At 43.5% G+C, this 288,161-nt stretch overlaps 2 protein-coding genes and 2 pseudogenes across 7 annotated transcripts; 2 read left to right on the forward strand and 2 right to left on the reverse strand.

Moving 5' to 3' along the window:
- The first annotated feature begins 15,048 nt into the window (after window positions 1–15,048).
- Window positions 15,049–50,631, forward strand: SLC25A30 (solute carrier family 25 member 30). 4 transcript variants are annotated; one of them, XR_013813914.1, is made up of 10 exons: window positions 15,049–15,124; window positions 22,859–22,977; window positions 25,700–25,847; window positions 27,753–27,847; window positions 28,891–28,976; window positions 31,112–31,207; window positions 32,037–32,161; window positions 34,381–34,519; window positions 46,362–46,472; window positions 46,678–50,631. XR_013813914.1 is itself a non-coding variant. In XM_079779610.1 (10 exons), exons 2-10 carry the CDS (start codon window positions 22,914–22,916, stop codon window positions 36,783–36,785), a joined length of 876 nt encoding a protein of 291 aa, XP_079635736.1. In that variant the 5' UTR covers window positions 15,049–15,124; window positions 22,859–22,913; the 3' UTR covers window positions 36,786–38,339. The 4 variants fall into 4 exon arrangements, 2 of the variants coding, with proteins under 2 accessions (XP_079635736.1, XP_079635737.1); XR_013813915.1 differs by having other exon boundaries at window positions 46,802–50,631; XM_079779610.1 differs by lacking the exons at window positions 46,362–46,472; window positions 46,678–50,631 and adding exons at window positions 35,499–35,579; window positions 36,744–38,339.
- A 5,803-nt stretch (window positions 50,632–56,434) lies between these two features.
- On the forward strand, window positions 56,435–137,218 carry COG3 (component of oligomeric golgi complex 3). Its single transcript, XM_079779609.1, has 23 exons — window positions 56,435–56,773; window positions 71,674–71,820; window positions 75,598–75,659; window positions 76,978–77,143; window positions 78,112–78,186; window positions 82,123–82,215; window positions 82,842–82,967; window positions 84,719–84,799; window positions 86,713–86,756; window positions 92,411–92,537; window positions 93,135–93,226; window positions 94,276–94,415; window positions 96,169–96,329; window positions 98,890–98,995; window positions 102,097–102,221; window positions 105,995–106,084; window positions 113,139–113,259; window positions 115,650–115,738; window positions 115,842–115,976; window positions 120,711–120,786; window positions 126,924–127,051; window positions 127,830–127,928; window positions 134,564–137,218. The coding sequence occupies exons 1-23, from the start codon at window positions 56,600–56,602 to the stop codon at window positions 134,591–134,593; spliced, it is 2,487 nt and encodes an 828-aa protein (XP_079635735.1). The 5' UTR covers window positions 56,435–56,599; the 3' UTR covers window positions 134,594–137,218.
- LOC307104619 (60 kDa heat shock protein, mitochondrial-like) lies at window positions 56,783–62,393 on the reverse strand (annotated as a pseudogene). Its single transcript has 3 exons — window positions 60,666–62,393; window positions 60,139–60,234; window positions 56,783–59,460 (listed from the first exon to the last, which is right to left on the reverse strand). The product of its transcript is annotated as a 60 kDa heat shock protein, mitochondrial-like (transcript).
- LOC307104438 (large ribosomal subunit protein uL22-like) lies at window positions 74,508–75,532 on the reverse strand (annotated as a pseudogene). The gene has a single exon. The product of its transcript is annotated as a large ribosomal subunit protein uL22-like (transcript).
- Window positions 137,219–288,161: the final 150,943 nt, after the last annotated feature.

The following is a 288,161-nucleotide window of genomic DNA, read 5'->3' on the forward strand; positions in this document are numbered from 1 at the left end:
TTCAGCACAGGATCGGAGAGAGAACACAGAAACAGGGAACGTTCAGCACAGGATCGGAGAGAGAACACAGAAACAGGGAACGTTCAGCACAGGAACGGAGAGAGAACACAGAAACAGGGAACGTTCAGCACAGGAACGGAGAGAGAACACAGAAACAGGGAACGTTCAGCACAGGAACGGAGAGAGAACACAGAAACAGGGAACGTTCAGCACAGGAACGGAGAGAGAACACAGAAACAGGGAACGTTCAGCACAGGAACGGAGAGAGAACACAGAAACAGGGAACGTTCAGCACAGGAACGGAGAAAGAACACAGAAACAGGGAACGTTCAGCACCGGAACGAAGAGAGAACACAGAAACAGGGAACGTTCAGCACAGGGACAGAGAGAGAACACAGAAACAGCGAACGTTCAGCACAGGGACGGAGAGAGAACACAGAAACAGGGAACGTTCAGCACCGGGACGGAGAGAGAACACAGAAACAGGGAACGTTCAGCACCGGAACGGAGAGAGAACACAGAAACAGGGAACGTTCAGCACCGGGACGGAGAGAGAACACAGAAACAGGGAACGTTCAGCACCGGAACGGAGAGAGAACACAGAAACAGGGAACGTTCAGCACAGGAACGGAGAGAGAACACAGAAACAGGGAACGTTCAGCACAGGAACGGAGAGAGAACACAGAAACAGGGAACGTTCAGCACAGGAACGGAGAGAGAACACAGAAACAGGGAACGTTCAGCACAGGAACGGAGAGAGAACACAGAAACAGGGAACGTTCAGCACAGGAACGGAGAGAGAACACAGAAACAGGGAACGTTCAGCACAGGGACGGAGAAAGAACACAGAAACAGGGAACGTTCAGCACAGGGACGGAGAAAGAACACAGAAACAGGGAACGTTCAGCACAGGGACGGAGAAAGAACACAGAAACAGGGAACGTTCAGCACCGGAACAGAGAGAGAACACAGAAACAGGGAACGTTCAGCACCGGAACGGAGAGAGAACACAGAAACAGGGAACGTTCAGCACCGGAACAAAGAGAGAACACAGAAACAGGGAACGTTCAGCACAGGAACGGAGAGAGAACACAGAAACAGGGAACGTTCAGCACAGGAACGGAGAGAGAACACAGAAAGAGGGAACGTTCAGCACAGGATCGGAGAGAGAACACAGAAACAGGGAACGTTCAGCACAGGAACAGAGAAAGAACACAGAAACAGGGAACGTTCAGCACAGGAACGGAGAAAGAACACAGAAACAGGGAACGTTCAGCACAGGAACGGAGAGAGAACACAGAAACAGGGAACGTTCAGCACAGGAACGGAGAGAGAACACAGAAACAGGGAACGTTCAGCACAGGAACAGAGAGAGAACACAGAAACAGGGAACGTTCAGCACAGGATCGGAGAGAGAACACAGAAACAGGGAACGTTCAGCACAGGAACGGAGAGAGAACACAGAAACAGGGAACGTTCAGCACCGGAACGGAGAGAGAACACAGAAACAGGGAACGTTCAGCACCGGAACGGAGAGAGAACACAGAAACAGGGAACGTTCAGCACAGGAACGGAGAGAGAACACAGAAACAGGGAACGTTCAGCACAGGAACGGAGAGAGAACACAGAAACAGGGAACGTTCAGCACAGGAACGGAGAGAGAACACAGAAACAGGGAACGTTCAGCACAGGAACGGAGAGAGAACACAGAAACAGGGAACGTTCAGCACAGGAACGGAGAGAGAACACAGAAACAGGGAACGTTCAGCACAGGAACGGAGAGAGAACACAGAAACAGGGAACGTTCAGCACAGGAACGGAGAGAGAACACAGAAACAGGGAACGTTCAGCACAGGAACGGAGAGAGAACACAGAAACAGGGAACGTTCAGCACAGGAACGGAGAGAGAACACAGAAACAGGGAACGTTCAGCACAGGGACAGAGAGAGAACACAGAAACAGGGAACGTTCAGCACAGGAACGGAGAGAGAACACAGAAACAGGGAACATTCAGCACAGGAACAGAGAAAGAACACAGAAACAGGGAACGTTCAGCACAGGAACAGAGAAAGAACACAGAAACAGGGAACGTTCAGGTCCCTTGCTGGGCAAGAACAATTGAGGGAATGAATCAGGTGACAACACAGGTAGATATAGAAGCAGGCTTGTAGCAAATATATATCCCTGGACTATAAGACATTAGGGGGGCAGCCCATTATTGGTTCCCCCCTCCCCATGTGGGGAGTCTGAATCTGCTTGTAATAAATTTTCCACACTTTTGCTTAAATCTTCTGGTCCTTGGAGCTCATTCTTTGGCATTGTGAAATGCTACCAGGGGAAAAAAACCTCAGCTCACCGTTCCAGTTATCAGTATGTGGCCCCTATTTTTGTCCAGAACCTTATGGTATCGGATTTTAAACTGGAGGTTTCAGTACGAACTCATGATTTAAAACTATATATAGATTACATTCGGGAGAGGAACCAAGATGGTGGCACAGTTAAACAACTAATCTGCTGCCGCGCACAACAATTTCAAAACTACAACTAAAAGACAAAACGTCTACCACCCAGAACCACGGGAAAGCTGGCTGAGTGGAAGTTCTACAACTAGAAGGAAAGAGAAAGGAGCACAAACGCTGGAAAGCGGAGGTACGGAGGCACACAAATCGGGCTGGTGGCGGGCGACTGGGCGCGCGGCTTTTCTTCAACCCGCAGGGAGACAAGCTCCCGATCACTCTGAAATCCAGTTTTTGGGGACACTCGGGGGACCCAGACACCTACGGGGAGAAGCTGAACTCTCGGCCATCGGGTCAGAAAGTGAGAGTGACTTTTTTGCAGGGGTGTGCCCAGCAATCATTGTTTACTGCACTGGAGCGTGGGACGCGGGGACTTGGAAACAAGGAAAGGCAGAGATGGCTGACGGCAGCCATCGCCGTTTGCCACACCCTAGCCTAGTGACGCCCTGAGACCCCGCCCTGCCCTGAGGCCCCGCCCTGAGGCCCTGCCCCGCACATTCTACAAACCCGCCCAGGCTCCACTTAGGGGCTTTTGCATATAAATGGCCTGTTCTATGGCAGCTTAACCAAATAAACTGCAGCTCCAGTCAGACTGCTCCAAAACCGCCCAAGCAAAGGAGGAGAAAACTAGTCCTTGCTGTAGCTCCTGCTGGAGGACACACAGTACACAAGGGTACACCAAGAGTGTCCACCTCAGGTAACTGGGAGGCTGACCCGTTGAACCAATAGGACACCTAGTACACAAAGCTACCCTACCAACTCAGGGAAGCAGCAAAAATGAGGAGGCAAACAGATCACAAACCAAAGAAATGGAGGAGAACAGGCGACTGGACATAGAGTTCAAAACCACGGTTATAAGGTTTTTCAAGAATTTCATGGAAAAGGCTGATAAATTTAATGAGACCCTCGAGGATATGAAAAAGGACCAACTAGAAATTAAACATACACTAACTGAAATAAAAAATATTATATAGAGACCCAACAGCAGACTAGAGGATCGCAAGAATCAAGCCAAAGATTTGGAATACAAAGAGGCCAAGGACACTCCTCCAGAGAAGCAAGAAGAGAAGAGAATTCAGAAAGTTGAAGATAGTGTGAGAAGCCTCTGGGACAACTTCAAGCAAACCAACATCAGAATTATGGGGGTACCAGAAGAAGAGAGAGAGCAAGATGCTGAAAACCTATTTGAAGAAATAATGAATGAAAACTTCCCCCACCTGATGAAAGAAATAGACTTACAAGTCCAAGAAGCACACAGAACCCCAAACAAAAGGAATCCAAAGAGGACCACACCAAGACACATCATAATTAAAATGCCAAGGGCAAAAGACAAAGAGAGAATCTTACAAGCAGCAAGAGAAAAACAGTTAGTTACCTACAAGGGAGCACCCGTACGATTATCAGCTGATTTCTCAACAGAAACTATGCAGGCCAGAAGGGAGTGGCAAGAAATATTCAAAGTGATGAATAGCAGGAACCTACAACCAAGACTACTCTACCCAGCAAAGTTAGCATTCAGAATTGAAGGGCAGATAAAGAGCTTCACAGATAAGAAAAAGCTAAAGGAGTTCATCACCACCAAACCAGTATTATATGAAATGCTGAAAGGTATTCTTTAAAAAGAGGAAAAAGAAGAAGAAAGATAAAAATTATGAACAACAAATACATATCTATCAACAAGTGAATCTAAAAGTCAAGAGAATTAAAAATCTGAGGAACAGAATAAACTGGTGAACATAATAGAATCAGAGGCATAGAATGGGAGTGGATTGATAATTCTCAGGGGGAAAGAGGGGTCTGTGTGGGGGGTACGGGAAGAGACTGGACAAAAATCATACACCTATGGATAAGGACAGCAGGGGGGAGGTAAGGGCAGAGGGGGAGTGGGAACCGGGTGGTGGGGAGATATGGGGGGGAAAAAGGAGAAACAATTGTAATCTGAACAATAAAGATTTATTAAAAAAAAAAGAAATATTACATTCGGAAAAGCTGTCAAATATACTCAATTTAAATATTATTAAAACTTAAACCAGTTGTAACATTAAAAAAAATAAAACTATATATAGGTGAAGGGTATACTATTTACTGTTTCATATCTATATCTATATCTATATGAATATATATGAGGAACTAGGGTGTCTCTCCCTAGGGCAGAGAAAACACAATGAGAGCCAGTAGATCTTGTGTAAGAAAATAAGAAAGTACTCCACTGGCCAAACATGGGCAATTTGAACATCCAAAATAATAACGGTATTCTGTTATGATAGCTGAATTAAAAAGAATCTAGAAGTCCATACTGTTATTCAAAGAGAAGGAAGAGGGGGAGGGAGTTGTGAAGGAGAGGAGAGGGGGAAAAAGAGAGAAAAGGAGAAAAAAGGGGAGGGTACACTTCTTTAGACAGGAAAGACTGCTAATAAACATAGAAGAAATAATAAAATTAGAAAATTACTTTATAACCAGTGCCACGTGTTCATCAATGTGCGGTTACCCCACCTGGTTTTAGCCTATCACTTCAGATACTATCTGTTGCAGGGGGAGAGAGAGGTATCTTTGTGGAGAGATCTGCCAGACCAGACCTTGACCAAGTGATCAAACTTGGCATCATGGATAATGGGACAAAACAATGCTATGCTTCCTTATGAAAGTATACAACATCACCTTTAACTTTCATTATTGAAAAGTTTAACCTGGTCCTAACCAGTTTGGCTCAGTGGATAGAGCATTGGCTTGGGGAGTGAAGGATCCTGGGTTCGATTCTGGTCAAGGGCATGTGCCTCGGTTGCAGGCTCCTCCCCGACCCAGGCCCTGGTCAGGGCTCATGCAGGAGGCAACCAATTGATGTGTTTCTCTCACATTGGTATGTCTCTCTGTCTTTTCCTCTCTCTTCCACTCTCTCTAAAAATCAACAGAAAAATATCCTCCGATGAGGATTAAAAAAAAAAAAGTTTAACCTGAATCTAATAATGAGGAGCCAATTTGATAAATACAAACTGACACAATTTACACGACAATTGTCCTGGACTTTTCAAATATGTCAAAGTTAGGAAAGATTTAAAAAAAGAATGAGAGTAGTGGCACTAGCGTAGTAGACTAAAGGAGTTTATATAGAGAGGCATGGAATCAAATGTAACAAGTGACTTGGGTAGATCCTGAATTGCAAAAAAGTGTGTGTTTATGACATTTTAGAACAGCAAAGGAAATTTCAATGTGGATGATATACTGAATGATTTGACTGAAATGGTATCAAGTTTCTTGCACATGATAATGGTGAGGTGTTTAGGGGGAAAGCAGTGTTGTTCACAACTTTCCAATGGTTCAGGAGAATAGAACATATATAGGGAGAGAGAACACAAATTTGTGACATGCTAGCATTTAGTGAAGGGTATATTGTTCATAGGACTGTGCTTTCAACTCTTCAGTTGGTTTATAAATTTGGAAACTAAAAAGCTGGGTTAAAAAAGGGAAGTGCAAAAATTGGTGTAGCCACTATGGAAAACAGTATGAAGGCTCCTCAAAAAATTTAAAAATAAGCCGTAACTGGTTTGGCTCAGTGAATAGAGCCTCGGCCTGGGGACTGAAAGTTCCCAGGTTCGATTCCAGTCACGGGCATGTAAGTTGGCTGCGGGCACATCCCCAGTAGGAGTTATGCAGGAGGCAGCTGATTGATGTTTCTCTCTCATCGATGTTTCTGACTCTCTGTCCCTCTCCCTTCCTCTCTGTAAAAAAAATCAATAAAGTATATTTTTTAAAAATTTAAAAATAGAACCACTATATGAACCAGCAAGCTCACTTCTGGGTATTATCTGAAGAAATTTTTTAAAAAGCCACCTAATTTCAAAGAATATATGCACCTCTGTGTTCTTTGCAGCATTATTTACAAAAGCCAAGATACGGAGACAACCTAAGTGTCCATCAATATTGAATGGATAAAAAAGAAGTGGTGCATATACACAATGGAATGTTACTGGGCCATAAAAATAAATGAAAGTTTACAATTTGTGACAACATGGATGAACCTGGATGGTATTATGCTAAGTGAAATAAGTCAGAAAAAGAAAGACAAATACCATATGATTTCACTTACATGTGTGCTGGGGCTGACCAGCAGACCCTGAACAATGGATGAATAGATTACTCTGACACATGTTTCTGTGAAAGAGAAGGCGAAGGGGTTTGTTTGGCTGTAGAAACCAAAAACAGCCCTGATTGCCTGCCTTGTTAGCTTTTTATTGTCACAACAGCTTGAACTAAAATTAACCTCTAGATACAATCAGCAGGGTAAGCATCTTTGAGAAAGTTCATGCTTCTACAAGGTCGGGTCTTAAAGACTAAACATAGAGATTCTAGCAAAACACCTGGGGGATCGGACTTGTTTGGAAAAGTCAAGGCAGGGGCTACTGCCTTCAGCAAGGTCCCCCTAGAGGGCCCCGACCTTTCAGAGACTCCTCCTTACAGACATTCCAACCAAGTCCTGTGCTTCCCCACACATGTGGCATCTAAAAAACAAAAGAAAGGAACAAACAAACAGAAGCAAACTCATAGATACAGAGAACTGATGGTTGCTAGATGGGAGGGGATTAGAGAGGATGGTGAAGTAGGTGAAGGGATTGAGTACATATTGGGGAGAACCAAGATGGTGGTGTAGGTAAATGCTGAAACTGACAGCCTCTCACAACCACACCAAAATTATAAGTAAAATACAGAACAACCATCATTCAGAACCTGGCTGAATGGAGGTCCTAAAATTAGGAGTAAAAAAGTAAGTACATGGAGACTGGTAGGAGGGAGTGGAGGCTCAGAATGGGCTGGTCTGACACCCAACTGTGGTGGCTTTTTAATTGGGAGGGATATCTCCAAGGCTGCTTGTGAGAAGCAGGGGTCCCAAGCCCCACATCAGACCCCCAGCCCAGGGTCCCAGAGCTTGGAAGAGAAGTCCTTGTAACTTAGGACTTTAGAAACCTGTGGGGATTGTGGCTGAGTGACACAGAGGCTGCTGGAGATCCAGGCAGTTCCTCTTAAAGGGCTGGCACACAAACTTACACGGTCCTGCTTCCTCAGAGCTCTAATGACGAGTGGGGGCTCTGGGGGATCCAGGACATATGGGGAGGAACTGGATAGTCTGGCATTGGTGCAAGAACTCAGGATCAGCTTTTTCCCAGACGAGGGCGGGAGGGTGCTCACAGGGGTTATTGTTCCTGTGCTGGGACCTCCCCCATCACAGAGCTGACTGGCAGCCATATATGAGTCTCCATCAATCTGGCCCACACTGTTCACTCCATCCTGTTGATTCCCTGAGACCCCACCCCATCCAATTTGCAGCCCTACTCAAGCTGTTTGCAGCAACTTTTCCATGTGAATGACCTGTCCTGGCTCAGGCCTCAGACTTTGCTTAATCTCTCAAACAAGCAATAGCTGGCATCAGCGTGCCCCAAATCTATTAATACAGGGCCTAAGACCTGGCACTAGCACCAGCTTGCCTTGCTTCAAAGCTGGGCCTTGCATGGGCACTTCCTAGCCCAATACAAGTAGCAGCCATCTGCAGATCTCTCTGTAGCTCCTGCCAGGTGGCCCTACACAGTGGCTGACTTTGCACCTCCCGGGAGGCCCCAGAGCCAGTGCATCTGGTGGACAGCTTCAGACCATGTCAGATTACAACTCTACACATCCACCAGTGACACACTCAAGGGGCAGACTCAGTGAGCATCAAAGCTCCACGAAGCAAGTTCTGCTCCATAGGGGCATCTCCTGCACAGCAGCTCTTCCACTGTAGTTGCAGCTGGTCCTCACAGCCAATTGGCTGGAGGTCAACTCCTCCCAGTGATGCCAACAGCAATCAAGGCTCAACTACAACAAGACTGTGTACACAGCCCACACAGGGGCACACCTAGAGTGTCCTGCTCAGGTGACTGGGGAGGCTGAGCCACTGGGCCCTACAGGACACCTACTGCACAAGGCCACTTTACCAATTCCAGTACACATAGCAGCTCTACCTAATACATAGAAACAAACACAGGGAAGCAACCAAAATGTGTTGACAAAGAAACATGTCACAAATGAAAGAACTGGAAGCAAGTAAACTACTACTGGATATAGAGTTCAAAATAATGGTTATAAGGTTACTCAAGGATCTGAATGAAAGCTTCAAGGGACTTAGTGAGACTTTCAAGAATCCTACATAATAAAAAGGTAATATGCAAATTGCATCACTCCGCTACGCCCACGATTAGGCCGGCTGGAGGCGCGGGGGGCGGGACTCAGGGTGGCTGATTGGCTGGCAGGAGGAGCGGGGGGCGGAGTCCCCGCCCCCCGCACCTCTCACCGGCCTAAATGGCCAGCGCTGCAGGAGGACCCATGGGGCCGCAGGAGGACCCATGGGGCTGGCAGAAGGCGCTGGTGGCGGAACTCGGGGTGGCCGATTGCGTAGCTGCCGGCATCAGTTTTCCACCAGCACCAGTTTTCCTCTGGCCACCTGCCAATCGGAGCGCCTCCAGCCAGCGCCATTGGCCACCCCGAGTCCCGCCTCCAGCCTTTTTGGGAGGCGCTCCGATCAGCAGGTGGCCAGAGGAAATGGCGCCAGGTGGCCAATCGCGCTGGCTGGAGGCACTCCGATCCGCGGGTGGCCAGAGGAAAACTGGTGCTGGTGGAAAACTGGTGCTGGCAGCCAAGTGAAGGAAAGTCTATTGCACGAAACTTCGTGCAACGGGCTTCTAGTCTTAATGATAATGTCAAAGACATGAAAAAGGACCAGTTAGAAATTAGCCACGCACTACCTGAAATAAAGAATAATTTACAGGAATTCAATAGTACAGTAGAAGATTCCGAGAATCAAATCAACAATTGGAATATGAGGAAGCAAAAAATACCCAATCAGGAGAACAGAAAGAAAAAAGAATCCAAAAATATGAAGATAGTGTAAGGCAAACATGTCAAATTCATGGCCTGTGGGCTGCATGCAGCCCACAACGAATATTTTTGAGGCCCAGCCAATATGACGGTATATAAGAAACGTTGTAATAAAAATTTTGTAACTTGAGAGAAACCAAGATGGTGGCATAGGTAAACACCTGAACTACAGCCTCGCACAACAATTTCAAAACTACAACTAGCCGAAACCGGTTTGGCTCAGTGGATAGAGCGTCGGCCTGCAGACTCAAGGGTCCCAGGTTCGATTCCGGTCAAGGGCATGTACCTTGGTTGCGGGCACATCCCCAGTAGGCGGTGTGCAAGAGGCAGCTGATCGATGTTTCTCTCTCATCGATGTTTCTAACTCTCTATCCCTCTCTCTTCCTCTCTGTAAAAAATCAATAAAATATATTAAAAAAAAAAAAACAAAAACAAAAAAAAACTACAACTAAAAGACAAAACGGACATCATCCAGAACCACAGGAAGGCTGGCTGAGTGGAAATTCTACAACTATAAGGAAAGAGACAAGCACACTGAGACTCACGGGAGCTGCGGAAGGTAGAGGTACAGAGGTGCGCACGCGGAGAGAGCTGGCAACTGAGTACGCAGCTGGCTTTCTCAATCGGGAGGGAGACAAAAGCTCCCGATTGCTCTGAACTCCAGTCCCGGGCAAGACTCTGGGGACCCAGACATACGGGGAGAAACTGGACTGTCTGGAAGCAGACGGAACTCAAGGGCGGCTTTCTCTCAGCGGTGCTTGCAGCGATTACCACGGGAGACTGAGACCCAGGGGACTCTTAGGGCAGGGCTGACGGGAAGCCATTGCTGTTTGCTCTGCCCTGAGACTCCGCCCCATCCAAGTTGAGTGCAGAGGCTTTTGCATATGAATGGCCTGGTCCTTTGAACTCTAAACTTACCTAACAAACTGCAGCTGAGTCAGTGAGACCCAGAACATCCAAAAGAAGGCCCAAGGCCCCACAGCAGCTTGCATTGCTTCACAGCTGGGCCTCATCTGGGCACCTCCAAAACCCAAACAAAGAAGAGGAATCTGCAGATCTCTCCAGCTCCTGCTGGGTGGCCTCAGGCAGAGGCTAAATTAGCACCTCCTTGGAGATCCAAGAGCCAGTGTAACCAGGGGTCAGAGTGGGACCATTCAGATTACAACTCCTCAGATCCATAAGCGACACACTCAGGGGGGAGACTCAGTGAGCACCAAAGCCCCACTGAAGCAAGTCTTGTCTCATAAGGGTGTCTCCAGCACAGAAGTTCTCCCATTGTAGACACAGCTGATCCTCACAGCCAATTGGCCTGGAGGTCAATTCCTCCCAGTGATACCAACAACAATCAAGGCTTAACTACAATAAGACTATGCACACAGCCCACAAAGGGGTGCACCAAGAGTGTCCACTTCAGGTAAATGGGGAGCCTGAGCCACTGGGCCCTATAGAACACCTAGCACACAAAGCCACTCTATCAACTCAGGGAAGCAGCCAAAATGCAAAGACAAAGAATCAGGTCACAAATGAAAGAAATGGAGGAAAGCAAATGACTGGATATAGAGTTCAAAACCACGGTTATAAGGTTTTTAAAGAATTTTCTAGAAAAGGCCGATAAATTTAGTGAGACCCTCGAGGATATGAAAAAAGACCAACTAGAAATTAAGCATACACTGACTGAAATAAAAAAATAATATACAGAGATCCAACAGCAAACTGGAGGAATGCAAGAATCAAGTCAAAGATTTGAAATACAAAGAAGCAAAAAACAACCAACCGGAAAAGCCAAAAGAAAAAAGAATCCAAAAATATGAAGATAGTGTAAGGAGCCTCTGGGACAACTTCAAGCGTACCAACATCCGAATTATGGGGGTGCCAGAAGAAGAGAGAGAGCAAGATACTGAAAACCTATTTGAAGAAATAATGATAGAAAACTTCCCCCACCTGGTGAAAGAAATAGACTTACAAGTCCAGGAAGTGCACAGAGCCCCAAACAAAAGGAATCCAAAGAGGACCACACCAAGACACATCATAATTAAAATGCCAAGAGCAAAAGACAAAGAGAGAATCTTAAAAGTAGCAAGAGAAAAACAGTTAGTTATGTACAAGGGAGCACCCATACAATTGTCAGCTGATTTCTCAACAGAAACTATGCAGGCCAGAAGGGAGTGGCAAGAAATATTCAAAGTGATGAATAGCAAGAACCTACAACCAAGATTACTCTACCCAGCAAAGCTATCATTCAGAATTGAAGGTCAGATAAAGAGCTTCACAGATAAGAAAAAGCTAAAGGAGTTCATCACCGCCAAACCAGTATTATATGAAATGCTGAGAGGTATTCTTTAAGAAGAGGAAGAAGAAGAAAAAGGTAAAGATAAAAATTATGAAAAACATGGGGGAGATAAGCGATCAACCAAAGGACTTGTATGCATACATATAAGCATAAACAATGGACACAAAACTTTGGGGTTGAGGGCATGTTTGGGAGTGGGGTGGGGGTGGGGGCAATGGTAAGATATGTACACATATAATACCTTAATAAAAAATGAGAAAAAAAATTATGAACAACAAATACCGTATTTTCCGGCATATAAGACGACTTTTTAACCCAGGAAAATCTTCTCAAAAGTCGGGTGTCATCTTATAGGGTGGGTATATCCCAAACTCTATATTTTAACTGGAAAAGTTGGGGGTCGTCTTATATGCCTAGTCTTCTTTTTTTTTTTTTTACTATATAATTGTGTGTGTGTGTGTGTGTGTGTGTGTGTGTGTGTGTGTGCTTTGTTAATCCTCACCTGAGGATATTTTTCCATTGATTTTTTTAAACATATTTTATTGATTTTTTTACAGAGAGGAAGAGAGAGGGATAGAGAGTTAGAAACACCGATGAGAGAGAAACATCGATCAGCTGCCTCTTGCACACCCCCTACTGGGGATGTGCCCGCAACCAAGGTACATGCCCTTGACCGGAATCGAACCTGGGACCCTTGAGTCTGCAGGCCGACGCTCTATCCACTGAGCCAAACCGGTTTCGGCGCCCAGTCTTCTTATATGCCAGAAAATACAGTACATATCTATCAACAAGTGAATCTAAAAATCAAATGAATAAAAAATCTGATGAACAGAACAAACTGGTGAATGTAACAGAATCAGGGCCATGGAAAGGGAGTGGACTGACAATTCTCGGGGGGAAAGGGGTGTGGGGGGTGCGGGAAGAGACTGGACAAAAATCGTACACCTATGGATGAGGACAGTGGGGTTGGGGGGGTAAGGACAGAGGGCGGGGTGGGAACCTGGTGGAGGGGAGCTATGGGGGGAAAAAAGAGGAACAATTGTAATAATCTGAACAATAAAGATTTATTATTAAAAAATTTTGTAACTTAATTTTTACAATATCCTGTTATACATAATTATTAATAATGAACTACAACGTTCGCTAATGACTGATTACTATAATCGTGTTGCATTCATTTCCCTTACACGCCTTACACGCAGGCACACCGTTTCTCTCCACTAATATAGCAGTGAATATTTTAGCCGCCAAATTGCCATGTCATCACCCTTGTACTGACTTGTTTGGTGTACACAACAGGAAATATTTCGCTTTCAGAGAACAAGAAAAATAGGTTTATTTGTGTTACACTTATTAATTTGTGCAGTTATTTAGTGTCTGGTAAGTTAATGTTTAAGAAAAATATTAATTTTTATTCAAATGTTCTATTACTTTATGTTAATGTTATTCATTTATTTCAACCCTTTGTATTCAGTGTGTCTCTATTGAAATAAACCCACGTTTCTATGAAAATTGAAGCTTTTGTTTTTTAATGGCCCACATAAACTTACACCTTTCTTAGCCTTTGAGTTTGACACGCTTGGTGTAAGGAGCCTCTGGGACAACTTCAAGCCCACCAACATTCACATTATGGGGGTGCCAGAAGAGAAGAGAGAGAGCAAGATATTGAAAACCTATTTGAAGAAATTATGATAGAAAAGTTTCTCTACCTGGCGAAAGAAATAGACTTACAAGTCCAGGAAGTGCAGAGAGTCCCAAACAAGAGGAACTCAAAGAGACCCACACCAAGACACATCATAATTAAAATGCCAAGGGCAAAAGACAAAGAGATAATCTTAAAAGCAGCAAGAGAAAAGCAGCTAGTTGCCTATGTACAAGGGAGCGTTGATAGGACTGTCAGCTGATTTCTCAACAGAAACTTTGCAGGCCAGAAGGGAGTGGCAAGAAATATTCAAAGTGATGAATAGCAAGAACCTACAACCAAGATTACTCTACCCAACAAAGCTATCATTTAGAATTGAAGGTTAGATAAAGAGCTTCACTAACAAGAAAAAGCTAATGGAGTTTATCACCGCCAAACCAGTATTTCATGAAATGTTGAAGGATATTCTTGAAGAAGAGGAAGAATGAGAAGAAGAAGAAGAATGAGAAGAAGAAGAAGAAAAAAAAAAGGAGGAGGAGGAGAAGGCGGGGGAGAGGAGGAGAAGGAGAAGAAGAAGAAAATATGAACAATAAAATGGCAATAAATACATATCTATCAACAATTGAATCTAAAAATAAAAATAGCCCTAACCGGTTTGGCTCAGTGGATAGAGCGTCGGCCTGCGGACTCAAGGGTCCCAGGTTCGATTCCGGTCAAGGGCATGTACCTTGGTTTTGGGCACATCCCCAGTGGGGAGTGTGCAGGAGGCAGATGATGGATGTTTCTCTCTCATTGATGTTTCTAACGCTCTATCCCTCTCCCTTCCTCTCTGTAAAAAATCAATAAAATATATTTCAAAAGTAAAAATAAAAATAAAGAACAAGAAATCTAATGAACAAAATAAACTGATAAATAAAATGGAATCAGAAGTATGGAAACATGGAACAGACTGAGGAATCTCAGAGGGAAGGGTGGAGGGGGTTGCAGGACGAGATTAACATCACCTATGGACACAGACAATAGGGTGTGAATGCCTGGTGTGGGGTGGGAACCAGGTGGAGGGGGGCAATGGGAGGAAGGAAGGGGGCCATGTGGAATATTCTCAACAATAAAGATGAAAAAAGTACAGATTGGTAGTTACAATATAGTCACGAGAATGTAAAGTACAGCATAAGGACTTAGTGAATAATATTGTAATAACTGCACTGTGTCAGGTGGGTACTAGACTTATGGGGGATCATTTCATAAGTTATACACATGTCTAACCATCTGAAACTAATATGATATTAAATGTCAACTATTTTTAAAAAAAGGCGAAAGATTTATGCAACCTGAAGAGGAACCAGATCGCAAGAAAAAGTGCAAGTTTACTACTTTCGATTGGGAGGTTCAGCGGACAGAAGGAATCAGCACCCTGAGAAGGCTGCTTGCTTTCCCTGTCTCTCCCCACATTCTCTAAGTTCCTCTTTTCACGCAGGCGGAGCTCAGAGGCCTCCAGAGGCGCCCCAGTCTGGCCGCCCGCAGTTCTCACTCTGACCGGTGCGGCGCCCGCTGCAGCTTGGGGCTGGATCCGGTGGGCGGGGCTGGGCGGGGCAGTGTCTAGAGCGGCCAATGGGAGCCAAGGGGGGCTGTGGGCGGGGCCGGGAGGGCTGCGCGCGGGCTTCTGGGCCGCCCCCTGTGCTCCGCCGCATTCCCTTCAGCTTCCGGGCAGCCGCTGGCTCCTGCCACCTGGTGAGGCCCTGGGGAGGCTGGTGCGCCGGGCCGCCGCCGCTGGTGAGTTCCTGGCCGCAGCGCAGGCTTCGGTCTCCCCTCCTCGGCCCGGCCCCTTTCCCGCGGCGCCCGGCACCTGCCGGCGCTGCCCTTCGGGACGGCCGGGGCTCGGGGCTGGGGCTGGGGCTGTGGCTGTGGCTGGGACTGCGGTTCCGGAGAGCCGGCGCTGTCTCTGCCTTGCGGTGCGCGTGCAGGTCCGGTTCGGTGGGGCGCGAGGTTCAGGAGTCCGGCCCCGCTGCTCTGGCTGCCGCCGCTCGCGGTCGGGAGGGTTCCCCGGGAGTGCGGAGCGCCGGCTCCCCGCCTCGTCGCTCGGCGGGGTGGGGTGACTTCAGTGCCCGCGTCGCTGAGATCCCGGTGTGAGGGCCGTAGCATCGCTGGCCCCGCGGTGTGTTCCGCCGCCTCGGCGTCCCTCCCACTCGTGCTTCCTTCGGGGAGCGCAGCCGGCACCGGCGGCCTCTGCCCCGGGAAAGGGCGCGCTGCGCTGATTGCCCCGCGACAGGCCGGGTGGCTTCTGTTCGCAAGGACCGGTCGAATTAATTTTAATTTGCTTGGGAAGTTAATTAAGGTAGCTCTGGGTTTTAGCGTCTTTCTAGGTGTAAGTAATTTAATGTAAAGCAGGTGCCAGGATCAGCATTGTTGTTCCTGCGCAAGAATAGCAAAACGGTGTTGCGACTGCCAGCACATTCTAGATTCATCCTCATCAAGTAGTGAGAAAAGTGGAAAGAAAAGTGGTCTTTGCTTTGTGGCTGCCACGTCTTGTGGCCATGGGATCAGGTAACCCATGGGAAATGATATGTAGTTTTCTTTTTATTTAATCGGGATGACCTGAAACACATAGGTTTCAGGTGTGGGTTTCTGTGTTACAAGATCTGTATATTGCACTGTGTGCCCACCACCCGAAGTCAAATGAGATAGTTTCTAACATTCCTTTCAAATCTCACATTTATAAGTCTGTGATGAGCTTATTTTTCGTCCTATGCCCTTAGAAAGAATGGGAAATAGGAAAAGTTCATGCAAGACGGGGAATAAAGGTTTATAAACGCACTGAACTTTCAAGACTGTGATTACAATTTAGGACTGCAGAATGAAAAGGGAACACAAATAAAATAGAAAAAACTTATCCAGAATTAATAATGTTAGAGAAACTTGGGAAGCTTTCAGAAGTCCCAGTAGCAATTACTGTATTTAATTACCTCTCTGCAACTGTACAGATATGGTGAGGAGAAAAATAAGTGCTAAGTAAGAAAAAAACATAATTCAGAGGATATGTAACAGCATATTTAAGTGTGGGGAGAATCCTTTGGAATTCATAATTTGTATAGACATTTGCACTCAGGAAACACTTTTTAAAAGAATTATATATATATATATATATTTTAGAATTTTATATTCTTTATTTTAGAGAGCTAGGGAGTGGGAGAGAGAAATAGAAACATCAATGATGAGAGAGAATCATTGATCCGCTGCCTCCTGCAAGTCCCCTACTGGGGATTGAGTCCTCAACCCGGGCACGTGCCCTTGGCAGGAATTGAACCAGGGACCCTTTAGTCCACAGGCTGAAGCTCTATCCACTGAGCAAACCGGCTAGAGCCAGGAAACACTTAAAAAAAATGGTTTTATATTTCTCCTGCAAGAAAATATTACATTTATTCTGAATATTCAGAATTCCCTCCCCTCCCACTGGCCAATATTTTTAAACAGCCTTTGGAAAATAGCATTGGCTTTGTAGTAAATAGAAGAAAGCTTATGCGTTCTTTTGGAGACCTTAGTTTGAGGATTTGTAGTTGTGTGACTAGGGAAAGTCACATTTCCTCTCTGAGACTATTTCAATTGTGAAATGTGTCTAATGATACCTGTTTCATCGAGTTGTGATAATTACATAAAATCCTTTCAGTGGAAAACGTACAGCAATGCCTGACATATCAAATAGTCAATAATGGCATCTACTGTTGTTAGTATTGTGTTCAGAAGGCAGTGAAGAGAAGTGGTCTCTGGCTGTTAACTCGGGCTAAAGGGTGTCCCTAAAGAGAAATGCAAAGGGGAAAGTGAGCGACAGCCACCTCTATCTGTACCTGACACGGAATTTTTACCAAGTTGTAATCCCTTCCCTGAGATGCGCCCAAACACTAGTGATTGCTAAGGACACATCAGTCTCTCTGATTGTGTTGGCCTGTCACTTATGGCACTTCATTAGGATTGTGATTTTCCCGAACAATTATGCTGGGAAATTCAGGAATATGTGTGAGGAAGAAACCCTCCAAAGAGAACTCAAAGACAAAGAATTGGTTTTGTTTACCGAACAGAGATTTCAGCCTAAGATAAGCCCTGTTGCAGCTGGCTGTGGTCAGTAGAGCTTACTGAATATTCCAGTCTTTGCTAGAACCTTTTCTTGTTTGGATGTTTGACTAACTACTGATGTTCTCTGGTTGTTATTTAAGCCAAATTCTTCTTAACAAACATTAACTTGGGAAAGCACAGTAGTCTTTTTTTTTTTTTTTTAAATATATATTTTATTGATTTTTTACAGAGAGGAAGGGAGAGGGATAGAGAGTTAGAAACATCCATGAGAGAGAAACATCGATCAGCTGCCTCCTGCACACCCCCTACTGGGGATGTGCCTGCAACCAAGGTACATGCCCTTGACCGGAATCGAACCCGGGACCCTTCAGTCCACAGGCCGACGCTCTATCCACTGAGCCAAACCAGTCAGGGCACAGTAGTCTTTTTTTTTTTTTTTAATTTCTTTACTGATTAAGATATTACATATGTGTCCTCATCCCTCCATTAATCACCCAACCTCCCCACCCCCCATTCATGCCATCACCCCCCTGGTGTTCATGTCCATTGGTTAGGCTTATATTCATGCATATATGTCCTTTTGTTGATCTCTCCTTTCCCCCACCCTCCCCTATCTTCCCTCTGGGGTCTGGCAGTCTGATTGATGCTTCTCTGTCTCTGGATCTGTCCCTGTTCATCAGTTTATGTTGTTCATTATATTCCACAAATGAGTGAGATCATGTGGTATTTTTCTTTCTCTGACTGGCTTATTTCACTTAGCATAATGCTCTCCAGTTCCATCCATGCTGTTGCAAATGGTAACTCCTTTTTTTACAGCAGTGTAGTATTCCATTGTGTAGATGTACCACGGTTTTTTAATCCACTAATCTGCTGATGGGCACTTAGGCTGTTTCCAAATCTTAGCTATTGTGAATTGTGCTGCTATGAACATAGGGGTGCATATATCCTTTCTGATTCGTGTTTCTAGTTTCTTGGGATATATTCTTAGAAGTGGGATCACTGGGTCAAATGGGAGTTCCATTTTTAGTTTTTTGAGGAAACTCCATACTGTTCTCCACAATGGCTGCACCAGTCTGCATTCCCACCAGCAGTACAAAAGAGTTCCTTTTTCTCCGCATCCTCGCCAACACTTGTCGTTTGTTGATTTGTTGATGATAGCCATTCTGACAGGTGTGAGATGGTACCGCATTGTTGTTTTGATTTGCATCTCTCAGATGATTAGTGACTTTGAGCATGTTTTCATGTCTCTTAGCCTTCCTTCTGTCCTCCTTCGAAAAGTGCCTATTTAGGTCCATTGCCCATTTTTTGATTGGATTGTTTATCTTCCTTTTGTTAAGTTGTATGAATTCCCTGTAAATGTTGGAGATTAAACCCTTGTCGGTGATGTCATTGGCAAATATGTTCTCCAGCACAGTAGTCTTAACTGCTCATTGATCCAGTCTGTTTTAGCATTCAGAAAGGAAAGGAGAACCCAAAAGGTTTTCCCCCTCCCTTCCTAGCTAATTTTTAAAAATTGTAATTGAACAGGAAGTATTTTCTTACGGTTTAACTCGGGATGCACATCATTTGTGGAAGACATGTTTGTTGTGGTGATACATCTGAATAGGAACTAATGGGTGGGTGCACCATCCCACGTGATTTAAAACCATGGGGAGGCAGCTCCACAACAATTTGAGCTCTAATTATTTACAGATGAGAATAACTCAGAAACTCTGGGTTGTAACCTAACTAAAACTTAATATAAAAATCAACAGAAGCCAAATCTCATTAAAACTAAACTAGCAAAACAAAAAGTAGTGGCAGGAAACCAGGAAGTTAATCAGGTAGATGGCATGAGGTCATATGACAAAGTTGCCTTTAAAAAATGTTTTGTTTTTGCCGAAACCGGTTTGGCTCAGTGGATAGAGCGTCAGCCTGCGGACTCAAAGGTCCCGGGTTCGATTCCGGTCAAGGGCATGTACCTTGGTTGCGGGCACATCCCCAGTGGGGGGTGTGCAGGAGGCGGCTGATCGATGTTTCTAACTCTCTATCCCTCTCTCTTCCTCTCTGTAAAAAATCAATAAAATATATTTAAAGAAAAAAAAGTTTTGTTTTTAAGTTAGAAGTTAGTATAATCCCATTTCCCATAAATTTTTGCTGACATTTTAGAGGGTATCTTTTGTGTATATATGTGTGTTTATGTCCATATAAGTGGCATAGACACACATACTATATTCATTGTAGAAAAAAATCGTTAATAAGATGAATAAAAATAATGAACTAATTATAGCCGATTTGGCTCAGCGTCAGCCTGTGGACTGAAGGGTCCCAGGTTCGCTTTTGGTCAAGGGCACATGCCCAGGTTGCAGGCTCAGTCCCCAGTAGGGGCCTGTCAATGATTCTCATCATTGATTATGCCCTCGCCCTCCCCCTCGCCCTCTCCTTCCCCTCCCCCTCCTCCCTCTCCCCCTCCTCCCTCTCCCCCTCCTCCCTCTCCCCCTCTTCCCTCTCCCCTCTCCCTCTCCCTCCCCCTCCTCCTTCCTCTCCCCCTCTCCCTTCTTCCCTCCCCTCTCCCTTTCCCTCTCTGAAATCAATAAAATAAAACACACACACACACACACACACACACACACACACTCACTCACACACTCACACACTCTAGAGGCTCGGTGCACAAAATTTGTGCACTCCGGGGGGTCCCTCAGCCCAGCCTGCACCCTCTCACAGTCCGGGAGCCTCAGTCGAACATCCTTAGCACTTCTGCGGAGGCAGGAGGGGCTCCCGCCACTGCCGCGGTGCTCGCCAGCCGTGAGCCTGGCTGACTGAGCGGCGCTCCCCCTGTGGGAGTGTACTGACCACCAGGGGGCAGCTCTTGCATTGAGTGCCTGCCCCCTAGTGGTCAGTGCGCATCATAGTGACTGGTAGTTCTGCTGTTTGGTCGATTTGCATATTAGCCTTTTATGCCTGTGGGATCAGGCCGAAACCTGCTCTCTGACATCCCCTGAGGGGTCTTGGATTGTGAGAGGGCACAGGCCAGGCTGAGGGACCCCACTGGTGCACAACCAGGGCCGGGGAGGGATGCAGGAGGTTGGCCAGCTGGGGAGGGACTGCGGGAGGGCTCTAGGGCATGTCCGGCCCGTCTCGCTCAGTCCCAATTGGCTGGACCCCAGCAGCAAGCTAACCTACTGGTTGGAGCATCTGCCCCTGGTGGTCAGTGCATGTCATAGCGACTGGTTGACCAGGTTGACTCTCTGCCCCCTGGTGGTCAGTGCACGTCATAGTGAGTGGTTGAATGGCCTTAGCATATCATTAGCATATTATGCTTTGATTGGTTGAACGGACAACCCGACACTTAGCATATTAGGCTTTTAGTATATAGGATAGGATATAAAAAGAAAATGAACTATATTGTTATCTTTGAGGATTAAATACTCAAAACAGGAATTTAAGTGATAAGTATTCCAACGTCTGAATTGGTCATAATATATTTAACCCACTGATTTTCTGTAACAACACACATGGTTGGAATGTTCCTGAGATCCTCATTCTGTTGATGGGGTACTACTGGATAGTAAATGAATTATTGGACAGTCTGTAACTTAGTGTTAATCATTATATTAGTTATGAATTTATTAAGGCTAAGTGCGGGGGCCTGATGCGGCGGGGGCCAAACATGGCGGGGATCTCCCTTTTCCGCATCCCGCGAGGAAAGAGAGATGAACGAACTGGTTCTAAGTGGAGGCAGCCAGGGATTGAGAAATATTAGAAATAAAGAGAGGAGAGATAGATTTGAAAGCTGGGGCTGGGTGGATCTTTCTGTACCTGGCTGAGGCCACAGAACAGATCCAGACTGCAAAGCTGAGGCTTTATTTATACTCAGGGACAAACAAGGCAATTAACAATGTTCTTGTAAGTTTCACTTGTTTTGGCAGCACTTGCTGCCCCTCCCACAGCCCACTAGCTACCCAGGAAAGATCTAGGGATCAGTTACAGGATTAGGCTTAATTATGCTGGGAGGGGTCTGCCCTCCAAACGAACTTGTTTGTGATCCTGCCACAGGTCAGTCCGAGGCTTAACCCTATAACCGCTTCCTATAGCTAAGTACAGATATTATTAAATGTTTCAAGGATAATAGGGAGATGAACTTTCAAAGACGGGGCTTGTTCTTAGTACTGAAATACATAAAGCATATGATGCTTTTCTAGTTCCATGCTTAGGAAGCCGTCTGCCTAATTCATTTATAACCATTCTGAATTTGCTTAATGTCCATAAATGAAGAATAGCTATTGGTAGATCTATTTAGGGTCCCCTTTGGGTTCCTTGTGTTTTCTCTTAGTTTAAGGAAGCTACTTGACTTTGTTGAGAACTGACAATCTTGTCGATAGTGACTAATGGTAGGCTTCTCCTGGGAAATGTGGACTTGGAAAATTCCCAAAACATTCGAAGTAGAAACATTGGGCTTGCTTGCCAGTAATGACTCTAGAAGTAGTTTTATTTTAAACCAGCAATAATGATTTTCGATAGTATATACACAAAAGTGTGTTAACTTGCATGTATTTCCGATTAATAGACATGAGGCCATATTTGCCAACTTCATTGTATAAAACTATAGAACATATAATGAATGTGACAGGCATGTGAATATATGTCTCAGAGCACCAGGACCTATTATAGGAAAGGATGGAAGTCAGTGTTTGTTTAGTGTCTTTTGTGCTAGTTTTTTTAAAAAAATTTTAATCCCCACAATAGGTCTGAAAGCTAGATATTTTACTTAATTTAGAGAATAAAAGTATGGCTCTACCCCTAATAGGTTTTGTTGGCTGCTGTGATAATGATGATGTTGTTGTTACTGAAGAAAAAACATAGAGGTTAACAGGAACTTCCCTTGAAAGGAAGTGGTGAGGCTCTGACCCCAGAATCTGCCTCTTCCCTTCACACCAAGCTGCCTCCCGTCTATTACATACTATGGGTAAGAGAAGAGAGCTGACAGTGTAAACTAGAAGTATATTTTGGTACTTTTAAGTAATTGTCATTTTACCTTGTGACACTGAACTGCAGCACTTTTTTTCTCCTCCAGTGCACCTGAGGGACTTCTCACTAAGCCAGTGACAAATAGAAAATATTGAAGAACAGAAAATAGACTACCCAGAAAATAGCCTCCATTATACTACACTGAATACATATACACATATCAAGATATCAGTATATTGGGTTACTTAAGGCCTGAATGAGAATTAGGCAACTGATAAAGTGAGAATAGTAGTTGCTGATTTGGAGTTTAATAGATAGAGGTGCTTTGCCTTATTGAGGCAAGGTTCCTATCACAGACTCGTTGGGAATTGTTGCAGGAGAGTTTCAGTGGTAACATCTGATAGCACTCTCCAAATCAAACATGAGTTTAAAGAAGAAACTGCCTATGTGAGAAATTCCAACTTTGAAACATCTTCCATTTGTTCCCAGGAAAGATCCTGTTGGAGGCTGTTCTTTGAATCAAAGAGAAGGGACAGGAGTGAGCATGTCGGCCCTCAATTGGAAGCCCTTTGTGTATGGAGGGTTGGCCTCCATCACAGCTGAATGTGGTAAGGAGCCTATGGGCTGGAGTCGGGTCTATTCACCCGCTGTATGTGACGGTGATTTTAAAACCTAAGGTTGCAATTGGTGTTTGATGTGAATATAGTTCAAGCATAGAATATGAGATTATGACTATTAAACTCAGAATTCAAAATTTCCTACTTTTGGTATGCTTTTTTAGACAAAGTCATTTTGGCAACTTATTGGCAGTTTAGAGTTCAAAGTTTAGTGGGGAGAAAGTTGAACCTGTTGAACAAACAGAAGTTTTATGAATCATTTTTGAATTACATCAGTTCCTATTTTCCTTGTATGTTTTCCTACTTTGCCCCCACCCTTAACACATTTGGCTGTAAAGAAGTTTGAGGAGCGCCTGGCTGGCGTGGCTCAGTGGTTGAGCGTCGACCTATGAACCAGGAGATCATAGTTCAATTCCTGGTCAGGGCACATGCCCAGGTTGCGGGCTTGATCCCCTGTGTGGGGCCTTTAGGAGGCAGCTGATCGGTGATTCTCTCTCATCATTGATGCACCCCTCCCTCCCTCCTTCCCTCCTTTTCTCCCTTTCTCCCTGAAATCAATAATAATTAAAAAAAAGGAGTTTGTGGAGCTCCAAGGCCTTCCTGAGCCAGATTCAATTTTCTGTCATTATGCCATCACTTTCTGAATATGCACATGATCCAGATCCTATTTGTGACTTCTTCACATTAGTTGAGGTCCTCATCAGGGCCTGTTTATTCCCTGGAATCATTCAATCAACAAATTTTTTTTTTGGGGGGGGGGGCCTTCTGGTAAAAGCCAGAAGACCTGCTGGACAAATTTAAAAAAGAGCTGTAAGCATTCAGTCAACAAATATTGATTGAGCAGCTGCCGAGTGCCTGGTGCTAGGCTGGACACTTCATTTGCTTCCAGGGCTCAGTCACTGCTGTTCTGGGACGAAGGCTGCCCCTGAGGGTCCAGTGAGGACCAGTGCCCAGGGGTTGAGCTGCTCGTGTGGGTGGGCTCTCCCATTGACGTAATACATCACATTTACTGAGTATGAGTTTCACATGTTTGGGTGAACTATCTGTTAGGCACTATATTAAACTTTTTACTCTAATAGATTTACTTTTAGACTATAGAACATAGAGTGAGAACTGCTTTGAAAATGAATTTGTCTCTTCATTCATAATCCCAATTTTAGCCTTCACATATATAAAAAATAACTTATGTTTTATATTCTTTATTTTTATTATTTTAATCCTCACCCCAGGATGGATATGAATATATATATATTAGTGGTCCAGTGCACGAAATTCATGCACGGGGGTGAGGGGTATCCCTCAGCTCGGCCTGCACCCTCTCCAATCTGGGACCCCTCCGGGGATGTCCGACTGCCGTTTTACACACAATACAATATACAGATGATGTGTTATAAAACCATACACCTTCAACTGTTATATTGTAAATCAGCGAGCTGAATAAAAGACATTGATCAGGCCAGCAGTCGGACATTCCTCTCACAATCTGGGACCACTGGCTCCTAACCGCATGCCTGCCTGCCTGCCTGATTGCCCCCTAACCACTCCCCTGTCGGCCTGATTGATGCCTAACTGCTCCCCTGCTGGCCCGATCGCCCCCAACTACCCCCCCCCTGCCAGCCTGATCACCCCCAACTGCCCTCCTCTGCTGGCCTGATTGCCCACAACTGCTCTCCGCTGCTGGCCTGATTGCCCACAACTGCCCTTCCTTGCCATGACATACCTTCTCTGCCAGGACCCACCTCCTCCATGTGAGGCAGTGGAGACGCCGGGACCGGCTTCCTCTACACCGGCGGAGCTGCGGGACCCCCAGGCCTCACTGCGCAGAGTGGCCACCAGGCCCTGCCTCCGCTGTGCGTGCAGCCATCTTGTGGCAGCCACCTTGTGGCGGCCATTTTGTGATGACTTCGTGTGCGAGGGGGCGAAGACCACCTAGGCTTTTATTAGTGTGTGTGTGTATATATATACACACACACACACACTATTTTTTAAAATTGATTTGAGAGAGGGAAACAGAGAAACATCAATTGGTTGCCTCCCAACTGGGGATTGAACCTGAAACCTAGGTATGTGCCCTCACTGGGAATCAAACCCTGCAGCTTTTTTGGTGTACAGAAGGATGCTCAACCAACTGAGCCAACCAGACAGCCAAAATGACATATTTAAAAATGGATTTTTTGGTTATCTAAATAATTCCATCTATCTACTTTTTAGCAATGAGGTTTCCTTAAATCCTATGTAGAATAAGATAGAACATAAATAAAAATGTTAAAAAAGGAAAATACTACATCTATGCCTTAAAAAAAAATCCTTTTGTCCCCATTTTTTAAAAAAATATATTTCATCGATCCTTTACAGAGAGGGAGAGGGAGAGAGAGTTAGCAACATCGACCAGCTGCCCCCCCCCTCCCCCCCACACACACACTGGGGATGTGCCTGCAACCAAGGCACACGCCCTTAACCGGAATTGAACCTGGGACCCCCCAGTCCGCAGGCCGACGCTCTATCCACTGAGCCAAACTGGTTAGGGCTTGTCCCCATTTTTTTTTTTTTTGTCCCCATTTTTTAATAGAAAAATGATTGCGAAGTATCTGTTTCTGTTTCTTAGTTTACATTATAGTCTAAATGTCTCTTTAGTAATATGTTCCTATGTATCCTTTACTTAGTGGACTTTCTTTTCATTAAGTGAAAATATTTCTTTCTTTAAATTTTTAAGGTACATTTCCAATTGATTTAACCAAGACACGGCTCCAGATTCAAGGCCAGACGAATGATGCAAACTTTAAAGAAATTCGGTATCGAGGAATGTTGCATGCATTAGTGAGGATAGGCAGGGAAGAAGGCCTGAAAGCTTTGTATTCTGGGTAAGTGACCTTTGTATGTTTATATTTTACTGTTGACCTTTCAAGTGAAAATCTTTCAGACTAAGACCTCATAGAGAAAAAGTAAAAGTTTGAGGTTTATTTTTTAAAAGCAAGTAACATGCTAGGTTTTTCATTTATTTTTATTATTATTTTTTTAATTTTTATTGATTTCAGAGAGGAAGGAGAGGGAGAGAGAAACATCAATGATGAGAATGATTGATCGGCTGCCTCCTGCATGCCCCCTGCTGGGGTTAGAGCCCACAATCCGGGCATGTGCCCTTGACTGGAATCTAACCTGGGAACCTTTGGTCCACAGGCTGACACTCTATCCACTGAGCCAAAGCAGCTAGGGCAGTACTTGAATTTTCTACACTTGTGGCCGAGAGGAGCACTGAAGGGTTCTGGGAAGAGGGACTGTGATGATTAAGTTTCATTGTTAAAAAAATGCCTGCCTGCTGTGGGGAGGAAGAATTAGAGACTAGTAACACTGGAAGCAGGCAGTCACGTAGGAAGCCTAGACAACAGGGATCTGACCTGGGTGGTGGTTTTGGGGATGGAGAAAAAGAAGACAGTTTAGAAAGCTAGTTGGGGCATAGGATTGACATATTGTTTGACATAATAATGAGGGGGTTTGTGGAGGAGTAGGAGTCAAAGCTAATATCTTGATTTCTGGTTTTGGCCATTGTCTAGGTCTAGGATACAGAAGAGGAGAGGTGATTGTTTAGACAGGGAAGATAATTAGTGCAGTGTGGGTTACCTGATTGGAGGTAGGTATAGTACGTGTGAATTGACAGATTAGGAAGAAGTTGGAAATGTATCTTTGGATCCGTGTTGGAAACATGAATTTAGGAGTGGTCAGTTAAAGCCATGGCAATAGCTGAGCTCACCCAGGCAGTGCGTGGATCAAGGGGAAATGAAAGCATAGGACAGATTTGGGGAAACCCCAGAGGACAGAGGTAGGATGCTGTAGTGTACAGGAAAGAAAAGAAATGGGAGAGGGCGATGTGGCAACTCAGGGAGGAGACAGCTGCAAGTAAGACAAAGGGCGGAGTAGCAAATACTGCAAGAAGTTATGTAAGATGCTAATTGAAAAGCATCATTTAATTTAGCAACACAGATGTCAGTTGGCCACCTGTTTTGATGGAGAAGGTGGAAGGAAGCCAAATTGCAGTTCGAGAAGGAAGTGGGAAGTGCTGAGAGCTGGGAGTACAAATGCCACAGGTGGTTCTGGAGTCAGGGAGGGAATTGGAGGGAGAGGAAAAAGCTGAAATGGGGCTCCCAAGGAGGTAGGAGGTGAGCTCCAGAGCATCAATGCAAGAACGTTAGATGCTTCCAGAGGCCAGATTTCATTAGGTGCACTGTACCAAGAAAGCAAAGCCTTTTTTCATTTTAACATGAATGGGCAAATAGAACCACATGTTCACTTACAGTTTCATTGAGAATAAATATGAGGGGCTGAGTTTTCACTTAGTGAGCTAATAATTTGCTCAGGTATTTATAACCTTTTTGGAATTTACCTATATATTTTTTAAAACTATGTTGCCCAGCTGGTGTGCCTCAGTGGTTGAACGTTGACCCATGAACCAGGAGGTCATGGTTTGATTCCTGGTCAGGGCACATGCCTGGGTTGGGGGCTTGATCCCAGAATGGGGGCATGCAGGAGGCAGCCAGTCAATAATTTTCTCTCATCATTGATGTTTCTATCTTTCCCTCTTCCTTTTTCTCTCTGAAATCAATAAAAAACAATTTAAAAAACCCAAGTTTTTGTTGGATTTTTAATTTTAAGACATCTGTTTTGTGTAGTTTGTAGAAGGCAAATGGGTGATTGTATCTCTGCCTGTGGGCCCTCTAGAAGATTGTAAGTGATTTTTAGAATTTTTTGTCCCTTTATACTTGGTTTGACAGGATTGCCCCTGCGATGTTACGCCAGGCTTCCTATGGCACCATCAAAATAGGCACTTACCAGAGCTTGAAGCGATTATTTGTGGAATGCCCAGAAGGTCAGTGGCAAATCTTTTTTCCACTTGTAGGCAGGAGGTAGGTTGTCTTTTTATTCAAGTGATTTTGTATCAGATTTTCTTTGACTCACTTGTGGCTTTACTGCTGCTGAGGAGAGCTCTAGGGGTGAAGTCTAAATGAATTGTGCTTACAGCAAGTCCGTAATTAGCTGAATTTAGGGGAGTAACAGTTAAAAGGAGCAAAATGCTTAGACTAGTGAATATGTTAGTCTAGCCCCGTGGTCGGCAAACTGCGGCTCGCGAGCTACATGTGGCTCTTTGGCCCCTTGAGTGTGGCTCTTCCACAAAATACCACGGCCTGGGCGAATCTATTTTGAAGAAGTGGCGTTAGAAGAAGTTTAAAAAATTTGGCTCTCAAAAGAAATTTCAATCGTTGTACTGTTGATATTTGGCTCTGTTGACTAATGAGTTTGCCGACCACTGTTCTAGCCAATGCAAAATTTCCTAAAATCATAGGAATTATCACCTATATTTCATAAAAGCAGTGAATACATTTCTCAGTATTAAGAACTGAGTTCTAATACTCCATTGCTGGTTGACTCTGTGACTGCTTTAATCCATAGAACCTTATCTGTTTTTACAAAGGGGCAAGCTCCAGCTAGCTGTTACGTGAGAGTGGTGAACAGGAGCTAAGATGCCTTGAAAGTGCTTCACATTAAATATATAAGATGTGTTTTAAAACTTTGTCACCACGTTATCTCATAGGAGTATTCCTTTTTTTTACCAGACAAACCTCATCTTAATTACTATTATGATCTGCATTTACACACAAAAGTGAATTGGTAGATGGTTATTTACTTTTCGAGATAATCCACATTCCTTTTCAGATTGCAAGAAACTTTGCTAAGTAAAATCCCTTTAGCCAGCAAAATTCCTAATCCTTTTGAAATTACTTGATTCATAAGGTCTAAATTTCTTTATTCTCTTAAGGATAAATGGTATGTAAATGAGTTACACCTGTATTTGAGGTGTTCACATGAAGAGTTCTGTATATATGAAAAGTTAGATAATGTCTTTGTTTGCAGATGAAACCCTTCTGATAAATGTGGTCTGTGGAATTCTCTCTGGAGTCATGTCCTCAGCCATTGCCAATCCAACTGATGTTTTGAAAGTAAGCAGTGCTCTCTATATCTCTAGATACAATCTACATTTTCTTGCTGAGAACAAGATTCAGATAATTGCTGAAACTGGTTTGGCTCAGTGGATAGAGCGTCAGCCCGTGGACTGAAAGGTCCCAGGTTTGATTCCGGTCAAGGGCATGTACCTTGGTTGCGGGCACATCCCCAGTGGGAGGTGTGCAGGAGGCAGCTGATCGATGTTTCTCTCTCATTGATGTTTCAAACTCTCTATCCTTCTCCCTTCCTCTCTGTAAAAAATCAATAAAATATATTTTAAAAAAAGATTCAGATAATGAAAATCTGTGAATATAACATACACTGTGTATGTGTGTCTCTGTTTATAATTTAAGTGTTGTGAAGACTAACGTATAAATATCCACTAGGTAGGTTTCCCATTGATACGAAAGTAGAGCTCATTTTAGAGATGAGTATTTTGAAGATTAAGCAGGAAAAAAAAACTAGTTCTGAATCCATTTGAATTTTTCATTGAGAATCTCCCTTGTTTTATTGGTTCATTAAAAAGTACATGGGCTTCAGATTTTACAGAAGTCTGCTTATTAATGACCATTTCTAAATGCATTGTTAGGTTAATTCAATTTCAGGAAATACTAATGGAAATATTGACTTAACCACAATTAGACATAACAAATGACTTTGTTGACAATCCTAGGGATTATGACAACCTTCTTTTTTTAAAAAAATTTATTTTTTATTGACTTCAGAGAGGGAGAGGGAGAGAGAGAGAGAGAGAAAGAGAGAGAGAAACATCAATGATGAGAGAGAATCATTGATCGGCTGCCTCCTGCATGCCCCCTACTGGGGATCGAGCCCACAATCCGGGCATGTGCCCCTGACTGGCATTGAACCCGGGACCCTTTAGTCCCCAGGCCTACACTCTATCCACTGAGCCAAACCAGCCAGGGCTATGACAACCTTCTTAAATCCTGTTTGGAATAAGGCAAGGGAATAAACTCATTAAAGAAAATAAAAATTAGTTGTGAGTTACATTTTGAACCCTGTCATATATTCCTCTTTCTTCCTCCCTTTCCTTTTTTCCCCATATTATTTAACCAGAATTCACTATGCTTCTACCTTGGACCAGTTGGAGTACTTTTAGTGTTTAGAATCCAGAAATGAGTCAGACAAAAACCATTGCCCTGAGAGAGCCATCAGTCTGATAGGAGATTCTGACAAGCATCAAAACTTTATGCAGCAGCATGTTGAGTACACTAGTTATGCATGGTGAAGGTACAATGTGTGCAGGCACTCTTACCATAATTTTACCCAATGTTGGTGCAAGATTGCTGGAGAAAAATATCCATACTTCCTTTAATCTCTAAACCATATATCAGGGTTACAAAAAGGCAGTTCTTGTATTTTGGTTTATTTTCACATGTTAGCATGGCAATAACAGTTCCTTTTAAGAAGTTAGAGGTAATGTATTTGCTCCCTAAACCAAAATAAGGTACAGATGTTTTTTAGTGAGAAATATCTTTTAATTCTTAAAAATGCAGAGAGCTACATCCAACATGTTATGTTGGAATATTGGTCATGTGAGTACTGTGGCCCTTGTAAAGTTAATTTGTAAGTTCAGGTGTAACCATGTGTGACGGGCATCAGGTGGCTGTCCTGGGGCTAACTCACCGGCCTATCTTTTGATTCAGCTGGTTGGAAATAGCAGGGAGTTGGAGTGACTAAAGAAATATGCTTGTTTATGCTTAGTGTTGCCAGGTATTACTGGATACTCTTACTAATAATGTTAAATTTTTAGAATTACCATCATATTCTCTCTTTCCTATTTAGAACCTATAGGGAAAAATGCCTTTTTCTTTCCTTTACAAAACTATTTTAAAAAATTAATTTCTTTTTGACACTTAGTGAGCTATTATATGCAAGACGTTCTAGACTCTGTTAGATGCTTTTTGTTGAATCCAAAGTGCCTAAGAACCAATCCATATATATTTTAGTTTACTGAGGATATTTAAGCCAGCATTGTAGTAATAGTTATAATTATAGTTTTTTCTTGTAATGGTTATTAAACAACAGATTGAATGATTTTTCAGGGATCTGTATTTGGGGAGAAATGTGCTAGCTTCTTTCTCATGTTAGTCTTTAAAATAATTTCTAGATACGGATGCAAGCACAAAGCAGCACCATTCAAGGAGGAATGATAGGCAACTTCATTAACATTTACCAGCAAGAGGGAACGAGAGGACTATGGAAGGTAAGCTTGAAAATGAATCCAGCTGATTTAGTTCTTCACTTTTTTCCTATGTCCATCATTTTATTTAATCCAAATTGAATAATGGAGTAAGGGAAGAAGAGAGACATCTGCCCCTGAAGATATTTTATCTGTAAAATGGAAATATAAGGAATATGTCATGATTTGAAAAGCACCTTTTGAATAATTCATATGTAAGAAATTCTGTGAAGGTTGAGCACCTTTTTGTTTACTTTTTTTAAAGTTCTTATGGAGAAGTGGTTTCTGGGTCCCAGTTATGTTGAATTTTTTGACTTATGTGGTTTCATGCCTTTTAAGTGAATATTGTTAACTAGTGCTTTTTTAAAAAAATATATACTTTTATTGATTTCAGAGAGGAAGGGAAAGGGAGAGAGAAATAGAGACATCAATGATGAGAGAGAACCACTGATTGGCCTCCTTCTGCATGCCTCCCACTGGGGACTGAGCCTGCAACCCGGGCATGTGCCCCTGACCGGAATTGAACCTGGGACCTTTCAGTCTGCAGGTCGACGCTCAATCCACTGAGCCAAATCAGCCAAGGCTCTAGTGCTTTCTATGACTTGTCAGTTTATAGAATAGACCCTAAAGGTCACCCAGTACTCTCCTCTCTGTATGTACAAGGAAACTGAAGGCTCTGAGAGGTTACTGTCCTGGCCAAGGTCTGTCCAAGGTCATACAGTTATTGACAAAATCAGAATTCAACGTTGGAGCGCCTGACTTTTTACACTCTGATCTTTTCTACTCTTTTTATATATTTCTACCTCCCACCAGGAGAAATGTCTGAATCCCTATTATTAATGTTTTTACTCAGGGCGTGTCTCTTACTGCTCAGAGGGCTGCTATCGTTGTTGGTGTGGAGCTACCAGTCTACGACCTCACCAAGAAGCATCTGATTCTCTCGGGCCTGATGGGAGACACTGTGTATACTCACTTCCTGTATGTTTGTGGATTTTTAAATTAATATTTTAGGTATACATGAGTTTAGGGTGAAAATTTGCTACAAATTTATAGAAATTTTAAAGCTATTATAAAAATATTATATCCTCACATTTGAAAAATTACAATACAGAAGTGAACCAGGAAAAATTAACAGACTTATCCCTTTAAATAGATAGGAATTGTTAACAGTTTGATAAGTACCTTGCAGGTGTTTTCTATGCGTATGCAAATATGTCTACAAAAGTATGTTACATGTACTTTATTACACAAATATCATGCTTTGTGTTCCCTTCTTTACTTTTTATTACTATTTTTATTTTTCATCTTTATTAAGGTACAATTGACAAGTAAAATTGAAAGATATTTAAAGTGTACAACATGATGATTTAATATGTATACATTGTTAAAGGATTTTTCCCATCAACTTAATTAACATATCTGTCACCTCACATGTTTATCCTTTTGTATGTGTGTGAAAACATTTATGTTCTACTCTCTTAACAGATTTCCATTATAAAATGCAGTGTTATCAACTATAGTCACCATGTTATATGTTAGCTCCTCAGACCTTATTCATTTTATAACTGAAAATTTGTACCCTTTTACTGTCTCCCTATTTTCCCCATCCCCTAGCCACTAGCAACTACTTTTGTACTCTTTGTTTCTATGAATTATAGTAGTTTTTTAAAAATATATTTTTATTGATTTCAGAGAGGAAGGGAGAGGGAGAGAGAGAGAGAAACATCAATGATGACAGAGAATCATTGATCGGCTGCCTCCTGCATGCCCTCTACTGGGGACCAAGCCTGCAAACCAGGCATGTGCCCTGACCCAGAATTGAACCATGATCTCCTGGTTCATAGATCAACGCTCAACCGCTGAGCCATGCCAGCTGGGCGAGTTGGAGTAGTTTTGTTTGTTTGTTTTTAGATTCCATGTATAAGTAATACTATGCAATATTTGCCTCTCTTACTTGCTTTTTAATCCTCACCTGAGGATGTTTATATAATATATATATTTTTAGAGAAACATAGATGTGAAAGAATCAATTGGTTGCCTCTTGTACTCGCCCCAACCTGGGATCTAACCTGAAATCTGGGTATGTGCCCTGCCTGGGAATTGAGCCGACAACTTTTTGGTGTGTCGGACAATGCTCCAACCGACTGAGCCACCTGGCCAGGGCTTTCTCCTTTGATTTTTAAAATTTAATAATATATTCCAAATATCTTTCCATAGCAGTACAAACAAACTTCATTTATTTTTAATAGCTGCAGATTAGTATTGGATATATCATAGTTTAATCCACTGAGGAGTGATTTAGCCCATTGGTGACATTTGGCAATTTCTGGAGACTGTTCCTATAGTTATGTCTTGGGGAGTACTATTGACATCTACTGGGTAGAGGCCAAGGAGCTTCTAGACATCTTACAACAGAACAGACCTACACGACAAAGAATTATTGGTTCAAAATCTTAGTGCTGAAGTTGAGAAGTGCTGCTCTGAGTTAATTGATACTAAGTGTGGTCCTTGGCAGTCTTGTGAGACTGAAAGTTTAATAGAACCTGAGCCCCTAGTGGGCATTCCAGTGAGGAAATCTTTTTCTCTGATCTCGAAGAAAAATATGGTTATGAGATGACTAAAATTACTCTGATTTCTACTTATAGGTGAATAGATGCAATAGATCAGCAATTTTCGATGGGTGTGCCACAGAATTTTTAAAACATGCAATACCTGACTATTCGGTCAGGGGTACTGACTTCTTTTCCATTAGATTGTCAAATAAAAAAATGACAACAACCAGCACAACATTAGCCGTCAGTGTGAATGAATCAAAATTATACCTATTTTTTGTCAGATCAGAAAAAAAAAAGTTTTTGATGTACCACAGAATTTTAATAATGAGTTTATGTTTGCCATGAGATGAATAGTTTAAAATCACTGTAATAGATCATCCTTGGAGAATGTCCCTTCATGTTTCTATGATTCTTTGACATTCCAGAACCTCCAATATATTCTTAGCCAAAGTTGGAATTTATAAGCCAGTATAATCAGTGCTGGTGTTTAAGAAGTTTATACAGCTCTCTAGATATGGTCCTTATTTTTGATACGTTTCACATTGTTACATGTTACTTTAACACAGTTTGGGAGGAGGCCGCTTCCTGTCTTTGATGGTGGTGGTGGTGACCTTTTTGTTTTTCTAATGGTGTCTTTCCTAGCTCAAGCTTCACCTGTGGTCTGGCTGGGGCTCTGGCCTCCAACCCTGTGGATGTTGTGAGGACACGTATGATGAATCAGAGAGTCCTTCGTGATGGCAGATGCTCTGGGTACACAGGTACCCTGGATTGCTTGTTACAGGTGAGAATGTCCATCTGTGTAGGGTTGCCAATTCCTCTTTTAGCTCATTAGCTTCCATCTGACCCACTTATCATGAGTTTCTTATCATAATTTTAAAACACAGGGTTTATAGTAAGATAGACCTGTGGATCTGTCACTTGTAATTGTGTGACTTTGGTCAAGATAAAGACTCTATACTTCAGTTTCCTCTTAAGTGAAATGGGACAATAATAGCATGTATATCATAGGGTTATTGTAAAAATAATGCCTACATAAAACAGCATAATGCCTGAAATAATTTGGTAAGTCTTATTAGTATAATTAATAATAATAATAAGGGATAGTATTGAAATGAGCAAATTTATCTTTCCTATTGAGTCAAACTGGAATGAGTCCCCTTCATTCAGACGTCTCACAAAGGAACAACATCAATCTTGCTGTAATACTTATTTTAAATAATCGGGCCTATTGCTTACGAGTGTACAAAAGTTTGCCAGTGTCTCCCCTACTGGGTTGCCAGCAGCCAAAGATTAGGGGGCACTTTTGTGGTTTCTATTTTTCAGCATGATGCTAGACTTTAAGTATTGCTTTAACAAAGCAAAAATACTTATTTATAATTCATCCAACAACATGAAATAGTGGTGCTCTGAATTATGTCTTTACCACCATTGTTTTATTTCCTTATGTCTGAGTTGTTTGTGGGCCCAAATGGAAAAGAGGCAAAAGACTCTGGTTGGAATTATTAAATCTTATTTCTTATTCATTCAACTGTTGTTTGCCTGCTTTGGGTGTGGGATGGTTTGGCATGGAGCCTTAGTCGTGACCTATGCAGAAGCCTTTAAAGACCAAAAAGAGGCAGAGGACAATGATTTCTTAGTTCTTCCAAACAGGATTTTATTTTTAAGGAAAATACATCGGTTCAGTCGGGATACTATTATTAATGCATTTGACATAACTGGAAAGTTGCAAATTAACTCCCCCCCCCCGCCCCTTATAACAGACATGGAAGAAAGAAGGATTTTTTGCTCTATATAAAGGGTTTTGGCCAAATTGGTTGAGACTTGGTCCTTGGAATATCATTGTATCCTTTTCTGTTGTAGTAGATGTGAAAAAAGATAGCTAAAAATATTGTTTGTGTAAACTATCATGTTATTATAATTTAGAAGTTGGTTTTTAGTCTTTTATGTTCCTCTGACTCAAGAAGTAACTGTTCAGTTCTTTTAAAAATATGTTTTTATTGATTTCAGAGAGAAGAAGGGAGAGGGAAAGAGGAATAGAAACATCAATGATGGGAGAGGATCATTGATTGGCTGCCTCCTGCATAACCCCTCTGGGGATCAAGCCCGAAACCCGGGCATGTGCCCTGACCAAGAAATGAACCATGACCTCCTGATTCATAGGTTGGCTCTCAACCACTGAGCAACACCAGCTGGGCTGTTCAGTTTCTTTTTCAGGAGGTCTAAAATCTCTGTGCTAGGCACTATGAATCTTGGTTTAATGATGGTGTTATTGAAAGGTAATGATGTCAATAAAAATTTTTATTTAGACACTATTCTAAAAGTTTAGAGTATTTAAGATTTCAGAGAGAAGCCGGGTTGATTTTATATCCCCAGCCACCCTTAGGAAGGAAGTGGTTTGGTTGCAGTGTTCTAGAATGTTTATTTTAGAGAGTACCTAAGGATAAATAGTTATTAGCTCTAGAATTACTTGGCCTATCAGTACTATTTCCTGTATGCCAAAGTGGGGGGTAGGAAAGAAGTGGCAGTTCATTAGACATGAAAGGGCAGAATTATGAGGTAGGGAATGTTGGTGTCACCATCCTCCTGTTTCTCTTTATCTGTGCCCCTGCCCTTATGGAGGCCTGCCTAGCAGAAACCCTTGGGGAGGGCTCCCAGGGCTTGCCGTGTTTCTCTTTCACACAGAATTGACTGTAAAGTCTTCCCACCTCAGTAAAGTCTCAAAAGCTAGGCAGTGTGGGTATAATCTTAGAAGAAGCTCTTGGAGCTGATGCTAAGGGATTTATGTGTGTATCTCAGCTGTGATCTTTCTGTTCCAAGCTGACCTTGGGAAGGCTAATGGGTAGATCTTTCGGAATGGTTAGGGTGGAGCCTTCATATTTAACCATGTTCATAGCATGTGGTCTTTCCAGATATATTTGTTTGTAGATTTGCTATTTGAAGATCTGTTTTTATGTTTTTGGGGTTTAGATGGCATTTTCTTTGTCAGCCTTAACCGATAATTGTAGTTCTTTGTGACATATGAGCAGCTGAAGAAATTGGATTTATGACAAGTCAAGGCTGCATGAGACATCCCTCTGAAAATGCTAACTTCCAAAACAGTAAAGCTTCCTGTGTCTCCCACTGCTTCTCACTGCTTGGCTCATCACAGATTCTGAGGTGTGAGCAACAGATGAAGACTGAGTTAGTTCCGACTGCTGTGTGTTGGCATCAGCCACTCTGCATTGAACGTTTACTGGCATAAACTGTAACATTCAAACACTAGTCCTTACCATCAAAGTGCCCTTTGACATCAAATATAACATGAAATGCATGTTTTTTGTTAAAGAAAACTTGCAAGAAGATCAGGAACTCTTTAGAGGAGAGTAGCACCTGGTGCATCGCAGCTCATAGCTGAGAGTAGCAGACTGCCCTGAAGAAGCTCACTGGACCCGTGGAATAGAGCCTCCAAGGGGGCATTATTGTTCCTGAACTTGGGGGCTTTTGCCTCTTGTCAGCTGAAGAAATCTCAGAGGTGGAGACCTGGACTTTTCAACCCCAGGTATCAACAGTATAGGAAATAGAGCCCTGGAATATTGCACTGCTTTATAATTTCCTGTTTTGGCAAGATCTTTCACTTATAATAAGTGATTTTAAGCCGTTGAAGACTTGACCTTTGTAAGGAATTGTTACAAAGTATTAATATCTAAACTCACAGTGGTGTGATGTGATGGCTATGAAGGTGGCAAGGTCTGTGTTGATGGGAGGTGTTTCAAACAACTTGGGTTCTGTCTTAGGTTATGTTAGTAATTTGTTCTATGATTTTTAGCAAAGTTTATGTACCATTCTGGAAATGGGGATAATAACATCTATGGAAATTGAGGGTCAAATGAAGAAAATATTAGTTGCTACTATTTGACTTGTTTGGTAAGGGTGTTTATATTATGCTGTCATACAGCTATAATCTGAGGATAAACAGTCTGTGTGTATGGAAGAGTCATTTTATCATGGACTACTCATCATAATTCCGAGGGAAGCCTGTTGTTAAAGGCCTTGTGAAAGAAAGAACACTGTATAAATTAAGGTTTTATTATGTTTTCTTTTTTTTTTTTTAAATATATATTTTATTGATTTGTTACAGAGAGGAAGTGAGAGGGATAGAGAGTTAGAAACATCGATGAGAGAGTAACATCGATCAGCTGCATCCTGCACACCCCCTACTGGGGATGTGCCCGCAACCAAGGTACATGCCCTTGACCGGAATCGAACCTGGGACCTTTCAGTCCGCAGGTCAACGCTCTATCCACTGAGCCAAACCGGTTTCGGCAAGGTTTTATTATGTTTTCATTGCAAAGTGTTGAAAGTGAATTAGGAGTTGATTTTTCCAGATTTCCCAGTTTTTACTTTAGTTTGGGCAACGTTTGTTTAAATATTTCCTACCTTGGACTTCCTAATTAGCTTGGATAGCAAATAATGCTTGAAATTTCAGAAATGATTTCTTTAGTATTGCACCTGCTTATCTAGTTTCTGATAAGAGGTATTGTACTTTCCGGCGTATAAGACGACTGGGCGTATAAGATTTTCCTGGGTTAAAAAGTCGTTTTATACACCGGAAAATGTGTTATATTGGACTATATTGATAGGATTAGATATAATGGATTAGATATATTGGACTACCGTATTTTCTGGCGTATAAGACGACTTTTTAACCCAGGAAAATCTTATATGCCTAGTCGTCTTATACGCCGGAAAATACGGTATATATCTTCTTCTAAAGACAAGATAAATCATTCTTCCTCTTCTTTCTTGCCTTCATCTTACTCTGTTCAAAATAAAATGTGACTCTGATAGCCCCAAGAACTTGACACTAATAGAAGACAGCTCCAGGAAAGGGAATATATATATATACTAGAGGCCCGGTGCACAAAATTTGTGCATGGGGTGGGGGGAAGAGGGGCTCCCTTAGCCTGGCCTGCACTCTCTGTAATTCAGGACACCTACACCTTTTTCTTATCTAGCTAACCTCTTCACATTTTAAAAAATTAACCGAAATACCAACTACTCTAGGAAATCTTCTTTGAACAAATCTCTTTACAATCTGTATTAAGTATTTTCATAGTATACCATTCTTTTTCTTTAGCAGCAACTTAGAGTGGATGCAATGTGCTTCTCATTCTTGTATCTGAAATTTTTCTTGTTGCTCTTGTAATAGTGAAGCTTATTCAGTTTACATTTGCCCTTCAAGGGTTTATATTTGGTTCAGTTTCTAGTTGGCTCCCTGCTTTTTTTTTTTTAAGCAATAAATGTGGGTTGTGATAGTAAGCCTCACTTGTAATCCAGTCTGTAGGTCTCTCTATTTGAATATTTCTATAATACCTATCACTTTAGCATACCAGAGATTGTGTTCATTTATAGAAAATAACAATAAATGTCACCTGATCATTTGATCTTGTAGTAATATTTTATAGCAAGATATATTATTCTAGTAATTTAACTATTACAAAACTGAGGCATACAGAAATAAATCACATTCTATATAATAAAGAGCTAATATGCTAATTAGACCAAACAGCAGAACGACCGGTTTGGACAACCTTCCAGAGCCAGGACTGCAAGGGCTGAGGCAGCTGGGGCTGTGAGGGCCGTGCCCCTGGCACAAATTTCATGCATCGTGCCTCTGGTCCTATCTAATAAAAGAGTAATATGCAAATTAACCATCACTCCATCACAAATATGGCGGTGCCCAGTCCCCTCAGCCCCGCCTCTGGAGTGTCAGGGCCTGTTAGCCGGGCCAGGGGCCTCGGGGGGCTGAGCGGCGAGGCTGGATCCACCCACTCCGGCGACGAATCCAGCCTCTCCGCTCCTCCACTGCTGGAGTGTTTGGGCCTGTTGGCCCAGCCAGGGGTTGCAGGGACCAAGCGGCGAGGCAGGATCTGCCCACTCTGGTAGTGGATCCATTCTTGCTGCTCTGCCGTTTTTGGAGTGTCTGGGCCTGTAGCCAGGCCAGGGGCCTTGCCGGTCCACAGCCTCTGGAGTGTCTGGGCTTCGCTCAGGTCGCAGGAAGCCCTATTCTTGTAGGAATCTAGGAATATTCCTGCAACAGACCTCTAGTTGAACAATAAAGAATGATTCAAATATCAAAGCATGGTACACTTAGGGCCTCCCTTGTCCTGTGCCTCAGATATCATAGCATAGTACATAGTTCACATGGGACTCAGCTTCCTTTAAAATAGGAAGGGATGCCATACTCATGAAGCAGCTACTTCCACACACATATATATGTTTTTTTAATTCACAGCACATACTCTTTGTACTAACTGTTGGAAAATCACTCTAGCAAATGCCTCTGTTCCTCTCTGTACTGTTGCCTTACATTCTGATGTCATTACTGTGCTTTTATCATCCACTCGCTCTAATAAGATAGTGAATTATTTAAGGGCAGATCATGACTTCAGCTTGTGTTTCTCTGTCATGGTGCCTAGATAAATACTCAAATGCCATCCAGTCCAAATGACTGTGATGAGAGAGGCCCACTGTTGCTGGAGACCTCTGATTTTTATTTAAGGGGCCTCACTTGTTCTTCACCTGTACAGAGGGGTGAGTAGGGGCTGATGGAATTTGGGGAAACCCAGACAGAATTCTCCTCCTGCAAGATTTTGCTAAGCTGGGACCGCGGGCGGCTTTTTTGCCCAAGTCCGCCGGGCAGCTTCTTCGCCCAGGACTGCCGGGCATTTGTCCAATTAAAACCCGGACACACAGCAATAACAAAGGCACTGGTCTCTTACAGCTAATGCATGTGGATCAAACCCCAGCCTGCAGGAACTCACCCCGCAGTCAGGGCTGGGCCAATGGGTGGACCTGGGCTGGTGCTCCTAACTCTGGGGAGAGGGAGACTTCCCGGGGCTGCAGGCTAGAGGCCCCGGACTCCGTGCCACACGCCCGAACAGGTCCATAGCGCAGGCTGGTTGGTGGAGTGGCTTCTTCGCCTGGGACCTCTGGGCGGCTTGACTTGGACTCTTCGCCGCCGGACCGCTGGGCGGCTTGGCTTGGCCTCTTTGCCCCGGGACCGCCGTTCGGCTTGGCTTGGCCTCTTCTCCCCGGGACCGCTGGGCGGCTTGGCTTGGCCTCTTCGCCCCGGGACCGCCGTTCGGCTTGGCTTGGCCTCTTTGCCCCGGGACCGCCGTTCGGCTTGTCTTGGCCTCTTCGCCCCGGGACCGCTGGGCGGCTTGGCTTGGCCTCTTTGCCCCGGGACCGCCGTTCGGCTTGGCTTGGCCTCTTTGCCCCGGGACCGCCGTTCGGCTTGGCTTGGCCTCTTCGCCCTGGGACCGCTGGGCGGCTTGGCTTGGCCTTTTCTCCCCGGGACCGCCGTTCGGCTTGGCTTGGCCTCTTCGCCCCGGGACCGCCGTTCGGCTTGGCTTGGCCTCTTCTCCCCGGGACCGCTGGGCGGCTTGGCTTGGCCTGGCCCCAGCAGCCCACCCAGCACCACAACCGTGGGGTTGCTGCCCCCCCTGCGGGTTTATGTCTCCACTCCTGCCTCCCTGCATGTTGTTCCCGCGCCCGGCCCCTCCTCCTGAGCTGGTCGTGACCGTTAAGGCATCCTGCCTAATTTGCATATTACCTCTTTATTTATAGATAGATAGATAGATAGATAGATAGATAGATATAGATACTGGGTACCTTGGGTTCCACCCTTTGAGAACATTAAATACATACTAACTGGGGGCTCCAGGGAGACACTTATGCAGTGTCTACCCCATCCCAGTTGTCTGGCCCCTAGCTGCTTCCTCCCTTGAAGCACAGTAGAAGGAACAGAGGTTTTTCTTGTGGATTGGGTAGTTTTCCTCCCAGTCACTTTCACCTGGCCTTTATTAATGTTGACTTTAACCTTCTGCACTCGGATGTTGAGTGTGACTCGACACGGTTAGCATTAGAATAAAGGAATTGAGAAAAAAGCAAGCGAGTGCAAAGGGTTAAAAAAGATTTTGTGAAACAAAAGTTTATTTCCAAAAGTAAGAGGTAAGACAAAGTCATTAAAAAGAGAAGAAAGAAAGGTGGTGGAGTAGCAAATAGTTGTGAATTGCATAAAGACTAAGATAAGTCCGGATCTCCCTGGCACCCTCTAGAGGTGACTGGAGAGCTAAACTCATTCAGGCCTCTCCTGGTACTGAACCATATCTTCATAAAGGAAATTTTTTCTTCAGACCAAACATTCCATAATGTAATAAGGGCTTTCTATAGAAAGGCTTTCAGTTTTGAGTTACTTCTTATGAAACACTCTTTTTTAAATGTAGAAAACACTTTATTTTTTAACTATTCATATCATTTCTAAGTAAATATGCAATATTCATTATATCCATTTATTAAAATTATGTACATGTTCATATCAGATTGAAAAGAAATTCAAACCTCACTGTAAAACTTACATTTTAAAGAGAAAAACACAGTATTTCTTCAGTGTAGATTTATTAAACACTTTATAGAACAAGATCTTAACCTGCTTTGTTTTTTCTGCTTTCTGAAAGAGTTAATGTAATTATTGAAGCTTCTAACCAAGAAAGGACTTAAGACCCTGGGACACTTGCTCCCCTTGTTTTCAGATATTGCCCACCCCCTTGGCTATTGCTTATATGTGGCAAAAGGATTTTTAGCTTTTATAACCTAAAAGAAAAAAAAAAAGGATTTTTTTGCTTGCTCGTGGGTTTGTGTAATCATTGAAGCTAAATGTTGCTGATTTGTGATATAAAAAATGCCTCCTGTTTTCCATATTTATTCTTGGGCTAGAAATAGTTATATCATATAAAGACTATAAAGTTTATACGCCTTTATATTTCAAGCTCTTTATTTAAACATTGTTGGATTATGTGGCATAAACCTTGTTTCATTATTTAATAAACTGGAGTAATATATAATTATAAAAATGATTTATGATTATTTCAGATAAATAGAAACATTTGAACTAAGACATTCTCCAAAGAGTCCAGAAGGCTGGAGTAGAAATAGCATTTGGGAAAGTGGTTGCAGACATTTCTCTCTGCCTAGAGAAGTTATTGGGATCATCTTACTTATTGCCTGGATACCCATTACCTGAAATATTCTGCGACTCAGTAGAGGCCAGTGAATTTGCTGCATGGGTTGGGTTGGCAAGGTACTGTGGAGATTAAGAACATTAATGTGCCCTGGCCAGTTGCTCAGTGGTTAGAGCATTGGCCCGTGGACACAAGGGTCTCAGGTTCAATTCCCGGTCAAGGGCACATACCGTGGTTTCAGGTTTGATCCCCAACCCTGGTCAATCCCCAGCCCTGGTCAGAGCGCTTTCAAGAAGCAACCAATTGCCCTGGCCGGTTTGGCTCAGTGGATAGAGCATCGGCCTGCGGACTGAAGGGTCCAGGGTTCGATTCTGGCCAACGGCACATGCCTGGGTTGCGGGCTCGATCCCGAGTGGGGGGCATGCAGGAGGCAGCTGATCAATGATTCTCTCTCATCATTGATGTTTCTATCTCTACCTCTTCCTTCCTCTCTGAAATCAATAAAGAAATAAATATTTAAAAAAGAAAGAAAGAATTTGTTTAAAAAAAAAAAAGAAGCAACCAATTAACGTGTCACTCTCACATCAATGTTTCCCTCCCTCCCTCTCTCCTTCCCTCCCTCCCCTTCCTCCCTCCCTTCCACTCTCTCTTTAAAGATCAGTGGGGCCCAGCCAGTGTGGCTCAGTGATTTGAGTGTGTACCTATGAGCCAGTAGGTCACAGTTCCATTCCCAGTCAGGGCACATGCCCGGATTGTGAGTTCAATCCCCAGTGTGGGGCATGCAGGAGGCAGCCAATCAATGATTCTCTCTCCTCATTGATGTTTCTCTTTCTCTCTCTCTCCCTCTCCCTTCCTCTCTGTAATCAATAAAATATATTAAAAAAAGATTAATGGGGGAAAAAATATCCTCGGGTGAGGATTAAAAAAAAGAAAAGAAAAAAAAAAGGACACCAATATGATTATATTAGTGCCCTGAACTTTCAAGTTCCCTCTGTCCTCCTGGTATTTGATGCTGCCTCGAGGCAGGAGCTGGGGTGCTTGGTTAACTGTGGCCCAGGCAGAGATACCTCTGGTTGGCATAAAATAGCCAGTGGGTGAAATAAAAACATGGTTCATTTAATTTTTTACTTAAAAGTATTTTCTAGGTGCCTGTTTTCTTAACATTTAACTTAAATATAGTAGTTTATTGGAAAAAAGAGGGAGACGTTTTGTTTCAGTTCTCCTACCTAAGAGATTAAATGACATACCCATACATGATTGACTTTGTGTGAGGGTAGTGAGAACAGCTGGCAGCTGGTGTGTCCCAAGTGCCTGAACAGAACTTCCACTCTGATCATTGCACCTGTTAGACACATTTGGCTTTACATCCAGGCTAATTGTTAAAGTGTTAGCTGGAAAAATCTACAGGGTACATTATCAGTAGTTATAAGTAAATCATTTAGAAGCAAGGCATGGGCGTATAAGGCAAGGGTAGTATATAAATCTGTTTCTTGAAAGCTTGATGCAAATGATGGAACCAAAAGCACAAAGAGCAAAATACTGGAAACTATATATCGATATGGATGGACCAGCTTAAATAAACTGGTACATTCATGTAATGGCTTACTGTGTGGCACATGAGAAGAATGAGTTAGATCTCAGCCTACTCACCTGGAAAGATGTTCATGATATGTTATTAAGTAGGAAAAAGTTGAGATGCAGACTCCTATGTATACCATGATCTCATTTCTTAGGAAGAAAGCATAAAACTTATGTAAGTAGGGAATGGATTTAAAGGGTGTGCATTAGGGTTCTCCAGAGAAATAGAACCAATAGGTGTGTGTGTGTGTGTGTGTGTGTGTGTGTGTGAGATTTATTTTAAGGATTAGGCCCATGTGATTGTGGAGGACTGGTAAGTATGAAACTCGGTGTGTGTGTGTGTGTGTGTGCGTGTGTGTGTGCATGTGAGTGATTTATTTTAAGGATTAGGCCCATGTGATTTGGAGGACTGGTAAGTATGAAACCTGTAGGTTAGCAGGTTAGCAGACTGAAAATTCAGACAGGATTTCTATGTCACAGTCTTGAGTCAAAAGTCCTTCTCTTGGAAACCTTGTTTTTATTTCCCCTTAAGTTCCTTAACTGATTGAATGAGGCCCACTTGTGTAATGGAGTATAATCTTTTTAAAAAATGTATGTATTGATTTCAGAGAGGAAGGGAGGGGGAGAGAGAGATAGAAACATCAATGATGAGAGAGAATAATTGATTGACTGCCTCCTGCATGCTCCCTACCAGAGATCGAGCTCTCATTCTGGGCATGTGCCCTGACCTCCTGGTTCATAGGTCAATGCTCAACCACTGAGCCACACTGGCCAGGCTGGAATATAATCTCAAAGTCAACTGATTGCAGATGTTATTCAACATCTATAGAATACCTTTATAGTAACATCTAGACTAGTATTTACCGTACAACTGGGCACTATAGCCTGTCCAACTTGACACAAAATTTAACCATCACAGGGTAGAAGCAATTACTAAAATTTTCTTTATGCAGAATTGTATTATATTGGTTCTAAACGTTTATGTTTTATCATTTAAAACAAAATTTTTAGAGCAAAAAGGACTAGCTTGGAATTCAGATGTCCAAGTTACGGTAAGTGGTGGAAAATGGGAGTTACAGTAAATATACTGTTTATAGTTTAATGATATAATATTTCTAAAATTATATTAAACTAGAAGGCCAGTGCATGAAAATTCATGCACTGGAGGGGGCAGGGGTCCCTCAGCCTGGCCTACCCCCTCTCACAGTCCGGGAGCCCTCAGGGGCGGGAGGCGACCCAGCAATCAGGGGAAGGTGACGCCCCCATCACACCTCTGCTGCTGCCACTGCTGGCAGTGCAAGCCTCAGCCAGTCCTGGATACCTGAGCCTTGGGCAGCCCTGGGCAGCTGGGCAGCCGCCATCCGAGGCTTGTCTGTGCCTCAGGCGTTGGCTGGGCAGCCTCCATCTGAGGCTTGCCTGTTCCTCGGGCGTCGTCTGGGCAGCCGCCATCCGAGGCTTGCCTGTGCCTCAGGCTGGCCCTCGGTGGCTGGGCAGCTGCCATCTGAGGCTTGCCTGTTCCTCAGGCTGACCCTGGGCAGATGGGGGGCTGAGGGGACTGGGGGACTCCAGAGGCAAGCGGGGCTGAGGGGACTGGGCACCACCATCTTGTAGCTGTGGGCGCCACCATATTTGAGGATGTGACAGTCAATTAGCATATTCCCTCCTTATTGGCTGTGGGAGCCGCCATCTTTGCGACAGTGTGAGGTCAATTAGCATATTTTCTCTTAATTAGATAGGATGTCTGTCAAACTTAAAATTGAGCTGAAAGAATAAATGGGAAATGTTTGCTTTTTCAGTTTTAACTATTTTCTTTTTATTCAATGAATTTAATCCGACCTAATAATAGACAAAAATGTAAATTGACTGTACCTCCGCGATGCCCACAGCCAATCAGGAGTGGGTATGCAAATTAACCCGACAAAGATGGCGGGCCTGTGGGCAGCGTGCCCACGCAGGCGCTGAGCAGCCGGGGCGGGGTGGGATGCTGGCATCGTTGCCTGGGCAACGAAGTCCGATGATTTGCCTGCTGTATTTGCCTCCCAGGGGTCGCCTGCGCTGGTGGCTCCTACACGCGGTTCCAACCACTGAGGAGTCGTCAGACCCCATGGCTACCGTCTCTGCCGAGAACCAGGAGGCTGCTGCCCTGAGGCCCAGGTGAGAGCACGGCTCTGCCTCCTGCTTTTCAGACTCACCAGGACACAGGAGCAGAGCCCGGCCTTCATGGTCTCTCTGGAAGCAGCCTCCCAGGGAGGTGAGCGGGCTGGAGGTCATGCCTTGGGCTCTGCGCCTTTCTCTCCCCAGTCCCCTCCCTTCCTAACCAGGGGCCTCACTGGGAACTTAACTTTCTTTGTTAAACAAGGGAATTCTGGACAATGATTGTCCGACCTCTGTGAACCCAGTGGGAGAACATGTCCGGGCCGGGGTGCCCCCGCCAGCCCGGGACCGGGCAGTGACTGCACAAGCACACACCTTTCTTCCTGCAGAAGATGGACGGCTGCTCAGAGAACTCTGTGGAACAGCAGGGATCCGCTGAGCAGTTCCCGGGCATCCGGCGACCAGTCTGCCTGCGAAGAGGTTACGGGAGAAGGGTGTCTCTCTGCCGCAGGCGCTCCCGGCCTGCCCCTCTGACACCCCCAATGGCAAGGTTTCCCAAGGAAACAGCAACGCAGGACGAGACCTGCATTTCCTCACCATTGAGCTCTCTGAGAAACTAGGAAAGAGGCTTCCACAGCTGTGACTGTGAGCGCTTCACGCAAACCCACACGACCGCCTCCCCAGCCAGCACCCGGCACCTGCTATCACTCACGGGTCTTCCATGTTCCGTTCACCCAAACTATGACAGCACACCTCCATCGCTGCGAGCTTAGGGGGCCGTGATGGAAGAAGGCATCATGACTGCTCTGGGGACACAACAGTGGGGAGACTCAGGGTGCAGAGAACTGGCCGCATTCCCAATGCCCGGATCTGGTTACTGCGCGGGATCAAGGCTCCGACTCCCCCGGCCGTGCCTTCCCCGTAAGCTACGCACAGCCCCGTCGTGCACCACACTGCTGGGCAGCACGGAGCAGATGCATGAGACCCCCCAACCCAGGGACGAGCCAGTCTCAGGCAGCTGGTCATGAACTGGCCACTGCAGGGATGGCCCTGCTGGTCGTCCCCACACTCAATTGCCTGCCGAGGTCCTGACCCTACGGTTTGGTTCACTCCTCTTCCTCCCCAGCCCCCTCTAGAGACCCGAACTTATATATATAATCATCTGAAGAAAGAATGATTCAAAAATTTCCAAATTTAGCAAAATATAGTAAAAATATAAACCCACAGATCAAAAAAGCTCAGTGAATAGCAAGCACAGGACATAAAGAAAGCTACATCAAGACACATAAAAATCACATTTCTCAACACCAGTGATGAAAAGAAAAATGTTTTAAGTAGAAGAAAAGATACACACTATACACAGGACTAAACATAAGGATTACAAAAGATTTCTCATTAGAAACAGTGTAAGGGAGAAGATAGTAGAGCGACAGCATTAAAGTACTCACAAGGGGGGAAAATCCTCTCAATTTATAATTCTAGACTGAGTGAAAATATTTTTAAAAATAGTTAAAATATATTTTTTATGTATAAAAGACTGAATTTTTTTTATCACCAGCAGATTTGTAGTATAAGGAATGTTAAAAGAAGTCCTGCAAGCAGAAATAAAATTTTGCCAGATACAAATAATGATCTATACCAAGAAGTGGGAAACACCAAAGACAGTAAATGCATAGGAAAAAAATATAATAGAAGTTTCTTATTATTTAAATATATTTAAAGATAATTAACTATTTAAACAAATAATAATGTAATATCAGTTTTATAACATCTGTGAAAGTAAAATACGTGACAATAATAGCACAAAGATTGTCCGGGAGAAATGAAATTTTGTTACAGTGAAGTTTCTATACAAGATGTGAAGTGGTGTAATATCCACTTGAAGATAGACCGTGACAAGTTAAAATCCTATATCATAAAGAGCTAATATGCAAAAAGTCATCATGCCATTATGCCATCACACCATAATGGCTCGGACACTCAACACTGGGGAGAGAGGAATGGGGACCAGCCAGGCTGCAGCCCGGGAGAGGGACAAGCCACTCGCTTCAGGGTCCTGGGTGCCAGCAGCTGCGCCTGCACCTCTGGCCCAGGAGAGGGACAAGCCGCCTGCCCCGCAGTCCTGGGCGCCAGCAGCTGGGGCTGCAGCCCAGGAGAGGGACAAGCTGCCCGCCCTGCGGTCCTGGGAGCCAGCAGCTGCGCCTGCGCCTGCAGCCCAGGAGAGGGACAAGCTGCACACCCTGTGGTCCCGGGTGCCTGCGGCTGCAGGCTGGGCAAAGCCGCCTGCCCACGGTCCCCTGCTGCGATCAGCCTGGGTGAAGCCGGCTCAGGTCCTGGGTGCCTGTGTCTGGCCAGAGAGAGGGAAACCCGGGTCCCAGGTGTGGGGCGAGGCAGAGGCAGTTAGGGGCAATCAGGCCAGCAGGGGAGCAGTTAGGGGTGATCAGGCAGGCAGGCAGAGGTGGTTAAGGGTGATCAGGCAGGAAGCCAGAGGGGTTAGGGGCGATTAGGCAGGCAGGCAGAGGCAGTTAGGGGCAATCAGGAAGGCAGGCCAGTGAGTGGTTAGGAGTCAGTGGTCCCAGACTGCGAAAGGGATGTCCGAATGCCGGTTTCTGCCCGATCCCGAAGGGGTCCCCAGTTGGAGAGGGTGCAGGCTGGGCTGAGGGAACCCCCCCCCCCCTTCGTGTACAAATTTTGTGCACTGGGCCACTAGTATTTTATAATTTAAAAAATTTTAAATATATTTTTATTGATTTCAGAGAGGAAGAGAGAGGGAGAGAGAGAGAAACATCAATGATGAGAGAGAATCATTGATCGGCTTCCTCACACACACCTCCCACTGGGGATTGAGCCTGCAACCTGGGCATGCACACCAACCGGGAATTAAACTGTGACTTCCTGGTTCAGAGATTGACGCTCAACCACTGAGCAACACTGGCTGGGCGATAATTTAATTGTTTTAAACTTTTTTTTTTGACAGTAGGGGGAAACCTCCAAATAGAGTGCATCATGTGGACTATGTACCTATTCTGTAAACTCCTGAGGTGTTTTTACATAATTCTTAGTCTCCTTCTGACCATACTATTTTCAAATTATACTGTTTCATTGCATTTATCTAAGCATGCTTGGGTTTCTTCTGTCTTCTACAACAGTACAACTACCACCACCATCCATCTCCAGAACTTTTGAGATAAATTGTCTTGAGTGGATCTTGGTCCTTTAATTCATTAGCAGTGTTATGTTTATGGCCTTGTTATAGGCCCAAGCTAGAAGATAAGATCCCAGAACTTACATCTGGATCCTTTTTTTTTTTTTTTTTGTAGTGTAATACACATAACATAAAATTTACTGTCTTAACCATTTTTAAGTATACAGTTTAGTGGTCTTAAATACATTTACATTGTTGTGCAACTATCACCACCATTCATCCCTATAACTTCATCTTGTAGAACTGACACTTCATACCCAGTAAACAACTCCTCATTCTTTCCTCCCAATAGCTCCTGGCAACTACCATTACACTCTCTGTTTTATGATTTTTTATTCATTTTTTTATTAAGGTATTATATGTGTACATATCTTACTGTTTTTATGATTTTTGACTAATTTATGGACCTCAATATGTAGACACATTCAGTATTCGTCCTTTTTGTTACTAGCTTATTGGACTTAGCATAATGCCCTCAAGATTCATCCATATTGTAGTATATTACAGAGTTTCCTGCCCTTTTAAGGCTGAATAATATTCCATTATATGTATAGACCACATTTTGCTTATCCATCCATTGTTGATGAATACTTGGTTACTTACACATTTTAGCTACTGTGAATAATGCTGTTATGAACAAGGGTGTACAAATATCTCTTTGAGACCCTGCTTTTACTCTTTTGTGTATATTCCCAGAAAGAATTGCTGGATCATATGGTAATTTTGTTTTTAAATTTTTGAGGAACTGCATACTGCTGCACAGTTACTGTACCATTTTACAATTTCACCAACAGTGAATTTGAAATTGACAAGTGTGAATCCTCCAATTTTGTTCTTTTTTAAAGATTGTTTTGGCTATTTGTGATTCCCTTGAGATTCCAGATGAATTTTAAGATGGGTCTTTCTATTTCTTCACAAACTGTCATTGGGATTTGGATAGGAATTACACTGAATCTGTAGCTTGCTTTGGGTAGTATTGATATTTTAACAATATTAAACTTTTTATTTCATGAACATGAGATGTGTTTCCATTTATTTATGTCTCAATTTCTTTTAGCAATGTTTTATAGTTTTCATTGTACATGTGTTTCACTTCCTTGGCTAAGTTAATTCCTAAGTATTTTATGCTTTTTAATGCTATTGTAAATAGAATTTGGTTTCGTAATTCCCTTTTCAGATTGTTCATTGTTCATGCAGAGGAATCCAACCTATTTTTGTGTGTTGATTTAGTATCCTGCTACTTTGCTGAATTCATTTATTAGTTCTAATAGTTTTTTTGGTGGAATATTTAGGGTGTCTACATGCAAGATCATATCATCTGCAAGCAGAGGTGCTATTACCTTTTTTCCAATTTGGATGCTTTTTATTTCTTTTTCTTGCCTAATTACTCCATTTAGAACTTCCAATACTATGTAAAATAGAAGTGGACATCCTTGCTTTGTTCCTAATCTTAGAGGAAAGGCTTTCAATCTTTCACCATTGAGTATGATGTTCATTGTGGGCTTTTTTCTTCCTTCTGTTGATGTGGTGTATTACATTGATTAATTTTCGTTTGTTGAACCATCCTTGCATTCCAGAAATAAATCCAAGTTGGTCATAATGCATAATCCTTTTAATACGCTGCTGAATTATGTTTGCTAATATTTTGTTCTTTGTTCCTCCTTCCACTGAGAAATTGAAGTCAATTTCCCTCCCTTTGTGTCTGGCCTGCCCATAGTGACTTGGCTTTGCAGAGAATGCAACAGAAGTGATCTCCTGTGATTTCTGAGGCTAGTTCTACATTAGCCTTTGGGAACTTATCTCTAAGCCATAAGCCCCTGAGAGACCATGTGAATGACCAATGGAGAAGCACTGAGACTACATGAGGACGTAGAGATGTGCAGTCAGTCTCCAGCTGTCCAGCCTGTGGGCATTCGTGTCACCCTAGCTATGATTTCAGACATGATGAACAGAGACGATTCTTTTTTGTTGTTGTTAAAGTTCCTTTTTAAATATATATATCTATATATATCTATATATATCTATATCTATCTATATCTATCTATATCTATCTATATCTATCTATCTATCTATCTATCTATCTATCTATATATATATATATATATATATATATATATATATATAATTGATTTCAGAGAAGAGAGAGGGTGAGAGAGATAGAAACATCAATGATGAGAGAGAATAATTGATATGCTGCCTCCTGCATGCCCCACACTGGGGATTGAGCCTGCAACCTTGGCATGTTTCCTTGACCAGAATGGAACCTGGGACCCTTCAGTCCACAGGCTGACTGACAGTCTATCCACTGAGCCAAATCAGCTAGGGCGACGATTCCTTTCTTACGTGCCTTGAAGAAATTCCTGACCCACAGAATTATGAAAGATAACAACAAAATGGTGGTTCTTTTAGGGCACAATTTTTGGGTCAATTTGCTAGGTAGCAATAGATAACAGGAACCAAACTATTCCCCTATTGAAAAATATTTAGGTTGTGTCCATTTTTTCTTCATTATGAACTATATTTTACATGTACTTTTTGAATATTCAAGAATTTCTCTAGGATAATTTTTCAGAGACATATTTGCTGGATAATAGGGCTATCTTTTCTTTTTGTTTCTCCACCCTCTGTTTTGATAAGTGTTGGCAAATTTCCCTCTACAAAGAGCATATAAAGGTGGCCTTTTTCCTTCATTCTCCCAAATATCTTTGATGACTTACTTCATATTCTGTGTTTTGTTTACTTATGTCTAAATGAAAGAGAATAACTCCTACCCTATCTACAGGGCTGCAATTTAGTGATTAAAAGTGAAATCTGAATAACACCTCACAAACAAAATGTTATCTACTGTAATATGGGGACCTTGATCTTTAGGGATGAGATAACTTTGACCTCATCTTTGTCCTTTTGACAAGATAGCCTGTGTCTTCTCATTGTCCTTCCCACCTTCACTTGCATACACACGATATGAATATGTATGTGTATCTTATATGTACATATACACAGATACATGCAATATGAGTATTTACTATATCAATTTGAATTAATTTATGGGAACAGTTACCAAAACTTGAATTAAATAAATATATTGTAAGAATTATAGTAGAAAATTAAAACTGCAACTATATTTGTCATGTCCTCCAGTGCTTCTGGGAATAAGCTAATCACCAGCTGGAAACAGGAAGAGATTTGACTTGTAATACAGCGTATAAACATGGGTTCATTGTACGAAATTTGTACTTCTTTGGTGGGGGGGGGTTAATATTTGTTAATATAGATAATATTTGTCCATACTGAAAAGAGCACTAGAGTCTAAAGCAGAAAATTCAGTTTCTACTATATATTGAGCAACCACTATATTGTTTAAATGTATATAACTTTTGCCTGGCTGGAGTGGCTCAGTGGTTGAGCATTGACCAATGAACCAGGAGGTCACAGTTCAATTCCCAGTCATGGGCTCGATCTCCATTGTGGGGTGTGCAGGAGGCAGCTGATCAATGATTCTCTCTCATCATTGATGTTTCCATCTTTCTCGCCCTCTCCCTTCCTCTCTGAAATCAGTTTATATATATATATATATATATATATATATATATATATATATATATATATATAAAATGTATATAACTTCTATGCTAGTATTCTGCAAAATTAAAACACCCCATAAAAACTGCTATTACTCTGTTTCACTGTTCTTGTTGCTTCCCCACCCCTACAGAGCCAGCTGGTGACTAGGCACTGCTGTTCTTCCTGTAGCTTCCTCAATTCTTCAAATCAAGAATAATCCAGGCATTATTGTGTTGCATCATCTACCTTCCTCTTCCTTCATTTGATAGGGGTGGGGGTTTATAATCTGGTAGATAGAGTGCCTGAATTAATCTAAAGATAATCATATCAGTTTGAAATTCTAGAGTGCATATACTTACGGGAATAGAGGGTTAAGTTTTTCCGAGTTTCATTTCTTAGGCCGGTGCACCTGCATACTCCCTTTGATCCCAAGCGAAGCGATTGAGGATGTGATTCAGCTGCGGACAATGTACACTGTACCCAGCAAGCAAGCAGGGCCGTTCAGCATGGTCAGGCCGACCCCACCAGGAGCCAAGACATCATCTCATCGCTTAACAACCGAGAACAATAGTTGAATTCTGTGGCCCCCCAGGATCGAATGCAATTGCATTCTGTTCCCAACTTCACCCTAGTCCACTTTCCCAATATAATCCTGTCCCCTGCACCTTGCCATAAGACGGGTTTTGGATGCTCCCTGTCTTCTTGGTTGGCTGGTCTTCTCAATAATCACCTTATATGAATCAACCCTGCCTTCGTTATTGGACATGGCAACAGGCAGCCCAAGCCCACCCGGGGGTTTCCCGGTAACAATTTCACCTCACAGTAGCTGATTAAACATTCAGTGTTGGCACAAATCTTTTCCAGGGATACCATGACCTGCATTGCAAACTTCTAGCATCATGAATCTCCAGTTGGTAAAAATATTTTAAGGAATTAGACAATTTTAGAAGAGAATGGATTGATCATGGATTTGGAAAAATCTGCAATGGAAATGCATTTGGGGGAGAGAGTGTTTATATTTGGCTGTTAAAGGATGATGTTTGTCATCACAAAACTCAAGAGGATTAACTTCATTTCTGAGATTTTGGGAACTAGAGGTCAGTCTGATCTGAAGAAGAGAACGTATGTTTTAGCTACTTAAACAGGTAGATGTACATATCTGTACATATCTACAAGATAACTTTCTTTAGGAAATAGTGGTGTATTGATGTGATGGAGAAACAATACTCTGAAGCTGGGTTGAATAATTAAAACAAAAACCTTACTCTTTAGTGCAGAATTCATTGCAAAATGAGGAGGAGGAGGAGACAGAGGTAGAGGAAAAGAAGAAAATTACTTATTAGTAATCCCAACCATTTGTCAATGTTTTGGGAGTGTTTTTTTTGGGGGGGCAATAGGATCATACACTATCGTTCTTCTTAATTATATCACAATATAATTTTTCCAAATAGGTAAATATTTTCTACAACATTAGAGTTTTAACTCTTGACTTTGTGAGATAATTTTTGACTTCAGAAAAGTTGCAAAAGTAGTACAGAGTTCGGGTGTGCCCTTCATTCAGCTTAGATAACTGTGTGCAATAATCAAAACTGGAAATTAACATTGGCATAATACTATTACCTAAGCTACAGACCTTGTTGGAATATCTGTATTTTATTCTATAGTTTGCCCTTTTTCTATTTGAGGATCCAATCCAGGTTCCGACATTGCATCTAATTGTCATATCTCATCTCCAGTATGTAACAGTTCCTCAATCTTTCCTAATTTTTTATGACCTTGACACTTTTGAAGAATACTGGTGAATTTTGTAGGACATCCCTCAATTTGAATTTGCCTGATGTTTTCGCATATTTAGAATGTGGTTTTGCATTTTTGGCAAGAATACCACCGAAGTGATATTGTGTCCTTGATCTATCATGTTAGGAGTTTTATGATGATGCTGTATACTTTGATTACTTGGTTAAGGTGATGTCTGCCAGGCGTTTCCATTGTAAAGCTAATAGCTCCCCTTGCTATTAATACATATCTTGGGGGGATCATTTGTCCAATGCAAATTTCTGTTTCTCCTCTAATTTTAGCATCCATCCTTACATATTGCCTGCTACAATTGTTACTATTTTCCTCATTCTTTCCATATTTATTGTTTTGGAATTTTTCTGTAAGGTAGATTGTCTCTACTCCCCAATTTACTAATTCAATCATTTATATTAGTATGGACTCATGAGTATTTATATTATTATAAACTAGAGGCCTGGTGCACGAAATTTGTGCATGGGGGGCGTGTCTCTCAGCCCGGCCTGCACCCTCTCCAATCAGGGATCGGGCCTAAACTGGCAGTCGGACATCCCTCTCGCAATCTGGACCACTGGCTTCTAACTGCTCGCCTGCCTGCCTGCCTGGCCGCCACCCAACTGCCCCCCTGCCGGCCAGCGTGGCCGCCCCCCAACTGCCCCCCTGCCGGCCTGCCTGGTTGCCCCCCAACTGTCCCCCTGCCGGCCTGGTCACCCCCTAACTGTCTGGAAGATGTCTGGTCACCTGGTCTAATTAGCATAGTATCCTTTTATTAGTATAGATTATGATCCAATACTATTGTATTTTTATTGTTCAAGTCTACAACATGATTTAAAAAAAATAATTCTTTATTCTTGAAAGTATTGCATATGTCCCTTTCCACCCCATTGAGTCCCTCCAGCCCCCCCCCCCACCCCCTTGCCCCAGGCCTTCTACAATATGATTTAAATGGCAGAATAATATTCCAATTACATGTCTGTGCCATGAATTATTGATTGAATTCTTCAATGTTGGACATTTAGATTGTTTCCGATTATTTGATAGTACTAGTAATGATATTCGCTGCACACAAATCTTTGAATTTTTATGTTTTCATAAATTAGTTTTCTAACAGCGGAGTTTTTGGATGTTGGAAATGTTTGTATTCCTAGTTTTGTTCCAGGTAACCGAAACTATCAACAGGTCACCAAGGCAATCACACAGTACACACACTCCACCCAGACTATCCAGTTGTGAGCAGAGGCGGTAGTACGATCCGGGAGCTCACAGAAAGCCCCTGCCGGCAGAGTAACAACTGTCGTGAGCAACACGTAACAATAAAGTTATGGATGTTGAGGAAAAGACTTCCGGTAGGGGCATTTCTATTTCCGTCAAGGTCTTTTAGCCTTCTCCCTCCACGTCCACACCGCAACCGGAAGTATTTGTACCGGTTTAAAGCCACGTCTGTCCTGACCTCGGTCCCGCCCACACACTGTGGAAGCGCTTCCGGGTTCAGGTTGTTCCTCTCGGTACGCCCAGCCCCGCTGCCGGTGCTTAGCTGGAAGCCCGTCTTTCCCGGAAGTGGCCCGGGCCAGTCCTTCGGGGTCCCCATTGCCCGCTGCTGCTGAGGGCCCCGCGGGCGGCGGCGATGGCGGAGGCGGCGCTGCTGCTGCTGCCCGAGGCGGCGGCGGAGTCGGACGCTCGGGAGAGGCTGGCTCTCTGGGATCGGAGACCCGACACCACGGCGCCGCTGACCGACCGGCAGACGGACTCGGTGCTGGAGCTGAAGGCGGCGGCGGAGAACCTGCCGGTGCCGGCCGAGGTGAGGTGCCGGGCCGGGGCTGGGCTGAGGTGTTCCTCCGGCGCGCGGGTGGCCTTTGGCCCTGCAGACCCCCGCCTCCCCGGTCGCGGTGGCGGCTCGGGTGGGAGGGGCCCCTCACAGCCCCGGGCCGTCGGCCTCACACCCTCCCTCCCCGCGCGGGGACGGCTGCCGCCGGCACCCAGCCCTCCCCTTGCGGCCCGGGGCGGTTGGCCAGGAGCCTTGCCCCGGCTGATTGCCCCGGGGGTCCCTGATGTCAGCGAGGCACAGTTCTGCTGCCCCCCATCTCGCCGAAGGAAAGGGCACCGAACTCGAAATGCTTTGCTTCCGAACAGCCTCCTGTTGGCACTCGTTTACCACCTGGGTGAATAGCGCAGCGTCCTTTTTCCGAGGGGCAGACCAGAACTTGATCCTGAGTGACAGTTCATTCATCGCACATTGAAGAGTGCAGGTTAGGGGAGGTCGATTTATTGTACCTGTTGGAAAGCAATGGAAATGGATTTTCTTGGAAAGCTGGGTCAATACATTATTCGATAAGACTGGATTTTGGTTTTAGTGTCAACGTTTTTAATCCTAATTACCTTTGGGATAGTATGCATATTGCTGCTAGTGTGATTCAATTCAGGTAGTTATAGCGTTTTATGAATGGTCAGATGTTTGACAACCCTTTTCTAGTTGTGAGGCCAGGTTTAGGAGGATTATTTTTTTAGGGATGATAGTTGCTTTTGATGTTGGAAGCATTCTTTTTAATTTTAAGAAAATTGTTATTACACAAAGGTGGTCACATAATTGGATATTTCTCTACTTTGTACACAATTATTCCTACTCGCCACAGAAAGGCTGCTTAACTTTTCACTGGATGATGGCAAACATGAAAATCCCCATTTTAACAGAAGAGTAGTAAAAATGCCTCTGATTTAAGTTGAAAGATGTATATTGGTGCATGGCTCTTACACTTATCTGGAATGTACAAATACCTTTTTATAAAAAAATAAAAAGCAAATTATGTGTAGGCCTGGATAATGACAGCAGTAAATCTTTATGTATGTTGTCAACTAAAACCAGTAACTGATGGTTATATAGTGGTTTTCTTAAACATTAGCTATCCTTTTCTTCAGTCATTTTCTTCAAGTGACTTCTCTGAAGCACTACCTGAGCGTCCTCTCAGAGTTCTCACTGATAACGGTAAAGCACTGTTCTGGGATTAGAACATGCCACCTCCCATCCCACCTCCCACCCCACCCATTTCACCCACTGCAGGGTCTTTCTCTTCTTAGCAGTTTCTGTGACTGCAACTTCTGCTGTGGTTAACAGAGAGGCCAGTCTAGTACCATCCAGTAAAGCAGTTCTTAAATCTTAGTTTGATCAATGATTCCTTTTTATACTATATTCGCAGAATCTCCAAGCATAGTGTCATAACCAACTTCTGAGGAACTTTGCATAATCTTTTTCAACTATCAACGATCCCTCAACACCTGCATTCTTAGCAATGTTTATTGCAGGAATTTTGAGTGCTCTTTAAAAAATAATTTCTATACCAATATTTTTATTTTCATGAATTTAATGCACTGAAGCAGGGCACAACCCCTTCCCAGAGCAATGTCTTCTCCAACAGCAGCTTGTGTAGCATTGAGGGCATGTTACTCTCTTTCTTTTCATTCATTTCCACATCACTTGTGCCAGCAAACTTCAGCACAGCTACTCCATCTGAGAGTTTTGCCAGACATTCATTTAGTTTTTCCTTTTCATATTCCTTTTCGGATATCTAACTGTTGGGTGATTTCTTGAATGTTTTTAAATTTGAGCCGTGTCACCTTTTCCTTTCAAGAGCATGGCATCATCTTTGGTCACAGTGACTGACCTCTCCAATATTTCCTACCAGGAGGCTGAACATTTTCAAAATTTAGGGTTAATTCTTCTTTTCTAAACACTGCACCACAAGTAGCAATAGCCATGTCTTTAAGCTGGTTCTTTCTATTGTCAACAAAACCTGGAGCTTTGACTGCTACAACCAGAAGACCAACTTTTAGCCTAGTCAAAACGAGTGTACTTAGAACTTCTCCATCAACATCTTCAGCAGTTTTGACCAGGGGCTTACGGTGAGCATTGGCAGTTTCAAGAGCAGGTACAATGGACTGAACTCTGCAAATTTTCTTTCCACTCAGTTGAACATAGGCATCTTGGAATTCACATTTCTGACCTTTTGATGTATTAATGAAGTATGGAGAAATATAACCTCGATCAAATTTCCATGCCTTCAGTAATTTCTAATTCATCATTCAGTATTTTTCCATCCTTCACTGTGATGATGCCGTTTCTTCCAACCTTTTTCATTGCATCAGAAATGATGTTCCCAATTATTTGTTTCCGTTTGCAGAAATCATAGCAACCTGAGCAGTTTCTTCAGGGTTGTCACAGGTTTAGACTGTTTCGTAAGTTCAGCAATTATAGCATCACCAGCTAACATCACACCTGATTTCCACTGGATTAGCACCTTTGCTAATTTTCTCAAAGCCTTCCTTGGCAGCAGAATGTACCAGTACAGTAGCAGCAGTGGTGCTATCCCCAGCTCCTTCATTTGTATTTTTTTTTTTCTTCATTTGTATTATTGGCAACATCTTGAACAAATTTAGTGCTAATATTTTTGTATTTATCTTTTAAGTCAATGGACTTAGCAATGATCACACCATCTTTTTTAAAAAAATGTATTTATTGATTTTCTTTTTTTTTTTTAATATATTTTATTGATTTTTCACAGAGAGGAAGAGAGAGGGATAGAGAGCTAGAAACATCGATGAGAGAGAAATATCGATCAGCCGCCTCCTGCACACTCCCCACTGGGTATGTGCCCGCAACCAAGGTACATGCCCTTGACCGGAATCGAACCCGGGACCCTTGAGTCTGCAGGCCGATGCTCTATCCACTGAGCCAAACCAGTTAGAGCTATTTATTGATTTTCTTACAGAGAGGCAGGGAGAGGGATAGGGAGTTTGAAACATTGATGAGAGAGGAACATTGATCAGCTGCCTCCTGCACACCCCCTCCTGGGGATGTGCCCGCAACCAAGGTACATGCCCTTGACCGGAATCGAACCCGGGACCCTTGAGTCTGCAGGCCGATGCTCTATCCACTGAGCCAAACCAGTTAGAGCTATTTATTGATTTTCTTACAGAGAGGCAGGGAGAGGGATAGGGAGTTTGAAACATTGATGAGAGAGGAACATTGATCAGCTGCCTCCTGCACACCCCCTCCTGGGGATGTGCCCGCAACCAAGCTACATGCCCTTGACCGGAATCGAACCTAGGACCCTTGAGTCCACAGGCCGATGCTCTATCCACTGAGCCAAACCAATTAGGGCATGATCACACCATCTTTTGTTACTTTGGGACTTTCCTAACTCTGTCCAGTAATCACTGTTCTTCCCTTTGGCCCCATAGTAACAGCTACAGCATTAGCTAAAAGGTCTACACCAGGCGTCCTCAAACTACGGCCCGCGGGCCACATGCAGGTGTTTTTGCTGTTTTGTTTTTTTACTTCAAAATAAGATATGTGCAGTGTGCATAGGAATTTGTTCATAGTTTTTTTAAACTATAGTCTGGCCCTCCAACGGTCTGAGGGACAGTGAACTGTCCCCCTGTTTAAAAAGTTTGAGGACCCCTGGTCTACACCTTACAGCTGGGAGCGGGGGGGGGGGGGGGGGGGGTCCTTTTTTCTGCGAAGGACCTTTTTCTGCGAAGGACCATTTGTATACTCATAACATCACTTGAGGGCCATACAAAATTATCAATTTGAAAATTAACATGCTATATTTGGTTAGACATTTGGTTAACTCACCCCTAATGCCTTGGCAGGGCCAGACCAAATGATTTTGGCCCAGGGACTGGACATTCCTCACCCCTACCTTAAAGTATTAAGGCTAAAGCATCTGCACCAAATTTTATATCTTTGGCATAAGCCCGAGTGCGATAAGGAGCCAGTGCCCTGGACACTGGCCTAATCTGGCGAAGGACTTCATGTAATCGAAGCATTTCTGTGGGGATAGCAGGGCATGTGATCAGTGAGGCAGGCTGTGGCAAGTGAGGATGAAAGCATTATTTTTATATGATTTGGAATTGTGTCCAAAGGCAGATTAAATCTCTAGAGACTTTAACTTTTTTTTCTGCCCTCAAACTTTAGAGGTTAAGAACTCTGATTTGAAAGTTGCTTTACTTTTATTATTTCACTAGTAGCCCTGCACACGAATCCGTGCACCAGTAGCTCTCTGTGGGGCCTGGCCGCTCCGTGCCCGCTGCCCAGAGGCTCTCCGCGACCCAGAGGCCCATCTGCGGCTGGGCGTGGAACACTTGCCTTGTCACCGGGGCAACAAAGCAAGCATTCCACCAGGCCGCTCATGCTCTCAGTGGCTGCTCCCCTGGGACTGGGGGACTCTGGCGGGGCTGAGAGGACTAGGCGCTGCCATCTTGTGGCTATGGGTGCTGCCATCTTTGTGACGGAGTGACAGTTAATTTGCATATTACCCTTTTATTAGATAGGATGCTTTGTCATAAAATAGAGGTTTTCTTTCTTGGGTTTCTCTGTCCACCTCTAGGATGCTATGCTGGAAGTGGATTTGAAATAAATGAGGAAGTAGGTGGAAATTTCTTTGGTTTGATGATCACAGTCTTTTATGCTCTGGACAATGGAAGTTGTTTGCTCTGTAAATATTCTAGTCGGTTTGATTTGGCCTGATACTGAAGCAGGATGGACATCACAGCAGGGGTGAGGGTATTTCACAAGAAATATAACCCAATTTGTTTTTATTGTCATGGGTCATAAACTTTTATTTCTTCTTCTCATTGAACTTAAAGGAAAGGGTTTTGAGTGAAGTAAATGGAATCTTCATTTTCACCCCATTCTTTCACAATATGCAATATAATACCTATCATTAGCCTTAATGCAGTCATTGAACAGATATACTGTGGGCTAAGCATTGAGGATAGAAAGATAAGTAAGTCAAGATCCCTTGCCCTAACTGGTTTGGCTCAGTGGATAGAGTGTCAGCCTGTGGACTGAAGGGTCCCAGGTTCGATTCCAGTCAAGGGCATGTACCTTAGTTGCAGGCACATACCCAGTAGGGAGTGTGCAGGAGGCAGCTGATTGATGTTTCTCTCTCATCGATGTTTCTAACTCTCTGTCCCTCTCCCTTCCTCTCTGTAAAAAATCAATAAAATATTAAAAAAAAAAAGATCCCTAGCCTCATGTTGCTGACATAATTGTGATGATCATGAGCATGTATAAAAGAACAAGAAAGGTAATTTCAGATGGTGATCCATGACATAAGGAAAAAACCAGGCTGGTATGACACTAAGGGATGAGGTGTGCCTTTAGGCAAGGAAGGAAGGTCTTTCTAAGAGAGTAACTGTCTAAGATGAGAACTCATGATGGTAAACAAGAAGCTAGTCTTGCAAAGACAAGTATTAAATATAATATTTAAGCTGGAGGAAAAAGTAATGCAGTCATGGGTAGGGGATGAGCTTGACAAGTTCAAGCATTCAGTGAGGGTCTTCTGGTACATGCAAAATGAAATAACCTGTTATGTACCCAACCTGGAATCTTTAAGGGGGAAGTTCTCATTGCTCTTCAGCTCTCCATAGCCCTCATTTCCCTTTACTAAAGTGTTTATATGTCTGGTGGGAAGACTTAGAATTGATTTTTTTTCTCCCTTTCCCACCATTACCACTCATTTTAACAGTGGTGCTGAAAAAAGAATGCCTAAATTTTGACTTTGTCCAAACAGTATATCTCTAAAGGATTTTCCATAGTGTTTCACAATTTTCATGAAATAAATTATATCCTGAACATCTGGAAGTAGGCAAGTTAGTTGAATAGCAAGAGTCCAGCTAACTCTGCAAATATCATAAAGCCATTAACTTCTTTAGAAAATAGCTTTCTCTTTTATGAAGGAGAACTAATCTTATCTTGGAAAGGAGTTATACCTTTTTATTTAGTGTTAGATAAGGGAATTTGTGGTGGAAAATTTTCAGTAGGATATTAGGTGGACTGGTTTCTTGTAGCCAGGGCATTTTTTTTTCCTTTCAGTAGTGAGGGCCATTTTCTTTTCTGCTGGACTTAGTAATCTTTTTTCTTTTTTAAATATATTTTTATTGATTTCAGAGAGAGGAAGGGAGAGGGGGAGAGAGAGATAGAAACATCAATGATGAGAGAGAATCATTGATTGGTTGCCTCCTGCACACCCTATACTGGGGATTGGGCCCGCAACCCAGGCTTGTGTCCTGACAGGGAATGGAACTGTGATCTCTTGTTCATGAGTCGATGCTCAGCCACTGAGCCATACCGGCCGGACCGGACTTAGTAATTCTTGATAAAAGACTAAAATAATTTGCCCTGAAATTTACTTGTAATTTACTGTTACAATTGTTTTCCTAAAGCCTGTGGAACCTTAGACATGATGTTTAACTTTTCTGAGCCTGTTTTATTTTTTTTAAAATCAATCGCTCTTAAAAAAAAAAATATATATATATATATATAATTGATTTCAAAGAAGAAGGGAGAGGGAGAGAGAGAGAACCATCAATGATAGTGAGAATCACCAATTGGCTGCCTCCTGCACACCCCACACTGGGGATCGAGCCCACAACCTGGGCATGTGCCATGACTGGGAATCAAACTGTTACCTTCTGGTTCATAGGTCAACGCTCAGCCATGGAGCCATGCCGGCCGGGCTGTTTTGTTCTTTATGATAACTCTTACCTCATGAGTTGTAAGAAGGAAATGAAATCATGTAAGTAAAGTGCACATGGCAAGCTACCTGCTAGTATTTTTCATGTGCTTTTCCCCCTCCAAATGTTTAACACCTAAAAAAATAGATTAGAATCTTATGATCCTGAGCTGGTACAGTGCCACTCAGACCAAAGGTAAGAAAAGAAGAGATTAGTACCTCAAAGAAGGTTCTAAGACTCAATATTTACCTTTTCAATGATTTGTTGCAGATAGAGACAGTAACGTCAGGTTTCATTTAGGGAATAAATTGATTAGAGTGTTTATAAAAGTGATATTCTCTAACCCAGAACTGTGCAAGAAGTCAAGTTTGGGAGAGTAAGATGTATTTGCTTGCTCTTTCCTGGACCTGTTCAGCTGGTCAGGCAAGGCTAGATGGTTTATTGTAATTAGTATTTAATATGTTAGTGTCTATTTGCATAAACTAGACAATAGTATTCTATGACTGCCAATCAGGAAGCTAGATCTGTGCTCTTTTCTCTCTGGTGGTAAATGTCTGCTCCTTTTGGAATCCAGGACAGGGCAGGTAAGTCAGAGACATTCGGAGTGAGTGAGAGGTCAGACAGGAAAATTTGTGACACTACCACCCTACTTCCTGATTTGCCATTCTGTTCCAGGTGCTTTGAGAAAAGAAGACAGTTTGATAAAAGTGCCTAATAGGAGATTTTCTCATATGCTATTTTCCCCTTTTTATTGAATTTATTGGAGTGACACTGGTTAACAAAATTATGCAGTTTTCAGGTACACAATTCCACAACACATCATCTGTACACTATTTTGTGTGTTCACCACTCCAAGACAAGTCTCCTTCCATCACCATTAATCCTCCCTATACTCTCCTCCACTTCCCCCTATACCCCCCTCACCCCAGCAGTCACCACACTGTTGTTTGTGTCCATGTGTGTTTTCTTTTTTCTTTAGTGCTCAAACCCCTCCAGCTTTCACCCCTTGCCCCCTAACGGCTGTCAGCCTGCTCTCTATCTATGAGTCTGTCTCTATTTTGCTTGGTAGTTCAGTTTGTTTGTTAGATTCCAAATATGAGTGAAATCATATGGTACATGTCTTTCTCTGACCAGCTCATTTCACTTAGTGTAATGCTCTCCAGGTCAATCCATGCTGTCACAAAGGGTAAGATTTCCTTCTTTTTACAGCCGAGTAGTATTCCATTGTGTAAACCTACCTTTTTTTTTTTTTTAATATATTTTTTTATTGATTTTTTACAGAGAGGAAGGGAGAGGGTTAGAGAGTTAGAAACATTGACGAGAGAGAAACATCAATCAGCTGCCTCCTGCACACCCCCTACTGGGGATGTGCCCGCAACCAAGGTACATGCCCTTGACTGGAATTGAACCTGGGACCTTTTAATCCGCAGGCCGACACTCTATCCACTGAGCCAAACCAGTTAGGGCTAAACCTACCTTTTTTATCCGCTCATCTACTGATGGACACTTGGGCTGCTTCCAAATCTTGGCTATCCTATATAATAAAAGGGTAATATGCAAATAGACTGAATGGCAGAATAACCGAACAACCAATCAAAGTGTAATATGCTAATGATATCCTAAGGTTGCTCAACCACTTGCTATGACATGCACTGACCACCAGGGGGCAGATGCTCCAACCAGTAGGTTAGCTTACTGCGGGGGTCCAGCCGATCGGGATGGAGGGAGATGGGCCGGACACGCCCTGGAGCCCTCCCGTCATCCCTTCCCAGCCTGATTGTGCACTGGTAGGGTCCCTCAGTCTGGCCTGTGCCCTCTTGCAATTTGAGACCCCCTTGGGGATGTTGGAGAGCCGGTTTCAGCCCGATCCCTCAGGTCACTCCCCTTGGGAGGCGACAGATGTGGAGCTCATGACTGGCGAGCGCTGCTGTGGCAGCACCAGCCTCTCCCAATCGGGACTGATTGGGCGCGAGTTCGCGGCAGGCACAGTGGGGCCGGGATGAGTGGGAGCAGCAGGTAGGAGCTGCAGGCGGCGTTGGACTGCGGGTTTCAGCCCGATCCCTGCAGGCCACCCAGAGGAACCCCACTTGTGCATGAATTCCTGCACTGGGCCTCTAGTTATAAATAATGCTGCAATGAACATAGGGGTGCATATGTTCTTTGGAATTAGTGTTTGGGGTTTCTTTGGATTATATTCCTAGAAGTGGAATTGCTGGTTATAAGGCAGTTCCAATTTAAATTTTTTAATTTGTTGTCTAAAGTTTTACATTTGTCTCCTTTTTCCCCTATTGACCCCTCCCCCTCAATTTAAATTTTTTGATGTAACTCCATACTGCTTTCCATAGTGGCTGCATCAGTCTGCATTCCACCAATAGTGCACAAGGTGTTCCTTTTTCTCCACATCCTTGCCAACACTTGTAGTTTGTTGATTTATTAATGAGCCATTCTTACAGGTGTGAGGTGATATCACATTGTGGCTTAATTTGCATTTCTCTGATGATTAGTGACATTGAGCCTCTTTTCATATGTCTATTGGCCATCTATCTGAATGTCCTCTTTGGAGAAGTGTCTCTTCAGGTTCTTTGCCCACTTTTTAATTGTATTGTTTGTTCTTTTGGTGTTGAGTTTTATAAATTCTTTATAAATTTTGCATATTAACTCCTTATCAGATGTATTGTTGGTGAATATGTTCTCCCATTCAGTGGTTTGTCTTTTCATTTTGTTGATGCTTTCTTTTTTTTTTTTTAATTTCTTTATTGATTAAGGTATCACATATTTGTCCTCATCCCCCCATTCCCATCCCACACCCCTCCCCACGAATGCCCCCACCCCCCTGTTGTCCTTAACCACTGGTTAGGCTCATATGCATGCACACAAGTCCTTTGGTTGATCTCTCCCCTATATCCGCACCCTCCCCTACCCTCCCTCTGAGGCCCGACAGCCTGATCCATGCCTCCTTGTTTCTGGGTCTGTTCTTGTTCATCAGTCTATGTTTTTCATCATTTCCCCTAGATGAGTGAGATCATGTGCTACTAGAAATATACTTATAAGAACCGAAAATGAGACAAGCAATAATGGTTATGCTGACAGGCAAATGAATCAGTCTGTAGTGAGTTTCTTTCTGGGCCAACAGTTCTTTTGAGACCCAATTTCAATGTCAAACAGTTCCTTATGTGCACATTGTCAGCAATGATATTTCAGTTCTGGATGGTGGTAATGCAGGTCTGACCCTCTGTTGATGCTTTCTTTCACTGTGCAAGAAATTTTTAGTTTGAAGTACTAGTAATCCCATTTCTTTATTTTTTCTTTTGTTTTCCCTTGCTGAGGAGATATGCCAGGAAAAATATTGCTATGAGAAATGTCTGAGATTTTACTGCCTATGTTTTCTTCTAGGATATTTATGGTTTCAAGCCTAACATATAAGTCTTCAATCCATTTTTTTTTACAAAGAAGTCTTTTTTAAAAAAAATATTTTTTATTGATTTCAGAGAGGAAGAGAGAGGGAAAGAGAGAAATAGAAACATCAATGATGAGAGAGAATCATTGATTGGCTGCCTCCTGCACGCCCCCCACTGGGGATTGAGCCTGCAACCCGGGCATGTGCCCTTGACCAGAATCGAACCCGGGACCCTTCAGTCTGCAGGCCGATGCTCTATCTACTGAGCCAAGTCAGCTAGGGTGCAGGTATTTTTTATCTCAGTTGTTATGATATTTATTTTTGACACTTAAGTTTTCATTTTTCTGCTGAAATTCTGCATTTGTTCATTTCTTTTAAATCTATCGTATACCAGGGGCTTTATAACTAACCTATTAGTTACATATTAGTAATATAGTTACAGTTATTTATTTATTTATTTATTTATTTATTTATTTATTTATTTATCTATTTATTTATTTTAGTTACAGTTATTTAAATTCATTATCTGATAGTTGAAGTATCCAGGTCATTTCTGATACTGGCTCTGTTGAGTGCTTTGTCTCTTGGCAATGAGTTGTCCCCCCCCCCCCTTTGCTTTATTATTATTATTAGAGGCCTGATATACGAAATTTGTGCAAGGGGCTTGGCCCTCACAGCAGCCCTGGCTTCATCCAGAAGGTCGTTCGGCCGGCTGTCTGGTCTAATTAGCATAGTATGCTTTTATTATTATAGATTTTTTTGTTAATCCCCATTTGAGGATATTTTCCATTGATTTTTATTATTTTTCTTTATTTTATTTTTAAACACATGTTATTTTTATTTATTTTTTAAATATATTTTTATTGATTTCAGAGAGGAAGGGAGAGGGAGAGAGAGATAGAAACATCAATGATGAGAGAGAATCATTGATTGACTGCCTCCTGCATGCCCCCTACTGGGGATCTAGCTTGCAACCCAGGCATGTGCCCTTGACCGGAATTGAACTCGGGACACTTCAGTCTGCAGGCCTACACTCTATCCACTGAGCCAAACTGGCTATGGCTAAAATATGTTTTTATTGATTCTTTTTCTTTTAGAGAGAGAGGAAGGGGGAGGGATAGAGAGATAGATACATCGATGACAGAGAAATATCATTGATTGGCTGCCTCCTGCACACCCTCTACTGGGGATTGAACCCGCAACCCACATGCCCTTGACCGGAATAGAACCTGTGACCCTTTGGTGGGTGGGCCAACACTTTAATAAGTAAGCCACACCACCCAAGGCTTCCCTTGCTTTTTAATGTAATTTTGAGTAAATACTGGACATTGTGTTCAGGGTAGTTCAGAATGAGGAAAATAGTATTCGTGTGTTGAAATAAGAACACCTCTTCAGTTAGATTCTTAGTGTGGGGAGTTGAACCAGTCTAGTCAGGAGTTGAGCTAGGTTCAGTTTTGTTGTTGCTCTGGTTATCTTTTAGTTCACTGATTCTTTAGCTGTGTTGAATGTACTGATGAGTCCACTGTGGGTATTTAAAAAATATATTTTTATTGATTTCAGAGAGGAAGGGAGAGGGAGAGAGAAACATCAGGGATGAGAGGGAATCTGGTTCCAAATTTCTCTAGTGTTACCTTTTGCATAGCATTGGGGCTGGGTTTCTGCAGGGTTTTCTTAACATTTCTCCTCTGCCCTCAGCTTTTGGTAAGCTCTGTGCCTATGTCTCAGAGAGTGTCTGTGCTTTGCCCCTCTCATAGCAGTAGATGCTGGTGCTTTCTAGCCTCGTAGTGAGTGGTAGGTGTGAGTTTTCTGTCATCCATATCTAGCCTCAGTCTGATGCAGGCGCTTTGCTCGTGGGTCTTGGAGATGGAGCTTTCTCATTGATTCTGCTCTCCTCTGGTCTCAGCAGACTTCTGTTGTTCTAGGTCTTGGATCGTGTCTCGCCTCTCTTGTAGGGTTAGCAGTGTTTTCTCTTCTCTTTCTCCAGCCTTAGTGGGTCTTCCTCTGTGTTCTAGGGATGATAAGGTGCTGCTTTTTTTTTTTTTTTTTAGTTTCTTAGAGTTTTGTTCCACTGGGAAGAAGGGTCCGGATGAGGCTTTATGCTATGCTTTCCCACAGCCATCTCCTTTTTGAGGCCTGCACCACTTGTTCTCATTCTTTCTCGGGAGCATGGAGGTCTGTGAAGAAAACCAGGTGTGTGGGTGCTAAATCCTTTTGTGTTTGTGGCTTCCAGGCATTTTGTACTTACACCCTAGCCTTTTACAATTTGTAAGAAATTTTAGCTGAATTCTTACCTACTTGTATGCTGCTTGTTATTTCTTTTTCCATGATCATGCTCACATTCTGTCTCTCTGGAGGTGCCCATCTCACATGGATTTTAAGCTACTTGGATACTCTGTAATCTCAGCCCTCTGATGGATTCAAGAATAGTTATGCTTTTGTAGATTATTTGTCTTTTTCTTATTAGGGTGCAAGCAACACTGTCCAGCTTTTTTGATCTTAGCTTAGCCTCCATGAGCTTTCTGGTATGTTTTTCAGATCTGAGCCTAATCAATGTCTCTTCATTGTTGCCCGTAGTATTGTGTAAACAGTGCTGATAGAATTTTGTCATGATCTGTTCAGAGATGAATTTTACCACTAGTAAAATATAATTTTGTAAAGATAGCTTATGGACTATTCTATGCTCAAGAAGCAGTATAAATTCTGATTTATGAAATTACTCTGTTGCTGCTACTAAATAGGAATACTAATAATATGATAAATAGCAATAGCTCAAATTTATTGTGTTCACTATGTGACAGGCATTATGATAAGTACATGTAGCACGGTCTCTGATGTGTTTACCTCCCTCTCTTCAAGGAGGCAGCTTGTTGTTGGTAATTGGGGTGGTTGTACAGAGTATGAGCAGGTGCGACTCATCTCAGCACAGCTTCATTTGTCCTCCACAATTCTTGCTAGTGACACTTTAAACTCAAGATAGAGTCTCACCGGATTTGAGAAACTTAATTCTTACTGCGCCACAGTCCTTTTATACTCAAAGGTTATGTCACCATTCAGGAAGAGTTTATATGAACAAGTGATGCCCTTAATCTGACATACATCTAGCCCAGCGGTCACCAACCTTTCGGACCTCACGGACCATCAGTGGTCCATGGACCACCGGTTGGCGACTGCTGCTTCAAAGATTTCCTTAAACCGGTGGTCACCAACCTTTCAGACCTCACAGACCACCAGTTGGCGACAGCTGATCTAGCCCTTCTTGGCTCTTGAGGCAGAAAGCACAACCAGAACCCGCCCCCCCCCCCCTTTTTTTTGGTCTGCAGCTTCCTAGCCGTCTTAGAAGCCTGCTTTCTGTGGAACCTCTGTTTACTTCTTTTCACAATGGCCTTTTGATACAGATAATGTAGATCCTATTTTACAGCGAGGAATTTGAGGATTAGAAGCAGAAAGTAATTTGCCCATGATCACGTAGCTTATAAATGAGCAGGAGCAAAGTTCAAACCAGGCTGCACTATAATGTTATTTTCTGTGCAAGAAGGTATTTCCCCCCCCCCCCCCCCCCGAACCTAGGTGCAAAACCCCCTATATTTAAAGAGTTGTATTTTTTGTTATTCTCACCCAAGGACATGCTTTTTTTGATTTTTTGAGAGAGAGAGAATGGAGAGAGAGAGAGAGAGAGAGAGAGAGAGAGAGAGAGAGAGAGAAAGAGAGAGAGAGAAACATCTATGTGAAAGCAAACCTCAATTGGTTTCCTCCTGAACGTGCCTGACTGTGAATTGAACCCACAACCAGGGTATGTGTCCTGACTGAGAATCAAACCCACTGCCTCTCCGTGTACAGGACAATGCTCCAACCAACTGAGCCACACCAGCTAGGGCTAAAGGGTTGTATTTTTAAATTAGTGATGGTGTAATTTGCATCTAGTTTATTTTAGCTTTAAAGAGAAAATACTGTCTTCAGATGAAGTTTTTATATCTAGAAAAATAGACAGGGAGGCAGTTTTTTAAGACATTGGATCAATATTTTATATTGCTGGACCTTAAATGCCATGAGCTGAAAACGAATTGAAACAAAACAGTTAGGCCCTTTTACAACTTCCCCAGCATCTACACTCCCTTTCTTTTAGGTCTAAAAATAGTGTGTCTGTTCCACTACAGGTAAGTTAGCACTGGACTACCTTTAGTAGTAGTGGAGAACTAGAAAGTATTGTAGGTCTGATGGCATCAAAATGAGGCCTTGTATGTGGGACTCTCTGAAACAGTTGGGAAACTGAAATTCTATGTAGTTGTAATTTCAAAATTTGTCAGCAAGAAGGTGTGGGTAAAGTGTGCCAGTGGTGGAAATGGTAGGAGTTAATGTTTATTGGTACTTAATTCTTGGGTGTGATTTGTTTTCTGTTGGTTGGTGTTAATGAGGTCAGGCTTTTTTGTGTTAGATAATGCGGAGGACAACCTACTTTCAACAGCACACAGGTGTTGCCTTTGATGCTAGTTGACAAGCTGTTCAAGTAAGAAAATGTGTGTGCATTAGCATAGATTCATCACCAGTAGAAAGGTAACTAAAAAACCATATTTTACTAATGGTGGGTATCAGTGTCATGTTGACGTTTTGAGACTAGCATTAATATAGAGAGAGCCTAGTTATAAATGTTAGCATTACATGGCATTAACCTCAAATGATTTAATAGAAAACTTACATTTATCTTTCAAAACAACTGAGTTGTAATACCAGTCTTGAGTTAAGTGAATTTTCAAGTTATTTAAATATCTTTGTGGCTCTTCTTTTTCAAGCTCCCAATTGAAGACTTATGCAATTTAACGTCCCAGTCGCTGCCCATTTCGCAGACTTCAATAGTACCTGAATCTACAGAAGACATTCTCTTGAATGGTTTCATTTCATTAGAAATGGAAGAAGAAAAAATAGAAACGGCACAGCAGGTGAGTGGCAATATTGTTTCTAAGGATTTTGATTATTTTAAATTAAATGTCTTGATACAGGGCCAATAAAAAAGATCCTAATTAAAAGTTCTGAACTTTTGAAACTATACAGGGTGGGACAAAAGTAGGTTTAGAGTTGTTTGTGTGAAAAATAATACAATAATAATACAAGAATAAGCTGTTTTGTGTACTTACAATTGTAATTCTACTTTTGCCCCACAGTGTAGTTAAAATCTTTTTAGAACATTCTTGATTTTGTGTTAGTTGTGGCTATTAAGTATTTTAAATGAACCTTTTGCCCAATTATATTTGGAATACAGAGAAAAATATGGTATTTCAAGTTTAGATGTTGATAAATTACTGTATTTATTAAGGTTTTAGTATTTTATGTACTTTTGACTTCCTCCAGTGTATGTCTATGTTATGTTCCCCTCCAGCATGCAGTGTGTGTGTACATACACACACAGACACATACACATACCATTCTATTTTTAGGTAAATTTATTTTATAATTTATCTTTATTGTTGAAAGTATTATAGATGTCCCCTCCCCCCGCACCTTCCCTATTGACCCCTCTACTCCTGCTGCCTCCCCAGGCCTTCATACACTATTGTCTGTGTCCATGGGTTATGGCTAGGTAATTAAAAAAACAACAACAACTAAATATTCTCTTCAGATGAATGCTTATAGCTACTTTTAGTAATGTAGCCTGTGTAATCTTCTCTTGCTTTTTGCTTATTCCTGATTAAAAATCTATATGTTCAATAGTTTCTTCTGCCACTTCCTCTGCTCCTCTTTCTGTTCTGTGAAGAATCAAAGCTGAGGCATTTACTGAGTAAAACATAAAGCAGATGTGCTGACCTGTAGGTATAGTAAGTTGAGGGAAGAAGTGCAGTAAAGTGACTAAGAGCTCTAGCTCTCGAGTCAGGCCCTGGATCTGAAAGTCACCTGTGTTGCTTACCATCCTTGTGAGCTTAGGAAAATTACTTTTTATTCTTAGGTCTTTAGTTTCCTTATGAGTAAATAATAATTATATACCTATATCATAGGAGTTTTGCGAAAATTAAATAAGATAATGCATGTAAATGCAGTATGTGGCAGGCACACAATCAGGGTGCAGTAAATGATAGCCAAGGTACTTGTCAAGCTAAGTATCTTGAGAGAATAAAGCATATTTTGACTTCAATCCCACTTGAGAATTATAGAAGATAACTTGTACCAGGTCTGTGAACTTACTTAGACTATTAAAAAAGTCATCTGGATTAAATTTGCACTTGTATATCTCTTTTTAAATTTAGAAAAATCTAATATATTGAGTTATAATTTATGTACAATAAAATGTAATCATTTTAAGTGCACACTTTGGTGAGTTTTAACCTGTGTAAGATATAGACAAGATATAAAATATTTCCATTGGCCCAGAAAGTTCCCTTATGCTTGTCATGGTCATGGTCAACCTCTCCCATCTCTTTTTAATAATAGATATTTTCATAATATAGGGCCAGAATTCAAACTTAGGATTAGTTGATACAAGAGTCCATGTTCTTAAACCAGTCTGTTATATAATTTACTAGAGGCCTGGTGCACGAAATTTGTGCACGGGGCTGTGTGTCCCTCAGCCCAGCCTGCACCCTCTCCAATCTGGGACCCCTTGAGGGATGTCTGACTGCCCGTATAGTTCCGACCCTACCCGGATCGGAAACAGGCAGTTGGACATCCCTCTCACAATCCAGGACTGCTGGCTCCCAACTGCTCGCCTGCCTGCCTTCCTGATTGCCCCTAACCGCTTCTGCCTGCCAGCCTGATCACCCCCTAACCACTCCCCTGCCAGCTTGATTGATGCCTAACTGCTCCCCTGCCAGCCCGATTGCCCCTATCTGCCCTCCCCTGTGGGCCTGGTCACCCCTAACTGTCCTTCCCTGCCGGCCTGGTCTCCCCCAACTGCCCTCCCCTGCCGACCCGGTCACCCCTAACTGCCCTCTCCTGCAGGCCTGGCCCCCCCCAACTGCCCTCCTCTGCAGGCCTGGGTCCCCCCCAAACTGCCCTCCCCTGCAGGCCTGGTCATCCCTAACTGCCCTGTTCTGTAGGCCTGGTCCCCCCCAACTTCCCTCCCCTGTAGGCCTGGTCCCCCCCAACTGCTCTCTTCTGCAGGCCTGGGTCCCCCCCAACTGCCCTCCCCTGTAGGCCTGGTTCCCCCCAACTGCCCTCCCCTGCAGGCCTGGCCCCCCCAACTGCCCTCCCCTGTAGGCCTGGTCCCCCCCAACTGCTCTCCCCTGCAGGCCTGGGTCCCCCCCAACTGCCCTTTCCTGCAGGCTTCATCGCCCCCAACTGCCCTCCCTTGCAGGCCTGGTTCCTCCCAACCGCCCTCCCCTTTGGCCATCTTGTGGCAGCCATCTTGTGTCCACATGGGGGCAACCATCTTTGACCACACGGGGGCAGCAATCTTGTGTGTTGGAGTGACAGTCAATTTGCATATTACTCTTTTATTAGATAGGATGAGTTTATATTCTCACAATTCCTACTAGATAATATTAATATTTACTCAAAGCCCAATGTTATATACTCAGAATTGGCAAACTAGCAAATAGGCTTTAGCCTCTCAGGAAGAAATATATATATATATATATATATATATATATATATATATATATATATATATATATTTTGCCTTTACTTTTATTGGTATTTATTTTATGCCGAATTTACTCCCAGGCCATAAGTTTTGTTTCTTCAGTTTCTTTTGGGACATCCCTTTCTTCTGTGCCACCTCCTCTTCTGGTTTAGAAACAATCTACTCTTTTTCAGTAAGAATCCTTTCACTGTGGCAGGGAGAACTCATGCATGGGTTAATCTACCCTTGGGCTCTGTAAGTTCTACACTGCATCTTGGGAGCTTTGTTCACCTGGATGTGCTCAATGACCAGAAAACCTACATCTAATGCTTAAGTTCAGCAGTGGTCTCTGCATTTTTAAGCACATGCAGCAAAAATTCAGCAACCTTTTTGGGCCACTGACCCTGTGTCCAGCCCCACTGTTTTGCCTGGGCATATCTACCAACTCCACCATTCTAACGATGGAATGGCACACATTGCTTCTGTAAAGTGACATCCTTCAGATACTTGGTGGCTTTTTGAATATGCATACCTTGGTGGCTTGGGCAGTTTCATGAGTGTTCATAAAGTGAACACGAAGATTTGAGCCTCTTGATTTGCATGATTTTGTAGGGTTTTCTGAGTCAAGTGAATAGTGAATCATTTTCAGAGGTCACCTCTGGCCGCTTTGGGGAAGAGCAGAATATTTCTTGTGTATTATATCTTTAATACTCTTTTTAAATTAACTCTGAAAATGACCCATTTTTTTTCTTTTTTATTGAATTTACTAGGGTGATACTGGTTCAAAATTATATAGGTTTCAGGTGCACAATTCCACAACACATTATCTGTACACTATACTACGTGTTCACCACTCCAAGTGAAGTCTCTGTCCATCACCATTTATCCCCCCCATACCCTTCTCCATTTTCTCTGCTCCTCCCTCTCCCCGGAAATCACCACATTGATGTCTGTGGGCCATTGTTTTTAATATCCTTTGCTTTTCCTAGCATGTAGATTTGACTATACAATTAAATTGTTCCCGGGTTTAAAACCAATTATTAATGTCTGATCCCCAAACAATAAGAATTAGTGTTACTCTTTTGACTTGCTGTTTAGCATGTAGCCACTTTTCATTTTGTCTGTTTTAGTTTTGTTGACAATATAATATTCTTTATTTTTCCAGTTTTTCTCATGGTTTGCAAAGCTACAAACTCAGATGGATCAGGATGAAGAAACTAAATATAGGTATGTGGCTCTTGCATTTGTTGGCTATCCTAATTGTTAGATCACAGTCATCTGAAACATTTTGTAACCTGTGTCTCTAAATAAAATTAACATACAAAGAAAAATCCAACAGCAATATTTTCTTTAAAAATAGCCAGGGAGAGGATTTGGTTTAACTGATATTAGAAGCTGTGTAATTGAAAAAAAAAATTACATTGTAATTAATAAGTTGGGGAGGGGGCAGACATTGGTTTTTAGATAACTCTAGAAAGGTTTGGGTTCAAGTGTAATTGTACAGGAACTCTAAGAGGTGTTTGTTGCCTTTCTTCAGAAGGGGAGACCCAAGAGACTTTATGGATGGCCACCTATGGGTGTAACTATGTTGTTCTGTTTGTATATATTGATAGCATGGGAGAAATGGTGGTATACAGTTTCTGGCGGATTTGGGGACTATGGCTTGTATTCAGTGAACATTTATTAAGTGACTGTAATTGCTAAGCATTTGATGTATGATTCCATTTAATCTTTATAGCAGCTCTGTGAGAAAAGATAATATTATTCCCATTTTACAAATGAGCAAACTGAGGCCTAGAGATATTAAGTAGCTTGCCTAATGTCATGGAGACTTGGGCAGAGCTGGGATTTAGACTTAGGTCTTCTAATTTTGAGTCCAGAATTCTTCCCATGACATCACACTCTCTCTCAAAGGTGGAAGTGAACTGAAGGATTGACCTACTTGATGCCTTGGGATGGATGGCCCTTGTGTCCCAGACTTTGAAAGTTGAGCTGGTGATTTATTGCCTTACATGTCAAAAGCCAGTCTATGGCTTCAGGGCTGATTCCTTTTATTGCTTCTTTTAAAAATTAAAAAAAAAAAGTATTTATTGATTTCTGAGAGGAAGTAAAAGGGAGAGAGACTGGTAGAGACTGATAGAAACATTACTGATGAGAGAGAATCATTGGTTGCCTCCTGCATGCCCCACACTGAGGATGGAGCCTGCAATCCAGGCATGTGTCCTGACCGGGAATCAAACCGTGACCTCCTGGTTCATAGGTCGACACTCAACCACTGAGCCACACCGGCTGGGCTTTTTATTTTTTAATTGTTTTTGTTGTTGTTGCTGCTCCTTTTAGTTTCAATAATTTTCCTTCTTAAGTATTGAAACAGTCTGTAACATAGCTTTTGGTAGATTTCTGAATATAATGAACTGTAGTGAATAGGCCTGACTTTCCTCCTGAAATTCAAGTGTTTGGGGGAAAAATGAGACTTTGTTGTTTATTTTCTATGTTTATTGGGGGAAAATATTATTGCCAATCCCCTTTTGGTTCTGTTTTCTAGACAGATGAGGGATTACTTGTCTGGGTTTCAGGAGCAGTGTGATGCTATATTGAATGATGTAAACAATGCTCTTCAGCATCTGGAATCATTGCAGAAACAGTATCTTTTTGTGTCCAATAAGACAGGAACCCTACACGAAGCCTGTGAACAACTCCTAAAAGAACAGGTAATTTGGAGTAAGAGAGGGGGTCAGTGATTATACTATTTTATTTTAAAATAGATGAATACTGTTTAATTCCAGTTTCCTTAATTTCTCCAACTTATATATTGAACACTGCTCTATATAAGGTCCTGTGCTATTAAGAGTGCAAAATATTACATTGACAGTCTTCTTTTCATTCTAAATAAGCTTATCTGAACAGGGGCAAGGATAAGTTTTCCTATGTTTTGAGCTATTAGGTCTCAGTACACTTTCAGGTGAAGAATATATATTAATTTGCTCTGTCTGCTCTTTATCATTGATACTTTTGAAACAGGCATAGCGATTATGGGTAATGATGGAGTTTAAGAAAAGATGAAGTCATGTTGGTAGTGTTTAAATTGTGACTTAAGATAGACAATTTTCATTACTATGTTTATCTCAGAGTTTTCTTTATGTGTTGTTTTTTAAAAGGCAATTAATAATTTATTATTTTGTAAGGTTACTGTATAATTTACTGTGATAATCATTGCTGATTTTAGTTCATGATTGCAAAAATCTTTGAGCATTATCCTGAAATCTTACATCTTACTAGAGGCCCGGTGCACAACATTTGTGCACTGGTGGTGGTGGTGGGGGGGTCCCCTCAGCTCGGGACCCCTTGGCAGACATTCCGTGAGGGGTCCTTAGCGCTGCCACAGAGGTGGGAGAGGCTCCCACCACGGCCGCTGCACTGGCCAGCCATGAGCCGGCTTCTGGCTGAGTGGTGCTCCCCCATGGGAGTGCACTGACCACCAGGGCGTAGCTCCTGCGTTGAGCGTCTGGCCCCTGGTGGTCAGTGCGTGTCATAGTGACCAGTCGTTCTGCTGTTGGGTCAATTTGCATATTAGCCTTTTATTATATAGGATGTATATCAATTTAGATAATTTTTGAGACTGGAGTGTTGATTTTTATGTTCTCGTAATAACTGATTTTTCTCTTTTAAAAAATGCAAGTCGGAACTTGTTGATCTGGCTGAAAACATTCAACAAAAGCTTTCCTATTTCAATGAATTGGAAACTATTAACACAGTAAGCATGTTTTTTATTTTTTGTAAAGTTAGTGACTTTATTTTGTATTTCCCTTTCTGAGTATAATCTTGAAACCTGTAAATTGGCTTGAGTTATATTTTAATTTAATAGTTTGCTTGCTGAAAGTATTCCTCTTTGTGGCTGATGGACATACCATTACCATTTCAGATTTTTTTCAAATATGATTTAAGTAATAGTTCTGTTTAAATTGTATTACTGTTACAAAAAGTCTTTTTGTTGTCTGGCCGGTGTGGCTCAGTGGTTGAGTGTCGACCTATGAACCAGGTGGTCATGGTTTTATTCCTGGTCAGGGCACATGCCTGGGTTGTGTGCTTGATCCCAGGGGGTGTGTGGGAGGCAGCTGATCAGTGATTCATTGTTTCTCTTTCTCTCTCCCTCTCTGAAATCAATAAAAATATGTTTAAAAATATTAAAAAAATCTTTGTTGGTTACCTCTTATAGTATCTTATTTATAAGCTGTGAGGAAAATTATAAGAAGAAATATCAAATTTTAAATCTTGCTATGGTTGAACTATCTATATATATAAAAAGCTAAGTGACTGCCTGACCATTCTACCGATAACGATGACGTGTCTGACCACCAGGGGGCAGATGCTCAATGCAGGAGCTGCCGAGCTGCGGTGACTTGGCAATGGTGGTTCTTGGGTGCGCACCCTGGAACCAGAGAGGAGGGAGCCTGATTCTGGGGTGCGTCACCTGAGAACTACCCTCTTGTAATCTGGCACCTCTCAGGGGATGTCGGAGAGCCAGTTTCAGCCGATCCCCGCAGGCCCAGCTGAGGGACCCCACCTGCTGGAGGGACCCCGCTCACTCCGCAGACACCCTTAAAGCCGCGGTGCCACCCCAGGTGCAGCCGGCTGAGAAGAGACCACAGGAGGTTGGCTGCAGGGTGTGTTCGGCCCGTCTCGCCCAGTCCCGCCCTGCCGGCTACCTTCTAATTAATTTCCTTTCAATATGCACAAATCCGTGCACCAGGGCAGTAGTAATAATAATGCAAACATGTTTTAAACTAATCTCATATGTAGTGTGAGGAAAAGTATAGTCCTCATAACATATTCTTTTTTTAAAATATATTTTATTGGTATTTTACAGAGAGGAAGGGAGAGGGATAGAGATTTAGAAACATCAGTGAGAGAGAAACATCTATCAGCTGCCTCTTGCACACTCCCCACTGGGGATGTGCCAGCAACCAAGGTATGTGCCCTTGACCGGAATTGAACCTGGGACCCTTGAGTCCACAGGCCGATGCTCTCTCCACTGAGCCAAACCAGTTAGGGCTTAATGTATTCTTTTATCCCAAAGTAATAGTCTCAATAAAGACTGCTGTGTAAATGATATTTTTGGTTCATAAAATAGTCATAACTATATGCACAGTATGTTATTTAAATATTAAATTAATCATAATTATAATTTACTACAAGATAGAAGTAAAACTAGTAGTCAATTAGTATTGGAATAGAATGGGAAGTAGTTCATTGCCAAGCTATTTGTATATCGAGATAAGAAATAATTGGCTGGTTTTACTTACATTTTATATATATTATATTTATACTAGAAGCCCAGTGCACGAAATTTGTGCACTGGGGGAGGAGGGGGTCCCTCAGCCAGGCCTGTGCCCTCTCGCAGGCAGACATCCCTCTCTCAGTCTGGGACACCTTGCTCCTTACCACCTGCCTGCTTGCTACTCCTTACCGCTCCCTGCTCCTTAGTGCTGCCATGTAGGCAGAAGAGGCTCCCACCACCGCCGCTGTGCTCGCCAGCCATGAGCCCGGCTTCTGACTGAGTGGCACCCTCCTGTGGGAGCGCCACCAAGGGCAACTCCTGCGTTTAAGCGTCTGCCTCCTGGTGATTAATGCACATCATAGCGACCGGTCATTCTGGTTGTTCTGCCGTAATGGTCGCTTAGGCTTTTATTGTATAGACTAGAGGCCTGGTGCGTGAATTCATGCACGGGTAGGGTCCCTTAGCCTGGCCGGCGATCGGGGCTGATCGGGGCCAGCTGGCTTGGGGGAGGGACTGTGGAAGGTTGGCTGGCCGCAGGAGGTTGGCTGTGGGAGTGCACTGACCACCAGGGGGCAGCTCCTGCATTGAGCGTCTGCCCCATGGTGGTCAGTGCACATCATAGCGACTGGTCAACTGGTCGTTCAGTTGACCGGTAGTAACGGTCGTTTAGGCTTTTATATATATAGACTAGAGGCCCAGCTCGCGATTGAAATTGCGCGAGGAGGTGCCCTGCCTCCCGCCGTGCGAGGAGGCACCCCGCGGGGGGCTGGGGCCCATGCCTGACCTGTGTAGCATCGGCCGCCGTGTTGTGTCCGCTGGGGTGGGGGCAGGCGCTCCTGTGTGTTGTGTCTCTGCTCGGCCCGCCCCCAGCCCCAGCCTCTCCATGTGTTGTGTCTCCACTCTGGCCCACCGCCAAGTCCCAGTCTCCCTGCAGCCGCTGGGGCCAGGGGCGGCATGCAGTCCCTTCCCACCCATCTGTGCGCGCAGCTCCTCCTGAGCGGTCGTGACTCCTGGCTAATTAGCATATTCCCTGTCTATATATATATATATATATATATAGATTATATATTTATATTATTACATGTTGTATATTATATTGTTTTATGTTTTAATATATAATCATATATTAAGTGTTAAATTTCACACATATATATTACCTATACTTATATTGTTAATATTATTACTTATATGCTTACTTATATTTTACTTATATGTATTATATTTTACTTTCATAGTATGACTGCTAAACGTAGTATGACTGAGTGCTACTTAATCCTTTAACCTTGGGAAAATAGCCAGTGTTTGAAATTAGGAAATGTATGTATGTTTTTTACTTTTTGTAAAGTACTAGTAAATGGGAAGTTTAGGTACTTGATGTGTTATTATTATTTTTTTAAAATAGGAACTGGGTTTTCTTTTTTTAAAATATATTTTATTGATTTTTTACAGAGAGGAAGGGAGAGGGATAGAGAGTTAGAAACATCAATGAGAGAGAAACATCGATCAGCTGCCTCCTGCACACCTCCTACTGGGGATGTGCCCGCAACCAAGGTACATGCCCAAGACCGGAATCGAACCTGGGACCTTTTAGTCCACAGGCCGACTCTCTATCCGCTGAGCCAAACCGGTTAGGGCTTGATGTGTTATTTTAATATGACATTGTACAATGGAGTAATAGAAAATATTTGCCAATTCATCAAGAGCCCCATTAAAACTCACTAAGAATAAACTGAATTAAATCAATATTCTTTTTGTTGTTTTGTTAATCTTCACCTGAGGTGAGAGCTAAAGAGAAAGGGAGGGAAACATCAGTGCGAGAAAGACACATTGATTTGTTGCCTGCCACACCCATGAGCACAACCAGGGCCGGGTATTGAACCTGCAACCAAAGTATGTGCCCTTGACCGGGAATCGAACTCATGACCCTTTGGTGCGAAGGCTGACTCTCTAACCACTGAGCAACACTGGTCAGGGCAGTATTCTTTTTTAGATGTTCTTTATTGTTACACATGGGCTACATTTGAGGATATTTTGGTCATTCAAAATGTAAAGACATTATGCTTGGCCGGTATGGCTCTGTGTTTGAGCGTTGATCTATGAATCAGAAGGTCATTGTTTGATTCCTGGTCAGGGCACATGCGCGGGTTGCAGGCTCGATCCCTGGTGTGGGGCATACAGGAGGGAGCCGATCAATGTTTCTCTGTCATCATTGATGTTTCTCTCTCTCTCTCTCTCTCTCCCCCCCCCTTCCTCTCTGAAATGAATAAAAATATACTTAAAAAAAAAAAAAAAGTAAAGACATTAGTATACCTGTGTTATATCCTAAAGGGAGATATGATAATTCTAATACATAATTATTAATTTTTGCCTACAATATTTTTATGAATTAAGGTCTTTTCTTTTTCCTTAAAGAAATTGAATTCTCCTACATTGTCTGTGAATAGTGAAGGATTTATACCTATGCTGGCCAAGTTAGATGACTGTATAACATATATCTCATGTCATGTAAGTTATGCTATTTCTGTATGTTTTTTAAGAAACCTTAGAAACTCTATTAATTTGTTTCTTAGGCTATAAAGTGATTATTTCTTCTGAAGGGAAAAAATATCTCTAATGTTCTTGAAGAAAAAACTGGTAAATTCTTAGTCATTATTGAGAGGGATGTAAGAAGTATATTCAGTTGCTGAGGCAGCCCCTGGAGTAGAATGAGGTTCTGACTGACACAGTTTTATCCCATCTGAAAGAAGGAGCAGTTTTCAGGCTGTTGAATTACTGTTGTGCTAGATATTACTCCCCAAGGATTTATTTATAGCGTATTTATTTCCTCCAACTCATACTCTTTTTCTAGTTGAGTCTGACATATTAGCTTTGAAGTCTATGGAGTACGGAAGATATATTTTGCTAAAAACTACAAATATTTATTGAGCCCCTATTTTGTGCCAGGCACAGGGGACTTGGCTGTGACCAAGAGAGTCACAATATTTGTCTTCATGAAACTTTTAATCTGCATAAGTCCTTTTTTAGAGTTTCATATATAGCTTTACTAAAATAAAGGACGTTTTGGTTTTCATTGAAAGTTTGCTTTGTCAATATTTGTTTCCTTTTTGTAAATCTTTTCTTTTTCTTTACAGCCGAATTTTAAAGATTATCCTGTATATTTACTGAAGTTTAAGCAATGTCTTTCTAAAGCTTTGCACCTCATGAAGACATACACTGTGAACACTCTACAGAACCTCACAAATCAGTTATTAAAAAGGGTGAGTTAACTGGTGAGGTTTTTGATTCAGTCTGAGAGTAGTACTTAGTAAATCCAAAACATTGTTTACTGTTTGTTAAATAAGAATATGCATTGAAGTTTTTTTTTTTTAATATATATTTTTACTGATTTCAAAGAGGAAGGGAGAGGGAAAGAGAGATAGAAACATCACTGATGATTGATCTGCTGCCTCCTGCACGCCCATTACTGTGAATTGACCCAGCAACCTGGGCATGTGTTCTTGACCGGAATTGAACTTGGGACCCTTCAGTCCACAGGCCTACACTCTACTTCTACCTACTGAGCCAACCGGCTAGGGCAGCATTGCAGTTTTATTTATAATAGGAAAAGTGGTTGTATTGTATCTGTCCAGCAGTCTTATTTTCAAAGAATATATAACAGTGTGGGAACTATTCAGTACTAATGATAAATAATAAAGGTTCAAACTCTTTGTCACTTAAAACATTTTCTTATCTTTTCATGAAAATATTGGAAGGAAATATACCAAAATACAAAATTGGTTCTGTCTGAGTGGTGGGATTACATATGATGGATAATTTGAAATTTTTTTCTTTATATGTGGTAGATAATTAAATTTTCTATGTTTAGCAAATGTATTTTTTTTGAGTACCTCCAAAAGGTTTGCATTGTTCCAGGAATTATACAGTAGTGAAAAAGGAGCTAACAAGGTCCCTGCACTCATGGAACTTATTTCAGGAGATATAATCAATAAAGAAGGAAAAACAAATTAATCATTTGCAGATTGTAGTAGATGTTAGGTGGGAAATTAGAGTGTTTAGTTAGAAAATAAGAGTGGAGCTAGCTAGGATGGTCATTTGTTTGCTAAGAAAAGAAAACCTGAAAGATTATGCATTTTATTTTATTTTCTAAAGAACATTGAATATCTCTGACCTTTGAGTTCAAAGCCACTGATTTTTGGGTTTCATTTTTACTCTTCAGATTGATCTTAGCTAACGTAACAGCCAGACTTATAATTTTTCTATTTTGTAATTTTATTTTTTAAAATTAAAATTAAAAAATTTTAAATCTTTATTGTTGAAAGTATTACATATGTCTCCCTTTTCCCCCATTGACCTCTGCCAGCCCACCCCTGCCCCCACCCCAGGCCTTCACCACCCTATTGTCTGTGTTCCTGGATTATGCGTATATGCATACAAGTTCATGGGTTGATCTCTTCCCACCCATGCCCACCCTCCCCTGCCTTCCCTCTGAGGTTTGACAGTCTGTTCATGCTTCTATGTCTTTGGATCTATTTTTGTTCATCAGTTTATATTGTTCTATTTTGTAAAATTTTTTAATAAGTTTTGGAAACTAATACCTAATAAGTACTACTACCTGCTATGTATAGTGCTTTACTATTGAGCTGCATAGCGACTTTATGAGTATAGGTTATCACCATTTAATGGATGCTCTGAATCTCAGAGAGGTTAAGTAATTTGGCTAATGTCCTACCCTCAGTAAATGACTGAGTATGAAGTTGAATTCAGGTCTCTTTACTGCCCAAAATTCATGTAACATGGGGTAAGTTTTAGTTATAAAAGAGAGATGATGGTTCCTCATAATTATTTCTCATTTGTAGTAATAATAATATTAATCTCTCTCTGAGATTTTTCTAATCTTTCGGTTGGTGTATAGGCCAAGATGTAGCTATTTGAAATGATGTGCATCACATTTTCTGAATACTTGTTTGCTAATTATCTTCCTTCCCTGTCCTCCCCCATGTTTCTTTAGGATCCTTCATCTGTACCTAATGCAGACAATGCTTTCACACTATTTTATGTGAAATTTCGAACTGCTGCTCCCAAAGTCAGAGTAAGTCTGTTGTTATAAATAGAATAGTGGTATGAAATTTATTTAGCCAGCCCTTTTGAAGTACTACTGTATGTTAGGCCCTTTGCTTATACCAGGAAAATGAACATAAATGAAAGAAAGGTAGGCATTGTCCTTCCACATTACATTGCACTATCTTAGAGTGCTTTCAGACCACGGAGCAGGAAACACCTCCTAAGATGCTTAGGGAATGTTTCTAGATGAAGGAGATATTTGAGCTTAAACTACTCAGATTTATAGTGGATTGGAGGGGATTGATTACTTACAGAAAATACAAATGGTTAATAAATATGAGCTCGTGTTTAGCTTCAGTGGAGAATACATTCAATTTAAGGTTAGGTGGCATTTTTTTTTTTTTTTTTTTGTCTGTTAGAAACTGGGCGGTTAAGGTATAATAGTGGTTTTGAGGATTTAATGAGATAGGCAATACTGCTAATAGGGATGTAAAGCAATTTCTCAAAAATATTTTGGGCCTATAAAAATATCTCTTATGACCCAGTGTTGGGGGTTCCCCACTGGATAGTAGGTGACTATTACTATATCAGCTTTATGTGGTAGAAAGTGGAATTCCAGAGAAGTGAACTAGCTCTCCTGGGCTCAAAACAGCTACTGGGAAGGTGGCACTCAGACCCTTCAGTTTTTCTCTAGACCCGGAGCTCTTAACCACTGGCCAAGATGTCTAACAGTAGAAGAATGGCTGCTTTATGGTACATCTACCCTAGGGAATATTATGTAGTCATTAAACAAATGTTTTTGTTTTTCATTAAAAATATATTTTTACTGATTTCAGAGAGGAAGGGAGAGGGAGGAGGGAGAGAGAGAAATAACAGTGATGAGAGAGAATCATTGATCGGCTGCCTCCTGCACACCCCATAACTTGGGGATCAAACCCGTAACCTGGGGATTGAGCCCGTAACCCGGATAAATGCCCTTGACCGAAATTGAACCCGGGACCCTTCAGTCCGCAGGCTGACACTCTATCCACTGAGCAAAACTGGCTAGGACTAAACAAATGTTTGTTTATTTATTAAAAAAATTTTTTTCATATATTTATTGATTTCAGAGAGGAAGGGAGAAGGAGAGAGAGATAGAAACATCAATGATGAGAGAGAATCATTGATGGGCCGCCTCCTGCACAACCCCACACTGGGGATTGAGCCCGCAACCCAGGCATGTGCCCTTGGCCAGAATCGAACCTGGGACCCTTTAGTCCGCAGGCCGATGCTCTATCCACTGAGCCAAACCGGCTAGGGCTAAACAGACGTTTTAACTAATATTTATAATGATGATTCACTGAGTGTTTCCTAGATACCCAGGCATTATGCTAAGGTTTTCTATGTACATTTTCATCTGATAATGAAAATTATTTAAAAATAGGAAAATGTTTTGAAATACAGTTAATTTTTTAAAAGCAGATTATAAAGCTGGATATTTAGTATAATTCCAGTTTTGTTTAAAAAAAGAAAAATATAGTCCTGGCTATTGTGGGTCAGTGGTTGGAGTGTCAACCAGGGTCCCGGGTTTGATTCCCTGTCAAAGTCATGTACCTGGGTTGTAGGTTTGATCCTGTGCGAGAGGCAACCAACTGATGTTTCTCTCCCCCGCCCCCTTTCCCTGCTCCCTCCCTTCTACTCTCTCTAAAAATCAATGGAAAAATATCCTCAGTGAAGATTTAAAAAAAGAAAAATATAGTTAACTATAGTATGTGTATACAAAAAACCAGAAAGATTATTCTAAAATATTAACTAATTATTTTGTGGTATTACAGGTGATATTTATGTTTCAACTTTTTTGAATTTACAGATTTTCTAATAGCATATGTTATAATCAGAAAGTAGTTAATAGTCCAGAGCTAAAACAGATAGATTTTTAATGTGTTTTTCTTTATTCTGCAGACTCTTATTGAACAAATAGAACAGCGATCTGAAAAAATACCTGAGTGAGTACCTAGATGTTCTTCAGTTTCCAAATTACCTTCCTCTTGAAGTACTATTTCCCCCAGTCTATTATGTAATTTTCTGAGCAATTACCTTGCATACTACACAAGCTTCTTGTAGCACATCCCTTATTGTGGGGAGCGGTTGGAGACCTGATATAGTGAATGTTCAAGGTACACTCTCTCTGTTTGTTTATTTATTTACTTATTTTTATTGAGGAATAATGATACACAACTTACTAGTTTCAGGTATACAACATAATGATTCAATATGTCATTACTGTAAGTCTAGATAACATCCATTACCATGCATAGTTATAAAATTAATTTTTTTAAATTAATAAATCTTTATTGTTCAGATTATTACAATTGTACCTCTTTTTCCCCCCATAGCTCCCCTCCACCAGGTTCCTACCCCACCCTCTACCCTTACCCCCTCCCCCCCCTGCTGTCCTCCTCCATAGGTGTATGCTTTTTGTTCAGTCTTTTCCCGCACCCCCACTCCCCTTTTCCCCCGAGAATTGTCAGTCCACTCCCTTTCTATGCCCCTGATTCTATTATATTCACCAGTTAATACTGTTCATCAGATTTTTTATTCCCTTGGTTTTTAGATTCACTTGTTGATAGTTACGTATTAGTTGTTCATAGTTTTTATCTTTTTCTTCTTCTTCCTCTTCTTAAAGAATACCTTTCAGTATTTCATATAATTCTGGTTTGGCGGTGATGAACTCCTTTAGCTTTTTCTTATCTGTGAAGCTCTTTATCTGCCCTTCAATTCTGAATGATAGCTTTGCTGGGTAGAGTAATCTTGGTTGTAGGTTCTTGCTATTCATCACTTTGAATATTTCTTGCCATTCCCGTCTGGCCTGCATAGTTTCTGTTGAGAAATCAGCTGATAATCATATGGGTGCTCCCTTGTAGGTAACTAACTGTTTTTCTCTTGCTGCTTTTAACCTTTTGCACTCGGATGTCAAGTGTGACTCGACACGGTTAGCATTAGAATAAAGGAATCGAGAAAAAAGCGAGTGCAAAGGGTTAATATTCTCTCTTTGTCTTTTGCTCTTGGAATTTTAATTATGATGTGTCTTGGTGTGGTCCTCTTTGGGTTCCTTTTGTTTGGGGTTCTGTGTGCTTCCTGGACTTGTAGGTCTATTTCTTTCACCAGGTGGGGGAAGTTTTCTGTCACTATTTCTTCAAATAGGTTTTCAGTATCTTGCTCTCTCTCTTCTTCTGGGACCCCCATAATTCTGATGTTGGTATGCTTGAAGTTGTCCCAGAGGCTTCTTACACTATCTTCAACTTTTTGGATTCTTTTTGCTTTTCCAGAAGAGTGTTTTTTGCTTCTTGGTATTCCAAATCTTTGACTTGATTCTTGCGATCCTCTAGTCTGCTTTTAGGTCTCTGGATATTTTTTATTTCAGTCAGTGTATGCTTAATTTCTAGTTGATCCCTTTTCATATCCTCGAGGTTCTCATTTAACTTATCAGCCTTTTCTAGGAAATTCTTGAAAAACCTTATAACTGTGGTTTTGAATTCTATGTCCAGTGTTTTGGTTTCCTCCATTTCTTTCGATTGTGGCCTGCCTCTTTGTCTCCGCATTTTGGCTGCTTCCCTGAGTTGATGGAGTTGCTTTGTGTGTTAGGTGTCCTAGCAGGGCCCAGTAGTTCAGCCTCCCCAGTTATCTGTGGTGGACCCTCTTGTTGCACCCCTTTGTGGGCTGTATGTGCAGTCTTGTTGTAGTTAAGCTGTGCTTGTTGTTGGTATCACTGGGGGGAGTTGCTTTCCAAGCCAGTTGGCTGTGAGGATCAGCAGTGTCTCTGCTGGGGGAGCTTCTGTGCTCAGCTTGGATGGGGCGGAGTCTCAGAGCGGTGCAGACAAGCTTTGGTTTTCCGTCATCCACGCCCTAAGAGGGCCAGTTTCTCCGTGTCCCGAAACAATGTCTGCACACCTCTGAGCGAAGGCTGTTCTCGAGTTTTGCCCACTGCCAGACAGACCAGCCTCTCCCTGACCGGAGCTGGATATCAGTGCAGTCGGGAGGTTTTGTTTTTCTCCTGAACGAGAAATCTAGCCACTGGGAGGGCTGTGCTCAGCTTGGATGGGGCGGAGTCTCAGGGTGGCGCAGACAAACTTTGGTTTCCCATCAGCCCCGCCCTAAAAGGGCTGATTTCTCTGTGTCCCGAAACAATGGCTGCGCGCCTCTGAGAGAAGGCTGCTCTTGAGCCTCGCCCGCTGCCAGACAGACCAGTTTCTCCCCGACCGGGGCTGGATATCACTGCAGTCGGGAGGTTTTGTTTTCCTCCCAAACGAGAAAGCTCGCCACACGTCTGCTGTCCTCCCTCTCGCGCGCCGCGAGCAAGCCAGCCGTGTATTCAGCCGCCCGCCCTTTCCGCGCTCACGGATCTCTGCACCTCCACAGCTCCTGAGGCTCAGCATCCCCCTCTCTTTTTTTCCAGTTGTAGATTTTCCACTCAGCCAGCTTTCTGGTGGTTCTGGACGGTGTCCGCTCTGTTTTCCAGTTGTAGTTTTTAAATTGTTGTGGTAGGCAACAATTAGGTGTTTACCTTATGCCGCCATCTTGGTTTCTTAATTTTTTTCTTGTGATGAAAACTTTTAAGATTTACTCTCAGCAACTTTTAAATATGCAGTGTAATATCATTCTATCTAATAAAGAGGAATATGCTAATTGACCCTCACATCATCACAAAGATGGCAATGCCCACAGCCAATAAGGAGGGAATATGCTAATTGAATGCCACGCCCTCAAAGATAGCGGTGCCCACAGCCAATAAGGAGGGAATATACTAATTGACTGCCCTACCCTCAAAGATGGCCGCACCCACAGCCAGTAAGGAGGGAATATGCTAATTGAATGCCACGCCCTCAAAGATGGCCGCGCCCACAGCCAATAAGGAGGGACTATGCTAATTGACTGCCATGCCTTCAAAAATGGTGGTGCCCACAGCCAATAAGGAGGGAATATGCTAATTGAATGCCACACCCTCAAAGATAGCGGTGCCCACAGCCAATAAGGAGGGAATATACTAACTGACTGCCCCGCCCTCAAAGATGGCCACGCCCACAGCCAATAAGGAGGGAATATGCTAATTGACTGCCATGCCCTCAAAGATGGTGGCGCCCATAGCCAATAAGGAGGGAATATGCTAATTGACTGCCATGCCCTCAAAAATGGTGGTGCCCACAGCCAATAAGGAGGGAATATGCTAATTGACTGTCACGCCCTCAAAGATGGTGGCGCCCACAGCCAATAAGGAGGGAATATGCTAATTGAATGCCATGCCCTCTAAGATGGTGGCGCCCACAGCCAATAAGGAGGGAATATGCTAATTGACTGCCATGCCCTCAAAGATGGTGGCGCCCACAGCCAATAAGGAGGGAATATGCTAATTGACTGCCATGCCCTAAAAGATGGCGGAGCCCACAGCCACAAGATGGTGGTGCCCAGTCCCCTCAGCCCCACCGGGGCAGCAGGCATGCAGCAAGGCCGGGCCCGCTCCCAGGCAGACCCGGCCACTCTGCGTGCCTGACTCTGGAGTCCCTCAGTCCTCTCAGCCCCCCAGCCACCCAGGGCTGGCCCGAGGTGCAGGCAAGCCTCGGATGGCGACTGCCCAGCCTATGCCTGAGGCGGAGGCAAGCCTTGGATGGTGGCTGCCCAGCTGCCCAGGGCTGCCCAAGGCTCAGGAATCCAGGACTGGCTGAGGCTTGCGCTGCCGGCAGTGGCAGCAGCAGAGGTGTGATGGGGGTGTCGCCTTCCCCTGATCGCTGGGTCGCCTCCCGCCCCTGAGGGCTCCCGGACTGTGAGAGGGGGCAGGCCGGGCTGAGGGACCCTCTGCTCCAGTGCGTGAATTTTCATGCACCGGGCCTCTAGTCCTACCTAATAATAGACAAATATGCAAATTGACCATACCCCGACACACCCACAAGCCACGCCCACAAGCCACGCCCACAAGCCACGCCCACAAGCCAATCAGAGCGAGTATGCAAATTAACCCAAACCAAGATGGCTACAGCCACAGAGAGCAAGGTTTCCTAGGTAACAGAGGAAGCCAAGCTTTCCGCCTGCCCTTGCCAGGCCTAAGCCTCCACTCAAGCTACAAAGTTTCAATTATAGAAGGTAAATAAATTCAAACAAATGGCGGCAGATTGGAGCTTGAGAGAGCAGGCCAGGGTTGCCGCTGGCAACAGGGGAAGCAAAGCTTTCCACACACCCTGGCCGGGCCCACCCGCTTAAGGCAACAAAGTTTCAATTATAACCCCAACACAAATGGCTGCCGGCCTCGGAGGGAGCCCCAGGCTTGGCTCCGCTCCAGGCTACAAAGTTTCAATTGTAGAAGGAAAATAAATTCCAGATACCAGGGCCTCCGCTTGGGTTGCCAGGGGCATGGCCGGCCTGCAAACCACCACAGGCCCCTCGCTCAGGCCGCCCCACGCCCCAAGGGAACCCCCACCTGATCTGGGACACCCTTCAGGGCAAACCAGCTGGCCGCTACCTGTGTACCAGGCCTCTATCCTATCTAATAAAAGAGTAATATGCAGATTGACCATCACTGCAACACACAATATAGCTGCCCCCATGTGGTCAAAGATCCTGCCCCCATGTGGACACAAGATGGCCACCACAAGATGGCCATCAGGAGAGGGCCGTTGGGAGGCACCCAGCCTGCAAGGGAGGGCAGTTGAGAAGGACCAGGCCTGCAAGGGAGGGCAGTTGGAGGTGATCAACCCTGCAGGAGAGGGCAGTTAGGGGTGACCAGGCCGGCAGAGGAGGCAAGTTGGGGGCAAACAGGCTGGCAGCAGAGTGGTTAGGGGGTGATCAGGCTGGCAGGCAGAAGCGGTTAGGGGCAATCAGGAAGGCAGGCAGGCAAGCAGTTGGGAGCCAGCAGTCCTGGATTGTGAGAGGGATGTCCCAGATTGGAGAGGGTGCAGGCTGGGCTGAGGGACAACCCTCCTCCATGCATGAATTTCGTGCACCGGGCTTCTAGTTAACTATAATTGCTATGCTGTACATTTTAGCAAGGCATCTCTTCTTTCCCATAGCAGGATTTTCTTTTCATTTGGGTAGATGTAAGATGTCTACTCTTGGAAGATAAATCTTTCATTAAAAAACAAAGGTTTAAACTCCAAGATTAGATAATTTAATTTACAAAATGAATACACACTCATATTTGGTTTAAAAAACAAATATATAAAGGTCATGACACCATAGTTTATTATGTGTATCTTTTTATTTGTTTATTTATTTTTAATTTTTAAAAAAATTTTTATTGATTTTTTTACAGAGAGGAAGGGAGAGGGATAGAATGTTAGAAACATCAATGAGAAAGAAACATCAATCAGCTGCCTCCTGCACACCCCCCACTGGGGATGTGCCTGCAACCAAGGTACATGCCCTTGACCGGAATCGAACCCGGGACCCTTCAGTCCACAGGCCGATGCTCTATCCACTGAGCCAAACCAGTTAGGGCTATGTGTGTCTTTTTATATATATACACATAAATATTTCTAGTATTTAATGTGGGCAAATGAGAGGTGACCTTATAGCATTAGAGGTTTGGCAACCTAATCTGGGACTTAAGATCAGATTTAATTTATATATCTGAAATCAAAAGTTTATACCCATCTCATTTGTTTTTCATCAGATACCAACAAGTGCTAAATGACATCCATCAGTGTTACCTTGATCAGCGGGAGCTCCTTTTGGGGCCTAGTATTACTTGTACTGTAACAGAGTTAACCAGCCAGAATAACAGAGATCATTGTGCCTTGGTAAGTTTCTGCTTATTTTGTTTTAACCCTTCCTCTGAAATATTTTGATACCCTAGAAGCTATATTTGGCTAAATAAGTTTTGCTTTCCATAAATACAAACTTAGAGAGTTTTTCTTTCAGTTAGAACAAATCTAGTTTAGTAATTAGCATTCAGCTTGGCAAAATATTCTCATTTTGATCTACTTTTTGATGTATGAAATTTCACAAACAAGTATTGTTCCTTGAAAGATGAAGTTTCAAGTTTGTGGATTTATCTTAGCTTTTGCTGCACAAGTGCTTTCTTGTTTAGTGTGATTTTAGTTTATACTATTAAAAAAGTACATAAAGATTCTTTTTAAGTACCCCCTATTCAACTAGAAAAGTAATTTATTTTCATTGTCAAAAGTTTAGAAAATGCATAAAGAAGAAAATAAAAATCACCCATATTCACATTATGCAGTCAGCTATTGAAAACTAATAATTTTCTGTGCTTAAGTATGTTGTTTTATGAATATATGTGCATAATCTCTTTATCAATAAAACACTTGCTTTGTTTCATGAACACTAGAATTGTTGTGTATCTTTAACTGTAGGTGGTGTGTATTTGTTTCCTGCAGATTCGCAGTGGCTGTGCCTTTATGGTCCATGTGTGCCAGGATGAGCACCAACTTTACAATGAATTTTTCACAAAACCAACATCAAAATTAGAGTAGGTAGTACACAGAGTGTAACTCTTGTTTTTAAGATTTAATTTGCTAATGATCATAATGGCTTATTATTACATGGGAGTATTCTTAAATTACTTTTAAGTTTTAACTTTTGTGGGTGTGTGAACAGAATACTGTCGAGGGGACAGTGTTTATTTATTTTAAGATGAATGTGTAATTTAAAGGCCAATGTGCGAAATTATGGAGATAGTATGGTATGATAGTAAGAATTCTATATAGAGAACTAAGTCTTGGGATCCCTTTATCTCCACCAAGTAAATAAATCCTTCTAGTTAAAAAATTCTGTGTTTCTAACTAATGAAAGACACTTAAAAATGCAGACACTATTTAATATCCTTTTTAAAAAATTTTCCCCGAAGTGTCTTTCCAATCCACTATTATTAACTTTTGGTTTCTTCTTATTGGCAGCTTGGACTGCTATAAAGAGTCCAAGACTGTGATTCTTGTAATGGTGAAGAGACAAGTGTATCATACTGTTTTGATTGGGTTGACCACTTTTGATGAAACACTGCATATAGAAGAATACTATTGACAATATGAATAATGTAGACAACATAGTTTTTTCTTTTCAAATGTTTTTGTCAAAATACTTGTATGTACAGAGTACTTTGCGTTTTGTTTATCTGAATCTGCAAGTATTCAAGAATTCTGAATATATCTTTCCTGGGGAAAATGTTACCATTTGATTCACAGTGATGTAGAATATAAAAGGATAATTAAGTCTACTGATTACTTTTTATTGTTTTTGGAGGGACATACACAAAGTTATTACTGAAATAAGTAAAAGTTGTAATAAATTGACATTTGGCTGGAGGCAGCTAATTTGAATTGATTGCTCATTGTTTATTGATTCTTGGCTTTTAAAATATCACTTTACAGAATTACTTTCAGCCTTTCATCTTCATTATATAATGTTCCCCATACTATTTCCTAGTAGATTTTTTACTATGTTTATTGGCTGGAAATAATAAAAAATGTCTTTTAAACTGGAAAGATTGCTACTAAACCATGTTTTATTTCTTTATTTTAGTGAACTTTTGGAGAAACTGTGTGTGTCATTGTATGATGTCTTCAGGCCATTGATCATTCATGTTATTCACTTAGAGACGCTTTCAGAACTTTGTGGGATTCTTAAAAATGAGGTGCTGGAAGATCATGTACAGAACAATGGTAAATGATAAGTACAAGTGATAATTTCCAAGGCCTTTTATATCTGTGGCTCAGTGAATTTGAAAAAGATTAATTCTTTCTCCCTCTACCTTCCCACCTATATAAATTTAACATTTTGAAGCCTGGACTGATGCCATGTCTCTTTCTGAATTAAGATGTACCTTATTCTGTGACTAAATGTACAAATTGAATGGGGAGAGCATTTTAAATCTGAATAAAATTAGTAATAAAATAATTATAGTTACTTTTCTTTCTGGCATCTGAAATCCAGAGAGAACGGACCATCAGTTTTGGTTTAGGCATTTCTAGTACACAGTTACCAGAATACATAAAGTAATTGACTATATTGTATACTGTCCTCCCTTCCCCCCCCCGCCCCCCCCATTGAGAGAGTGGGAGGGAGGGGAGAAAGGAGAGAGAGAGAGAGAGAGAGAGAGAGAGAGAGAGAGAGAGAGAGAGAGAGACATTGAGAGAGACATTGAGAGAGACATTGAGAGAGACATTGATTGGCTGCCTCTTGCACTCACCCATACCAGGGCCAAGGATCAAACCTGCAACCCAGGAACCTGCCCCGCCCCTGACCAGGAATCTTTAAACCCTCGACCTTTCGGTGCGAGGGCTGATGCTCTAACCACTGTGCAGCACCGGTCAGGGCTATATTGTATGCTCTTGATTAAAAAACAGGAATTATTTCAGCATACATACATAATAATGATTCATCTTTTTTGAAATTACAAATAAAAAAAAGCTATTCTCTAAAACAGATTTGTTTTATATATGTGGTACACTCCTCAATATTTGATTTGTCAAATGATTTTCCTAATGATACATAGGTCCCTTTAAAAAAATAGCCTTCAAGTAATCATTTTACTGGCAGAAATTATTTGACTTTCCTTAGGAGATACTATAGGTTTGTTACTCTTCCAAAGTTTCTTATTCTACTGCATTTACTTTATTCAAAGACATACATGTTCTCATTTTTTTTGAACGTTTTTATGAGTTTATTTGAACCAAACTGATAACATATGCTGGCGAGCAAGATCAAATACTCCAGAGAATAACAGTTTTGCAGTTTCTTTTATGCATTTGAAATTAAGGAGGGCATGTTCTTACGTTTTAATGCTTCTGAATTAAAGATGATTTTAAAAATTAATGTGAATAAAATTTATGTGATTGTGTAGTGTCTTCAACTCCCCAGCTGTTGGGAAGCTGTTACTGAATTACTGGTGTGTTTTAACATTGATGGCATCTTAGAAATGAAGAAATTCTATATAAAATCATATCTCATTTTATTTTTAATCATTTTTTGTGAAAATATTAACAAGTCATTTAATATCTGTGGGACTCAATTTATTTATAAAATGGGGATGATAACCCAATTAATAAGCTGGCTTAGCTATCTCGCAGGATTGGTCTGAAGCTATATGAGATAACTTAAAAAGTACAAAACACTTTAAAAGTCAAATTTTATTATTCATACATATTAATAATAGAAATAATTCCACAGAGTCCCAGGAAGAAGATGCAAGGGCAAAGTTATTTCCCAATTGTAAATTTGAGGAAATTGAAAGACATTTATTAAATTTTTTAAGGTCATTGAGTCACACTGAAATAGAATAGATATGTACAACCTCAGGCCATGAAGCAAAAGTGGTTCATACTGTTACTAGACAATTTAGTAATATATTTGCTTTTAAAGAAAGTATTTTTCTAAATCTGAAAGAATGGGTGATTGTACTTTTTTTAAAACCAGCTGAACAACTAGGGGCATTTGCAGCTGGAGTAAAGCAGATGTTGGAAGATGTACAAGAGCGGCTCGTCTACAGAACCCACATCTACATTCAGACAGACATCATTGGCTACAAGCCGGCTCCTGGAGATCTGGCATATCCTGATAAGTTAGTAATGATGGAGGTGGGTTCTCCTTACTGATCTCATCCCTACCCCTTCACTATTTTCAGGATTTTTCTTTTTAATTCTCACTTAAAATGTAAAATCAAGATAAACCTGCCACAAAATCATAGGAAATAAAATGTGAAAAAATTGAACAAATAATTTGTTAGGTTATTTTTCTTTCAAGTTGTATTTGATAAACATTCTATTCACTTCTTTCCCCATTTCCAGGAAATATGCATTCTCAATTTTTAATTTGAATTAGTGCTTCCTGTGATTTTTCTTTTTTCTTTATAAGTGTGTTGATAACATAGGAGCCACCACAATTAATGGTTATGTAGTAACCCCATGTCATTGTCTCACAGAACCCTGGAGATTATCTCCTCAAAATTATACAGTACTGCTATTCAATTTATGGTTTGAAGACTAAGATTTATCTCACTAATCTTTCTTTGAGTGCTAGACAGAGTTTAAATAATGCTTAGGATATTAGTGCTAAACTGGAATTAGAACCTAGAACTTCTTAAGTGGAATTTTTAAATGTAAGCAAAAGTAGAATAACATAATCAACTCCTGCATATCTTTACCCCAGCTTCAACATGGCCAGTCTTGTTTCACTTAGACCTCTCTTGCTTCCCCTCCCCACCATTAGTTATTTTAGAGCAAATTCTAAACATCATTTCATTAGTAAATACTTTAGTAGGTAACTATATGTAGGGGCACTTTTTTATTTTCAACACAACCATAATACAATGATCACATCTAAAATATTATAATTCCTTCATATCATTAAATATTCAGTTGAATCTAGAATTTATTCAGATTCACCAGTTGTTGAAGTCTTGCCACATTTACTTAATTTTTGTGTGTGTGTTTTATTGCTCAACTATTTGAAAATAAGTTATAGACATCATGATACTTCACTCCTGAGTACTTCAGTTCTTATTTTCCTAAGAATAAAAACATTCTCCACATAATCACAATGCAGTTTTTATAGCTAAGAAAATTAACATGAATTCAACAATATTATTTATGTACAGTCCATATTCACATTTCCCCAGTTGTCCTTCTAATTGGATCAAAAACTTAAAAAAATTTGGCATCCAGTCAAGGTTTTTGTGTTGCATTTGGTTTTTATGTCTCTTTAAATCAAACCCAGACTCTTTGCCCTACCTTTTTTCCCCTCCCCTATGACGCTAACATTTTTGAAGAGAGGAAGCCAGTTTTACTGGAGAATGTACCACATTCTGGCTTTGCCTGTTTTCCTCATGTTTAGAGTCAAGGTTAAACACCATTTTATTTATTTATTTATTTATTTATTGTAAGAATACTGCATAGTTGATGTTGTATACTTCTGACTTTATTGCATTAATGGCACATAATGTCAGGTTGTTATACTATTGTTTAAGGTAGTGATTGTTAACTCTCTCCACTATGAAATTATGTGAGTTCCCCAACATCTTTTCACCCAAAAGTGTTTGCAACTATTAATGATTTTTTCCTGAACCAGTTATTATGTTGAGGGTAGTAAATGGTGATTAAAAAATATTATTATTGATTCCAGAGAGGAAGGGAGAGGGAGAGAGAGATAGAAACATTAATGATGAGAGATTGATCAGCTGTCTCCTGCACGCCCTCCACTGGGGATCTAGCTCACAACCCAGGCATTTGCCCTGATTGGGAATGGAACCATAACCTCCTGGTTCGTAGGTCGATGCTTAACAACTGAGCCACACTAGCCAGGCAAATGATGATTTTTATATCTGCCATTTCTTCTACATTTATTAGTTGGCCTTCTGTTGTAAAGAATCAATTTCTCTGTCCCCGTCTCTTCCTTTCCTTCCCCATCTGTACACTAGTGGATTTTTAAGAAAGAGGCGTTATAATTCATTGCCATCATTATTCTTTTTTATGCTTAAAATTGTCCCAAATTTGATGAGTGGAAGCCCCTTTAGATTGGCTTCCTTTGTCCTTTTAACATGTCCCGGTATCTTTTTAAAATTTTTTATTTTTATTGATTTTAGAGAGGAAAGCAGAGGGAGAGATAGAAACAGCTTTTATTATTCTGCAGGCTCGTAATAGAAATTATCTTTTGGTGTCTGGGGATTGCTAATAGTAACTCCAGGGAGCAGATGGACAGTCCATTTGCAGGAGTTAACCTTGATTCTTAAGGCCACAAAGTGGATATGATGAGGACTGTGTCTGTTTCTCAGCCTGATCTGTGCTCTCTCATTTCTCCCTCCCTCCCTTGTTTTCTTTATGATATTTGAAATTTGAATACTTTGTTTCTGAACTTAAAGTTGAAAATTGTCTTTCTTATATGAATCTTATATATTGGAGCTCTTACTGGGTATCTTGTAGTAGTTCTGAAATTAGAGGTTCAGAAAAGGCTATGTATGCGCTTATGAGAACAGAGCTACTCTATATACTAATTTAATTTTTTCCAAGTTTTGTTTTGGCATAGTTCTCTTAATTAGCCCATTTATTTATTAGTATTTTTTACTTTATAGAAATAGTTATGTTCATATTGCCAAGCAGCTGAAAACTACACTTTAATGTTTCTTCTGATCTCTCTATGTAGCAAATTGCACAGAGTTTAAAAGATGAACAGAAGAAGGCACTTTCAGAAGCTTCATTTTCAGATGTTCGGTTAGAAGAAACAGAGTCTAATAATCTGACAAAATCTGGTATGTTGTAATACTTTAACTTCCAACTTTTATGTATTCATTTGAAAAACTTTGATTGAGGACTTGTCATATCCCAGGCATGAAAAACAGCTTGTGCTTTTGTGGAGCCCCCTCTTTAGTGGGGAGAGATTGACAACCCACAGACATACCAGTAATTCAGTGGTGACATGCTAAAGGTATGCACAGGGCACTCTTGGACCATGTAAAAGGGCCATCAGAATTATGAAGGGAAAAAAAATTATGAGGGGAGATGAAATTTGAGTGCAGGAAGGTTGGTTCAGTGAGAGGTGTGGTGTCTGAAAGCTGTAGTGTTTATAAAGGTGAGTGTGAGAAAGCCAGGTGAAGTAAGGTTAAGATGGAATAGGATGGAGGGTGGCATGTGGGATTGGAAGACTGTGGCTGCTCTAGGAAGTCAGTGCCTGGGACTGGGGTAGAAGAAATTAACGGAAATGTAGGGGATAACTTGGACTCGGGTTATGCAAGGAGCACACTTGTCCAATAGTAATTCTGGGTACTCATGAGTTACCTAGACAACAAGCTAGACGGGAAGTAAGGCATCCTTTCTCCCCACCCCTAGATGTAAAGGTAACACTAAAGCTCAGCCCTCAATTGTACTGGCTGTGAGTGGGGGACACTGAAACTTCATGGACTTAAAAGAGCCCAAGCCTCCCAAATCCCCAGGTTTAGGGCATTATGAACACATTGCAGATGGATCATGAGAATTCTCATTTCATATTACACAGTGTTTTAGAAAGTATCCTACTTTAGAAGATAATTAGCTTGTAAGAACATGTAATAAATAACTTCAAAATGCAATGGGTATTTAATTTTAAAGCATGCCTTTAACATTTATGTAAAATGTTTTTTGTACTCGTTCAATAGAAACTTATCTGGCCACTGGGTAAAGCTAGCAATAAAACCACTGGTCCACAGTGTGTTAAGTATTCTGAGTCAACTCCATACCCAGATTGCTGAGCAGCCTGGGTATTCCCCAAACCAGTGGTCGCCAACCTTTCGGGCCTCACGGACCACCAGTGGTCCATGGACCACCGGTTGGCGACCTCTGCCCCAAACTATTTTATTATGCTTGCTAGGAAGAGAGACCCACGGGTTGGAATTTTGTCCTCTGAAATAGAGTCTATGGCACATCCTAGTGTACCTCTCTTGGTGCTAGTATATATCTTAGTCCTAGTATTCACCTTAATCCTAGTAAATCTCTTCAAGAGTTATTGGAGACTAGAATACATTTTTGTCTTACCAACCCTGGCCTTGTGTGTTTTCCCTTTCCCCCAAGAAGCCTATTCTTTAACTGATACCTGGCTTTATAATAAGGTATTGTTGGCAGAACTGTAGAGACTGGTTAGGAGGTTGTTTCTTTTGAAAGAAAGGTGGTTTGAACCAGGGTGTGACAGGGGGATGAAGAGAAGTGTATAGATAAAAGATATTGTTGAGGTTTGAATCAAGAGAATTTGATGACACTCTAGGTGTGGGCCTGAAGATGATTGAGTAAGGTCCATATGGAATAACACAGAGCATCTGTGCTATATGGATCTAGGACTGTTGTCCAGTATGTTAGCCACCTGGCATTGAATATGTGAAATATAGCTAGTCTGAATGTGCACAAGTACGTAAAATACACACCAGATTTCAAAGACTTGTATAAAATAAAGAATGGAAAATATATTATTAGTAATTTCTACATTGATTACATGTTACAATGATTATATTTTAGATATATTGGATTAAGTAAAATGTATTAAAATTAATTGCATTTATTTCTTTTTACTTTTTTTAATGTAGCATTTTAATGTCACATTTATGGCTCACATTATATTTCTGTTGGAAAGGCTACTCTAGAGCTATAAAGAGGGTGACTGGTTTAGAGATAAAGATTGAGGTAGTTGATCACCCCGAGACAGAGAGTAATAATAGCAGATCTGGGGAGAGTGTCTCAGCAGATGCTGACATTAAGGAGCGAATGGAGGTAGAGGAATGTTATGGGTTCACTGACAAAGAGTAGCCAGAGAGGTCAGAAGCAGGCAAGAGTCTAGGGTGTGATTGAAGCCAGAGGAGGAGGAGTCGACAGTATATTTTGAGTAAACAGGTGAGAAATAGAAAATCACGAACACGTTGTGGTCAGAGAGTAGGATTCTAAGATTTAACAATTAAGAGGTGAGGTATTTTGGAGTATAATAAGAAAGTCTGTAGAAAGTAATTTTGAAACAAAGTCAAGAAAATCTCTCTGCATGGTAGGTGGTGAGGGATGGAAGTGAAGATCTTTGGAGTTGGGAAGGTCTATAAATGATACTGCTTAAAACATGGAAGGCAAGCTGTTGGACAAACCAGCTTTGACTAATATTCCTGTTTAACATTGCTTTGTTTGCTTGTCACTCCCTGACCTCCATGGATTCCCACTTGCTTCCATGTGACTATATAGATCTACCTCCTTTTTAATGGCTGCATGGTATTCTGTAAATGTGTATACTGTTCACTTACTCCATAAAGATTATTGATCACAGTTTGGGAAAAGCAATTAGGTTGAGTATGTGAGAGCACACGTGAATACATACATCCTATATAATAAAAGCCTAATATGCTAAGGGTCTGACCATTCGTTCAACCAGTCACTGTGACACGCACCGACCACCAGGGGGCAGACGCTCTGACTGGTAGGTTAGCTTGCTGCTGGGGTCCAGCCAATTGGGACTGGGTGAGACAGGCCAGACATGTCCTGGAGCCCTCCCGTGGCCCCTCCCTGGCCCCGATTGGCCCCATTGGGACTGGGCTAGATGGGCCAGACATGCCCTGGATGAATCCATGCACCCGGCTGGTTTTGGCCCAATCCCTGAAGGCCAGGCCAAGGGACCTTACTGGTGTACAAATCCATGAACCGGGCCTCTAGTACTAGTATATACATACTGTGATAAATCGCACCTGTCACTGTTTTAGGTTTCTTATGGCATTCTTGATTGAAGGTGAGGTTAGAGAAAGTGGATGCCTCTAGTTAATGGTAGCTAATGAGAACAGTTTATAGTTGCTGTGTAAATAAGACAAATCTACATGTGAGTGAAATGCGATTTCTTTTCCATTTGGGTTTTTAGGTTCAACAGAATCTCTCAATCCTAGACCACAGACCACAATTTCTCCAGCAGATCTTCATGGAATGTGGTATCCTACAGTTCGACGAACTCTTGTCTGTCTCTCTAAATTGTACAGATGCATAGATGTACGTGTAAATTGCTTTATCCTTATCTGTACTGTAAATTGTTTTCATACATATATCTGTATATATTATTATTTTTTGGTTAATCCTCACCGAGGATATTTTTTCATTGATTTTTAGGGAGAGTGGAAGAGAGAGGGAAAGACAGAGAGAAACATCGATGTGAGAGAAACACATTGATTGGTTGCCTCCTGCACAAGCCCTGACCTGGGCCTGGGCCAGGGAGGAGCCTGCAACCAAAGTATGTGCCCTTGACTGGAACTGAACCTGGGACTGTTTGCTCCGCAGGCCGATACTCTGTCCACTGAGCCAAACTGGCTAGGGCTAGAAATATTTTTTAAAAATATATTTTTATTGATTTCAGAGAGGTAGGGAGGGGGGGAGCGAGAGAGACAGAAACATCAATGATGAGAGAGAATCATGGATCAACTGCCTCCCGCACACCCCACACTGAGGATGCAGGCATGTGCCCTGACTGGGAATTGAACCTTGTGGTTCATAGGTCGGCACTCGACCACTGAGCCATGCCAGCTGGGCTCATTAGAAATATTTTTAAAGGTTATTTTAAGATCTTGATACAGTATTTTGTTTGGTATTTAGGTTAGAATCATACAGTTTTTAGGTAAAATTTAAGATCAGTCTAATTTAAAAATTCTTAACCTGAGCATTCTGTAGACCCTTAGACTCCACTATTGGGCTCTGGGCAGTCTGTGAACACTTTGATGTTGTGGGTAAAATTGTGTATACTTATATTTGTGTCTTTCTGAGGAGAAGGGCTATAGAGCTATAAAGAGGGTGAGAAATAAATTCAGAACTAAAACTTAATTCATTTGTCTTAGTTTGTAGATGAAGGAAAAGAGATGTAGACAATTAAGTGATATGTACAATGTTACATAGGTATAATATACATTTAGTATTTAGATTAGGTATTAAATGCAACTACTTTAATTTAGTTTTGCACTCAGTTTAAATCACCTTCCTTAACAAGTAGTGTTAAGACTACATGTTTTTCTAATCATGGACTGATTTTAGTTATTTGCTGAAATTAGCAGTACCTCCTCTCCCCTACTTTTTTTTTTTTTTTTTTTTTAGCACCAATTTATACTGTGCATTGATTTCAGGTAACAGTTATTTTAAGCATTTCAGTTTCTGATTATCAGTCCCTGAAAGATCAGATTTGTCTACAGTTGTTTATGGCTAGTGTTTGTTGCTGAACCAAAATAGTTTGTAAAATTCAGTGTTTTATTTTTAATTTTTATTGATTTTAGAGAGTGGGAGAAGGAGAGAGAGATATCGATGTGAGAGAGGAACATCGATTGGTTGCCTCCCACGTATCCAGACTAGGGATTGAACCCGCAATCTGGGTATGTGCCCTGACCGGGAATCGAACCCACCACCTCTTGGTGGATAGGACCAACTTAGTCATACCAACCAGGTCAAAATTCAGTGGTTTTAATTCATTTTTAAAAAATTAATTTGTTATAACCCAAATAGCATATATACATATAGAGAAGTTACTAAATACAAGTCATGTAATTGTTCAGATGCCACTATTTCTTAAGAGTATGGTCAAAGGGGTATGTGCATCCCTCTCACTGTGAAGATGCTCCACCTCAGCGTAGGCCTGACAAAGTTGCGTAGTTGTTTCATTGGCTCAGTATAGTGCACACTACTCAATAGAGATTTTGAAATTCAATCACGAAGTGCCTTTTGCCCAGTTTTGGGACTTTTAGAGGTGAGGCCAGGTCTCCTCTATGGAGTACAGAGTTAGATGTCTCAGCCTTTTTGCCCAGCTGATGAGGTCTCTTCCAGAGGGAGGTTTGGACACTGGCATTACTTTTCCCCAGGTTCCCCAGTAGGTGTATTGAATGGTGGTATTATGCTGGGATGCAGAAACTTCCTACAGTGGAGCCAGGATCCCAAGGGAAATGTGCAGGGGGCATATTCCACATAGAACCCATTGTCATCACAGGCCCTAGTGAAGCCTCTTAAGTCCTTAACAGGGATTTTAGCCAAACAGTAGGCCCGGGGATGCCACTGTGCCTGCATTTATGTTATGCCCTAGGCCTGCCTATTATTTTTTCACCTAGCTTACATTCAGTCTTATCCCTCTCGGTCTTACCCATCAAAGACGAGGGAAGACAAATCCAGTGAAAACCCCATGAAGGCTGAGCAGGGGAAAGAGAGGGTCTTCAGTCTTCCTTAAAGTAGGGCCAGTGACCTAGCAAAGGGAGCCCTGATCTCTTCTTACCACAGTAACATGGAAAGGAAAGAGAGGGACCAAAAAGACCGTAGCATAAAGAAGGAGACCAGGGCCCAGGACGGTGGCCTAAAAAATACTTTCCTCATCCTCCCCTATCTTAGTCCATCTTGGGTGGAATGGATGCAGGGAGGGAAGCAAGGGGACTGACAGGAGTCCCTGCCCAGACCACATGCCACACCTCTGGGAAGATAGAGAAATGACAGAATTAATTTTAGAATCATAAGTTAATGGTGGTGGCTGGGTGCATATATGCATGGCCCGAGGACACAGACAACAGGGCGGTGAGGGTCTGGGGCGGGGGGAGGGCAGGCCGGAGGGGGGAACTGGGGGAAAGAAAGGGGCATATGTAATACTTTCAACAATAAAGATTAAAAAAAAGGAATCATATTTAACCAACTATTTTGTAACCTGATTTTTAAAACTTAATTATATTTTATAAGATTACATGACTTCCTTTAGCATTTTTTGATTTCTTTTTTTTAAATTTCTTTTAAAAAATATATTTTATTGATTTTTTACAGAGAGGAAGGGAGAGGGAGAAAGAGTTAGAAACATTGATGAGAGAGAAACATCAATCAGCTGCCTCCTGCACACCCCCCCCCCCCCCACTGGGGATGTGCCCACAACAAGGTACATACCCTTGACCGGAATCGAACCCGGGACCCTTCAGTCTGCAGGCTGACGCTCTATCCACTGAGCCAAACCGGCCAGGGCTAGCATTTTTTGATTTCATGCACAGTGTTCTATAATTTAGATTTACTTGTATTTTATTTGTCAGCCCCTTCATTATTGAACATTTAAGTTATTTCAGCTTTTTTTTCTTTTAAATAATACTGTGATAAAGAGCCACATACATGACTCTTAAAATACACTACTCATTAATTACTTGGGATAAATTTTTAGAAGTAGATTTACTGAGGGTTTGTTTTAAAATTGAATTTATATGTTTTTTAAAAATTTATATTTTATTGATTTCAGAGAGGGAGAGAGAGATGGAAACTTCAATGATGAGAGAGAATCATTGATTGGCTGCCTCCTGCATGCCCCCCATTGGGGATCAAGCCTGCAACCCAGGCATGCGCCCTGACCGGGAATCGAACCGTGACCTCCTGGTTCACAGGTTGACAGTCAACCACTGAACCACGCCGGCCGGCTTGGCTTTATATGTTTATAAAAACCGCCTGCAACATGAGATCATATTGGAGTGAGAGCTCTATGAGGTCAGAACCACGTCAGCCTTGTCTCCCCACCACTGATTGTACTTCTAGCAACAGCACAAAGTTTGGCATGGAATAGGTGCTCAGGAAATACCAGTAAAGGGTCACATGAGTGTTTTGAGAAATGCAAATTACGAAACTTTGTGTTGGTCTAGAAAGGTTGCATGGGAATAGGAAATTCCAGGAGGAATGTTGCCAGTAATATAAATGATTCCAATCCCTCCCTCTACTCAACCTATGATTTTTTTGTTGTTTGTGAGGTGCTACAGGGTGATGTTTCTCTTTTATTTCACCAGAGGGCAGTGTTCCAAGGATTATCACAGGAAGCCTTGTCTGCCTGCATTCAGTCGTTACTTGGAGCATCAGAATCTATCAGCAAAAACAAGGTTTGATGAAGTGTTAGGTGAAACCTTGTTCCCTATAATAATATTGGTGAATTCAGCATGTATGTATAGGCACATACATTTAAAGGCATTTTGGCCGGAGGATTTCTTTGATTGATGACTTAATTTTGAGAGAAGCTAGTATTTCATTGTAGTGCTAAATAAAGATGATACTGTGTAAGAGAACTCTAAGTTTGCTAAAGCACCAAAAATAATAATTAGGTTATAAATTCTGTAGTATAAAAGTTTCTTGTTATAGCCTTAGCAACTGGGGAGGTGCCGGATTGCTGTTTTCCTTAGAAAACCAAATCAGGGTTTTCAAGGAAACATAGCAAATGACTAGTATAATAATACCTACAATGATGTTTTATTTGACACTGGTGTTTTAAATAGTTTAAATGGCCTCACTTGGAGGAAATCAGCCAGTTAGTTTGGAAGACAGGCTTTTGTGGCTCATGAGCTATTTGATAGAATTCATTGCCATGACTTTGTGGCTTATAGTTTTAATCAGTAAGGGATCTGGGGCCGAAAACGGCTGCCATGTGCTTCTTCCACGGCCCCTGAGATTTTCCCCAGAAGTACAGCATGGTTGGAAGTGTTGCTCTGCTAACTCTTCACTTAAAATACCGCTGCCTACAGGGAGGGAGCCGTGGGGCTGTTTCCAGCTAAGATTTCTTTGCTGCTTGGAGTGTTCAAACCTTGTTAACCTTTCTGGTCTTCCAGATTTATAAACTTGATTTCTAACTTCAAGGCTTTAGACAAACTTAAAAAAGTATCTTCTCACAAAAGAGATTGGGACCCAGTTGCTAGGAAAGTTCTGCCTTTGTTTGTGACCACTATGTTCTCCCATTTGTGGAATGGAGAAGGAAATGACATGTTGATACGGGCACTACAAGAGGATGGAAAGTTAAGTTATAGACAGGCAGGTTTAAGTTTTTAAAAGTATTTCCAAGTCTGATTTTGTTAATCCTCACCAGAGGATATTTTCCCATTGATTTTAGAGAGAGTGGCAGGGACAGGGGGAGAAGGAGGGAGAGAGAGAGAAAGAGAGGAACATCGATGTGAGAGAGACACATTGATTGGTTGCCTCCTGCACATACCCCAACCACGGCCGGGGATTAAACCTGCAACCCTGCAACCCAGGGATGTGCCCTTGACCGGGAATTGAACCTGTGACCCTTCGGTATGCTGACCAACACTCGAACCACTTAGCAACACTGGCCAGGGCCATATTTTTTATAATAGGTGAAATATACATAAGTATGTAATGAAAACATACATTAGAAAAATGTAACATTGAAAGCTTTTGAGTGACTGAATTTTTCCTCCTTTCCCCTACACTTTCATTTAACTTTTCAAATTTTCTACAATGAGCATGCATTTATTGGATCAGGAGGAAAAAAAGTCCTAATTTTAAAAAAGTTCATATGCTTATGTCCTTTTGTACCTCTTTTTTTAAGGGAGGCTAAGAGCCTTTTGATTAGTCAGTCTTTGCCCTCATTGCCAGTAATATCTCATTCTGTTTTCTACATATTATAAGGAGTGTAAGTATGTATGAGGGAGCCCTCAGTTTGGTAAGCATTAGCTAATTTATTTTCATGGCTGAGTTTGTATACTTTTGCCTTTCAGCTTTTTAAAAAATGAGTTTATTTGAGCCAAATAGATGATATATGTTAGGGAGTAAGTTCTCAAATGCTCTGAAAAATAACAGTTTTGCAGTTTCTTTTATGCATCCAGAATTGAACCTGGGACCCTTTGGTCCACAGGCCAACACTCTATCCACTGAGCCAAACCAGCTAGGGCAAGTATACCAGTAACTGTTATTATGACTAATATCATTAGCATACAAGTAAAGACAATGAAGCAAAATGGATCCTGAGTTCAATATCAATCAGTAGGTGTACAGGTCTTGTTGATGTCTTGGGATAGCTGTCTATCTCTGCTGTTAGCAATTCTCATCCTTGAGGAGTCTTTGATGTCCATTGTAGGTGGAGGCGAGTGTCAGAGATGGGTAGCTGTCCATTTGTGGTTATGTTCCTGATAAATTCTCTTCCAGCGAGATTGGAGAGTGTCTTTTATTTGATGTTCTTTGTAAAAAACAATATCTAAATCTTTGTCTCCTGGGAGCTCACTGTGAAAGGAAGCCATTATCAACTTGGCATTTTCTTTAAGTGACTCTATCAAACCTTGGCAATAGCGTAAGATGTCTCCTTTCAATAGTGTCAGCTCATAGGTTCCTTCATTTGAGTTCAGCTTAAATGCACAATGATGCATAAAGGATTATAAAAAACAAATAATGGGGTTTGCCAGGGAGCTGGGAAAAGAACCAACCAGCTCTTGTGGGTTTCCTGTAGCCTCGACTAGTATTTAATTTACAGTCATTGTTTACCCATATAATATACCCTAGAAGTTTTTCATCAGTTATTTTACAATGTTTCTCATACAATTTAACATAAAAAGCAAATCCTTTGAGGTGTTCCAGGGGTCCTTCTGGTACACTGCAAAGTTATTCCTATGTATATTGAGATTTTAACCCTTAAAACCTCAATTTCTAATGAAAACTAAGAAGTAAGCAATTTGCATTCTTTTTTTATGAGGACATTTTATAACCTCTAGAAACATATTTCATAGATATCAATGTCAGTTATTAACATGGACTTAGTTTTGTAAAGCCCAGGTAAAATAAAGATATGTCTGTTTTACTTAAACCAACAAACTTAAACTAGCTTTTATTTACTAAGGATTAATTTTAGATATGTGAACTTGAAAAGCATTTGAATTATTTTCTGTATTTCTGAGAATTTTAGAATACCCAATCCCTACAAGCACTTGCTTTTAAGTCGATTTTAACAATACCATCTGGAGGTAGAAAATTATTTCACATTTACTACATATATAGACATACATAGACAGACACAGACAGAGAACAGTTGGATCCAAGTTTTGTTTTGGAGAAACTTATCATTTCTATCTGTCCTTGACAAGTCAAGTTCCAAATGACCTTTCCCCCCCTTTTAAAAAATGTTTTTATTGACTTAGAGAGAAAGGGAGAGGGAGAGAGAGATAGAAACATTGATGAGAAAGAAATATCAACATCTATTAGCTGCCTCCTGCACGGCCCCCATGGGGATTGAGCCTCCAACTGGCATGTGCCCTGACGGGAAATCGAACCAGCAACCTCTTGGTTCATGGGTCGATGCTCAACCACTGAGCCACACTGGCTGGGTCCCCTTTTAAAATAGCACACGCATTTTAATATTTCAAAGGAATGGATTGACACCTAAATGACATCATAGGTTGATTCATTTATGTAAATCCTCTTTTTGAAGCTTTGAGAGACCAATTAAATGTGCTTTCCATTCTTTCTGCCTAGTTTCATAGCCGGCTTTTTCTAATAGTGAGTGCAAGGATTAGAAGTATCAGAGGATCCTCATCTTGGCTGTCTTAGTATTAACAGGAGGCTGACTGTTGTGGGACTTGTTGGCCTCAGAGGCATGATTTCTCCTGTTAATTTTCTGTTGTGTTTTGTTTGTTTGTTAGTTTTGTTTTTGTTAATCCTCACCCGAGGAGATTTTTCCATTGATTCTTAGAGAGAGTGGGAGGGAGGTGGGGACAGAGAGACATTCATGCATTGCCACATCGATTGGTTGCCTCCTAAACAGATTGAGCCTGCAACCCAGCTTGACTGGGAATGGAACCTATGACACTTGGGCCGATGCTCTAACCACTTAGCAACACTGGCCAGGGCTGTTTTTTTTTCTTTTTTCAAAAATATGTTTTTATTGATTTTTAGAGAGAGAGGAAAGGTGAAGGATGGAGATAGAAACATTGATGGGAGAGAAACATCGATTAGCTGCATCCTGCGTACCTCCTACTGGGGATTGAGCCTGCAACCCGGGCATATGCCCTGAGTCGGAATCGAACCAGTGACCTCTTGGTTCATGGGTTGACCCTCAACCACTGAGCCATACCGGCTGGGCTTTAAAAAAATTTTTTATCTTCACCTGAGGATATGTTTTTATTGATTTTAGAAATATAAGGAGGGAGGGAGGGAGAGAGAGAAAGAGAGATAGAGAGAGAGAAACACCAATCAGTTGCCTCCTGTATGCGTTCTTACTGGGGATCGAACCTGCAACCCAGGTATGTGCCCTGACTGGGAATCGAACCTGTAACCTTTTGGTGTGCAGGATGATGCTCCAACCAACTGACCCACCCAGCCAGGGCTCCTCTGTTAATTTTGAGATCTGTAAAGTCTGAACAAACATCTATGAAGAACTAGCCCTTATGTGCACGAGGCAAATGCAGGGAATATCCCTGTAGGGACTGCTTTACACCTTAGAGGAAATTTTTCTCGGGCAACCCCACCAAGTTTATTAGTCACCTAAGAATACCCAAGCAAGGGCCAGAGAGAGGTTAACAGATGCTGCGAGAAACACGACTCTTTCCAGGGCACAGGCCCTTCTCTGTCCCTTTTCTCGGGGTGAACTCATTGCAGGACCCCTGCCCTTCTTCCCAGGCTTCTCTGGGGCCAACTGCACTACTGCACTGGGCCACTCCCGGCGCCCATCTCCGCACTCTGGTTTCGGGGTCTGAACAACTGTTATCACCCCACTGGCTATTTGGGTTGGGGAAGCAAGTGTCCTTTCTCTTTTGGAGCTAAAGAGATTTCAGTCTCTCATTTAACCAGGGAAGATTTTGTTCACATTCTCAGTAAGCAATCCAATTAAAAAGCTGAGATTAAAAGCGGTACCCCATTTCCCCCCTTTCCTTGAGTTATCTCAACCCTTACCACCTTGAGGGTTTTCTAAGGACAGCTCAGATAAAGTCATGGCCTGCTACTTGAAGCAAGGAGGCCCAGAATTCTGAGAGAAAGTCACCCAAGTTCACCCGATCAAAGCGGGGAGCTGGTGGTGCACAGTGGGCCTTGCTTGTACCCAGCACCAGGTCCAGACCTGCAGGTGCTCCTGGGTGGGCTCCTTTGGAGTCCTGCTGACGGTGCCGAGTAAATGTTGATGAAAAGAAAACATCTAAATCTGTACAACATTTTTATAAGAGTTTATTTGAACCAAACTGACAAATATGCTAGAGAACCAGATCCCAATTCCTCCTCAACTTTTTAAAAAGTGATCAGTGAAAATGATCACTTAAATGTCTTAGAGAGTTTTTTAAGGCAAGAAATTGTTCTTGTACACTTAAATTGAGCACCCACTATATCATTAAACTAAAATGATACTGTTCTGGATCACAACAGATTTAGTAAAGTAAATTGAATCTATATTATACTATTTTGTCCATTGGAGTTGCTAGTTCTTTTTTATTTTATTTTTATTATTATTTTTAAATCTTCACCCAAGGATATGTTTATTGATTTCAGAGGGAGGAAGGGAGAGAGAGAGAGAAAAAAAAAAATTTCGACATGAGAGAGAAACATCAATCGCTTGCCTTCCCGAACTTGCCCCCACTGGGGATTGAACCCACAACCTAGGTATGAGCCCTGACCGGAATTGAACCTGCAACCTTTTTTTGGTGTACGTGACAACGCTCCAACTAACTGAGCCACCTAGCCAGGGCTGGAGTTGCTAGTTCTTTTAAAAGGAGAGCAAGTATTCAAAATGTGCAGCATTCCCCACTTATCTAATGCTCTGTTCCAAGTGCAAAGGTAGTTTCCATATGTCATACTTATGTGTGTGCTTAGAAGGTGGGGAGAGGCCAGAAAGGAGTCACTTTGTTTCACAACCCCTTTATTTTTTCCCTATCCTATATAATAAAAGGCTAATACGCAAATCAACCGAACGGCAGAATGACTGGTCGCTATGATGCGCACTGACCACCAGGGGGCACACGCTCAACACAGGAGCTGCCTCCTGATGGCAGAATCTGGGCTCACGGCTGGCAAGCGCAGCAGTGGTGGTGGGAGCCTCTCCTGCCTCCGTGGCCTCGCTAAGTCATCAGTCAGACATCCCTGAGTGCTCCGGAACCCCTCCCCCCAGTGCACGAATTTCGTGCTCCGGGCCTCTAGTGTAGTATAATTTCATTGAAATATTTTCAAAGTAGGGTTCTATTTTGAGGAGGAACAACCAGCCTTGCTCTTGTTTATAGTGACTCTTTTCTGAAGTGAGAGCTATGATTATTCACTCTTTGGGTCAGAGCTTTGAGAACTCAGGGTGAATCACAGACTCTTGTGGATGGGTCCTGAGAGGAAAAAGGAGATGCAGAGACTTTCAGGGGTATAGGTAGCCAGTGCTCTGTTGGATATCTGGCAGGATAATCTAAAATGGCAAGCCCAAATCATTGTACTTTGGAGGCTCCTTTTGTACTTTTTTAAAAAATATTTTTTATTGATTTTTTACAGAGAGGAAGGGAGAGGGATAGAGAGCTAGAAACACCGATGAGAGAGAAACATCGACCAGCTGCCTCCTGCACACCCCCTACTGGGGATGTGCCCGCAACCAATGTACATGCCCTTGACCGGAATCGAACCTGGGACCTTTCAGTCCACAGACCGACGCTCTATCCACTGAGCCAAACCGGTTTCAGCTCCTTTTGCACTTTTGTATAAATATGATTATTTCTGATGTTCTGGATTTTGAAACCACTTTGACCAAATAGTGAAAGCCGTGTTACTGAAGAGAAGCTAGAAAGGCACAAGAGGACAGAATTGTGCTCACACTTAGAACTTTTATTTTACTTCCTGCTCTGTGCTGTTAGGCTGCGTGTTCTCTTTTGCTTTTGCACCAAGTTAAAATAGGTTTGACTTCTCTTTCTGTGTTGCTTTACAACCTTCTGTCAGATTTACTTTCTAGAATATGCTAAGTAGAGCTGGTAACAGTGTTAGTAACAGTTTGCAGCGAGATTTTTCCAGATAATTCTAATCTGGATAATATGGGGAGAATTCATTGCACAACAAAGGAGTGTTGGTGCCATAAAGTTATGTTAAGAGTAAAAAGTTAGGTTAGGGCCCATAAACTTAGGTTAATATTAATTAATAACATGTATTTTATATGTTGATATTTTTATTTAATCTGTGATAATATCCATTTTCTGTCTTATCATTTAGACTCAGATTGATGGACAACTTTTTTTAATAAAGCATCTTTTGATTCTTCGTGAACAAATTGCTCCATTTCACACTGAATTCACCATTAAGGAAATTTCCCTGGACCTCAAGAAAACTAGAGGTACTTTATTGTCCTGGCTGGCACAGTTGGGTGTGTTCAAACTGTCCAAATGTATCAGCACAGGTTATAGGTTTATTTTATGTTCATCTGCAATTTTTTTGCATGCTGTGCTTGCTAAGCATGTCACTTGTTTATACTAAACTTAGCATCCTGATTACATCTAACTTGCTGTATTTCCTTTATGAAGGGAACTATATCTGAGCATTTCAATTTGTATTATATCATTACCTCTCTTAGACTCTGCCACTTACTACCATAACCAGTTAAGAAATGGAAGATCTGTATAACAGCTACCTACAGTGTCAGCTAATTGGAATGGCTTTAAACATTGAGTTTGTCAGTCCATTAAAATTCAGAAAGCAGCTGGGTAAAAGGGAAGAATGTTTATCTGAGTCTGAAAAAGTCGGGTTCTGTTCCTGGCTCATCATTTCCTGGCTCTTGCGTGATCTTGAATAGGTGTCTTAGCTTTCCTATGCCAGGTAAAAAGAGCATAATCAACATATCATACCTTTACCAGGTTATCAAATCAATTAAGATCATTAAGAATGAAAATATAAGGCGTTTAATGTGAGTGGTGTTATTAAATCGGTTGGTTGTTAAGTAATGTAGATAGGGTCTTTGAGTTGGTAATATAGGATCATCTTGGGAAAGATGCCTCATCTATCCTAGTCATTTGTCTCTGAATTAATAAGTGATGATTTCTAAAAGACCAAAGTAGTTATTTTCTAAGATGTTGATCTTAAGCAGTGAAGAGTATACCACACATATCCTTCATTTTTCTTAATTACTTACAAAATTATCTCAACGTTACCTTTCTTAATCATTTTCAAGAGAATTCAACTCTAATGACTTAAGCCATACATTTATGTAATGATGAACTTCTCTCTTATGTCTTGGGGGAATTGAGAAAATTCAGCCACTCAGATTATTTTCTGTATTCTGTGGTTCAGTGGAACTCCAAATATAGGATTTCCAAGGGTCGTAGTAGGACGTTCCCTAATGACTGTCTATAAATTAGTAGACTTTATTTAACTCACCTGAGAACCAATGTGGTCTTATCATGAATCATATTAAAACAGTTTGTTCTTTTTCTTAATGCGGTCTTCTTTCCACCACAAAGAATGCTCTTTGGTTCTGTTGGAATTTGGATAGTAAACTTGTGTGTTATTCATATATTTGGTGATTTTTTTTTTAAACAGCAGCCCAATTTCCTGGCTTTTATCCTCAGAGAATGCATAATTTTTCTAGAGCTTATTCTCATCAGAAGCTTCTGTCTCTCAACCATTCTAGTTGATTTTCTTCTTTCTTTTCAGTGTGAGATGTGGGAATAGTGCTCTTAACCTTGAAGAATGCCAGGCGCTGAGAGTCCTTACTTTATTTTCGTGGTGGGATAAAGCAGGGCTGATCTACTTTCTGGCACTTTTTAAAGTTCATAATTGGTTGCTGCTGGGTTCTAGTATAGATCCACTGAGGTGTGAAAAAATGAAATATCCTAAAATTTTGGCAAATATTGGTTTAAAGTATGTTTTCTCGAAAGTATATGTAATTCTCCCATATGCTGATTTGATTCTGTTTATTGCAGACACTCGGTCAGGTATCTTGTAGGAAAGAGAGCAGACACAAAGAGGCATTTACTAAAACCTTACTCTGAACACTGGATCTGATAGCGAGGTTCTTTTTCAGTAAGATCAGGGTCAGGGCAGTAAGTGCAATTGTGGTAAAACCGCAGTTGGACGCATTGCATGCTCTGCTTTCTCCAGTCTGGCAAAGCAAAGCAAAAAAATGGTCTTTTCTGACTATCCCTTAATAATACTTGCTATCTTTATTTTTAAGCCTCTAACCTTTCACGACTAATGTTATATCTTATTGCATTTGAACATCAATGAGACCTCAATTAATACTTCATATAGATCTAGTTGGTCTAGAGGTTAAGGGGTAAATATGTCCTTTTGGTGTTTTCTTTCTGGCTGACACATTAGTTTATTCACTCTGCTTCAAATGAATAAATTTCTGTGCCAGCCAGGATCTTAACAAAAGAAGCTGGGTAAGTATATGAATATTTAAAAAACAAACTATTAAGCATCGTAAGAGTAAAGCAGCGAAATTTTCAGGTATCGATTACCATTTATCATTTTTCTTTTTTTCTATAAGTGAATAATTAAGTTTAATAGTCATTTTGCACTTCTGACTTCTAGAAAATAACGATATGTGGGTACCGTGGCCATCTTGGCACTAATCTCAATGTCATCATGGAGATGAGTTGGTGAAAACGAAACTGTTCTTGCTTTGTGGTAATAGAGAACTAGTGTATGTTATTAACACTGAAACAGTAACTCAGTTTTTCTTTTGAAATTGTACATATTCACTGGATGAGTAATTTTGTTTCACAGATGCAGCATTTAAAATCCTGAACCCTATGACTGTTCCAAGATTTTTTAGGCTGAATAGCAACAATGCCTTGATAGAGTTCTTGTTGGAGGTAAGAAGGAATCTGTTTCATTTGTGGTGGGAGATAAGCGGCATTCTTTACATATCTGGTAATTTTTAAGCATGTAAAAGCAGGAGGAAATTGTCTCTTTTAGGGCACTCCTGAGATAAGAGAACATTATCTTGACTCTAAAAAAGATGTAGACCGTCATCTGAAATCGGCCTGTGAACAGTTCATTCAGCAGCAGACCAAGCAGTTTGTAGAGCAGCTGGAGGAGTTCATGACAAAGGTATAGACCTTGGTGCATATTCAGTAAAGTAATTTTGAATTCTTTCCTAGATTTCCTTTTCAATTAATTACTCTCTTGTGAAACTCTGGCAGAAAGAGATAGTAAGCCCAAGTCTTAATGATTTCGTCTAGGACATCACCTTGTTTCTTTTTATACAAGCTTTCTGCTTTGAACTTTTAAATAAAAACTGCTTATAGCAGACCTCTGGTTACCTGTGTTCTGTTGTCCACATTGAGAGCATCTGCATGTGGTCTGGGACTCTCACTTTTCCTAGATTAGGACCTGCATGGCAGTCCTGCTGATCAGGGTTTCCTATTAAGTGGGTGAACTATTTTCCTCTGTGTCTTACATGCTATCTCTCCCTTCCCTTTGCACGGATAATTGAAAATTGATTTTGTATCATTGCATTGTGTTTTTTGTTGTTGTTAATCTCACTGGAGGATATTTATTTTTTCCATTGATTTTTAGAGAGTGGAAGGGAGGGAGGGAGGGAGAGAGAGAGAGACAGAGAGAGAGAGAGACAGAGAGAGAGAGAGAGAGAGAAAGAGAGAAATATCGGTGTGAGGGAGACACATTGATTGGTTGCCTCCCTCGTAAGTCCTGACTGGGGTTGAGGGTTGGGGATCACACCTGCAACCCAGGTACGTGCCCTTGATCAGGAATCGAACCTGAGACCCTTTAGTGCACAGGCAGGTGCTCTAACCATTAAGCAACATTGGTCAGGGCTCATTGCATTGTTAATCACCAGATATATGAGTTTATAACCATCTGTGTATCTCTCTGTCTCCTAGTTAAAATCCATTAACTATCTAATGCCAGCCACTGAAAAATTCAGATCATGACTATTTTGACTTTCCTGTTCCAATCTAATCATTAAAAAAATTTAAGTGTTGTTACTAAGGACTTGCCTCATAAAGATGTTTAAAAAGTCTTGAAATTAACTGTAATTTATTGAGCCTTTACTGCTTGTCCAGACTTTTATTAGAAAACATCATAAAAAGAATAGAAGTCTCACAGACTTTTCTCTCAAATTTACTTAACTAAGTTTTAACTGGGAGACAAGATGCATCTATGAAATGACCAGAAGATAGCTAAGCAAATTGTTCATTAGTGACTTGTTGCAGGCATCAACACTAATACCTGAGCTTGTGATAAAAACAGAATAGATTAGTTTTAAAAAACAATAATTACCAAAAAAGCAAATATAGAAATGTTAAACCAGTCAAACTACTCTATTTATCATTGGAGTATGTTACTATTTAGTGGATTTTAGTCCACTCATGTCAAGTATTTGGAGAGAGAGAGAGAGAGAGAGAGAGAGAGAGAGAGAGAGAGAGAGAGAGAGAGAGAGAGAGAGAGTTTTCTACCATGTAAATTTAAAAAGAGATGGTGGAAATGTTTTCCCCTAGGTTTCAACTTTTAAAAAATGGTACAAGTATTGATACTTTGTAATTTATTCATAAGTCATCATAGTTTTTACTAATGTAAAACCAGTTTGTAGATTATAGTTTGTACAGGATGGGGCGAAAGTAGGTTTACAGTTGTTTGTATGGAAAATAATACAATAATTAACAAATAATAATACAAAAATAACCTGTTTGGTGTACTCACAGCTATAAACCTACTTTTACCCCACCCTGTATTTTTGGGAGAAGATTCCACATTAATACTGGTGGGAAATATTGCAGATGAATATTTTGCAATAACAGCAGCAGAGTGAAACTTCCCATAGAAACAAGTTGATTATAATGAAATCTAGGGTTAAAGGGTTTTTCTAGAAAAGTACAGTTTCCTTGAAATAAAGAGAATGAAAATTGACTGATGTGATCCTCCAAGCTGACGTTAGTATAAGTTTGATAAATCTGGTAGAACTATACAGTTGTACATTTTAAAAGACTCTGGACATGATGAACATTTTTTAAACATTAGAGGCTTATGTAGAAACTAGAGGCCCAGTGCATGAAGATTCGTGCAAGAATAGGCCTTCCTTCCCCTGGCTGCCAGCACCAGCTTCCCTCCGGCATCTGGGACCAGGGCTACTTTGCTCCTGCCTCTGCCAGGCACCCGGGACCCAGGCTGCTTTGCTCCGGCTGCCACCGCCACCCACTGAGGGTGTGCTCTGAGCTGTGCTGCAGCCACTTGGAGCACTCCCCCCCTCCCCCCCCCCCCCCCCCCCCGGTGTGTGTCTGCTGGGGTTGGGGGAAAAACGCAGTCCCCTCCCGCCCATCTGCGCGTGCAGCTCCTCCTGAGCCATCGTGATGCAGCTTCCTCCTGAGCTGGTCGTGAACATTACGGCATCCCGGCCTAATTTGCATATTGCCCCCCCCCCTCTCTCTCTCTATATATATATATATTTATATATATATATATATATATATATATATATATATATGTATTCCAAGTCTGAATTATATAATGGTTCTCCATGGGCATACTGTGTGTCTATAGTGGAGACCTAAATATAGCTATGCTGGTCATGCATCTCCGTTTTTTAAAAAATTTTTACTGATTTTAAGAGAGAGAGGAAAGAAGAAGAAGGAGAGAGAGAAACATTGATATGAGAATGAAACATTGACCAACTGCCTCCTGCACGCCCCCTACTGGGTATCAAGTCCTAAACCCAGGCATGTACCCTGACCAGACACACAACCAACTGAGCCAGACCAGTAAGGGCTCATGTATCTCTTTTTATATTCTCCTCACTGTGGGATTTGTGAGGGAAAGGCCCTCTTCTAATCATCATTGAGAAGACAATTCATCCCCTCTTCTCATTCTATGGTGCATAATTTTTCCTTTTCCAACCCTGGCCCTTCACTGCTCCTTAATGAATTTCCAGTCAACATATTTAGTAGAGGACTGAGCATCCCTTCTATGTTATCTTACTCCAAATTTAGGTCCCTTCCTCTGTCCTGTTGGCATAGAGTGAGTCAGAGTTAAAGATATACACCATATACATGTGTGCATGTCCACACATGCATACACATACACACAAGCATAAAATGTAAGCACTAGAGTTCACACAGATATATGTGATCATTTAAGACGTGGCTTCTTAGAATTTGTGGAGCAATTTTCACTTTTTTCTAGTGAGTATTGTATTGAAAAACTTTAAAATGATTTTTAATTTTTTATTAAAAATATATTTTTATTGATTTCAGAGAGGAAGAGAGAGGGAGAGAGATAGAAACATCAATGATTAGAGAGAATCATTGATTGGCTTCTTCCTGTACGCCCACATTGGGGATTGAGCCCACAACCCAGGCATGTGACCTGACTGGGAATTGAACCATGACTTCCTGGTTCGTAGGTCGATGCTCAATCACTCTGGCCATGCTGGCTGGGCTAAATGATTTTTAAAAGCAAATCTGTAAGTGAAGTTTTTTGTGCCTTTTTTATTGTAGTTGGCATTTTATAAGGCAACCAGTGCTTGCACCTTGATAAATGATTATAAGAAAAACAGCATCCATAGGTACAGAAAGGAAACAGTATTTCATCTTTCATCTGGATGTATGCTTGTGGGTCTCAGCACTTACCATTTGGATTTAAGTCTCATCAACAAAATGTCCTCAGCTTGTTTTAAAGCTTGGACAGATTTTATAAATATACTAGAGGCCTGGTGCACAAATTCGTGCACCAGTGGGGTCCGTTGGCCTGGCCTGCGGGATCGGGTTGAAACTGGCTCTCCGATATCCCCCAAGGGGTCCTGGATTGCGAGAGGGCGCAGGTCAGGCCGAGGAACCCCACCGATGCATGATCGGGGCTAGGAAGAGATGTGGGAGGTTGGCCAGCCGGGGAGGGACCGCAGGAGGGCTCCAGGGTGTGTCTGGCCCGTCTTGCTCAGTCTTGATCAGCTGGACCCCAGCAGCAAGCTAACCTACCGGTCAGAGCGTCTGCCCCCTGGTGGTCAGTGCACGTCATAGCGACTGGTTGACTGGTTGACTCTCTGCCCCCTGGTGGTCAGTGCACATCATAGCTAGTGGTTGAGTGACCTTAGCATATCATTAGTATATTACGCTTTGATTGGTTGAACAGACAACCGGACGACCGGACACTTAACATATTAGGCTTTTATTACATAGGATATGGGCTTGCATAGTAAAATAAAAGTGTGAGTGTGTAGAAAACATTCTTAGGTTGTCAGAAGACTTATTTTTTAGTTTTTATTTTTTTAAAAATATATTTTTATTGATTTCAGAGAGGAAGGGAGAGGGAGAGAGGGATACAAACATCAATGATGAGAGGGAATCATTGATTGACTGCCTCCTGCACTTGCCCCCACTGGGGATCAAGCCTGCCACCTGGGCATGTGCCCTGACCTGGAATCAAACCATGGCCTCCTGGTTCATAGGTCAACACTCAACCATGAGTAACACTGGCCAGACTCATTATGTTTTAACTAGAGGCTCGGTGCACAAATTCATGCACAGGTGGGGTTCCTAGACCTGGCTGGCGATCAGGGCTGATGGGGGCCGTCTTGCCCTGTCTGGGTCCAAGGTGCGGGTGAACCGGATTCGGGGCTGTCAGGGCCCCAGCAGCAAGGTCTGGGTCAGTGTGCATCATAGCTACCGGCCGGTCGTCTGGTTGTTCTGGTTGTTCGGCCGTAACAGTCATTTAGGCTTTTTATATATAGAATATATATAGATAGGTTCAAATAGTGGTATGTATCTTTTGAGAGAAGTACTAGTTTAATTTGTCATCAATGAAATGAAACTTTTTTTTTGTCTCTTTTGCTAGGTTTCAGCATTAAAAACAATGGCCAGTCAGGGAGGACCCAAGTACACTCTCTCACAGCAGCCGTGGGCACAACCAGGTATTCACATTTTGCTATTTGGGATTTCTTTTTTTTAGGATATTGATTAATTTCCATTTATATAGTCCTTGCTCTGACAGCTTGGAGCAGGTTTCCTACTCTTACTGTGGTTTGGCTTAATACAAGATGCAGTTTCGAGCTGACAGGTCTTTTTTTATTCGCCACCACTACCTGCATTTCAACAAGCATTTCAAGGAAGGAAGAATTTTATACACACACACACACACACACACACACACACACAGTTAAAAATAAAATGTGGCTTAGATGGAGTCACTGAGGCTGTTGGTTTCTATACAACCACTTTTCATTGTGTTATACAGTTTTGATGAAAATACTGTAGATGATAGTATAAAATTATAGAATGAATGCTACTATTTTTCAAGTATTATAAAGGAATGTGGTACATTATTTTGTTCATCATTTTATGCAAGCTGCACCCTCTGTTCAGTGTTTTAGAGTGTTTGAGAAAAATGGTAAAAAAAATGTAGTGTCAGTTGGGAGTGGGCAGATACGCTTGAAATGTTCCCAATCTTACTCTTTCTTAAATGTACATTTTTATGTGTGCTAGGTTATTTTTGTTGTTTTTTATCTTTAGCATTAGACATTACACATTTAAAATCATGACTAACTTTGTGAGTTATTTTAGGTACATTTTGTGATATTTTAAGTTGCCATTAAACCTGAATAAATAATTTTGTTAGATGGTATATTTGGCTGTCCCCTGGCTCATACCGTGATAGTGATTCTCTGAAACTAAAAAGGGCAAAATGGCAAAAAAAAAATCAGTGTTTTAATTTGGGATAATCTGTGTCCAAATTGGTAGGGAAGCTTTTTGCTCATTGTGAGGGAGATCCAAAGAATGATTCTGGTTTAGCATCTACAAAGAATTGGCTGTCGATAAGCATGTAATCTAGAATTAGGTTTTTAATATGATTGGTTTTCCACATAAATGAATGTTATGTCTGTCAGGTATTTCTTTTGGGAAAAAGAATTGATGCCATTCTAAAATTTTCAGTTATTATTATTTAACTGGAGGCCCGGTGCACAGATTCATGCACCAGTGGGGTCCCTCAGCCTGGCCTGTGCCCTCTCGCAATCCGGACCCCTCTGGGGATATCAGACTGCTGGTTTCGGCCCGATCGAGGGCCTGGCCTTCAGGGATTGAGCTGAAACCGGCAGTCCGACATCCCCTGAGGGATGTAGTAGTGTGCGAATCAGCAGGCAGCCAGGGAGGAGCCTGAGCCTGGGCTGGGCCCCACGCCGCTCCTGCTCATCCTGGCCCCACTGCTCCTGCCACCACTGCCGTTCGGTAGCGCTGCTGTGGAGGCAATAGAGGCTCGCGCCGCTACAGCTGCGCTTGCCAGCCATGGGCCTGGCGTCTGGTGCCCGTCGGTCAGCTGAATGGCGCTCCCACTGTGGAAGCACACTGACCACCAGGGGGCAGCTCCTGCATTGAGCGTCTGCCCCCTGGTGGCCAGTGTGTGTCATAGTGACTGGTTGACCAGTTGTTCGGTCGTTCAGTCCCTTAGGCTTTTATATATATAGACTAGAGACCTGGTGCACGTAATTCATGCACGGGGTGTGTGTCCCTCAGGCCAGCCTGCACAGTCTCCAATCTGGGACCCCTCAAGGTATGCCTGACTGCCCGTTTAGGCCCCATCCCACCGGGATGGGGCCTAAACGGGCAGTCAGACATCCCTCTCACAATCTAGAACTTCTGTCTCCCAACCGCTCACCTGCCTGCCTGCCTGATTTCCCCTAACTGCTTCTGCCTGCCAGCCTGATCACCCCCTAACCACTCCCCTGCCACCCTGATCGACGCCTAACTGCTCCCCTGCCAGCCCGATTGCCCCTAACTGCCCTCCTCTGCCGGTCTGGTCTCCCCCAACTGCCCTCCCCAGCCGGCCAGGTCACCCCCAACGGCCCTCCCCTGCAGGCCTGATTGCCCCCAATTGCCCTCCCCTAGAGGCCTGGTCCCCCCCAACTGCTCTCCCCTGCTGGCCATCTTGTGTCCACATGGGGGCGGCCATCTTTGACCACATGGGGTGGCCATCTTGTTTGTTGGAGTGATGGTCAATTTGCATATTACCCTTTTATTAGATAGGATGCCTCATGTTAACTAATTAATTAAAATACATTTTTATTAATTTCAGGAAGGAAGAGGGAGAGAGAGATAGAAACATCAATGATGAGAGAGAGTCATTGATCAGCTGCCTCCTGCATGCCTCCTCACTGGGGATCTAGCCCACAACCCCGGGGCATGTGTCCCAGTGGGCAATCGAACCATGACCTCCTGGTTCATAGGCCTATGCTCAACCACTGAGTCATGCCAGTTGCACTGCCTCATGTTAATTTAAAGTTGAATTAGAACTAAGAAGTTGAAAGAGTAGCTCTGTATCTCTTAGGAAGATTTGTAAATGTAGAGAATTATCAATTGTACTGAAAGGAAGACAGGGTATTTCAAAAATTTGCAATGTGAACTTTGTTGATCTCAATATAAGTTTGCATTGATTTGCTTTATTGCAAGTGAACTTTGTGACATGCTTTAGGCCTTCCATTTATTGTATGAGCTTGGGGTTTTTGCCACCTTACTGAAGGACAGAGAGCGTACTCGATGCCGCAGTACATTCTGTCAGAAGACGCAAAGCGAGATTCTCTTACAATACTGGAAATTCTAAGCATGGTTGACCTGGTGGCGACCACCTGTTTGACCCCCTCACAGTCAGGAGCAGACTTGTTAGTGCATTATTCAGCATTGTTCTAGAAAGAGTTCTAATCATCTTTGGATTAATTGGGTGAAGGTTCAGTCATTTACAGAGCTTATCTCGAAATAGGAGCTGATTTTATTTTGAGTGTTTAAGTAAATGAAACTCTTGGGTGTAATCTTTCTTCAGATAGATAGGAACCAACAAATAGGCCCAGGCATATTTATATTTAGTGCAGCCACGCCCAGGGGCTTGATGCATAGTGCCCTTTGGAAAGGTCCTTTCCTCAAGTGGAATCTGAATAGAACCCCCCAGTGTTGGTGTGTTGTGCTCTTAAGCATCACTAGAGTTGTTGCTGAAAGGGAGCTGACAGAAAAACAGATTAAAATCGGGCTTGCTGCTTTGTTATTAACCCATTTTGTTTTTTTCTAAGTGAGGAGATCTTGGCAAATGATAGGACTTCAGTTTACCTACTTGTATCTTCTGACTAGCCACTGGGGCTGGCTGTGGAGTTGCTTTTCCTTGCTCTGTAATACAAGAAGCCCACACTTAAATGTCAGACAGGTTTTGTAGCTTTTGAGATGAGAGCATCAAAAACAATTGAGGGAGTTGTTTTAGGCCTCTAGAAACCCAGCGTTACTGGTTCATGCAGATTGATCAGTTTACAGGGTTCATTTCATGATAAACTCACAGGAGATCCCGTTATAAATTAGGATGTCATTTTGTTAATTTACTCTGGGAAATATATCTTTTTAGGAATTGGAGGATACAGTAGTCCCCTTTTCCACCGGGGATACAGTCCAAGACCCCCCAGTAGATGCCTGAAACCAAGGATAGTACAGAACCCTGTAAATTCAATGCTTTTTCCCACACACACATGCACTTTATGGCTTCTTTTTGGCATATCCAAATTAGCAGCATCACTGCAGGTAAAATAAGGGTTACTTGAACACAAGCATTGCCATACTGCAAAAGTCAGTCTGATAACGGAGACGGCTACTAAGTGACTAACAAGCAAATACAGTGTAGATGTATTGGACAAAGGGGTGATTCATGTCCTGGCTAGGATGGCGAGAGTTTGTCACACTACTCAGAATGGTGTGCAATTTAAAACTTATGAATTATTAAAAATATATTTTATTGATTTTTTACAGAGAGAAAGGGAGAGGGATAGAGAGTTAGAAACATCGATGAGAGAGAAATATCGATCAGCTGCCTCCTGCACACCTCCCACTGGGGATGTGCCTGCAACCAAGGTACATGCCCTAGACCGGAATCGAACTTGGGACCCTTGAGTCCGCAGGCTGACTCTCTATCCACAGAGCCAAACTGGTTAGGGCTAAAACTTATGAATTATTTATTTCTGGAATTTTCCATTTAATATTTTTGGACCATAGTGGACTGAGGGTAACTGAAATGTGGAAAGTGAAACCTCAGATAAGGGAGGATTACTGTACTTTATTTACTAGGCTCCAGACACACCTTTTGGTGATCAAGTGCTCTGAAAACTGTCTTAGTGAACCTTGAAGTGTGTTAGTAATGACAGAACCAGAGCCTGTGGAATTAATGGTCTTAAAGGAGCTTTCATGTATTTTATGAAAAATAACCCCTTTCTGGATTATTTGTTCTTCTTGAGAGCATTGGCACTTTCCTCTCCTGCTCTACCACAACTGTCCTCAATTAAAAAAAAAGGTTTTTTTTTGATATGATATAAAATTTGAATTGTGAGAAAGTATAAAATGAAAAGTAATTCTGTTCTCCACCTCCAAACTAATCCTCTCAGAGGTAACCATGAGTAATGATTTCCTCCCATTATTATTATTTAAATATATTTATTGATTTCAGAGAAGAAGGGAGAGGGAGATAGAAACATCCTATATAATAAAAGCCTAATATGCAAATCGACCGAATGGCAGAATGACTGGTGGAACAACCGGTCGCTTATGACACACACTGATCACTAGGGGGCAGATGCTCAACCCAGGAGCTGCCCCCAGCCCGCAGGCCCCAGGCCAGCCAAGGTGGGTGCCAGAGGGGGTGGGGCTGGCAAGCGGACTGGGCCAGGCCAGCCAAGGCAGGTGCCAACGGGGGCCCCTCGATCGCCCTACCGGTTGCCCCACAGATCAGCCCTGATCGCTGGCCAGGCCTAGGGACCCTACCTGTATATGAATTTTGTTCACCAGGCCTCTGGTCATGATAAGAGAATCATTGATTGGCTGCCTCCTGCATGCCTCATACTGGGATTGAGCCCACAACCAGGGTATGTGCCCTGATCGGGAATGGAAACATGACCACTGAGCCACTCCAGCTGGGCCTCCCCATATTATTTATGTATATACTAACTTATATGGACCTAAAACATGTTGTATAAATAAAATTATATTTATTCTTTGCATTTTTAACTTACTCTGTAGCTTGGGTCCTTTCTGAACCAATCTATCCAGCTCCATCCATTCAGTTTAATGGATGCACAGAATATATCCCTGTAGCACAATTTCTTTTAATACTTTTATTAATGGTACGTAAGTTATTTTTAGTATTTTTGTTTTTCCATACACTCTTTAAGAAATGTCCCTGTACACACATATTTTATTTTGTGAGTACATCCAAGGTAAATTTCTAGCAGTAGAAAGGTTATTGTTTATTTTGCTAGACATTGCTCAATATCCCTCCAAAGAGATTGAACCAATTTGTACTCCCATCATCAGTGGATGACGGAGTCTTTCCCCATACCCCTGTCAAATGTGGATATTCACAATCTTAATTTTTGCTAATCTGAAAATATATTAATATGCATTTCTTTAATTATGAGTGAGGTTGAGCATCTTTGAATTATTAATCAGTTTTTTCCTTTGTAGCTTTCTAGGTTAATTTCCTCTTTTAAATACTTTTGTACAGATTGCTACTCTTCTTTTCTATTTTAACTTTTTTTCAGACACTACACTTTGGCTACATAATTATTTCAGTTAGAATTTTCTGGAATTCTATTCCCTTTTTGATAATACAGTATAAGAATGTAACAGAATTTTTAGTTCCCATTCAGTGTATGTGGATATTTTCTGAATGATCTTGTAAGGCAGAGAGCATCTCTTACTGTGAGTCAGTTCTGCAGATGAATAAGCTCATTTACCTTAGCACTTAATCTCCAAGTTCCAAAGGCACCAACCACATTACAGCCCCAGCGAATGTCCTGAAGCATGCCAAGGAATTCTTTTTGCCTCCTTAGCCCTGGGGATTAGGATTTTGTATTTAGAAGTTTATTAATGTTTATAGAGTTTGTGATTAAACTTGATAAACAAGAAAAGTGAAAGAATTCTTTGGGGAAATGAGTCTTTTCTTTTGTTACTTTTCTCTCCCTATATTCCCCTCTGAATTAAAATGGAAATGTTTCTTCTCTTTGTGACACAAATGAGGTTAATTTCTTTCCAGCAAAGGTCAGTGACCTTGTGGCAAGTGTCTACAAGACCATAAAAGCAAAGCTGCCTCTGACCTTGAGAAGTATGTCATTGTACCTATCCAATAAAGATACCGAGTTCATCTTGTTTAAACCTGTTAGGGTGAGTATCATGATAATTTATTTGAATGTTGGCCAGTCTCTTCAAGTGTTCTGGCCTTGTCTACCATTTTCCTCTTCCTGTAGATACTTAAAAATAGTATAATTTCCTGTTGGCATACTATTCTGGTGACGTTAACTAATAATCCCTGTGATTCTTGAAAGGTTTACAAGCGGCATTTGTCTGATTATACCTCCCATCCCCCTCACTTTGTCACTGAAGTACTTTCTCCCTAAAAGTAGAGATTAGTAAATAAATACATAAATAAATAATTAGACCTTCACATTGGATGTGTGGCCCAACACATGAAAGAGCAGTCTTTAAGGGATTACACCTGTGTTACTGGTGAGTAATGGAGATAAATGGCTTGTAGCAGCCACTAAGGTATTAAATGTCAGAGCAAATTTAGAACTCATAACTTCCAGCTCTACTTCGGGCTCACATCCTTACCCAAGGCGTTGGCTGATTTTTAAAGTACAGTTTGTGTCTAGGAACTTGATTGTCTTTTGTTAAGAAATTGCTGCTGAAGGTTCTTGGGGGACAGGACTTGCTATGGTTTGGTTTTTCCAGGAAGCATTCTATGATAAGTCTTACTTGGGTTGTGCTAGCATGTGAAATATTAAGTGCAAACTATGTCTTTGGTAATTCCATGAAAGACACATTTCCTCCACTCGTTTTGGCAATTATCATTACGATTTAACTTTCTTAGTGCTCCATGTTTAAGATGGCTGTACATGTTTTTAGTGACTCACTTAATATGATTGCCTTTTCTCTTTCTCAGAATAATGTTCAGCAAGTCTTCCAGAAGCTCCATGTTTTGTTAAAAGAAGAGTTCAGTCCTGAAGATATCCACATCATTGCTTGTCCTACTATGGAACAGGTAATCCATAGTCCGAAGATTCTTGTTATTTAGTTGTTTGAGTAAATATTGTATAATATTTTATTCTGATGAGCAAGAGTTCAAACTTTGTCAAATTTTTGGTGATGGTTTTGTAACCAGACAATGGGTCCATGCTGATTAAGCAGAGACAGGGTTGAGTCATATATGAGCGTTTATTCCAATATTGCCGGCAGCATGGGAGAGTAGCAGGTCATCCACAAAAATCGGCTCTGCAGCCCACCGTAAGCCAGCTGCTTATATTGGTGGAAGTACAAAGGAATGTAGGCAAAAGGGCAAATCGGCAGTTTACAGATATGCAAAAGGACTGGGGATCTTCAAAGGGCCTAGTGATATGCAAGGGCTGGGGTTACATGGGGAAATAGCCAAAGGGTATGCCGAATGAGCAGTTAACAGGTAAGTAGGCTGGAGATTTGCAAAGGCATGCAGGTATGCAAAAGGTCTGGGGTCCTCACAGGGCTGGTGATTCTGGTTTCTACATTAAAGTTGTTAATCTTTCCATGATAATGGGCAGCTCCAAATAGGGGATGGGGGTGGGCTGCATTTCCAGGTGAGCTCCCAGGTCCTGTGTGCAGCTGCCAGCTAAGTTAGAATGTGCCTTCTTTAATCAGAACAAAACAATCATAGTTAACAGAGCAGGGTTAATATTTATTACAGTACTAGCTGGTTCCCCAACATTCTATTTCTGCCCCCTTTCAGTTTTAGAATTTTCAATTGCTTTTTAATCCTTTCTAGTATTGAAAGTTGGTGTGTTTGAGATAAATGAACTGTTTGTGAAAGATTCAAATAGTGGTATTTAGGTTGCTGAATAATTTTGTTTGCAATGTTATGAAAAGAGGACCACATTTTAAATGAAAAAGTTATTTTAGAGATAAGATGTTAGAAGTATTTCTTTTTAGAAAACTCAATATAGAACTTAGTTTGTGATTCATTTGGTTCAGTCAGCAAGTTTTTAACCTATTATGTATTAAGAGTAAGCTGGTTCTATAGATGATATTTTACGTTTAGTATAGTTTAGTATTTTAGTATAGTAAGAACCAGAGAATTTGGGAGAAAGTGGTAAGGTTGGTGAGAGCCTAATTGGAGTAGATGGAGACTGAGAGGAGAGAGACTAGAGGTAGAGTGTGTGGGTAAATCTTTTGAGGGATTTTTTTATGGGGAGAGAGAAGATGGGGTGGTAGTTGGAGGGGAAATGTGTCATTTTTTATTGAAATATAATTCATATACCATAAAATTTACCCGTTAAAGTGGACAGTTTTTCATATAGTCACGAAATTATACAACCTTCACCACTAATTCCAGAACATTTCCTTCCTTCCTTCCTTCCTTCCTTCCTTCCTTCCTTCCTTCCTTCCTTCCTTCCTTCCTTCCTTCCCTCCCTCCCTCCCTCCCTCCCTCCCTCCCTCCCTCCCTCCCTCCTTCCTTCCTTCCTTCCTTCCTTCCTTCCTTCCTTCCTTCCTTCCTTCCTTCCTTCCTTTTTTAAAAAATATATTTTTATTAATTTCAGAGAGGAAGAGTGAGGGGGAAAGAGAGAGAGAAACATCAGTGATGAGAGAGAATCATTGATTGGCTGCCTCCTACATTCCCCCTCCTGGGGATTGAGCCCATAATCCGGGTATGTGCCCTTGACTGGAATCGAACCCAGGACCCTTCTGTCTGGAGGTCTATGCTCTATCTACTGAGCCAAACCAGCTAGGGCTAATTCCAGAATATTTTCATGCCCCCCCCCCCCCAACCCCCTCAAGAAATCCCATACCCATTAGCAGATTCTCCATTCTCTGCTCTTCTACTAATCTACTTTTTGTCTCTATGTACTTGCCTACTCTGGCCTTTTATGACTGGTCTTTTTCTCTTAGCATGTTTCCAAAGCTTATCCATGTTGTAGCACGCATCAGAACTTCGTTTTTTTCCATGGCTGTATATATTCCTTTGTATGGATAAAATGGATCATATTTTAAAAAGCTATTTCTGTAATTCTAGGGTTGTACATTAATAGACTTTATAAGTTATTTGAAGTAATTATATTCTGTGATTATACTATCCTATCTAATAATATACAAATATGCAAATTTACCATACCCCCGACACACCCACAAGCCACGCCCACCATCCAATCAGAGTGAGTATGCAAATTAACCCAAACCAAGATGGCTACAGCCACAGAGAGCAAGGTTTCCTAGGTAACAGAGGAAGCCAAGCTTTCCGCCTGCCCTTGCCAGGCCTAAGCCTCCACTCAAGCTACAAAGTTTCAATTATAGAAGGTAAACAAATTCAAACAAATGGCGGCAGAATGGAGCTTGAGAGAGCAGGCCAGGGTTGCCGCCGGCAACAGGGGAAACAAAGCTTTCCGCACACCCTGGCCGTGCCCACCCGCTTAAGGCAACAAAGTTTCAATTACAACCCCAACACAAATGGCTGCCGGCCTCGGAGGGAGCCCCAGGCTTGGCTCCGCTCCAGGCTACAAAGTTTCAATTGTAGAAGGAAAATAAATTCCAGATACCAGGGCTTCCCCTTGCGTTGCCAGGGGGCGTGGCCGGCCTGCAAACCACCACAGGCCCCTCGCTCAGGCCGCCCCACGTCCCAAGGGAACCCCCACCTGATCCGGGACGCCCTTCAGGGCAAACCAGCTGGCCCCCACCCCTGTACCAGGCCTCTATCCTATCTAATAAAAGAGTAATATGCAGATTGATCATCACTGCAACACACAATATAGCTGCCCCCATGTGGACACAAGATGGCCACCACAAGATGGCCAGCAGGAGAGGGCAGTTGGGAGGCACCCGGCCTGCAAGGGAGGGCAGTTGAGAGGGACCAAGCCTGCAAGGGAGGGCAGTTGAGAGGGACCAAGCCTGCAAGGGAGGGCAGTTGGAGGTGATCAACCCTGCAGGAGAGGGCAGTTAGGGGTGACCAGGCCGGCAGAGGAGGGAAGTTGGGGCAAACAGGCTGGCAGCAGAGTGGTTAGGGGGTGATAGGCTGGCAGGCAGAAGCGGTTAGGGGCAATCAGGAAGGCAGGCAGGCAAGCAGTTGGGAGCCAGCAGTCCTGGATTGTGAGAGGGATGTCCGACTGCCCGATTAACGGGCAGTCGGACATCCCTCAAGGGGTCCCATATTGGCGAGGGTACAGGCTGGGCTGAGGGACAACCCCCCTCCATGCACGAATTTCGTGCACCAGGCCTCTAGTTAACTATAATTTAGTTAGGTTTGTTTTCAATATTTAGAGATATTTTCCCACATTTTGATTTAATTTTGTTTTTTAATTAGATAAAATATTTACATGGTTTCCAAGTCAGAATTAGAGACAAGGTAAATCTGGAGATGTCTTGTTTCCCATTCCAGGATCCTACAGCCTTTTCCTTTTCCCCCCTCTAGATAAATATTTTTGTTATTGAACTATAGGTAACTTTTTATTTGTTATTGTTATTAACCTTCCTTTTTTATTTTGAAAAATGGGGGAAATGCATGTTTACATGTTCATGAGGAAGAACCAAAGAGAGGGAAAAAGTTATGCTGGAAAAACGTCCTTGAGTAGAGAAGGGGGATGGAATCTCAGGAGCTGTTGGGAGGTGGAGCCTTTGTTAGGTGCCTGGGGTTCCGTCTGTGGAAAAGGAGAGAAGGCTGAGTGGGGGGCACATGTGCGGGAGTAGTGGATGTCTTGGGAGCTCATGGAAGCTGTCCTCTGCTTCACGTGTGAGTGAAACAGGAAGGTCACCGCTGAGAGTGAGGTGCTAAAGCTGTGAGGAGGAAGGCTCAGTTGAGTTCAGTGGTTACAAATCCAAGAGAGATCATTCAACATAGTTGTCTAATTTTTTCCTTCCAGTCATAGTCATTTGCATGATTGTAAGTGGAGAGTAGCGGGGCAGGACTTATTAAGAACAGAATTCCTGCCAAAACCGGTTTGGCTCAGTGGATAGAGCGTCAGCCTGTGGACTGAAGGGTCCCGGGTTCGATTCTGGTCAAGGGCACGTACCTTGGTTGCGGGCACATCCCCAGTGGGGGGGCGTGCAGGAGGCAGCTGATCGATGTTTCTCTCTCATCGATGTTTCTAAGTCTCTATCTCTCTCCCTTTCGCTCTGTAAGAAATCAATAAAATATATTAAAAAAAAGAAAAGAACAGAATTCCTGAGCTTCCACGTGACTCCTGCCAGCGAGATGCATGCTTTAGTGTATGTGTGTATATATCTGTAACTTAAAAAGAGTTACAGTTTGTGCAACTCAATTGCTTTGCTTTGCGTCTTTCTGTTCCTTATTCTTTGGAGCCACTAAATTATTTTCATGATTTCCCAGTGGGTTGAAACCTACAGTTTGAAAAACATTAATAGAGACCCTCATTTTTTCTGTGCCTTGATTCTGTTTCAGAACTGTTAACATTTTCTAGATAATAGCTGGTATGATTGCCTGCTGCCAAGTGCTGTCCTAAGCATTTGACATGTGTCATCTCATTGAATCCTCGCTTGGCCTTCCTATGTTTACCCCATTTTACTATGGGGAAGCTGTGCCTTGGGAGGTTAAGTCACTGGGCTCCGAACTGCCTGGTGGAGACCAGAACCTTGTGTTTCCATGCTCTGCATTGTTCCTGGACGGAACCATCTGCTTTCCTCTCACTTTCTTGCTCATTTTAAATTTCCCTGGAAATTGAATTTTTGTGACCCATTTCCTTTTTAAAAATAATTGAATTTATTGGGGTGACATTGGTTTATAAAATTCTATAGGCTTCAGGGATGCAATTCTATAAAACATCAACTGTATATTGTACTGTGTGTTCACCACCCTAAGCCAAGTCTCCTGCCAATGACCCGTTTTCTTAAGCCCAATGTATGGCAGTAGAGACGGTCCCTGACTTATGATAGTTCAACTGAATGATTTTTGACTTTCCGATGGTGTGAAAGTGATGCATTCAGTAAAAACTGTCCTTGGAATTTTGAATGTCATCTTTTCCTGGGCTAGTGATATGTGGCACAATACTTTCTCATGCTGCTGGTCAGGGCCAGAGAGCCACAGCTCCCAGATCACGAGGGTGAACAACCGACATTGTACCGTGGGCACTGGGTTAAATGCGTTTGCCCAGCCGTGGGCTAATGTAAGTGTTCTGAGCACGTTGAGGGTCGGCGAGGCTAAGCTGTGATGTTTGGTAGATTAGGCGTATCAAATGCATTTTCAACTTAACGATATTTCCAACTTACAGTGGGTTTATCAGGACATAACCCCATTGTAAGTCGAGGAGCATCTGTACAAATATTTTTGCAACTTTATTTTATAATTTCAAACCTGCAGAAAAATGCAAGAATGGTAATAAGGAACTTGACTCAGCTGTTTAGTTTGCCCCGTTTGCTTTATTATTGTTGCTTTCTCCTTTCCTCTCCCTCCTTGCCCCTCTTTTTAAGTCATTTGAGAGGAAGTTGGGAGACACTGTGCTCCTTTATTTGGAAATATTTCAGTGTATTTCTTAAAAACGAGGAATTCTCTTACTCTGCCCTCCCACAATGCTCAAAACAGGAAATGTAACATTGATCCTATTATCTAATCCACAGTCCATATTCAGGGCTCCAGCCCAGGTGCTGCTGCCTGTCACAGCTCTTTAGTTTCTCTGAATTTGGAGCAGTTCTGTAGCCTTTTTGGCTTTCTTTGCCTTGACAGGCCAGTTGTTTTGTAGAATGTCCCTCAATTTGAAGTTGTCTTTTTTCTCATGGTTAGATCCAGGTTTTATATGTTGGTCAGGAAAAACAGGTGATTTTGTGTTTCTTGCACTGGATTATGGGGTTATTTTTTTTTTTTAAATATTGATTTTAGAGAAAGAAAGAAAGAAAGAGGGAGAGAGAGAAACATCAATGTGAGAAAGAAACATGGATTGGTTGCCTCCTGTACGCGCCCGACTGGGGATTAAGCCTGCAACCAGGAATCAAACCCGAGACCTTCAGTGCACAGGACAACGCTCCAGCCAATTGAGCCACACTGGCCATGGATGCATGATTATTTTGATTATCAAAATAGTTTATACTTTATAGAAGGGTTCACTGCTCTGTTCATTTAGTTGCGAGTCTTGCTAGGGCCTGGGTGACAACTTGCCGTGTGCAGGCTGTCATTTCCCCGTTGTCACCAGGTGGCTTTCTCTGGCTTTCTGGCCGGCTCCGTGTCACAACCCCCTTACAGAGTGGCCAGGGCGCTCCTGGGTTCAGTAAGAATGAGCGTGTGAGCGGAAATTCACTTGTCATGCCTGTTCTTATGCTTTTGAGAGTCTTTCAAAGAATTTGTCATTCATACAACTCTTCTGAAAGCACACTCTGCACAGAAAAAGGTGGAGTTGATTATTTAGGTGCATTTCTGTCCCTTGTTAGTGTTGGTCTGTAGTTTTTTCTGTCGTCCTCGTTGGATTCTGAATGAGTTGAGGGTCTGGATTAGGTGATGTGTGTAACTCCCCACAGGCCTCCATCAAATTCAGTGCCCAGTGGCAGCTTCAGCAATCAGATCAGCATCGCAGGTCCAGTTCATACCTCACAGCCATGTTACCTGTTCTCTTAAAAATCTTAGACTTTTCCTCTCATTCTGTTTTTGAGGCTCTAAACAACTTTTCCGTGGTATTCCACAGCAGAACTAATGTCGCCTTTCACCTTGTTTTACAGCTGAACCTCTTACTATCAGTTTCTAAATAACCAGACCAGTCCGGCGGTGCTCGTAAATGGTCTGTCCAGGAGCGGCTGAGAGGCATGCGACTGCGGGACACGTGAGGCACTGTACGTGGGAATGTCCCCGAGAACCACTCAGGCGTGCTCCTTACCGCGGACTGCAGGATGACATACAAGCAGAGGGTTAAAAAATGGGTGTTTCCCTTGTAAAAACATCAAAATGCCAAAGATTAATCTATGAGCAGCAGTACTTGCTTCATTTAAATGGCCTCAAGAAATGTAAGTTTTTAAGAGGTAACCATGGTGAGCACGCGGTGAAATGGTTCTCTGCAAAAGATGTGCAATGAAAATAGGTTGCAATAGATAGTGTAGAGAAGAACTTTATGGAAATACTGCTAATTAGGAAGCTTCTAAGAGTAAGGTTTCTTAAAGCGTGAAACACTGCAACACTTTTAACCACTGAGCATTCCACAGTGATTATTATTATTTTTTTACTTCTAGAAATGTTATTTCTACATTCAATATAATGTTTCTCCCGTCACATTGAAATTTAGTTAGGAGTAGATTGGATGCTTCTGAGAACACATGCTGCTTTTCTGGGAGTTCAGGGTGTTATCTCCTGTGTTTAAAAAAATACATTATTACTAGAGGCCCAGTGCACGAATTCATGTATGGGTGGGGTCCGGCCGGCCCACCTGATCGGGGCGTTTGGGGCTGGGCTGGCCAGGAGGAGGGGTTGTGGGAGGTTGGCTGCTGGCCCTGGCCCTGATCGGGGTCCAATCAGGGCTGGGCTGGCAAGGGGTAGGGAGGGCCGCCTGGGGGGAGGGGCCCCAGGAGTTGGCCGGCCGGCCCCGCCCCTGATCCGGCTGGTTGGCTGGCTGCAGTGCGCGTCATAGCGACCGGTCGTTCTGGTCGTTCCAGTCGCTTGGCGTTTATATATATATAGATTGTTATTTTGTTAATCCTCACCAGAGGATATTTTTTCCATTGATTTTTTTTTTTTTTAGAGAGTTGAAAGGCGGGGGGAGAGGGGAAGAGAGAAACATTGATGTGAAAAAGATATACTATTCGTTTGCCTCCTGCATGCTCCTGAAATGGGGCTGGGAAACAAATCTGCAACCCAGGTACATGCCTTTGACCAGGAATTGAATGCATGACCCTTTGGTGCGCGGCCAATGCTCTACTACTGAGCCACACCAATAGGGCTCTATTTTGGGAAGGTAAAATATCATCGTTATTATTATTATTATTATTATTATTATTATTGAATTTATTGGGTTGACATTGATTAACAAAATCATACAGGTTTCAAGTGTACAACTCTATAATGTCATCTGCACACTGCATCGTGTGCTCACCACCCAAAATCAAGTCTCTTCTGCCACCCTTTGCCCTCCCTTTGCCCTCTTCTACCTCCTCCCACCCCTTTTCCTGTGTTTTTGATGTGTTAGTTTCAAGAGTCAGGGATCTCAGGGAAGGTCCCAGTGTCTGTATTCCTTGAATTGCAGGGGGTTGCAGCCTGCACATGCGCAGGACCTAGTGTGAATTTTCATGGCACAACAGCCAGTGTTTGTGCCTGGGAAGTACCGTCATGTGTGCTAACTGTACACACAGGAGAGAAGGAGACCTGATGAAGAGCGTATCTCATGCATGCAGGTCAAGGTTACCAGCCTTCTGTACACTGCCTTCAGGTTTAGTAGTTCTTTATATTCAGTGGTTGTGCCTGTACCCGCTACAGCAAATACATTTTACTAACCAAGATAAGGAGGATGAGGATGGCCCACCCTTAGCATCTACCACACTATATCAGGGATCGTCAAATACATTATGCACTTCTATGAATTTTCCTACAAATACCTATTTCCTGAGTGGGTTGGTTTTGCCTCTGAGAGTCAATGCAGCCTGCTTTTTAGATTGAAAGGAATTTTGAGCATTCACACACTAGCCTAGAGATGGAGCACTGACAGATGTTCTGGAATGTGGCCAGCAGACCTCATTCTGCGTGACCAGCAGGCTTTCTCATCCCCTTAGAGCAGATGCCCGCAGTGTGTAGGTAGGTTACATGTCTGTCATTTTAAACAGGTCACTCGTTTTTCAACTCAGTTTAAGTTAGTGATGTATGTTGCTTGATAGGGCTATATTTTGGGGTGGTAAAGAAGATCCATATTCATTCTTTGACATGAAATGAATGAAATAGGAAGATTGAATCTACTTCCATTTACTATTTAAAATACATGTTTAATGAAATATACTGTAAAATACCCAGTTTTGTGTATTATGTTGTATATTGGATTTTTAAAAAGCCTTTCCAAAGAAATAAGGGCATGATTAATGTACTATACTATGATTGATGTAATTTGATGTACAGAGCAGTGTGTGTTCTTAAGGATCAAAATATTTGACAGCACTTGTTCTTGTGTTGAATCTTTTATTTCTGAAACACTCAAACACCTTACCAAGTGCTGAGTAGGTGGTAGTGGTCCAACTTGTTTGCTAAATGAATATTTGTTTAAATATGTACAGTTTCAAGTGTTTACTTATACAAAGAGTGTACATACTTTCAAATAATTAATTTAAAAGGCTTTATATTATTTGGCTAGAAATTGCTGTTTTTAAGAAATGTGAATTTTTAAAAAAACAAAGATTTTTGCTTCCTAACGTATGTGTTGTGTGTGGATTCTTTAAAAATTTTTTTAATTGAAGTTTTTATTGCACTAACTTGTGGATTCATGTGCAGTTGTGAGAAATAATACAGACAGATCCCAATGGTAACATCTTGTAAAACTGTAACACTTGATATCACAAGCAGGATATTGACGTTGGTGTGCTCCGCCAATCTTACTCCGACTTCCCCACTTTTACTTGCAGTGTGTGGGTTCTTTCGGCAAGATGAATATTGTGGAAAGACATTTCTGAAGCATCTTAATGCTTCATTAGTTGAAGGAATTTAAATTTCTCTTTGTTTACAAAACTGCCAATTTCCCGAGTACTGTCAGCACAAATGGTTGTGTTGAAATTTAGCATCATTGAGGTAGCAATAAAAACAAATGTGTATTTCCCCCTGGTTTAACAACTCCATAGCTTAAGTTCTCTTCTTTTACTACCTTATAAGTGAGAAGAATAGTGTCACCGCAGTTTGTCACGGAGGCCGTTCCTTAAAGGCAGCTGGGATGCTGGCGAGAGACGCTACTCAGAGGCACTGGCTTCCCTGCCTCCTTCCTGGGCGCTCTTCTCGGGCTCCTCCCACTAACCAGCTCGCCGCCTGCTCCCTCAGCAGCCAGCCCAGCAGCTGCTGGGAACTTGAAATAGTGGCACCCGTTAAATAGTGACCCGATGAATACATTTTTTTCTTTTCTGAAATAGTTTTAAAAACTATTTCTGATTTTAAAAATGTTCAGTATTAGACATTTCTGTAGTGTTTGAATTTTAACATAAACTGTGAAAGTCTTTAATAAATAAACCCTGAAAGGCAAATTGCTATGAAATGTTTGGCATATAGCATCTGGGTTTGTCTATGTATACTCTAAAAATTTTTCTTACAAGATTGAATTCTTTCACACATTTTAACCAGGTGGGTTTTAGTTATCAGTGTATACACATGCACATGGAAATGATTTGAAAGTAGGTTGAAGACATTTTATCCTAAAATACATCAGCATCTCCAAACACTAAGGACATTCTCCTACATAACTCGAATACCATCACTATCCCTAAAAGTATGCAGTAGTATCTAATAGTCCATATTTTAGTTTCAGTTGTCCCCCAAAATGTGTCATAGCTTTTTATCCATGCTCTTAAGATTTTATTTGGTGGTTGTGTCTCTTTAGTCCTTTTTAATTTATACAACTCCTCGTTAGGTTTTGCTTGTTTTCATGGCATTTTTTATAAAGTGTAGCCCAGTTATGGAAAGATGTGCCTGTGTTTCCTCATTAACTTCAGAATACCTAACATAGCAGAATACATTCTTTTCAAGTACGTGAAACATTTGCCAAGATAGGCATATGCTGCACCATAAAACAAACCCCAACCTGATCTACAGCACTGGTTCTCCACAGGGGGTGACCTTCCCTCGCCCTGCCCTGGGACACTTGGCAATGACTGAAGACGTTTCTGGTTGTCATGACTGGGGTATGTGGGGATATTACTGGTTCCTAGTTGGTAGAAGTAACCGGGACTGCTGAATGTCTTACAATGCACAGGACAGCCTCTCACAGCAAATACTTTGCCAGCGCAAACCCTGCTGTACATATACTTTAGGGACCTCCAATCCCTAGACTTTATTTCCCTCACCTGGCTTACTTGTTTGCATACGGCACATGAGATATTTTGCTTATTTGTGTGTGTGTTTTTTCTGTCTTCCTCAACCCATTGTAAACTGCATGGAGGGGAGCTTGGTTTTGTTTATTGCTGTATACCTAGCCCCTAGGACAGTGCCTGCAGCAGGCGAATGAATGAAAGAATCCACTCTGTTGCCAAAGTCACGTAGCCTCCCCTCCCCATCCCAGGTGACTATTTCCTATCTTATGTAGCTCTTTCTTTATCTTCTCCCCTTCTCTGTATTTCTACTGCCGTTGCCCACGTCAAGACCCTCGTTTTGAATATCCTTGTTTGGAATATTGAAGTATCTTTACTACAAGAGCCCAGTGTTATTAACATCTTCCCTCCCCTTTCTCCAGAACATAAAACTTTAACTCCTATGGCACACGACGCTGTCTCAGTCAGCCCCTGCCCATCTACCCAGCCTCGTGCCCTCACTACTCATCTGTCAGGGTTCTTGAGTGTAAGCAACAGAGGACATCATTGTCTAACTTGAGCAGGATGGCTTTACTGGAAGGAAGTGGGGGCTTGGGGACAGACTGGTGCTGGAGGAGCAAAGGGATAGGAACAGGAGCATCACAGATGCATTTTTTTTTCCAAAGCAGAGAGAGTTGGTCCAGTCTCCCCTTCTGTGGCAGAGTCCCGGATTGGGTGGGCACCACTCAACTGCTTTCATCTTGGCCAAGCTCACTCCCTGTGAGGCACCCGTGTGTGTGTGTGTGTGTGTGTGTGTGTGTGTGTGTGTGTGTGAGAGAGAGAGAGAGAGAGAGAGAGAGAGAGAGAGAGAGAGAGAGCGAGAGAGAGAGAGAGAGAGAGAGAGAGAGAGAGAGAGAGAGAGAGTCCATGCTTCAGTACAGTGTTGGAACATAGAGGAAGACGGCCTCTGGGCTAGTTACTGGTTTATTCCTATCAGCTCCAAATCCACCCCTTTTGCCCGGCTTCGAGATTCCGAGCCGGGCCCTGAGAACATGCCGCCTGTGCCAGCTGGTGCAGGAGCAGGCTTTGCTGGTGCTGGAGGTGCACGAGGCCTCGGGCGGGGCTCTGTCGAGTCCATTTTCCTTCTGTTCGGGCGTTCAGCACCGCATGGGAGGTCTGGCGCACCACCCTCGGGCAAGTCGTCCTGGCCCTCGGCAGAAAGCTTCTTGTGAAGCAGCTTCTGCGGCCTGGAGGCCACACCCTGTGCAGCAGCTCCAGCCCCCTGGCCCGGAACCCCCCACAGCCAGGGCTGCAGTCACATCTGCCCCGTCAGGTCTTGGTTCCCTTCCCGGGCACATTCTGAAGAGAGGGGACGGGGAGAGGAGGGAGGGAGGGAGAACACTGTGCCTTACATTTGCTGTTCCTGGGTTTCTAGAGCTCTTTCAGGTCCCTTTTAGTATTAGCTTGCTAAACTTGGTTTCACTTGCCCTGTTGGAATTACTGATGTGGTTTCTGGGTCCTCTCTGGCCCTGGACTGATACCACCTTTTTGGTTTCTGTCCTGGCAAGCAGGGCATGGCTGCCCACAAATAAATACTCAGAAGAGTGTTTTCCCCATAAAGGAAGGGGCTGGGGGTTGTGCAGCTAGAAGAAGATAACTCCAACATGTCTCCCTGTCCGGTGCCTTTTGTCTGCCCTAGATGCTCACTCTGTCTCTGCAGGGACTCCTGGGGACTCCCAGCCCGCCCCACCCCCTCCTGGTCCTTCTTCAGCCCTGGCTCAGAGAGGCTTCCTGCGACCCCTCCCGCCTCCCCCAGGTGACGCCTCTGCTTCCACTGCCTTCACAAAGCAGTACTCTCATCCTGTGCTGTTGCTGTGTCTCTGATCCCCGAGGGCAGACAACCTGTTCTCTTTGGACCTTCAGCACATGGTAGGCGCCCAGTGCATACTTACTACATGGTGTAATGATTACTGAATTAATTAGTAATTTCTGTAGGCACTGGACGAGCCTCCGTGTGCCTTGGGGCATTCACTGATGGGGATACCCATCAGGAAACCCTTGTGTGTCACTGAACAGTTAGCATTGATCCACAGCCCAACTGAGTTCATTTTTGTTTGTCGGAGAAGCACCGTTTCCTGCCAAGTCACTGAAGATAAAATGATAATGAGCAAGAGGGCTCGTCCCCTCAGGAAGTGCAGGGCCTGAGCAGGGCTGGGGTGTGAGGCAGACATGGTGTTAGGCTTGAACTGTGTCCCCCCCCCAGTTCATATGTTGAAGCCCTGATGCCCAGTACCACAGACCTTATTTGGAAAAAGGGCTGTTGCAGATGTAATCACTAGTGAATTGAGGCACACTGGAGCAGACTGAGACGGGGGGTCGCGGGGGGAGAGGGGGGCGTGGAATCCGGACTGGAGTAGGCTGGGCCCCTGGCCCATTATGAGTGGTGTCCACATAGAAAGGGAAAATTTGACCCAGACACACAGGGAGAACTCCATGTGAAGACTGGAGTGATGCTGCCGCAAGCCAAGGAGCTACCGAAGCTGGAGGAAGGCCCGACTGCACACCCTCCCCGCACCTGCTCGGAAGCCCTGCTCTGTGCACTTCCAGCTCCCAGAGCCGAGACCATCAGTCTCCGTGGCTCCAGCTGCTCAGTGTGTGGTCTGTGGCTCCAGCTGCTCAGCGTGTGGTCCGTGGCTCCAGCAGCCCGGGCAGACAGACAGGGGTGGGGTCGGGCTTTTACAGGCCTGGCCAGCTGGTTGGCTGCTGTCAGTATTTACTGCCCAGTCTGTGAGGTGATTCCTGATGGAAATGATCCTGAGTTGGGTATTCTGCCCAGGCTTTGACACACTGGCACAGAGCAGCCGTTACAGGAGCGGCTGGAAATCTCCCATCTACTAAATGTTGGCAGCCCTAGCCGGTTTGGCTCGGTGGATAGAGCGTACACCTGCGGACTGAAGGGTCCCGGGTTCAATTCCGGTCCTGGGCACATGCCTGGGTTGTGGGCTCCATCCTCAGTGGGGGATGTGCAGGAGGCAGCCGATCCATGATTCTCTCTCATCATTGATGTTTCCATCTCTCCCCCCCCTCTCCCTTCCTCTCTGAAATCAATAAAAATATATTTTAAAAAATGTTGTCAACAACATAGTTTAAAATGGGACTGACGAGACAAAATGCCTCTGCAAGGCTACCTGTTGACAGCTTCTGTACTAGTGGAAGCCTGTGTTCAGGTTTGGTGAAAGGAGGAAGACCAGAGAGGAACTGGCTGCCGCATCTATTGAGCACCACGCCCAGTGCTTTACCGCTGCCATCTCCTTTCGCTTCACTGTAACTTCCTATTACAGGTGAGGAACGGAGTCTAGGGGGCTCACTGCCTGCTGTCAAACGGTGCTGCCAAGACGGCCAGCCAGGCCTGTCTGACTCCAGGGCGCACCCGCCTTCAGGTCCGAGGCCTTCAGTCCCGGGAGAAACATCTGGGGACCCGGCTGCAAGCTCGGAAGGACTTGCTCATTGCCAAGTGCGACGCAGGAGCTTTGTCTCTAGTGCCCGTGAGGAAAGGGGCTTCTCCGCCTACCGAATGGAGGTGCCCAACCAACCCGGGCACGGGCATGTTGGGGGTGGCCTGCAAAGCTACACGCCTACCGCGGCACCACGCCATGTATGGTAGGAACTGTAGTTTTAGCTGATGATACTGTTCACCAACAAGTGCGAGTCAAACAGTGGAAGTGACTGTAACGAATGCGCTGCCGGCCTCAGCACCCTCGTCCCAGCCCAGCTGCGCAGCTTCGCGCCTGGGGTGCTGGCGAGAGGTGGAGGCAGGCCGTGTGAGAGCAGGAGAGCAGGCACCAGGCTCATGGCAGGGAAGGGCTAATTGCCAGAAGGGGTTTCCTGTCTTGGTTTAGGCTGCAGTTGAGATCACCCTGGGAAATATGCTGTGTCCCGGGGATTTAAAAGGCACACTGCCCAGCTCCTGAGTCCCCTGTTCTAGACGCTCCTACCCCTCCCCATGCTCAGGCATCAACTAGGAAGCATGTTTACGAGACATAACCCACCCTCCCTTATCACCCTGGATTGCACCAGATCAGCCAGCCACTGGGGCGTTTTGCGAGAGATCAGGAAACAAAGTCACGTGAACTGAGGTGCATAGGAAATGTGTCTTCAGAACCAGACGAGTGCCGCAGAGATGAGGATGGAAGCCCTCCTGGCTTCTAGCGGCCTTCCATGCCCCTGTCCTTTCTGAGACCCATTGCATCTCCCATTCAGATCACTCACCTCCCCTTTTGCTTTACCTACTCCAGTTGGTAGCTATTACCAGTGACCAGAAGGGTCCCAGCTATTGGAGGGGGTTAGTGTGGGTCCTTTCGGGCTTAGTTGGCTCCTGGTTTGGGGGACCTGCTGCAGGATGGTGTGGTTTTCTGTCTGGGTTTCCCTCTGCCCTGGTGGGGGTGGGAGAGGGGGTGTTTGAGATGAGGTCAGGGTTAGTGAGAGCTACTATTTCTAGACCCATTTCATAGACGAGGAAACTGAGGCGTAAAGCTACTTGCCACACAGCCAACACTCGGCAGAGCTAGACTTTGAGACGGTCTATGTCCTGAGTCAACCCAGGTACAGGAAGGTTGCAAGTGACCCGTGGGAGCAAGCAGGAGAGGTGTGGACCTACCTATCCGGCCCCTGAGACAGCCTGCCTCTAACGCTGTCGGGTCAGGGCCGGCTCCTGAGTCTTTTCTGTCCCCCGCCACGGAGTCTGTCAGAACCCCAAAGACTTTTCTTGTCAAACCAAGCTACTGTGACAGGTCCCACCTTACAAAACAACTCTCAAGAGACAAAAACGAGACTGGGGTTTTCCTTGGTGCTCCTGACCATACCCTTCCAGAGGCGTTCAGCGGGGGCTGCAAGGCCCGGGACAGCGTGGACTGCGCGCGTCTGGACCTAAAACCTCTTCCTCCTCCGACTGTAGCCCAGCAGGAAGTTCGTGGTGCTCTCTATGAAGGTTTCCAAATCGCAGATGGTCAGGAAATTCAGGATCCTACTCATTTTCCCCAGAAGGACCTGAATCTTCCGAGCTGTTGAATCAATTTCCACCTCCAGGACTGCTTTCATCTTCATTTCACTCAGCTTCTCCGGGTTGATGAACTGTGGGAATTCACGGAAGGCCAGGTGAGGATACATGCTGCCCCAGCCGCCCTCCCCCCTCCCCCGCCCGGATCAGACCCCTGTGGCCAGGACGGAGTCTTCCCTGGAAAGGCCACTCTCCAGGGCAAATCCCTGCTCCCAGCCCAGCCCCCGGCACCCTTTCAGCTGCTTCCCAAGGACACGTGCTGGGCCGGTGCCCGTGGCCACCCCCAGCCTGAACCCAAGCCAAGGGTGCCAGCTCCTGAGACCTGGTGTGGGCTGCCACCCAAAGGCGGTGCCCCCTGGGGGCATCCGCTTTCCCCCACGGGTCCCCTACCACGGAGGCCCTGCCCCAGCTGGGAGACTGTCCGGTGTCTGCCGAGAGCTGCGCTCCCACGGCGGGCTCGCTGGAGTGGGTCCGGGTTTTGCTGGGATGAGGCACTGCCCCGGGAGGCCACCTCTTCTCCAGTCCGGCCTTGGTTTGTAGCTACGGAAGGCCGAGCACGGGTCTCCCGGAAGAATGCTTAGGAATACCAATATGTTCTATTTCTATGAAGTATCCAACTTATGAAATGTTTTCACACAAAGCGTCTTATTGAAGCCGTACAGCGACACTGTCATTTTATAAATGACGACAGTCTCAGACAGAGCAAGAGGCCTGCCTGTGTCACACGGGAAGTGGAGGGGCTGGCGTGTTCTCAGGACTCCCTGCTGCCCGGCCTGGGAGGACCCCGCCGATGAGTCACATCTGTGCTGATTCAGTTCCTTTGGGGCCCCCCTCCACTGGCACAGGACTCTGACCATGTCAGCCATTCACCTGCCCTTTGGGGCATTGGTTTCCTTTGCTGACCCCCCCCCCCCTCCCCTCAGTGGCACCCCAGGTCCTCGCGCCCTCTCCATTCTAGCTGCCCCCTCCTAGCTCATCTCCATTGTACAGGGGCGAATGGAAAACTCGGGGAGACCTAAGTATGCATCATCTCTTTACTGAGGTGGCCGCTCTGGGAGGCCCAGGTAGGTGAGAAGGTGGGGACTTCATTCTTTAGCTTGTAAACCAGCAGCCTTCCTAGGCAAGGGGACCAGGATGACCAGCTGTCTGGATCTGCGTGAACTGTCCCAGCTTTAGCTCTCGAAGTCTCCTGTCCTGGAAAACGCCCCCGTCCTGGGCAAACTGGAGTAGCTGGTCACCCTAACCTGCCACATTCTCTCCTCTCCTTTCAAATATCAGTCATACAGCTTAATTGTGCTTGAGTCTGCTTTCTCCATCAGCCTGCTTCTCCATCTGGCTCACTTCCCACAAGACATGTCCATCTGTCTGTCTCCCCAGACAGTCCTACTGTCAGAGGCCTGGAATGCCTCTCTGGTGGGTCTGAAACAGAGCCCTCTGTGGAGTGGGGTGGGGGAGCTGGAGCAGGATCATATGTGTGTCTCAGTGGGCAGCTAAGGAGATAGACTGGGCAGGGGCCGTGCAGACATAGAGGTTCAGATCCCAGCAGTTCCAGGCCTCTGAGGTTTGCCCAGTTCCCGCCTTCACTCTGGTCCTCAGGAAGGGTCTCAATAGCCCGCCTTCTTGCCCTGTCACAGTGAGAACTCTAGGGTCCAGACTCACCACTCGTAGTGGATTGAACAGTGGCCCCCAAAAGACATGGCCAGTAACCTGGAATGTAACCGTATTTGGAATTAGGATCTTTGCCGATGTAATTAAGTTAAGGACCGTGGATGAGGACTTGGGGTGGGCCCTAACCCCAATGTCTGGTGTCCTTATAAGAGAAAGGAGAGGGAGGTTGATGTACAGAGAGACGCAGAGGAGAAGGCCACGTGAAGACAGACGCAGGGACTGGGGTGAGGCTGCCACAGGCCAAGGAATGCCGGGAACCAAGAAGCTGGGAGAGACAAGGAAGGATTCTCCCTTAGAGCCTTTGGGGGTAGCTGACACCTCCATTTTAACCTTCTAGCCCCCAGAACTGTGAGAAAATAAACTTCTGTTGATTTAAATCCCGCAGCTTGTGGTCATTTGTTACAGCAGCCGAGGAAACAAACACGCCTTTGGGACTTCCTGCCCGCACTGGGCAGGGGCCTTGAACTTCCAGGCAGTCATTTCGTTGGAAATGAGCATGTTTGGGGAGGAGAGCAGGGCTGGGGGCACACATTTCCCCTTTGTTTCTGGCCCTGCCAGATGACAGGGTTGTAGTGAGTGTCAGACAAGGTGAGGCATGTTGATATTGTGGCCTACTTTTTCTATGGGTCGGAGTCATGCAGAACATCGCCCGGGCCCACGGCATGACCAGTCCGAGCCCGCCGTGGCCTGTGTGCAGGTGGGCAGAGGTGTGGGGAGTTGAGACCTTACCCTGTACTTGGTGCCCAGGTTTAAGGAAATGCGGTTTGTCTGGTGGACGAAGGAGAAGATGATCTCATCTTGGCTCTTGACCTGTACCTTGATGTACTGGTTGATGTCTAAGGAGATAGATCGGATCGGGGGCGCGTGCACGTGCAGGTTCAGGTTCCACCAGTTCCAGGCCTTCTGGGATTTGTCTTTGGCAAAGTAGTAGCCCAGGTTTTGGCTCAGGCTCAACCTAGATTGAGAAGTCCCATCAGGCAGCTGGCACTTGGCCATGGGGCGAGGGGCGATGCAGGCCTGCTCCCTCCCTCTCTCTCCCCCTTTCTTGCTGCAACCTTTGCCCACAGACAGCCCACAGACCCCCGCAGGTCTTGGCAGGTGGGAGAAGTTCCAACCAGGAAGGCAAGCCCAAGACGAGGTGCAGCCCTTCAGCCCTCCTGGGCCAGACTCTAGTCTTGTCTTGTGCCCGGGCCCCCCACCCCCATGCTCCCCTTTCAGTGCCAGGGGCTGCGTGCTTTTCCTCCTCAGGGCTTTGCCACGTTGTTTTCTCTGCCTGGAACCGACTTCCCACCCTGCTTGGCACAGCTGGCTCCTGCTTAAGTATCATTTTCTCAGAGGCCTTCCTGACCAGCCCCTCTGGTTCCCTATGTCACTCTCCATCTTCACTCCTTGCTAGTTTCCTCCATATAATTTACTAATACATAGAGTTGATTCTTGTTATTTGTGTATGTGTTAGGTTCTGTAAAGTCGCCTTGAACACTTAGAGCCCACTGTTCCTGGGAGAAATGTGTATCTATGTCTGTCTCGCGTAGGTAATCTTAAACCCTAAAAGCAACCCATCCTGGTGGAGTCCACCTGGCCCCAGAGCTGAGGCTTCTGAGCCACCGAGCCCTGCCTCCTGCCTCCGTCCTCTGGGGGCAGCCACCTCGCTCAGCCTCCGCGGGGAGCGTGCGCCTCAGAGGACTCAGATGTGTCACTGCTCTGCCCATGTTTGTGACTCTGTCTATGTGAAACACACACACACACACACACACACACACACACTCCCCCGCAAGCAACGAGTCCCGTGCTCACTACTCAGCGTTCATGGAGACTTTATAGAACAGAACCATCCTGAATAATGCGAACACCTGCACTTGTCTGTCGTCTGTTTTTTCTTTACTAAAATGTAAACGTAAAACGTGGTCCGGCAGGGCAAGGTCCACGTCCGTTTGGTTCCCCAATGAGTTCCTGGCCCAGCACTGGGCCTGGGACGCACATTAGTAGGTGTTGGATGAGTGAGGGTGCACGGGCTTCTCCCGCCCCCAGCCCAGGCCCTCTTGTCTGTGAGCTTCCTTTCTTGGCATTTGAAGCCGACCGTATCCCTCTGTCCCCGGCTTCTGCTTTTGGAATCCCACCACGGCTGCCCCTGGAATCTGTGCTGTTGGGGCAGCAACTTCTCTTGAGGACTGAATGCAGAGGGCAGGGGATCCGGGAGCTGGTGAAGCAGAGGAGGTGGGTGTGGGGCAGTCTGGATCACTCAGCCCGCTGTCTGGGGGCCTCACAGGTCAGCTCAGAGCAGGAGGCTGGCTAAGGGCAGCTTGTTCACCCCCAACAGGAGAACTCCTTGTCACTCCCGACGTGAGATTCTCCTGTTGCTGCCCATTGCCCAGGGAACAAAGTGCAAAAGTCCTAAGTCTCTCCCTTGGGCCCAGCCTGGCCTACCTCACTTCTCTTTACGTAGACAAGAGGCTGTTTGCGTGTGAGGAGTTAAAACTCTGGGCTCTGGATTCAGAATCTCCAAGTTCAAAGCCTAGATCTGCCACTAGGGCCAGTTACTCCCAATGCCTCAATTTCAACTGCAAATGATAATAGCACTTCACTCAGAGGGCTGCTGTGAGGATTAAGTGCCTGTACGTAGCAATAACTTGGTCAGCATTAGGATATCCTATGACCATCGATGGAGAAAAGGGCAGAGAGGGACTTTTCTTCCACCGTGTGGGGAGCAGATCCTGTAGCTCTGCCCTGTGAGGGCTCCGATCACAGTTCTCTCACGAGGCCTTCCTGCCCCCAGGGTCAGAGGTCTGTCCCTGCCCTGGGCACCCAGCTCTGGGCTGAGGCTTCCTCAGGAAAATGGGCTCTAGAACCCCCAGATATCTAAATCTGGAGGTTCCTCCTCAGGGGGTGGAAGGACCCCACGCTGTGGAGTGTGTAGACCCACCCACCAGGGACCCTGAGTTCAGGCAGGTCTGGGCCCCTCGCTGTGGGGGACCCTGAAGCCTGGCAGGAGGTCCGGTCTGAGATTCCTCAAGTCCAGGGCCTGGAGGTTGGGGGCAATGCTGGGTTTAGTTTCCAAACTCCGCCAAACTACAACCATGCCGTTACCTTTCCCGAGGAGACGGAAATAAAAAATGACCCAAGAAATATTCAGTCCTTAAACAGCTTGGCTCTAAATCCTTTCCAGCGCCGGGGTGCAGCGGAGGAGCGGGGCACACCCTGAGGGTGAGGAGGTGGGGCTGGGACCTGGGAGCAGCTGTGGACACTTCTAGCAACGATTAGGCTCGGGGGGGGGGGGGGGGGGGGGCGCCTGGCTGAGCAGCTTTGTGCTCCCAAATGACTCGGCGGGTCTTTGCCACAAAATCGAACTCCCTGTGACAAAGGGACTGCAGTTCTAACGAGGAGTTCCCTCAGGGACCTTTCCTCACAGGATCGCATTTCCCTTTGGTGCCGCTGCCCCGGGGAGGGAAGCAGCTTGGGATGGGGAGCCCATTCTGCCCTGTGCAATGACAGTTTGGGGGTGACGGATGTGTGTGCGATACACAGAGACAGTTCCTCTCTCATCCAAGTCTCTGAGGCCTGAAATGCTGCTGCTTTAAGCCAAACTAGAGCATGACTCAGATAACATGCAATTGCCCTCAGGGGAGACAGGACAGCAATGTTGGGCAACTGCAGACAGCTGAGTGTGGAGGGGCTGCTGGGAGGAGACGAGGGGCCCGCCAGGCCTGTGTGCAGAGGCGCCAGGACCTGCTGAGGGGACCTCTTCCCTTTCCTTACTGGCCTGCTCCTTCAGCACCAAAATGGAAGGACAAGAAAAATGACGGTGATACTATGGGGGGGGGGGGGGGGTGCTCTCGGCTGTGGGGGCAGCTGGAGAGCAAGGAGGGAAAGGCAGGGGCCGCCTGGGGGTGGACAGAGGGGCCAGGCCAGGTGGGTAAGAGTGGAGGCCTTTTGCAGAGGTTCATGAGGCCCACTCCGAACCTACCGAGCAGCTTTCAACGCGGGGCAGCCTCCCTTTTCGCCAGTGACGAGGAGCTCAGCATTAGAAGTGAAAGCTGCCCGTGTATCTCCCCTCTTGAGAACCATGAATGGTGAAGTGGTTAGCAGTTTCAGAAAAAAAACAACTTCAAGACTAGAAGACAGCAAGGCCCAAGGAGAGAGATGGGAGATAGAAGTTCGGGGTCCCTGAACTCTGAAATGGCTTCGAGGCTGGTGCCTGAGGCCTGGAAGCAAGGCTATTCGGGGGGAGAGAGATTGAGCCACTCGTCACTGCTGTCCCCCAGACGGGACATTGGACTCATTCCCTTGTGAGGGTGAGTTTTTCCTGGGGTCCCAGCAAAGGTCTGGGTGTCAGCACAATGGCTATCCACTCCTGTCGATTTTGATGAGGAGATGGAAGTATTTCCTTCGGGGTCCCCTGTCTTTGTCTTACGGTCTTTAGCAGGGGTGTCATGCCTGACAGATGAGGCAGCTGCTGTGAGCTCATGGGCCTTGGCTGCTTTCTGAAGCCTTGAAGGCCCAGTGGAGGCATGCTGGCCTGGGCCCTACACCCTGGAGACCTGCACAACTGCCTGGAAAGCTCTTACAGAGTGCAGGCCTCCAGCCCTACCCAGACGGACATAATCTGAATCCGAGCACCATCCTTCCCCCTGAGTTTTGATGGGCTGAGATTCTGGGATAAGATGTAGTTTCTTGGATTTGAAGATGGTGGCGTAGGTAAGTGCTTATACTCACTGCCTCCCACAACCACATCAAAATTACAACTACAATACAGAACAACCATCATCCAGAACTTTTGGAAAGCTGGCTGAATGGAAGTCCTACAACTAGAGAGGTAAAGAAGAAAGCACACTGAGACTGGTAGGAGGTGCGGAGGTGTGGAATGGGCTGGTCCAGCATCCACGGGGGCCACTTTTTTAATTGGGAGGGAGATTGTCTCTGCAGAGGCCGCCTGGAGGGGCAATGGGTCACAGCCCCAGAGCATACCCCCAGCCCAGGGTTCCTTCCAGAGCTGGTTAAAGAAGTTCCTATGGGCAGTAAGAACTACAGTGCGGATTGGGGCTCAGTGACACAGAGGCTGTTGGAGACCCAGCTATTCCTCTTAAAGGCTGGCAATATGAACTAAACTTACAAGGTCCTGCTTTCTTTTTTGTTCCAGCACCAGGGTGAGGCTCTGGAGAACACAATCACATATGAGGAGGAATTGGATTGTCTGGCATCAGGGCAGGGATGCAGGGTGGCTTTCTCCCAGACAGAGGTGCTCAAAGGGATCATTGTTTCTATGCTAGGACCTCCTCAGTCACAGGGCTGACTGGCAGCCATTTCTGTTTGCTCTGCCCTGGTGATTCCCTAAGAACTCGCCTCATCCAATTTACAACTCCTCCCAAGCTGGGTGCAGCAGCTGTTGCATATGTCCTTGCTCAGGCTAAAATCTCTCAAACAAGCTGCAGCTGGTCAGTGAGCCCCATACCTATCAATAAAAAGCCCAAGACCTGGCACCAGCACTAGCCTGCCTTGCTTCATAGCTGGGCCTCATCTGGGTTCTTCCAAACCTGATTCAAAGAGGAGGAATCTGCAGATCTCTCTGTAGCTCCTGCTGGGTGGCCCCAGGCAGTGGCTGGCTTTGCACCTCCCTGGAGACCCAAGAGCCAGTGCACTCAGTGGGCAGTGTCAGACCATACTGGATTACAACTCTTCAGATCCATAAGCAACAAACTCAAGGGGAAGACTCAGTGAGCACCAAAGCCCCACTGAAGCAAGTCCTGCTCCATAAGGGTGTCCCCTGCACAGCAGTTCTTCCACTGTAGTCACAGCTGGTCCTCACAGCCAATTGGCCTGGAGGCCAATTCCTCCCAGTGACACCAACAGCAATCAAGTTTCAACAACAACAAGACTGTGCTCACAGCCCACAGAAGGGTGCACCTAGAGCTCCCCAGCTCAGGTGACTGGGGAGGCTGCGTCACTTGGCTCTATAGAACACCTACTACACAAGGCCACTCTACCAACTCAAGGAGACACAGCAGCTCTATCCAATACATAGAAACAAACACAGAAAAGCTAAAATCTGGAAACAAACAAACATGTCACAAATGAAAGAAATGGAAGAAAGCAAATTACTAGATATAGAATTCAAAACCACGGTTATAAGGTTACTCAAGAATCTTCTAGAAACCTCCAAAAAAAAAAAAAATGGAAAAGGACCAGTCATAAATTAAACATACACTAACTGAAATAAAGAATAATATACAGGGATTCAACAGGAGAGTAGAGAATTCTGAGAATCAAATCAACTATTTGAAATATGAGGAAGCAAAAAACACCCAACCAGAAGAGCAAAAGGGAAAAAGAATCCAAAAATATGAAATAGTGTAAGGAGCCTCTGGGACAACTTCAAGCATACCAACATTTGCATTATGGGGGTGCCAGAAGGAGAGAGAGAGAGTAAGATATTAAAAACTTATTTGAAGAAATAATGACAGAAAACATCCCCTATCTGGTGGAAGAAATAGACTTACAAGTCCAGGAAGCATAGAGAACCCCAAACAAGAGAAACCCAAAGAGGCTGACACCAAGACACATCATAATTAAAATGCCAAGGGCTAAAGACAAAGAGAGAATCTTAAAAGCAGCAAGAGAAAAGCAGTACAAGGGAGTGTCCATATGACTGTCAGCTGATTTCTCAACAGAAACTATGCAGGCCAGAAGGGAGTGGCAAGAAATATTCAAAGTGATGAATAGCAAGAACCTACAACCAAGATTACTCTACCCAGCAAAACTATCATTTAGAATTGAAGGTTAGATAAAGAGTTTCACAGACAAGAAGACGCCAAAGGAGTTCATCACCACCAAACCAGTATTTTATGAAATGTTGAAGGGTATTCTTTAAGAAGAGGAAGAAGAAGAAAAAGATAAAAAATATGAACAACAAAATGGCAACAAATACATACCTATCAACAACTGAATCTAAAAATCAAAATAAATGAATAAGAAATCTAATGAACAGAGTAAACTGGTGAATAAAATAGAATCAGAAGCATGGAAATGGAACAGACTGATGATTCTCAGAGGGAAGTGGGGTGAGGGAGGTGGGAAGAGATTAAACAAAGATCTTATATGAATATATGCATTACCAATGGACACAGACAATGAAGTTCCCACCCTGCCCCAGGCCTGAAGAGGTTGGTGGCAGTGATAGGTCCACTAGTGACAACTCTGTACTCTGAATTGTACCCTTCACCACCCAGGCCTGTACTCTCTGCAGGGCTCTGCAAGGGGATCCCAAGGGACTGCTTGTGCCTTAACCATCTTCCAGTTACCCATCAGGACACCTGGCTGTGCTCTTCTTCTGGACGCAACAGAGCCAGTTCACATAGGTGAAGGCCTGGGGCAGGGCGGGAACCGGGTGAAGAGGAGCAATGGGGGGGAAATGAGGGACATCTATAATAATCTTATATAATAAAGAGGTAATATGCAAATTGACCCTCACGCCCTCATGTCATCACAAGATGGCTGCCCCCACATTGTCACAAGATGGCTGCCCCCATTCGTCACAAGATGGCCGCCCCATGTCATCACAAGATGTCCGCCCCCAAGTCATCATAAGATGGCCGCCCCCATGTTGTCACAAGATGGCCTGCAGGGGAGGGCAGTTGGGGGTGACCAGGCCTGCAGGGGAGGGCAGTTGGGGGTGATTAGGCTGGCAGGGAGCAGTTAGGTGTCAATCAGGCTGGCAGGGGAGCGGTTAGGGGGTGATCAGGCTGGCAGGGGAGTGGTTAGGGGCAATCAGGCAGGCAGGCTGGCAAGTGGTTAGGAGCCAGCAGTCCCGGATTGTGAGAGGGATGTCCGATTAACAGTTTAGGCCCTGACATTCCCCAAGGGGTCCCAGATTGGAGAGGGTGCAGGCTGGGCTGAGGGACACCCTTTAATGCACGAATTTCATGCACTGGGCCTCTAGTATCAACAATAAAGATAAAAATAATTTTAAAAAAAGATGTAGTTTCTCTTGCAAACCTTATTTGATAATTTAAAAAAAAATGCTTAATTTCAGGCTGAGTCAAAATGCCATAAAATTTCTTGCCTGTAATTTTATGTATGGTTTAGGGCAAGTGACTTATTAGCTTCTCTGAGGCTCAGTTTTCTTGTCAAGAAAATGAAAATAGACTTCCCCAAAGTCTCTTTTGTCCCTAAAAATAAGTGTCATTAGAGAGAAGAGGCCCACCTGTATGCAGCCACATGCCATTTGGGATAATTAACCAAGTTTCTTGCCCCCACTACTTGGTGCTTCTTATATCTAGTACCTTCTTCCACCTTTCAGATATCATTTTCATACTGAGGGACCTACAGGGAGGGCAGGCACTTCTGAGAACAAAGTACACAGCTAATGTAGAAAAAACCCATACAGAGAAAATATTCTTAAAAACCAAGGCTTAGAATGTGAAAATCCTTGTGTCATTTTTTTGGGGGGGGAGTGGGTGGGCTGGGAGGGGTACAGAATTAATAAGAAAAAAGTTTGGCCTTGACTATCAGTAAGAAAGGAAGTATAAGCCCTAGCCAGTTTGGCTTAGTGGATAGAGCATCAGCCCGTTGACTGAAGGGTCCTGGGTTCAATTCCAGTCAAGGGCACCTACCTTGGTTGCAGGTTCCTGAGTCCTGGTTGGGTGCATGCAGGAGGCAACCAATCAATGTCTCTCTCTCACATCGATGTTTCTTTCTGTCTCTCCCTCTCCCTCTCCCTTCCGCTTTCTCTAAAAAAAAAAAAAAAAAAAAAAAAAAAAGGAAAAGTCTCCTCGGATGAGGATTAACAAAATAACAACAACAACAAAAAGAAAGAAAGAAAGAAAATAAAACACTGATCCAAGATAATATGCACTTCCCACTACATGTCCACTTAGAACACAGCGGGAGCAGGAAACCTGAAAAGGTACCCCAAAGAGATGGGCAAAAATTTTGAAGTGACTGAACTACCTTGACTTGGTAAGGTGAAGTTTTCCACCATTACCAGAAATGGGAACTTAAGAACTAAGTTCAGTTACAATGAAATATTTAGAAGTTATATTTTTGAATATAATACATGGGTTTCCAGAGCGCGCACCACACCCTCCTCTCCGAGGCCCCCAGAGTAGAGGGGTCCTGGGTCTCTCTAAGATAATTCTCCTGATGTTTGACTCTCAGGAGGTGTAAAGGAGATGAAGCAGTAGAAGTGGTTGCCCCGAGTCTGTGACTGCTGTTTCACCCACGGGGGAAGCATTGGTGGGAGGACAGTACGCCTTGTCTGAGGCCAGGGACCGGTATTACTTTGGGACTCATGACCTGAGCTTACCAGATTTCTCTGTTTTCATCATAGACGGTGGCATGGCCAGTGTTGTTGATGAGGGCCCGAACATGCACTTCCTCACGGTCGTCCAGGATGATATATGTGAACTGGCTCTGCTGCGTCCAGAAGAAGAGCACAGCCAGGTGTCCCGATGGGTAACTGGAAGATGGTTAAGGCACAAGCAGTCCCTTGGGATCCCCCCGCAGAGCCCCGCAGAGAGTGCAGGCCTTAGTAAAACCACGTCCCGCCCCAAAGCCCAGACTTTTTAGGTGCCATATGTGTCCATATAGGTGTCCTTGTGCTCCAGTGGATACTATATCTGGCCTGATTCATCAGAAAAGAGAATTCGGAAGATATTCTCATTGGGGTAGAGAATTAATTTTACGTCATCTTGATACACCTGGAAAGAAAAAACAAGCCTGTGACAAGTGTCCAGGGGTTGATTGTCCCAATTCAGAGTACAGGGTTGTCACTAGAGTGCTTGGGACCTATCCGACCACCACCACCAGGCCTATCACGGCCACCAACCTGCTAGGTAATCTGTGCAGGAAATCTCTCAGGGCCTCAGATTACCTGTCCATGTGACGAGGAGGCTGAAATGGATCACTCTGTGTATGTATGTGAGTGTGAGTGTGAGTGTGTGTGTGTGTGTGTGTGTGTGTGTGTGTGTGTGTCGGGGGGGGGGGGGGTGGGTACACCGCACATGCAGGTTTTAAACTATCGTTTCAATCACTGTAGTGGTTATTGGTTGGTTGTTTCCTCGGGCTGCCATAACAAAGAACTACAATCGGGGCGGTCTGAATCTACAGAAACGTATCCTCTCACAGCTGTGGCGATGAGAAGCCCGAAACCAAGGTGTCAGCAGGGCGGCTTCCTCCTGGAGGCTCCGAGGAAGCATTTATTCCATGCCTCTCTCCAAGCTTCGGGTGATGGCTAGAGATCCCTTTTTTTCTTGATTTGTACTGCATCGCTCTAGTCTCTGCCTCCACCTTCATGTGGCCTTCTCCCCCTGTGTCTCTGTGTCTTCACGTGGCTGTTTTCTTGTGAGGATACCAGTCATATTGGAGTAGGGGCCCACCCTACTCCTATATGACCTCATCTTCAGTAATTACATCCTCAAAGATCAATTTTCCAAATAAGGTCACATTCTGAGGCACTGGGGCTTAGGACTTAAACATATCTTTTTTGGGGGGACTATTCAGGGTTTTATTTTTTTTTCTTGAATCTGAGTGAATTATATTTTTCTGGGAAATTGTTCATTTTATGTAAATTTTCAAATGTGTTATTATAAACATTTTTCATATACTGTTATACTGTTTTAAAAAACTTTTACTGCCTCTGTTATGTCCTTGTCTCCATTCTTTATATTATTAATATATTCTCTTTTTTTTTTTCTGAATCAACCTTGACCTAACATTTGCCCATTTTACTAGTCTGTTCAGAGAACCAGCTTTTGGTTTGTGTATTTTATTATTTATTTGGTTTCTATGGTATCAACTTCTGCTCTTATCATGATCACTTGTATGTACCTACTTCTGTGGGTTTGCTATATTATTTTATTTAATTTTTTCTAATTCCTTGAATTGAATGTTTAATTCATTGGTTTTCATTTTTCTTCTTCTCTGTCTTCTTCCTCCTCCTTCTTTAATATAAACATTTAAAGCTATAATGTTTCTCTCAAAATACTGTTTTAGCTGTTTCACATGAGTATAGATATTTACCTCTCATTCCATTCTAAATATTTTCAAATCACCAATATGATTTCTTCTTTAACACAAAAGTTATTGCCCAGCAGGTGTGGCTCAATGGTTGAGTGTCGACCCATGAACCAAGAGGTTACTGTACCGGTTCGACTTCTAGTCAAGGCACAAGTTGCATGTTGTGGTCTTGATCCCAAGAAGGAGGCATCCAGGGGAGGCAATTGATCAATGTTTCTGTCTCATCGATGTTTCTATCTCTCTCTCCCTATCCCTTCCTGCCTCTCTAAAATCAATAAAAACGTAATTTAAAAATGTTATTTACAAGTGTTTTTTAAAATTTACAACATACCAGTTGCTTTTAGTTATGTTATTATTATCACTAATTGAAATGCATTGGGGTAAGAGATATAGCCTATATATCAAGTGTTTAGTGTTTGCTGGGGTTTGCTTTGTGGCTTAGTGTGTGATCAATCATTGTAGCTATTTCATGTCTGTTTGAAAAGGATGCATGCCCTCCAATTGTTTCATGCTCCTGGATTATCAGAACACATTGGTCACCTGATCTTCCCCCTCCTTTTCCATCATACACCCCACCTCAACCACACTCGTTCACACTCTCACTCTTCTGCTTTCTCGGGTTTTCTCTATTTCTGGTATTATTTCTTACACATGCTACTCTGTGTTTAAAGGAACACTTTTTACATTTTCTCTAAATTTCCCAGGTGTTTGGAGCCAGCTTTTTATGTCTGCTAGCCTTCCACATTACTTTAACTAGAAGCCAAACCAGTGATCTTCAAACTACTGTTTAAAAAAGTTGAAAAATCTTTTACTCAGGAAAGCTTGCAGCAGGATTACTGATAGCTCTAACAGGTTGTCCAGGGCCAGCCACAGACAATGTCTGACATTGGCCTACATCAGAGTCCCTCTGAAGAGGCTCAGAACCAGTACACCCAGGGGCCAGCTTCAGGGAACAACAGAGTAGGATCCAATAAGCTTCACAAGCAGCATACCCACAGGGAGATCTCAGGAGGCACCAAAACCTGCTGAGGCAAATTCTGCTTTGTGTGAAAAGCACCTGCACAGCAACTTGCATGCTGTGTTGGGGCTTGAGCCTCATTGTCAGCCAGCCCGAGGGTCAAGTTCATGCACAATGAGCCAATAGCAATCAAGACTCAATGAAAACAGGAAGGCCCACATATGTGCACAAGGAACTTTCTTAGAGCACCCAGCTCAGGTGACCAGGGAGACTGTGCCACTGGGTCCCACAGGTCACCTACTACATAAGGCCACCCTACCAGGACTGCGAGTTGGTAGAAAATATACCTAATACATAGAAAAAAACAACAACACAAAGAGGTAGCCAAAATGGGTAGACAAAAAAATAGGCCCCAAGTGAAAGAACAAGAGAATTCTCCAGAAGAGCTAAATGAGTGGAGGAAAGCAATATGTCAGATATAGAGTGCAGAGTAATGATTATAAGGATGCTCAACAGCATGGAAAAGGACATAGAAAACATAAAAAAAAGACCAGTCAGAAATGAAGAATGCCATATGTGAAATAAAGAATACATTGAAAGGAATAAACAGTAGGCTCAATGAAGCAGAGAATTGAATCAGCAATTTAGACAAGCTAGAAATAAACACCCAATCAGAGCAGAAAAAAAAAGAATTAAAAAAAATGAGGATAGTTTAAGGAACTTTTAAGACAACATGATGCATAATAAAATCCATGTCATAGGGGTACCAGAAGAAGAAGAGAGAGCAAAAAATCGAGAATGTATTGAAGAAATAGTGATTTGTTACCTACAAAGGAGCTCCCCTAAGACTGTCAGCTGATTTCTCAACAGAAACATTTCAGGTCAGAAGGGATTGACATGAAATATTTAAGGTGATAAAAAGCAAGGACCTATAACCAAGACTACTTTACCCAGAAAAGCTATCATTTACAATTGAAGGAGAAATAGCTTTACAGACAAGGAAAAGCTAAAGGAGTTTGTAATCACTAAACCAGTATTACAAGAAATGTTCAAGGGCTTACTCTAAGAAGAAGAAGGAAGAGGAGGAAGAAGAGGAGGGGGAAGAGAAGGAGAAGGAGAAAAAGAAAAAAACAAACATAGGACTATATCTAAAATAATAAAATAACAATATAAACATACCTATCAATAATCATATATTATTTTGTAAATAATACATAATGATAAAGAGAGCAACCCAACAAGAGGACATAACCCTTGTAACCTTTTATGCACCCAAACATAGGAGCACCTAAATATGTAAAGCAAATTAAAAGAAAAAAGATATATTTTTATTGATTTCAGAGAGAAAGGGAGAGGGAGAGAGAGATAGAAACATCAATGATGAGAGAGAATCATTGATTGGCTGCTTTCTGCACGCCCCTTACAGGAGATCAAGCCCACAACCCACGCATGTGACCTGACTGGGAATCGAACCATGACCTCATGGTTCACAAGTCAATCATTGATCGGCTGCCTGATAACCAAGGATGTAAAGTGGAGACCACCTAGAGACTGGTAGGAAGTGTGGATGTGTGAGAGGGCTGGCCAGGCTCCCACAGACAGCAGTTGAATTTCTGGAGGGATATCTCAGCTGTGTGTGTGTGGGGAGGTGGCGGGGGGCGGGGGAAGCGGTTCCCCACTGAGAACTTTGGGGTCAAACCCCAAACTAGGTTCCCAAGTCCAGAACACCAGAACGGAGAAAGGTGCCCACATAATATCTGGCTGTGAAAAGGTTTTCTGTCTGGCAGAGAGAGATGGCTAGAAATGCAAGCACCCTCTTGAAGGGCCCATGCACAAAACTTCGTGTGCAGCTACTCACCTTGGGCTCCAGCAGAGGGAGGGCAGAGTGGACTAGAGCTGTGTGAGGAGAATCTAGGGCAGAGGGCTCTGGGATAGAACCTGGAGAGCAGAAACTGCGCTGAGTCATTCCCCCATACTGCACAGGACATCTTTCTCAGGCAGACTATTACCACCCAGGCAGCTTTTGCCTAGGGGGTGGGGGAAGCATCGCCCCACCCTGTTTGGAAAACCTCTGGCCCCATCCTGTGGCGTTTATGCCTCACTGTGGTATGCACCCTGAGGCTTATTAAGAGATGGAATAACAATCAGACTGCAGACAGAGGTGGACCTCTGGGTGCTTTGAGTCTTTGCCTGATCTGCTCCTGGACATAGGGCTAAGAAAAGCCCCATGGTGCGCATCTTGGTCCTGTCCAAACAACCAGCCCCAGCAGAGGGAACCACAAGCTGCAGACTGCTGATAGCTCCAAACACAGAACTCAGGGCCTGTCACAATTTCGGACCTTATCGTCCATCAGAGACCCTCCAAAAAGACTGGGAGTCATAGCAGATCTACCCAATATATAGAAACAAACCCAAACAGGCAGCCAAAATGGGAGCCAGAAAACAAGCCCCAAATGAAAGAACAAGAGAATTCTCCAGAAGAAGAGAGAAATGAAATGGAGATAAGCAATTTATCAGATATAGTAATTGTGAAAGACCAGTCGGAAATGAAGAATGACATAGCAGAAACAAAGAATACATTGGAAGGAATAAATAGCAGATTACAGGAAGCCAAGGATTAGATCAGTAAATTAGAAGACAGGGTAGAAGAAATCACTCAGAGAACCAAAATGAAAAAAACTAATAAAAAAACAGGAGGACAGTTTAAGGTACCTGTGGGACAACATGAAATGTAATAATATCCACATCATAGGTGGGCCAGAAAGTAAAGAAAGTGAGCAAAGGAATAAGTGGATGCTACACTGACACTCTCCCAGGACCAAACTGGAATTACAACTAAAATATATATATATAAAAAAAAAATCCTGGATAATCAACTGAATTTGTTGGAAGAAATAATGGCCGAAAATGTCCCTAACTTGGTGAAGAAAAAAGTCACAGAAGTTCAGGAGGCACAGAGAGTCCCAAGCAAGAAGAAACCAAAGTGGCCCGTGTCAACACATCATAATTAAAGTGCCAAAAATTAAAGACAAAGAGAGAATCTTAAAGGCAGCAAGAGAAAAGCAGGCTCCTATAAAGCTCTCAGATGATTTTTCATCAGAAATTCTACAGGCCAGAAGGGAATGGCACGAAGTATTCAAGGTAATGGAAAGCAAGATTCTGAACCCAAGACTACTTTATCCAGCAAGGCTATAATTCAAAATAGGTGGTGAAATAAAGAGCTTCCCAGATAAAATAAGGCTAAAGGAGTTTATAACCACCAAACCAGCATTATAAGAAATGTTAAAGGGACTGTTGTACTACTAATAAGATATCCTACATAATAAAATGGTAATATGTAAATTACCATCACTCCGCTATGCCCACGATTGGGCCAGCAGGAGGCGCAGGGGGCGGGACTCAGGGTGGCCGGGGTAGCTGATTGGGCCAGCAGGACGCTGAGCTCGCTGGCGCCGCGAGCTCAGCGTCTGTGCCATGGCTGCGCCGGAGGCTTTCGAAAGGCCTGGTGCACCAGCAGATAGACAGCCAGCTCCCCCGCGATCAAAAGCCAAAGCGGGGGAGCTGGCTGTCTGTCTGCTCCGGCACAAGGCCTTTCGAAAGCCTCCGCCGCGCTTTCGGAAGGCCTGGTGCACCAGCGGACAGCCAGCCAGCTGGTGCACCAGGTGCATGATTAAATCATGCACTGGGCCTCTAATATATATATATATATATATATATATATATATATATATATATATATATATTTAGAGAGAGAGAAAGAGAGAGAGAGAGAGAGAGAGAGAGAGAGAGAGAGAGAGAGAGAGAGAGAGAATATAGGCATAAAGAATTAAAATGGAAATAAATAAGTATTTATCAATAATCTTAAATGTAAATGGCTTAAATGCTCCTATCAAAAGACATAGAGTCACTTAATGGATAAAAAAAATGACCAAAATATATTCTATCTATAGGAAACCAAAAGACTCACACAGGATGAGAGTGAAGGAATAGGAAAAAATTTTCCATGCAAATGGAAAAGAAAAAAGTTGGGGTAGCAATATTCATATCTGACAAAATAGATTTTAAAATGAAGGCCATAAAAAGAGACAAGAAAGAGATTGATCCAACAAGAGAATATAACCCTGGTAAACATTTATGCACTCAATATAGGAGTACCGAAATATACAAAAAAACTCTGGAGGGCTTTAAGGTAGAGATCAACAGCAATACAGTCATAGTAGGGAAATTTAACACACCACTGACATCACTGGATAGATCTTCCAGACAAAAAAATCAACAATGAAATAGAGACCTTAAATGACATACTAGATCAGATGGATTTAACTGGTATTTACAGAACATTTCACCCCAAAGCTGCAGAATATACATTCTTCTCAAGTGCACATGGGACTTCTCAAAGATAGACTACAGGTTAAGACCCAAAATAAGTCTCTATAAGTTTAAGAGGATTAAAATCATATTAGGCATCTTCTCGAATCACAATGGCATGAAACTAGAAATCAACCACACTAAAAACACTCGAAACATTCAAATACATGGAGGCTAAATAGCATGTTATTAGGCAATGAATGGGTTACCAATGAGATTGAAAAAGAAATAAAAAAACTTTCTGGAAACAAATGAAAATGAACACACAACAACCCCAAATCTATGGGATACAGCAAAACAGTCCTGAGAAGGAAGTTCATAGTACCACAGGCCTATTTCAAAAAACAAGAAAAATTATTAATAAGCTATTTAACCCTACAACTTAAAGATTTAGAAAGAACAAGAAAAGCCCAGAGTAAGTAGAAGGAAGAAAATAATAAGGATTAGAGCAGAAATAAATGACATAGAGACTAAAAAACAATACAAAAGGTCAATGAAACCAAGAGCTGGTTCTTTGAAAAGATAAACAAGATTGATGAACCCCTAGCCAGACGCATCAAGAAACAAAGAGAGAGGACTCAAATAAATAAAATCAGAAGTGAAAGAGGTGAAGTAACAACTGACACCACAGAAATACAAAGGATTGTAAGAAAATACTATGAACAATTATATGCCCACAATGTGGATGAAATGGAAATATTCCTAGAAAAATACAATATTCCAAAACGGAATAGGGAAGAATCAGAAAACAGGCCAATAATAACTGATGAAATTGAAGCAGCAATAAAAAACTCCCAACAAACAAAAGCCATAGTCTGGACGGTTTCACTGGGGAGTTTTATAAACCTTCAAAGAAGAACTGTGCAAAGCAGTATGGAGAGACCTCAAAAAATTAAAAATGGAACTGCCTTATGAATCAGAAATTCCACTTCTGGGAATTTATCCAAAGAAACCTGAAACACTAATTTGAAAGAATAGATGTACCTCTATGTTCATTGCAGCGTTATTTACAATAGCCAAGATTTGGATGCAGCCCAAGGGTCCAACAATAAATGAGTGGGTAAAACAGCTATGGTACATTTACCGGACACAATGGAACACTACTTGGGCATATAAAGGAAGAAATGAAAATGAACATACAACATTTTACTCTTTGCGACAGCATTGATGGACCTGGAGAACATCATGCTGAGTGAAATAAGCCAATCAGAGAAGGACAAGTATCATGTGGTTTCACTCATAATGTGAAATTTAATGAACAAACTGAACTACCAAGCAAAATAGAGACAGACTCATAGACAGAGAGCTGGCAGACAGCACTGGTGGGGGTGGTGTTGGGGCTGGTGGTGGAGGGATTGAGGCAAAAGAGAAAAAAAAAATAGAGGAAGAACTAAACAAGGACAACAGTGTGGTGATTGTGGAGGTGAGAGGGATGGGTGGAGATGGAAGAGGGATAAATGGTGATGAAAATGAAATAAAGAAGGGAAAATAAAGAAAGCTTGCAGCAGAATGCCAACAACTAAGACAATGAAAGAAAGAAAGGCAGCTATCTGGGGAGTCGCTGTAGGCGTTCTATGGCATAGCCTGTAAGTGCTCAGAACCTGGGCATCTGGCTGAAAACCACTACGGGAGGTTAGAAGGTCCTGTAACGGACTCTATCCCCACACCTGGCACTGCAGTAAACACTTTACATCCACAACACAGTGGCCCTACAAAGTTGGCACTATCATTGTCCCCATTAAAGAGAGGCTACGACTTCCACTAAGTTACCAGTGAGAGGAGACCCCCTCCCGTTAACCTGCAGGTTCATTAGCGCAACAGGCTGCCTCTGACCATTAAGCTCCCAGCCACCTCTCATATTTAGTTTACAAATTAGTGCTCTTTTTTTAACCTAAAAAAGTGCCTTGTAAGAATACCTGTGGTTGGTTTGTTGCTGATGGCCTGTAAAAAGCTTCTAGATCCTGCTCATGGAAGAGAATATTTGTATTTTAGGTCTTATTTTCAAAAGCCACCTGAAAGCCAGATTTCCTCAAGATGCTTTTTGCTTGTCAAACTCACTTGTCAGGTAATGACACTTTCCTAACAGTGAGGACCCCATGGACAAAGCGAAATCTCTGGCACAGAGGTAAAGTCCTTCCGTTTTCTCTCACTAGGAGATCATCGTCCTGTGTCACTTAGCGACAGGCACACATTCTGAGAAATAGCATCTTTTGGCACTTGCGTCATTGTGGAAACATCTCAGCGTGCACGCACACAGCCAGAGATGGTTTAGCCTACACCATAACTGAAAGCGCTGTACTTTTACACGACTGGCTGTGCAGTCTATTTGTTTACCTCGGCATCACCACAAACATGTTGCATTGTTGTACAGTGCATAACTGTAGAATAAGTGGCATATCTAAAAGCCTAAATCCCATCGCTACTTTCTTGGGAGCAGAGTATGAGGCTAAGAGCTAAAAGGTAAGATACTACATCTCTGGACCTTCCTTTAATTCTTCCAGAGAAAACACGGCACCTCACCGGCAGGCCCCTGTGCTGTGAGGCAGCTGCTGTCTGTGCGCTTGCTCAGCTGCTCTCTGCCCATGAACTCTCCCTGACCGCTGCGGAGCCACTGGCTCCGGGCTGGCCGGGTTGGGCTCTGCCTGAACACCAGTGCACACAGAAGCAGTGCTCTGCCTGACTCAGCAGACTACTCCAAACTTACTGCCATTTGTAAAACAAAAACCACCAAATGTCCCACTCCTCATAGCCATTTTTGGCAGTCTGGTGTGAATGATAAATTAGGAAGGACCCTCTGCTTAGAGGTCTTGGTGAGAACCTTCCTCTTGGCTACAGGGAGCACATTTAAGTTTACTTGGGGCACAGACACTGCAGGACCAAAAGCTCCGAGCAGGACAGGGCAGGAGTTCACTAGCCTGGCCGGAGCAAGACACCAAGGAAGGTTTCATTAATGGATTGGAGGTGAGGCCAGGGGGATGTGAAAACTGACGGCTTCTCTTAGGGCTTCCAACCTGAAGGGTCCCCTGCTCTCCCTTCATTTCTCTGTCTGTAGAGGTTGTGACTGGTCCCACTGACTTCTTTCTACATGTAGGCCCAAGAGAGGAAGGGAGGCCAGGAGTGTCCACCCCTGGGCTGACAGGGTCAGTTTCTAGCTCTTACATTTTTACCTTCATTACATGAGGATGTTTGATTATTTTTCCTTTTAGTAGAAAGTGTTTTCATTTTCTGCTGGACACACAGCAGTACATTTCCCAGCCTTCTTGCATCTAGGTGAGGTCATGTGACTCACTTTGGTTAATGAAATTTAAGCCTGGACCTTGGCTCACTTCCTGTCCATGCAACTGGACACGAAGGACTCCAGCATGGTGGGGACCCATGACAAAAGGACCCAGATCCCTCAGAGCCAGCCTCGAGGAGGGATGCTCAGAGAGCTGTGGGACTCCGGTGAGATGTGACATGAGCGAGAACCTTGCATCTGGTTATTAAGCCACTTAGCTTTGGGAATCATATGTTTCAGCAGCTAATGTCAGCCTTGGCCAACATGGGCTCAGTGTCCTGAGACAGTCATGTATGTTCTTCTGGGCCTCACTTTCTTCAACTGTGAAGTGAGGATAATAATAGCATACATCACACAGGAATTGTTGGGAAAAGCTACATTTACATTATGTGTGGAAGTGCTTTATAACCTGCATGGTGTTACATAAATGTTAGTTTCTGTTAGTTTCCTTGTGTTCTCCAATTTAGTAAGTGATAAAATAACATTTACTGAGTTGCTCATGCCAAAATTCTTAGATTCATTTTTTGTCTTCTCTTTCTCTCACACCCGACTTCCAATTCAGTAGGAAGCTCTCTTGGTTCTCCCTTCAAAAAATATCCCAAATCAGACTACTTTTCACCATCTTCACTGCCACCACTTAGTAGAGATGCCCATCACCTCTCACCTGAGTTTATGCCCTGCCTCCCAACTGGACTTCCTGCCTTTATTCTTGTCCCTTAAATGTATTCTCCACACAACTGCCAGAAAGATTCTTCTAGAGACTAAGTCAGGTGATGTTTGTCCCCTGCTCTAGACTTCCCAATGGTTTCACCTCATTCCAGGATAAAATCCAGACTCTTACTATGACCCACGTGGCTCTACCTGATCTGGGCACTCAGGCTCCTTCCCTATTCCTCTCACAGCTGTCCTTGCTTGCTCTGGTTAGCATGCCCTTCCACCAGGTATTTTCATGCTCACTCCCTCATTTCATGCATGCCTAGGCTCAAAGGGCATTCCTGAGATTGCCCTGCAGGTATTAGAGCAACTCCTCTCTCAGCTCAACAACTCAAGATCTCCCCCGCCTCCCGCCATGGCACCTACCAACACCTGGCATAGCACTGAACAGTATTTTTTTATATTGGCTGTCTCCTCAACTGAAACGGAAGTTCTACGGGCACAAGGGCGTTTTGCTTACCCCTGTATCTCCAGCACCCAGAAGAGGGCCTGACATAGTAGATTCTCAGTAGATATTTACAGAAGACATAACGTCTATCACATCTTTCTATTCCCACGTCAATGTCTCCTTCTTGAGCGTCAGATCTGATTATTAACTCACTTTAAATGACCAATATTTTGAGACTAGTTTTCACTTATAACTTCATAGTATCCATCTTCATAAATATTAGTATGTGATTGATTTTTTTTTAAAAAAAGGCTTTATTTTTAGAGCAGATCACAGCAAAATTGAGCAGAAAGTACAGAGATTCCCTATATCTCCTGCCCTATCACACACACACAGTCTCCACCACTGTTACCATCCTGCACCTCAGTGTCTATTCATATAGCCAATGAACCTGCATTGGTATGGCATCATGCAAAGTCTATAGTTTACATTGGGGTTTACTCTTGATGTTGTACCTTCTATGGATTTAGACAAATGTCTAATGACATGCATTCACTTATGGTATCAGACAGAGTATTTTCACTGCCCTAAAATTCCTCTGTGCTGCACCTATTCATTCCTGTCTCCTCCCAAGCCCCTGGCAACCACTGATCTTTTCATTGTCCCCATAGTTGTGCCTTTTCCAGATGTCATATAGTTGACCCTTGAACAACATGGGTTTGAACTGTGCAGGCCCGCTTATCTATATATAAGTAGACCCATGCAGTACAAACTCATGTTGTTCAAGGGTCAGCTGTATTTTTTTTAAAAAATATTTTATTGATTTTTTACAGAGAGGAAGAGAGAGGGATAGAGAGTTAGAAACATCGATGAGAGAGAATCATCGATCAGCTGCCTCTTGCACACCCCCTACTGGGGATGTGCCTGCAACCAAGGTACATGCCCTTGACCGGAATCGAACCTGGGACCTTTCAGTCCGCAGGCCGACGCTCTATCCACTGAGCCAAACCGGTTTTGGCATCAGCTGTATTTTTGATCTTCAGTTGGGAATCGTGTATGCAGAGGGCTGACTGAAGTTATACTTGATTTTCAACTGCACAGCACATCGGTGCCCCTAATCCCCACCATGTTCAAGGATGAAATTATATGGTATGTAGTTGAAATTATACAGTATGTGGTCTTTTCAGATTGGCTTCCTTAACACAGTAATATGAATTTAGGACTCCTCCATGTCTTTCTATGGCTTGATAGTTCATTTCTTTTATCATTGAACAATATTCCATTGTTTGGATGTACCACAGTTTATCCATTCACTATGTAATTACTTTTTAACATGGGTTTAAAATTTATTAGGAGAGGGACCTATATATTATAACACATATTTTCTTTACTCCTCCCCCAACCTCATCTAACTGCCAAATATAGGCCCTTTAGGGAGAAGAGTCTCAATGAGTCCTAGTAAAAGTCCTAGTCAATTTGTGATAACCCATGATGTGCCTCCATATATCGAACACATGTTTCTTGTTGGTATTCACATTGTGTATTGGTTTTGACAGCTCCCAGAGGGTATGAGTATCCCACCTGAGCCTTAAAACCTGAACAAAGTAAAAATACCACTGCCACACTTACCTTAGCGTTGCTCTTTAGCCACTCTGTATCTATTTCTGTATCTAATTTCTTCTTACGACGAATACGACGAGGTTTTTTTACTTCTTCTATCTTGGGCTCCTCAATTGGTGGTGATTGGCTCAATAAATGAAATGTCTGAGTAACCGCATCTGAATCTCTGATGTGGTATACGTCTTTGGTAGAGAAGAGAAAGAAAACATAGATCTATTTCTCAAGAGAATTTGGGGATTTGGGACATGGGCCATATTCTCCTAAGTAAAGAAGGCTGCCAGGAAAGACCAAGAAGAGAGAGCTGGGTTGAATTTTGAACTCTCATTTATTTCCTTATTCATTTAGCACCTGTTTACCAAAGGCCTGCAATATGCCAGCCCAGTGCTAGATGCCAGACACCATGTGAAGACCATCCAGCCCAGACTTGGGATGTGAGGGGTGACACACCAGCCCCATGACAATAACAAGCGTGGCTGCTAACTCAATTAACTGAAAAATAGGCTAAAGTGGGGAGTCATTACAAAAGAAAACATACCTTAAACATATTATTTGAACTTAAAACATAAATGTATATTAACACTCTAATGTAGGGCAAAGTGTGTGGGTCTGATGATGGATTCTGCGACTATTTTTGCTCAAACCACACTCATAATTTATTATATTTAATTTTCAATTTTAGAAAATTCTAAATAGTCTGAGCATAGAATTATAGAGTTTTAAAAACATTTCTATATATTCTCCAATCTTTTATATATGGTGCATATCTAGTTCCAAGCACTTTTTTTTTTAAAGCTATTTTTTGTTGGGTCCTCTCAAAGCATTCAAAGCACAATTTAAATTCTTAAAGCATTAGTTTTCTTAGCAACAAGAAGTTTCTTTTTATTTTCATTTCTGTCCATTTTTTTCCCCAACTGAAAAAATGGAACTAAACTAGTAAGGACAGTGAACAACCCCTGCTCCAAGTGACAACCGGCGGGCACCACAGTGGCCGGAGCCGCGGGGAGGAGCTTCTAGCACCCTGTCGGCTGGGAAGCTCTTCACTGGAAGGGGCACCTTGGTTCCCTCCACGACTGGGTTGGGAGGTGGTTGGTTAAGAGAGCTTAGTTATCCCTCGTCATCAACACAGTGTTGGAGGAGGTCATTGCGAGGCTGTTACTGCTGATTGACCTGGGAGCTGGACCTGGACCCTCAGAGGCTCCTCACCCCCATCGCCTGTCCTTAGAATGAGATCTCTGCCCACCCTTCCCACAGCTGGAGCTGCATCGCAAGGATCCAGCCTTGAGAGAATAATGTGTTGTGAGACCGTCTGGGCTGAATACGTGACTCACCCAGGGAAGGCCTCTTTATACAATTCAATCTTCGGATACGGAGATCGAATTGTCTTACTGCCGACTAATACAAGACTTGCATATGAAACCTGCCCTGCTTGGGGCTAACCCATTGTGTAAGTCTTGGTGGGAGACAGAGCCCTTCCATTATAGAGACTGAGGGTGGCAATTCCTTCTTCTCCCTGCCCCAGATTTCCCGTGCCAGGTAACGCCACTGAGAACATGGAACCTAGACTTAGACGGCCCCCACTTTTCTTCTCTAGACACACTGAGCACGCCAAAAGGATGAGCCTTGGATATGGCCTGAGAGCTTTTGGACATGAGTGTGGCTCATGTTCACACAATGACTGGGTGATCTTAGGCAAGCCCCTTAGCCTCTCTGAGCTTTACTTTCTTTATGATACTTCACATGGCTATGAAAATTAATTTGAACAGATAACATCTGTGAAAGTACCTAGCCCATAGCAATTATTTTGTACGAGTTAGGTCAGGGGCTAAATTGGTTTTGGGGAACGGGAGCCCTGCCTTGAGAGAGAATGTGAGGCTGTGTCCTGGCTCAGTGAGAAAAAGACTATGCTTGATTCCTTATGTTTGCCATTGTTATCACTGCCATTTCTATGTTAGTTGGATCTGGTAATGTGAAAGATATTCCACATGGTGGTTTTGAGTTTCTGAATTAGATAGCCTTGGAGCTTAAGCTCTTGGCTCAAGCTTTCCATGATTAGACTCCCAAAACTGGCAAGCTCCATGATTGGCAAATCTTAAATGCTGGACCACAAATGCCTTCAGTATCTGGTAAAAGGGCTATTTCTTTCCCAAAGTTTATGTTAATAATGACTTATTGGACCTCCCCAAATTTAGGTTATATCTACTTCTGTGTGGTCTCATATCATCCCCTTCCCATCATATCACTTAACCATACTCTATGTGAATTTCCTGCTTGCTTGTCTATCTTCACCACCCCCACCAACCCGCACCCCACCACCAAAGCGTAATCCCATTGAGATCCCAGACTGTGTCCATCTTTCTCCATATTTTATCCCTGGCAGCTAGGACCTCAATAGACCAGTAGGTGCTCAAATGAGGGAATGAGCACTTCTGCCTCCTTTGGATGTGGCAGAAGGTGAGAGGCAGTGAAATGCACATGGGAGAGCCAGTCACGGATGGAAAATGGTAGAGAAGTCCTTACTTCCACGTTTCTCCATAATCCAGTGAATTACTTCCTTGTACTTTTCAATGTTTGTCTTCAACCTGAAAGGAATGTGAGTTATCTTTAAAAAACGGAGACTAAATTCCTGTTTATATGTCACGCTACACAGTGTAGCCAGTGCTAGAACCTTCCAAGTCCTTTCCATAGGTGATATGTTGGGCTGATGGCTCTTTCGGACCCTGCTATTCTTCCAATCAGAGCCGAGGAATAAAGGGACAACACATGGCATGGGCTTGGTGCTTCTTTCCTTGCCTCTACTTGGCCTTCAACCTGGACACCTGGGCTGACCCCCAAAGTTTTAAAAATCAATTTAATGAGGATCAGCTTGGGGGCAGGGACAGGGCAGAAATGCCAGGCTGACTATGAGTTAAGCATATAGAAATCAAGCTCAATCAGCTTGATTTTTCTATGCCTTGTAGGTGTCCCAGTGAAGGTTACAGTTGGAAACAGCGTGGAAAAACAGCATTGTTTGTGCCATTGGAAACCCTTTGCATTTAGTAGTAAGATTTTCAGTAATCCCTTCAGAATGACTCACCAGGAAAGCCACACCTGGGCACAGCTTTACAAAATACTCAAGCCCTAAGGCCCTCTCATGTCAATACACAAGCAAGTCATCCTGGCATGTCAGTGGCTTGGGCTATTGTCCTTCCAAGTAAACGGACCTCCAGGGGTAGCTGTGTTTCCTGGTTCTCAGATCAGAATATTTTTGAAAGGGAATGTGTCAGGAGTGAGTGTCCCAGATTAATTAGATCTGGAAGAAGGCCTTTGACATGACAGATTTTAAGTTTTTAGTTTAGATTCCTTAAAGATTGCATGATAATTCATCCCAGGAAGCAAATTGCTGGGAAGGGCTGAACGAGTTCACTTGGCAGAGAGCTAAGGTTTACTACTTGTGCTTTAAAAGCAATAACGGAACTTGAGAATGAGCTCTTCATGGGCCATTTATACCAAATGTTTTCGTTTTATTTGCTAGCACTTTGAATGGAATGGAAGCAGTTACCTAGCCTACCATTACCTGTGAGAGGGTGAGGACCGAGGAGTGGGTGTGGTGAGACCTATTTCACAGGCCAATAGAGGATGCCAAATACTAGTTAGTATATGCAAGAGTTAAAACTCCAGTGAGTGGTCCAGATAGAGGCACCCAATGTCCTTCTTTGTCCACCTTCGCAAGCTAGTGGGATCTTACCAGGTCGCTCCTCAATGGCAGAGGCTCTCGGGTACACACTATTGTAAAGATCAACACACAGATCAGCACAGAATAGGTGCTCAGGAAATATTTGTTGAGTGCAATCAGATTAGCACCGGTAATAAGCTTAAATGGGAAGGAATGGGGGTAGAATGGCATATATGAGGTAGAATAACTTTTGGGATGTTTTCTGGCATTTGTTTGTGCAGTTGTATAAGGATCTGAAAGCTTGGATGTTTGCTTTCCCCTTTCCTAGAGAAACCTCAGAGGTCTCTGGCCCCAAGACACTACTGAGTCCAAAGCTGAAGTTGCTGGAAATCTCTCTTCTTGATTTTTGTAAAAAATCTCCTCCGACTCATGAAGGCGTTTATACAGGACACCCCATCCCTCACAGCCTGTTCCTTGGCACCACTGCCAGAGAGTTTGTGACAGACTCATGGGAGGCCTAAAAACAGCTTGCTCACCAAGGTTTTTGACAGCTGGGTGAGTGAAAATGCAGCACCGGGTGGATGTACAAGTGGGGATCTGGAACATTTTGTGCCTGGGGTCATGCCAACTAGAAAGGCTTGGTGCCAGCCACATCGTCGTCATTCTCCACTCTAAACAGAGGGTCTGGCCATTGCTTGTCGATTTCCTTGCCCTTGTGCCTGGCTTGTGCCTGCTTTTTGACTCAGGGGACCTTCTGGCACTGGCCTTGCTCTTTTCTCTGGTGGCCCAATTGACATTTCCCTACTGCTCCCTTTAACCTACCTGAACCCACTGACCAATACCTCCATCTCTCCAGCCACTTACAGAATTCTCAGTTTCCTTCTGGTTTCACTTTCCAGTTGGCCCGTCAGGGGAATGTCAGTATCTTCCTGCAGATCATTGTGAGCAGCCTGTTCTTTGATCACGGTCTGAAATACTGAGTGATAGGAGCTCTTAAAAAGCTACAAAAGGATCAGAGAATAAGATATCTGGCTAGCAAGATTTGTTTTAAAGAATATTTCCATTATTATCATACCCTCTACTCACTTCCCAACTTCCTCAAGATTTTTTTTTTTTTAAGCATTAGCATACCAAGAAATCTTTGGCATATTGGGATGATGCTCTAACCAACTGAGCTACCTGGCCAGGGGCAAAATTATGCTCTTTTTCCAAATGTGGAGATGGCTATAGAGAGTAAAAATTCTTTCATGCTTTAAGAGCTTAATAGGCTTTCTGAGTTCTAGGAATGACCAACCTCCTAGCGGTTGCTTATTTATTCAATGTGAAGAATGACTGTCTTCAGAAAGCAGTGTGGCACCTGGCATGTTACTATAGTGGACAATTCTGTGTGTAAAGATTCTTCCGAAGTAATGACATTGCAAGCTGCCTTTTTATTTTGTAAACTTGATTGTTCTGTCCCAAGTCCATGATGTTAACTAGGACTGACCCATAGGTGGGTCTTCACAAGAGTTTCTTTTTTTGGATCCGTTTTGCTAGGAGATGGAAGTGGGCTTGCTGTTGAAGAAATCCATGGATCTGCCATGTTGCCCTGCACACCTAGAAACTGAGGTTGTCATTATTGTTGTTCAACATCTGGTAATGTATAGTATGCCATTAACTTATTGGTTTTTAATAATAAGCAGAAGACCAATGGACTTAGAGTTGCATGTGATCTGGGATAGATTTAAGATAAAACTTGTGTTTGGCCAGTTTTTATAAGCTGTGGGGAAAGCTGGGATGCCTCAGATCTAGCTTTCCAGCCTTTGCCCATTGCTGGGATTAAATGAATTAAACAAGGAGGTCATTAGCCTGAGGTAGCTCGAAGGCTGTGGTGGCCTACATAAACAACCAAAATCTAAGCCTGTCAGTGCCTCAAGGTTACAAAATCAAAACGAAAGGACAACCAAACACAAGCAGCCAGCTAGCTTTAACCTATGGACAATCAGTAATTTCCTTGCCTGCTTCCACTTTTCTCTATAAAAGCCTCTCCTCAGCTCCGGTCAATGAAGCATTTGCAACCACTTCTATCTGGTTTGATGATGACAATTCCAATTGATGTATGCTCAAATAAACTCTTAACATGTTTAAATATACCTCAGTTTACCTTTTAACACTGGGATCGGTGTTTCAGGCCAGGTTGAGGTTAAGGCCCGTAGTGTCCTGCCTCTAAATTCCTCATTATTGACAATCTCGCTCTTGGGTGGAGCAATTTCCTATTAGGCCGGTGATCTCTCAGTATCTTCTTTGCATTCTATGTTTTGTTCACCAGAAAACACAGTGCTCACTGTATCCACTAGACAACAGACCCACTGGGTGGGCCTAGTTGAAGTTCTCACCCCACCTAGGCTGTGCCACCCCATTCGATTTAGCCAGCACGTGACACCTTGTGACGTTGGTCCCATTTGCTTCCCCAGCCTAGTAGAACTATCCTCATCATCCCGGTAGGTGTATTGGGCACTCCAGTGATGAGTTCTCTCATGCCCGGAGATGAATCCTGGGTGAATCTCTGGTTCTTGCAACTAAAAGAGTTTGCTTAGCAGGGTTTGTGATTCATGGGCATGTCATAGAAATGCAACAAGCAAAGTGAATCAAGAATAGCAAAGTAATTGAACTGTCAGACTAATCAAAATATTGATTGATAACCCCGATCCAAATGGGAGGACTTCAACTCCTTCTCCCTAGTTTGTACCCCAGTGGCTTCTGGTATCCCCCCACAGGGGCTTTAAAGTCTTTCAGCTGTAGGTCTCCTGTGACATTCATTCCATTCTTCCTGCCCTGCTCTGGCCCCACCTGTCCGCATCTGCTGCTGACGACATGGCTGGGAGACGTACTGCTTCACCTAGCTGTATAGCTGCCTGTCACGAGACTGCCAGTATCTGGGACGCTGGTGTTGCCTCAGCATCCTCCTAAGCTTCTGGTCCTTGGGGGCAGAGTGGTATAGACAGCAGGGGGAATGTATCTCCCAACTCTATGCCATACTTTGTCACCAGGGCAAAGCCCCTGAGACGACGAGGCGAGGTGCTTGTGGTTGGAGCTCGCCTGCACAGCCCACCTGTCACACGGAACCCTCCCACAGTGCCATGCGCATGCAGGAGCTCACACAGTGAACGGGAGGCGGCCCCTCTGCCTGGGACCGCAGCTCCGCCCATACAGCCAAACCTCAACGGGCAGGCAGGCTAAAGGTTTCTGAATGATTCCAGTTTCTAAACCAAACAATTCCTTTAGATTTCCACTCTTGCTGAAAAATGTTTCTAAAATGCCAGAGTTACTTTCCTGTCTTAGTAAATGCTATGCAGTGAATCTAAGGTCTTGAGCAATCTTTTTTCTCCCTTGGATGTGGCATTTCAGTACTTGAAAAGCAATTCTTATTAATACACAGGGTGGGGTAAAAGTAGATTTACAGTTGTGCGTATGCAAAACACAGAGTTTATTCTTGTATGACTATTAATTATTGTATTATTTTTCATATGAACAACTATAAACCTACTTTTGCCCTACCCTATAATATGTATAGAAGCAAGGATGAAATTTAAGGCTAAATATGAACTGAGGCCAGAAAATTTCCCAATTAAAACAAACAACTTAGTTGTTTTTCTTTTTTTGCCTTTTCTTTTGTAAGTTTAGAAAAATACATCTGCTTAATATTGAGTTCCAGGGATACACGGTTTCAGTCTTGTGATTGCAGTTAGTACCTACAATCCTGAGAAGTTTCTCAGCCATAGCGGATTGGATGCATCATAGCGCTTCCGCCTGAGTCAACATGTGTGGTCAGTCTTGGAGGTTTGACACAGGGAATTAGAGCCACTAGGCTGTGCCGGCAGGGAAGAAATTGATGCAATAAAGACAATACTACATACCACAGGGTAAGGCTTGCTCACACTGTCACGACGTCCATCACATCTTGGTTGCTGGGTACAGTTGGGGAAAGGACGCCTGCTGACCCTCCAGGGCTGGTTCTGTGCCCCTCCGAAGGCGGTGTTAGCAGGACCGCAGACCCCCCGGGTGGTTCACTACTGTTGGTTGCGGTGTTTGCTTGCAGAGGGTGCCGTTTAAGGTTTAGCTTGCTAGGCTGCCCCATTCCTACCCTTTGGTTAGAAGCACCAGGCTTTCCTTAGGATCTGTCATGTTGCCCTGCACACCTTAGGGGTTTTGCTGTCGGTGCTTGTTCGGTCGTCGGTTGCTGTCTTTGCTGGCACCCAGCCAGGGGCACGTGAAGCAAAAAGAAAACTCAGGAAACTCGCTGCCATGTCATCCATGAAGTCCCCAGGTCCCTAGCCAGTCGGCCTTCTCTCTGCCTTTCAGAAGTTTCTTATGCTTGTTTTATATGTAATGTCTAGGGTTTTATGCTGTACTTAGTGGGAAAAGTACATCTACGTCATCTTTCCAGAATCTAACTTAATTTTTACAAAGGTTTTCTACACAGAATGATTTGTCTTGAGATCTAGATGACTTATGTTTTGTTTGGGCTTTCCTGATTTCAAAAGCAATCTTTTTTTTTTAAATCCTTACCCAAATATATATTTTTACTGATTTCAGAGAGTGAAGAAGGTGCGGGGGGGGGGGGGGGGAGATATATATGGATAGATAGATAGATAGATAGATAGAGGGAGAGAGGGAGAGAGAGAGAGAGGGAGAGATGAAAGAGAAACATCAATAGGTTGCCTCTGTTACCCACCCTGATTGCGGATTGAACCTGCAACCTAGCTATGTGCCCTGACTGGGAACGAAACCCACAACCTTTTGGTGTATGGGACGATGCTCTAATAAACTGAGCCACCTGGCCAGACTCAAAAGCAATCTTGAGGATATTTGTTTATATTTCAGCAGGGCGCTCTGAAACTCCGGCCCAGGAGCAACACATTTGGCTTTCTATGACCCTCTTTGATTGAATGCGTGTCATTGAAATGTAGGTCTGTTATAAGGAAAGCTCATTTGGGCTGTGCTAACGACAGAGTGAAGCGAAGAATACCAGGGCTCATGAGGCAGTGCCAGCTGACCTGGGGCTTCCCGTCCCAACATGGAAGCAAGGTGGTCTCAAGTTTTTCTCCAACTTACACTGTCATCGAGGTCCACGTCATCCAGTAAGTCAGGGTGCTCATTTAATATAGTATCATAGAAGTTATCCGGAGGGACCGACTTCATGGCTTTCAATTGGAAGGCAAAGCAAAGGAAAGACATTTGGAAGAGGAACCAAAACCAAAACCAAAATAAAATAGATTTACAGCATTTACTCTTGCCCCTAAAATGCACACATCATCAATAAGGCTTTAAATGAATTCACCAAATTTCCTAACATTCAACTTGAAGATATTAATAAAATAGGAACCAAAGGGTAAGCTTCAGTGGCTGACTTAGGAAAGTGAGTGTGCGCTCCCGGTGTCTGGTGAAGGTTTATCTGGCCACAGGACATTTGAGTGAGTCCTGAAGGAAGCAGGCAGGCAGCCGGGGAAGAGCGTTACTGCCAGGAGGCCAGCAGGTGCAAAGGCCCTGAGGTAAGAGTGAGCGGGAGCGTGGTTGACCCATTTCACAAACCACAAGAGGAACAGCATGCCTGGAGAGGAGTGAGCGTGAAGGAGGGTGGCTGGAGGGGAGAGAGGGGCAGGGCCAGCTCACCCGGGACCTTGTAGGCTGAGGGAAGCACTTTAGATTTCATTCTGAGAGAGATTTCTTCTGAGTGTGATTTTCATTTGGAAATCCTGAAAAATATTCCTACCTCCTGCCAGTTTTGTCAACATTTGCCAATTTCTGGAATTGCATATGGTTCATAATTGCAAATTGAAAAGAGGTCTATTGGAGATAATGAATGCCTTTGTTCTCAAGGTCAGCCACAGCCTGGTGACTCTCTGGCCAGGAAAGGGGCTTCAAGCCTCCAGTGTCGAAGGGGTGCAGACTGAATCAAGGAATTGATAGTTACAGCTTGGGTCTTGCTTTCCTGCTCCTGGGAAGGTGTGCATCCTGAGGCAGAACTGGCAGGAAGGGCTCTTTCTGATAATTGGGCCCCCGGGGAGATGACTGGGCCTGTTGCCTGAGCTTCGGAGTGGCACCTGCCCCTTGGAGCTGGGCCACCCAGCGAGGCCTGAGCACCCTCCAGGCTGGCACAGGGCTGACTCGTGTCTGATTTTGTGTCCCTATTGTGCCCTTGGGAATGGAGAAGGGACGTCTTTTGTGATCTCCACACATGTTATTTTTGTACTTCTTCCCAATTTTGGTTCAGAATAAAAGCTCTGACTCGTCGGGCTCCTGGTGGATGGAGAATTCCACACAGTTGGGACTGCCTGTACACACACCAGACTCAGGGCCCTTTCTGCCTACAGACCTCCTGCCCCAGCTTTGGTTTATTCCTGGCAGAAACCTGCCCATCTGCGGTGGATCCTGGACTAGAGAGCTCCCCTCCCTCCCCCCCCCCCCCCCCCCCCCCCCGCCGCCGCCCCGCTCCGGCTGTTCTTTTCTGGAGTTCCCACAGGCACACATCATCCCACTGCGGTACTGACAACTGGCAAAAGCTAGGGCCTCTTTCAGCTCGGTCCCCAAAACACTGGATGTCCCTCAACTGGACACCGCTAAGGGAAGTTTTAAAAAAGCCATCCAGGAAAACGCAGCAAGAACTCAAGGGAATGTAAGTCAGAGAGCTCCTTTGGGTTGTCACGGGAGAGGAGACGTGAGGAGCAGCAGGGACGGAGTGGCAGTGCTCCCAGGTAAGACTCTGAGCATTGCTGCCCTAGACTGAGAATAAGAGTCTGGCGCTGGCCCTGAGAGTGTAGCCAATCCCCACTGTTTGCGATTGCCCTCCTTGAACAGGCTTTATGGAATAATACACAGTTAACTTGAGGGGGAAAGAAGGTGTTTATCAGGTGAAGAAGGTGACTTGGCAGTCCTGAATATGGAACAGCAGTGTTCACAAGTGTCTGATTTGACATAATTAACCTTGCTAACATCAATGGCACTGTCTAACTGTCAAGACAAGCACAGTAAATACACAGTAACAGGCATATCTGGGCCTGAATGAGAAGGAAAAGCTTATTCCTCCTTAACTTTCCCTTTGAGGATTTCCGTCAACCCCTGTCTTTGTTGGAGCGAAATCATTATTTTCTCCTGAAATTGCTCTATGGGAGGCTTGGTGAGGTGAGGGAGGGGAGTGTCAGCTTGTCACATAGGACCTGGCCACTCCCACATGCCATGCAGCTCTTTCCCTCTACTCCCCTCACCTGTGTGATGGGGACAAGAAGCCTCCTCTTCAGAGTGGCTCAGAGGAGCAGTGCCAATGTAGGTAGGTGCCTGGCATACAGGATTCCCTAAAGTGGCGTGTGTCTTCCCCACGTCTGATTAAGAACAAATCTTGGGGTAGCTGGCAGGGCATGCCCATGCGACGTCAACACAGCCCGCTAAGCTCCCCTGACATTGTGTACCGGGCTGGCCCCAGCTGAGTCCTCTGAGGGCCCCAGGTCGAGTGGTTTGCTGGGTACCTTTGTGGCCTCTATGGATATAACCAGACACCAGAGAGGAGACTCCACCCACAAATGGGTCAATTATACTCCAGACCCAACTACAGAGGCAGGAAGATGGCGGCAGTGAGGGAGAGAGCGTGAGTGAGGGAGCGAAAGAGGAGTGTGTGGACATGTGGGGTGTGTGTGTGTGTGTGTACATGAGTGAGGGACAGTTAGATCCTGCAGGACCTTTGGGGGCAGGCAGACTGGGCTCGCCTAGCCAGGCAGCCTCTGCTACTGTTGCAAATAGTCCCAGGGCAGCCAGCTCTTCTGCAGAGGCCACACCTTCTTGAAGGGGAGAGCTGATGTGACTGGGATCCCAGCCTCACCTCCACCCAGAATGCCCTCAGACACCACACAGGACTCTACAGCCACCCCCGCCAGGCACTTGCTGCCTTGGCTGTGTTCCCACAGTCACTGAGACTCCAGTCACCCCGACCACAGGCTCCTATGAGTTCTGAAGCACTCTACCCTCTGAATGGCCCAATGCTTTAGCCCAGGGAGTCATGACCACGTGAGCAGCAGCTGTGAGAGCAGCCAGCCTCTGTCTGAGGAACAGCAGCCTCATGCAGCCTGCTCCCGTCAGAGAAGCAGCAACCCCATGCAGCTTGCCCCTGTCCAAGGAGCAGCATGCCCCCGCCAGCCAAAGGAGCCACCACTGCTGCAAGCAGCCATGCAAGCAGCGCCAAGCAGAGGAGCCGCAGCCAACTGAGGAGCAGCTGCTGCCACGATTGCCTGAGGAGCAGCCCCTGCACAACTCAACACCTAGATCCTTCAGTGAGAGCAAAAATGGGGAAACAAAAAAAAAACCCAAAGGAAAGAAAAGGAGGAATTGCCAGAAAAGGAGCTAAGTGAAATGGAGGCATACAATATGTCAGAAAAAGAATTCAGAATAAGGGTCATACAGTTCATAAACCAGATGGATGAAAAAACTAACAACTTATGTAAGAATCAAGAAGAAATAAAGAGTGATATAGCTGTAATAAAAAACACTATGAAAAGTTTCAACAGTAGATTAGGAGAAGCGGAGGACCGAATTAGTGAATTAGAAGACAGCAAAGCAAAACTCACCCAAACTGAACTGCAAGTGGAGAAAAATATTAAAAGACAGGAGGAGAGCCTAAGGAAGCTTTGGGACAACATGAAACAAAGCAACATATGAATAATAGTGGTGCTAGAATGACAGGAAGAGGAACAAGGGTTAAAAACTTATTTGAAGAAATAATGTCAAAAAACTTCCCTGATGTGGAGAAGAAAAAAGTCACACAAGCACAGAGAGTCCCAAACAAGATGAATCTAAAAAACCCACACCAAGACACATTGTAATTACAATGGCAAACGTTCAGGACAAAGAGAGAATCTTAAAGGTTGCAAGAGAAAGACAAAAAGTTACTTACAAAGGATATCTAATGAGATTATCAAATGATTTCTCAGCAGAAACAAATCAGGCCAGAAAGGAATGGAAGGAAGTTTACAAAGTGATGCAAAGCAAGAGACTGAATCCAAGAATACTATACCCAGCAAGGTTATAATTCAAAATTGAAGGGGAAATAAGGAGTTTCACAGACAAAAAAAGGCTAAGAGAGTTATCACCACCAAGCCAGCAAGGCAAGAAATGCTAAAGGGACTGATGCAAAAAGAAGAAATAAAAAGGGAAGAAGGAATACAGGCACAAAAAAATAAAAAATGGCTATAAACAAGTACCTATCAATAATAACTTTAAATGGACTAAATGCTACAATCAAAAGACATCAAGTGGCTGAATGGATTAAAAAACATGACCCTTATTTATGCTATTTACAAAAGACCCACCTCAGAACAAGGGACTCACACAGACTGAAAGTGAAGGGTTAGAAAAATATGTTCCAGGCAAATGGAAATGAAAAAAAAAAAAAAAGCTGGGGTAGCAATACTTATATCTGACAAATTAGACCTCAAAGTGAAGGCCTATTATGGATAAGGAAGGCCATTTCATAGTACTAAAGGGATTGATACAACAAGAGGATATAACCCTGGTGCATAAACATATATGCACCCAATGCAGCCAAGTACATAAAAAAAACTCCTGGAAGATATCAAGAGAGAGATCAGCAACTATACAGTCATAGTAAGGGACTTTAATACCCCACTGACATTACTGGATAAATTCTCTAGACAAAAAATCAGCAAAGAAACAGCAATCCTAAATGACTCACTAGATCAGATTAACTTAATTGACATCTTCAGAACATTTCACTCCAAAGCCATGGAATATATGTTCTTCTCAAGTGCACATGGGACATTTTCAAAGATAGACCACATATTGGGTCACAGGCAAACTTTCTCCGAATTCAAGAAGATTGAAATCATATCAAGCATCTTCTCAGACCACAGTGACATAATATTAGAAATAAACTACAATAAAAACAATAACAAAATCTAAACACTTGGAAACTGAATAGCATGCTATTAAACAATAATTGGGTTACCAAAGAGATCAAAGAAGAAATTAAAAACATCATGAAAATGTATGACAATGAAAACACAACAATCCAAAAATCTATGGGACACAGTAAAAGCAGCCCTGACAGGAAAGTTTATAGCTCTACAGACCTACCTCAAAAAATAAGAAAAAATGGTAATAAATCATTTAACTCTACAACATAAAGAATTAGAAAGAGAGCAACAAGAAAAGCCCAGAATGAGCAGAAGGAAGGAAATAATAAAGATCAGAGCAGAAATAAATGACATAGAGACCAAAACAAAACAAAACAAAAAACCAAAAAACAATAAAAAAAGATCAATGAAACCAAGAGCTGGTTCTTTGAAAGGATAAACACGATTGATGGACCTCTAGCCAGGCTCACCAAGAAGTAAAGAGAGAGAACCCAAATAAACAAAATCAGAAATAAAAGAGGCAAAGTAACAACAGACCCCACAGAAATACAAAGAATTGTTAAAAAATACTATGCACAACTCTATTCCAACAAACTAAACAACCTAGAGGAAATTGACATCTTCCTAGAAAAATACAACTTCCAAAACTCAATCAGGAAGAATCTAAAAACCTCAATAGGCCAATAACTATGGAGGAAATTGAAGCAGTCATCAAAAAGCTTCCAGCAAACAAAAGCCTGGGGCCAGATGGCTTCACAGAGGAGTTTTACCAAACATTCAAAGAAGAACTAAAACCTATTCTCCTCAGACTATTCCAAAAAATTCCAGAGGAAGGAACACTTCCAAGCTCCTTCTATGAAGCCAGCATCACCCTAATACCAAAACCAGATAAAGACAACACAATGAAAGAGAATTACAGGCTAATATCCCTCATGAACATAGATGCCGAAATCCTCAACAAAATTCTAGCAAATCAGATCCAACAGTACATCAGAAAGATCATACACCACGACCAAGCAGGATTTATCTCGGGGATGCAAGGATGGTACAATATTTTCAAATCAATAAACGTGCTACATCACATAAACAAATTGAGAGATAAAAATCACATAGTCATATCAATTGATGCAGAAAAGCTTTTTCTGCATCAATTGATATGACTATGTAATTTTTAAAAAACCCTCCACAAAATGGGAATAGAGGGATCATATCTCAACATAATAAAAGCCTTATATGACAAACCTACAGCCAACATCATACTCAATGGGCAAAAACTAAAACTATTTCACCTAAGAACAGGAACGAGATAGGGATGCCCACTCTCACCACTCCTATTTGACATAGTTCTGGAAGTGCTAGCCACAGCAATTAGACAAGAAGAAGAAATAAAAGGTATTCAAATAGGAAAAGAAGACATAAACTGTCATTATTCGCAGATGACATGATACTATACATAGAAAACCCTAAATACTCCATCAAAAAATTATTAGACTTAATAAATGAATTTGGCAATGTAGCAGGATACAAAATTAATGCCAAGAAATCTATGGTATTTTTATACAGCAATAGTGAACTTACAGAAAGAGAGATTAAAAAACAATTCCATTTACCATTGCACCAAAAAAGTTAAGATACCTTGGAGTAAACTTAACTAAGGAGGTAAAAGACCTATACGTGGAAAACTACAGGACACTGAAAAAAAGAGATGGAGGAAGACATAAACAGATGGAAGAACATACCATCTTCATGGATTGGTAGAATCAACATCATTAAAATGTCCATACTACCCAAAGCAATCTATAGATTCAATGCACTCCCCATTAAAATACCAATGGCATTTTTCACAGACCTAGAACAAGCTCTCCAAAAATTCATCTGGAATAAAAAAAGACCCTGAATAGCTGCAGCAATCCTGAGAAAGAAGAACAAAGTAGGTGGGATCTCAATACCAGATATCAAGCTGTATTACAAAGCCACTGTTCTGAAAACTGCCTGGTACTGCACAAGAACAGACATATAGATCAATGGAATAGAATGGAGAACCCAGAAATCGACCCAAACCACTATGCTCAATTAATATTTGACAAAGGAGGCAAGAACATACAATGGAGTCAAGACAGTTTCTTCAATAAATGGTGTTGGTAAAATTGGACAGATACATGCAAAAAAAGAAATGAAACTAGACCACCAACTTACACCATACACAAAGATAAACTCAAAATGATAAAGAACTTAAACATAAGATGGGACACCATAAAAATACTAGAGGAATCCACAGGCAGCAAAATCTCAGACATATGCCGAAGCAATATCTTCACTGATACAGCTCCTAGGGCAATGGAAACTAAGGAGCAAATAAACAAATGGGACTACATCAAAATAAAAAGTTTTTGCACAGCAAAAGAAACCATCAACAAAACAACAAGAAAGCCCACTGCATGGGAGAATATATTTGCCAATGTTATCACCGATAAAGGTTTAATCTCCAACATTTACAGGGAACTCATACAACTTAACAAAAGGAAGATAAACAACCCAATAAAAAAAATAGGCAATGACCCTAAATAGATACTTTTCAAAAGAGGACATAAGGAGGGCCAAGAGACATATGAAAACACTACAGGCCTGGTGCACGAAATTCATGCATGAGGAAGGGGTCCCTCAGCTTAGCCTGCACGCTCTCCAATCTGGGACCCCTTGAGAGATATCCGACTGCTGGTTAGGCCCAGTCCCACGGGGATTTCTGCGGGATCGGGCCTAAACTGGCAGTCAGACATCCCTCTCACAATCTGGGACTACTGGCTCCTAACCGCTCGCTGGCCTGATTGCCCCTAACCACCTCTGTCTTGGCCCCCGCCACTGTGGCTTTGTCTGGAAGGATGTCCAGAAGGTGTCCAGTTTAATCAGTATATTACCCTTTTATTAGTATAGATCAGTGACTCTCAATCTTTCTAATGCCGCGACCCTTTAATATAGTTACTAAATATCTGTGTTTTTCGATGGTCTTAGGCTCTACAGCAGTGGTTCTCAACCTGTGGGTCCCGACCCACAGGTTGAAAACCGCTAGCAGGGTCGCCTAAGACCATTGGAAAACACAGATATTTACATTACGATTCATAACAGTAGCAAAATTACAGTTATGAAGTAGCAACGAAAATAATTTTATGGTTGGGGGTCACCACAACATGAGGAACTGTATTAAAGGGTTGCGGCATTAGAAAGGTTGAGAACCACTGGTATAGCCGCTCAAAGTCTCTAATCATCTGAGAGATGCAAATCAAAATGACAATGATGTACCATCTCACACCTGTCAGAATGGCTATCACCAATAAATCAACAAATGACAAGTGTTGGTGAGGATGCGGAGAAAAAGGAACCCTCGTGCACTGCTGGTGGGAATGCAGACTGGTGCAACTACTGTGGAAAACAGTATGGAGTTTTCTCAAAAAATTAAAAATGGAACTCCCATTTGACCCAATAATCCCACTTCTAGGAATATGTCCCAAGAAATCAGAAACACCAATCAGAAAGGATATATGCACCCCTATGTTCATAGCAGCACAATTTACCATAGCTAAGATTTGTAAACAGCCTAAGTGCCCATCAGCAGATGAGTGGATTAAAAAACGGTGGTACATCTACACAATGGAATACTACACTGAAGTAAAAAAGAAGGAGTTCTTACCATTTGCAACAGCATGGATAGACCTGGAGAGCATTATGCTAAGCGAAATAAGCCAGTCAGAGAAAGATAAATATCACATGATCTCATTCATTTGTGGAATGTAATGAACAACATAAACTGATGAACAAAAACAGATCCAGAGACAGAGAAGCATTGATCAGATCGTCAAACCTCAAAGGGAAGGTATGGGAGGGTGGGGGTAAGGGAGAAAGATCAACCAAAGGACTTGTATGCATGCATATAAGCCTAAGTAATGGACCCAGACAACAGGGGGTAAGGGCATGAGTGGAGGGTGGGAGGGGGATAGTGGGGAGATAAGGACACATATGTAATACCTTAATCAATAAAGAAAAAAAAAGAACAAATCTTAATTTCCCCCCATCCAAACAATGCCTGTCCTCTAATGTTTTTCTTGACAGAACTGCAGTCCCTGAGCCTGGGAGAGCGGTTGGAGCCGTGTTTGCCTTGCAGGACAGATCCCCTGATAGAGATGAGATGAGGGTGGGGATTGGCAGTGAATAACCAGCTGGGTGCCCACTCCAAGGAATGAGCAGCCCAGCTCTGCAACTCAGTGCTCTTTTCACCTCCTGCACCCTTCATGTAGTGGATTCCTTTCTGCCGTAGACAGCTGGGCCACGGCTGGGCTGGGCCGGTGATTCCTAAAGGCACAAATCCAGCTGTTCTAAAACCTTGTGTGGTCCTTGGAGCTGCAGCCCCAGCTGCTGCTGGTGTTTGAGAGAAATGCAGGATCTCAGACCTACTGAGTCAGAATCTGCATTTTAACAAGACCCCTGGCTCTTTCTCTACACATTAAAGTCTGAGCAGCACAGCTCCTAACACTTTCCCTTACCAGAAATGGAATAAAATAAATTCAATTGATCTGTACCCGTCTGGGGGTGGGGGTGGGGTGGCTGGAATGCAGAGTCTAGAGTCTGAAAGAGTTTGTTTGATAAGTCATTTGTGTATTAGGATCAAAGCTCTGATCCACCCCACCTCCCTCACGCCCACCATACTGCGAGATAACAGAACACGGTGCCTAAATTATTGTCTAATAGGATGGCCTGGTTAATTGCAGGGCTTTTGTTTTGTGAAGTGATGTATGCAAGTTGGATTCTGCTACCATAAGGATTCTCCCTTGTCCTTCCCCCTCATGAGAGTCACGAAGCCCTCCTTAATAAAAATGCAGTAAGTCTTTAAGGGCCCCAGGTGTAGGGGCTAACTTATTCCTTACCAAGGTGTCATCCGTGATCTCTTGCCTTCCGGCCAAGTCCTGCTTCCCAGATCTCAGGGAACCCAGCCACCAACTAGACAGTCTTTAAATGTGGGAGTCCCTGTACCAAAGGTTGAGCAGAGGGATGGACTTTTGGTTCTATGCCAGGTCACTCTGTGTTGCTCCAGAGACCCTCTCTGTTTCGTTATCTATCTCCCTTCTTCAGGAAGGATAGGGAGGCAGCACACCCAGGTTCCGGGCTGTGTACCCAGCATGTCCCTAGATCCTCTCTAGGGCTTGGTCCAGCCTGGACCCACCGCCCGGGGCAGCATCCCCAGCCCGGGACTCTCTGCGGGGAGCAGGGAGCTTTGGGTATATCACATGGGACTCTCACCATTTTCTTCCCCTTGTGGCACTTCATGTGCTAGAAAGGAACAGGAAAAATTATTAATAGAATGGGGTATGGTGAATTAGACCAGACCTTGAAGGAATCCATTTAAAATCACCTCCTAAATGGCTGGGAAGACCAAGATGGAGATCACATATTTTGGGATAAGAAGCTTCCATGATCTTTAGCAGTTTGAGGCCTATAGCTTATGCTTAATACATATTGATTTCTTTCCCTTTGTTTATATTTTACTTTACCCACTATAATTTAAGTTCCGAGATGATGGAGTTATTAATCTTTATATCCTGCCCAATATACAGTAGGTGTATACTTAGTGCCAGTAGGCATACAGTAAATGTCATGGAATGAACTGAGTATGAATACCCCATTATGCTGCCTCCTAACCCCACTGGAAAGTATTATTTTCTCCCCTTTCAAAATTCAACTTTAATTCAAATTTAAAAGCACTTTCCCCTTTGGCTCAGTTTCTTACATGACCCTTGAGCCTTGACACCAAGCCCTAGAAATAATGCCTTGGTCACTGGCTTTAATTAGCCAGTGACCAAGTCCTAGTCTAAAAAGGTCAAAAGAGGACTCTCTTTGGCTAGGGGCCTGATAGTTCTGTGCTTCTTACCTTCTTGTGGATGGATTTGTAACTTCTGCAAATCATTTAAAATCAAATTATAAGATTAAAATGATACCTTCTGAATCCAACTTTGAGGTGTGTACTATTGTTGAGGCTTCTTGCTCTGTTTTTGGTTTTGATGTTGAAGGTTCTGTTAAAAGACAGAAGAGGGTGGCTGGGATGGTGTGGTTCAGTGGTTGAGCGTTGACCCATGAACCAGGAGGTCATGGTTCGATTCCCAGTCAGGGCATATGTCCGGGTTGCAAGTCCGATCCCTAGTAGGGAACGTGCAGGAGGCAGCCAATCAATGATTCTCTCTCATTAGTGATGTTTCTATTGTTCTTTCTCTCTCCCTTCCTCTCGCAGAAATCAATAAAAACATATTTTAAAAAAAGACAGAAGAGGGTGGCTATTAATGATTTTAACCTCACACCTCCCAGTGGGCTCATATTGGATATTTAGGGTCTGGGGTTCTTTCTTGACCCAAGACTGATCAAGAGAGGGGAGAAATGGGTTGGAGGGGACTGCTGGTATATACTGGATGTTCCCTCTCCCCTCCTCCACTTTTCTAGGACTGCAATGAACCAATGGTTAGGAAATGCAGCCCCTCTGTGGCCTTCTCCTCTGGTCACCAGGGGGCCATTTAGGCTTCCAGGATAGATAGCATGGCGGGTTGAGCGTGCACCTTGTAGCTTTAGAACAACAGAGCCAAATGGCTCCAAGACCATGTAGATAAACAATGGGGTACGGCTGTTACTGAAGGAAGTGGTGTTTCTTGTCTTCTTGCTCCCCCAAGGTGCATAATGGGGGCTGACTGGGAAACACAGGAGGCTGCTGTTGTTTTTTGAGAACTTTTTAAAGTTCTTGGTGATGCTGACTTTATGTCTTCTGGAATTTTGTAATTCTCAATCCTTTTGCCTCCCCATCCTCATCTCCCCCTCTTCCTACTGCTAAACATATGTGCTCACACATGTGCATACACACACTCTAGGTTCCATGCTTCATAGTGGAGAGGAGCAGGCCCATGAAGGAAAAGGAGAGGCAAACTGCACCATCTGCTTGCAGGAGTGTCAGGCTTTGACCTGGTCTGTGGTGCTTGGACGCCTCTGCACATGTGCAAGTCATTGCCTAAGATGGAGCCCTCTAAAGACCAAGAACTCCCCAACTCATTCCGCTGTGGCGTGGCTCTCAGAATTTTAGGGAAGAATTTCTTAACGTATTTCCCAAAGCCAGTCCTACACTAGGCCTTCAATGCAGATGGAGAAGTCAGGTCTTGGTTTTGTAGGGCTGATCATCAGGTACTTGTAAGGCAGTTACGCTGTCTCAGAGATGTGTGCCTTCCAGACTTAACACCTCCTTTGCTTCAACAGTTCTTTGTATGGTATAGTCTCCTGGTCTGCCTAACACCACCCTCTCCTCCAAGTCCCACTGGTCTGCTTCTATACCTCATACAGTGTGACCGCTCTTGGAGAGAATAGCTGTGCAGGCTAGAGTAGGACTACTTCCTCTTTATAGAATCTTTTAATTATATTTGGCTATATTAACTTTTCTGGCACTCACATCAGTCATGTCATTGACTTATTGCGCTTATAGTTGACTAACATCTACAACAAACAGGGCTTCCCTACCTTGCATTTCATCCCGTTGTTTTTGTGGACCTAATAGCAGTATTTAATATAAATTACCATTATCTTCTATCTAACTAGTTCTGGTCCCATGCTTCTGTTTGTCAATATCTTTTAGAATCTGATTACATTATTGCCATCACTCAGCAGCTTCTGATTATCTACAAACACGAATCTTCCTCCTATATCTCTACCCAAGTCTATGATAAAATGTGTGTGGCTCCCTGCTAGAAACTAGGTTGACTCTGATCCTTAAATAGTATCTCCAGTGGTTATTCAACAGTTACCACTGCATCGTCTTACGTTGGCATCCACCTGATATTTCTCTATCTTGACCACAGGAACATCAGGAAGGCTTTGAAAATGAAACACATTGTATAATTTGGGTCTACTGGATTATCACCATTCCCTGAGCTACTGTCAAAAAGTGACCTAAGCCCTAACCAGTTTGGCTCAGTGGATAGAGCATTGGCCTGTGGACCGAAGGGTCCCAGGTTCGATTCCGGTCGAGGGCACGTACCTCGGTGGCAGGCGTCTCCCCGGCCCAGGCCCTGGTAGGGGCTCATGCAGGAGGCAAACAATCGATGTGTTTCTCTCACATTGATATTTCCCTGTGTCTTTCCCTCTCTCTTCCATTCTCTATAAAAATCGATGGAAAAATATCCTCGAGTGAGAACTTAAAAAAAAAAAAAGTGACCTAAAAGGCAGTATTACTTGCTTTGTTCTTATTGATCCCATGCTGGCTTCTTGTGGTCACTTTGCTCTTAGTATTTGCCCCAGCTTGGTTAGAAGTCCAATGCACTATCCATTGCGCGACAGAGCCTTGCCCCAGCTTGGTTATAGACTCATTTCCCCAAATTTTCACAATTCCTTAAAAACCACAAACATGATGAAGCTATTCTCTCTCTATATGTATTCTGAGGTGCATTTTATCTAGGTCAGGACACAGCAGTGTCTTCTGATCTTTTCACCAAGTTTTGCTCTCTGCTATTTCCTGCCTAATTTTGTTGCACCCTTTTCAATATGAAGAACAGTTTCCTTGACAGTGAAGTCAAAATTAAATAGCAATTGAAGGACACGACTTTGAACCATTCCTCAACATTGCACTAAACAGTGGCCTTATCTTGATCTTCTTTTTGCCCCAATCCTGTTTTAAAAGGGCCTCTTCTTTAGTTGCTGCCTGCAGTGTTGTTGTTATTATTACTACTACCACTTTTCGGTAATAAGTTTATCCTGGGCAATCAGATCTCCTGACACTCTGCTTAAAGCTTGAGCCATTTTCCTACATTTGTTGTAGGTAACATTCTTATTTTTTAAATCTCTGCGTGTGATTTTTCAAAATGCAAGTCCACTGAGGGGAAGCGCGTGCAGACGCTGGTTTGTACTTTTGGGAGTTTTCCAACTGTCCTCTCCGTCTGGCCAGGCGGCGTGAAGTAAATTACTTCACTGATAGCACTTCCCTTCTTTCTGTTTGTCCCCACACACATTTTTTTTTTTTTAGACCCAGCTCCCTTCCTAGCAATGCTATGTTTTGGGAGTAGGATACACCCTGTAATCACCATATCTGCTCTGAATCAGATAAGGCGTCAACAACCATTTCACAAGTATTTTACAACTATGTATAGGTGTTCACTATGTGCCAGGCACCAAGTCTTGAGGATTGCTACCAGCAAGGAGGTACTGCTCTGTGCCAGAGCTTTGGGCGTGCTTTGTTTCTGACCCTGCTGTGTGCCTGGATAGGTGGACACCTAAGGCCATCAATAGCCTTTCTGGTCCCCCTTCAGCACACTCCTCACGTGGGTGGCAAGGTATTTCTGGTACCTTTAGCATTCCTTCCACTCTCTGTAGTCAGGTTTCAAGAATTTACCTGTTTTTCCTCCACATTCTGTTCAAAGTCTAATTTCAGTTTCCTTGACAGCAAAGTTAAAATTAACTAGCAATTGAAGGACACGACTAACTTGACAACCTAACGTTTGCAGGGCTTTGCCATGTAAAATGCTGTTTCTGGCCCACTGGGTTTGAACAATCTCATAAAAAAATGTTTTAAAAGTAGGAACCTTGCACCCATTATATTAATCCTACGCTTGAGGTGCGTGGTTCTCCAACATCCCTGCACCTGCGAATCCTCTGGGGATCTTGTTAAGGATGTAAGAGGGGATCCTGATAAAAAAGGCTGGGAACGTGCCTGTGTACCAGCTCCCAGCAACGGGACGCACAGCCTTAGACCTCGTGGATCAGCAGTGCGGACGCCTGCTGTCATCTCTGCATGCTTCTGTTGGCCCTTGGCCTCAAACCACCGGCTCATTGGATTGCTTTTGTCTTGACTGTCCATGTTTCTCTGACAGGTGGCTGGATGGCTTCGGCCATGGGCTGAAAGTAGAGTCCTTTTTGCATCTGCCACACTGGGGAAGCCTTCGTGTTCTGTCCTCCAGCCGAAGAGGGTTGGCTTTCCTTCTTGGCCTGGGCCACACCTTCATCACTCACAGATCGTTTGTCCTGTGTCACTTTCCCTTCCTCCTCTTGAATGCTTTTGATCTCTTCTGCCTTCCTGGACCTCCACATTTCCTGGTTTCTACCTTCACACTTCTCTCACTTCCTGTGTAACTAGTCATCTCTCAGAGATGCCTTTTTGTTACATTTTTGCTCCATTTCATTGGCCAGATATAATCATGTACCTATTACTGGCAAGTTTTTCCCAATTATTCACAGTGCTTTCCAGAAAGTTATATTGGAAACTATAGGCAGAAGGAAAAAGAAAACCCCTCACATAACTGCAGGAACCTGGGGTGTGCCATTGATCCTATTTAGAGGTCTAATACAGTCCACACCTTTGGTTCAGGCCACCCACGCCACAGTATTTGACCAGTAAGCATTTATGGTGGTGGCTAGACTTTCACTAAACACAAAATTTATGTTGGCATTAAGGAACTCAGTACTGAAAAGACAATTGTAAACCATGGCCCTACAGACCAAAATTATGTAGAGTGCTTCAAACCTAAGTTAGATATAGGCATGACCAGTTCTGTAAATTAAGCTTAGAAACCAAAAGGATCATGAGTGAACCGGTCGAATAAAGCAATAACTTCGAGAGGACCTCTTTCTGGAGGTGGGTCTGTAGATGTATGGACAGGATCTGGTGTCCCCTTCCCACACCCTAGCCTTGTCCTATCTTCTTTCTCCTCTCCCACATCCTCCCAAGCTTAGCATTGGCACTTGATTACCCAGTAAATGACGTTCAGAATCCTGCTTATGAATATTTAGAGAAATGCTCAGATTTCCCCCAGCTGTCATGCTTACTGACTTTGAAATGGTTCCAGTTCTTGGGGCCCCATTGGATCACACATGCTGACAAAGGTCCAACATGGACCCGATGTGGCCTGTAAAACACTCCTCATCCAGTGCTGCCTCTGCCCCCGACCTCTGGCTGTGTGGGCTGCCCCTTATCTCGCCATACTTCCTATGGGGTTTCTGGCTCCTAATTTCACCTAATAACATTTGAGCTATATAATTTAGCAGGCACAGATGGGGGCATGGAGTTGAGGTGACGGGGAAATTTAATTTATTGCTGCCATGACTACAGATGTGAAACGGATCCGTGAATCCGTGATGGATCAATCTCACAAGGCTGGATTTAATTATTAATAATGGTGACAAATGCTGTTGAGCATCCCATCCCAGGATCCTAGAGTGAGAGGCCTTGTTGTTGTCCACTGCAACCTTGCCGAACTTTCTCTTGAGTGTCTCCCAGTTGTGGCCACAAAAGTTCATAAGGCTGGCTTGGCTGGTCCTGCTCAGGGCTGGCTCTGACTGCTCAGTGGCACAGGGAGTCTGGGGGAGCCCATCACCTCGGGGACCGGTCTGTGATCCGGGAAGGAAATGGTCCCTGAGGGCAATAGGCTCTGTGTTCATGCAGAATTAGAACAGGAAGATGAACGAAGAGACAGGGAAAGCTTGAAGAAGGAAATTGCCTTGGTACTTTGCTGATGCTCTTTCTTCGAGGAAGGCCTGGGATGGAGGAAGGTTGTAATAGGACTAGCAGAGGAATTTACCGTATTTTCCAGCGTATAAGACGACCCCCAACTTTTCCAGTTAAAATATAGAGTTTGGGATATACCCGCCCTATAAGATGACACCCGGCGTATAAGACGACCCCCGACTTTTGAGAAGATTTTCCTGGGTTAAAAAGTCGTCTTATACGCCGGAAAATACGGTAACTTCTTACCCCAAATACAACTTCAAATGGCGCAGGAAGCAGTATATATATCATCAGCATGAGAGAGAGTCCTTAGCTCCGATGTTTCACAGACCTGAATGCACTCCTCCCCCAGCCCCCAGAGAGGCCTGCTGGGCTGGGCAGCAGGTGCCATTCCCTTACCCTGGGTCTCAAAGGCGCTTTCTGTCTGCGTGCCCCGGTCTCGCCAGGGCACAGATCTTCTAGAATCCTTCTTGAAGCCTACAGAAGGCTCCCTGGCAGAGTGAGGAGACTTGCTGGCAGGTTCAAAGGTGGGAGGAGTGACGGTGAAGAAGATGTTCGCCTGAGAGACGCCAGCAGCTGGGCTTCTGTCAGAGGGGAGCGCAGGGTTCAGTCAACCTCCCAGCAGGGGCCAGGTAGGAACCCATGCACAGCCTGCAGACTTCTGCCCATGCCTGATGGTGGACTCACAGGGTAGAAGGGACCAGGTGAGGGCAAAATGAGGGTGGGGGCAATGCTGGCTGCTGTTATTCTCATAGGGGAAGTACAAAGTTCAGCAGCCCTTCTGAGACAGGCCCTCCCTGCCTGGGTCAGGGTTCCCGAGGCAGGAACAGGGCAGGGAAGGGGCTGCTGGTGAAGAGGCTGAGGGAGAGAGGAGGAGGCTGCTCTTCCCATCCAGGAGACATCACCAGAAAACTGTTCTCTTTCAGCGTCTGTGGGCGTTTCAGGCGGGTCTTGTGCCACTCCGTGGGTGGGCCTGGGTCTGAGCCTGCCAGTGGGCTGGGGCAGAGTGGCTGTTCCCAGGATGTACCATTGAAAGGGGCCCCCGGGTCACCTGTCAAGATGCTTGGGTCCTAGCCAGGTGACTGCAGGGCTTAAGAACTAGTGGACAAAAGTGTCAACTCTTGCCCTGCTCCAAGCCTCAAGACCAGGTCAGGAGCCTCTTCTGGGCTCTGTCCTTCTAGTGGGATAATGTCTGTCTGTCCTACCTCACTCCCCAGGTGCTCACTGAGAGGCAAGGAGATAATGTGAACCCTCATGAAAGGACCTTGAGAGGTCACAGCTGCCAAACAGCATAGGGACTGTACTTAAGGCAATGGTGGGCCGTGCTGGTCATCTCCATCTCCGTGTCCATCGGCTTAGCACCCTCCCTGCCATGACTGCCCCAGTCTGGGACATTGCAGGGCCTTCTGGGGCACCTGCCAGGGCTCGCTGTGGCCTCAGCACCCACCAAACTGGGACAAACACTTGCTCCCTGGCCCATCAGCAATGGGGAGAGTACAAAGGGGGACCCACTGGATCCTGGATCCAAGGGAGCATTGATGGTTCCAGGCCATCTTCTGCAGCCTCTTCAGAGAGGGGACAAGGCCTGGCGTGTGCTTGGGGACTTTTGGGGTGTGGTTGTAGAGTGGGAGAGGGAGCCTTCCTATTTATAAGGGACCCAGGAAACACTTGACTTGAATCTGTTCTCTTTTCTCACTCCTTATCTTAACAAACATGAGTGTAACACCTCTTGCCCAAAGGGGTTTGTGGAGGGTTCATTCTCTCAGCCACCGCGCGTGAGGGAAATCTGGGGCCTGTCTGAGCACCCAAGGTTCAGGCTTGGACTCTGGGGACCCAAGCCACAGAGCACATGGACAGACCTCTCTGATCGCCACGTTTTCCTCAGGACCCCGGGAACAGAAAACCCACTCAGCTAACCTATGGAGAAAGGATGAGCTTGGCATAAAGCTGACCAGGAACCACGATCCTCATCTTGGCCATCCTAGGTTCCCATGTGGGCTCGCGGGCGCAGAGCAGAGAACAGCAAAGGGACTCAGCACTCACTGGCGTGCCCTGCGCGCTGACCACTGTTCTCAGTGGCCCCACGAGTTCATACCCATTTATTCTCACCACAGCCCGTGAGGCCGAAACCCACTGCCACCATATTTCAGATAAGAAAACCGAGACAGAGGGATATTAAGTGGTTGCCCTGTGGCACACAGCTGGAGGAGCTGCGATTCAAACCCAGGCTCCAGAGTTCCTGTTCTCAAGCACAGCCTTCCCCACTGTCCCTGAACTGCAGGGCCCTTCACTGCCGCATTGCTTAATGGCCTGTGAGGGTCAGTAACTGAGGCAATGGGGGGCCTTTGAAAAGCCACTCCCTCTTATACATCGCCCTGGTGGGTGATCCTGTCAGATCCATGCTTTTGTGCCTCTGGAAGTGTGAAGCATGGAATGCAAGGGCCAGTGGAGAGCAGGAGTGGAGGCCAGCCTTGTCAGGCCGAGGGGTACCCCTGCATGGAGCCCTGGGCCCTCAAGTTGTGATCTGTTGCTTCCCAATGCCGCAGCGCTGGGATTTTATTCCTGCCTCTCGCCATAACCAAACGGGCCTTGTGCTTTCTTTGCATCTAGTGTCAACCCACTTCCCAATGGAGATAAATAATCATGCTTTGGGAAGGGATTGTAGGGGCCCAGACTCAAGGACTAGGACTGTGAATCATAAGGCTTGTGTACCTCCCCTCTCCCCACACGTTTCCACAGAGCTGAGCACATTTAAGGCATTTTAATCATTTGTCCCATAGGTCATAGGTATGTTATTGACTGTCTAGTGTGTGCCAAGCCCTGGGGCAGTTTAATGAATCCTCACTGAATGACCATTTAGACTTTGGAAGTATGCCGAGCAAGGAAGATTGCAACTTCCTTCTGGGCGTTCATTCATCTACTCACCCCGGGCACTGCCCGGGGGCCCTTTGCTCTCTCTCTCTCCAGCTCAGACTCAGTCCCCCTGCCCTTTCACCTCTGTAGTTCCGGCTGCCAGGACTCTGTGAGTGACTGAGTGGCAGAGGGGAGCAGTACTGGGAGGTCCTTCGTGTGTGACTTTCAAGAGCCCTCATCCTGATTGGACCCCGCCTTCCTCAGGGGACCTGCTCCCTGCATCCCATTTCTCCTCCCCCCACTCCTCCCCTTTGGAAAGCTAAGGGCTCCTGAAAGATGATCCCTGAGCATGAATTTCCACCTGATTTACCCAAAAAGAAAATGATTACCTCTCATTAAGATTAGGCGGGGTGTGCGATGGATAAATCACGTTGAGTTCTATTGGGAAAAAGAAGAGAAAGACAATATTGGGAAAAAAAGAAACCATCTTTCTTTCTGTTTAAAAATGTGTTGCTAAGTATGTGATGCTGGGGTTGGGGTGGAGAGACCCCAATTTATAATTTTTATTTTATTTTTCCCTTTCCTTAGTGTTGTCTCTCTAAATGGTTTCCTTCAGAAATTCTGGGGTTGACATTTTATATTATCAAAGAAAATAATTTTCATGAAATCGTGGTTTTGGAAATTCAAATTTGCTGTGTTAATATTTTAGGTTATCACAGGGGCTCCCTCTGTCATGGGATGAAGGATAACTGTACAGAAAAGGTGACTGAGGTTCAGAGAATATAAATATCATAAACATTATTTTTTGACTTTGAAGAACCTGTTTGTCATTTAACCACCTGTTTGCCTTGAATGATATAACATCAAGAATTTCATGTACAATTGGGATAAAATATGCCACCAATTCTAGTAACACAGCCTGATACAGTGGAAACAGTAAAGAAATGATAATCAGAAAATTTGAACTTGAAACTTACATTGTTCAATGCTTATACTTACAGTTTACCCATGTGACAGGACATTATTGAGGAATATTACTTGGCAATTAAAATGATGTCTCAAAAAATTAAGCAACAGAGGCAAATATTGAAGTCACAATGCTAAGTTACAAAAGTAAAATACAAACCTGTATACACTGTATGTTTAAAACAGGAAAAACAAAACAGCAAAACCAAAAACCACAACCACGGGATATGAAAAAACGAAGGGTGGGAGGACAGAATAGAAATCACTAAACTGTGAATCAGTTTTATTTATATTTTGATGTTGGTAGGTTGGGTGATGTTTTTCTAGTTTTTAAATTTTCCGTTAAAAATAAAAAAATAGATTTTATTTCTCTTTATGTCACTGTCCTAAAATTAAAGTATGTGTACAATTTACTAAAAAGCATAAACAAAGGAGGAAAGGAGAAAGGAAAGGAGAGAAGAAAAGGAAGTGATCAGAAGAAAAAGAAGAGAAGGCTTGGGAGCCTGTCCTGGCTCTTCTAATTATTCTCCACGACCTTGGAATGTTCCACTGCTCTTTCTCCTGCTAACTCCAGGTTCCTTGTTTGTGAAGTGAGGGGTAACTAATGGCTGGGAGAATGAAAGGAGACAGAGGTTGTGAAATACACTGTATACACCCGATGCCATTGGACTGTGCTCCCGACCTTCTTTAGGGCAAGAAAACACAGAAAACGATGCTGTTTGTACAGGAGCAGAGTGGAGGCTGGGGTAACGGGTTGTGGGGCTCAGCATCTTCCTCCACAATGAATTGTATGGTGTGGGAGAGCTTTCACTGCATTCTCAGATGTGTTCTTTCATTTAAGTAGCAGTGTTCTTTCTTCACACTGTACAGAAAGGTATGTTTACACGTGGAGAAACTGCACCTCAGGGAATGTAATGACATACATGCCAAGGTCAAAGGCCTACCGTGTGCTGGCTCTTCTGACTTTGACCCCACAGCGTTTATTCACATTCTTTTTATTTTTATTTATTTATTTAAAAAATATATTTTATTGATTTTTTACAGAGAGGAAGGGAGAGGAGTAGAGCGTTAGAAACATTGATGAGAGGGAACACCGATCAGTTGCCTACTGCACACCTCCTACTGGGGATGTGCCTACAACCAAGGTACATGCCCTTGACCAGAATCGAACCTGGGACTTTTCAGTCCACAGGCCGACTGATCAGTCATATATGATTATTGATTATTCAGTGGCGAATGATGCTGCATTTATATTCAAGTTGCTAATCTAATTTTGTCTTTCCCCACAAACCATGGGGAAAATCATCCCTGTAAAGAAGAGAGGGGGAGGCAGTAGTTAGTCTGACCCCACCCTGATTTGTCCAGTGCAGTTGGAAGCTCTGAAATTTACCTGCCTATAGGTAATTGGGTGGCGGCACAGATACCTCCCACATTCTAGTTCATTTCATCTTTTCTTGTCTTTTTGTTATGTCCATTTCAAAAAGTGGGCAAGTGTGGCCAGGGGAGGAATGTAAAAGAACCTTCAAAAGTCAATGGTAGGGGAGTATAAACTACAATAATAATAATAATAATAATAATAACAATCCTACCTAATAAAAGAGTAATATGCAAATTGACCGTACCTTTGCTACATCCACAAGCCACGCCCACTAGCCACATCCACAAGCCAATCAGAGCGAGTATGCAAATAAACCCAACCAAGATGGCTACAGCCACAGAGAGCAGGAGGGAGGCTTGGGTTCATTGAACCAAGGCTAATACATCTGATTTGATCAAGAGGGACTTAAAGGTGAAATGCCTATTGGCTGCTGAGAACACCCGGTCTTTAGAATATAGGTTGTGTATAATCAGATGGAGATTTAAAATTCAAGCTGCCTGAGATGCTTGTAGTTGGTAGCAGAACTGGATCCAGAAAAATAGTTTAGTTCTACTTCTAGGTCAACATTAAGATGCTGCACATGACCTGGATTTTTAAACTTCCTGTATCCAGTTGGATATGGCCACACAGTCATGATATCAAGGGAAGACACCATGCGGGCCTATGGGTGAATGCACATCAACCACTTCTAACAACAGCACGAGGAGACCACTGCCAAATAACAAAGCCCAACTTAAGCAAAAGTTGCCAATTGCAGAAACAGCATTGGAGAAATGTCAGCCCTAGTCTGAGAGAAATAACTCCAAAGTTAAATACTCACCAGCAGGGTAAGATGATACCTTCCCAGGGCCCAACAGGCATCCTAAGAAGCATACTAGTGTCTGTTGACTTAGCAACAGATTGTGGGAATGCATTCTAGGAAATAATTAGAGGTCATTGATAAAATTAGGCTATCAAAGTGCTGTTTAAAAAAAGTAGCAAAAAGTCAGAAGCAATGAATAATCAGTAATAGAGGACCGGTTAAAAATATTATGGTTTGCCCTGATTGGTGTGGCTCATTTGGTTGGAGCGTTGTCCTGAAAGATCACGGGTTCGATTCCAGCCAGGGCACATACCCAGGTTGTGGGTTCAATCCCCAGTCAGGGCACATGCGGGGAAACAGATTGATGTTTCACACTCATATTGATGTTTCTCTTTCTCTCCCTCTCCCTTCTTCTCTCTCTAAAAATCAATAAAAGATTTTAAAAAATTATGGTTTGTATTATACAGTTGTATTATATAATACAATGCAATGAGGCAATTACAACAGTTTTTAGATAATCTAATAAATGAAATGATATTCATATAAGTATGTAATATTTATTTATAATTATAATATATAAGTATATTAAAAATGTACCTTAAAAGGCAGGTTACAAACACTATATAAAGTCTGGGGAGGATATAACCAAAGTGTGAAAGAAATTATCATCTCTTATGGTAGAGATCTTTGCTATTTTTGGCTTATATATAATTTCTCAAACATCCACAATGAACAAGTATTACTTGTGCAACAAGGAAAAAATAAGGTAAAAATCATGTTGTTGTTGTTGTTGTTGTTGTTTTAATGAACAGGTGCTTTACATTCGTCAAGTCTCCCTGTCTGCTCTGTTGACATGGTGCTCTGGGGCATGGCTAGTGAAGCTGTGAATAGAGCTTAGTCATGAGTCTTCCTACCTGTTCACACCATGGGTAGGTTGATAATTTGAGCTTTGGCTAGATCTCAAATTCCTTGTTTTTTCCTGAGCTCTGTGGAGACCTAAAGTTACCATCTTTTGGGAGGCCCTCTTCCAGATACTCACCCTTTTCCAGATAGTCTTCTTCATTCCAATGATCTTTTTCCTTCTGTAGATACTTTTTCTTCTTCAGAGACTCCCGTTCCTTCATAGACTCCTTTCCTTTCTGATACATTTTCTCCAGATAGTCATCTTCCTCTAGATACTTTTCCTTCTCCAGATAGTCATCTTCCTCTAGATACCTTTTCTCTTTCAGATCGTCATTTTCCTGTGGATGCTTTTCCTCCTCCTTTGGACTCTTCTCCTCTCCCTTAGTATACTCTTTCTCTGAAGAGAAGATCTGTGTGGGTTGTTGAAAAGTGGTTGGAAGGAGAGGTGATGACTTTCCTGATGACTGACTATTTTTGGTAGACATGCTGGGGAAGCAGCAAGCAGATGAAACCCTTCAGTAGCAGGTAAAGTCACTTCATCCTGGTAACCAACAAAGGAATAAAAGTTCATTAGTTAGTAATTGACTAGTGCATGTGGTTAAAATACTCATTTCAGTCAGTAATCTTTGGATGACCCTTTGAGTATGTAGATCAATACATGAAAAGGCACAAAAGAGGGAACAGGAGCTTTACCCTCAAGAACATAGTGGAGAGAGTACACCTGAAGGCAACACCTTTGAAATTATGGCACAATGTGAAGGAAATGAAAAGGGCTAGAAAATGAAGACATGATCAGTGGTGCTATTATTAGAGAAAACTTTTACTCATCAAAAAATACTTATTGCCACAGTAAGCAATACAGAAAATGTCTTCCAGGAGATTAAAATCGGGGGAGAAAAACTGTCATGCAAACAGATTTCTATATAAAAAGTGACGAACACAATGGAAGAGGTACAGACAGGATGGGATAGACATCCTGTTGGGTCCTTGGTCAGTGAAGGCCTCTGCAGGTGGAGGTCTGTGCGGCACCTAATCATGGCCGCCACACCCACGGCCACCTCTGCTGGAAGGACCACCAGCACTTTACTAATGTTTGAATCCCCAGCTTCAACACACTGTGAGCACCTTGGCTCCCCAGGAGGTCTTCCATGCTTCGTGCTATGCTCCCTCTGTACCATTTTTCATTTTCATCAAAGTAACTATTTGCTGTATTATTTATTTGCATGTCTGTCTTCCCAACAGAGGGTGAACTTCTTGAGGGCAGGAAGGATTGAGTCTTGTTTAAAAATATTTTTTGAATCCTTTCACTCTTCTCCATCTCCACTGTGAGTATCCACAGTGAGCTATGTCATTTCTTTGCTGCAGTGCACTCTTCAGTGGCCTTCCTGCCACCATTGCTGCCACCCTGCTAGTGTTTTTGTGAAAATATAAATCAAATCATGATATGCATTGCTTAAAAATATTCCAGCGGCTTTCCTGTGCACTTAGAATAAAATGTAAACCCCATTCCATACCTCCCAGGGCCCTGTGAGATCTGCAGCCTGCCAGTCTCCCTGGCCTTCTTGCCATTCCCTCCCTATTCTCTTACCCTGTTATTCTCTCCTATAACACCACTGTTTCATTTGTTAAAATTGATTTTAGAAAGAGAGGAAGGGAGAGGGAGAGAGAGAAGGAAACATCGATGTGAAAGCATAACATTGATTGACTGCTCCTCTCTCCCTACTGTGGATGGAGCCCACAACCCTGGCATGGGCCCTGATCCGGAATCAAACTGGTGACCTCTCGGTGCATGGGATGATGCTCAACCATCTAAGCCACACCTTCCAGGGCCTACTATTTCTAATTATGTTTCTGTGCTTACTTGTTCAATCTTTCTTTTCCACTAGCTTGTGTGTCAATGACAGTGACCTTATGTGACCTGTTTCCCACTCTATCTCTAATGGTTAGCTTAGTGTCTGATGCAGAATAGATATCCAATAAATATCTGATGAGTGACTGAATGAAAGGCCAAGATTAATGATTCTAAAGCATTGCACTCCAAAGTTTTAAATATCATAATATTTATTCTGCCAGTTGAAGATAAGTTGAAGAGGCTGCTCATTGTGAAGGCCACCTGCCTGGAATCCTTCTGTTTGCTCTGAGGACTTAAGAAATCTTAGCCTAACTTTTTCCGGATCTCTGATTGAGAACTCTGTTCTAGAGACCCAGGCAGATAAAGTAATTAGGATCACTTTCTAGGATATGTGCAACATGATGCTCGAGATGAGAGAAGTGATGTGTGAAGACATTCATAATGGACCAATTGCTTATTTTGTCCACCTACAGGGTTGCTAGAGCCCTTGAACTCTTGGGTTTTAATAGGATTAGCCTGGGGCAGTGTGGTGAGCATAGAGGTGTGCTGCCCAGAACTCTTTTCCAAGAAGGACTAGGGAATGTGATCAACAGACAGCCACAGGCTACCAGCTTTGCTAGGATCTGCCTCAGCTGCAGAAGTCATGCCCTTCTCAGGGCAGTCTGCATCTAAGACTAAGCAAGGTGAGGGTATAAAAATCAGCTGAGCCCTGGCCGTTTTGGCTCAGTGGATAGAGTATCGGCCTGCAAACTAAAGGGTTCTGGGTTCGATTTCAGTCAAGGGCATGGACTTTGGTTGCAGATTCTTCCCTGGCCCAGACCCTGGTCAGGGCTCCTGTGGGAGGCAACCAATCAATGCGTTTCTCTCACATCGATGTTTCTGTCTTCTCCTCTCTCTTCCACCCTCCCTAAAAATCAATGGAAAAATATCCTCTGGTGAGGATTAACAAAACAAACAAACAAATCCAGCCAACCCCAGGTGGGACACCTCAGCGGTGATGTTCACCCAGAGGTTTGCACCAGGCTAGCCAAGCTAGCTAACTCTTCCACCGTCTCCCTCTCAGGCTTGTGTCCCTGCCCTTCCTTTCTCACGTGTTGGTCCCAAACGAACATTTTTCATCTCAACAGGTTACATCACAATAGTTTGGACCTTAGAGTCTATTTTCAGAGAACCCATCCTATGACAGGCAGCTTCATAAAATGTCAATCTGGAAAAGAATTGATTGCAAGTTTGGGGAAAGGCCTCATGGATAGTTGGACACTTTTCAGGGGTGGGAAACGTCCAGCCCGTGGGCTGTTTAAGGCCACATTAAGGGTGAGTTAATTAAATGTTTGACCAAATATAGCAAGCTAATTTTTAAGTTAATAATTTTGTATGGCCCACAAATCTTCTCTAATAAAATGGTAATATGCAAATTAACCATCACTCCGATACATAAGCCACGCCCACCAGCCAAAGCCACGCCCACCAGCCAATCAGGGCGAGTATGCAAATTAACCCCAATCCAAGATGGCTACAGCCACAGAGAGTAAGGTTTCCCAGGTAACAGAGCAAGCCAAGCTTTCCATAGCCGTTGCAGGCCTAAGCCTCCACTCAAGCTACAAAGTTTCAATTATAGAAGGTAAACAAATTCAAACAAATGGTGGCAGAATGGAGCTTGAGAGAGCAGGCCAGGGTTGCCGGCGGCAACAGGGGAAGCAAAGCTTTCCGCACACCCTGGCTGGGCTCACCCGCTTAAGGCTACAAAGTTTCAATTGTAGAAGGAAAATAAATTCCAGATACCAGGGCCTCCCCTTGGGTTGCCAGGAGGCGTGGCCGGCCTGCAAACCACCATAGGCCCCTTGCTCAGGCCGCCCCACACCCCAAGGGAACCCCCACCCTTATCTGTGACACCCTTCAGGGCAAACCAGCTGGCCCCCACCCGTGCACCAGGCCTCTATCCTATCTAATAAAAGAGTAATATACAGATTGATCATCACTGCAACACACAATATAGCTTCCCCCATGTGGTCAAAGATCCTGCCCCCATGTGGACACAAGATGGCCACTACAAGATGGCCAGCAGGAGAGGGCAGTTGGGAGGCACCCGGCCTGCAAGGGAGGGCAGTTGTGAGGGACCAGGCCTGCAAGGGAGGGCAGTTGAGAGGGTCCAGGCTTGCAAGGGAGGGCAGATGGAGGTGATCAACCCTGCAGGAGAGGGCAGTTAGGGGTGACCAGACTGGCAGAGGAGGGAAGTTGGGGGCAAACAGGCTGGCAGGGGAGCAGTTAAGCATCAACCAGGCTGGCAGCAGAGTGGTTAGGGGGTGATCAGGAAGGCAGGCAGGCAAGCAGTTGGGAGCCAGCAGTCCTGGATTGTGAGTGGGATGTCCGACCGACCGTTTAGGCCCGATCCCACCAAGATCGGGCCTAAACGGGCAGTCGGACATCCCTCCAGGAGTCCCAGATTGGAGAGGGTACAGGCTGGGCTGAGGGACAACCCCCTGCCGTGCACGAATTTCGTGCACCGGGCTTCTAGTGATGTTATAAATATCCAAATGGCCCTTGGCAGAAAAAAGGTTCCCCACCCCTGCTAAAAGGTTGGGAGGGTGAGGAGTAGTCAGACCTGCCTGTGGCAGGGAAAACTGACCTGGCAGAGAGAGGACAAGGTAGAGAAGTAAAGGCAGAGGCATGACAGAACTTAAAAAACCAGTATTAAGCATCTTGTGATGGGTGGTGATTGGAAAAGTATTAGGATTGGAGCAAGAGGATCTTTGGGCCATTCACCAAGTAGTTGGAAACTAGCAGAGACTGGGCTCTGTCTGTGGTTGACTCACTCTTCTCAGTCACCTCCCTGCTCTGTGGTGTATGCATGTCTTTGCCTGTAGGCTGCCGTTAATGGTTTTTGGAGGAGGCGAGGAACATGAGGTGAGGATGGAGGGTAGTGTCTTTGCAGCAAAGGGTGAGCTGCGAGAAAGTATACATATGGGGCCCATACCTGTGTCTACCGGAGCCTCTCCTGTTGTAAGGAAGCCCTCCAACCTTATTCTGACTTAAAATCTAAACACACAACCAAAGCTGTCCTCTTCTGACCCCACTTGCTTCTGATGTCGTCCCTGTAAGCAGAGCAAGGAGGAAGGGGCTGGGTGGAGAGAACAGTTGAGAAACCGTCTGTCCAGCCCGAGTCTGGAAGCAGGGAAGGAGCACACTCAGGCACCAGCCACCCCATCAGACATGTGTTCACCCTTCAGGGATCCCAGATAGGAAAAAAAAAAAAAAATCAGCCGGTCCCCTGGACAGCCCAGAATGCATTTGTCAACAGCATGCTGTCACTCAGGGTTAAGAACCTTTTCTTTTCACTTTCTCATCGGGCCTTGTAAAAAGTCTCCAGTCAGTTGCATTCTCATGTCAAAGATTAGAAAAGAAACTGTACTATAGATACTCTCCCTTTAATTATCCTAGACATTTATTTTAAAAAGCCGTTAAGCAGAAATAAGTAGTAATGGCAACCGGATACCCAGTGTCTGAGGCAAACGTCCTCGTGTGGACTTGTGATTCAGATCTTGACTCGCTCTGACCCTCATTTCTGACAGACCGCAGGCTAAATTTTTGTAGTCACAACGGGAAACATCAACTTCATAAAAGCTGGTTATAACCAGCGGATTGCATCTCATTAACCTCTAGACTAGCTTCACAAAATGGCTGCTTCAATCAAAGCAGCTGGCAAACATTTTATTCAGCTTAAATAATTAAAAAAATTAGAGTGAATATTTAGGATTGGCAGAATTCACACAAAAAATCAAGGCGTTCGGCTTCTCTTGGAAATAGGAGTCTCGGGCAACTGCTGGCTGGCTTTCCCAGGTGGAACGGGCGATACCGCCCTCTTTGAAAGGGACAGCACTTTCCATTTCTGCTCTGTCCCTACCTTCTGCTCAGTTCTCAATCATCACAGTCGGGCTGTTTTTCTTATAGTAGAGCCATAGTTTTCTGTCTCTATTAAAAAAAAAAAAAATGGAGCCATGTCTCTGTGAACTGTGGGGAGGTCTGATCTTCCTCATACTTTGCCTGCTCAGGCCTTGGCTTTATCTTTCCAGGTGCTGAGGGGTGGGGCCTTTACCCCGTTTACACAGCTCACCACTGAATACCAGCACCAAGTATGGTGTTTGGCACTTGCTGAAAGGCTTGTGCTTTGGAAACCAAATCAGTGCACACAAAGGGACTTAACACTTGGGTGGGAACAGAGTCCTTGGGGCATGAAACCAGCTTTGCTCTGTACAACTCATGTGGCCCTAGGTGCTGGCCCTGGGCAGAAAGAAATACAAGGACGTGATTTGTGGGCCTGGCCATACACTGTCCGATCCCTCATGCTTTCTCCTGCCCTCACCTGCCCTCTGGACCATCAGAACTGGTATGTTTCCTCGGAAGCAGCCCAAGGACCTCATTTGACCCAGGTGTCTTTTTAAAAAAAATATATTTTTATTGATTTTTTTACAGAGAGGAAGGGAGAAGGATAGAGAGTTAGAAACATTGATGAGAGAGAAACATCAATCAGCTGCCTTCTGCACACCCCCTACTGGGGATGTGCCCGCAACCAAGGTACATGCCCTTGACCGGAATCGAACCGGGGACTTTTCAGTCTGCAGGCCGACACTCTATCCACTGAGCCAAACCGGTTAGGGCCCAGGTGTCTTTTGTCGTCACCATTCTCACCTTTCCATTCTCAAAAGGAAGGCAGGCTCTGGCTTCTTCCTGACAAGGAGGGCAGATGAAGGCCCTGTACCAACGACCCCGAGTGCCCTCTGGTCCCCGTTCAGGATCCCTAAGGGGCCTTGGCTCCAGCACACAGCCCCCCACCACAGCTGGGGCTCTCTTGCCTGACCTCACCTCACCAACGTCCTGCACACACAAGTGATGGACCTGTCCAGCCCTGCCAACTTTCCTGCCCTCCAACAGGGGCACAGCTTTACAGATTGGTCGAGTCCCCTGTCAATAACTTGACACAGCCACTTCAGATAATCAGCAGAGGAGGGGTCTGTGTGCAAAAGGAAAGGGGGAGTTGAAGCAGGAATATGCCGCTGAAGGAGCAGAATGGCAGGGTGGTTAGATTCTGGGACCAGGTTTCCTGGCGTGAAATCCCAGAAGTGGCCACTTAGGAGCTGTATGATTTTGAATGAGTTTCTTAACTCCCATGGGACTTAATTTCCTCATCTGTAAAATGGGTAGAACAATAGTAACAACCTCCCATGAGGATTCAATGAGGTAATATGTGTATGCATAAGTAGTGCCAGGCACAAATGTGAGCTCTGTTGTTATTATTGCACACTCATTCTTAATCAGCACTCAAGGTGTGTGCGTGTGCACCAGTGTATCTGTGTGTGAGTATGCATATGCCTGAGTATCTTTCTGAGTCTTCATTAGTCCAGGGCATGGGGAGACGAAAAAAAGACTGCTTTCCATGACCTTGCTTCCTGGTCCTGCTGAATTTAGAGATTCGGGTCCATTTGTCTTTCAGTGGGTCCTGGTGGCTGGACCCCAAGGAAAATGATGGCCCACAGGTAGTGCCAGAGGCGAGCTTCCTTATTTTCCAGAACCTGTCCTTGGGAAGGCTGCCAGGTCCAAGGGAATTGCAGGTGATGTTTAGTTTGCTGGGACAGAACAGAACTCCCTCATAATGGGTGAGTCTGTTTTCTGACTCTGTCCTGATTGCAGGAAGTTGATATGTATGAACAGAACAGCCCTCCTGAGACTACTCATTCACGTTTCAGACAGCTGTGGTTCAGAAGCCCTCGGATTAAATGGAGCCTCCTCACCTTCACTTGCAAGCCTTCACCAGCCCTTTCCATCCCTGGGGGGAACCTCAGCGAAGAGTTCTCACTCCTTTCCCACTTGACAACCTTTTAAGGGGTTGAAGATAGCAACCCGACCTTTCTCCTGACTCCAGGCTCTGCCCTCCAGCTGCCTTCCGAGGGTCTCCGCTCCATGTCTGACAGGTATGTCAAACTCAGTGTGCCCACACTGAGCCCTGCTCTTCTTCCCACTCACCTGATGGCAAAGCCCTTGGAATAATCATCAGCTCTTCTCTTTCTTCCTCACCCTACATCAACTCTACCAGCAAATCAGGGTGGCTCCTCCTCCAGAGGATCTCACCACTGCTTACCCCCTCCATGTTCCCACACTGGTCTCAGCCACCATCACATCTTGCCTGGACTATTGCAGTTACCACCTAGCAGGTCTATTCTTCACACGATAGACAGCTTTTAAAACAAATAACCTCACTTCCCTGCGCAGGCCCCACATCTCAGATATTAAAAGCCAAAGCCCTTCCAGGGCCCACAGGTCCTTCTTGATTGGCCCCCATCACCTCTCCAACCCCCTTCCTGCTGCTCTCTCCCTTCCTCCTTTGGTTCCTGTAACACTGATATCAGTGCTGCTCCCAGCATGCCTGGCCCTGGCCCACCTGAGGCCTTTGCTCTACCTGTTCCTCAGGTATCTGCCTGGCTCACTCCCTCATCTCCTTCCTGCCACCAAGTCAATGAAGCCAACCCCTACTATCCTATATACGGCCACCTGCCCAATCATGGCACTTCTGATTTCCCTTAACCTACTCTACTTTCCCCCATTTTCTCGAGAGCATTTATCACCTTCTAACATACTAAGTACTTTAGTCCTTCATTATGTGTATTGTCTATCTCCTCTCATGAGTAAGTACCCTGAGGGCTGGTATCTTTGTTTTTATTCACTGATTTCCCTAAATGCCTAAATCAGTGCCCAGCACATAGTAGTTAATAATCAATATTTATTGAATGAATGTGTGAATTATGATTACCCGCCCCCCGCCCCTGGTTCATATTTAATTTGACCACACAGTAGATGGTGTGTTTTCTAGGCCCTTCTTCACTGTTTAGCTGCCCTCTGGATGGGCTGTAGTGTGTCAAGAGCTCTTTAACATGCATGGCCTAGAACAGAACCCAGAGCCCGGGGGCCCAGCCTGATGACATAGCCATCTCTGGGACACAGTGTTGCGTGTCTGAGAACACTTAATTCTGTCAGCTCTGTTAATATGTTCGGATACCCACTCCAAAGGGCAAGTGAATTTCTTTTCTCTGTAACTGGGACTTAACATTGTCTCCAGCTCGTTCTGATAGTTTTCTTAAATTGGAGTTCCAGCCATTTCCTATCATCTATGTCCTTATCCAAATCATCAATACAAACATCAAACCAGAGAGCCCTCAGGACAGAGGCTAAGACCCCCATCTGGCTGATCTTTATCCATCAGTCAGAAAGGGAACTAGCATTTTTATGTCAGCTACTGTGCTGGGCCCCTTAGCCCTCACAGCAACCTCCGTGCAGGCATAATTATCTCACGTTATAGATGAGGAACTGGGGTCCAGCTTTTAAGGGGAACAGAAGGGTTTGTAACCTTTATTGAGAGGGTCACAGTGGGATTCAGAAAATGGTGGCAGAATAGACAGATGTGTTCTGAGCCTTGTCCTGGAGCGGAAAGAAAGAGCAACTGAGGGTCACGCAGGGAGTATTTGTTGGCAAGTTAAGGGACAGCTAGACTCCAGGAGAAGGTGGGGGACTGCTGGACAGGGTTCCCCTGACTGGGCAGCCCCCACTGCTGCTGGGTCCCCTCCAAGAGCTACGGGCTCAGATGTGGAGACCGCACCATCTTGAAGGAGAGAGTGGATCTTATTGGAAGCCTGAAAATCTACAGCTGCGGCAACCACTGAACAGCTGTGAACCCCAGAGCATTGGTCCCCAATTGGCACAAACATGGATTAGGGGGAGCTCTGCACTCCACCACGGAAGGGTCAGATTTTGCCTGGGATAAGGAGAGAGAGAACTACATAACCAGACATCCAGAGAAGAGAGACCATGGAGAGACAAAGAAACAGCCCACATATGAAAGAAAAGCAGGCATCACCAGAAAAGGAAGTAAATGAAATAGAGGCAAGCAACCTATCAGAGAAAGAATTCAGAGAAATGGTCATAAGGTGGCTGAAAGAATGGAAGACAAATTCGACAATATGAGTAAGAACCAAGAAGAAATGAAGAAGAACCAAGAAGAAATGAAAAATGACATCACTGCTGTAAAGAACTCAACAGAAAGCATCAAGAGTAGACTAGAAGAAGCAGAGGACTGCATCAGTGAGCTATAAGACAAGATGGGAAAAAATACCCAACTAGAGCAGCTTCTAGAAAAAAAAGGGTCACAGTGACAAAAAGTAGTTTGAGATAAAAAATGTCATTTTCCTGAGCATCAGAAATGAACCGGGGTGGGGAGAAAGAGGATCCTACTACAAATATTTTTTGCTGAAAAAAATAAGAAGGCCTTGAGAAATGCAGTTATTTTACTGGGCAGCTGGCAGGCCAAGCCTTTGAAGGCCCTCCCCCTTGGCTCTCTGAGCCCTGCCCCTGACTCAGAAATGACAGAAAACCCCTCCTTGACTGTCTAAAGCCTCACCCTCTCAACTTTCTGAGGCCTCACCTCTCTAGCTCCCTGAGACTCCAGCCCCCTGGAGGTTTTCCCCCTTTACTAAGTGTTGGGCAAAGGGTTCCAGTTCCATATAACTTACTCTATGGGACTCTGTGCTGCCTGGCACCTTTCCCAAGTGCTCCCAAACCAGCACAAGAAATATCCTAGAATTCTGCCCAGCATCAACATCAGTCTCACTGGGTTATAATTTGTCACGTCTGCCTTTTCTTCTCCCTTTATTTAAATCAGGAAAATGTTCTCCTTTTTCCAGATTTGGAATACTACTCATATTCTTCTCTATGCTTCAACTATTTGGGGGAATATTTTTAGTTGTAAAACAAATGTGTGCCTGGAACCAATTCCAGCATGTAATAATTACAAGAATTTCATCAAAAGGTTGGTGAATCTTGGGGGCTCAACAAGGGCTGAGCCACATATGTAGTTTACCTGTTGGAACGGCTAAACGGCACTTCCCCTAAACCTGGAATAGGATCATTTCCTGCCAGACAACTCAGGGCATCTTAAATCTGCATGTTATTGCCTCCTGTTGGCCAAACACCTGAACAGCTGTAGGCTATTCCCCATTCTGATAATGCTTCTCTAAACCTTACCCTTTGAAGTATACATCTCCACCTTGCCTCAGGACAAATTGTGTTAATAAAAGCAGGGTCCTGAGTCAAGGAGAGTTTAGCTCCTTTAGCTGAAGCTCCTCTGACCCCCAATGCCTTTCAAAATTATCTTTTGTCTTTGGACTCCTTCTTGAATCTACACAGCAGCTCCTTTCTCCAGATTGCTGAACCCTTTGTAATGCTGGGACAAGAACCCCGGAAAATGTGCCCTATTGAATTTACTAGTATTCATCATGGCAGCCTTATGCAGCAAATGCTTTTATCTCAGTTTTGCAGATAACGCTAAGAGTCAGAGAAAACAAATGACTTGGTTAAGGTTGGACAACCAATAAGTAGCTGAACTAGGATTTGGACCCAGTCTGCCATCATGGGGTATTCTTTCCCAACACTGACTATTATGCGGGCTGAGAAACTGGTGTTCTTTGGAGAGAGCACTTCTTAGGACTCTAGCTTTAGTTCTCCCCGTGACATTCCAGTTAAACAATCATTCTCCATGACAAAGTAAAGAGGGTGAGAAGAGGGAAGAAGGGAGAACTGGTTTTCTGTCATTTACTGAGCATTTACGATGTGCCTAGAATAAATAAGGTATATATTTTTTAATTTAAAGATTCATAAGAATCTGTTAAGGTATTGGTATCCTATTTTTCAGCTAAGAAAGCCAGGGGTCATAGAGGATAGATAATCAGCCTTAGGCTATAGCTACTGAATATAACACTTGGAATTCCATACTAGGTCTGCCCAATTCCAAGTCTAAGCCAAACTGCAATGGAGGAAATGAGCAGGTATGTCATCTTTCCCATTTTTACAACTCAAGTTCTTAGCAATTCCTTCAATTATTTAGAGATTCTGAATGGCAATTATTTGAAAGAACAAAAAACCCCTTAGTTTCCACTTGCTGAAAGGAAATTCATTTAGAGAAGATATAATCAGTTAAACGTTGACCTGACTAATTTTCAGGAATCATATGGAGTGCCTTTGAATTGACTTCTCTCAAATCTTCTAGATTATTAGAAACAAAGTGGGATTATCCATAATTCTTATAACAAATGACATACTAATTTTTGGATAGCTCAACTTAGGATCTCAGTTGAAGCATACTTTGGGTGTGCCCTGTTGACACTGTGTGCTGAGTACATGTGTTCTCAACACGTATGAGTAAGGTATTGGCCATCTTGTGAGGCTGTGAGCAAGCAGGTGGCCAGAGAAATAGCGCTGTCTTGGCTGAGCTCCAAACTGAGTATGTGGTTTTGAACATGTTCCCTGTCCCTCCCACACGTGTCTAGGCTTCTTTTTTCATTTATAATATGAATGGATCTAGAAGATCTGTAGAGACCTTCCTGCCCAGTTTATAAAGACTAACTGGCTCTTATTAAAAAACACTTGAGGCCAGTTGTGTTGTGAAATTCAGATTTTTTTCTGGTGTAGACTGGCCTTAGGGAGAATCTATCATAAAATATAACAACTCTACTGGGGTCTGGGGCAGCACTCAGTAGTTAATCTTATCAGCATTTCTGCAGCAAAATACAAATGTTCACAATAAAGAGGAACTTCAGCCCTGCTTTAGTTTAGGTTAGATTTTGCTTCCAACTGAGTTCTTGCAAGTCAGGTTTTGAGCCCAAATGAATTTGCCACAAACTTACCATGAAGACTCAGTTTTCAGAACTTTTTGGATTGCAGAATTTGTAGGTAAGGGATTTTAATCCTGCATCTACATGCCTTTGAATAGCCTAGGGTGGTCACATCTAGGATTTATTTAATGCCATGCTCTCGATGGGAATGTAACGCTTTTAAAATGCATTTCCTATAGGGAAATAAAATCCACTTCGTGGAGATTTATTTTGACTTTGGTATTTCTGGGATCACAGTATGACTGGTAGGGAGGACAATAGAGTTATTTGCAATCATGACGGTGCAGCCTTCGGACCTGGAAGAATGCAGCGCAGTTATGCCCCGTTATCCTCATGGCTCTGTACTTACAATCTCAGGAGTGAACTGAGTCCAAGCCAGCAGATTTTTCAACAGTAACAGCTGAAAGAAAAACGTTTTCTGATTAGCTCTTAATTACCCAGAAAATTAGCCAGAGAACACCTCATTCCCTAAGAACACTAAATAATGGATATTTTTCATATGCTAATATTTAGTAGAATTTATTTTTGTAACAGATACATCTGTCTTTCTTAACCTTCCTTAGTCAGTCAAGCTGACTGTGCACCATGGAAGTCAAACCTCAGCAGCTCTCACTTATAGTGCCTCCCCTGCCATCCCCACCCGTCACTAAATGGTCTGACCAACCTGAGCACCAAGCCTCCCTGAACACCACAGAGAACTCACAGGAATGCTGGAGTAGATTTTAATTTTTTATGGAAACAGCAATATTTGACATATGCTGGATATTGTATGAACCACTAACTTTAGAATACTGTATTCCTTCAATGACAGCACGTGTTGCAAAACCATGTTTTTGGCAGTTGTTGAGATAAAAAAGCAAGTACCATGCAGAAATCAGTGTGGATAGGAAATGAGGGTGGCCATGTGCAATCTGGTTCCCAGACTGGAGAATCTGTGAAAGGCTCAATGGACACACATCCCATTAGCAAGCCAGCATGGTTATTTGAGAATGAAATAAAAGTATTCTTTTATTTTTTTTCAATTTCTGTGTATTAAGTTGTGACATAAGAGTGTGACACAAATATTTATTAAGTTACTTGGATGTATCCAATAAATAAAAACGTACAGATTTCCTTTGGCCTTCGGGGACACGGTGAAAAATTCAGACACTAAAGGTTCCATGAACTGAGAAAGTTTGGGAACCTTTGGTGTAATTTACACAGTTGCTTAGACATAGAAACTTAGAATCATCCTTGATTCTTCTCTCTCATCCTGCCAAATCGAAACAATCAGTTAAGTCCTCTTGGCACTATCTTCCAAAAATGTCCCGAATCCAGTTTTTTTCCACCATCACTGTGATTACCCTTGTCTACCCGCCATCTCTACAACAGCCTCCTTGCTTTGGTTCTTGAGTTCCAATAATTCATTTTTCAGAGGTTATATATATATATATATATATATATATATATATATATATTAGAGGCCTGATGTACGAAATTTGTGCAGGGGAGGGGGTCCCACAGCTCGGCCTGTGCCCTCTCACAATCCGGACCCCTCAGGGATGTCTGATTGCCAGTTAAGGCCTGATCAGGCCTAACTGGCAGTTGGACATCCCTCTCGCAATCCAGGATCCCTTGCTCCCAACCACCTGCCTGCTTGCTCCTTAACACTTGGCTTGCCACTCCTTAGCGCTGCTGTAGAGGTGGGAGAGGCTCCCACCACCATCACTGCGCTAGCCAGCCGTGAGCCCAGCTTCTGGCTGAGCAGCGCTCCAGCTGTGGGAGTGCACTGACCACCAGGGGGCAGCTCCTGCATTGAGCATCTGCTCCCTGGTGGTCAGTGTGCATCAAAGCGACCAGTCGTTCTGGTCATTCCACCATAACAGTCACTGGGCTTTTATTATATAGATATTTATTTATTTATATTGATTTCAGAGAGGAGGGAAGGGAGAGCGAGATAGTAACCCCCCCCCCCCTCCACCACCACCATCAGGGATTGAGCCCACAACCCAGGCCCGTGCCCTTACCGGGAATGGAGCCGTGACCTCCTGGTTCATAGGTTGACACTCAACCACTGAGCCATGCTGGTTGGCCAGAGATGATCTTTTAAACACACCCATTAGATCATGTCACTCTCTTGTACTAAACTCTCCAATGATTTCCACTTCACTTTCCAAGGCCTCCACAACTGGCCCATGTTGGCTGCTGCTTCCTTTATGGACCTCCTGGAATCTCACTCCTCTCTCTATTCACCATGCTACAGTCTGATCCCACCACAAGGCTCTTCCATTATCCTCCCCATTGCCTGGGAAGTCCTTCTTCCAGATCTTCATTCTGCCTCCTCCTCCTCCTCCTCCTCTTCCTCCTCCTCCTCCTCCAGTTTCAGCTCAAATATCACCTGCCCAGCAAATTGATCTAAAATTGCCCCTGCCTTCACCCTTACTCCCAATATATTTTATCATATTGTTTTATTTTCTTCATGAAATTTGTACCATGTTCATTGATCTGTATGGGAGAAAGGAACTTTGCTTTCTCTGTTGCCAATGTAGTCCTGCTACTTAGAATAATGCCTGGCACATAGTAAGAGTTCAATTAATATTTGTCACAAGAAATAAATAAGTGGTTATTTCATATGGTTGCATATTTGGATAAGTTACTGATGGTTCCTAATGGAGAAGATACAGAAGTATGTTGGGAGGGAGGAAGTCAGTAATTTCATTTGATATATATACTAATATATATGTATATAAAGTATTCATTTATATACAAAATATATTTTACAAACTAGGTAATACAATCAAGGGTTTCCATACTCTCTGGGAAGAGACAATATAGAGACATTCAGTTATTTTATATGATCTCCGTTTTTCTTAGCAATAATGATGGTTTATTGTAAATAATTATATTGAGTTGGATAATTAATGAAGCAATTTCATCATTTCATTTGCTATTCTTCATAACAGTCAAGCTCCTCCTACCCCTTCCTTTTATTTCTTTAAGAAATTGAGATAAGGATATATAAAGGAACATTCCTAGAACTACAGCAATTAACCAGCAGGGAATGCCATTGTCCAGCCTAAGCTTGCTGATGTGTTTTCTTGGACAACACTAAATCCAGGAAGGGCTCACAGGACAGCGGCAATAGGAACCAGTGTGGAATTGTTCAACGTCTCTGGCAAACAGCAGCAGGGATTAAACAGAACTTTCTCTTAAGATTAATTCTGAAATACTATGATTGGTTTGGCAATCCCCAAAGATACAAGCCATATGCATCTGTATAAAATTTAAAGGAGCTTTCACATAAAGCAATTTTATTTTTCAACATCAAAGAGATGCTTTGGAGGGGTTACTTGAAGGAGGCACGCTGCAACAAACACAGGGACTGCAAGAGCTTCATTATATAAAAGACAGTTAGCTTAGCTGGGAGTTGTATCTGTCGCTTTCACTACCCAGGACATATAAATTATTGTTCTTTGAGTCGTAGGTGCCAATGTAAGAAACATTTAAACCTATAGAGAATTTTTGTGAGTTTATTTGAACCAAACTGTTGCCAATTGCCAGGAAGAAAAATCTCCACAGATTGAAATAATGCTCCAGAGAATGGCAGTTTTGCACCTTATTTTATACATTACAATCAAAAGAGCAGATACAAGTGGGTTACATGAAATCCATTGGTGATAGATTAGGGAGGTGGGAGAAAGCAAAGTGGGGAAACTTCTGGGATAGGTGAAAAGTAAAATGATAGACACACACATGTTTTACATAGGTCGGTGCAGGATAGTGAACAGTCAACAATAAACTCAATAACAATGAGGGGATTTGTGGTCTCTGTGGAACAGTGCCTGTGCTTTGAGGGGTCCGGAAAAAAGAAAATTACTTTGACATTCCAACGATATGTTACTATAGATGCAAAAAGATAATAGGCTCAGTTAGGGTAAAGATTGACCTTTGTCAGGAAAGATGCCAGCCTATCTGCCATAAACTGCTTTTAGTTAAAAAGTTTTAATTTCAGACCATCCTTTGTGGTTACTTTCAGTCTCTGAGTATACAGGGCCGCCACACCGGCCTTCCTTGAGCTGGTCAGGTTAGCATGTGGCCCCTTTTTATCCACACAGAATTATGGAGGAAGGGAGGCCAGGGTTACTCAGTGATAACTTTGGATTTTCAGGGAGGGGAGCTCAGCGTTTCCCAAGGCAGCTGTGTGACAGCTCTTTATAAATAATAAATAGTGACAATGATGCTGGTAATAATAACAATAAGAAAGATCACAGCCACCATTTCTATGTGCCAGGTACTGCATTTAGCATGGAACAAATTCAACTTCTGCTGCTAAATCTTGCTCCTTTGGGCTTTTAGTCAGCCTTCTCAGGTCTGCTCTCTGGAGCTACACACAACAGACTTGCTCTACAGCCAGCCGCAAATATTTGAGGATAGCTTTTATCTTTTTTATCTGCGTTTTTCGTGTGTGTGTGTGCGTGTGTGTGTGTGTGTGTGTGTGTGTGTGTGTGCGCACACACACTAAACTTTAGTTTATTTTCTGAACCAGCTGTAGATATTTGTATGGATCAGAATTAAACTTCATCTTGCTGGCTTTGTATCACCTTTCCAGGCTGCTCAAATATTTGTTAACCTGATTCCATCTTTCAGTGTATTAACCAGACCTTATAAAATGTGTTACTGAAAATGATAAGCTTCCAAGTCTTTCTTCTGTCTTTTTTTCTTTCTCTTTTTGCTCTTTTTTTTCCCCTGCGAACATTTATTGAGGACTTCCTATTTGCCAATTTTTCACAGACACTGTCAAGCACAGGGTTGCCAGGGAGACAGAAAAATAAATTGAAATACAGTACAGAGTGATTGTATCATGAATTAAAAAGAGGGAGGAGAATTTTAATATGAGTTGTAAAAGTAAGGGGTGGGGGAGATAGGAGCTAGTGGGTGGATAGTTACCTCTGTCTTCTGGAGTGTGAGGTCTGTGAGGGAAATGGATAGTCCCCACTTAATTAAAAGCTAGCCAGAGGATGCCACAGGATGCGTGGCAGGGAGGAGAAGGCTTTAAACACCATAAGGAAGTAGAAAGAGAATTAAGTGTAGAGGATGAGGGTTGGAGGAGCTTATTTATGGAAAGGGTTACTAGGTCTAGGTTTCACATGATGGACTGAAGCAGCAGAAAGCATTTTAGATTTTAAATTAGAGACCAGGCAGGGACAGAATTTGAGGAAGGGGGTTATTTGTGGCCTGAAACTTCCCAGATAGTCCCTGGGAAGGCTGATGAGATCAAGAGCACAGGGACGTTTTGTTATGACTGTTGCGGCTTCTTCCAAGCCCGATTACCCAGTCATTTAGGGGCCGTCCCCAGTGTGGAGACTGGAGTCCTCAGTAGTAGAGGCAGAAAGACTCCTTTGATCACATTGCAGAGCCCAGGGTGGTGCTGGAGCCTTCAGGTTGCCAGGCCTGAGGAATTTTGTAGAACAGAGAATAGGTGACCTTGGTAGAGCCACTATCCCATGTTGGACACATGTCCTTGTTCAAAGAAGGGTGCCTGTGAAGCAGTGAGCCTCTCCTAAGGAAAGAAACACCTCTGCCGTGAAGAGGCTACAGAGACCAGAGAATTAGTGGGTTCTGGGCCAGTGTCAGGTGCCTACTGAGAGCTGTCCCTGAAGCTCTCCTCAGTGCTTTCTAGAATCCCTGGAACCCTGTAGAAAGCTCACTGTACACACTGATTTGGTTAGGCCTGAGCCATACCTGTTACCAGAAAATTAAGAGTTCAGAAAATTAAGACCTGAGTGAAAGTGTTCCTAGTGCTCCCTTCCTTAGAGAGTGTATCTGTGAATGTGTAGATGTAGCTCCTGAGGCCCTGAGTGCATGGCTATTGGTGGGTGCAAACTATACACACAGCTCAGCTCCCAAAGCGTGGCTCCGAGCTGTGAACCAACATAAAGCTAAGGTTTACCATAACCACTGGTGAGGACAGGGCTGGTGAATTTCAATGATTTGGAACTGAAAGTCAGGCTCAGGACTTGGGGTGTGCTGCTTAAGCACCCATTTCTTCTAAAAGACCGAGGCAGCAATCTAAAAGGGCACAGATGTTTACATTAGGAGTTTGGAGGGATTAAATATGAAAAAGAATAGACTCTGATCACGAGATTAAAAATGGTAGCAGAGTAGATGAATGCTGCATGGACATGCTCCCAGGAACGAGCTGAAATACAGAAAGGCTTCCTGAATAATCAAGGGAAAACTCACAGGAGAGAACCCTGATACCCAAGGACCAAAGGTGGAGACGGGACTGCATAGAGACTGGCAGGAGGGGTGGAGGTGCTAAAAAGCTGGCTGGGCACCCACAGACAGCAACTGAAGTCCTGGAGAGATATCTCAGCTGTGGGTGGTGCCACTGAGAATTCTGGGATCTAATCCTGAAGCTGGGCTCCCCAGAAGAGAGCACCAAACTGAGGAGGGTACCCACATACCATCTAGCTGTGAAAAGCAGTGGGGTGCTGTCTTCCAGGGAGTGGCAGCTGAAAATTCTGGCACCTTCTTGAAGGGCCAATGCATAAAAATTCCCTGTGGAGCCACCCACCCTGTGCTCTGGCAGAGGGAGAGTGAAGTGGACTGGAGCTGTGAGAGCAGAACCCAGGATTGGGGATTCAGAGCATAGAGCTCAGAAGGCAGACACCCCAAGCTTCCTGGGCTGAGTCATTCCCTTATGCAGTGCAGGTCATCTTTCCCACATAGACATTTGCCTTGCCTGGGGGGAAGACAGTTGACACACCCTATTGGAAAACACCTTGCCCTGAGGCCACTTAAGAGATTAAAAGTAATAATTAGCCTCCAGGCAGAAGCAACTATCCCACCCTGTTGAAAAAAACTGCCTGAGGACAACTGCCTGGGGGCAATTCAAGTCAGAATCCTATTAGGCTGTAGACAGAGGCAGTCTCTGGAGGCTTTGAGTCTTTGCCTGATCCAATTAGTCAGAAACAGCCTTTAACACTGTCCTGCATTAGAGATTGAGAGGTGTAGAGGATCTACCTAATACATAGCCACAAACCCAAACTGACAACCAAAATTAGGAAACAAAGAAAGAACCCCCTAATGAAAGAACTAGAGAATTCTCCAGAAGAAGAGATAAATGAAGCAGAGATGAGAAATTTATCTGAAATAGAGTTCAGAGTAATGATGGTAAAAATTCTCAACAGTATGAAAAAAGATATAGTAACTATGAACAAAGAACAGTCTGAGGTAAAGAATGAAATAACACAAATAAAGAACACATTGGAAGGAATACACAGCAGATTAGGAGGAGCTGAGGATCGTATCAGTGAATTAGAAAACAGAGTTGAAAATATCATTCAATTAGAGAACCAAAAAGAAAAAAAAAACAATTAAAAAACAGGAGGACAGCTTAAGGGAGCTGTGGGACAATGTGAAATGTAACAATATTAGAATAGCAGGTGTGCCGGAAGAGGCAGAAAGGGAGAAAGAAATAGAGAAGGTGTTTGAAGAAATAATGGTAGAAAATTTCCCTAACCTGGTAAAGGAAAAGGTTAGAGAGGTTCAGGAGGCACAGAGAACCCCAAACAAGAAGAACCCAAACAGACCCATGCTCAGACAATCATAATTAAAATGCCAAAAATTAAAGACAAAGAGAGAATCTTAAAGGCAGCAAGAGAAAAGAAAACTGTTACCTACAAAGGAGTTCCCATAAGGCTGACACCTGATTCCTCATCAGAAACTCTATAGGCCAGAAGGGAATGGCATGTAGTACTCAAGGTAATGGAAAGTAAGGATCAGAGACCAAGATTATTATATCCATCAAGGCTATCATTCAAAATAGATGGTCAAATGAAGAGCTTCCCAGACTAAAAAAGGCTAAAGGAGTTCATCACCACCAAGCCAGCATTACAAGAAATGCTAAAGGGATTGCTATAAGGGGTTGCTGAGAAGAAGAAACAGAGAGAGAAACCTAGTTACACAGAATTAAAATGGCTATAAATAAGTACCTCTCAATAATAACCCTAAATGTAAATGAACTATATGCTCCAATCAAAAGGTGTAGGGTAGCTGAATGAATGCAAAAACATGACCCAACTATATGCTGTCTAGAAGAGACCCACCTCAAAACAAAAGACACACACAGGATGAAAGTGAAGGGATGGGAAAAAATTTTCCATGCAAATGGAAAATAACAAAAAGCTGGAGTAGCAATACTTATATCTGACAAAATAGACTTTAAAATGAAGGCCATCACAAGAGACAACAAAGATCACTACATAATACTACAGGGACCGATCCAACAAGAGGATATAACCCTGGTAAACATCTGTGCATCCAATATTTTCTATAAATATATAGAAAAATTTCTAGAGTACTTTAACAGAGATATTGACAACAATACCATCACAGTAGGGGACTTTAACACCCCTCTGACTTCCCTGGACAGAAATTCCAGACAAAAACTTAATAAGGAAACAGAAGCTCTAAAGGACACATTGGATCAGATGGATTTAATAGACATTTATAGAACAGCTCACCACAAAGCTGCAGAATGTACATTCTTCTCAAGTGCACATGGATGATTCACAAAGAGACCACATGTTAGGACACAAAACAAGTCTCTACAAGTTCAAGAAGATTGAAATCATATCAAGCATCTTCTCTGATCACAGTAGAACGAAATTAGAAATCAACTACAGTAAACACACCCAAAAACATTCAAATACCTGGAGGCTAAATAGCATGTTATTAAATAATGAATGAGTTATCAATGAGATCAAGAAAGAAATAAAAAATTTCCTGGAAACAAATGAAAATGAACACACAACAACCCAAAATATCTGGGACACAGCAAAGCAGTCCTGAGAGGGAAGTTCATAGCACTACAAGCATACCTAAAAAGAAAAAGAGAAAAGAAAAATCAGTAATAAACTATTTAATCTGACAACTTAAAGAATTAGAAAGAGAACAACAAGAAAAGCCCACAGTAAGTAGAAGGATGGAAATAATAAAGATTAGAGCAGAAGTAAATAACATAGAGACTAAAAAAAAAAAATACAAAAAATCAATGAAACCAAGAGCTGGTTCTTTGAAAGGGTAAACAAAATTGATAAACCATTAGCCAGACTCAACAAGAAACAAAGAGAGAGGAACCAAATAAATAAAATCAGAAATGAAAGTGGAGAAGTAACCACAGACATCACAAAAATACAAAGGATTGTAAGAAAATACTATGAACAACTATATGCTAACAAGCTGGACAATGTGGATGAAATAGACAAATTCCTAGAAAAATACAATCTCCCAAAATTGAATCAGGAAGAATAAAAAAAAAAAAACCTGAATAGACCAATAACAACCAATGAAATAGAAGCAGTAATAAAAAAACTCCCACCAAACAAAAGCTCAGGTCCAGACGGCTTCACAGGGGAGTTATTCCAAACATTCAAAGAATAACTAACACCTATATTCCTCAAACTATTTCAGAAAATTCAAGAGGAAGGAACACTTCCAAACTTTTTTTATGAGGCCAGCATTATCCTAATTCCAAAACCAGATAAAGACACTACAAAGAAAGAGAATTACAGGCCAATATCCCTGATGAACATAGATGCTAAAATCCTCAACAAAATATTAGCAAGTCACATCCAGCAATATATTAAAAAGATCATACACAATGATCAAGTGGGATTTATTTCAGGGATGCAAGGTTGGTACAATATTCACAAATCAATAAACATGATACATCACATAAACAAATTGAAAGACAAAAATCACATGATCATATCAATAGATGCAGAAAAAGCATTTGACAAAATCCAACACCCATTTTTGATAAAAACTCTCAGCAAAGTTGGAATAGAGGGAGCATATCTCAACACGATAAAAGCCATATATGACAAACCTACAGCCAACATCATACTCAATGGGCAAAAACTAAAACCAATCCCTAAGAACAGGAACAAGATAGGGATACCCACTTTCACCACTCCTGTTCGACATAGTGCTGGAAGTGCAAGCCATAGCAATCAGACAAGAAGAAGAAATAAAAAGGCATCCAAATTGGAAAAGAAGAAGTAAAATTGTCATTATTTGCAGATGACATGATACTGTACATAGAAAACCCTAAAGACTCCATCAAGAAACTACTAGACTTAATAAATGAATTCGGCAATGTAGCAGATTACAACTCTCCAAAAATTTATCTGGAATAAAAAAAGATCCCGAATAGTTGTAGCAATCTTGAGAAAGAAGAACAAAGTTGGAGGGGTCACAATACCAGATATGAAGCTGTATTACAAAGCCACTGTTCTCAAAACTGCCTGGTTTTGGCACAGAACAGACATATAGACCAATGGAACCAAACAGACAACCCAGAAATTGACCCAAGACATTATGCTTAGTTAATATTTGACAAAGGAGGCAAGAGCATACGATGGAGTCAAGATAGTCTTTTCAATAAATAGTGTTGGGAAAATTGGACAGATACATGCAAAAAAATGAAACTAGACCACCCACTTACATCATCCACAAAAATAAACTCAAAATGGATCAAGGATTTAAACATAAGGTGGGAAACCATAAATATCTTAGAAGAATCCATAGGCAGCAAAATAGCAGACATATGTCGTAGCAATTTCTTTACCAATACAGCTCCTAGGGCAGTGATGGGCAACCTTTTGAGCTTGGTGTGTCAAACTTCACCAAAAAACTGAGCATAACTCGGGTAGTGTGTCACTTTGAGAAAAAAACATTATTTCGCAAATGTTTCATCCTCAGGAGCAGCAAATGTTTCATCCTCAGCATGCGGCCGCCTCAGCGGCTGCGTGTCATCAGAAATGGCTATGCGTGTCAGTGCTGACACGCATGTCATAGGTTCGCCATCACTGTCCTAGGGCAATGGAAACTGTGGAGGAAATAAACAAATGGGACTACATCAAAATAAAAAGCTTCCACACAGCAAAAGAAACCAATCCTCTCTAATAAAATGGTAATATGCAAATTAACCATCACTCCGCCACATAAGCCACGCCCACCAGCCAATCAGGGCAAGTATGCAAATTAACCCCAATCCAAGATGGCTACAGCCACAGAGAGCAAGGTTTCCCAGGTAACAGAGGAAGCCAAGCTTTCCATAGCCGTTGCAGACCTAAGCCTCCACTCAAGCTACAAAGTTTCAATTATAGAAGGTAAACGAATTCAAACAAAGGGCGGCAGAATGGAGCTTGAGAGAGCAGGCCAGGGTTGCCGGCGGCAACAAGGGAAGCAAAGCTTTCCCCACACCCTGGCCGGGCCCACCCGCTTAAGGCTACAAAGTTTCAATTGTAGAAGGTGAATTAACTGCCCCAGAAATGGCTGCCAGTGGAGCATGCAGGAGGCTTGGCTCTGCTCCAGGCTACAAAGTTTCAATTGTAGAAGGAAAATAAATTCCAGATACCAGGGCCTCTGCTTGCGTTGCCAGGGGGCGTGGCCGGCCTGCAAACCACCACAGGCCCCTCGCTCAGGCCACCCCACACCCCAAGGGAACCCCACCCTGATCCAGGACACCCTTCAGGGCAAACCAGCTGGCCCCCACCCCTGTACCAGGCCTCTATCCTATCTAATAAAAGAGTACTATGAAGATTGATCATCACTGCAACACACAATACAGCTTCCCCCATGTGGTCAAAGATCCTACCCCCATGTGGACACAAGATGGCCACTACAAGATGGCCAGCAGGAGAGGGCAGTTGGGAGGCACCCGGCCTGCAAGGGAGGGCAGTTGTGAGGGACCAGGCCTGCAAGGGAGGGCAGTTGAGAGGGACCAGGCTTGCAAGGGAGGGCAGTTGGAGGTGATCAACCCTGAGGGAGAGGGCAGTTAGGGGTGACCAGGCTGGCAGAGGAGGGAAGTTGGGGGCAAACAAGTGGTTAGGGGGTGATCAGGCTGGCAGGCAGAAGCGGTTAGGGCAATCAGGAAGGCAGGCAGGCAAGCAGTTGGGAGCCAGCAGTCCTGGATTGTGAGAGGGATGTCCGACTGCCCGTTTAAACGGGCAGTCGGACATCCCTCCAGGAGTCCCAGATTGGAGAGGGTACAGGCTGGGCTGAGGGACAACTCCCCGCCGTGCACAAATTTCGTGCACCAGGCTTCTAGTTTTCGATAAAAACTCTCAGCAAAGGTGGGATAGAGGGAGCATATCTCAACATATCTCAACAAAACAATAAGACAGCCCACTGCATGGGAGAACATATTTGCCACTGTTATCTCCGATAAGGGTTTAATCTCCCAAATTTACAGGGAAGTCATACAACTTAACAAAAGGAAGATAAACAATCCAATCAAAAAATGGGCAAAGGACCTAAATAGACACTTTTTGAAGGAGGACTTATAGAAGGCCAATAGAGATATGAAAACATGCTCAAAGTCACTAATTATCTGAGAGATGAAAATCAAAATGACAATGAGGTACCATCTCACACCTGTCAGAATGGCTATCATCAACAAATCAACAAATGACAGGATGTGGAAAAAAAGGAACCCTTGTGCCCTGCTGGTGGGAATGCAGACTGGCGCAACCTCTGTGGAAAACAGTATGGAGTTTCCTCAAAAAATTAAAAATGGAACTCCCATCTGACCCAGTGACCTATCTCACTTCTAGGAATATATCCTAAGAAATCAGAAACACCAATCAGAAAGGACACATGCACCCCTATGTTCATAGCAGCACAATTGACAATAGCTAAGATTTGAAAACAGCCTAATTGCCCATCAGCAGTGAGTGGATTAGAAAACTGTGGTACATCTACACCATGGAATACTACGCTGTGGTAAAAAAGGAATTCTTACCATTTGCAACAGCATGGATGAAGCTGGAGAGCATCATGCTAAGCAAAATAAGCCAGTCGGAGAAAGATAAATATCAAATGATCTCACTCATTTGTGGAATATAATGAACAACATAAACTGATGAACAAAAGTAGAGCCAGAGGGGGAAAATTATTCTAGAATATAATAGAGGAATCCTGCTATTTACAGATTTTTAATATTTCCTACAACTTTTGTGATATCATACTATGTTAGTACAGTTTTGGTAATATTATTATACTTAAAATCCTTTTATTCTTGAGACATTAATGTTTATTGCAGGTACTATTATTGTACGTAAGATCTTTTTTCTTGAATAATTGGTATTTATTGCATGTAACATTATTACTAGTATATTTAAAATCATTTTTCTTGAAATAAAAAAAAACACCTGAAAAAAATACAAAAAATAAAATAAAAGAATAGGCTGTGTTATTAAACTAGCACCTCCTATTTTAGGCAGGATAGGAAGAATATAGGTGAGCCTTTCTAGAGTAAGAGATTTTGAGCTACAAACCCAAAGCCAATAGGCCAGGTAAACCCCTAAGATACAGGGGGAGACTAGCAGGTTCTGCGTTGAGGACCAGTATATGCTGAGGACTGTGACGGGGAGGAGTGTGCTGCTGGGGCCTACGTAACAGATAGGTCAGCCCCAATGACACCAGCAGTGACTGGGCAGCAGGGCTTCATTGTCTCACGTTGTAAGAGATGCCTCAAGATTTGGTAGATCATTGTATGTGTTCTTTCCAATAGGAGACTGAGAGAAATTTGGTTTTAGAACAGGCTAGCTTTTCCAAAACTTTGCCTGTAGGAATCAGGTCGTTCCTGTCAACCCCGGTAACATTACTTAACATGAAAAATCAACTTAGAAAGAGGCTAGGCTTTGGGCCAGTCGGGATTAGCTCTTGTCAGGTTGGGCAATGCAAGCCTTCTGGAGCTAGGACCGAAAGCTCCATCTACTGAGCAGTCCTTCTGCCTAGCATCCTGCTGGCCCGTGTTACCCCGTCTCCTCTTGGTCCTCTACTCCAACAAATTGGCAGTTCCGCTTTATTTTCTGGAGAATGTAGTATACATTTTTTTCACTAGCTGTTCCAGAGGGAGATTTCTTTTTGGAGTCCCAGCATTGCTTTTGAATTTCCTAATCACTTTAAATCGAGTCTGTTTATTCTTCAAAGTCATCTCCTCTGTGAAGACATGCAGGATCTTCTGGAAAGAGTCTGTTCTCTTTTTCCTACAACTCTTTCACCCGCTGTTTGGGTCTGTTGGCATGCCGTACCCATAAGACAGTAGTCTAGCATAACAGCAGGATTTCCACAGAAGCTTGTGGACTGAATGGATGATCCATAGGAAGAAAGGCACACAGGAGCCTTATTGCAAATCAAGTTCTGGTTTGGACTTTGCAGGCCCCCATCCACTTAACTTTCTCTGCTATGCAGGGACAGCCCAGCGGAGAGTCGAGGGCTCAGACAGGAAAGATGCAGCCAATGGAGAGAATGGGTGGGCAATAGGACCCCTGGGTGTAGCCCGGGTGCTGCCAGCCCAGGCTTGGAAACACTAGCTGGAGCAAGGGGAGAAGTTTTATTTCTGTAAAAGACCTGGGGTGTTCTATAGGCTCTGCAATTGCAAGGCCTTGTTTCTGTTGCTGTCCTCAGTAGCTGTTTATAACCTCTCTAACTGGCAGGATTCTTGGCTGAAGGCAGTTGCCTCCTTCTTGGGGAAATGGATGGCCTACTTTGGTGAGTTCCACTGTGCCATGCCCACACAGACTGGGATCCACACGGGAAAATGCCACGGGCAAACACCAAAGTCAAAAGTTCTGTTACCTCCCTCACCAATCTGTGCAGTTTTTAGCAGTATAGACACCCCTGTGCACTCATTAAAGCACACTTTCCTAAGGCCTTTGTTATAAATAGAATTTCAAATGTATTCAGGTTTGAACTTCGAAGGAGGATGACCTTGAGCGATCACAGAACACCTGCTGTGGGGCACCAGCCATTGGTGCTGCTCACTGTCTCCTGGGAAGGTTAGGACCTCTGTTGCCCTCCCGTTTTAAGGTGAGGGGGAAACAGGGGTTACAGGGGCTGGTGTGGAGGTGGGGATCCCGCCCCCGCGGCTTAGTTGACTGGTCTATGAGGCTGAAAAGAAAGTAGTGCTGTCCACACCCACAGTTTTTCCTTAAACTCAGGGCCAGGGCTCCCTGGCGTGAAAGGGGCCCAGTCTTATTTGCAGAAGTATGTGACCCATTACCCTCTTCACGAAGAGAAGAAGCACGGACAAAGCTGGGAGCAGGAAGGCCAACTGGAGGGACAGAGAAAGGGAGAGAGGAACAAAGAAGTCTGGCTGTTGGCTTCTTTGTTCCTCAGACCTTCGACGCTGTTTCCACTCCCTCCTGCCTGGCGGAGGCTGGAGGAGGAGACCCATCTCCTTGAACACAAGGGCCAATGACCAAAGCCTTACCCCAGCCCAGCCGTGGCGCGCGGATGCAAGGTGCTGTGCTGCGCGCCAGCGTTTGTTTCAGCTCCTGGTTACCATGGCAACGGCGTCCTCCTGGCCAGTACCCACCTATGGTTCCAAGCCTCTGGACCTCACATGGGCTTCCCTTTCTCAGCCTCAATCCTGGTTTAAATAGTTTCTTCACTATTTGCCTCATGACCACCCGTGCCAGGTGTTCCCTGGAATGGGGACTGGGGACCACAGAGCGTCAGTATTTGGAGACGGCTGGCGCCAGCCAGGCCATACAGCCAATCCATGCTGGGCTCCTGGACATAATAGGGGAGGCAAAGACTGGATAGTTTTGTTATTTATTTAATGGCACGTAATTTTTATGGATAACGTTGTGTTTCTGATTACCAAATCATGCAGCGTCAGCTTTCCTAAGCCCTGGAAGACCCGCTCCTTTGCTTTTTCTAAGTACTGTTGTTGGGGTGGGGGTGTGGCAAGGAGCTACCCTGGGGGACAGAGTCCAGGTACAGGGATTTGATCTGGGGTCAAGGATTGGAGGAAGCCAGTGAAGTTCAGAGCTCTGGCTGCTCCAAGTGGACTTGCCGGGAGTTGCGGAGTGGCCCAGGCGATGCAGGAGGCTAGGTTGCAATCTGGAAGCATTTCTGGTCAATTGTCACAGACAGAAGGAAAGGACCTGGACCTTTGAGGTGCCAGCAATTTCTTTTAGCATTCTAAATAAATACTCACTTTTGCACCTAAATTCAAATATACAATTTTTGTTTTTTATTTTTTAAAGAGGATCCGCCAAATTGTATATGCTCCAGGTATCCACAAAACCTGAAGAATCATGAGTGTCCCATGCATACCAGGAATGTGTGTGCTGGTTTCTTCATACTGTCTCTCAGCGGCCTGTGCCAGGCTCTGGGGAAGGGAGTGGAGTTGACAGTGAAGGGAACTCCGTTGGGAGAGGCATGTGGTTCTCGGTGTTTCCAGCTTTGCTTGGTGGTTGCAGAGGACATAAGCAAGTGGCAGGAGACCTGATAACTATTTCCGCCTATCCCCCTTCCTTCCCGCAATATGAAGAACGTTGAAGAAAAGCACAAAAGAGGCCAAGTTTACATCAGTATTATAGGGCGACAGCAGGAGCCTGAGTTGGGGAGGAGAAACAGGAAAACAGAGAATGCTACCAGCTGCCCAAAGAGCTCTTTGGATCTTTGGTTCCCAAGGATCTTGAAGCACAAGGAAGACTTTGAGGCTAGTTTATTACAACCTTGTTTGCTGGGTGGGACCGGTCAAAGACCACTTCTGAGATTCACACCTCTCAGTTTTCCTCAGGCACTGCCAAAGGCTGGTTTGGGGGAGTTCTGTGGTCCCCCATCATCTCCATCTGAATCAAAGTCATACTTGTTTTTTTGCAAACACAGCTTCAAAGTTTCCTAGACCACCACTCCCAAGACTCCGTGTGCCCTATGGCCCTGTCACATAGAAATTTCAGTGTCCTTCCCAGCCTGGTGACTAGAATCTTGGATGCATTACGGTAAGGCTTTCCACAAAATGGTACTTATGGGTTGTATTTTCATTTTTGAAAAATTTCAATTGATTATTCCTTTGTCAGTGTTTCATTGAATGGTTACTCTGGGCTAGTATTATTCTGGGAGGTGCTGGGGATACAGGCTGAAGAAGACAGACCAAGTCCCTGGTTTCAAAGAATTTTTAAAAGGTTATGATATTTACAAATTCAGAGGCAAACTCAACTGGAATGTAAGTTTGCCTGTATGTTGCTGGTATATACTTTTGATAGTTGTTCTACGTTTCTGAGAGTTACACATTTCCCCAGCCTCCAGACTGGGCCTGGAGGAACTATAGACATTTTTGTTATTTGGCTGGGGAAAGGATTAATTTGTATCTGTCTGTCTAAGCCACTGTTTGAGATCCAGCCTTTTGCCAGGAAAACATTACATCTTAACTTGGATAATTCCAAATTGTTGCTGAGCATCAGCTTATCATTCTGAGGTCTCAGCTTGGAACTCCTCTGCCATTTGAGTAAATTCACAGCTCCTTTTTTTTTTTTTTTTTTGTTAATCCTTACCTGAGGATATTTTTTCCATTAATTTTTAGAGAGAGTGAAAGGGAAGGGTGTGTGTGTGTGTGTGTGTGGAGGAGAGAGAGAGAGAGAGAGAGAGAGAGAGAGAGAGAGAGAGAGAGAGAGAAACATAGATGTGAGAGAAACACGTTGATTGGTTGCCTCCCAAGCGAGCCCCAACTAGCTGGGTACTAGCTGCAACTCAGGTACGTGTCCTTCACTGGGAATCAAATCCACGACCCTTTGGTGCAAGGGCCAACGCTCTAACCACTTAGCAACACCAGCCAGGGCTACAGCTCCTTTTAAACTTTAAAATTTAAAGAAAAATTCTGGCAGACCTTTCAGATATCCCGGTGACTTGCCTCCAAGTAAAGGTGAGATGGAGCTTGTTTTGGGTGAGAATTTATCCAACTCTTTTGCTTTTCATGACAAAATCCCAACTCTGAGACCTGACCATCTTCCCCAGAGAATAAGGGGCTCACTCTTGCCAAAGATAAACCTGAAATTACAGTTGAGAGAGACAGGCAGAGGTCTGTGTGAGCTACCCAGTCTTCCAGCTTCAGTAAGCTCTTTCCTTGTTCTAGATTCCCAAAGGCAGTGCCTTCTAGGACATTTACTGCACTAACTTGGATGCTTCCAGAAATGCCTGCACTTAGCTATGATTAAAGAGCATGCCCTTGATTTTTATTGCAGACTTATATAAAAATGGTCATAAAACAGCCTGGCCGGAGTGGCTCAGTTGGTTGAGTGTCATCCTGTGCACAGAAAGGTTGCCAGTTCATTTCTAGTCAGGGCACATACCTGGGTTTCAGGTTAGTTCCCCAGTTGGGGCATGTACAAAAGGCAACAAATTGATTCTTCTTTCTCAGATTGATGTTTCTCTCTCTCTCCCTCTCTTTCAGCATGTGCTTGGGTGAGGACTTAAAAAGAAAGAAAAGAAGAGAAAAGAGCAATGGTGGAAACCAGAATTCAAAGATTTCCAAGGTCTCCTGTGGCATCCCTTCATTCACAATCACCTGGACCACTCAACTGTTGTTTCCTTTTTTAAAAGAAAAGATTACAAAACAAATGTTTCTGTACTTTTGCTAAAAATAACTGTTAAAGACCTTGTTCACTTCACCATTCCATGTTTTTATATAAGGATTCATGAGAACCCAGACTCATCTAACTACCTGCTTGACTTGACACTCATTTTTACTTGGGTGTCCAGAAAAGGGAAACCTTTAACATGGCCAAAAACAAATTCCTGATCACCTCCACCATCTGATCCTTCCTTAGTCTTTGTCATCTCAGTAAACAGCAAGTCACTGCTCAGCCAAACACCTCAGAACCATATTGAATACTCTTTGTCTTACCTCACATGTAACCTGGCATCAAATCCTGCTTACTCTTAGAATCTGATCATTTCTCACTACCTTTTCTTGTCTGGATAAGTTCACAAGCTTTTTCACTGATCTCTCTACTCCTATGCTTTCCCCTACACCTACACTTGACATAGTATCCAGAAGGATTCTTTAGAATCTGTCAGGTCGTGACACTTCTCAGTGTCATGGTCAAAATTTTCCCATGACTTTCTGTCTTATGGGAAGGAAAAAACTCAAGACATCCACTTTCTGTCCCTCTCTTTCCATCACTGACTGGATGTCCTCATAATCTATTCCTGATTCACATCATACAAGCCACACTGGCCTCATGTGCCCCCATCTCAGGACATTTGTTGGGAATAGTCTTCCCTAGATCTGTACTCCTTGTTCCCCTTCATGTCTCTCCTTAAAAATGTCACCTCAGTGAGGGGTTTCCTAACCACCCTATTAAAACTGCAGGCCCCTCTCTGAGCTCTCTGTTCTGGCTTAATTTGTCTTCATAGCACTTATCACTATCTGACACAATATATGGAATATTTTATTTATTGTCTGTCTCACCCTACTGGAATGTGAGTTCCATGAGGGCAGGGATTTTTTAAAAAAATGTATTTTTATTGATTTCAGAGAGGAAGGGAGAGGGAGAGAAAGATAGAAACATCAATGATGAGAGGGAATCATTGATCGGCTGCCTCTTGCATGCCCCCTACTGGAGATCGAGCCAGCAACCCAGGCATGTGCCCTTGACTGGACTCAAACCTGGGACCCTTCAGTCTGCAGGCCGACACTCTATCCACTGAGCCAAACCAGCGAGGGCAAGGGCGAAGACTTTTGTCTGCTTGTTTTCTTGTGTTCACTTCTGTATCCCACCACCTAGCACATTGCCTGGGACGTAGTAGGTACTCATAAATATTTATTCAACGAATCATTGAATTCTACGAGAATTAGTATCAGGAGAAAAAGTAGCTTTTGTGTCAAAGTTGTATTTCCTTAGGCAATATAATGATGTTATTCATTCTAATGTACTTTTTGGTCTGCTACCAGGAAGCTGAAAGTCAAAGATAGAAGGAATTACAATTACTGTTTCAGCCATTGAAATGTGGGGTTTGGGGAGCAGACTTTTCTTCCAGTGGGTTCTTGTTCTCATGACGTTTGAAGAATAAATTTGCGGACAAAAAGCCTTTTTAAATAAAAATGTAGAAGTTTATTGGAAGCAGATACAAACTTCATCTGGGCAGGGGTGTCCCCAAAGGGGACCCCATGGGGAGGGCCCCCCCAATGGGAAAAGCCTGCTCTCTCTCTCTCTCTGATTTTTAATGAGAAAATCAATCTAAAAAATTGTGTGTCATGTTCTTTTGTCTCGGATTTATATATGCTGCAGTTCTTTGTTGGAACCTGACCCTTTCTAATTGGTCCCTTTCCTTAGTTTGGGACCCCCACGCTTTCCTCATTGGTTATTTTGTTACATGGTATCAGTTTCAAAGGTCAAAGCCCACATGGTGCTTCCCTTTTTCTCCCCCCCTTACCTTGCTGATTGGAGTTGCCTTTGATCTCCCAGCTGCTCAGGCCAGAGATACCTCTGTCCTTGGTTTATGGCTGTTTTAATTGCTCAGGCCAGAAATGTATCCATCTGCCTGGACCACTCCCCCCGTCCCCCCCCCCCCCCCCACTTCCTGTGACATTTCTCTAACCTCTGTACAAATAAGATAAGCATTTTGGCGCCTTCAAGTCCCTGTCCATGCATTCCTCTCCCATGGGCCCTCTTTATTCCCTGAACCTTCCTAATTAAGCTAGCTAGCTAACCCTTTCACCATGGTCTCCTCTCAGTAGTCTCCCTCCTCTGTATGGTTTTTCATTTCCTTCACTTTTAACTTTTATTTGAACAACTTTGAGCATATCTATATTCCTAGGTACTATTCATGGAACTGTAGGCTTAGTAAATATTTGCCAAGTGAATGCATTGTATACCATTTTTAATCCTTGTTGGAAGTAAGTGGGATATGAATAATAAATTATTAATGATCTTTAGTAGGACTGGAAAATAATGGACTAGAGAGAAACAAGTGGCTATTAGGAGAGGAGAGGCTGGAGGGGAAAGAAGCACTGCACATGTCCACGGCTGGACTGGGCACAGGGTTATCACACAGACTGGGACTCTATGTGAGTGAGAGAGGAGATGGGGCTAATTTTGCTGGCACAAGAGGCATAAACTGGGACAGTGTTGGCAAACCAGGACAAATGGTCACTTTAGCAATGGTTAATAGTTAGTAAATAGTAAATATTTAATTAAGCTCAAGTTCAGAAAAGTAAGCACCAGTAACATTGAATCCTTTGGTGGGATTGACAAAAGCCACTGGAAGTGCCAGCACCAAATGAAGACGCATCCCTACACATTAAAAAGAGTTAAGTAACAGGTTGGCTTTTGTTATTACTTCTCAACATTGACTTTGGCAGAGTAGTTTTAAAACAGGAATTCCTGGGTGCTCTCAGAGTAGGGTCTGCTGTTTGCTTACCGCTGAGGCAAGATGGGGGTGACCTGATCTCTCTCTCACCTGATGGAGAGGCTCCTGCCCTCTGTTCCCTCTTCATTCTCAAAGATGGGCTTTCTGTCCTCTCCAGCCAGGGCTCCCAAAATTACTCATTCCAAGGCCAATTCCTCAGATCGCTGGTGGCAATGAGAACCCAGAGCCTAACTGAAGGAGATAACATCTATTGCTTCCTAGGACCCCTGTTACTTTACCTTGGAGCCAAAAGAAGTTTGGCTGACAGCAATTTGCTTTTCACAAAACCATGCCAGCGACTTATCTGTACCTTATATTGTTCCATGGGACTGCAAATGGATGCATGGAGAATACATTCACTGTCTCTCCAGTTATTACAGTTCCATGGAACACTCTGCTGTTGCCAAGGGTGCCATTTCTCCTTATACCAGTAAAGCTGGGCACCACCTTTATCCTCTGTTAGAATCCAGGCACTGAGGGCTTAGCTGAACCCTCACCAGGGTCTCACTTACTAGGTTCTGTTCATCATCCTGTCTAGTAGTAATTCTTGATTCTTATTCTCATCTGAGTTTCTACCGTCTCATTCCAAGGGTAACTGGCTCTGGCAGTTGAGACTTGGATTTTTATTTTCTACAGGATGATGGGCACATCAAACCCCTTTTAAGACAGAGATGACACCATGGATGCCAAGGAAAATCCTGAGCAGCCCCATGTCTGGGTGCCAGTCTTCCTCAGAGTTCTTCTTGGGTCTCTTTGGAAATCTCTGGAAACTGCTGGAAGAAGCCTTTTTTCTTGCACCTGTTTGCTGCAGGGCTTTGGTTCTCTGCGTGTGTATTGATTTGGGGCACGGTTGGACTTCACATCACCTGCTTCATCAGCACAACTGATGTAACTGCATCCCGGGATCGAGAGACATTTTCAAATATCTTCTTTCTTGGCAAAACTGTGGAAACAAAATATTGTCTTTTAGAAATCAAGAAATGCTGTATTTCAAAGCAAAGCTTTGCTGTAATGAAAGGATGGTGTGGGCTTCCGGTAAAATTGTATTCTCACTTTTGATCCACAGTCAAGGGATCCTCAGACATAAGGACCACATCCTTATATCTTGCGCCATCCTTGGATATCAGGTCTGTTGATGGGCAGAGCTCTGTTCAGGTGAGGACAGGTCCATTGCCAGGTGTGAGCATGGACCCGAGGGTTGCCTTCTTTTTTTTTTTTTTTTTTTTAATTTCTTTATTGATTAAGGTGTCACATATTTGTCCTCATCCCCCCATTCCCATCCCACACCCCTCCCCTTGGATGCCCCAACCCTCTGTTGAACTTAAGCATTGGTTAGGCTCATATGCATGCATACAAGACCTTTGGTTGATCTCTCCCCCTTCCCCCCACCCTCCCCTATCCTCCCTCTGAGGCCCGATAGTCCGATCGATGCCTCCTTGTTTCTGGTTCTGTTCTTGTTCATCAGTCTATGTTGTTCATCATTTCCCCTAGATGAGCGAAATCATGTGTCACTAGAGATATACTTATAAGAATTGAATGTGCGACGAGCAATAATAGTTATGCTGACAGGCAAATGAATCAGTCTGTAGTGAGTTTCTTTCTGGACCAACAGTTCTTTTGAGACCCAATATCAATGTCCACCAGTTCGCTATGAGTACATGTCGGCACTGACCCCTCAGCTCTGGATGGTGGACAAATGGTGGTAATGCAGGTCCGACTCCCTCTGGTTTGGTCTCGGCCGGACCCAGGGGCACTGATTCACCCGGATCCAGGGGCCCACGGCCTCACCCGGACCCGGGGCCAGGCTCACCCGGATCCAGGGGCCCGCGGCCTCACCCGGACCCGGGGCCAGGCTCACCCGGATCCAGGGGCCCGCGGCCTCACCCGGACCCGGGGCCAGGCTCACCCGGATCCAGGGGCCCGCGGCCCCACCCGGACCCGGGGCCAGGCCCACCCGGATCCAGGGGCCCGCGGCCCCACCCGGACCCGGGGCCAGGCCCACCCGGATCCAGGGGCCCGCGGCCCCACCCGGACCCGGGGCCAGGCCCACCCGGATCCAGGAGCCCGCGGCCCCACCCGGACCCGGGGCCAGGCCCACCCGGATCCAGGGGCCCGCGGCCCCACCCGGACCCGGGACCCAGGCCCACCCGGATCCAGGGGCCCGCGGCCTCACCCGGACCCGGGACCCAGGCTCACCCGGATCCAGGGGCCCGCGGCCTCACCCGGACCCGGGACCCAGGCTCACCCGGATCCAGGGGCCCACGGCCTCACCCGGACCCGGGCCGAGGGTTGCCTTCTTGAGGCAGGAATAAAGGGAAGGCTCTACAAAGCCTGGCTGCTCCATTTGTTTATAGGCACACTTGGTTCACTTGGGTGAATAGTGAGCCACAGTGTAAAATAAAGAGCCTTTGAATTATTATCCCAAAACGTGAACAATTTTTATAACCTGTTCTAGGGGATGATGTACTCGTCAAAGGGAAGAAAGTTGTCTGGCTTTGAGAGAGCTGGGCTGTGATTGGGTGCCTGTGTTCCAGTGATTTATAGTTCCTTTTAATGCAGTTGGGATTGGGAGCGAAGGTCAGAGTGGGTCTTTTAGTAGATGTATGGGAGTGGATTTTAGATATAAATTATGCAACACTTGACGTTCAACACAGATACAAATTGAGCAGCTCCTTCATGGTGGTTGGGGAGTTATGACTGATTTATGGTCTGCTTATGGATGGGGATAGGTCATGCTTCAGTTAGGAAAGTATTTTTCACAATTAGGATACCCATAATTAATTAGAGCTTCATGTGGTGAGGTCATGAATGGAAATGCTTGGTGTTTTGACCCCCTAAATCTGTGTTCTTGCCCACAAGGCCTTAATGATAGATTTCTTTTATAGTTCACAAAGGAATCGTCAGATCTTGTTTCCGAGTACAGCATGGAACACGTTTATGGCACCGTTAGAATTGGAGCTTTTTTAGGATGCAGCTGGGAAGCTGATTTTTCCTAAAACTAATAATATCCTATATTTTATTTCAATACAAGATTTAACTTTGAGACTCCTGGCTGATGATTTTGTCTTCTAAATATTTTGGATATAATTGGTTTACTTTTTCATTACAGGGTAAAAAAGAAAACGGAACAACTCAGCTTTTGCCCAGTCGAGCTAATCCAATGAAGGAAAACTTGAAGCTGCAGAGCAGCCTGAGACAACTGACCTCCTGTTTACTCACCTGCACCCGCTTCTGCAGGTGGCACGGAGGCCCTGAAGCGTTGACTGGAGCTGCTTCTGACACACCTGAGGAAGCCCCAGTAGCCAAGTCGTCATTTTTGCACTTTGGTGTTTGATGCTAAACATACATACTCTGAGTGCTGGGCCCTGGGGAAGCTGGGACTTTATTTGGAAGCTGCAGAGGCTGGTTCTTCATATCCCGTTAGAGAGAAACCACTGCAAAGGCCTATCAACACTGTTCTCTGCTCTAAGCTTGTAGGATCTGGTGCTGCCATATCTTAGAGAACCTTGATTTGTAGGTCTCTGAGTGGGCAACGCCCACCAGTCTGTGCATTTGTTCAGGAAATATGAGATTTTGTACTTAAGTGTCCCAGAGTGGAGTAATGTGCACCAGGCATGCCATTCAGCAACACGGTAGACTTTATGATTTTCAGAGTCTGCTGTTAAGGTTTGCAGGTTCAGTGTGATCTAAAGCCTTTAAATCAAAATAACACCTTCCATGTTGTTGTCCACGTTGTATTCTAGGAAATGCTATGGGATTTTTTTTCCTCCTCCACATCAGAGAAATTTCTCTATTTTTTTCTTTATAGCCCACCCCTCACCCCCACCTCTTTCTTTTTCTTGTCCCCTTGCTCTCCTTCACTGGCTTCATGATTCTCTTAAGCACTTTATCCTCCTTTCCTACATAGTAGAAATGGGCAGGACATGGAGAGGTAGAGGGAGGGATGGAAAGAATAATAGCTCCTATTTGCTGGGTACTTTTAGGTGGATGGCACTATGCTAAACACTTTAGTTTGTCACTAAAATTTGATGAGCAGAAGCGACCACCAACCTTGCATTCAACAGAGAATCTGGAAGCCTTTGAGGTTAACACATTAGGGAGTGAAATGATGCAAGCATGGCCAATAACTTGTTTCATTAGCCACATTGTGCCACAGCACCCCCAGATGACACAATAATATGTTGAACATTAGGAAAGAAATACACACTTGAGAATCGCCTTTGTGCCTATCCCTAGAAGAGATGTTTTCTTTTATGTGATCTCATTTAATCTTCACAACACAGTTAAGGTATGTGATATTTCTTCATTTTGACTGTTGAAAAATCTGAAACTAAGGTTGCACATGGCTAAGTTCTGTCTACATTTGACCTGATGCCACCACCCAAACCAGGCTGGCCAGCCGAAACCGGTTTGGCTCAGTGGATAGAACGTCGGACTGAGGGGTCCCAGGTTCAATTCCGGTCAAGGGCATGTACATTGGTTGTGGGCACATCCCCGGTGGGGGGTGTGCAGGAGGCAGCTGGTCGATGTTTCTCTCTCATCGATGTTTCTAGCTCTCTCTCCCTTCCTCTCTGTAAAAAATCAATAAAATATATTTTAAAAAAAACAACACAAAAAACAAACCAGGCTGGCCAGTCCTCATTCTGAATGAATGAATTACCTGAGAAACTGGGATTGCCTTTTTGCTGGTCTTATGTGAATTTCTGTTCTGGTGAGGTAGAGCATGTTTGTGCTAAATTCATTGCTAAGCTTTGGCTTCCAATCTTGTTTCATATCATCAACTCCTATCCCACAATGGGTTTTCATAGGCAGAACATTGCTAAAATGCAGAGCTACTTCTTGTGGTGTAGGATAATGTGTGGAAACCCCTTTCACGTCCCGCGTGGTTCAGGGTTCCAGTTCAGGGTTTGGGTTCTGGAGAAGGCCGCACACAAATGAAAAGAGACTAGAAAAGCATTAATTTGGGAAATGGGGGCCAGGCGGATAATAGCCAATCATAAGACTAACAGGTGGAGGCTGCTTCAACTACCAATGTCTCAACCAAACAATGAGTGATTAGCCCTGACCTTTAGAGCAATTAAGGTTGACCAGCCTTTCGGATTCCCGTTCACACCTCTCTACTAGTGAAACAATGATTGGCTTCCAACAATAATGGTTCCAATGGCGGTGTGATAATGGTTTCCATGGAGGCATTCCCGTGGTGGGAATGAATGAAATGGTACATGTAGCTGAGCATTCCTTTATGTTCCGCTCAGGTATTCTCCCTCTTTTATAGCCACCAGGACAGTAAAGAGCTGAGGACTTCCTGGGAAGGTGGTGACTTGATTGCATTCCCTCTACATTACATTTCCAACTCGAGCTCTTCATTCCTTTCTGATGAGGCAGGTCCGCAGCTGTGTGCGAGTGAGGCTCCGCTGGGGCTGGCCGAGCTTTCACAGCTCACTTATAGCTAGGGTGGCATCTCAGAACAAACCAGGAAATGACCAGGAAAGAGTATGAGTCCTGGGACTGTTGTTCAAAGACATGTTGACATCTTTTGCAAAGATTAAGAAAATGCTGGCATGAAAGTTTGCAGAATGGGAGTTAGTAGCTTGGATGAAAGTATTGGAGATAATAATGGAGTGCTCATTAAAATACGTTCTTGATGGTAGAGAAGATAATATTGTGTGGTGACAACTCTGAGTTGCTGAGTAGTTTAGGATATCTGAACTCTGTATGTGAAGTGCCTACCTAATTTATTGTGCTTATATTTTTCTTCTTATTAATGCACAAGAGTAAAACATGATAAAAATCTATGCCTAAGTAAGGTTTAAAAAGCTCTTTCAATAAGTGTAAAATAAAAATTTGAGTTATAAGAAAGTGTTATGTTATAATTTAATTAGAAGCATTTTTTTTTCTTTCTTAGCAGTACATAAAATAATGGTGCATCTTACAACAGCTGAAATCTTGGATCCAAGGAAATATGGTACATATTGCATGTGGATGGAAAGATATTTACAAGAATGCAATAATTCAGGGAATACATAACCCACATTTGAAGAGACTATTTAAATTAAAAAAACACACACAGAAAACAAAACAAAAAAAATGAAAAATCAGGATAGCAAGATAGACAATAATGAGGAGAGAAAAAAAATAGCAGTGAACACTCCATTATGTAGATAAGGGCTACTACCACTTGTTGTAACAGATAAACCATCAGAGGCATATGATGGAGGCTCCTTTCTTGCTCTCATAAAGCCCCACCTTTGTGGTGGTGGTGGCAGGTGGGATACTCTGCTCCACTCAGGGCCTAGGCTGTGGAGGCTCTGTGGTCTTCAATTCATGTCTCCTGAGATTGCCCAGGGTGTCCAGACAGCAGATGGGGAAGAAAGCCCAGAAATTGGAGGCCTGCAAGTTTGGAAAAGTTATCTGCTTCCAGACTTCTAGATACACCTAAGGACTATTTTGAACCACTAATTCCCATTAAAATGTAGACCTATGCGAAAGATCAGATTAAAGTCGTAGTTTTTCTTCCTACTATTTCAGAGAAGTTGAGAGAGTCATGGGGCCAAGAGCTGTGGAGAATAACAGAGAGTTCACCCCAGAGAGCAGAATTAGGACCTTGGAAAGGATGTCTCAACCCTCAGGCGGGGCCTTCACCATCCCTGACAAGCAAGCCTTCACCACCTCTGTGGACCAGTGATCACTGCTTATCTCTCAAGTTTCTTTTTCCAAAAAGGAATTTTTATTGGGGTTATTCTGTCCCTGCTCTTTCACTTTAGATAGGATCTGTGTGGTGGGGAAATTAACTGGCTTTGGCACCTTCTTGGGAGTTTCTGGATTTTGAGCTGGATGCAATGGCTTAATGACCTTGGGGTGCGTTTCCTGAAGAGAGGTGGTATCCCTGGATTAAATGGACTTAATGACCAGAAGCTGTTCACCAAAACCCATTCCCATTTCTTTCTGTGGTCATAGCGAAACTACATTTCCCCATCTTCCCTAGCAGTTTGGTGTAGTCACATGCTTGCTTTTGGCCAATGGAATGTAGTGGAAAGGATGTAAGCTACTCTGAGGCCTGGGCTGTGTCTCCTCCATTGGCCAGTTGTATGTTTCTGAATGAAATAGCAATGGATAAAAATATATGAGTAGGCATTATGAAAATAGCAAATCCTAATGGCCAGAAGAACAAAAAATGCTTATACTATCCAAAGCAATCTATAGATTTAATGTAATCCTCATTAAAATACCAATGACATATTTCACAGACCTAGAACAAACTCTCAAAAAATTCATATGGAATAAAAAAAGACCCCGAATAGCTGCAGCAATTCTGAGAAAGAAGAACCAAGTTGGAGGGATCACAATACCAGATATCAAGCTGTATTACAAAGCCACTGTTCTCAAACCTGCTTGGTACTGGCATAAGGACAGACATATAGACCAATGGAACAGAACAGAGAACCCAGAAATTGACCCAAGCCATTATGCTCAATTAATATTTGACAAAGGAGGCAAGAGCATACAATGGAGTCAAGACAGTCTTTTTAATAAATGATGTTGGGAAAAATGGACAGATACATGCAAAAAAATGAAACTAGACCACCAACTTACACCATCCAAAAAAATAAACTCAAAATGGTTAAAGAACTTAAACATAAGACGGGAACCCATAAAAATCTTAGAAGAATCCATAGGCAGCAAAATAGCAGACATATGTCATAGCAATATCTTTACCAATACAGTTCCTAGGGCAATGGAAACTAAAGAGAAAATAAACAAATGGGACTACATCAAAATAAAAAGCTCCTGCACAGCAAAAGAAACCATCAACAAAACAACAAAAAAGCCTACTGCTTGGGAGAACAGAGTTGCCATTGTTATCTCCGATAAGGGTTTAATCTCCGAAATTTACAGGGAAGCCATACTACTTAACGAAAGGAAGATAAACAACCCAATCAAAAAATGGGCAAAGGACCTAAATAGACACTTTTTGAAGGAGGACCTATAGACGGCCAATAGACATATGAAAACATGCTCAAAGTCACTAATCATCTGAGAGATGCAAATCAAAATGACAATGAGGTACCATCTCACACCTGTCAGAATGGCTATCATCAACAAATCAACAAATGACAAGTGCTGGTGAGGATTCGGAGAAAAAGGAACCCTTGTGCCCTGCTGGTGGAAATGCAGACTGGTGCAACCACTGTGGAGAACAGTATGGAGTTTTCTCAAAAAATTAAAAATGGAACTCCCATTTGACCCAGTGATCTATCTCACTTCTAGGAATATATCTCAAGAAATCAGAAACACCAATCAGAAAGGACATATGCACCCCTATGTTCATAGCAGCACAATTGACAATAGCTAAGATTTGGAAACAGCCTAAGTGCCCATCAGCAGATCAGTGGATTAGAAAACGGTGGTACATCTACACAATGGAATACTACTATAAAAAAGAAAGAACTGTTACCATTTGCAACAGCACGGATGGAACTGGAGAGCATTATGTTAAGCGAAATAAGCCAGTCAGAGAAAGATAAATATCACATGATATCACTCATATGTGGGATATAATGAACACATAAGCTGATGAACAAAAATAGATCCAGAGACAAGGTAACTCTGAACAGATCATCCAACCTTAGAGAGAAGGGGGCAGGGATAAGAGATCAACCAAAGGACTTGTATGCATGCATATAAGCATAACCAATGGACACGGACACTAGGGGGGTGAGGGTATGTGCTGAGGGGTGGGGGTTGCCGGGGAGAGGTCAATGGGGAAAAAAGGAGACATATGTAATACTATATGTAATACTTTAGACAATAAAGAATTAAAAAAAATGCTCAAATTCACTTACAGGAAAATAAGTTGCTACTCTATGATATTATTTTAGATCCTACTTTAATACTTCTTTAGACTGACAAAAATTAAAAACAATGATAACACTTATTACTGGCAGATATGCAGAGAAATATGAATTGCTATTAGGAACAGAATTATTATTTCATTTTTGGAAAATGTTCTGAAAATATTTATTACAATAAAAATGCATACACCCTTCTTACCTGGCCTCATCTGAATGTAATCTCATGGGAATGTACTCTGTAGAAATAAGAGGTTTAAGTTAAGGATATTTATCTATGCATTGGTTATAGTGTAAAAAACTGGAAACAAAATGAATGTGTATCAATAAAGGAATGGTTGAATTGTATCAGTATATCATTCAGAATTAATGCCGGATATAGAAACTACTCTCTATTTTAAGCAGAAAGAGATTTCATACAAGGAATCAGGGGCTTACACAATCATTGGAAGAGCTGTGACAGAAAATCACAGAACTGACCCATAAGGAGAGCTACAAGCCCTTGAGGATGGAATAGATTGCTATAGTGGTCAAGAATCTGCCACTGTTGTTATTGCTGTGCCCTTTTGTACACCAAGAAGCTAGAGACCACTAACAGTTGCTATCCACAAAGTGGCCCCTGATCTTACCCCACAGTTACTTCCTGACACCCAGGAGGCTGGAGAATGGAAACTGGTGTCCTCTGAGATGAGTACCAACATTTACCAGGTATATGACTTCATTTTCCAGCAGAAGCAGCAGGGAAATGACCTTCATCTTACCTCTACCTTCCTAACCTTATGTGATGCCATCTAATTGATAGCATCCTTTTGTCTCAAGAATCCTGGCATCAGGAGAGTCTGGGAAATATAATTTTTGCTTCTCATTTTATCTTACTAGAAAGAGCGTGGAATGAATTAAAACTACACTGTTTGGTTGGGAAGTATTTGAGAGATATTTTGAGTATTAAGAAAGATAAGATGCAAAGAAGTGTGTGTAAAATCCCACCCCTTCCTAAGGTGTGTGTGTGTGTGTGTGTGTGTGTGCGCACATAATATGATGAAGATGAGGAGCAGAAGAGAAGGGGAAAGGGAATAAAAAGAGAAAGATAAAGAAGAAAAAAGATCATACTGTATTATTAAAAAAAAACACAGTATGTATCACATGACCAACTTATGTAAAATAGTGTGTATATGATTTTATGATTGTATGGGGAGATACACAGTAGGTTGTTAAAACTTGCTACTTATGTGTTTTGGGGGTGATGTGAGGAGAGGAGAGGAAGATGGAGGAGGCAAGCAAAGAGAGAAAATACTCTTAAAAATTCAAGCACATATAAGATCCCATTCATGTAAATTTATATATTTATGTGCATATATGTGACTATGATTGAAGGAATTAGAATAAAAACTAGGATTAAATCTACATCTCATGATTATATCTATATCTACTGACTTGGAGGATGGAATAGATTGCTATAGCAATGGCTTCCAATTGAGGAGTCAGGCCCCCCTGTATCCATTCCCTTGTATAGACCCTCTCACCTTGACCCTGGGCCTGATCATGTGACTGGCTCTGGCTAATGGGACAATATGATGCAAGCAGAGGCTTGTATCAGTGCATTGGGCTTGTTGCCCCCATGTGGACAAATCTGCTGGACACATGTTGCCCAGCTGACAGCCAACACCAACTGACAGTTGTCAGGCTGACCCCTGAGAGAATTATGAGGAAATAAATGGTTGCTGTTTTAAGGCAGGGATTGGCCAAAATTATCTTAAAGGGTCAGGTAGTACATATTTTAGGCTTGTGGCCTATATCATCTGTATTACAACCACTTACCTCTTGTGTGGTTGGGTAAGAGCAACCACATACAATGGAAATGAATGGGTGTGGTGATCGCTAACTGGTACTGAGGGATTTCACTTGATATTTTCAAGTGAAAAAGTCAGGTTGCAAAATAATGTAGAATGATTTAAAACAATTTGGCAAAAACTCTCAAACCTACTGTACATGTCTGCATGGTACATGTGCATGAGTGAGGAGGGAGGTGGGGAGAATGCAAGCCAGCCTTTTTGACTCTGAGTTCCTGAGTAGTGGGTTATGGATGTAGGTGTGGTGCAGGAGAGACATGTGGAGATGAATAACTATTTGTCCATACTGTTTTATTTTATTTATTTATTTTTAAAATTGTATATATCTATCTGCCAGTTTTTTAAAAAAATATTTTTATTGATTTTAGAGAGGAAGGGAGAAGAAGAGAGAGATAGAAACGTCAATGATGAGAGAGAATCATTGATCGGCTGCCTCCTGCACGCCCCCATTGGGTGTCGAGCCCACAACCAGAGCATGTGCCCTTGACCAGAATCGAACCTGGGACCCTTCAGTCCGCAGACCAATGCTCTATCCACTGAGCCAAACCAGCTAGGGCTGTCCATACTGTTTTATGCCATTTCTTGTATTACAATGAGCATGTGACTTTTGAACTTTGAAAATAATTAAATATGAAAAAAAAATTAAATACCTTGGTATTTCTGTTCAGTATGGCTGAAGACCACATAAAGTCAATAATATTGGCTCCATCCTCAGTCATCACTAGAGGGCGCTGTGCATTTGCCTGGTGTCAGGAGTGAGATGGTCCCTGGAGGAAAGAGGAATGTGCTTGTGGGGGAAGATGGGTGAGTTTTTTCCAGTCTTGGATTTTCTGAAGACAGAACAGAGGCCTGAAAGTCATGGTCTGAACATCTCAGAATTTACAGAGGCTGTCAGCTCATTCCTCTGACTAAACCTGTTTGGGCTGAGCCGCGCTGTTGGCCGATGCTGTTTTTAGGGCATTACCAGGAACAACCACCGCAACAGCCGGGCCTCTGGAGGGGCGCTTGCAATCATTACCCATGAGCTGCGGGAGCCTCTGCTACAATTTGTGAGACACTCGCCCCAATGGAATGTGAAATTTCTTCTCTTATCTGCAGAAAACCTCTCTTGATTGATCATTCCAGTTACTGTGAGAAGGAAATCATTTACAAGAAGGATCACTGAATAGCATAGCAATTAAGAAAAAAGTGCTTAACAGTCTCTGCCAGCAATCCCCTGCCCTGTCAGTGAGCGTGGGCAGGGAATGCGGGATGAGCCCAAGTGGAATGTTCCGGTGAGTCCTCTGGCCCTTTCACGCCCAGGCACCCCCTCACAAAACAGCCAGCGGAGCCAATCTGAGAGAAACTGCTCCCAGCCCAGACGACTGAGGACGTGAACATACATGAAAACCATGGTCCATACTAAGGGTTGGAGGAGTTGTTCTTTTCCCAATCGATTTTTAAAGAGCGAAGAAGGGAGAGGGAGAGGGAGAGAGACAAACATTGATGTGAGAGTGAAACATAATTGGCTGCTTCCTGCACGCCCCCAACCGAACCACACCGGCCAAGGCTGGAGGTGTGTGTGTGTGTGTGGTTTTTTTGTTTGTTTTTTAAGGGGGATTTATTTATTTATGTTAAATAAACATTTTTATTGTTGATAGTATTACAGATATCTCCCCTTTTCCCTCCTAAAAGGGGGATTTAAAAGACTCTGACCGATTCTAATAGTACTTCACCTAAACATATGTCACACAAAGGCTTATATACACACACATATGTATGCTGAGGTGTCACATTAACACACACATGCACAACTTATACTTACCCTGCAAAATGTTTTAGCTTTTTCAAAGCAGTTTGATATCTATTATCTCATTCAAATATGCATATAGACTTATTGGTAAGTACTTAAGTCAAACTTTGGTTTAGTTTCCGTTTATCTGTGAAGATAATTGTGTAGATTAATGGTGTCATCATGTTGATATAGTAATACATTTTGAAGAAGTTAAGCTAGTCTCTTATTCCTATGGATTTCTCAGTGGCATGGCACAAAAGGACAGAGAAGACACATGTGCCCTTGACCAGGCTCCAGGCTGTCCAGGTGCAACAAAGGCGCTGGTTTTGCAAATGCCAGCATGGCAGCCACAGTGGTGGGCGGGAGGGCACCATCCCCCTTCTTCTGCCCTCTGTGAACTGAAGGTAAGAATCAGGAAGAAAAACACACAGAGGGAGTTAGAGCTATTGAACCCAACCACATTTTAAGGACATGGAACACTAATCTCTCTGAAATTATCTATTTGTTTTGTGTATTTGCTTTTAAAGAAAAAAATCACCATAACTAAATAAGTTTTGACACAACAAGACTAGGTAAGCTTCAAGAATTGTTTTGGAAAATGTTCTCCCACCATGTGGCAGGCGTTTGGAATAAATGGCCTTGAAGCCCTTCCCAGCCCGATTTTGATGGTTTCTTTGATTATGGGTTTACACAACCAGGTCAACAGGGCTCACTGCACCTGCTGCTGACTAAGCCCAGAAGCCCTGTCCCGGTGCAGGATAGCCCAGTATCACCTCTCAGCTGAGTTGTATCTTGTCTGTAGGGCTGGTTTATGCACTTCCTTGGTCAGCCAGGAGGAACTTCAGGAAATTTGGACATAGAGGAACTCTAGAATTTACCTTGTGCCACCTGCATTAGGGTGCAACCCCTTCTCAATGCTTGTTAGGATGAGGGATAACAACAGCAACCAAAGCTGGCAGAAACGCAGTCCCTGGTGTGGGAGCACGTGTACAATTATGCTGTATAAGGGGTGGTAGGAAGGAAGGGGGGAATGCCCACTTGGGACAGGCGGACAGCTCTCAGGGGCACGAGGCTTGTCCTTTGGTTCCTCCCACCCCCCCCCCCCCCACCGACCTTTGCCAGTGCGGGAGAGCCTGAAGATGGCAGAAAGGAGCGTTAAGTGAGCCCTTATAGCTTATTGCATGCATCTCCCATAGAACCTCCGTGCTGCTGTCTGCCTTGACTTACTGGCTCAGAGAGTCAGTGCCAGGAGGGGAGACCTTTATCCCCATGCAAGGAGCAGCGGCGTAGAGTTAAATGAATGGAGTCTGGAGCCAGACTCTTCCAGCTGCATGACCCTGGGCATGTCACTTACCCTGTTTCTGTTTCTTCATCGTTAAAATGAGAATAGCGATATGCTCACAGGATTGGTATGATGTTTAAATTATAATTTCATATGTAAGAGAGCATTATGGGCATATCGTAATCTAAGTATTTAATATATCACTTCATACATTTATTGTTTCTCACCAAATATTTATGGAGCTCCACTGGGTATTTAGACCAGGGCTGACTCCTCTCCCCCAAGAGTTCATGACCAGAGGGAGAGTTTCTGGGAGAACATTCATTGCAGGCATGCTCCCAATTGAAGAGACTGGCTGGATCAAAATAAGCCTGATCACAGGTTGAGCGTCAACCTATGACCCAGGAGATCATGGGTTCAAATTCCTGGTCAGGGCACGAGCCCGGTTTGTAGGCTCGATCCCCAGTGTGGGGCGTGTAGGAGGCAGTGATCAATGATTCTCTCTCATCATTGATGTTTGTATCTCCCTCTCCCTATTCCTTCCTCTCTGAAATCAATAAACAATATATATATATATATATATATATAAATGAGCCTGATCATCAGGGACAAAGAGGTGGCAGTCCCTGAGATAAGACCTGGTGCTGGAAGCAACTACGAGCGGAATCTTGTTAGGCTAATGCTGCACTTGAGGGCCTTCAATCACCGAGCTTGTTCTCCGTGTTAGTGAGTCTTGTACTTTCCGTGTGAAGGGGCCACTCGTCCATGACATTTATGCCGCCATTACCCAGCCATAGAGCTCTGGTGACAGTCCTTCATTAGTCCCCCGAGAGGACTGACTCTTCTTTGGCTCTAACTGCCTCGCAGAGAACAGGAACCAGGCTGCTGATTGGGAGGACAGACACATAGTCGCTCAGCGTGTATTAGCACGAGCGGGGAGGTGACAAGTCTGTTCCTTCAGGGATGATGAGCTGTCTAAGACCAGCAATTTGGCAAAAAAGAGTCTGCAAGACTCCAAGTAAATTTGTCATTTTACGTTTCCCTCCTCTCTCCACAGTGTTAATGCAAGTTCGCAGTTGAATTTCTGATATTCTGAAATGCATTTCCTGGCAGTCATGGATGCTGCTTCGAAAGCAGAATGCTAAATACAGTATGCCTTCCTTTTGCACCCAAATGGATCTTGGAGCTATATATATATTCAATTATTCTTGTTGCTTTGGCTTTATGGTCTTCTGATCCAGAAACCATCTCATTTCATTAAGTCCTTGGCATTTTTGTTTAGCCATTGTTACTACACAGACTTACTACACGAGTTGTACCCAGGTATTTATAGCAGCAGGCAAATGTAGTTTTTCTGGAATCAAGCGAATATCATGGGATTTTAGGATTTGTCCTGGCATTCTTTAGGATCAGACAAGATTTGGAAGAAGATATTCAAAACAGGATCTTGAGGAGAAATCAGAAGACATGATATGTAAAAAACACTGTCTGAAATTTCCACCGGCTGCAAAGGGTAATGTTTCAGACCGGGGGAAGAATCGGAGCTGCCCACAGAGGCGTCTGCCTGTGGAATTCTGACGGAGCTGAGCATGCTGTAGGGTGCCAGCAGACAGATAGGAGAGGGGTGCCAGCAGACAGATAAGAGGAAGGCGCGCAGGCACAGTCAGGAACCAGTTACGGGCTTGAGCCTGGAGTTTCGTGGACCAGGCAATGCAGGCTTCCAGTAGGCGGAGTCTTGCAAGGGTCATAAAAAGCCTGGACAGCTTGATGATTCTTGTTGCTTTTGGCTGTGTGGTCTTCTGATCCAGACACCATCTCATTTCATTAAGTCCTTGGATGTCACACACGTAGCTAAGGAATGGGACCCTGTAAGACCATTCCTGACTAGGAAAGGATTGTCTTTGTGTAGCTGACTGAGCGGAGCCGGGCCCCGGGCCCCCGCGGCCGGCTGTCCCCACAATGTGCCTGTTTACGCGGAGGCACTGGTGGGTGTCCAGCCTTCTTTAACGGCAGTGGTGATGACGTGTTGTTTGCAGCCTTCTCGGGACCTTTCTGCATTCTGAGGACTCTTTGTATGGGTTATTGGAAGCGGGAGTAAGCGTGCCCCCAGCAGAAGGAACGCTCCGCCTGCACGCCAGCCCGTCCGTCCGCAGCTCCGCCAGAGGCCGGCGGGGGACCCAGCAGAGACTTCTCCTTTAGAGCCAGCAGCTGCCCCGCTGTCAGTAACGGTGGTGAGAGGGACAGAGGAGCTCACAGCACATGACAGGCCGTGGCACTGAGCCTCACAACCTGAGGGCCACAGGGAGAAGGACAAGCATCGCCGTCGTCTAACAGGCGGGGAGGCTGCACCGAGGGGGGGGGGCATAACGTTCTGTTCGTGTGGAACAGGCTGTGCATCGAGGTTTTGTGAATTCTGACGTGCTGTGCTAATCATCTCGCTGAAATGCACCACCCCGAGACCAGCCTTTCTCAATAGGGACGTGAACACAGGGGCATCTCAAAGACTTTGCTCCACAGGGAGAAGCCACTTAAAGATGATTTATTTCTTTTTTTAAAAATTTATATTTTTACCAAAAAAAAAAGCTACAGGCTAGCTTACTATGTAAATTATATCCAAGCACGGGTAAAAGGACAAAGGCCAGATGATGTGTGATGGGCGTGAGGCGACGGGCAGTGTGGGGCAGGGGCAAAATAACGATGGTGGAAAAGGTGCGCTAAAGCCAGTTACTGCAATTGAGCATAGCGTGTAGCTTTCAGATTCCTGGCAGTCAAGGCTAAAAAGGAAGCAGGATGATTTATAAAGGCCCCTCAATCTAATAAAACAAAATACCCTATGAGCCAAGAGGAGTTTAGGTGTCAAGTAGACAAGTTAGCCTAGAAATAAGTTTAATTTTGCATCTTCTGAAGGAGAATCCTAAGGCCAAATCACAAAGAGTACTGCACACACACACACACACACACACACACACACACACACCCTATTCACATTCTTGTACTTAAAGGTTGAAGGGAAAATGTGGTTAAAATTAGTATCCAGGACAGACTTCAAAGGAGCAACGGGAAAAGAAAGCTTTAAGTGGCCACTTGGTGACTGACAGGTGTAAGGCAGCGGAGGAAACATTTTTGGCAGATATCAGCCTCTGTCTTTCCGCAATGCTATGTGAGAATGTAGAGTCTTCTTACATCGGCTATTTCAACCTCCTCCCTGACTTACTGCTCCCAGGGATCAACTGCGTGTGACCCCTGGGAGCAGTTATCTTAACATACACCCCACAAGCAAAGCTCTATTCTCCAAATGATGCCAAATTCTAGAAAGGATTCTTTGCTCGCTATTGCGGCAAAATAACCAGGTCTCTAAGCTCCCTGCAAATTGGGGGGCTCTTTAAACAGTGTTTAAAAAGGAGGCAGCAGGGCATGTCTGTTGTTCTTGCTCATGTTCTTTACTCTTAATTGTTGGAGAATAGCCCTTCTAAGGGTTATACTTTTAAAGACTTAGCTTTTTCAATTCTAAAAAATGGATGAGGATGTCACCAACTGCCATAAATGTAAGCATTGCTCAAAATAAAAGGTTGGCTTTCCACAGATGTTCAGAGATCTTTAACATTCTCTCAAACACTATCTTCAGGGCAATGACCACTTCAGCTAAATGCTGCGCCCAACTAAATTACCCTCCATGGTGTGTGCGCATGTGTGTGTGCATGTGTGTGTGTGTGTGTGTGTGTATGTGTGTAAGACACTTTGACAGCAAAAAATGGGCAGAAAAGGAAAAGATGAGCAAATGTTGCCTTAGACTATAATGCCTCTCCAACCACCTGCAGCCTTTTTAACCAGGGGTAAAACACAACTGATTTCAGCATTATTGGTATTATTTCTGGCTCGAGAAGACGTTTGGAATGAAAACTAAGCTTTAAAAGCTTTGCAGTTAATTGCTGCTGAGTTAGTTATTTTTTAAAACACCTTGTGCTGACACATAATTTAGAAAATCAATCAGGGAGATGAGGAATAAAAATATGGGTCTAAAATGCCCCTGGCTAATTACAAAATGCTGTAATAAACTCTGAGTGCCCCGGAGCCCAGGGGGAAGGGCTGAGGCCAGTGTGGAGGAAGGGCGGCTGCAGGGCGGGTGTCACCTCGCAGGAGGAGAACAGAGGAGGGCGCAGGGGCCGAGGAAAGGTGTGTCGGCTCTGACAAAGGTGTCTCTTATTAACCAGCCAGTCCTGGGAGGACATTTTCTGTAAAGACTGAGCCTGACAATGTATTTAACTCAGCAGCAATGAACTGCAAAGCTTTTGAAGCTTAGTTTTCATTCTAAAGGACTTACAGAGCCAGAAATAATGCCAATAATGCTGAAATCAGTTGTGTTTACCCTGGTTCAAAAGGCAGCAAGTGGCTTGAGAGGCATTATAATCTGAGGCAACATTTGCTAATCGTTTCCCTCTCTGCCTTATGTTTAGCTGTGAAACACACACACACACACACACACACACACACACACACATGCACACATGCACACACACATGCACACACATACACACACACACACACACACACACACACGCCATGGAGGAAAATATAGTTAGGCAGTAATTTTAGAAATTGGAGATTGCCTTTCTGTATTTGGCACAAAGCCTCTTTTGTTTGAGCTTGAACTTGTATATAAGTTGCCCCTGACCAGCCTGTAGCTGGCTTCTGTATAGCTCCTATGTTGGGAGCTGTGTTGTAGGGAAGACGTATTGCTGACCAGCTGGTGCTGGCTGTTTTTGCTAGGATGGCTCCTGTGTTTGCTACTGCATTAGCAAGGACTGCTTTGCTGGACTGCTTTGTCTAATGGCTCCTTAGTAGCAATGGCTACTTGGGCTACAATAAAGACTCTCTTACATGCCTACAACTTCTTATGTCTTCTCCGTCCGATAGCCGGTGTCCAGGCCCCGGCAGAGGACTCGGACCCAACAGTTAGCGTAATGGAGCAGGATGAAGGAGTGAGTACGCCCACAATTACTGCAGCGAGCAGGGCCAAGGAGGAACTTGCTCCAACAGAGGTGATAGTTCTATTTTTCATAAATGAATGAAAACTGTGTCAGTAATAAGGCCTGGCCCTTGGCAATCTTATAAAGGCTGTAAATTGGTCCCCTGCTTCCTCTGTACTCTTTTCCCCCTGATTGGCCCCATTTACCATTAACCAGGCTTCCAGTTTTCTCCACTCAACAGGTCATGCCTGAGAGTAAACCAGCACACATTTTTCCTCCCAACGGGGGGATAATGTTCCTAAGAGGGCCAAAATTTATTCTTGGGAGGCTAACCCCCCCTTATCTTTTTACATATAAAGCACAGATATATATATACAATGCACAAACAGATACAGAGTAGCTGTATACCTAAGGTATCACCATTTCATAGGTGGGGGGCAATTAGGAAAACAATGTCTCAGGCTCTGAGGTGGGAGGAGGTGCACTAATGAAAATAAAGTGGGGAAACACTTCCATAGGGCTTTGGCCCAAGTTAAAGTACACGGCTATTTCCCAGATGGTCAATTCTTTGGCAAGACTCATTGCCAGTACTTCTTTTTGGGAGTCAGGAGGTTGAAGAAATGTATTGGGTACCATTGCCTTGTTTGAGGATAGGGTTAAAGCCAGAATTTGTAGTGCAGTGAGTCGTTCAGCCCAGGAAATAAAAAAAATTGAAATCATCCAAGAGGCATTAGGAAAAAAGGAGAAGGAAGAAAAGGAAGAGAAGGAGAGGAGGAGGAGGTGGGGAAAGTGCGGCGGTGGGGGTGGGAAGAAGAAAAAGCAGCAGCAGCTTTTTGGACTTTGCTATCTTGTGAGGGTCATTTATGCCTTTTCTTGGCTTTCCTTGGTTAAAAATATTTGACTAATACACATACACTCCGTGTTTTAAAAGTTCACTTTACACCACCTTGCTTTAATGAAAGACATATCTCAGTACCTGTTTTTGCTAACCAAAATAAAATCTGAAGAGGATTTTCCCTTTCATGAAAAAAGGCAGAAAGTGAAAATAGTGTTCAGCGTTTGATTTGCAGCAGCTGATACAGAGGCAGCGTGTACCCCGGCGTGGAGAGTGGCTCCACCAAGCTCCTTCCCTTGGAACCACTCTGCATCTCAGCATTAAGTGACCGGAGCTCTGACCTGTGTATGTGAGCATCTGTATTTTATTTCTCTTTATTGTCTGCCTCCCTTATCAAGATGTGTCCTAAGGTAATTGCTTCTTTGCTTTAGGGCAGGGGTCCTCAAACTTTTTAAACAGGGAGCCAGTTCACTGTCCCTCAGACCGTTGGAGGGCCGGACTATAGTTTTAAAAAAAACTATGAACAAATTCCTATGCACACTGCACATATCTAATTTTCAAGTAAAAAAACAAAACGGCAAAAACACCCGCATGTGGCCAGCGGGCCGTAGTTTGAGGACGCCTGCTTTAGGGCCTAAAGTTTAGGCCATTTGGGCTTATGGGAAGTTTCATAGGAATGCTCTACTTCTGGATAATGGGAGAAACCTGTAATAGTTTGCCCCAAACTGGAGCACTGCCTTGGGAACTGACTTGCAGGAGGTAAATGTTTACCTCTGTGGTCTCCCTTGCGGAGTTCAGTACCATTTTTCTCACTGCCTGGCAAAGTCCAGCTCTGTGATCCTTCAGAGAACAACGCAAAGCTTCCTTTCTCTGGTGTTGGCATTTCCTATCTAGTGGGGGCCTTTATTTGTGCTTAGTTCTTCCTTGTGGCTGAACAAACGTTTGGTGCCTGATCTGTGTCTGACATCAGCAAGGGACATATTGACAGAGTTTTGATAGGTCTTGCATATAAATAATTAGCCTTCCAATCACCAACAGAGCACCCAGGCGGCACAGTGTTCTTACAAGGATTAAATTAGCACCAAACTTTAAGGTGTGAAGGTAAAAGTACGCAGGAAATCGCTAACCATAACTTTAATTTCTACCTGGTAAATTGCTGAAACAAACAATAGCACAGACAGTCCGGAGTCCTCTTGGGGAGCAAAGGTGATAAATGTGTTGTCGTCCCACAATGGAGGGGGTGGGGTCTGCAAATGGAGACCCTTCTCAAGGGGGCCATTGCGGGGCTACCATGGTAACCTCAGCGGTGTGCTCCTGCCTCTTGCAAGTAGGTCTGGACTGCACTGGGCTAGGTGGTTAGAACAAGCAAAGGGAAGGGTTCACTGTGGGGTTGTCTGGGTTTTTCTATAGTGGGTTGGTCACATGATGAGAAATCCATACGTGTTCAGGCCACATGAATTTTTCATTGATAACAATAGCAAGTTGAGAGAGTCCCTGCTGGGCAAAGGCGTATCAGATTTGATTCAAATATGAATCAGGTGCATTCAGGCCTTATTCATATCTCCATTTTGGCTATGAATCCCAAGCGGATGATACACTTTTAATAATATTGGACATCAAGGGCTCAAGTTTGCATGATTGATTATATTGAACTTGGTTTATGCTAATTAATCTATGCCGGCTGGCATGGCACCTGGCAGTAGTCAGTCATTCAAAAATAACCGTGGACAGATGGTCAGATCCTATGGCCCATGCATCCATGTGGATCAAACAATTTGGAGAAAACGTTTTTTTCTCTCAGAATCTCAAGTAGGATGCCCCTTAGAGACAGATGGGTTGCAGTTAGTCATCCTCAGATCTTGCTTTGGATGCCTGGGTCTTCAGGGTGACAGCGGAATGACAGGATCCCTTCAGGCGTACCGTCCAGAGAGGAAGCTGTGGCATAGTGCCACCATTGCTGCATTCAAAGCTAGAAAACCTGGCTTCAGACCTCAGCACTACTCCATCCTATTGAATGATCTTGGACAAGTCATTTGCATCTCTTTGACCAGTTTCCCCCTCTGTTAAATGGTGATAAATCTACCATTCTTAAAAATGAGATTTTGTGTTTGTATGTGAAAGATCTTGGCGTATCATCGGCATTCAATAGATGCTTGGTCTGAATTTTGAAGAGGCACATGCTGGGTATTGGCTAAGGAGTTGGCTGCATTGATTCCAGGGAAGTATGTGACAGAAGAGGTCCTCATCTGTTTTCTTGAGCTGACTTCAGGAATCTCCCTGCTGAACGAGGCATCCTATTCTGTCCCTTGTTGTTTTAGAGACCAGGAGAGATGGTCCTGAAGTAACATGGGTCATTTCCACCCATATTCCTTAGGGCAGAACTCAGCCAAGTGACCTCAACCTAGCTCAGGGGGGCTGGGAAATGCAGACACTTCCCAGTGACATCTTCACTCCATGGAGGGGTGAAAGCACATTTCTTTGGTGATCAGTAAGCTGTGGTTGACACAAGTAGTAAATGTAGAAGGTCCTGGCATGTGGAGAGGGGTCATGGAGTAAAAGGAATTAAGGAGAAAGAAGAAATGTTGGTTAATCTACCAGAAACATTTTCTTGCTATAGTAGGAAGACAGAGCTGTCTGTCTCTGGGGTGGCCCCTTAGCCACTCTCATAAATAAGTGCTTTTAAAGTCAATTCTCTGCGAGTAGTTAAAAAACCACTTGACAACCATTTGATTTCTCATTCATTGTAAGCATTTCATTGAAGTTAGGGACATATCTATTGGGTGCAGTGGGACATGTCCGTAGAAAAATGAATTTTGACCCTGATAGGATTTGTAAGGTAGGCTTATTTTTATTCCCATTTATTATGTTGGGAAATTGATAGAAGACATTTAAAATACTTTGCTCAAGGTTATATGGCAGATTAATAGACTGTCAGGGAATAGGACCCAGGAGTCTAGCAATCCCAACCATGGCCCTGGCGACCCATTTACCACATGGATGAACCCAAGCTACACTTTCCACCTCCAATTTCTGCAGTCAGATGAAGTCTCTTTGTTATTCTGGCCATGTAAGGAAATAAATGTCTTTACCATCCCCCCCGCCCCCCCCCCCCCCCCCCCCCCCGCCGCCGGCCCAAGCTTCTTTTAATGTTGGTTGCACGTACTATAAAAACTACTTTTGTGGAAAACAACTTGCTATTTAACTGTGCTGTGTGATTGGAAATTATGAGCTATTTCCTCCATTGAATTCCCTAGGAAAATGAGCAGCTGCTTGACCCAGAACCTGCAGTAGCAGGCAAATGCCAGGTGTGGAAGGGGGCACACCTTCTGACTCTCCTGCAGGCCTGCTGTTCCTAACGTTTGCCATTCATGGACATAATACTTTTCTTCATGCCCTCCCTATGAAGTATTGAGTTAAAAGGGAATGTTCCTTAATGATGTTAGGTGAAAGCAGTTTCACAGAATCAATTTCAATTTTCAGAGCACCTTGAGGATTACAGGGAGTTTGTAAGTTTTATTGTATTGAATTAATAGGCATTTCTGATGCCAAGATTCTAGAGTTTAGACTGTCACTTTCCCCCCCGCTTGGCTTCACTTCAATGATCATAATGGAAAAAAATGATCTTTAAGTGAAACTTCTGAATGATGTGCCTTGCCAATGGAAGATGTCCCTTTAGACATTCAAGCCTGCTATCATTTAAAGTTGAGAGTCTGCATTCATAAGAAGAGTTTCGGAGGAATCAGGTCTTTCTTTTGGAACCATTACTTATATTTTCTACTCAGGGGGTAAAGGACAATAATGTTCAAGGGTACAAAATTTATCCTTAAGCTCAGCTGTACTAAGGATTAGTACTGAGGATAGAGTGACACTTTTTTTTTTTTTTTTACTGATAAATGCTGCTCAGGTTGGACACTATAATAATATAATACAAAATGCAGGGTCTTTATAGAAGATTCTTAAAGTAATTTGTTCCTGTTAGGCTTGGACTGCGGTAGAAGGATTGTGTGACCTGCTTTGAAATCTTCAAAGTCATTTGTGTGTCTTATAAAGTCAGGGATTCTAAACTTGGCTGACAATGCTAAATGTGAATGTTGGAGGGTGGTTCTCAGGAATCATATATCTTCATTCTTTTAGTATTTTAATTTATTTTTCAATTATAGCTGTCATTCAATATTATCTTATATTAGTTTTAGGTGTACAGCATAGTGGCTAGACATTTATATAATTTACAAAGTGATCACCCCATAAGTCTTCTACCCACCTGGCACCATGCGTAATTATTGCAATACTAGGGGCCCAGTGCACGAATTGAAAGGAACTGGGGCCGTGAGGCTGCAGTGGGCACAGGGGTGGGTCTCGGCCCATCCTCCGCGTCCCTGCCAGGACCCTCCTGCCACAGCACTCCTTCCCCTGCACCCCCTTCTCTCCCAGCAGTCCCATTCCCACTGATGCCGTTCCCACGCATTGATGGCGAGGAGCGATTGGGGCCAGCGCCAGCAGCGGGTGCGAGCGGGGCTGGGCCCATCAGTGAGTGCCAGTCGTGGCTGCTGCCCCTATTGCCCTTAAGGAGCAGGGGGAGGTGGAGAAGCCCTCAGGGGTGATCGGGGCGGCAGCCACCACTCACACCCGCTGACAGCACCTAGCAATTGGGACTGGTGCCGGGCACCAGCAGCAGGTGGGAGCGGTGGCTCCAGCACTGGCTGTGGGTGTGAGTGGGGCCGGCACCGTCAGTGGGTGTGAGCGCCCAGCGGGACCGTGGTGCGGGAGTAAAGAATTTTCAGTAACCACCAGAGGCTCGCCCCATGACAGTGACCGGCGCCCCACCTTGGTCTGGTGCCCCCTCCCCCCGCCCCCCCCTGCTCACCTGCTCCACCATCTCACCATGGCTGACATCCACCATGTTCTGTGCGCACCCTCTGGTGGTCAGCGCACGTCATAGCGACCCGTTGTTCGTTTGTTCTGCTGTTGGGTCTATTTGCATATTAGGGTTTTATATATATACTAGCGTTCCCGTTGCAGGAAAAATCCTGCAATAGGGTTTCCTGCTGCACTCTACCCTGCCCCGCCTCAGCTCCTCCCTTGTCCCCCGGCCCGCCTTCTCCGCCAGCCCGCCCTCCAGCCCGCCCTGCTCTCCTTCCTTCTCCCCCGGCCCCGCCTCCGCTCCTCCCTTGTCCCCTGGCCCGCCTTCTCCGCCAGCCCGCTCGCCAGCCCGCCCTGCTCTCCTTCCTTCTCCCCCGGCCCCGCCTCCGCTCCTCCCTTGTCCCCTGGCCCGCCTTCTCCGCCAGCCCGCCCGCCAGCCCGCCCTGCTCTCCTTCCTTCTCCCCCGGCCCCGCCTCCGCTCCTCCCTTGTCCCCTGGCCCGCCTTCTCCGCCAGCCGCCCCGTTCTCCTTCCTTCTCCCCCGGCCCTGCCTCCGCTCCTCCCTTGTCCCCCGGCCCCGCCTCCGCTCCGCCCTTCTCCTCCCCCCCGGCTTGCTTGCTTCTCCACAGCTTTGCTCCCTTCAGCATCTCTTGGCTTCTTTCTATGCTGTCTTGATATGCAAATTAGCCGCCATCTTTGTCGGGGTAATTTGCATACTCATCCTGATTGGTTGGTGGGCGTGGCTTGGTTGGTGGGCGTGGCGAAGGTGCAGTCAATTTGCATATTTGTCTATTATAAGGTAGGATATATTGACTATATTCCATGCTGTACTTTACATCCCCATGACTATTTTGTAATTACCAATTTGTACTTTTAAAAAAATATATATATTTTACTGATTTTGACAGAGAGGAAGGGAGAAGGATAGAGAGTTAGAAACATTAATGAGAGAGAAACATCGATCAGCTGCCTCCTGCACACCCCCTACTGGGGATGTGCCCACAACCGAGGTACATGCCCTTGACCAGAATTGAACCTGGGACCCTTCAGTCCACAGGCTGATGCTCTATCCACTGAGCCAAACCGGTTAGGGCACCAATTTGTACTTTTTTAAAGAATATTTTTATTTTTACTGATTTCAGAGAGGAAAGGATCGGGAGAGAGATAGAACCATCAATGATGAGAAAGAATCATTGATTGGCTGCCTCCTGCATGCCCCCTACTGGGGACTGAGTCCACAATCTGGGCGTGTGCCCTTGACTGGAATCGAACCCTGGACCCTTCAGTCCGCAGGCCAATGTTCTAGCCACTGAGCCAAACCAGCGCGGGCCCAATTTGTACTTCTTAATTCCTTTCACCTTTTTCACCCAGTCCCCCAACCCCACACTATGTAGCAACCGTCAGTTTGTTCTCTGTATCTATGAGTCTGTTTCTGTTTTGTTTATTTTGTTCTTTAGAAACAACATATTAAGTGAAATTATATGATATTTGTCTTTTGCTGTCTGACTTATTTCACTCAGCATAATACACTCTAGGTCCATCCATGTTGTCACAAATGGTAAGATTTCGTTCTTTTTATGGCTAATATTCCATTGTATATATGTAGCACTTGTTTATCCAATCATGCACTTAGGTTGCATCTATACTATATTGGCTATTGTAAATAACACTGCAATAAACATGGAGATGCATATATCTTTTTGAATTGTGCTTTGGATTTTTTTTCTGATAAATACCCAGAAGTGGAATTGCTGGTTCATAAGGTAGTTCAATTTTTAATTTTTTGAGGAACCTCCATAATATTTTCCATAGGGGCTGCACCAGTTTGCAATCCCATGAACAGTGTACGAGGGTTCCCTATTCTCCACATGCTTACCAACACTTGTTGTTTATGGATGTATTGATAATAGCCATCTGACAGATGTGAGGTGATATCTCATTGTGGTTTTAATTAACATTTCTCTCATGATTAATGATGCTAAGCATCTTTTCATATATCTATTGGCCATCTGTATGTCTTCTTTGGAGAAATGTCTATTCAGGTCCTCCCTCTTCCCATTTTTAAGTTATATTGTTTATTGTTTTGGTATTAAGTTGTATGAGTTCTTTATAAATTTTGGATATTAACCCCTTATAGAATGTCTCATTTACCAATATCTTCTCCCATTCAGTAGGTTGTCTTTTCATTTTGTTGATGGTTTCCTTTGCTGTGTAAGATATTACTATGTTTTCTTTTACAAGTTTTATGGTTTTGGATATTACATTTGAGTCTTTAGCCCATTCTGAGTTTATTCTTGTATGTGATGTAAGAAGGTGGTCTAGTTTCATTTTTTTTCACATATCTGTCCAGTTTTCCCAACACTATTTATTGAATAGACTGTTTTTACCCCATATATTCTTGCCTCCTTTGTCATAGATTAACTGACCATATTGGCATGGGTTTATTTCTGGGTTCTATATTCTCTTCCATTATCTATGTGCCTGTTTTTATGCCAGTACAATGCTGTTTTGATTACTATAGCCTGTAATATAGTTTGATACCAGATAGTGTGACACCTCCTACTTTGTTCTTTTTCCTCAAGATTGTTATGGTTGTTTGGGGTCTTTTATGGTTCCATATAAATTTTAAGATCATTTGTTCCAGTTCTGTGAAAAATGGTATTTTGATATGATTACATTAAACCTATAAATTGCTTTGGGTAGTACAGACATTTTAACAAGGTTAATTCTTCCTACCCATGAGCACAGTATATGCTTCCACTTACTTGTATCTTCTTTAATGTCTTATAATTTTCTGAGTACAGCTCTTTTACTTTCTTGTTTAAATTTTTCCTAGGTATTTTAATTTTTTATGCAATTGTAAATGAGATTGTTTTCTTAATTTCTCTTTCTGATAGTTTGTTACTGGTATATAAAAGTGCAGCCAATTACTGAATATTAAATTTGTATCCTGCTACTTTACTGAATTCATTTAAACAATTCTAATAGATTTTTTATGGCATCTTTTTTAAAAAAAATCTTTATTGTTCAGATTATTACAAATGTTCCTCTTTTTTCCTCCCATAGCTTCCCTCTACCCGCTTCTCACCCCACCCCAGGCCCTCACCCCCAACTGTCCTCGTCCATAGGTGTAAGATCTTTGTCCAATCTCTTCCTGCACCCCCCACACCCCTTTCCCCCTGAGAATTGTCAGTCCGCTCCCTTTCCATGCCCCTGATTCTATTACATTCACCAGTTGGTTCTGTTCATCAGATTTTTTATTCATTTGATTTTTAGATTCACTTGTTGATAGATACGTATTTGTTGTCACTTTGTTGTTCATAATTTTTTATCTTTACCTTTTTCTTCTTCCTCTTAAAGAATACCCTTCAGCATTTCATATAATACTGGTTTGGTGGTGATGAACTCCTTTAGGTTTTTCTTGTCTGTGAAGCTATTTATCTGACCTTCAATTCTAAATGATAGCTTTGCTGAGTAGAGTAATCTTGGTTGTAGGTTCTTGCTATTCATCACTTTGTATATTTCTTGCCACTCCCATCTGGCCTGCATAGTTTCTGTTGAGAAATTAGCTGACAGTTGTATGGACACTCCCTTTTAGGTAACTAACTGTTTTTCTCTTGCTGCTTTTAAGATTCTCTCTTTGTCTTTTGCCCTTGGCATTTTAATTATGATGTGTCTTGGTGTGGTCCTCTTTGGATTCCTCTTGTTTGAGGTTCTCTGCACTTCCTGGACTTGTAAGTCTATTTCTTTCACCAGGCAGGGGAAGTTTTATGTCATTATTTCTTCAAATAGGATTTCAATATCTTGCTCTCTCTCTTCTTCTGGCACCCCCATAATTCGGATGTTGGTATGCTTGAAGTTTTCCCAGAGGCTCCTTACACTATCTTCATATTTTTGGATTCTTTTTTCTTTTTGCTCTTCTGGTTGGATGTTTTTTGCTTCCTTGTATTTCAAATCTTTGACTTGATTCTTGGGATCCTCTAGTCTACTGTTGAATCTCTGTATATTATTCTTTATTTCAATCAGTGTATGCTTAATTTCTGACTGGTCCTTTTCCATTTTTTTTGGCATTCTCACTAAGATCCCTGAAGGTCTCACTAAGTTCCTCAGAGGTTTCTAGAAGATTCTTGAGTAACCTTATAACTGTGGTTTTGAACTCTATATCCAGTATTTTGCTTTCATCCATTTCTTTCATTTGTGACATGTTTCTTTGTCTCTGCATTTTGGCTGCTTCCCTGTGTTTGTTTCTATGTATTGGGTAGCTGCTAAGTCTCCCTGAGTTGATAGAGTGGCTTTGTGTGCTAGATGTCCTATAGGGCCCAGTGGCTCAGCCTCCCTAGTCACCTGAAGTGGACACGCTTGGTGCACCCCTATGTGGGCTGTGTGCACAGTCTTGTTATAGTTAAGCCTTGATTGCTGTTGGTATCACTGGGAAGAATTGACCTCCAGGCCAATTGGCTGTGAGTACCAGCTGTGTCTACACTGGAAGATCTGTTGCGCAGGAGACACCCTTATGGGGCAGGACTTGCTTCAGTGGGGCTTTGGAGCTCACTGAGTCTGCCCCTTGAGTGTGTCACTTATGGATGTGAAGAGTTGTAATTGGGTATGGTCTCACACTGATCACTGGGTACACTGGCTCTTGGATCTTCAAGGAGGTGCAAAGTCAGCCACTGCCTGGGGCCTCCCAGCAGGAGCTACAGAGACATCTGCAGATTCCTCCTCTTTGTATCAGGTTTGGAAGTGCCCAGACGAGGCCCAGCTGTGTAGCAAGGCAGGCTGCTGCTACTGGATTGATTGCTTTGGGGCTCCCTGACCCAGCTGCTACCTGTTTGACAGGTTTTAGGTTGAGAAAGGACAGGCCATTCATATGCAAAAGCCGCTGTGCACAGCTTAGGTGGGGTTGTAAATTGGGTGGGGCAGGGTCTCAGAGAATCACCAGGGCAGAGCAAACAGCAATGGCTGCCAGGCATCCCTGCACCGGAGAGGTCCCAGCGCAGAACAATGACCGCTATGAGCACCTGGAAGAAAGCCACCCTCTGGAAGAAAGCCACCATCTGAAAGCACCGTCTGGAAGAAAGCCACCCTCATGTTCCTATCCCAATTCCAGACAGTCCAGTTTCTCCCCATATGTGTCTGGGTTCCCCAGAGTGTCGCCCGGAACTGGAGTTCAGAGCAAGCGGGAGCTTGTATCTCCCTCCCGATTAAAAAAGCAGCGCACCCAGTTGCCAGCCCATTCCGCACCTCCACACCTCCTACCAGTCTCAATATGCTTTCTTTTTACCTCTAGTGGTAGGACTTCCACTCAGCCAGCTTTCCTGCGGTTCTGGATGATAGTTGTTCTGTCTTTTAGTTGTAATTTTGATGTGGTTGTGAGAGGCAGCAAGTACAGGTGTTTACCTATGCCGCCATCTTGGTTCCTCCCATTGTATGGCATCTTTAGTTTTCTCTCTACAGAATATTATGTCATCTGAAAATAATGACAGTTTTACTTCTTTCCAATTTTATTTATTTTTCTTATCTGATTGCTGTGACTAAGACTTTTAAAACTATATTGAATAAAAGTGGTAAAGTGGACATCTTTGTCTTGTTCTTGATCTTAAAGGAAATGCTTTTAGTTTTTCACCATTGATTCTGATGTTAGCTGTAGGTTTCTTATATATGACCTTTGTTATGTTGAGCTATAGTCCCTCTCTTCCCACTTTGCTGAGAGTTTTTATCATAAAACCAGATTCCAAAACCAAACAAAGATATTTTTTTTAAAAAATTATAGGCTAATATCTCTGGTCCGGTGCACAAAATTCATGCACAGGGGAGGGGGGGTTGTCCCTCAGCCGGCCTGCACCCTTTCCAATCTGGGACCCCTAGAGGATGTCCGATTGCTGGTTTAGGCCCACAGGGATCAGGCCTAAACCAACAGTCAGACATCCCCCTCCCAATCCGGGACCGCTGGCTCCTAACCGCTCACATGCCTGCCTACCTGATCTCCCATAACCACTCTGCCTGCCAGCCTGATCAACCCTAACTGCCCCCCCTTCTGGCCTGATCGCACCCAATCCCCCCCTCCCCCTGCCGGCCTGCTCACCCCCAACTGCCCCTCCTGCTGGCCTGCTTGCGCCCAACTGCCCCTACTGCTAGCCTGCTTGCCCCCAACTGCCCCCCCCGCCAGCCTGCTCACCCCCAACTGCCCCCCCCCATTGCCAGTCTGCTCACCCCCAACTCCACCCCCCCTGCCAGCCTGCTTGCCCCCAACAGCCCCCACTGCCGGTCTGCTCCCCACCGACTGCCCCTCCCTGCCAGCCTGGTCACCCCCCAACTGCCCTCCCCTGCAGGCCTGGTTGCCCCCAACTGCCCTCCCTGCAGACCTGGTCACCCCTAACTGCCCTCCCCTGCTGGCCTGGTTGTCCCTAACTGCCTTCCCCTGCTGGCCTGATTGCCCACAACTACCCTCCCCTGCCAGCCATCTGGTGGAGGCCATCTTTGACCACATGGGGGTGGCCATCTTGTGCGAGGGTATGAGAGTCAATTTGTATAGTACCTCTTTGTTATATAGGATGGGTGCTGGATTTTGTCAGATGCTTTTTCTGCATCTATCAATTATGACCATATGATTTTATCCTTCATTTTGTCTATGTGGTGTATCATATTAATTGATTTGGATATATTGATAAAACCTTGCATCCCACTTGATCATGGTATATGATCTTTTTGATGTATTGCTGAAAGTGATTTGCTAAAATCTTGTTGAGAATTTTTGAACCCATGTTCATCAGAGATATTAGCCTATAATTTTTTTAAAAAAATATCTTTGTCTGGTTTTGGAATCAGGGTAATGGTGGCCTTATAAAATGAACTTGGGAACCTTCCTTCCTCTTTAATTATTTGGAGTAGTTTGAGAAGGATAGGTGTTAATTCTTCTTTGAATGTTTGGTAAAATTCACCAGTGAAGCCATCTGGCCCAGGATTTTGATTTTTGGGTTTTTTTGACTACTGATTTGATTTTGTTGTTAGTAATTTGTTCTGATTTTCTGTTTCTTCTTGATTCAGTCTTAGAAGATTGTTTGTTTCTAGGAATTTATCCATTTCTTCCAGGTTATCCAATTTGTTGCCATATAATTGATATAGTATTTCCTAATAATCCTTTGTATTTCGGTGGTGTTGTCACTTCTCCCCTTTTATTTCTGATTTTATTTATTTGGGTCCTCTCTCTTTTTTTCTTGATGAGTCTGTTTAAAGGTTTATCAATCTTGTTTATTTTTCCAAAGAACTGACTCTTGGTTTTATTGATCTTTTGTATTGTTTAAGACTCTATTTTGTTTATTTCCACTCTGATTTTTACTATTCCCTTCCTTCTACTCACTTTGGGCTTTTTTTTTTTTTTCCTAGTTTCTTTAGGGGTAAAGTTAGATTGTTTATTTGAGATTTTTCTTTTTTCCGAGGTAGTCCTGTTTTGCTCTGAATTTCCCCCTTATGGCTGCTTTTGCTATGTCTATTAGATTTTGGGTCATTGTAGTTTTATTTTTATTTGTCTCAAGGTATTTTTTTATTTCTTTCTTGATGTCATTGTTAACCCATTCATTGTTTAGTACCATTATTTAACTTCCATTTGTTTATATTTTTTCCCCAGTTATTTTTCTTATTATTATTTCTAGTTTTATACTATTATGGTCAGAGAAGATGCTTGATCTGATTTCAGTCTTCTTAAATTTACTGAGACTTGTTTTGTGGCCTAACATGTGGTTTTTCTTGGAAATGTTCCATGTGCACTTGAAAAGAATGTATATTCTGCTGTTCGTGGTGAAATGCTCTAAAAATATCAATTAAATTTATCTGGTCTAATGTGGTGTTAAGGCTGTTGTTTTCTTGTTGACTTTCTGTCTGGAAATCTATCCATTGATGACAATGGGGTGTTAAAGTTCGCTACTATGACTGTATTACTGTCCCTCTCTCCCTTTATGTTAGCTTTACATATTTAGGTGCTTGTATCTTGGGTGCCTAAATATTTTCAAGGGTTATATTCTCTTGTTGGATTGATCCCTTTATCATTATGTAATATCCTTTTTTTGTACCTTATTTGTCCCTTTGTTTTAAAGTCTACTTTTTCAGATATAGGCATCGCTACCACAGCTTTTTTTGGTTTCCATTTGCATGAAAAACTTTTTTCTATTCCTTTACTTTCATTCTGTGTATCTCTTTTCAATCTTGTTTTCTTATCCATTTAGCTACCTTATGTCTTTTGATTGGAGCATTTAATCCATTTACATTTAAAGTGATTATTTATAGGTAACTAATTATTGCCATTTTATTATTCATATTTATGTGTTCTTTTCCTCTTCTTCTTAAAGAAGTTTCTTCAACCTTTCTTGTAATACTGTCTTGGTATTACTTTTTAGCTTTTTCTTGTCCAGAAATCTCTTTATTTCTTCTTTAATTTTAAATGGTAGCCTTGCTGGTAGAATAGTCTTAGTTGTAGGTCTTTGCTTTTTACCACTTTAAATATTTTCTGTCAATTGCTTCTGGTCTGTCAAGTTTCTGTTGAGAAATCAGCTCAGAGTCTTATTTAAGTTCCCTTGTAGAAAACTAACTTTTTTCTCTTGCTGCTTTCAAATTTCTCTCTTTAGCCCAGCTGGCATGGTTCATGGTTGATTGTCAACCTATGAACCAAGAGGTCACGGTTTGATTCCCAGTCAGAGCACATGGCCAGGTTTTTTTGATGGTTTTTTTGCTATGCAGAAGCTTTTTATTTTGATGTAATCCCATTTGTTTATTTTCTCCTTAGTTTACATTTCTCTAGGAGCTGTATCGGTAAAGATATTGCTATGACATATGTCTGATACTTTGCTGCCTATGGAATCTTGTAGGACTTTTATGGTTTCCCGTCTTAGGTTTAAGTCCTTTAACCATTTTGAGTTTATTTTTGTGGATGGTGTAAGTTGGTGATCTAGTTTCATTTTTTTTGCATGTATTTGACCAATTTTCCCAGTACCATTTACTGTAGAGACTGTCTTGACTCCATTGTATGCTCTTGCCTCCTTTGTCAAATATTAATTGAGCATAATGGCTTGGGTCAATTTCTGGGTTCTCTGTTCTATTCCATTGGTCTCTATGTCTGTTCTTGTGCCAGTACCAGGCATTTTGAGAACAGTGAGTGGCTTTGTAATATAGCTTGATAGCTGGTATTTTGATCCCTCCAACTTTGTTCTTCTTTCTCAGGATTGCTGTGGCTATTCGGGGTCTTTTTTTATTATTTAAAGTATTAAATATGTCTCCTTTTTCCCCGATTGACCCCCCAGGCCCTCCCAAACCCCAGGATAAGCCACCACCGCCCCAGTGTCTGTGTCCATTGGTTATGCTAATATGCATGCATACAAGTCCTTTGGTTGACCTCTTTCCCCCCTCCCACTCCCATCTTCTCTCTGAGGTTGGATGGTCTGTTTAGATTACCTTGTCTCTGGATCTATTTTTGTTCATCAGTTTATGTTGTTCATTATATCCCACATATGAGTGAGATCATGTGATATTTATCTTTCTCTGACTGGCTTATTTTGCTTAGCATAATGCTCTCCAGTTTCATCCATGCTGTTGCAAATGGAAAAAAGTTTCTTCTTTTTTATAGCAGCATAGTATTCCATTGTGTAGATGTACCACAATTTTTTAATCCACTCATGTGCTGATGGGCACTTAGGCTGTTTCCAAATCTTAGCTATTGTCAATTGTGCTGCTATGAACATAGGGGTGCATATATCCTTTCTGATTGGTGTTTCTGGTTTCTTGGGATATATTCCTAGAAGTGGGATTATTGGGTCAAATGGGAGTTCCATTTTTAATTTTTTGAGGAACTCCATACTGTTTTCCACAGTGGCTGCACCAGTCTGCATTCCCACCAGCAGTGCAAGAGGGTTCCTTTTTCTCCACATCCTCGCCAGCACTTGTCATTTGTTGATTTGTTGATGATAGCCATTCTGACAGGTGTGAGATGGTACCTCATTGTTGTTTTGATTTGCATCTCTCGGATTATTAGTGATTTTGAGTATGTTTTCATATGTCTCTCAGCCTTCTGTATGTCCTCTTTTGAAAAGTGTCTATTTAGGTCCTTTGCCCATTTTTTGATTGGATTGTTTATCTTTTTTCTTTCCTTTTCTTTTCTTTTCTTTTCTTTTCTTTTCTTTTCTTTTCTTTTTTGTTAAGAAGCATGAGTTTCCTGTAAATTTGGGAGATTAAAACCTTTATCTGAGATAGCATTGGCAAATATGTTCTCCCATGCAGTGGGCTTTCTTGCTGTTTTGTTGATGGTTTCTTTTGCTGTGCAGAAACTTTTTATTTTGATGTAGTCCCATTTATTTTCTCCTTAGTTTCATTGCTCTAGGAGTGTATTGGTAAAGATATTGCTGCGACATATGTCTGCTATTTTGCTGCCCATGGAGTCTTTTAGGATTTTTATGGTTTCCCATCTTACATTTACGTCCTTTAACCATTTTGAGTTTATTTTTGTGGATGGTGTAAGTTGGTGATCTAGTTTCATTTTTTTTTGCATGTATTTGACCAATTTTCCCAGCACCATTTGTTGTAGAGACTGTCTTGACTCCATTGTATGCTCTTGCCTCCTTTGTCAAATATTGAGCATAATGGCTTGGATCTTCTCTGGGATCTCTGTTCTGTTCCATTGGCCTCTATGTCTGTTCTTGTGCCAGTACCAGGCAGTTTTGAGAACTGTGGCTTTGTAATATAGCTTGATATCTGGCATTTTGATCCCTCCAACTTTGTTCTTTTTTCTCAGGATTGCTGTGGCTATTCGGGGTCTTTTTTTAATTCCAGATGAATTTTTGGAGAGTTTGTTCTAGGTCTTTGAAGTATGCCATTGGTATTTTAATGGGGATTGCATTGAATCTATACATTGTTTTGGGTCGTATGGACATTTTAATGATGTTGATTCTATCAATCCATGAACAAGGTATATTCTTCCATTTGTTTATGTCTTCCTATATCTCTTTTTTCAGCATCCTATAATTTTTGGAATACAGGTACTTTACCTCCTTGGTTAAATTTATTCCTAGGTATCTTAATTTTTTTGGTGCAATGGTAAATAGGATTTTTTTTTTAGTTTTTCTTTCTGTGAGTTCTTTATTGGTGTATAAAAAGACCATAGATTTCTGGATGTTAATTTTGTATCCTGCTACATTGCCAAATTCATTTATTAAGTCTAGTAGTTTCTTGATGGAGTCTTTGGGGGTTTTCTACGTACAATATCATGTCATCTGTGAATAATGACAGTTTTACGTTTTCTTTTCCAATTTGGATGCCTTTTATTTCTTCTTCTTATGTGATTGCTATGGATAGCAGTTCCAGTACTATGTCAAACAAGAGTGGTATAAGTGGGCGTCCCTGTCTTGTTTCTGTTCTTATATGAAATGGTTTTAGTTTTTGCCCATTGAGTATGATGTTGGCTGTGGGTTTGTCATATAAGGCTTTTATTATGTTGAGGTATGATCCCTCTATTCCCACTTTGCTAAGAGCTTTTATCAAGAAAGGGTGTTGGACTTTGTCAAGTGCTTTTTCTGCATCGATTGATATGATTATGTGATTTTGTCTCTCAATTTGTTTATGTGATATATCACATTTATTGATTTGTAGATATTGTACCATCCTTGCATCCCCAGAATAAATGCCACTTGGTCATGGTGTATGATCTTTCTAATGTAATGGAGGATCTGATTTGCTAGAATTTTATTGAGGATTTTAGCATCTATGTTCATCAAGGATATTGGCTTGTAGTTCTCTTTTTTTGTGGTGTCTTTATCTGGTTTTGGAATTAGGGTAATACTGGCTTCATAGAAAGAGCTTGGAAGTGTGCCTTTCTCTTGAATTTTTTGGAATAGTCTGAGGAGGATAGGTTTTAGTTCTTCTTTGAATGCTTGGTAGAACTCCCCTGTAAAGCCGTCCGGACCAGGTCTTTTGTTTGCTGGAAGCTTTTTGATTACTGCTTCAATTTCTTCGGTAGTTATCAGCCCATTCAGGTTTTTTGATTCTTCCTGATTGAGTTTTGGAAACTTGTATTTTTTCTAAGAATATGTCCATTTCATCTAGGTTGTCCAGTTTGTTGGAATAGAGTTGTTCATAGTATTTTTTCATAATCCTTTATATTTCTGTGGGATCAGTTGTTACTTCACCTCTTTCATTTCTGATTTTGTGTATTTGGGTCCTCTCTTTTTACTTCTTGGTGAGCCTGGCCAGAGGTTCATCAATCTTGTTTATCCTTTCAAAGAACCAGCTCTTGGTTTTGTTGATCCTTTGTATTGTTTTTTTGGTCTCTATGTCATTTATTTCTGCCCTGATCTTTATTATTTCCTTCCTTCTGCTTACTCTGGACTTTTTCGTTGCTCTCTTTCTAATTCTTTGAGTTGTAGGGTTAGATAATTTATTACCATTTTTTCTTGTTTTTTTGAGGTAGGCCTGTAGAGCTATGAACTTCCTCTCAGGACTGCTTTCACAGTACCTATAGATTTTAGATTGTTGTATTTTCATTCTCATTTGTTACTAGGATGGTTTTTATCTCTTCTTTGATCTCTTTGGTAACCCAATCATTATTTAATAGCATGCTATTTAGCCTCCAAGTGTTTGATTTTTTTAAAATTGTTTTTATTGTAGTTGATTTCTAATTTTATGCCATTGTGATCTGAGAAGATGCTTGATATGATTTCTATCTTCTTGAATTTGAAGAGACTTTGCCTGTGTCCCAATATGTGGTCTATGTTTGAAAATGTTCCATGTGCACTTGAGAAGAATGCACATTCTGTGGCTTTGGGGTGAAATGTTCTGAATATGTCAATTAATTCCATCTGATCTAGTGATTCATTTAGGATTGATGTTTCTTTGCTGATTTTTTGTTTAGAAGATTTATCCAGTGGTGTCAATGGGGTATGAAAGTCCCCTTCTATGAGTGTATTGCAGTTGATCTCTCCCAGTAGGTTTTTTTTTTTTTTTAATGTGTTTGGGTGCTCCTGTATTAGGTGCATATATGTTTACCTGAGTTATAGCCTCTTGTTGAATTGCTCCCTTTAGTATTATGATGTAGCTTTCCTTATCTCTTGTTATGGCCTTCACTTTGAGGTCTAATTTTTCAGATATAAGTATTGCTACCCCAGCTTTTTTTTTTTTCATTTCCATTCACCTGAAAAAATTTTTTCCATCCCTTCACTATCAGTCTGTGTGAGTCCTTTGTTCTGAGCTAGGGATCTTGTAGACAGCAGATATATGGATCATGTTTTCTTATCCATTCATCTACCCTATGTTTTTTGATTGGAGCATTTAATCCATTTACATTTAAGGTAATTATTGATAGGTACTTGTTTGTCATCATTTTTATTCTTTATGCCTCTGTTCCTTCTTCCCTTCCTATTTCTTCTTTCTACAGCAACTTCTTTAGCATTTCTTGCAATGCTGGCTTGGTGGTAATAAACTCCCTTAGTCCTATTTTTTCTGTCAAGCTCCTGATTTCACTTCCAATTTTGAATAATAGCCTTGCTGGGTATAGTATTCTTGGATTTAGTCTCTTGCTTTGAATCACTTTGTATATTTCATTCCATTCCCTTCTGGCCTGATGTGTTTCTGTTGAGAAATTAGTTGATAGTCTAATGGGAGATCCTTAATAGGTAACTTTCTGTCTCTCTCTGGCAGCCTTTAAGATTTTTACTTTGTCGTTGGTGTTTGCCAACTTAATTATGATGTGTCTTGGTGTTGGTCTTTTGGGTTCATCTTGTTTGGGACTCTGTGAGCTTCTCAGACTTGTTTGAGTTTTTTCTTCCCAATATCAGGGAAGTTTTCTAAACAGATTTTCTATTCCTTGCTCAGTTTCCTCTCCTTCTGGCACCCCTATTATGCAGATGTTGTTTCATTTTGTGTTGTCCCAAAATTCCGTTAGGCTCTCCTCCTGCTTTTTAAGTTATTTATTTTCCAGTTGCTGCTCTGCTTGGGTGTTTTTTCCTACCTTGTCTTCCAGCTCGTTGTTGTGGTCCTCAGCTTCTTCTAGTCTGCTGTTGATGCTTTCTATTGTGTTCTTTATTGCAACTATGTCATTCTGCATTTCTTGGTTCTTCTTCATTTCCTCTTGATTCTTACACATGTTGTTGAATTTGTCTTCCATCCTTTTCAGTGTCCTTATGACCATAGTTTTGAATTCTTTCTCTGACAAATTCCTTGCCTCCATTTCATTTATTTCCTTTTCTGGTGATTCCTCCTTTTCTTTTGTTTGGGTGCTGTTTCTTTGGCTTCTTGGTGGCGAGTGCAGTGGTGGTGGTGGGACATCCCCTGAGGGGTTCCAGACTGCTAGAGGGCACAGGCTGGGCTGAGGGACATCCCTGCTCCCCACCAGTGCATGAATGTTATGCACGGGGCCTCTACTATACACTGAGTGGCCAGATTATTATGATCGCTGAACACATAATAATCTGGCCACTCAGTGTATATCTTATATAATAAAAGGCTAATTTGCAAATTGTCCCCTTGACCAGGAGTTCGACCAGCAGGCAGGCCGGCCAACCACCCATGTCCCCTCCCCCTGACCAGGCTGGCCGGACCCCACCCATGCACAAATTCATGCACTGGGCCTCTAATATATGATCTGCTTTCAGAAATCATAATAATCTGGCCACTCAGTATATATATATATATATTAAAAATATGTATATATAAGAAAAAAAATTCCCCTCTCTTTAATCTATCTATATATTCATCTATTATTGGAAAAGGAGAATAGAGTAGAGGGCAGATAGGCTGAGGTTGGTGAGTGAAACTAATTAAGCTATTAGTAGAAGAAGAGAGCAAGTGAGTAGGGGAAAACCAAAAACATAAAAGAAAAACAAAAAAAACAAAGAATAAACAATCATACAAACAACAACAAGAAAGAAAATTGGCTAGCGCAGAAAGAGAAAAGAGAAGGGTGCATGGACTTGGAGTTGGAGAGAGGAAATTAGATATACGAGTAAGTCAACAGAGACTACTATAATAGTAATGCATCAATAAAGCTGATAAAGAAGATCAATTTTTAACAAGGAGTAAAAAGAAAGGAGAGAGAAAAACTAAAGCAGAACATAAGAAGAGAAACAGGATGAAAAAGGGAGACGTGAGGAAGAAAAGGTTGGCAAAAAGGAAAAATTGAGATAAAGTATAATAATGATAATAAAAATAAAAATAGAATGTAGAACACTAGTCCAATAGAAATAAAAGATTAAAATAATAATAATATAATAAAAAATAAAATAAAAGAATTGAAAAAAAATTAATTTCTTAAGTAAAAGATAAAAAATAACAAAGTGAAGTATCATTCGCTTCAGCTGAGTTTTAATGTCCCATGGGGCTGGTTTAAGACCCCTTTCTACTGTTCTGTCTGCCACATCTCAGTTTCCTGTTAGGTAGTCAGCACCGTGATGAAGTTCCCAGCAATCCACCACTGCTCTGTGTCAGACTCCACAACCTTGGTTTCAGGCAGGCGGGATCAATCTGCCCACTTTTTTTTTCTGCCTGCTTTCAGTCGTATTTACACAAGTGTCTATTTCTGACATGGGCTCAAGGTGGCGGTGTTGCTGTATTAGTTTCCAGGACCAAATGGCCCCTCTACCCAGTCCCCGAGGGCTCCCTGGGGGTATTCAGAAACCTTGTTTCCCTGCGGATCTCAAGGCTGGGTGCGGCTGCGCTGCCAGGAGGAGCCTGGTCTTCAGGAGAAAAATGGCTGTTCAGGGTTGGAGGGACTGGACTGTCCCAGAGCTGGCTTCCTGGTCGCCTCTCCCTATTTTGCTCCCCAGCTTCCATAAAACCACCTTCCCCTGCACCACAGTCTCAGTTAGTGTTTGTAATTGAAAGATCCTATGTACTGCGTTTAGCGAGTAAAAGCCAGGAAAATATAAAGAGAGCAACCGCACCACTGCGTCTCTCTCCCCCTGGCACTGTGCAGCCAGTGCAGAACTTCAGGCTGCCTTTCTGGGCACAGCCTCCCACAGCTGTGGGCTTAGATCTAGAGTCCCTGGCTGCCAACAGCCCTGTGGACCCCCTTCCACAGTCAAATGTTATGCGTGTCCCCACAGGACTCGGACTTGGTGCAGCATGATTTCCTTCTGACATTCTAGTCCTGTTTGTGTGTGTCTCTCTCTCTAGCCCAGATCCCCAGTCTTACTGTTCTGCAGGCATCCCCCATCCTTTCCAGCCATGATTTGTGTCCCCAGCTGTGTTTAATTTGCCAATTCTGGGGAGTTGTTATTCGATTCAGCTGTTTCTTCTATCTGCTCTGTGAGAAGGCACAGGTTATGTCCACCTGTTTGGCCACCCTTTTGTCTCCCGCTGGACAAACGTTTTAGGAGCCCATGGCCGGGGAGGCTGGAGTCTTGGTGTTTGTGGGTTTGCAGCCGAGTCAACAGGTCCCTGGCTGGTGTGGCTGTAGGGTCCTGGGTGGTGTCTGAGGTCTCCCCCAATGGAGGTGAGGCTGGGCTCCCAGTCACAGCTGCTCTCCCCTTCAAGATGGCATGGTCTCTACGGCAGAACTGGCCACCCTAGGAGAGACTGCAGTAGCAGTAGAGGCTGCCTGGCTAGGGGAGCCTGGTCCATCAGCCCCCCAAAGTCCTGTGGAATATAACTGTCACACACACACACACACACACACACACACACACACACACACACACAAACATGCTCCACACATCCATGCACTCCCCTTTCGCTCTGTTACTCACACTCTTTTCCTCACTGTTGTCCTGTTGGCCACCATCTTGGATATCCCCCACATGCCCAGGTTTTTGGGCTCAATCTCCAATGTGAGGTGTGAAAGAGGCAGCCCAATCAATGATTCTCTCTCATCATTGATGTTTCTATCTCTCTCTCCTTTCCTCTCTAAAATCAATAAAAATGTATTTTAAAAAATTTCTTTCTTTAATCTTTGGCATTTTAATTATGATGTGTCTTGGTGTGGGTTTCTTTGGGTTCATCTTGTTTAGTTACTCTCTGTACTTCCTGGAGTTTTACATCTATTTGTTTCACCAAGTTAGGGAAGTTTTCAGTTATTATTTCTTCAAATAGGTTCTCAATGTTTCTTTTCTCCTTCTGGCACACTTAGAAATGATTGTTGTTTCACATGATGTTGTCTCAAAGGTCCTTTAAATTAGCCTCATTTTTTATTCTTTTTTTCTTTACTGGTTTGGTATTTTCTGCTTCCTTGTTATCCAAATTGCTGATTCAGTCCTCTGCTTCATCTAATCTGCTATTGATTCCTTCTAATGCTTTTTATTGATTTAAAGAGGGAGAAGAAGGGAGAGAGAGAAACATCAATCTGCTGCCTCCCGCATGCCCCCTACTGGGATCGAGCCTGCAACCCCGGGCATGTGCCCTGACCAGGAATTGAACCAGTGAACTCTGGGTGCATGGGACAATGGTCAACCAACTAAGCTACACTGGCTAGGACCCTCCTAGTATATTTTTCATTTCAGTTAACATATTATTTTTTTTGTCTGGTTGTCTTTTATGGTTTCTGTGTCCTTTTTTTATGCTTACTACCACTTTGTTGAAGTTCTCACTAAGTTCCTTGAGCATCCTTATAACAGTGTTTTGAACTCTGTATATGGTAGATTGCTTGCCTCAATTTCATTTAGTTTTTTTTTTTTTTCTGGAGTTTTCTCGTGTTATTTCATTTGGAACATGTTTCTTTCTCTCCTCATGTTGGTTGCCTCTCTTGTTTCTATATATTAGGTAGATATACTACAGCTCTCAGTCTTGGCAGTGTGGCCTTATGTAGTAGGTATCCTGTGGGGTCCAGTGGCACTGTCTTCCTGTTCACCTGAGCCAGGTGCTTGAGTAGCATACCTTACATGGGTTTTGTGTGCCTTCTAGTTGTAGTTGAGCATCGATTACTGTTGACATATCAGTGGGAATGTGGTCCTCAGGCTGACTGGCCGTGAGGTTTGGCCATGACCACAGCATATGAACTGACCTGACCTCACAGAGCAGGATTTTCCCCAGCAGGCTCTGGTGCCTTCTTATATCACCCTTTGGGTGAGCTGCTTGTGGAGCTGGATGGTGCTCTGTTGTGGTCTAAAGCCAGCCACCATGTGTTTTGGTTCTGGAATCTCTTGTTCAGGCCAAGATCATTTGCTGCCTGTTACCAGCCCAGGGTCACCTGGTAGGATATACAAAGCAATCCGAGGTTGGTAGCTGCCTGTGCTGGACCTGGAGGTATGTGGAAGAGTCCATGCTATGAACTGATGTTGGCTGCCACCTGTATGAGGCCTTGAGCAGCTCAGCAAAAGGCACAGTGCACCCTGAGGCCTACTGCTGCCTGCAGTTGCCTGTAAGGCTCAGCTACTGAAGGAGCCTCGGGTGGTACATGAATTGGGTTGGACAAGGTCTTAGGGAGTCATCAGGGTGAGTGAGGAGATTTCATCAGGCTAATCCAGATTCATATTTAGTTGTGTGGAGGGAGAGCTCAACACAGAAAAGATGATACCTGCCCTGTGACCATACTAGAGGAGGGCTCAACACAGGGACAATGGTGGATGTCCCTCCAGCCCTCACCCGAAGCCACACCACTCAGTTTCTCCCTGTATGTCTGTGCTGCCTCCTTGGCTGCTGTCCCTCCACTGGAGCCCAGGGTAAATGCCTGAGAGGGAGTTTATGCGTAGGCTCTTTAAGAGGATGCCTGGATTTCCAGTGGCTTTCCTCACCCAGATGGACTAAATCCTGGCTGATTTTCAGTCATATGCTGTGGGGCTCTCTTCCCAGCACTGGTACTCTGGGCTGGGGAGCTCATTGTGGGACTGGAACCCGTTGCTCCTCAGGGTGTCCTCTGTAGCTGAGATATCTCAGTGTGAGTGCTGCATCATACATTTCAAATAATTGTGCACTCATTGCTGCTTTGTTTGACTATAGCTCGAGAGAATGCCCAATGGGTCACTTTGCTTGTTCCCTGGCTTGGCTTTCTACGAAGTGAAATGTGACCCTGGATTTAGGGATCCATCTGTGTCCATTAGCAGCCAGGTAATTTGGAATTAGATAGTTGAGGGGCATCATTCACATTCTTGCCACCACCTCAAATTTCAGTCCTACTATAGGAATAGAGGTGTTTTAGCCTGGCTGGGATGGCTCAGTCATTGAGCATCGATCTATGGACCAGGAAGTCATGGGTTCGATTCCCGGTCAGGGCACATGCCTGGGTTATGGGCTTGATTCCCAGTGTGGGGTATGCAGGAGGCAGCAGGTCAATGATTCTCTCTCATCACTGATATTTCAATTTTTCTCCCTCTCCCTTCCTCTCTGAAATCAATAAAAATATATTTTTTAAAAAAAGAAATAAAGGTGTTTTATCTTACATTGACTTCATTTCCTCTGAGGAGGAAACATTGCTTATTCTGTTGCTGAGTATAACTGAGAGTGATCAGTTTCAGAGAAAGTGTAAAATAAAGTTCACTTAATTTCTGGCTATACAATAGATATAAAACTTTCTTCAGGAAAGAAGTTCAGGTTCTTTTTTTTTTTTAATATATTTTTTATTGATTTTTTACAGAGAGGGAGAGAGAGGGATAGAGAGTTAGAAACATCGATGAGAGAGAATCATCGATCAGCTGCCTCTTGCACACCCCCTACTGGGGATGTGCCTGCAACCAAGGTACATGCCCTTGACCGGAATCGAACCTGGGACCTTTCAGTCCGCAGGCCGACGCTCTATCCACTGAGCCAAACCGGTTTTGGCAAGAAGTTCAGGTTCTTAATCACCTTTGAATAACCAGTTTTACTCAGGAGGCCATAAAGATATGCAAAAATAAATTTTTTTGGACCAGCCTACAAAGATAACAATATCCATTACTCCAGAAAAGAAAATTAGCACAGTTTTAATATATTAACAGTCCATAGGGAAGCCTTTAAATTTTAACAACAGCTATTTTGGCTTTTAAGTATTTTTTAAAGCTTGGGAACTCATTGTGATCTTTCATTGTCCTGTCACTGGAGTGCATGACAATTTAGGCATTATAGGGAATTCTGTTTACCGAGAAGCAGGGCAAATCTTCATTCTGACTCTGTAGCAGTGCCATTTGTCACCTGTGACAATAAAATGAACTAGATCAAGGCAGAGTGTGAGTACTGGGAGGGATGCACAAGGTGCACTGGGGTGTGGAAAGAAAAGATTCCAATTTCTATTCATGTTTATTTTTCCAAAAACTAGAAAAAAAACTAAGTTTTTTAAGCCCATATACATGCACTGGCACTGGCACCTTCATGGGGCCTGAACAGTGTCTCATTTCTTGTTTGATAAGGACCTGAAGGAAAGCTGGAGTTCCTCAAGGGTCATGGTGACACCTTTTCTTTCTTTCTTTTTTTAATCTTCACCCGAGGATATTTTCCCATTGATTTTTAGGGAGACTGGAAGAGAGAGGGAAAGACAGAGAGAGACATCAATGTGAGAGAAACACACTAATTGATTGCCTCCTGCACGAGCCCCGACTAGGGCCTGGGCCGGGGAGGAGCCTGCAACCAAGCTACATGCCCTTGACCGGAATTGAACCCAGGACCCTTTGGTCCACAGGCCAACGCTCTATCCACTGAGCCAAACCGGCTAGGGCTACACCTTTCCTTTCATGCGTAGTACAGCAATGGATAGCTGTGCGCATGTGTCAGATAAAGTGGATTACGGATAGTGCTATCCAGTCCTCACTAAACTACTCATCACAAAATGCACATGTTGCATAAGAATATATCTGCAAAGAAATTGAGAGTAGCATGTCAATAATAACGCAAGACTAAATGGACATGAAGAAAAAGCAGCAGTGACAGCTCCACTTCCAGAACTATCTCTTATTTTAATTTTTCTTTTCCTTAAGACTATTTTTAGAGCACTTTAAAATTCACAGCGAACTTGAGGGAAAGGCACAGAAATTTCCCCTATGTCCCCTGTCCTCACACAAGCATAGCCCCACCACCAGCACCATCCTCCACCACAGTGGTGCATTTGTTACAACTGATAAACCTACAAAGACAGGCCACAATCATTCAAAGTCCATGGTTTACATTAGGGCTCACTCTGGGTACATTCTATGGGTTTGGATCAATGTACAACATGTAATCACCATTATGGTAGCATATAGAACAGTTTCACTGCCCTAAACATCCTCTGAGCTCCTCCTATGCATTCATCTCCCACCCCTCACGCCCCTTGGCAACCACTGATCTTTTTACTGTCTCTGTAGTTTTGCCTTTTTCAGAATGGTTGGAATCATACAGTGTGTAGCCTTTTCTGATTGGCTTCTTTCACTTAGTAATATGCATTTAAGGTTCCTCCATGTCTTTTCATGGTTTGATAGCTCATTTATTTTTAGTGTTGAATAATATACATTCAGCACTAAATAATATGTAGTATATAGTATATGATAATAGAATATAATCCTACCTAATAAAATGGTAATATCTAAATTACCATCACTCCACTACGCCCACAATTGGGCCAGAGGGAGGCGCAGGGGGCGGGACTCGGGGTGGCTGGGGTAGCTGATTGGGCCGGCAGGACGCTGAGCTCAGCGTCTGGGCCATGGCTGTGCTGCGGCACAGATGGGGCCTCTGGGGCAGCGAGCTCACCACCGGCCTTGGACCATCAAAAGCGGGGGAGCTGGGTGCCTGTCTGCTCCGGCACCAGGCCTCTCAGAAGCCTCTGCCACGCCGGAGGCTCCCGAAAGGCCTGGTGCACCAGCCGATAGGCACCCAGCTCCCCCGAGATAGAAAGCGAAAGTGTGTAGGGGACCCTACACGTGCATGATTCAATCATGCACTGGGCCTCTAGTAATATATAATGTGTCTGTATATACCATAATTTATCCACTCACCTACTAAAGACATCTTGGCTGCTTCAACTACCTATCAGTAAAGTCAAAGTAGTTACGCAAATACAAACTCATACATACTGTCACTAATTATGACCCTCACCTAACTGTGTAATGTCTTGGGATGTTACCTACTAAGAGTACAAAGCCATCATGAGAGAAAAACAGACAATAAAAATGACTACAATCTTCTTCATTGATTTAAAATAATGGACTATTCAATGCAATATTCTTGCTTTCATTTTCCTTTATTTTTTTTAAAAAAGCCCCTAAGTTCTATGGCTTCCAGGAAGCATCAGAGAAACAGAAGTGCCGTTTCTGTACACTTTGTAAAGCAACACCCAGATGCACACGCCTCCGCCAATGCCCCAGCGCTCTGCCCGCCGGCTGTGACTGCCTGGCCGCTGCCGCACCTGTGGGCTGAGACGGGGCTTTAAGGCGCTCGTTTCCTGCCCAGTGGCACTGAGCACAGACACAAGAAGCCCTCGCACCGGGTACAGCCCTGGCCCAGCGGCCACACAGGGGCTGCCCAGGCTCCAGGAGCAGGTGCAGCAGGATCACCTGCGGGGCACGCCGCTCAAGCTTTGGTGCAGCATTTTGGTTGGGGTGCGGCTCTCATCGCGCCTTCCCTTCGGTTTGGGGAGGCCCAGGGTGGGCTCACCCCTGGCAGCAATGCCCCACAGCGCCCCTCGAGAAAATGGCCTTTGGACAGAGGGAGACGCGCTAGACTTGATGACACCAATGGGGCGGGCACGCTGGCCGGCGCGGTGGCCGGTCCTCCCGGCCGCACTGCTCAGTGGGGCAGCCACGGCGGAGAGGCGCCGGGCAGGCGGCCGCTGTGTTTCCTTTTCCTTAAGTGAATGCTCTCGGAAGGGAGGACCGGACACAGGTGCACAATTCTCGGCCGAAGTCCTACGTGAAGGAAGGAACCCACGTGGGGTGAGCAGCTCCGGGCCGCCGTCTGTGTCTCGGCTGCTCCGCGAGCGGCAGCGGAGGGTGTGGGGACCACCGCCAGGTCACCGGGCCTCTGAGTGATGTCCTCTCTCTGCTTTTGAAAGAACAGCAGCCCCGGGTGTCATCCGCCACCTCCGCCTCCGCAGGCGCAGTGATGGGGGCGCAGAGGGACCGGCAGGGGGGCCGCTAGCGGTCAGCTCCCGCTGGTGGAATCCGGCGCCCGGTTTTGGCGGTGTGGCTGGGCCCTGTCCCGGGCGGAGTTGGCCCAGGTGGGTCGGCGTGAACCGAGCCAATGGGCTAGGCAGGGGCTGCCGCCCAGCCGTCCTCTTAGGGGAACGCGGAGCCGCTGCGGAGGCAGAGGCCTGGGGAGAGCGGTCCGCCCCTCCGGGAGGCCCGGCGCCCGCACAGCGCGGGTACGGCCACCTCCGGGCGGCTCGGGCAGCACCTCAGTGGGCGCGGCCCGCTTGGGGGCCCCGATCTCCGGGCCGCGCTCCCGGAGCGGGTCCCTGAGCCCCGGCCAGGACAGGCTGCCACGCCGGCGGCACCTGAACAGGTGGCCTGGCGCCTCCAGGTCGCCGGCCGCAGCGCCCTGCTCCTCGCCCAGGTGAGTACTGATGCTCAGGGAGCGCTGTGCCCACCGGGCGGTTGTGCTTGCAGTAGGGGATGTGCCTCTTGGTCTCGGGGTCGCGGTACCCCTTGGCCGGGCCACAGTCCGTGATGTGGATGATTGAAATATGGTAGCAACTATACTTAGGTAAAAACTGCTGTTTAAATTTTAACCCTGCTATTCTGGCTTCTGCACTCACTTACTTGCTTAAACAATAGGGTAGTTACCTCAGCTCCAGACTGAGACCTGGAAACTCACAGAGGTCATTTTCCTGTGCCTGTGGACCAGAACCACAGAAGATGGATTCCCACTGACTCAGTGGCTCCAGGAGTTGACTACCTTTAGAGATTATTAACCCTGCTCAGTCCTGCTTTTGTACAATCTGCTTTCGCAAGATAGATCCACATTCCAAAGTATTTTTAGAACAAAGGGAAATTCTTGTGGTTTAGACCTTTAAAAGGACTGCCTACACCTAGGATGGCGCGGTCGTGAGGGTGGCCACCTGCGTGTGGTGCCCACGCGGCCGTCCTGGACAGTTTTCAATAAATCCTTGCCTGCTTTTTTAATCAATTAGCAGCCTCCGGTGGTCTTATTTTTGACTCCAGGGTTCGACCCCACAACAATGATGTGGATGGCGTGCTGCCGCCGCCGCCCCACCAGGAGTTCTGGGGCTTCACGTGGCGGCAGACGAGGCTCTTGCTGTGCACACACTCCATGCGCGCCACCAGCTGGACGGCGACCATGAGCACAGTCTGGAGCGAGAACGTGCGGCCACGCAGAGCCAACAGGTCCTCCCGCCGGGCCCCGGCAGCTCCACTCCAGGCGCTGTCCTTCCCGCGGGCCAACGTGCAAGACCCGAGGGCCGCTCTGCGGAGCGGAGCTGCCTGTGGCGCGGGGTGCAGGTGCAGCTGCGGCCCGCGACTTGATGGGCTCCGACTGGATAGCCGCAGGTTCATTGGTGTGAGATCCTTTCCCAGCCGGAGCTCCCCGAAGTGGCCACAGCCTATCTTCTTCCCGACCCGGGAGCTGGGGCCCACCATCAGGACCCCTAAACTGGTCCCCGTGTTTGGGACGCCGTGGCTGGTCCGGCCCAGGCCTTGGCCGTTCCCCGGCCCTCCTCTGACCGCCCTCTCCCTCCTTTCTTGTCAAAGCCCCTGTTTGTGGTACCCTGGCCCCGCCCCGGTGACCCTGCTGCTGTACAAACCCCGGGGCATGGAGACCTGAGGTCCCGGGCGGCTCTTGGGGGCTAGCACCCCACGGCGCCTGGCGGACTCCTGGCTACTGAGGTGTGGGTACTCGCGGGGCCAGGCCGCGGAGCTCACCTCGGGGGCCTCAGAGTCGCACGCAGGGGGAGGACACATTCTGCTGACAGGGCCCGCCACCTCAACCTTGGCTCCCCGCTCTCCGCCTCCGTCGTGGCCCGGTGGCCGATAGGCCGAGCTAAGCCCGCCCCGTACTGCTGGCCTCTGGCCGGCAGCATAGCCGCGGACCCCACTTACGCCACCAGCCTTCAATGTAATATTCTTAAAAATCTTAATAAGTGTTAATGGAAAGTACTTAAAAGCCTCTTTTGAGGTTTCTTAGTAGGGAAAAAGAAAGTCTTCACACCATGGGGAGAAATACTTGTTCTTTCCACTGCAATAAATACATCGAAATAACATATGGAAAAATATGGTGACAAGGCTTTTAATACCATTTATACACTGGCAAGTCCCAAATTTATATTTCCATTTCAAATGCCTCAACTCCAGACTCTTATCAGCGGCTGATTTTTGGACACCGGCACTTGGATTTTTGTTATCTTCTCCAATTGAATGTGTCCAGACTGGGATTCTTGATCTTCATTCCTTGGTCCATCCTGTCTTCTCCACCCTTGTAAATGACTATTACATTTTCCAAGTGCTTAGATTAAAAAACCTTATAGTACCCTATCTTCGTTTTCTCTTACTCTATATCCAAATCTATCAGCAAATCTACTTGAAATATATCTAGAATCTTATGACTTCTCACCCTTACTACCATTTTAGTTTACCTCTCCTCTGGACAATTGAAATTGGTCCCGCATTCCCGTCTTGTCACATTGCAGTGTGTTCTCCACGATGTGGCAAGAGACATCTTTTTAATCCTGTCAAATCATGCCCCGCTCTGCTGCATACCTCTAAAGGCCGCCCCTCTTGGTCAGAAAAAAATCCTCTGACTCTGGTCCTGCCACCCCCCTGCCTCAGTGCCTTTGCTCCTGCTGGCACGCTCTTCCCCCAGATACTCATGGCTCATACCCTCACCACCGTCAGGCCTTAGCTTAAATGTTGCCTCCTCAGATTGGTCTTCCTTATGACCTGAAATGGCTCACCCTATCACTTTCTAGTCCACTATCCGGTGAACTTTTCTTTAGCATGCCTACCCCTAACGTATATTTGATTTTTTAAAAAATTTATTTATTGTAGATCTTTCTTCACAAGAACACAGCTCCATGAAAACCTAATTTTGTTCATTACTTTCTTGGCACTTAGAACAGCGGGTGGCTCATACCAAATGCTCAGTAAATCATTTTTGAATGATGGAGTGAAATGAATATTCAGCTCTTAGCCAGCAAATACTGCTGATAGATTCAGAAAAAAACCTTAAAGAAACAAGTATTGGAACAAATCAAGTAGTGTTTGCTACACAGCTGAGTGAAGTACAGAGGTAGCTTCCCCTTCAGTAATAAAGCATACACAGTGATATTCTTTCGTGAACCAATTATAGAAAAACATGCCAAAAAAGCTGTGATCTAACCATAAATAACTTTGCTAGAAACAATGTTCTAATGGAACAATTGTTTTAAATAACATGTGATGGAGTGGCTGCTTGGACTGGAATATAAAGAGGACACTGGGGTCAGGTTACAGGAATAGCTTCACTCTTGACATTTACTGTGTAGTAATTCATAACCAAACGAATGCTGCAAAGCAGGTGAAACCAGAAGTGCACAGTGCGCTAGAGGCAATCATGAATTTGATTAATCTGACTTTAACAAGTGGGAGAGCTGCACAAAGTGCCAACATCTTCGCTGTACTTCGTCCCAGGACGGACAATGACCATAAAAGTCTTACGCAACAGGGAGTTTTGCAGTAATCTCTTTTTTACAAAAGGACAAATGAACCAAATTTGCTGACCTTTTCTTGTGACAAGTGGATGTTAGCAGTGTGCCATCTAAGCACCATACTTTAACCTTTTGCACTCGGATGTCGAGTGTGACTCGACACGGTTAGCATCGGTAGCAGCTCGTATGTCGAATTGTATTGAATGTATCAATAATTTGAAATATAAAAAAATCCAAATAAATAAGTTTGTATGAAAAGAAACTCCAGTTTTTTATTCTACTGCCGCGCTTTGTAAAATCTGGGGTATTTAAAAAATTAAATCCCGAGTAGAATAAAGGAATCGAGAAAAAAGCAAGCAAGTGCAAAGGGTTAAAAAGGAAAAACAAAACAATTATTTTTTGCCTTCATGAAAAAGATGGTATTTTAACAATAAGAGAATTTTATGAAAAAAAATTGAAATGATGTGTAAAGGGCTCATAATAGTGCCTGGCACATAACAAGCACTCAATAAATATTGGCTATTATTATCATTATATCTCCTTCCCCAAATTCTTCTCTTTAAGTAGATTACAATCCTTCGGAGAGCAAGAAATGGTATCTGATCTTTCCCCCATCCCTCTTTTTTCTTCCTTCCCCGCACTACCAAGCACAGTGCCTTGCTCAATTCAGTTCACCTGAACCTTTTAATCAATACATATTTATTGATCATTATTATGGGCAAAGCCCACCCACAACTGTTTTGAAGTCTTTCACCTAATTTAATCCTCACCACTATCCTAAATTCTAAGAACGATCACACCCATTCTGTCACCAGAGAAACTGAGCTTTAGCAACAGTAAGTGCAGAGGTCACACAGCCAGCTGGGAGTGGAAACAGGGTCCCCATGTAGGTGATCTGACTTAAGAGTTTGTGCCTTTCCAATACCCGGTGCAGCATGAATGTTTCCTCAGACATGATCACCTGAGGAGGTTGTCCTTCCTTACAGTGAAGGAAGTCCAATCTCGGACCCACTTTTTGGAGACCTGAACACATTAAAACTCACTGAGGAAACTGAGCAAATGGAATCCTTGTTAGTTCTTGAAGAAATATTTTAATCAATTTATTTGGCACTATTCCTAGGTCACATGCTATTTGGTAAGCATTCCATTATCATTAAGGAGCAACTAATGGACAATTAATTGAAGGAATTACACACTTAACTAATTTGATGACTTTTAAATTTTGCTTAGATTGAAATGTACATAATCACATCAATCACAATTAGAGTTGTGCTAATGAACAAAGCCTTCAGTTTTGCCCCTGTTGGGCCAGGCTGTTGGGCCACTCCTGTGGCTTCTGCCTGCCTGAGATGACCTCAGAGTGGGGCCAGAAATCACACAATCACCTCTTTAGACTTTTTCCTAAGTAAAAAAGAATTTCTTAGTGACTGAAAGTCTTTTCCATTGGATGACTTTTTTTGTTGTTAATCCTCACCCAAGGATATTTTTTCCATTGATTTTTAAGGAAAGTGGAAGGGAAAGAAAGAGGAAGAGAGAGAGAGAGAGAGAGAGAGAGAGAGAGAGAGAGAGAGAGAGAGAGAGAGAGAGGAACATCGATGTGAGAGAGACACATCAGTTGGTTTCTGGGAATCAAACCTGAAACCCAGGTCCATGCCCTTGGCCAGGAATCGAACCTAAAACCCTTTGGTACCCAAACCAGTGCTCTAACTACTTAGAACACTGGCCAGGGCTGGATGTCTTTTTAAAAAAACTTTATTGAGGTAACATTGGTTAATAACATTATATAAATTTCAGGTGTACAACATTATAATTCAACATCTATGCACTCTATAGTGTGTTCACCACCTGAAGTCTAGTTTCCATGTCACCCACATATTTTATCCCCTTTACCCAATTTGCTGTCCCCTACCCTCCTTTCTCTCACCATTCCATAGTCTATATCTGTGAGTTTATTAGTTCCTTTGTTATTTTTTGTTTTACATTACACATGTCACAGTCTTTTTTTTTTCCTTAATTCTCACCCAAGGATATTTTTCCCCATTGATTTCTAGAGAGTGGAAGGGAGGTAGGAGGAGGAAGAGGAGGAGGAGGAGGAGGAGGAGGAGGAGGAGGAGGAGGAGGAGGAGGAGGAGAGAGAAACATCGATGTGAGAGAGTCACATCAATTGGTTGCTTCCCCCATGCACCCCGACTGGGGCTGGGGAATCTGCAACCCAAGTACATGTTCTTGACTGGGAATCGAACCCATGACCCTTTGGTCCACAGGCTGCCACTCCAACCACTGAGCAAAACTGGCCAGGGCCATGTATTGTAGTCTTTTGATAGAGCCTCACTCTCGGATCAAGTAAACAGATGAACTAATATTAAGAAAATGTCAGGACTTTGAGGGGATTTCTAGTGGCTTTTGGGTTGAGGAGGGAGGTTTGTAAGGATGCTACACAGCTCGAGAGATCCCCCCGTTTCTATGTTGTTTATGGGGACCTGTCCTGCATATGGTCTTTTTTTCTGACTTCACCAAAAAGGATTTACCATCCTGGTTAGCTCTGGAACTTGAAAGTGCCAACTGCCCTACTTCCCAGCGTTGCCCACCTTTTTGGTTCCTTCAATCTTCCCACAAATGTGAGTGATTCTTCTATCAATAGCAACCATTCACTTCAGGAGCTTCCATTCTATATATTTACTTTCTTCCCACTCAGACTTTTCCAACACTTGATCTTTATTTGTTGCCAGACAGACTCACTGGCAGACTCTTTTGCTCTTCCTAGCTGCTGCCTTCTGCTTCCTCAGCAGGTGAGAGCGCCCAGCCTGTCCCGGGAGCAGCTTGGCCCAAAGCTTCGCTGTATATGGGCTGCTCCTCTGGCTCCAGAGCAGAGCTGCCCTCTGCCCTAAGTGGCAGAAGTAACAAATACTCCCAAGCACATCATGCAATTTGGAGATGAAAGGCATCATGATAATTGACTACATGGCACAACTTCCCATCCCTTTGACAAATGAGAAGGAGAGAAAGGTTCAAACATTCCCCTGATGCCCACCTCTGACTCCTGGTAGGGCAGGAGACCCTGTGCTCTCTAATAGACCATCCTGTTTGTTGAATTTTCCCCTGTGGTTCCCCATCAGACAGTTGCAGGCGAGGAAAGCCTAGAGAGTCTCGGATGCATGCTTGCCCTTTCCTTTGTTTCTGCTCTACTGTCTGTTTAGATTAGAAACCCATGAGGCATGTCTACCTCTGAGCTCAGGGTAGCATTCACCAGTTGTGGCTGCTCGCAGATCGTAAGTGATTGATGATGGTGTTAACCTGAGTAATGACAGGCATTTTGGGTGCAATCTCAAGGAAGCCTCTCAGTACTGAGTCATGGATGCATGCACCCTGCAGAAGTAGAAGGAACCCAGCCAATGGGCAACGGCAGATGCCAGCACCAGAATGGCCCAGCTCAAAACGCTCTTCCCTTAAAGACAAAGAGCAAATCAATCGGAAAGCGTACACACAAACCCTCACACAAGTTGCCGTGTCAAGTTTTTCAATTGCGGACCAATTGTAGATCTCTAGCTGCTTGAGATTTTAAGACCAAGGGAGCAAGGCAATGCTTACGAGGGTGCTAAAACAATGCTTATTTATTGAGAGCTTGCTAAGTGTTGGCTGCTTTGTGTGTGTTATCTAAAATTAGATACAATTTCCTCATTTTGGG

This window comes from Cnephaeus nilssonii (assembly GCF_951640355.1).
Source record: "Cnephaeus nilssonii genome assembly, chromosome: 8".
Classification (NCBI taxonomy): Eukaryota; Metazoa; Chordata; class Mammalia; order Chiroptera; family Vespertilionidae; genus Cnephaeus; species Cnephaeus nilssonii.

Coding starts and splice junctions, on each gene's coding strand:
- SLC25A30 (XM_079779610.1), top strand. CDS start 22,914: ATGTCGGCCCTCAATTGGAAGCCCTTTGTGTATGGAGGGTTGGCCTCC. Junction 32,162..34,380: donor ACTGTGTATACTCACTTCCT/GTATGTTTGTGG, acceptor TGTCTTTCCTAG/CTCAAGCTTCACCTGTGGTC. Junction 35,580..36,743: donor TTGGTCCTTGGAATATCATT/GTATCCTTTTCT, acceptor CGATAATTGTAG/TTCTTTGTGACATATGAGCA.
- COG3 (XM_079779609.1), top strand. CDS start 56,600: ATGGCGGAGGCGGCGCTGCTGCTGCTGCCCGAGGCGGCGGCGGAGTCG. Junction 94,416..96,168: donor AGATCATGTACAGAACAATG/GTAAATGATAAG, acceptor TTTTAAAACCAG/CTGAACAACTAGGGGCATTT. Junction 115,739..115,841: donor TGATAGAGTTCTTGTTGGAG/GTAAGAAGGAAT, acceptor TGTCTCTTTTAG/GGCACTCCTGAGATAAGAGA.